This window comes from Rhinichthys klamathensis, unplaced genomic scaffold, assembly GCF_029890125.1.
Source record: "Rhinichthys klamathensis goyatoka isolate OS25496 unplaced genomic scaffold, OSU_Roscu_1.1 h1tg000097l_1, whole genome shotgun sequence".
Classification (NCBI taxonomy): Eukaryota; Metazoa; Chordata; class Actinopteri; order Cypriniformes; family Leuciscidae; genus Rhinichthys; species Rhinichthys klamathensis.
This window is the reverse complement of record NW_026606636.1, coordinates 481,875-768,128: the sequence shown is the minus strand read 5'-3', so window position 1 is coordinate 768,128 and position 286,254 is coordinate 481,875. Positions and strand designations below refer to the sequence as shown.

At 37.9% G+C, this 286,254-nt stretch overlaps 3 protein-coding genes across 3 annotated transcripts; all 3 read right to left on the bottom strand.

The window, feature by feature from the left end:
* Positions 1-6,270: 6,270 nt before the first annotated feature.
* On the bottom strand, positions 6,271-27,333 carry etf1a (eukaryotic translation termination factor 1a). The gene is made up of 11 exons (XM_056252613.1): positions 27,193-27,333; positions 26,744-26,837; positions 22,856-23,031; positions 17,136-17,275; positions 16,918-17,056; positions 11,863-12,053; positions 11,467-11,596; positions 10,210-10,383; positions 9,258-9,322; positions 6,970-7,117; positions 6,271-6,846 (listed from the first exon to the last, which is right to left on the bottom strand). Exons 2-11 carry the CDS (start codon positions 26,827-26,829, stop codon positions 6,764-6,766), a joined length of 1,332 nt encoding a protein of 443 aa, XP_056108588.1. The 5' UTR covers positions 26,830-26,837; positions 27,193-27,333; the 3' UTR covers positions 6,271-6,763.
* A 15,710-nt stretch (positions 27,334-43,043) lies between these two features.
* On the bottom strand, positions 43,044-255,882 carry spock1 (SPARC (osteonectin), cwcv and kazal like domains proteoglycan 1). Its single transcript, XM_056252612.1, has 11 exons — positions 255,682-255,882; positions 255,075-255,224; positions 129,617-129,662; positions 99,406-99,520; positions 92,044-92,176; positions 86,191-86,305; positions 54,012-54,128; positions 47,380-47,601; positions 47,200-47,262; positions 46,980-47,117; positions 43,044-43,823 (listed from the first exon to the last, which is right to left on the bottom strand). Exons 2-11 carry the CDS (start codon positions 255,222-255,224, stop codon positions 43,639-43,641), a joined length of 1,284 nt encoding a protein of 427 aa, XP_056108587.1. The 5' UTR covers positions 255,682-255,882; the 3' UTR covers positions 43,044-43,638.
* Positions 255,883-259,262: 3,380 nt separating this feature from the next.
* Positions 259,263-285,078, bottom strand: bicc2 (bicaudal C homolog 2). Its single transcript, XM_056252610.1, has 19 exons — positions 284,705-285,078; positions 277,027-277,064; positions 276,611-276,680; positions 275,719-275,798; positions 274,608-274,769; positions 274,467-274,520; positions 273,447-273,641; positions 269,951-270,202; positions 269,324-269,455; positions 268,426-268,612; positions 268,187-268,302; positions 267,447-267,616; positions 267,270-267,360; positions 267,078-267,117; positions 263,920-264,071; positions 261,493-261,631; positions 261,084-261,235; positions 259,925-260,024; positions 259,263-259,767 (listed from the first exon to the last, which is right to left on the bottom strand). The coding sequence occupies exons 3-19, from the start codon at positions 276,675-276,677 to the stop codon at positions 259,640-259,642; spliced, it is 2,217 nt and encodes a 738-aa protein (XP_056108585.1). The 5' UTR covers positions 276,678-276,680; positions 277,027-277,064; positions 284,705-285,078; the 3' UTR covers positions 259,263-259,639.
* Positions 285,079-286,254: the final 1,176 nt, after the last annotated feature.

The window sequence follows — 286,254 nt, the reverse complement described above, 5'->3', positions numbered from 1 at the left end:
CATAAGCTCCTCCCCTTCTGTGCTCAAAAATATGACCTAGTTTAGAGTATGGATGAACAAAGTGAACAAACTTTACACACTCAAGACATTCATGCACTAGCGTGTGTATTCGTGCACGTCAAATGTAAAGATAATCAAATTTTATCATTGTTTTCAATTAAATGTATATATTGATGATAATTATTATACTTCCAAAGTTTGGCAGCATTTATTTGATCAAACTCATAATATTATTACAATCTAAAATTACTTTTCCATTTTAATATATTTTAAAATGTCATTTATACCAGCCATGATCAAGGCCGTAACCAGGGTTTGAAAATTAGTGAGGTCCGGGGTGTTGTGTAAAGAATTTTGCTATAATAATGGTTTGGCCATTGGACCCACATTTCCCAATGGACATTAAGCTGTGACCCTTTTTTTTTATGGAATTTGGCATATATATATATATATATATATATATATATACAGGGGTTAAATTTGGATTTAATTATGTGTGGGGTAGTCTCTCACTAGGGGGGTCCGAGGGTTTGCCCCCCCGGGATTTTTTTTGTGAAAAATAAACCAAAATGGCACTTTCTGGAGAGTTTTGTGCAAAGAAAAAGTAGGTCTAGCAAGTGCAACGCAATCTCACGACCAATTCGTCCGAATTTGACGAGTGATTAAAAGATGGCTAATTCGTACGAATTCGTACGACCTCATTCGTACGAATTTGTACGATTTGTCTAAACCCACGTGATGGGTAGGTTTAGGGGCGGGGTCAGGGTCATTCGTACGAATTCATACGAATTGGGCAACTCGTCAAATATGTACGTTTTAGCAAAAATCGTACTAATTCGTACGAGTGAGGTCGTACGAACTGTTACGAATTAGCCATCTTTTAATCACTCGTCAAATTCGGACGAAATTCACACAGATCAAACACAAATATGCTGACTGAATAGATTGCTAGTTGAGAAACACTGCTTTAATTAATGTTTTTATGATGGCTTTGTGAAAGGTTAACTAAACAGCATGAGCCGTCTTCCAGCTGGCCAGTAAGTTATTTGGCAAATTTCATTCTGTAGGCTAACATACAGATCTGTTTTATGCTATTGTTTTTGATAGTGTTATACATTTCTTACAGATAATCGATTGTCATTGCGTTTGTCTTACCGAATGTGGTAGCTTTATGCAATTACAGTTTGTCTATAAGCTTCTTTTTTTTTAAATGTATTAATGCCGACAGTTAAATGTTGCCAGATATTGCTACGAAAAACAAGCAAAACAAAATAATAATAATAATCCGAAATAAGTTCAAAGCTTGTGTTTTGGAAATAAGGTTAATATATCACTAAACCTTTCCACATTAATAACTTCCTAAAGTGTCACATTAAATCAGAAAAACAGGTGACTACTGCCACCTTTCTATTAGGTGGATCTGGCAACACGGAGGCTGCACCCGCGTTCACAACGCGCTCTCAAGCCCCGTTCAGTTCACTGCGCCAGCTTCTCGCAGCAACATGAATTGCAAACACTCATATGAGGTGGTTTAAACACTGCTAATTAATCATTCAGAGAGCTTGACATTTTATTTTTGAATGTAAAAAAAATGACCGAGGTCCGGACCTCGGTGACCTCATAGCTGGCTACGGCCATGGCCATGATCTTTCAGGAATAATTCTAATATGCTGATTTTTACATTTTAGATTTATTTATTACTTATTAATATTATATTATGTGATAATTATTAATATAATATGGGTCATTCCGTGTCAAATCAATCAAATTTCAGAAACTTCCCTGGCAATTTTTTTTTTATTTTGATCTTTTTCTGGTGAAAGAAATACATAAATGAAGAAGAAAGCCAAAATATGAAATGTTATGGATGTGCATTTACTAAGTAATCCACTATTTTGTTGGGGGGTCAAAATAACACATTTCACCTGAGATTTGAGGAGGGGTAACTTACAAGGGAGTAAAAGTGACTTTAAAAAGACGGCAGCATCATTATTTTACTTTTATTAGTAAAATCTGTTAAACTTTAGCTATGTTTGTTGCATTATATGCCAACAGTGTCAGTTCAAAAATGGGGAAAAAAAATGTGTGTTTTTTTTGCCCGCAGTTTGCATGCATGTAACTCAAGAAGTATTAAAGATCTCTTAACATACTTTTCTTTTGGTATCTAAATTTTTAAGGCCCAATATGGTTCATTTCCAGAGTTATGGGGATTTCAATGAGTAAATTGTGCACATTTTCAGTGGTCAAAATCCAAATGTGGGTCGCTTTGCATACGTTGATACTTTTTTCTTACATATAAGACAAATAATGTTGAAACCAGAAATGTATCTCATTTTTTTTCTATCAACACCATTGCAGACTAGACCCGTCTGAGTGCCATAAATAGTCTTTTTCCAAAGTTTGCGTGGCCGTAACTCTAAAAGTATTAAAGATATCTCAATAGCCTTCTAGATTCTCATTCTTGGTAAACTTTTCTTTTGTAATCTTCATTTTTAAGGCCCTATATGGTTCCGTCCCATATATATGGGGATCCAAATGCAACTCCATGTCCAAAATGTTGAATTTTATCCATTTTAAATGGTCAAAAAACAAACAAACAGCTGGTTATAGTTATTCTGTTTAAAGAAGAGTGTCTGAAGAACAAATAATACTGAAACTAGAATAGTATCTTGTTTCCCTCTATTAAAACAACTGCATATACAACATACCACATTGGTTGTTTCTTTTTTTTTGCTGGGGAGGCGGGGACCTCTGGTTGAGTTGACATGAAATGTCTCATATATTAATAATTCATATTATTTCAATTTATAAAACAATATAAATCAAGCTAATTAGATCAAATTGGTTATTTAATCCTTAAATTGAAGTGAGTCAATTTGGCCATTTCATGTCTTACCAGTTCCCAAACTAATAATAACTGTTCAGAGATCTGTATCCACAACCTGTAATAAAAGAATAAACTCTAAATCCCATTCAAAACAAACCCGGCAGTGTTTCTCCAGGCAGCTGTGGCCTAACAGAGAGGGTGTTGTTGAGCTTAACCTAACATGAGCCAAGATGAAGATCAGCATAATCGTGACAGATCTGGAGAGACTGAGCTGGTTACGCCCTCTGCATCCTTTATATACGCTAGAGTCAGCTGTGCAGTTGACTTATTAGGGGACAGACATGTAGTTTGGTAACTAAATAATGTAAACATTGCTAACTAGTCATTTAGTAGATGTTTTATGCACATGCACAATATCATCACTTTGGCATGTATAGCCTGTGTAACATGATGCACATTATGTTATATATGAAGTACGTCTATAGAATATATAGACTATAATAGAAATATTCTGCACACACATACTGTATATGATGACATATGGGACACATAAGTGGCATTAAAAACATATTGGAATGTTTACATAGTTAATGAAGGGCATATACTGTATGTTGTGAGGGGTATATGAAGCATAAACAGATTCTGTAGATTTGGATTCAGCATGTAGATTGTGAAGTTGATTTTATTTGGATAGCGATTTTCACAACACTGTGAGCTACTGTATACATGAACCACATGTAAATGTGTAGACTGTGATAAATGAAGCATATATAAACGGTGTAATGATTTTATGAATGATATATGAAGCTTATAAACACTGCATGTGATATATGAAGATCATAGACTATGTGATATATGAAACATAGATCATTTAATATATGAAGCACATATATATCGTTTAATATATGAAGCACATATATATCGTTTAATATATGAAGCACATATAGATCATTTAATGTATGAAGCACATATAGATTATTTCATATGAAGCGCATTTAGATTGTGACATGAAGCACATACAGATTGTTTAATATATAGATTATTTCATATTTTAAGCACATTTAGATTGTTTAATAAATTAAGCTTGTATAGACTATATATGATTATTTAATATATGAATTATAGCATTTAATATATGAAGCACATATAGAAGGTTGAATATACAAAGTGCATATATAGACTTGATACAGTAAATAAGGCTCATTTAAACTATACGTGATATATGAAGCTCATATATATTGTTTAATAAATGCAGAGCATATAGTTTAATATATGAAGCGCATATAGATTATTTAATACATGAAGCCCATATAGACTGAGTGATATATGTAGCTCATTTATAATACATGAGGCGCATATAGACTGTTCATTATTTGAAGCTCGAGTCAAGTCACCTTTATTTATATAGCGCTTTACACAATACAAATTGTTTCAAAGCAGTTTTACAATAACAGGAAAATGATTCAATGATGCAAACAGAGCTTATACAGACTATATATGATATGTGAAGCGCCTATTGATTGCTATATAAAGATTAATTGTACAATACATGAACGTCAAACAGACTGGCACAACACATCAAGTGCATGTTTATGCCATATGAAGCGCATATAGGGATTAGAGATATGATATATGTGATATATGACGCAGCGGTGCCGCAATGACTGTCCGATCCTCCAGCGAAACGCAAACGCTTCCTCGACATTCATACGCGATATACTCGTCAAACCGAGAGCGGAAAGTCGCTTTAGTGACCAAACTAAAATAAACCATTATAGCGCAACATGATAACAGTCGAATGTTTTATATCGATTCGGGCCGCTGTTGTGTTTTTGTCCTCCTCCCTCTCCCTCTCTCTCTCTCTCTCTCTCTCTCTCTCTAGCCCGCGTGATACTGCATTACAATAAAAACAAACATCCACACCAGCAGCACGAGTAACGTTATCATATATTCAGACAGTGTCTTATTTGTTGGTCCTCACGTACCATCAGCTCCAGGGTTTTGTCCTCCATTTCCGGATCCATATTATTATTGTTGTTCTGGTTGAATCCAACCGTGAAAATGGAAACCCGTCCGTGAACCCGAGTGAAGACAGAAACAACATACACCTTCACAACATGGAGAATCAATGGCATTAAAGCAGAATAAGAGTCCTACTCCACAGCTTCGCACAAGAGCATTTGCTTTACATGTATTCATCAAATATATTATTTTACATTTACTTTCTATTTAATTATATATATGTGTGTGTGTTATTTTATAAATATTTATAAATATAATATATACAATATAAATATATACAATTTTGTCTGTTTTAATTTGCTGCTTGTAATATATATGTATACGTATATATATATTCTCAAACGGAGATGAGAGGACGTTTGTGGTGATTGGCTACTTCTGTTGTTGGGTCTTTCCCCATCAGTAGAGAGAGAGTGAGAAAAACAAACACACAAATCAGCCCACAGACCTCTTTATATCTATCAGTCTTGCCAAATTCATTTATATTATTAATATTAATTCTGGCTCGCCAGTCATTTTGCAGTGCTGGCTGGGTAGTTTAACTGATTACATGCAATCTGGATTACGTAATCCCATTCAATAAAGGAAGTACTTGTAATTTGATTATATTACATTTTAAAATACTTGAGATCAGAGGACAGTTACTTCTTTTATTAATTACAGGTTACTCTCATGATGACAGTAAATTATTCATAATTCATTGATTCTCCTTACCTTTATCTTTTAATTTTTCCTTTCTAAAAATCTACTGCAAAAGGTCTTCCAGGTTTGTGGAATTGCACACACAGACCAGACAAACACACACAAACACACACAAAAAAAAAAACACTGAGACCCACACAGCCTGATCACTGGATTTACAGAAATCATTTAGAATAAAAAAAAAATCATATAGAATTTGAAAGGCAGATAAACATTTAAACATTTGAATCTATAAAATTGTTCCTACTGTTTTTTCTTAACACTGTAGTATGATAATATTAGATATTAAATTTCCTTTAATTTTCATTTTGAAAAACTATTTTTATTACTTATTTATATTTATTTTAATAAAAATTTTATTTTTTACTTTTTTTCTCCCCCCACTAGGAAACTCACTTCTCTTCTATTTTACTAGTGTCAGGCCCATGTATCGATATTACAATCGGCCCTCAGCCACCATTCATTTAAATAACAGCATTAACATAGGCTGTTTTAACCCATACTGGTCAACTGCCAGTAGCCATTGTATTTCTTAGCTGATGAAATAATAATAATAATAATGAGAAAAGTCTTTGCAATAGTGTTCTTATAGTCAGGGACCAAAACATTATTCAAATTTTTCCATTAATCATGAAACGTAATAATCTAGAAACACAAGGTGAGATTTCAGAGAATAATTGCAAATACAGATCGGTCAAAAGTAAAACAGGACACACAGAGAAGTTTCAGCATTTTCAAATTTATTTTGTTTCTCCCCCATTCCTTACATAAACCCATGTAAAAAATACCACACTGTCATAAAATACAGCAGCAGCAATTGCCAATAAAAAAAACTCAAAAGAAGAGAACTAGTGGTGGATTTAGGGTGGAAAAAGATGGGGGGGAGAACAGAAAACAGAGGATAAAAAGAAAAAGAAACATTTCAAAATGAGTCCAAACAGTCTGAAAGATATTTTTACGAATTTAATTCAAATGGGAAGAGAATAAACAAAATGAGTCCTGTCCAATCAGAATGCTCTAAGGCGGGGCTTCATGAATTATTCATGAATGGCTCTGTCGTTCACTTGATTGACAGACGACACACTTCTCTTCTGAAACTGTCTGTTTTTTTTTTTAGTATTGAGTGCACAGGTTCTCGGTAAGAAAGAGATATTTTTCTTTCTAGAATTCCTCAAATCTGCACTTATTTCTCTCAAACTTGGTCTCGACTACCTAGTAGTCATCCAAGTCAAAAATCTCATCTTCTTCTCCCTGGTAATCCAACCCCACGAAATCCACTCGGTACCGCAAAATACCTGAGAGAGCAACACATTTTGTTAACAAAAAACTAACAAGAATATGATTCTATATCAACACCTGACATGATGAATATCACCAAAAAACAGAAACAAATGAAATAAATCCAGATTTAGTGTCACCTCCGATTCCTCCGAAACCCTTGACGAACTGCGACCCCTCCTGACTTTTATCAGTCACGATCTCCAGAGTGGCTCCAAACTTCTTATAGCTATTGGCGAACCACTCCAGCAGCGGCATGACCTCGATGAGCTCGTGTTCCTGACCCGTCTGAACCACACACACACACACACACAAAGCAAACACGTGATCAGTGGCACAGCAAACATCATACCTGTCCATACACTGTTAGACATGACTAGGGCTATCAACTGTGTAACAGTGTTAGGGTGGTTAATCGCGACCTTTCTCTCACACACACACACTCTTGTACATCTATCTTTATGAGGACATTCATTGACACAATGCAATCTCTAGCCGCTTACCCAAACCTTACTCATCACAACTTAGTGCTTAACCCGAACCCTTACCCTAAACCTACCCTTAACCTGTTAACCGTCACCAGTGCGTGGGCGCTCTGAAGCGTTTTTTTTTTAAATAGTTCAAAGTTACTATCATATTTAATGTGATTAACTTGACAAACTATACATCATTAAAACGATATAAGACTCAAGTTTCAGTATTTGACCACTATTGTATTCTGTGAAACTTATAGTGACAGTTATGTCTTAATTTGTGTCAGGAGTTATGAAATACAAAAATGAGTCGTTACCTTTAATATGAATTATGAGCGTCAGCTGCTCTCATTCAGAAAAAAACTCCCGTGCGATCGTCATGACAGCGATTCACAAAACAACGTCCCTCAGGGCTTTTAGCTCAAACATGTGCAGATTTGGAGAAATATTGATAGATTCTCATAGGTTTACATCAGACTTCTATAGACAGGAATAATATTTATTGAATTTATACCCAAATGCGTCGATGTAATCATTTTGAGCGCTGTATACTCTGATGTACAGTTGTGTTATCCATTCATACTGAAGTCTGAGGGCGCTGTTTGCACAGTAAAGTCCATATATGGATCACATGAAGAAGAGCCATAATCATGTGACATTCAGGAAGTCCTGACACATAAACAAAGCTATCCGAGATCGCTGTAAAGTGCAGATAAAGATGTTTTGAAGACAATAAACATGATTGCAATGATATTTGATTTACCTGTGTTCTTCGAGTCATGTCAGGTATTTTCATAATAATAGATTATATGTATAATGTAATGCTAATCGAGATAGACTTTCAAATTGTGCAGAATACAATAAAATAATATATTTTCTATCTGATTTTTTTATCTGAAGCCAAATCAGATTACAGAAAGTTATTTAAAACACTCGACTTGCGCTATAAAGTAAGTTGGAGCACAAACATAGTTTTATTCTCATAAATTGTCGTGTATTGATGGTGTGCTAAGCTAACATGCTAGCTAGTACTGAGCACCTGCTACCTAACTTCGATGTAATTTTTATGATTTTTTTTCTAAATAAGAATGCTTACTGAAATGTTTCGTTTTTCAAAAAGGCCATTTGATACAGTTTCACTGTGAAGTGAGAACTTTTATAAAATAAATGAGGGATTGAAACAGTGTGAATTGCTAGTCGTTAGTGATTATAATGCAGACAAAAGAAAAGCATATTTAGAGCAATAAACAGGCTGGAGAGGTGTGAATATGTGCAGGGGAGCCTGAGACTGAATGGGACTCGTTTTTGCATCACAAAACAATAGAGGCAATAGACTGAATAGATGCTTATAAGATGACAATAAACACCAGTCTAATCAAAATAAAGTCATATGACATGATCTTGAAAAACATTGAACTAAATACAGAGTTTTAGACTTATCATCTTCAGATTTTAAATATAACATGGTTAGACATGTGGCTTTAGCTGCAGTGCATTTCTAGATTGCTACAATGCCAACTTCAATTTTATTTTCATGAAGATGTTTCATAAAAATAAATGTATAATAACTTTACAAAACTTTGAAGCTATTTATAACTATTTTTTTTCATTATGACTAATTAATTCTACATTTACAATAAACTTCCAGGTGTCAGCTTTCAAATGAGATCTTACTTGTGCTTTTAGTACAAAGGGTTCATGAACTGTATCTGTTTCAGTTTGGGAATGCCATATCTGGGGATTTTTCAAAAATGGGCTTGAAGCTTAACAGGTTAACCTAATTATAACCTTATCCCTAAAACCAAGTCTTGACCCTCAAACAGGCCTTTAAAGGGGTCTCAGAAAGTGAGGACCGGCCAAAATGTCCTCACTTTACTCTCTTTGTCCTCACTCCAATGGTCTAAAACTCAAACTGGTCCTCACAAAGATAGTCGTACAAGCACACACACACACACCTCTTTGTCTATGAAGTGGGACTTGTCCTTCTCTTGTTCAGGGGTCAAATAAATGACTTTCTCATCTGAAACACACAACAGTGAGGAGACATTAAAGAAAACACTTCCGCTTGACACAACCTGCAGTAAACAAACACTGAATGCAAGTTTAAAACTCGTGTTTACACCGAACACACTTCAACACAGAGTTATACGGGACAAGAGGAAACAGTGAATATAGTTCTTTACAATAAGGTCTGATTAGGTAACATTAGTTAATGCATTATTAACTAACAATGAGCAATACATTTGTTACAGTATTTATTGATATTTGTCAACATAATACACATTATACTTCCTCATTGTTAGTTTGTGTCTATGAAATAATAATAATGGAATCATTTTAATAATGTATTAGTAAATATTTAAATTAACATTAACTAAGATTAATTAATGCTTTAGAAGCGTTTTTCATTATCAGTTCATGAAAAATTGTATAGTTAACTAATATTAACAAATGAAACCTTATTGTAAAAAACTGCCAATATGGTAAAAAAAAAAAACGTAAAAAAATCAGCAATTTCACATTTTAATTGTTACCTTTATGCATTAAAGTAAAACTGAAATAAAAAAAAATTATAAAGATCTATATAGACATTTAAAAAACTGGAAAAAAAAAACTAAGGTTATTTTATTAATTAAAAACTATAACAGTATCTCAATGATATTTAAATAACAGTGATATAGTCACATATAATCGTTACATCATCACTGGAAGACTGGACTGACCAATCAGATAACAGGAACGAATGTGTCCATATTATAATTCCTGAAGTGATTTAATCACAGCTTATTTGAACTGCTATACACGTGCTGACTGACAGGAACAGGAAAGGATCTTGATTGAATCTGAGACTGTGTTTGTAACGTGTGTGTAAGATTCTCGACCAATCCCATGTGTGTGTTCATGTACCGTTCTCCGAGTCGGTGACCTCTGCGCCATGCAATCTCAGGACGTATCTCATAGTCTCCAAATTTTCATAGACAATGAGAATCTCAACGGCTCCCATTTCTAGCGCCTTCAGTGTGTCCTCCACGCCAAAACAATACTTCCCTGTGTCCTGACTGATCTCGTCGAAGTATCGCCCTGAGACAGACAGACAACGCCACAGTCAATGCTTTCAGACACACTTCGGGTAACAAACTTGTGAAACATTTCCTTAAGATTTTCACAAGCTTCATCCTACATTGTCTTTTAAAATGTCTAAAGAAAACAGGGTAGCAGAAGAGTCGAATTTGCCAGAGAGAAATGAGAAGATCTGGTGTACATCATAAGAAGAACCAGGGTTCTTATTAACTAAAACTAGTAAAACGTTTTTGTTAATTGAAAAAAATTAGATCAAAACCATAATACTTAATATTAGATGAAAAAAAATTAGACTACTAACTGAAATAATAAAAACTAAAACTGACAAATAAAAAATAAATCATCTTGCATCTTTTATTTGTCTTTAAATAAACAGACACGCATTCAATTGCAGGTTAAAAATACCGAAGAAATGCTTTATTCAAAATCTTATAACGTATAATTGGAATCGGCTTATGTACTAATATATCAATACATACGAATTAGAGGTCGATCAATATTGAATTTTGCTGATACGATGATAATATGTTTAAAGAAAGGCAATACAAATATTTTTTGTAATGAAACTAGTCAAATCTGTACAATGAATGTGTTATGAATAATAATAATGTTCTTAGTCTTTCCTTCCTGTGACGATCAGCTCAGAAAGAAGCTAGTTTACATTGAATTAATCGCCAGCACGTTTATTGTGTAACAAAAAATGCCAATAATAACCAGGGGAAAAAAATTATAATGCAGAACTTTTAATTATAAACAAGTCTGAAATACCCCAGGACTCTTATTTTGAAATGACGCGTTTTGACTTTGATACCAGCAGCGCTCACATTTAACACATTCAATCGTCACCTTTTGAAGTTTAATATTCACATTAGGCTGTATCACGATACCCAAATTTGAGACCTTTTGAAAGGATAATTTAGACTTTTATTATTCCATAAATGTTATCAAACTAAATGTAAAACTTTTTAAAGACCCACGGATGTTTGCACATGCAGAATGATCTCTGAATGCAGAACTAGACTGTGGTCTTGTTACAGACTTTATTCATCTGATACATGTATCTTTATGAGAATCGATATTTACCTATCAACTTTTTCTCCTGTATGAATTTGACGTTGGACAGGACTTCAGCGGAGAGCTCAATGGCCTGATTGAAGCCGTTTTCTCCTCCGTAAGAGATGTCGACCAGCTTCAACACTTTCGCTTGCAACCTCTGCAACCAATCATAGACAACCAACTGACGTTAGAGACACAGCCAATCACAAAAACCCTGCAATTTGTTCAGATCCAGTGATAAACCATGTACAAAACAGCATAATACTCTTATTTTTTCTGCAATATAATGTCATTTTGATTCACATGCTATGTTTTAAGTAATATACAGTATTCTGAATTCTATTTGAAAATAAAGCCATAATAGAGTTTCTACAAGGACTTTTATTCCACAAATCAGAGGCAACCAACACACTTTCTTCTTACCGGGTCGAACATGTCCGATTGGCTGAGCTCGGTTTTAAAGTCAGCGGATCCGGCCAGAACCATTCCGGCTACGTTGACTTTATCGTTGGACACGAAGAGCTGCACGGCCGTCTCTGCCACTTTCCTCACGTAATTGTGTCTCTTCTCCATCCTTAACCGAGCGAAACGCAGCGCGGACTGACCTCCTCTTCCTGAGACACAGTGGATTATATATATGTTTATATATGCACCATTTAAAGGGATAGTTCAGCCATTAAAGTCATTAGTTAATCACCCTCATGTTTTTCCAAACCTGCAAGACTTTCGTTCATCTTCAGAACACAAATGAAGATTTTTTTTTTTAATGAAATCTGAGAGAGTTTTTCTGTGAGAGACTCTGACTGTCAAAACTTTCATAAAGAGATGGTCAAATAAAATCATATGAATTGAGCAGTTTAATTAAAGTCTTCTGATGAGATGCAATAGCTTTATATAATGAACAAATTTAATTTAGGCTTTTGTTTGAGCAGCAAACAATGTTTACAACATTCAAATTTGGTCACGCAATCTCAAGCAAGAGAACCAATGAGGTTCATTATTGTGTCACAATGATTTATATGGATTTATTTTATGAATCTCTTTATGAACATTTTGAAGTGTCTTTTGAGTGAATAACCCGTCAAAACAGGGACAGAAATCTCTCAGATTTCATTAAAAAGATTTAATTTGTGTTTCGAAGATTAACGGAAGTCTTGCATGTTTGAGGAAATGACGAGAGTGAGGAAATTATGAAATAACTTGATTTTTTGGGTGAACTATGCCTTGAAGTTTAACAAACTAGTGAAACATCTACTTTAGTGTCTCACATGTGAGAACTGGTCATCTTCATTCTACTCTTTAAAAAATGTTAAGATCTGAACAAATAAAATTAATACTATACGTCCATATGGAACAAAACCAAACAACCTCAAAATAAACCATGCATCTCAGATTCGTTTACTCAAATAAACAGGCACACATTCAACTGCACGTTTAAAATACTGAAGAAATATTTATTCAATATATACATATGAATTTAAATTGGTTTATGTACTAACATATCATTACATACGAATTAAAGGTTGATCAATATTGGATATTGCCGATAAAAATGCTGTTTAAGGAAAGGCAATAAAAAGCTTATTGTGCTGATATTAGTAAACTCTGTATCTTGAATGTGTTCATTGTATTAAATAACATTCAAGAGCAGAAGACTAGAGTGAAGATGACACTGTAACTGGACAAAATTGCTAAAAAAATAAGTTGTAATAATTATGCATTTATTCTAAAATTAAAAGGGAATTAATTTGAAACAAACAAGATTTAAAATGTGAAATGCAAAAAGTAAAACAAATGGCCAAATCTTGTTTCCGAAAAATCAGGCACATTTTCCACTAAATAAACACATAAAAGAAAAATACTTAATCATTTCGACTTGTAACTCTAACGCCCGTTTCACACATACTCCGTGTGCAGTGCGTATGCGGTGCGTGTTGCGGTGCATATGCGGTACAGGAGCAGCACGCGCTATAGTGCTTTCACATATGCTGCGTGCGTTTGCAGTGCGCAACTGATCCGCGGCTGTACCACAAACACATTTACTCACTTTTTGTATTTCAAAAAATCATCAATCAAATCAAGTTATCAGCAGCAAAAGTGTTTGCCTCCAGTGCAATTCTCTTTGTAGGCCTATTCAAGTTTAAAACACAATTTAAACAACGTTCAATGCATTACTTTTATATAGGCCTAGATTATATATTAAGTTGCTCAAGCAAGTGGTAACATATTTAACCATGTACTTATATTAAAATCGCAAACATTTTAAATTAAAACTTAAAATTGACAAAAACAGCAGACTCATACCTTTTCTTTTGCATAATTCAAATCTGTATACAATAAATCTTGCATGTCACAAATAACTTGTTTTTCCACCTCAACGAATGAGACGAGTGTCGTTCATTATGTGGCCTTGTTGAAGTAAATTGTAGCTTTCTTTGCTTTACCCCGGTCTTAAAGTAAAAAGATGACTGTGAAAAAGGTAGTATTTAATTAAATACATTTATGGTGAGATTACTACATTTTATTGAATTAAATGCATTTATGGTGAAATTACTACATATTCAGGTCAGTCTGTGTTCATTTTGACCACGAACCGTGCGCTGTCACTTTAATTCATCGTTTGCAGCACAGCAAAAATAGACTCGGTGCGTAAACGATCTCTGCACTGCTGTATACGCACCGCAACTGGAACGGATCGACGGACCGCATCCGCGTGCAGTGTGAAAGCTCTAACCTGTTAACATGGGTACGGAAAAAAATACGCACCGCATACGCACTGCAAACGGAGTATGTGTGAAACGGGCGTAATAGCCAGCAATATTTTCCTACAGGCATTTTTACGAAAACATTTTCTAAAATAAAAATGAGTGATAACGCAAATGAATCATCTTTATCAGTTTGAACACGGATTTATCTGCTGATGTTTAAAGGGATAGTTCACTTTGAAATTAATTTTTGATATGTTTTAGCTTACCTCAAGGGCATCCAAGATGTAGGTGTCTTTGTTTCCGCAGTAGTTTCAATTTTGATATTTTTAGGTCAAACCGTTCTTGTCTGTCAGTCATATAATGCAGGTCTATGGTCACCACCTCAAAGAGCATGCACAGAGAAGTCCAAATTAAACATGATTTAATGACTCGTAATGTAAGTACACATTGATGGCCTAAGACACGAAACGAGCGGTTTGTGTGAGAAAACGAACAGTATTTATATCGTTTTTACCTCTTGTAACGCACAGACCGAAGTGCCCGCGCCCTCAGATCACTTGGACCTGGCTGTGTTTACAAGAGGTAAAAACGATATAAATACTGTTCGTTTTCTCACACAAACCGCTCGTTTCGTGTCTTAGGCCATCAATGTGTACTTACATTTACGAGTCATTAAATCATGTTTAATTTGGACTTCTCTGTGCATGCTCTTTGAGGTGGTGACCATAGACCTGCATTATATGACTGACAGACAAGAACGGTTTGACCTAAAAATATCAAAATTGAAACTACTGCGAAAATAAAGACACCTACATCTTGGATGCCCTTGAGGTAAGCTAAAACATACCAAAATGTATTTCAAACTGAACTATCCCTTTAACCTGTTAAGCTTCAAGCCCATTTTTGAAAAATCCCCAGATATGGCATTCCCAAACTGAAACAGATACAGTTCATGAACCCTTTGTACTAAAAGCACAAGTAAGATCTCATTTGAAAGCTGACACCTGGAAGTTTATTGTAAATGTAGAATTAATTATTGTCATAATGAAAAAAAATAGTTATAAATAGCTTCAAAGTTTTGTAAAGTTATTATACATTTATTTTTATGAAACATCTTCATGAAAATAAAATTGAAGTTGGCATTGTAGCAATCTAGAAATGCACTGCAGCTAAAGCCACATGTCTAACCATGTTATATTTAAAATCTGAAGATGATAAGTCTAAAACTCTGTATTTAGTTCAATGTTTTTCAAGATCATGTCATATGACTTTATTTTGATTAGACTGGTGTTTATTGTCATCTTATAAGCATCTATTCAGTCTATTGCCTCTATTGTTTTGTGATGCAAAAACGAGTCCCATTCAGTCTCAGGCTCCCCTGCACATATTCACACCTCTCCAGCCTGTTTATTGCTCTAAATATGCTTTTCTTTTGTCTGCATTATAATCACTAACGACTAGCAATTCACACTGTTTCAATCCCTCATTTATTTTATAAAAGTTCTCACTTCACAGTGAAACTGTATCAAATGGCCTTTTTGAAAAACGAAACATTTCAGTAAGCATTCTTATTTAGAAAAAAAATCATAAAAATTACATCGAAGTTAGGTAGCAGGTGCTCAGTACTAGCTAGCATGTTAGCTTAGCACACCATCAATACACGACAATTTATGAGAATAAAACTATGTTTGTGCTCCAACTTACTTTATAGCGCAAGTCGAGTGTTTTAAATAACTTTCTGTAATCTGATTTGGCTTCAGATAAAAAAATCAGATAGAAAATATATTATTTTATTGTATTCTGCACAATTTGAAAGTCTATCTCGATTAGCATTACATTATACATATAATCTATTATTATGAAAATACCTGACATGACTCGAAGAACACAGGTAAATCAAATATCATTGCAATCATGTTTATTGTCTTCAAAACATCTTTATCTGCACTTTACAGCGATCTCGGATAGCTTTGTTTATGTGTCAGGACTTCCTGAATGTCACATGATTATGGCTCTTCTTCATGTGATCCATATATGGACTTTACTGTGCAAACAGCGCCCTCAGACTTCAGTATGAATGGATAACACAACTGTACATCAGAGTATACAGCGCTCAAAATGATTACATCGACGCATTTGGGTATAAATTCAATAAATATTATTCCTGTCTATAGAAGTCTGATGTAAACCTATGAGAATCTATCAATATTTCTCCAAATCTGCACATGTTTGAGCTAAAAGCCCTGAGGGACGTTGTTTTGTGAATCGCTGTCATGACGATCGCACGGGAGTTTTTTTCTGAATGAGAGCAGCTGACGCTCATAATTCATATTAAAGGTAACGACTCATTTTTGTATTTCATAACTCCTGACACAAATTAAGACATAACTGTCACTATAAGTTTCACAGAATACAATAGTGGTCAAATACTGAAACTTGAGTCTTATATCGTTTTAATGATGTATAGTTTGTCAAGTTAATCACATTAAATATGATAGTAACTTTGAACTATTTAAAAAAAAAACGCTTCAGAGCGCCCACGCACTGGTGACGGTTAACAGGTTAACTGAGAGACGCTATTAAAATGTCTACGAACTTAGTCATGGGTCTGGAGACGACGAGAACGGATCATGAAACAATCTTTAGGAACTTAATGGCTAAATAAGTACAAAGTGCATTTAAATGATCTTGTTTTTATATTGGCGAATCTTACAGATAATGTGAATATAGTGCTAGAAAACATCAAGGTTAAGTGTCTAGGCATGATTACCGTGTTTTTTAGGAAGGTCCACAGTAAACTTGTGCAGCACGTCTCTGGTGTTTCCCTGTAGAGTGCCGAACAGAGCTCCACTACCATCAATGACTATGAACCCAAACTTACTGTCATCCGACAATAACGCCGTCAGAGCCTAGAGAAACACAGAAGATTATACAGCATCTCCAACACAATGAGCTTCAGGAAACGCTTCATGTGGACTGGGACTTTACCTCCGTGTGGAACTTGTTGTCACAGAGGTACAGGGAGGTGTTGATGGGTTTGAACGGCTCAAAGTCGATGTTCACTTTCTTCTCTTTGCCTTCATCCGTCACTATGGTGCCGCAGTACACCACCAGACCATTATGGGGCACTGCAGGAGACAAGAGGCGCCAAACACACCGAAACCATCAATACCAGATGAAGATGTCATGCGTGTTATGTTGTCTGACACTGGCTGGACTCTGGCTGTGGTTGGTGAACAAAATTTGTATGAAATTGCATTCGCAGCCCATTTTATTTCTGTACTAACACACATTTCTGGGTTAACCAGAAGATTAAAAAAAAAAAAAAACATGAATTGATGTATTTTTCTCAAATCTAATATTACTTGCCATTGCTGTCTTAACTGTCTGACATTAAACTACTGTGTGAACTATTGGAAATATATATCTTTTTTCCAAAACACTGAAACCGCAAATTTTCACTTGGCTGAAAATCTAAAAATAAAAATGTATTTACTAGGGATGTCCCGATACCACTTTTTCACTTCCGATACCGATACCGATGCCGCAGCTTTGGCTTTTGCCGATACCGATATTAATCCGATATTTTTATTTTATTCTTAAACTAATAAAAAATATAGCAATTTTCTCAATTAGCCACCTAAAATATACCTCCTATATAGTCCACAACAACAGTTGATTATGAAAGATTGCCACCCTTTATTCAAACACTACAAAAAAATAAAGAAATATATAAATGAAAGAAAATACAGGTACTTCAGTACTTAAAGCTAGCTAGCTACCAACAGGTTTAAAGTTAAAACAATTTAAACCGCAGCATTCTACATTGTAAATACCAGTACAGTTTTTGTTTTTTAAATCAATTAGAATTTCTATAACTGTGTTTTAAACTGATTATCACTCTTGTGTGTGTTAAACACAATCTACTTAATACAGACAGCTTCATTATAAAGATAAACAACAAATCCCCAAAATATATGATCATAATCTATGACAAAAATGCTATTATAAACTAGATTAGTGGATAATACACATTGCTCTTTTTATTGTTGTAAAATACATTCATGAAAAACAAGATAACAAAAATGAAAAAGATAATTATTTTAGATATAGCTAAATCTGCTATAAAATTGAGACATGTTTTAAGTGTATTGCACAGCTATTTAATGAGGCAGCAACATTAATAATTATTAATGTTAATAAGCTTTAATTGCGTCAATGCATTATGATATGAAAGGCTCCAATACAGTGCGGCACAAAGCGCTTATGCGCATCCCGAGCGGAGAATGATGCGCTTGAAGCCACGTGGAGTTCCAGCACGCAGCGCGTCGAGTCCGCTTTGAAAAGTTCAAAGCACAACGGAGATACATATTGATGGACAGTGTATTATACAGTATCTATCTATGCAATCGTTTATTGAGCCTTTTCTTTTAACAGTTTTAAATTTCAGTTACTGTGCGCGTGAAGAACAATTATAGTGCTCTGACTCTAGTGTTGTGATCAAACTGACAGCGTCCGACACCCGGTAGAGAGTAACACGATTGAGTTACAGCAATAAAGTCCAGCAAGATAAAGTTGTTTTATGCGAAAACATAGACCTTTATCTTACAGATCAAGTATAATAGTATTAACATTGAATCATCTTGAAGATAGTTTCATCATTGACTGCAACCGAACGCGACGCGCTGTTTGAATGCTGAATGGAGAATGACTGACAGCCGCGAGAGGGAAAAATTTACGTGATCTTGAATTTAATTACTTAAATATTAATTTATATCTCACATAATAGCTTCAGAACACTTATAATAGAGTGCACGAAAACGTTATGGTACTTTAGAATGTTTTTGTGCATTTTGTGGGGCTTAACAATAACACATAATAGTATACCCACAATATCGGATTTGGATCGGCCTCGTCTGATCGATGTCAGATTGATACCCGATCCCGCAAAAATGGCAGTATCGGAGCGATACCGATCCTGAGTATCGGATCGGGACATCCCTAGTATTTACCAATCAACTCTAAACAAAAAACTGAATTGTATATAAACATTTTAATTCTACGCAAGGAAGTTTTATTACAACTTCTTAATTATATAATTATATTTCTACTCAAATTCGTTAATTATATTTCTACTCAAATTCAAATTCGTTTTCCTCCTATGTAAAGCACTTTGAATTACCATTGTGTATGAAATGTGCTATATAAATAAACTTGCCTTGCCTTAAACGGTGGCTGTAATAAACATTTGTTTTAATGACAGATTTATTTAAGCAATTGACTGGTTAAGTAGAAATATATAAAGAATATATATATATTAATAGTGCATATATTAAGCAAAATGCTCTCTAAAATTAGTTTTTCGGCCCGTTTAATTTCTGGCTGATTTTCGGTCAACAAAATTTCAGTGCATCACTAACTGGCCAGATTTCATAAAGGCAACATGAACAGTAACAGAAAATAATGACTGAATTGCCTATTGATTAATGTTCATTTCCCATATACAGTATGTGCCCTAAAACAAACTACATTTTAAAGTCCCTGTAAAGTCAAAATTAAGTATGTGTTTTGAGTTTGTCACACCACAGAAAAATGTGTTATTAGCCACCCAGCCAAATTTGAATGATAAAAAAAAGCCAGCAAGTACATAAAATAAGCTATCAAAATCTTGAAAAAATGAGCAGTAATCTCTGCTCTCAAACGCTGGGGGCGTGTCCGCTGGCTGCGCTGAAACCACGCCCACTCGCGGGAAAGCTGCCGTCGTCGACTCGCCACACTCAACTCTACAGCCGGAATGGATGCTCGCACGGTGGGCACGCACTGCCGAATGGCACCAGTTGTCGGCGCGACGGGAGGATGAAGGCTGAGGCGGGAGTCGGTTCGGCCCCATTCACCAGTAACTGCGGATTATCAGTGAATCCCAGACAGTTATCTCCGACGAAAGTTTATAAAACTATCCCGTGTAAAATGATCACTTACAGAGGCGGGTTTTGGCGGTGATCCTCAGCTCTCCATCAAGGTGGCTCTTCACAAAATTAATCCACTTCTTGATGTAATCGTTTTTCGGAAATTTAAACAAGGACACTGATCTGTTTTGTACGTGATCCGGTGATCGCATCCAGATAGTAGGCAACGCATTTCCGTGACGAAGGCATAGCTAGTAGCTAGCAATCTGTAGGCTGTGTTACTAATAATAATACTGACAGTAACTCGCGATTGAGCGGCAAACTGATGTGAATGTGCTCTATATTGTTAGGAGCGGCCAGCCTCAGGGGCTCCAGTGCGTCATCCAGTAGGGGCGTGTCCAGGAGCTCAAGGGCTCCAGTGCGTCATCGAGCCCTGTTTTAGCCCCGCCCAGAAAATCCAGAAAATAGCAATGGTGAAAAACTGTATAACGATCTAACTCCACAATTCAGTACTTCACAGTTCACAGTCTTTGTAATATGTTTTAGCAATACATTTCTAACATTTATAATGTGTTTAGAATTTTTTTTTGAAATTGCCTTTACAGGGACTTTAAATAAATATCACTAAAGCCGAACTAACGATCAAAATACTTCAGATCTCAACCTAGAATCAGAGGAATCTTTAAGGATTTCCTAAATTTGTCTCAGACGGCCAAATCGTACAGTGTGAATTTTTTGCTTTGGAATGACATGCACAGATGAATTGTGCACAATAAGATCATGAATGTGCCTTATAAAAATTATTTTCAATTTGAAGGGTCAAGTTAACTTTATATTCCACCTTATGATCAAAACAAACCTTTTAACCAGTAACTCTTCCAGCTAGCAGAGCCTCTAACAAAACTGCACCAATTTCCCATCATAAATATGTCAAGTATGCACTTAGCACTTATTTTTCTTAGAAAGCACAATGTTAGGGTTTCATACACTCTTGAGTCTATCAAACCTGTTCTCATATGATCAACTCAATAACTCTCTCAGCGATACGCGAACGGTCAGAACAACACAGGCTTTTCCTCTTTAAAAATGCAGGTGTTTGACTGTGATTAAAAAGAACACACTCTCTCACACACAAGTTCGCTATCTTTGTGGGGACTCTCCATAGACGTAATGGTTTTTATACTGTCCAAACTGTGTATTCTGTCCCTTTAGGCCATCCTTAAAAATATTCTTGTTTGCCGTAACCCGAGCGACCCTGTCAAATTAGGACCGACCCAATTATTTATTTATTTTCCCTTTTAGTCCGACCGACTTGCCGGTTGTAAACTTGCATTAAGACCGACCGATTTTTTTTTTACTCTTCAAACAACTAATACAAATGCAATAAAATAATATACATTTATTATAGTAAGTATTGTGAATATAAATTGCGTAGGCTACGTTCTTTCTTTTAAATAAAAACCCGTGGGGTCATCTATGATTATTATGTTTACACCATTGGTTTACACATGTCACACTATGGCCTGTGCGTTCGCTTCGTTTCATTCACTGTCAATGGTTTGCGCTCGGTGATGATGGCTGCGGCGCGGCTGCTTGTGAAATACGTCTGTGTGAGCCTACATTTAGTCGCTCATTATTCGAAATTCTTAATGGTCAAATAGGGAATCGATGTTAACGGCCTTTTCTCTGAGCGCGTCCAGCTCGTCACGATATGCCCACCGCGAACGCGCGTCACACAGCAACTGCAGGCTCTGACAAACAAACACACATAAGTGTGGGAAGCCAAACACACCGAAAGGGGGACGAAACGGCGCGGTGTGTTACAGAGTTCGCGCTGCGCTGACTTGTAATCTGCGTGGCTCAATGGACCGAGTCGCGACAGACTCGACAGCGCAGAGAGAAGTGTTTGCTTGCGCCAGCCAATGGTCAGAGCGGCGCAAACTAATCTCACCAGCGCCGCGCTGACCAATAAAACAGCACATCCCATACCGAAATGTACTAAATTGCACAAAAGAAAATCGACCATTCCATAATATGTCAGGACTACTTAATCGGCCTATAGTTTCCTACAATGCGCCTAGCTATTTGACCACACTGATTTCCGCTAATAATAGCAGATGTTTATGGGTCAAATCTCTCACTCTCTCCCTGCAACTTTTTGTTACCCTCCTTACCTGCCCCTAGACCAGAAAGGGGGCTTGTAATGGTATGGGTCAAATGTAAACGAATGGTGCCAAACGCGCTGTTTTATTGGTCGGCGCAGCGCTGGTGAGATTAGTCATTTTAATGTATTTGTTTCCCTCTGAAAATCCACTTTCATTGAAATCTAGTGGCTCCTTTTTTTTTTTTTGATTCTGCCTATTTTTTTTCAAATGAATGCAGCTGGAATTAATGCAATAAATATGTTTTTTTTTTTACAAAGATTTCAAATTGTTTGTGGTCTATAACCTGTATCAGAATGAGGTTCGCAATGGTGCGCCCGAAGGCATGGGTTGAAGACCCAGTCAGTGACGTCACGATATGCAAATTTGTTTAAATTCATACCGACCTAATCACCATGACCAAAATTATCCTTTTTTTTTTTACATTGAATCTTGAAAAAAAAATATATAGACCTACCTACCGACCCTTTTTTTTTTTTTTTTTTGCTGTTACTGCAAACCAAAATATTTTTAAGGATGGCCTTACACTAAACCTACCCATCACACAAAACTTAATTTAGGTCCCCACAGTGACACGAGTCCCCATGTGTCTGTGTGCATTCAGGTTTATAGAGAAACATACACACACACACACACACACCTTTGTTGTAGAGTTTGAGTCTCTGCTGGACTGAGGTAATGGCTCCCAACACTGACAGTCGGTTCACTCGACTCTTGATGTTTGACGCTGTCCCGAACTCATCCGCCAACATCTTGGACACCCTGGAGATCTGATCTTTAGGAGGAATGATGAGCGAGATCATGCTGGTCCCATTACTGACAGAGAGAAACACAAACAGCCATGTTATTCAGCTCTAAACAACCATCAAACTGACATATCACGGTCAATTCAATCATTTACAGAGAACAGTGTCTTAATTCCAAGATGTAGTGAGCCGTCCAGAGGTTTACTCGTGACCTCAGAAGCAGCATTTTAACCCGTGATATGCCCCCTTTTTAAACTACAAATGCTTGTAGTTCATGAATGCTTTGGAATACAGAGCTAAAGTCTCTGCTAAAAGAAGACACTCAGCAGTCTATTGCAGAAGTGAAAGCAGCTTCAAATAATGAAAGTATAAAAAGCTATAGAAGATTAATTTAACTGTACAGCAATGTACTGAACAAAATGTTTACTTTTAGGGCTGTCAAACGATTAATCGCATCCAAAATAAAAGTTTGTGTTTACATAATATATGTGTGTGTACTGTGTATAATTATTTTTAATACATAAATACCCACACATGCATGTGTATTTAAGAAATATTTGCATGTATATACTGTATATAGACTGAATGTAGCCTATATATATAATGTATATTTTATATAAATATAAACATTTTATATATAAATAACACATTTTTCTTAAATATATATATGCGTATTTACATACAAAATAATTATACACAGTACACGCACATATATTATGTAAACACAAATTTTTATTTTGGATGCGATTAATCGTGATTAATCGTTTGACAGCCCTACTTTATACCAAATCTGTATTTCACAAAATAATTTGCTGGAAAATCGAACCAAGTTGTGTTCCAAATTTGAAATTGATATCACAAAAATGTAAGCCTGCTAAGTGGTGTAAAGTTGTGTCAATGGTAACACAATGTCCAATTTGAAAACGTTTTTTCAAAGTTGTTTAAGCTTTTAAATGATGCCTAATTAATGATGATTACTAAAATATGTGACAGGGAAAAAATGAAATAAATAAGCCCGCCAGCAGGACAGAGTTACAGGCTAAGGCAGCATCTTAACTGAAGAGTAACCTAGATCACTACATATTCAATTCAAATTTATTTGTATAGCGCTTTTCACAATTCAAATTTATTTGTATAGCGCTTTTCACAATACATATTGTTTCAAAGCAGCTTTACAGAAAGTGCATTTCAGAAACTACATAGTCAGCAATATTTAATATGCATTAACGCAAAAGAGACTCTCAATTTGAATATTTCAGAGCGTCAGATTCCACCCTCGCACAGTAATAAACTCTTATATTAAATACAAGTGACAGATTGAATTGGAGGAATGCTACAAAAATAAGTTATATGAAATGTAACTGCGTGCATTTTAGAATTTTTTCTTGCATTAATCTTAAATGTCTTATAGTTTTTTGTTAACTGTATGACTTTTGTTATTCACTTTGCTCTCATGAAAACAGTTTGACATTATAAATAACATAACCGCACATATCACACAGAAATATCGGGTTTTAATCATTACATTTCGGTATTAAGTGTAACATTTATCAGTTTGTTTGCTATCTTGGATGGCTTTTTCCATCACGATGCATTCTGGGATTGCCTTCTCTATATGTTATGGATCAGCTTTTGTGAGCCAAAGAGTGTCAGAGACACAAAGAGGTCAAAGGCCTCAGTATTGTCAGCCGACAAAAGTGGCATTTCTAGAGTTCTCTTACGCAAACACACACACATAAACCGCTGCTAAAACAGAGAACATTCATTTTTTACAGTCCACACTGAGATCTGAGGAGGAATCAGGGTCAAAACACAGAGAGTTCAGTTTATTTACGCAGTTCAGTTTATTTACACACACACACACACACGTGGCATGAAGGTCAGCGGCACTCACGCATGGAAAACAAAGAGTTTCAGGTTCTGATGTGGGATTCGACATAATTCATTTGTGCATGAGAGCATGAATTACTACCATCCTGCACACACACACACACACACACACACAGAATTTACCCTTGAATGAAGGTCTGTATTGTTGTGAAGCTCAACTACCTGTCATAATGAAAGCATGAGTGCCAAACGTTCATGCCAATGACGCATTTACACGCTCTGTAACACATGTAGTGCTTCTTCAAATAGACCAATGTACACAAGCTTCACCCTTGATATAAAGCTCACAGAGGTATTACCTGCATCCTAACACACGACAGGTGAATGAAGTGTAGAAAACAAGCATTCCCTTCCTCTCCAACTCGATTTTAAAACCCCTGGCTGACAGAAGGGTCAGTTGTAGGATTAAATCCAGCACAAGCTGATCATGAACAATAACACTTGTGTCCTTGAATAAGTCTCCTATCTGAACTTATAATGAGTGCACTGTTTAATGAGTAATTATGGTTATTAGGAGGTCCTAACTAAACACACCTGTTTGAAACTCACTGAGATTCAAAACGTAAGCACACACAGATCGTATCAGACAGTCTCATGAGAGCTGCCCAGACCTGCAGCTCGAGGAACTAGACATTAGCGGTTTTACGACGCCAGGAATCAACATTACTATTGCTCAAACTTAAATGTTAGGGAATAGGAACCCAATTGAACTCTCTCTCTCTCTGTGTGTGTGTGTATAAAACTATATTTTGGGGACAAATTTGTAAGCAGAAATGACCAAAACCTGACAAAAATCTCCTAAATCCTCCCTTTAGGGACGTCCTCATTTGTAAATCTGGTACAAAAATAAATATAAAAATGCATACAGTTTTGTTTGACGGGAAGGTTTAGGGGAAAGGTTGGTGTAAGGTGAGAATATATATACAGTATAAAAAACATTACGTCTATGGAATGTCCCCATTTAGATATCCAAGTAAACCTGCGTGTGTGTGTGTGTGTGTGTGTGTGTGTGTTGTTCTGCAGCAGCGTTTGTGCTTCAGACATGAGTGACATATACATATATTATATGTACATGTCATTCAATATATATAGCAGTACCAAGTAAAAATATTACTATTTTTAATGTTTTGAAAGTAGTCTCTTATGCTCATTAAGCCTGCATTTGATCAAAAATAAATAAATAAAAAATAGTATTATTGTGAAATAGTATTACAATTCAAAATAATTTCCTATTTTTAATATACTTTTAAAGTTAAAAAAGAACAGCATTTATTAAAAATAGAAATCTTTTCTAACAATACAAATCTTTACTACATTTTTTTTAGCAATTTAACACATCCTTGCTGAATAGAAGTATTCATTTATTTTTTAGAAAAGAAAGAAAAAACTACAGACCCCAAACTTTTGAACGGTACTAGTGTATATTGTTACAGAAGATTTCTATTTTAAATTAATGCTGTTCATTTTTAACTTTTTATTCACCAAAGATATGTAAACGCATGAATATTATATAAATAAATATATATATATATATATATATATATATATATATATATATATATATACACACACACAGTAGTCAATATTTGAAGTTGATCAAAAAAGTTCATCAAAGTTTTGATCAAAATTCATGTAAAACTTTGATGAAAGGTTTTGATCCACTTCAAGTGTTGACTACTGTATGAAGTGTGTTTGATATGCATTCATATGGTAGCACAGATAACGTTAATGAATGATCTAATGTGGTGGTTTGAATCTTCAGCCTTTCAGTTGCCAGTCCAGATGTAAACCACCGAACTAACACACATTAAAAAACAACTTTTAAGACACATAATTATCCTGTGTCTCTCCAAAACACGGTCAAACACACACTTCTACACGAACTCTCTCACCCTCTCGCCGCTTCCAGACTCTTGATGAGTTTCTTGATCTTCCAGATCTCAACATTTCTGTCCGCCGCGTTCGGATCATCTGCCATCTTCAGTCCTGCAACAGCGGAAAGAAACTCCCGTTAAAACCGGGACTGACCCGTGTGTGTGAGTGTGTGTGCGCGCGCGCGTGCGTCTGTGTGTCCTGCCCGGATGAGTGCGTCCACACGAGCGCCTGATGATCGGTGACTTCGACACTCTCCAAGGACGCACCAACAAAAACTACAACAAAGTACCATGGTATTACTCTGATTTCCGAACGTGTAACGGCCGGAGGTGTTATCCTATTGTTTGAAGTACATTTGAGTCCTACATAAATGCGGTAAACGTCGAAGTACACCGTCAAAGTACTCAATATCCTATTTAAAAACCCATATAAACCTTTATGTTAGATATCTGATCATTAAAAATACCTGACTCTCTCCCTCCGGTTTTGGTCGGTCGGTCTGTCTGTTCCACACGCGTCACGCCGCCGCCGGTTCCTGCGGATACACGTGGGAGGAGGAGCTTCAGTGGTTCACTTCCTGGTTACCTGCATAGAAGCATAGAAACCACTGGGCCCCAAATGATTCTAAATGAGACGTACCACTGTTGTTCCTGCAGGGGGCGCTCGGTGGCCCAGAAGCGAATCCTCCATTGAGCCACATTCAAATATTAGATGTTTTGCGTAAACAGGAGTCAGGTCGTTAGAAGAATTCTTTCATGAAAAAAAACAATATCGATTCTTGCATTATATATAATATTTAGGTAGAGGTAATATCCGGGCCGCTCTAACCCCCGCCCACTTTAGCATTTATTTCCGTTCTAGCCTCTTATTCTATTTCTACGGTAGGGTAGAAACAGCGTTTCTTCGTTTTGATTGGCTAAGAGTTGTGGTGACGAGTCGGGTCCTCCATTAGGACCCCAAGCGATCCCATTGGCTCAAACTACTTTTATTAGGCACTCTCTTTAGCGCCTGTTTACAATTCCTACAAAATCGTGTTATGTGATAAATGCTGTTTGAGCTACGTTATAATGCACATTAATGTCAGTATTAGTTAGCCTGTGTACTAGCATAGCATACACATAATTTGTAATTACATTAAAGATGATTGTGAATACATGTAATATGTTTAATAACATATTAATAACATGTATGAGAAGGGGTGGATTGGAAATGGATGTTTTTAGGTTATTTAAAATAAATCATAGGATTAAAAAGCATGATACATAGCCATGTTATTCTACTCTAACGTATATAAAACATGCTATGAATCAAGTGTCCAATAATAATAAAGCATTTATAATAGTTAATATATTATAATAACATAATAATTAGATCCTTACTCTAATTCTACCTTTTCTTGTCATCATTTGTTTTATATTTGGCAATATTGTATGTAAACATAAGTATGCCAATAAGGTACTTTAAAATGAACACTAGTACCACTCTTCCTTTATGTTTTTTTCTAGTCATTTAATTACATAGCCTATTTGTTTCACTAAAATCGTAAAGTAGGCTATAACATGCAACTACCCAGAAAGGTAGTGAAATAAGTGTATATACATGTAATAACTTATTTTTAATTTGCTTATTTTACTCGTAGGACGTTGAAGGGGGTGTAATTTCTCCCTATGTTGTAATGTGTCTCATTCGGTATCATTGGCAACTTACAGCTGTAACTTTCAGGAGTGACCAGCAGAGGGAGACATTGTCTTTGACAATGATACATCTCACACACACACACACACACACACACACACACACGTCTGGTTTACTATATTTGTGGGGACTCTCCATAGACGTAATGGTTTTTATACTGTACAAACTGTATGTCCCCACTCCCCACTAACCCGACCCCTAAACTTTCCCATCACACAAAACTTTCTGCAGTTTTACATTTTTTTTAAAAAATCATTCTGTATGATTTATAAGCTTGTGTTTCTCAATTTAGGTCCCAACAGTGACACGAGTCGCCATGAGTCTGTGTGCATTCAGGTTGAAGTCCCCACCGGGATAGAGAAACATACACACACACACACACACACACACACACACACACACACACACACACACACACACACACACACAAAGTATATAGCCAAACCTAAGCTATAGCTGATTATTCATGGCAGACTTTATTGTGTGTGTGTGTTTTTTTTTTTAATAAAATGTTTCGGATTATTCTTAGTGTTTCTTTTTTTTGCCTTTTGATTGTCGTCTGCATTGCATATTGAGCCTGTTGTCACGGTTCAATCATAATTCACAAAGAAACTTCAAACTGTTTTTCCATCTTGCTTTGTAAACAGTGTACAAACACTTTTGAACATATATACGATATAAAATCACAAAGCATTCTGTATAGTCACAATAATTCACACTCCAATTTAAAGTACATTTTGTATGTTTATATTCAGTGTTTTTGCTGGTTTACACACAGTCTCGAGTGTTTGGGCCTGTTTCTCTTATACAGGCCAAGAACCCCCAGCGGAAGCGCTCTGTGATAATAACAGTGATTTACGGAGGATAATCTCAGCGCTGCTCATCACACCCGCTGGTGCTCGGGTTATTTCGGGATAGTTGTGTGAGGGTGCGAGGACGTTTGCTGGAGTCAGGTCAGCGTTTACTGCAGTTATCAGAGGAGGCAGATGGTCATTACACTCACTGCAGACCCAGCTCCACTGGCACATCAGCACAGGAATTACTACACTATAAAAACATGAATCATCTTTCAACGTCATGTCCAATTAAATGCCAATGCTTTTATTCTGGAAATAGACTGAAACTGATTTAGCAAACTGAAGGACACGGGGTCATGGGGCCTGGGTTTTGCTGATTGTGCACTTGCATTTATATCTATTAATTAAAGTATCCATCTTATTTTGAACGTATAGCCTATACAGTAAAGGCCCATTCACACAAAGAACAAACTATATTAGCGTTCACGCCAATGGACGATAATGTTCTGTTTATTTTAGGCGCGCTTTCAATGCTCGAGCATTTTGATTTGCTGTCAGTGTCATTCATCAGTTCTGAAAGTGATTCCAACGATCGTTCTTCTGTCGTTAACGTTAGGCGAACAACACCTGTGGTGCGAACTTCACTATTCTAAGAGATTACAGCAAGAGTGAGATTAGATTACTGGCGTTTCCTCCGAGGAGGCAGTGTCTCCTAAAAAAAAAGAAATAGACGAGAAACAATCGATATTACAAAAGTAAAAACGAAATGTGACATTAAAAAGTGTATTAATCACTCGTTTTTGTAAAGAAACACTGTCCTACAGCTATAACCACAGGTAAAGTTACAGCGGGACGCCGTGTCCCTCGTGCCTCACCTGGTTCGGTTATGATTGGATATGATCGGTTATGATTGGATATGATTGGTTATGATTGGATATGATGATCGGTTATGATTGGATGTGATCGGTTATGATTGGATATGATTGGTTATGATTGGATATGATGATCGGTTATGATTGGATGTGATCAGTTATGATAGGATATGAACGGTTATGATTGGATATGATCGGTTATGATTGGATATGATCGGTTATGATTGGATATGATCGGTTATGATTGGTTATGATTGGATATGATCGGTTATGATTGGATATGATGATCGGTTATGATTGGATATGATCGGTTATGATTGGATATGATCGGATATGATTGGATATGATCGGTTATGATTGGATATGATGATCGGTTATGATTGGATATGATCGGTTATGATTGGAAATGATCGGTTATGATTGGATATGATTGGATATGATCGGTTATGATTGGATATGATGATCGGTTATGATTGGATATGATCGGTTATGATTGGATATGATTAGATATGATTGGATATGATCAGTTATGATCGATCATGATTGGATATGATCGGTTATGATTGGATATGATCGGTTATGATTGGATATGATGATCGGTTATGATTGGATATGATCGGTTATGATTGGATATGATCGGATATGATTGGATATGATCGGTTATGATTGGATATGATGATCGGTTATGATTGGATATGATTGGTTATGATTGGAAATTATCGGTTATGATTGGATATGATTGGATATGATCGGTTATGATTGGATATGATGATCGGTTATGATTGGATATGATCGGTTATGATTGGATATGATTAGATATGATTGGATATGATCAGTTATGATCGGTCATGATTGGATATGATCGGTTATGATTGGATATGATCGGTTATGATTGGATATGATCGGTTATGATTGGATATGATGATCGGTTATGATTGGATATGATCGGTTATGATTGGATATGATCGGATATGATTGGATATGATCGGTTATGATTGGATATGATGATCGGTTATGATTGGATATGATTGGTTATGATTGGAAATGATCGGTTATGATTGGACATGATTGGATATGATCGGTTATGATTGGATATGATGATCGGTTATGATTGGATATGATCGGTTATGATTGGATATTATTAGATATGATTGGATATGATCAGTTATGATCGGTCATGATTGGATATGATCGGTTATGATTGGTCATGATTGGATATGATCGGTTATGATTGGATATGATCGGTTATGATTGGTCATGATCGGATATGATCGGTTATGATTGGATATGATCGGTTATGATTGGATATGATTGAATATGATTGGCTCGTGTGATAAGTCCCGCCTTCATGCGTGTTCACGAACTGGTCTGAATGAAGAAAGTGATGGTGTTAATGGGAAGACTAATTAAAAAGTAAGTACTCACCCACTTAGATATCACTGCTTTGTATCACGTCAAAATCAAGCTTGAAATGCCTGAAACATGATGACTGTGTGGGATGATCAGCGTTTACCGAGCGCCATGACTGATGAACATAAAACATATATAAAATATATCGTTTAAATTGTTACTGCCTTTAGTTATTATTTTGGAATACATGTTAAAATGCGCAAAACGCTAACTTGATTAGATTTTTACTTGGAATTAATAAATAGAACATTAATTACATAGTGTAAAATAAATATACAAAATATAATTATATTTGGTCTCTCTTTTTTTTAGGCCTAATGTTTATTTAACCAGGAATATGTGACAACATTTAGTGTAACAGGGACATTAATTTACATTTTTAAAAATGTTTAAAAAAAAACTTGTGTAAAACACCACTCAGGCGTGCGCCACTGATGTATATGAGCAATATTAATAACTCATGCTTGACTTCAGTCAAATATCAACCTGCTGTTTCTCTATTGCATCATTTTCCGCAGGTTTGAATCGACACATGCCGCTTTCATGGGACGATCCCAAACTAAACAGCCGATTTAAGAAGCCTGTTTGCTGGATAAACACTGCCAGATGCATAAACATAGCCATTATGTTAAAGACCGTCTTAAGAATTATCACCATTTAGCAGTTAGTTCGGGGTAATCAGTCTTACTTTTTTGTATCAAATTAGACCAATCGATGTTTTTTATGTAACTGACTTAAAAAAGTTATGAACAAAGAAAAAAACGTTATGCGCCCGGTCCAGGAAGTGTTTGAGTTTCTCCAAATCTCTCTCAGAATGACTCAAGCTGGATCCGGATTAATCCGGTTTGCTCCTCCTCCATCATTTCATTAGATGTTCTGGGGTGCTTTTAGAGGCCTTTTGGGCCGCAACACGGCCAAGGCAGAAACTCCGGCCAACAGATTTGTTCCAAATGGAAAAGCTTGGTACCAGATGACTCGGAGAGGAATGATAGATCGTTGCGGGGGAGATGACAACGCTTTCAGGCCCTGCCAGGATCTCCTGGCAGAGAGGACGCTGGGTAATGGGCAGAATTCAAGTATGCAAATGTGTCCTAAACACACATGACCTCCTATACTCATGTCAGTATGCAAAAAATGGGGATGAAAAATGGGAGTCATGTCCGTGTTTGATAGACATCTGGCCTCTATTGCAGATGTTGCTTCAGTTCGTCAGACGTCAACATGACGAGATCAAATGAAGAGTAATATCTGCTGTCTGCAGAGGAACTGATGCCATCATGAGTCAACAGAGCCACGTCTCTCCTCTGAGACTCATTCATCAGATGTGATTTCCCATCATTCGTGGAGGGAGACTCTCTGAATTTTAGCACACGCATACTCAGCGCTTTCATGGTTACTGTTCAGGGTTAAGGTCGAAGGTCAAGTCCAATCACCTTTATTTCTGTAGCGCTTTATGCAATACAGCTCGATTCAAAGCAGCTTAATATTAATAAACAGGAAAATATGTTTATGTTCTGCTGGCTGTAAAGCAGCTCTACAGAAGACAATAGGGTCATTGTTCAACTCAATTATTCGTTTATTTAAAGGGCTAGTTCACCCAAAAATGAAAATTATGTCATTAATGTATAATTACATAATAATAAAGACATCGTTTTCATTTTTGGGTGAACTAACCCTTTAATTCTCCAGTTTCTTCATACTAACATGCACTGATAATTTACAATAATAAGAATGTAAACAATACGTTTTTGATTTCTTGTTGACCTTAAGGTCAGATGTCAAAGGTCAGGTTTAAAGGTTAGACTGAGTGTTATGATTCAAGCTTAACATTAGTTGTTGCATATGAGTGTGTGACAAGAACTGACAAATATTAGCAGTATAATATTTGTTGGGTTTTCATGTTTTTTGAGCATTTTCCATATAGACATAATGACTTTTATACAGTACAAACAGTTTATATTGTCACCTTACACTAACCCTAACGCTGAACCTACCCATCACAGAAAACTTCCTGCATTTTTATATTTAAAAACAAAAAACTTAGTATGATTTAAAAGCTGTTTTCATCATGGGGACCAACAAATGTCCCCAAGGACAAGGATTTCGGATATCGCCATCTTTGTAGGGTTTTACACACACACACACACACACACACACACACACACACACACACACACACACACACACACACACACACACACACACACACACACACACACACACACACACACACACACACACACACCTGTCACTGGTCCAGTCTGCTCTAGTCTCCATCCACAGCCATCTGCTCTCACAGTACACTAAAAATATTTTGGTCTAAATTTAACATTTATGTATTTAAATTACATTTAACATGTTCATCCATTTGGATTACAGTTTTAACATTTAAAAAAAAAAATTGTTAGTCAACCATAAATTAAAGAGTTAAGATTTCTGCACTCAAAAAAATCACTGTATAGTTTATTTTTAACTATTTGCATCTATTGATTTGATATAAATAATCAAATTTTAAAAATGAATACTGTATAATGCTGGTTATTGTGTAACACATTCAGTTAATATTACAGAAATCTTTCATCATTAGACTTGTTATTACTTTTTTTGTTATAATTTCACCCTTTTATACCATACATGACAAAAAAGACAAAATGGTTCTTGTCATGATTTCAACTTTTTATGTCATAATTATGACTTAAGTATATGTGATAATTAAGACTTACCAAAGCATGATGTTTTTTCTTATGTGGCAGAAATGGGCTTTCCTGAAACTGTGTAATCCAAATGAATGGACATTTAATTTGCAACTCAAATACATAATGCATTCAGGCCTAAATATTAGTATATACTGCATAGTGGTTTCATGAATAGTATTTAAAAAATAATTGTACAACAGCAAAACATTTCTAGCATTAGTTTGCTGCATTTCTTCATTAGGTTGCATGTTCAATTCTTTTCCTTTTCTTTATTGATAAAGAAGCATCATTAATTGTGAGTGACAGGGACAGGCAGAGCGTTTCGCTCCACACACACCGGTTGATTTGCTCTCAGAGGATGTTATCTGTCGTTCGGGTGGATGTGTGTCGGGGTTATTTCAGGGGTGAGAGACGACATCCGCTCGGCTTTCAGGCTTGAGTTCACGATGCCTTCAGACTGATATAATCCCTTCGGGAACTCAAACACGTCTCTTACACTCAGTGAATCACGTCTTTGAGGAAACCTGATGAAAACTCACCTCAAGCACATCAGCCTCCAGTTCTGAGACAGACCGGCATGAAATGTTAGACTTCCACAGGATCAGCTGCCGTCTGTCATGTGACACGTGTTTGCGGTCCATTAACTGCTGAGAGGACTCGGTCTGGACTGATCTGGATTGAAGTGTGTTGGAATCAGAAGCTAACCAGCAGCCCTATAAAATATATTGCTCATTGGGAATATAAAAGGTAACTTTTGAGCTAAAAATAAAAAAACGTCAAAGGAAATCATGTTGCGAAATGTAAAAACACTTTAATAAATTGGGCTTGGATAATTAAAAGTGCAGTAAGTGATTTGTGAGAATGGAAGTGTATCAGACCGAGCAGCACAACACACTTGTAGCCTATCAACAGTAGGGGGCGTGTCACTCATGATGGGGGAGGAGAAAGAGTGATCCAATCAGCAGTAGGGGGCGTGTCCACTCAAAATGGGGGGATGGGGGGGGTGAGCCAATCGGCAGTAGAGGCATGTCCACTCATGATGGGAGAGGAGAGAGAGTGAGTGAGTGAGCAAGAGGGAGATTTAAAGACTGTAGGAAGAGAGATGGCTGAGAGACATTACAAAAGAGAAAAGGTCAGAGGAATATCACTGAAAAAGAAGTGTTATGATCAGGCAAGAGCTTTAGGATTAGTTAATTAGAAATGCAGGACAGTTTTGAGTGTCACTGAAGCATTATTTTGCTTTGCTTCAGCTATGATAAAGAGACATCCACTCTTGCGTTGCATGTTCATGTACTTTGGGGGCGGAGCAATGAAGAGAGGGGTGTGTTTGTTTGGGCTGATTTCAAATATCAACGTGTTTCTCAGAGATCGCTTACTACACCTTAAAAACTAATGCTAGGTTCAGGTAGTCAATGGTATAAGTCCAATTTATTAAAAGCTTTTTACATTTTAGAGCAAGAGCCTTGGATTTTTTTTATTTTACATAAAAAATGCTGTTCAAGCAGATAATAGTGTGAATAAAACCTTACTTATGGAGATGTATTTAATTAAAGAATTCTCAATGATTGTAATACTTTTGAGAGGTTTTAAGGGACAAAATGAAAATGTGGTGTAAACATCCTGAGATCATAAAGATTTTATTATTACAATTTATAAAATGATAAAAAACAAGCAATGATGCAGTTGTTTAAAAACATTTATTATAGGCCTAATAATATATATATAAAAAGCTTGTCTGGTATATCAAAATAGCAGCATTAACTAACAAATAGTATTACATTATTAAATGCTCTAGAAGTATTTTTCACTGCTAGTTAATGTTAACTATTGTAGTTAACTAAAACTGGAAAAGGTGTAGATTTTTACATACAGTTTTTAAGAGTCATTAAATGAAATTCTGTATTTTGAAAGTAGTATAAAACCACTTCAAAACCGAATGAAACCAACATGAAAAAAGGAATGGATGTGCATTTTTAAAGTTGATCATCTCAGACATCCTTATTTGTCATTTGTTCTACGTGTGTGTGTATGTTATAATCTCCATGAGATCATTCCTGTCACATCTGACGAGAGCTGCTTTATGCTTCAGCTCTAAAATATTAAGTGGATTAATGAAGAATTTAAGAGCGTCAGTGTCATAAATATAAATAGGAGTTTTACAGAGAGTCGAGATCCAGGCCAGTGCATGTAGGCTGTATTTTCCCTGACACTGCTGCAGGCGCAGCGCTACTAATCCAGCCGTGTGTGTGTGTGTGTGTGATTCAAGCAGCGAAGGTCAAACACGAGGAAAAGCAGTTCAGTGCCTTTTTGGCTTGACTGACAGGCTGAATGAGGCTGTTATTCTACTTTAATACGGCAGAACGGGAAGAGCAACACATCCTCTAGTGGCTAGTGAACCCGATCTGAACGAGAAAGACCTGCCGACTTCATCGCCTCTGGATTTATCTACTCACAATCCACCTTTCAATATGAATGAGCTTGTGCTAGTTAGTGATATACACCAAGGCAAACATGAGCATATGACTATAGGTTTTTTTTAGAAACTCCAAACACTAAAGTATTAAAGTTCTGCCATATCAAGAGACCTGATTATCATGGAGACTTGAGAGTTCAGGGCTCTTCTCATATGCAGGGAAGTCTGAAAATCATGCTTTGGTAAATTATATACAGTATGACATAAAATATCATAATTATACGATAAAAAAGTTGGCGTATATGAAAATTTAGATAAAAAGTTATGATACAATTATGAGATAAGTCACAATTATGAGATAAAAGGTAAAAATTATGACTTTAAAAGTTTAGTCAAAATTATGATATAAAAAGTCAATTATAATGGAAAGTTAAAATTATGAGATAACTTGAAATTCTGAAATACTAAATCAAAATTATGACATAAAAAGTTGAAATTCTGAAATACCAAGGAAAAACTGAGATAAAAGTCATAATTATGAGTATGACTAATAAAACGTCATTATGAAAAAACTTTAAATTATAAGATTGAAGAAAAAAAAATGTATTACAAAAGTTTAAATTATGAGAAAAAGTCAATGACGACATCAAAAAGTTGAAAATTATGAAACACTAATTCATAATTATGATGCAAAAAATCTATATTATTTAGTCATAGACTACTTTTTATGTCGAAATTAGGATTTACCAAAGCGTGCTTGTTTTATGTGTCAGAAGTGGGCTTACACGTGTACACACGAGACGGTAAGAAACTTAAAAACCTCATTTTACTCTTTAATTCAATTCAGCAAATCTGAATCCCTGTCATACTGACCCATAATAAAGGGAAATAGTGCTGATCGCTGTCTCACTCGTGGAGGGAACACACGTTCTGGCATATGCTGCGACTACCCACAATCCCTCTGGAGACCTCAGAAACAGCTCTCTTGTTTTCTGACGGAGTCTGAAAGAGGACAAATTGACATGTTGAATGCAGGTATGTTGAGGAGTCCAGATGGTGCGAATTCCCACGTTACCGTCTGTAAATAAACTCCACGCCCGCTGTCAGCCCGAAATTGCTTTTATCAGAGGTGAGGAGCTGAGAGAGAGGAGATCCCACTTCAATAAAGATTTCTGGAAGAAGAGGAATGTTCTAGAATCCCACTGAAACCATATCGGTTAGCACGTCCTAAATGGAGTGAGACCAGAGAGAGAGAGAGAGAGAACGAGTGGGCGACACAGAGATGCAAAGGAAGAGTGACTGACAAAATAATGGATTTTCCTGCCGGCCTAATGAATTAAAGCGTATAAATCGGGTCTTATGAAATCAATGGCGGAATAAAGCTTATCAAATGAAGACAAAGGAAGAAAGTGTGCCGCGTCGGCTGGAGATCATTAGCTTTGACGGATGCGCGTGGCTCGTGAGCGAGCCGTTCTGAGGGCGTATCCATGGGAAATCGTGTCTCAGACAACAATCAATACATCACTACATGGAGAAGATCATTGATGATATTAAGGTTGCAGTGGAGGGATTACATTTTTCTAGATGAGAGTCATATTTCAATCTGTTCTGCAGAAAACGTCCAAATGTATCCACATGGGAGGAATAATTCGGCATAAAATGAAAATTCACATTCCTGTTGATGGATTTAAATGATAGCGTTTCAGATGTTCAAGAACAGCTAATGGAACCGAACGCCATAAAAACTGGTCAATTCTATCATTTTTTAAATAAGAACCAGTTCTCAAACCTTAAGTTGATTCACAGCCACCAGTTTCCTACACAAGTCACAAGAAAAGACTCATTTGGAGATGAACTGGACGAGGACAAACTCCAGTTTTATTCAGACAAACATTTTCTCAAGGAACCATTATACAGTTAAAAATAAAAAAATAAAAGAAAGAAAAAGTCAAACAAACCAAACAGAGCAAACAAATCAGGCCAGAAAAAGAACATTCCGATTGGGACTCTCGATCAGGAGGGGGAAATGACGGGAGAACACGAAAACAGAGAGAAACCACTGAAACGGGGCCGGTGTTCAGCTGGAGACTCTGCTAAACATGATGTTACTGAATCCAAACCAGCAGGGGTCACATTTACTTCTGAACCAGAGCTAGTGATTAACTAATGAGTAACCAGCCGATATTTGGGGCCGATGTTTGAGATCACAGACCCATAACAATGTCCACTTGGGCAGTAAATTCTCGAACTCTGAAGTGGTTTTTGAGAACAATTTTGAAAAATACTCTCTTAAAAATAAACTTTCCGAAAGCAATGCAATAGAAGAAACAGTTCTTAAACCATTTTTAAAATCTAAAGAACCTTTTGTGGAATCACAAGATTTCATCCCAGAGAACAACATAGTGACGGCCCAGATCCGGCCCACGTGGTTCTGTGCCGACACTATGTTGCTGTCTGGGATGGATGTTAAAGGTTTTTATGGAACCATCAATTCCAATGAAGAACCTTTATTTTTAATATGTGTAGGTATTTATTTCATTTCATTAATTTGGTGTGACTGTTGAAATACCCATATTGGGCCAGTGCGAACACCGGCACTGTTTGAGTGGAGAGAGAGACAGACGGATAGAGAGACAGACAAATAGCGAGAAGAGGGTCTGTACACTGATCTCAGGACCACAGGAGGGTTTTTACACATCCAGACTCAGGCAAGGCAAATGGACGAAGCCACATGACGTCATTAATTACATCTCCAGTTGAACATTCAGCGTTTTTCTTCTTTTTTTACACATTAATTATTGTCTTTACAGAGTAAAAAATATAGAGAATTAACAAAGGAAACTCTTGCAAATATGGCCATCGACTGTTTCATCTGTAGCTGCAGGTGTGAGCGCTCGGGTCACCTGTGTATGTGTGTGTGTGTGTGCGTGCGTGTGTTGTAAAATAAGTGAAAACATCGTGACGAAGCTTTTATTGCACCTTTGTACAGGAGCGAAGCAGGCAGAGGCGGGACGGGACAGGATTGGGGAAGTTTACAGTTGCAGGCCAGGCATCAGACACACAGCAGCACTAGAGGAGGGGAGAGGTCACCTCAAAGGTCAAAGGTCATTGTTATCATCAGAAGTCCATGATGCAGTTCTGCAGAGATCAGATACGGTGTGTGTGTGTGTGTGTGTGAGACGCTCTCAGCTCATCATGAGAATGTGATTGATAGACAGAGAGAGAGAGAGATTTAGAATGGAAGAAAGATGGGTTTCCTGTAGCCTGATGCTCATATTGCAGGATAGGGCTGCACGATTGATTGAAATAAAACCGAATTCGCGATATGGCTTAGTACAAGTATTAAATCACAAAGGCTGTGATTTAATTAAATACATATGACTTTGGGTCACTTTTAACATGCATTTATTAGAAAACATGCCAAGCATCTTCCCAAAATTGTAACGAGAAGGAGTTCTAAACCGGGCTTTTAAGGGCTCTAAACGTTAAATTGTTATTATTAATATTATTTTATAGACATCGATATAAAATGACAAAATTTTAGCCAAATTGTGCAGCCCTACAAACAAGCACAGCAAACCTGGAGCTTTTTTTAAATCACAGTTTTCATTTAGCAATTAGATTTTTTCAGCCCAAATCATGCAGCCCTATTTCAGGGAATTCAACGGACAAACCGTCATGTTGTTCCACACGTGCGTGACTTTCTGTCAAATCTCTCCTATCACATGAAAACCAATGGTGTTTGGTGTCATATTTAATGTTTTCATATATTTAAATGTGGGTCTGTTCCTCATAAAGCGTCTTATGAGGACATTAAATCTAGTGCATTAGTCACATGGACTGCTGTTACTTTAAAATAAAGGTTCCTAAAGAGGGTTTTCACAGCAACACCATTGAAATGCAATGGCTAAAATAACCATTTTTCTTGCATCGTCTACACCGGACAGCTGGTGGTTGTCTACTCTACACGGGATGCGACAAAGCGACCGTTGCAAATCCATTTGTTCTCCGTGTCAGTAGTACGAGCGCTTGAAGTATGTCATAAATACAACAGGGAATCGGGGATCTGTCGCGTCGCATCCAGTGTAGACAGCATCACTGATCATAATGGGTTCTGTTTGTTCTTGTCGTGTCGCACCGCTTGTGTCTGATGTAGACACTGTGTTACAGTGTAAAGAATATTCTCTAGAACCTTTTCCCACTAGAAAGCCTTTTGTGTAACGGAAAGGTTCCCTCGATGCCAATAAAGAACCTTTATTTTTAAGATGCTTTAATGGGACAAAAAAAAACATTCTTTGAAAACCTCCTACAGAAGGCAAAACACAAATCATACAGGTTTGGAACAACATAACTTAGGGTGAGTAAATGCTTTTTGTCTGATTATATATTCCTCTGAAATCATGTGTATCTAGCAAATGTGTCTTTTACTCTGAGATAAATAATCATTTCCGTAGGGAATGAAAAAGGAAAACAGAAAAATAAAGAATAAAGAAGTTAGGAAGCCAAAAGCCCATCAGTTCGTTCCTCTGTTACCCATAATCCCTCAGGGGCACCCAGAAACGTCCCCTATGGGCGCTAAAACGCTTCATATAATCCATCTGCAGCGCCGTCTATGATCACTGAGCGAGACATCTCCTTCTGCGGAGAACCTCCAGAACTCGCGCTCCAAAACGCGGCTGACATGACTGAGAAAAGACGTGCCGGAGAGATGAGAAACGAGTGTGTGTAGAGTCAGAGGAACAGAACTAAGCTGCTGTGATCTGATATCAGCACTAAACTCTTCTGCAGTGTTAGTGTTTGAGCCTCGTGGATCATCCGAAAAGAGCCAGTTCATTCTCTATATGAGCCGAGCAGGGGATTGTGGGATTGAAATCGGTGCTGTGCAAGTGGTGAGATTGCCAAAAAAAAACGGGGGAATTCAATTTCAAATTTCATATGCAAATCAGAAGCGGAAAACTAACCATGATTCCGTTTCCACCAGCCGTATGAACCTCACGTGTGCTTATAAAACTGTTTAAGCTTGACATATTGGGCCGGATCAAACTATTTCAGATTTGATCAAATGACGAATGCAGAACGAGATGAATGATTGTGACTCCAGGGCCCAGAACTCTTTCAAAAATCACCGATGTGCTAACGACACCAGATCCATCTCGCAGCAGCCGTCACGCAGAGAGCTTTTTCATTCGCCTTCTGTTTTTCGGCGAGAGGAAGCGTTCGGTAATGGTTTTAAAAAGGTCAGGCTGACGAGCCGTTTGATCGCTTCTGAATTCTGTCAAGCCAAAACTCTCAAGCTTCAGTGAACGTATCGCAAAGAGAGTCGACGCAAAGGTCACGATCCACTTGAATAGTCCTTACAAAACAGAATGAAGGACTTTGAATCTAAATCATCTGAAAACAACTAACGAATGATGATTCACAGCCGACGTGCTGCATTCACATCGTGTCAGAATTACTGCAATTACCAGATTCTGTTCGCATGTTATTTACTACTATGGCATCAATTATGGTAAATACACTAATTCATGTTTATATTCTTTTGCAAAATATTGAAGAACAAAGAAAACAGATTTAATTTGTAATCAAATGAAATCATATCCAACAGGCAGTCAAAGTTAATCATTGAAGCATTGAAGCTGCTGCTGTTATGGTGGTTTTTACAGGATGCCACAATGGTCAACACACAAAAAAGTGCACATTTTTGTCTTGATTTCCAGTACAAATATCTAAACATCTTAAATCAAGATACATTTACTTCAAGTGCAACATGACATGAAACATTAAAGTCTTGTTTTCTGAAAAATGTATGCCTGATTTTGGAAAGTTCAAGAAGTTGCTCAAAACAAGAAAGAAAAAAATATCTGTCAATAGGGTCAGAAAAATTTACTTGAAGTTCATTAAAATGGTCAAATTATTATTATTATTACATTTTTCTGACCCCATTGGCAGATATTTGTTATTGTTTAAGAATGAACTCACTTAATTTTGATCAATTTCTCAGAAAACAAGACTTAATATCTTATGTCGTTCTGCATCTCGAGTAAATGGAAATTATCTGAATAAGCTGAAATATAAATATTAGATTTAAAAAATTCTACTTCTAATTACAGTAGTTGTGAAATGACGTGAAAGCAGCATAAAGTCAAATACACACAACATGACTGAAGCTCATCATCCTGCGCACATTTACACTCACAGTTTCTTGTGTTGTTTTTGTGACTCTACACTCACCAATCATCAGCCAAACTCTTTCATTCTCACACAGAGTCATTCACACAAGAGGAAGGTGGTTCACACAAACCACATAGAGGAAGGGCTCGGGTCATTTTTGCACAGATTTCTGTGGCAGAAAAAGAAACCAGAAATATGTTGGAAAAAGTGTTTTGGAAAAAGTTGTATCATTTTCAACAAAAGTCTCACCCTACTTTTACACTCTCTCGCAATCTCATTAGCTCATTGCTGTTGCTCTTTACTCAGATTTTAAATAGTTTTAAATGTATTATAGCATGTCTGACTAGTTGCAACGTGTCTCACACAAAGAGACCATTATTGACGAGCATGCGCTACGATCTGCAGCCTCTTGTGGCAGATTTAGAACATGAAAGCATGATGAGCTTCAGTCTTGTAGTGCGCGTTTGGCTTAAGCCCACCTGATCCTCACCCTCAAAGGTCTCAGTTTCATGCATTCTACAGTGGCGTTCATGCATACCACCACTGAGAACGAACCCTTTTAAAAGATCTTACGTAGAACTGGTAAGAAGCCCCGAAATGCTTAACAATCTCGTCATGCGCGTCTACCGTCTAGAGCCGCATCTAGAACACTAGAGGAGTGTTTGAACGAGGGAAGACAGAGGACAGAACATGAAGAGGCGGCTAAAGAAAGAGAGAATGAGGAGGACAAGTTCAGATCCAGAATGAGAGCGGGGCAGGACGAAGGGGGCGTGTCCGAGGGGCGGAGCTGGAATGGCTTCAGAACTGTGCATTTTAACATGGGTCCCTGGTTAATTAACAGAAGATGGGTGGGCGGAGCTACCAGACGTAGCCAATCTCGTCATCCTCTCCGTCTTCGTCATCCTCGATCGTCCCGCGGGGGTGGAGTCGACCCCGCCTCTCTTTCTGTCGACCCCGCCCACGCTGCGGAGACTCCTCCTGATCGTCCAGTAGAATCACGGCACCACCGCTGCCGAAATCTCCAGATGTCTCCTGATCCTCCTCTACACACACACACACACACACACACAGGCAGATGAAAGGGAAGGTGTCAGGCGGATAGATAGTGTGTGTTTTCTGAGGAAGATCATTCATTATATATAAAATAGGATGTTTTATACATTTTGAAAGAACTCAGGAAACACTGTTGAATAATGGAGCTTTAAATGTCAGAACCACACACACATTAGGAATCAAAGTGTGTGTATTTATCAGTGCTGTTACTGTTAACTAAAACTAAGACTATTAAAAATCGTTTTCAATGAAATAAGTTTGTTAACTATGTTTAAGGACTAAAATTATGAAATAAAAATTGAATTAAATCTAAATAGAAATATTTAATAAAACAAAAACTAAAAAAAATGACAAAAGCACATAACAAAATTACTACAACTTAAACTTAAATTGCTTTCTGTAATCGAAATAAAGCTGAAATATATATATATATTAGATGAAAAACGCCAACTTAAAGCTGCAGTCCGTAACTTTTTTGGGTAAAAAATTATCCCAAATAAGTTTTTGAGCAAGTACATAACCAGCCAGTGTTCAAAACTCTCTGCTTGCCTTAGCTCGACTCAAAACAGTAAGCTTGTAATAATGTTTTTAACTCCAGTGGTACTGGTGGATGTCCGCGGGAGATTCGAGCATGTCTTTGCGTCATTACGTCACATCTGTACACTAGGGCTGTCAACGAATATTCTAAATTCGAATATATATTCGAATAGTTTTAAAAAACAGAAATTCGAAGGTGAAAATTAATATTCGAATCATGTGGAAAAACACGCGCGCGGTAGCAGAGGCGCGGCTGTCTGCTTTGCGAGTGGCAAAATTCTGAAGCTTAAAATGTAAAACGCATTTTCCAGCTGCACAGCTAGCACAGCGAGTGTCTGGCTCACTCATTGGCTGTGCTGCGGCAACTGCACATCCAATGGCACGGGCGCCTCCAACGTGTGCGCCAATGAGCTAGCATTACATCAGACATGTCAGAGCCCGCCAAGGGGGCGTGGCTAGCTAGCAGCAGTTTACCCATGAGTTTACCACAGCACAGCTCGCTCGGAGCGTTCAATGTCGGTTCTATATACTGTAAAACTTCAATTAATGTTAATAATATTTGTTTCAATCACCGAATGAAGCCTGCTATATTTAGGACAAGAGTCGCGACCTTACATTGCTTGCACAAAACTCTTGATCAGCACTCAACATTTGTTTATTGTTGTTCATTTAAACCGTTATGCGCAGAGAGCGTGAGGGCGAGAGAGAGAGAGAGAGAGAGAGTGCCTGCGAGTGCGAGCGAGAGTAAGGTCTGCGGTCTTGGCCATTAGTTGATTTACTTGGTTTTGTGTAAGTTAATACGTTGTCAAATATGTTTAAACTTAAATAAACTACCTATAGAAGTAGTTGTGTCTCTTTGTATTAATTTGTCCTGTTATTGACGTAATGCGCGTCATTGACAAAATGCGCAACCAGATATTCGAATAGTTCGAATATATGTGTTTTTTTTAGAGGGAATATTCGAACGTCATTTTTGAGCAATTTTGACAGCCCTACTGTACACACACATCTGTACACATAAAGAAGAGTCTCGGCTAGAATAAGCTATATTGAGTGTGAGGATGTTGGAGGTGGAGATTTATAGCCTTTTCTCACAGCACTTGATATAATTAAACTTATCAATTTGATGGCGGATCCAGAAAGGTTCAAACGACAATTACCAGTGACAACTAGAGATTCACCTGTTGTAAAATGCAAAAGACTTCGGAGTGGCTACAGATAAAAAGAGACTGGAATAGGCCCCGAAAACAAGGATAATATCGGAAGGACATTACATGTAGTCACGCAATGCTGATGTTGAACATTAAAGGGATAGTTCACCCAAAAATGAAAATTCTGTCATAATTTACTCACCCTCAAGTTGTTTCAAACCTGTATGAGTTTCTTTCTTCTGCTGAACACAAAAGAAGATATTTTGAAGAATGTTGGTGAACAGACAGTTGCTGGACCCCATTGACTTCCATAGTAGGAAAAAAAGATACTATGGAAGTCAATGGGGTCCAGCAACTGTCTGTTCACCAACATTCTTCAAAATATCTTCTTTTGTGTTCAGCAGAAGAAAGAAACTCATACAGGTTTGAAACAACTTGAGGGTGAGTAAATTATGACAGAATTTTCATTTTTGGGTGAACTATCCCTTTAACAATTTGAGAACAAAGTATAATTTGCACGGTTTGACGTGATATGATAAGAGATCGTTAGATTTAATCAGCACGATTTATTGCAATGCTTTTTTTACTTTTACTTACAGATGACATTTTCCGGTGAAAATTCTTATGTGGGTCATATTTCCAAAAAGTAGAATCTGTGATTGCGAAGGCCAGTATCCACACTGGCGCAGCGACTGACAGCCGCACACTCTCCTCAAAACATTGGATTAATCCGCGCTGTGCCGTGCCGAGGCACAACCCACATAAAGCTGATAATTCCGCGAATGACTGCAATTGCAGATTTCGAACAGAGATGGCGACAAAGAGGAAAAACTACAGACTGCAGCTTTAAACTTATATTATATACAGTATACAGTTTATATAAAAAATAATAACTATATATAACAAAAGCACATAACACAAAACATAAACTTGTAAAATTAGTTTTTGGTAATGGAAATAAAGCTAAAATAAAATATAAATATTAGATGAAAAATCTACTTAAAGAACTTGATAAAAATGACAACTTGCTTTAGCAACTAACTGAAATAGATTTTAGTTGAAGTTTATATGGACATTAAAAAAAATGGTGAAAGCACATAACAAAATTACAAAAATGAAAATGAAAACTGAAAATATAAAAATAAAAGCTCATTTAAATTATTATATTAAATAATTGTGTATAAATATATACAGTGTTCTTCAACCCTGCTCCTGAAGGACCCCCAACTCTGCACATTTTCTTTGTCTCCCTATTCAAACACATCTGATTCAACTCATCAGCTCATTAACCGATGTGATAATGAGCTGATGAGTTGAATCATGTGTGTTTGATTAGGGGGACAAAGAAAATGTGCAGTGTTGGGGGTCCTTCAGGAGCAGGCTTGAAGAACACTGCAGTATATGATACTAAAATGACACTGGTGTATGTAGGCTGTGTGTGTGTGTGTGTGTGTGTACCACAGGTAGGGTTGCCCTGTCTGCGGGATCCTGCAATCTCGTTGCCGTATTTGTCGACACACCAGCACTGACCGGTGCTGCCATGACACTGAGTGGCCTTAAAATAACCGTCTTCAGTACAGCGCGGTACATACGTCCCTACAGACAGAGAGAATCACACAAACCATTGGTCTGATTGGTCAGGGGGAGGAGCTAACACCAGTTCATCAAATCCACCCACCTATCAGTGTCTTCCTTCGGCTTTGAGAATGAATTCTGTTCATCTCATTCTGACATGGCATGCCTGAAGAAACACACATTTAAAACAGTATCTGTGACTGAAATTATGAAATATTCTTGGTTCAGTATATCTGAAGATCCTCTACTAACCCCAATAGGCTCATTTTTTTTGCAGACTCACCGTCAGGTTTCTGGAAACAGTAACACCACTCGTTGTTGGACAGCTTTCCGTCTTTAAAGGAGTCGCAGGAGTTGAACAGCGGCCGCATGCACAGCTCGTATTTGTCGAGGTAAATGGCGCTGAGCTCTGATTGGTCGAGGAGGAGGTCGTAGTTCATGTCCAGCTTGTTGAACATCCACCCGAGAGAATCTTTACAGATGGGTAAAATGCTTGTGTCGAAACCTACAGGAGAGAGAGAGAGAGACGGTCAGGTTCATACTGGTGGTGGACGGACATATTAGTTAAATCCAATAAACAATTAAAATAAATAATAATTATAATAAATAATCCTTTTAATTCAGTCAGTTCTAAAAAGTTCTAAGTAAATGCATAGATAAAAACAGTGCTTTGTCAGCAGGTATTTTATAATCTACTAGACTGAGACATTATTAATAATTCTGATAACAAACAAGGTGAGAGGGATTCGGTAATTTCAATGATGTATTTGATATGTATGTTTTGTTATTTTCCTGACATTGTGTATTTATTTCAGCGGAGTAGATGTTTTCACTCTGTACCCTATATAAACACATAAACCTTTTAAAACTGATTACATTTATGAAAAGGTGATATACTCCCCTGTCATTTATTATTGTTCTCCATTTGAAAATATTAGACTATGTGAATTTATTTGAACTATTATTAAAGGGATACTTCAGAATTTAGCATTAAGCTTTGTATTAGTAGAAAACCTGTAGTATTTTCAAATTACCATGCTTTCCACCCTCATATCCCCCTGATACGAGAGATGTATGTATTTTTTGTCTGGAAAAAATCCTCCGATGACGCAAAAATCGTCATTTCGCGTCATCAGAGGATTTTTTGGCCAGAGGCTAAAGACTACAGTCAGTAGTAGGGGCTGTCCCGCATGTTCTCAACCCGCCCATAGAGGCTGGGATCTCACTCACAGAATGTACACATAGTGTCAGACATCTTTTTTTGGAAGCTAAGCTAGCAGGCTCTTGTTCTGTGGAGAAAGCTGAGTAACTTAGTAGGAGAAAGCTGAGTAGTAGGGGTTACCATACATCCTCTTTTTCCCGTCGAGATCGTACAAAATGTCCTGGATTCAGCTTTTGCTTTCTGCAGTCGCCATTCATTGTTTACATGCACACCTTTTGTTTCAATCTAACTGAATTCATTCCGATTGGTGAATCTGAAATGTCGTGTTTACATGAACGCTAAACAAGTGATCGGTGGCATTGCTAAGAATATTCCCGCTCCTCCGTGAGAGATACGAGACCGGTGCGTCTCACAGGTGTCGATCATCGGTAATCACGCCACCGGCCTCGCGCCGTTCTCCCCCGGCCCTAGCCTCGTCCTGCTCGCCACAGTAAACATGATGAATGCCGACTGTAGAACGCAAAAGCCGAATCCCGGACATTTTGGGCGATCTCGAAATCCCGGGCAGACTCATCACGGAGACTCACTAGTAGCCTAGACTTGCTGTTTAACTACTGCGCTCTGTTACCGGTAGGCGTGGCCTCCTAGGGCAGCAAAGCAAGTGCATTCTGGGAGTTGTTGCCTTTCATCCACATAAGCCAAAAATACATTTCCCTTTCGAGGGAACTCGCGATGCGTCATCGACGCTTTGGGAACACCCCCAGCGTGAATGCGTCTGAGCATCAATGTCAACTAGTCCAATGGAAAGAATGAGCGTCACGGGCGGGTGACGTCATGACCAGGAAGGCATAAGAGCACATCCGGTGAAACGCGGCATTAGCTTCTGTGTCTCAGCAAGCGATCTGTGTCATTTTGTCTCTGTCTATTTACTGTTGTCTGTTGCGGAAAAGGATGGAAACGAAACAAGTGTACAAACAGTGTGCTTCTCCCTGCCCGCGTTATTTAACGGGTGGGGACACACACGAGCTTTGTGTCATTTGTTTGGGAGTGGAGCATGCGGTCTCAGCCTTCGAGGGGGCTGAGTGCCAGCATTGTGAGATGCTACCGCTTCGCATGCTCCGCTCTCGCCTGTCACTCTTTGATAAAGAGAGTGGGCAGGCTCGCGATCCGCAGGGATCAGGACCCGCGTCTGCCGAGGCAGCGCGGAGAATGCATTCCTGGAGATCGCAAAAGGATCTTTCGGAGGGGTTGGAGACGGGTCCGAGGGCTCTTTCTCCTTCCTTACCCGAAAGATCCAGCACTCCCCCCCCCGGTGTCGGAAGCACGCTCTGCGGTTTCTTCCGCCCGGGGAGAGAGCCCTCCATTACTTCATTGCTCTTCCTCCGAGGAGGTCGATGCTATGAGTTTGGAGAGTGAAAGCACACACATGGGGGAAAGAGATTCACAATTTATTTCCCCAGCATATGATGAGCTGGTGGATGTTATGTCGCGGGCTGTAGATAAATTAAAGATTGAATGGCCATCTGATAATAGGGGCGCTCGTCCTAAGAGTAAATTAGATGAGCGCTTTTTATCTTCTACTGCTTCATCTCCACCACAAGGGCTTCCATTTTTTCCTGATCTTCACAATGAGATTTCTAAATCATGGAATAAGCCATACTCATCACGACTTTTCAGCCCTCAAGTTAATATTTATTCAAGAATTAGAGGGCTGAAAGAGTATGGTTATGAGGCGATGCCCCAGGCGGAACAGAATTTAGCCAGCTATCTTTCCCCTGGTCCCGCATCGTCTCTGAAAGCCTCGGCTTTGCCCACTAGACCGCTCAAAGCCACGTCGGTGTTAGTGGGCAAAGCTTATACGGCAGCAGGTCAAGCTGGAGCATGTCTGCATACTATGGCAGTGCTTCAGGCTTATCAAGCTGACCTGCTGGGGGATCTGGATAATAGTGAGGGAGTTAGTCATGACGATATTCGAGAACTTCGTCGGGCTACCGATCTTTCTCTCAGGGCTACTAAAGAGACCGCCAGAGCAATTGGGCGGTCTATGGCAGCTTTGGTAGCTACTGAGAGACATTTATGGTTGAATCTTTCGGAGATTAAAGAAAAAGATCGTGCTTTTTTGTTAGATGCTCCGCTTGAACCTTCTGGTCTCTTTGGTGACGCAGTCCATACGGTCGTCGAGAGATTTCAGGAATCAAAAAAGCAAGCGGACGCTTTCAAAAAGTTTATCCCTCGCCGTGTCCAGCCCCCTGGGGCTGCTGGGCGTTTCGCAGCCCCAGCCATCAAGCTCATCATATCGTGTGCATCAGAAAGAGAGTGTTGCGTCTCGTGCACCTCCACGTGGAAACTGGAGACAGACGCAACCCTCTCAGCCGAAGTCTTCTAAGTCGAAGCCGGATCTGAGGACCGTTCTTCAGGCGAAGAAGACTTCGGCTCAAAAAAAAAAAAAAAGGTCCTGATGTTCATGCATCAGGCCTGTGAGGACAGCCCCGACCGAAATAGAGCGGTGTACACCTCATTATACGGTGCCCGTTCCATTTCGGGGTCCTCACGAGACCGTTCTGCCAACCCTGCCACCCTCGGTGCTTCAGGGCGCAGCGGTCTCCAGCGAGTCGCTGATGCTATGCTGCGGCACAGCATCGGTTTCGCGCCCTCTGAGGGGGGCTTTAGAGCGGCCAGTTCAGGTAGTTCCTGCCATTATGTTTCAGGCTCCGGAATTGGCTGTCTCGATAACACCAGAGACCAGCCTCGAGAGGCTGGTTCCCTTAGTAAATTTTCTGACAGCCACCAAAGAGCTAAAGCTAGGCCAGTCACGCACTGTGAAACAGTTCGAGAGACTGTTGGGTCTCTTAGCGGCAGCGTCCAACGTGATACCTTTTGGCCTGCTGTACATGAGACCTTTACAGTGGTGGCTAAGGACCAGAGGGTTCTCCCCGAGGGGAAACCCACTTCGTATGATCAAGGTCACGCGGCGGTGCCTTCGTGCCTTAATTATATGGAGGAAACATTGGTTCTTAACCCAGGGTCCGGTATTGGGAGCTCTTTGCCATCGTGTTACGATCTCGACAGATGCTTCCCTCACCGGCTGGGGAACGGTAATGGAAGGCCGCTCGGTTCAGGGTCTGTGGAAAAGTCATCATCTTTCGTGGCACATCAATTGCCTGGAGATGATGGCTGTCTTCAATGCGTTGAGACAGTTTCTCCCAGACCTGAGGGGCCATCATGTGCTTGTACGAACAGACAACACATCAGTGGTCTCTTATCTGAACCGTCAGGGGGGTCTGCGGTCGCGTCCGCTTTGCAAACTGGCGCACCAGATCCTCCTGTGGTCTCTGGGGAAGGTACTCTCCCTGAGGGCAGTGTATATTCCTGGGGACCAGAATATGGGGGCAGACATCCTGTCGAGGCAGGAGCTGAGGCCAGGGGACTGGAGACTCCACCCCGAGGCGGTGGAGAAAATTTGGGAGTTTTACGGCCAAGCAGAGGTGGATCTGTTTGCGTCTCAGCATACGACGCACTGTCCACTTTGGTTCTCCCTTACTCACCCAGCCCCCCTGGGGCTGGATGCTATGGTGCAGATGTGGCCGAGGCTACGTCTGTACGCATTTCCCCCTGTTGCTCTGCTCCCAGGAGTTCTGGAACGAGTCCGCCAGTACGGAATAAGCCTACTGCTTGTAGCACCACGCTGGCCGAGTCGGATCTGGTTTGCGGACCTGATCCATCTCTTAGACGGTCCTCCCTTGGAGATCCCGATCAGGAGAGACCTTCTGTCTCAGGCCGGGGGCACAATATTTCACCCTCGACCAGAGATTTGGAACCTGTGGGTTTGGCCTCTGAGGGGGCCCAACTCATAGAGAGTGGTCTCTCAGCTGAGGCTGCTGAGACCATCCTAAGCTCCAGAGCTCCAGCTACTAGGAAACTTTATGCGCTTAAATGGAGAGTTTTTTCTGTATGGTGTCACCGACATCAGTGGGATCCAGTTAACTGTTCTGTGAACACAGTACTCGAGTTCCTGCAGGAGCGCTTTACGTCAGGTCTATGTCCTTCCACGCTCAAGGTCTACGTGGCGGCCATTGCGGCTTACCACGCCCTGGTGGGGGGTACATCGTTGGGTCGAGACCCCCTGATTACACGTTTCCTTCGTGGCACATTGAGGCTGAGGCCTGCAACTCGCACTAAGGTGCCAGCTTGGGATCTTGCTATAGTACTAGAAGGCCTGTCTAGGGCTCCGTTCGAGCCCTTAGATTCGGTTTCAGAGAAATTTCTTACCCTCAAGACTATCTTTCTGCTAGCTATTTCTTCCCTTAAGAGAGTTGGAGACCTTCAGGCCCTTTCGGTTTCCCCCACCTGCCTTGAGTTTGCACCGGGGATGGTCAAGGCATTCTTATATCCGAAACAGGGATACGTCCCTAAGGTGCCGACCTTGATTCCGAGGCCTATTGTGCTGCAGGCTTTCTGTCCTCCTCCTTTTACATCTGCGGACCAGGAAAGGCTGAACCTCTTGTGTCCAGTGCGAGCACTGGATACTTATGTTCATCGGACATCTTCAATGAGGAAGTCCGACCAGTTATTTATTTGCTTTGGATCACCTAAGAAGGGTCTTCCTGCTTCTAAACAGACGGTTAGTAAGTGGATAGTCGAGGCTATTTCACTTGCATACGAGTACTCTGACCATCCGTGTCCCTTGGTGGTCAGAGCTCACTCTACGAGGGGTATGGCGGCCTCTAAAGCCTTGTTATTTGGGGTTTCTCTCCAAGACGTTTGTGATGTGGCAGGCTGGTCCTCACCGCTCACATTCGTCAGGTTTTACAGTTTGGACCTGGATGCTGCCCCAGGTTCTCAGGTGCTTAGTGCTTAGTTCCAACAGACTGACACTCAGGTACTTGGAATTCTGGCGTTTTGGGTATTCTCGTTCCCAAAGCGTCGATGACGCATCGCGAGTTCCCTCGAAAGGGAACGTCTCAGGTTACTACTGTAACCATAGTTCCCTGAGAAAGGGAACGAGACGATGCGTCACCCTGCCATACTTCCTGCATCCCTGTGATCGGCTTGCTTCGACTTTTTGAAGCTAATGCCGCGTTTCACCGGATGTGCTCTTATGCCTTCCTGGTCATGACGTCACCCGCCCGTGACGCTCATTCTTTCCATTGGACTAGTTGACATTGATGCTCAGACGCATTCACGCTGGGGGCGTTCCCAAAGCGTCGATGACGCATCGTCTCGTTCCCTTTCTCAGGGAACTATGGTTACAGTAGTAACCTGAGACGTTTCTGGCTTTTCTCAGTCTAGAAAGCTCCAAATTCAAAAATAATTTCACATTTCTTCTACATAAATGACCCATTTTAAATACACATTCATCTTTCCAGAGGTGAAGTCTACCTTTAATATGAGTGTCGCTGCTGTTGTTAAAAAATCCAAAGATGAAAGAGTACTAAGATACACTAAAGTAGCAATGCTTTTTTTATTATTCAGGCAGTGTAGAATGTTTTATTTTATTTTATTTGTTAGAATTATTTTCCCGTGCTTTATTTGTTACCTGTTTACTTACCTGATCGAAGCTTTCATTTAAAAAAGACACTTTCTTTTTTCTGCACTCTCAAAACAGAAGTAAAACAATAACTATCGCAATAACTTCTGCATATCAGATATCGGGTACATAAACATGCAAATAATCAGTTAAAGCTCTAGTTGTGACTCTGAGCTTCAATTGAATAAATGTTTTACCATATTCAAACACACAGAGGCTCACTTACGTCCTTGTGCAGTGTCGCTCGTGGTGGTCTTCAGGTCTCTGTTGGCGTCCGTGTGCAAAACCCCGAACCAGTCTTTGAGTCTGGATGCTAAACTTCTCAAATCAGCATCACTGCAGCCTAAACAAACACACAAGCACACGGTTTATATGAGCACGTCTGTGTTCTGATGATATATATATATCTGTCTGACACTGAACTGAGGAACGCTGATTACATTCAGCTCTTTAAACAATATTCATTTCCTTTCGCTTTATTTATAAACGTATGTACAAAGAAACATTTATAGTCCCGGTACAGAGTGACTAAACTTTTTTTATTGCTCAGATGCTTCTCTTTTATGACTCAGGAGACTTAATGGAGTTCACTGGTCTGTTTCATTTGAGCGTAAAGATGTTTCTCCTAAAATGATAGACTCGCTAGTTGTGACATACATCAAATGGAACAGCTCAGATCTGTCGATGAGAAATGTTTGAGCTCATATTGAAATCTCATCACTATCTAGGAGAAGTAGTTGAGATATGAAAGAGATCTCATTTATGATTGTTCTTTTTAAAGAAGTGTATGTGTGATTAAAACAGAAGGGAAACCTCGCCAGAATAAAATCAAGAGCTTTATTCAAATGGTAGTTGTTATTTGTGTGAGGGTTTAAGGTAATTTCAGCAATTACATCCGCTAGAATGTGATTTTATTGCCGTCTGAAACAGAAATGTCAATGATTTTCTCCAAAGACTGCAGGAGAAACTTCCAGGCTGAACAATCTAGTGATTTTGACAAACATCGGGGTTGCATGTTAAATTAATTCTCATCTGAATCGACATTTCTGAATTTACAAGGAGGAATTGAACATTGCCGTAGGGCTGTAATTTTACACTTTTATCGTGATGAGAATGTGAGTTTTTGACATAATGGAGGCTTGTTTCAGAGAACCGCTCTAAATGAACGACATGAATAAAATGATGTCGCTTCCTCAATATTATTTGCCACACTGTAACATAGTCATGTGACTCCCTCGTACGCCTGTGAAATAATTGCCATTTAAATGGTTTATCATGGTAGAACTAAACTGTATTTCTTGTTTAGCCTTGTTTTCCATTAAAAATATCAAAACATTCTTAAATCAAGAGACATTTACTTGAGAAGCAAAATGACTTAAGATATTAAGTCTTGCTTTCTGAAAATATACCAAAATTGTTTTAAGTGTATGCTTAAGACAAGAAAAAAATAGCAGTGGGGTCAGTTTTTTTCAGTAAACAAGACCTAATATCTTAAGTTATTTTGCCTCTCAAGTAAATGTATTTTATTTAAGAATGTTTATTTGTATTGTACTTTGTTTATTGTTTATTGTAGACTTCTCACTTTTATTTTCAACTGCATTGGTACAAAATATGACTTTGTGTGAGATATTTCAGAACCGCAAACCCCTTTTAACTGTATATATGTATATATATATATACACACACACACACACACATATGGTTAGAAATAAAAGATGGTTAGTGAGCCAGAAACATCACAAGATGCAAGGAGGTTTTCTTTTTAAATATATAAAAATGCACAAAAATAAATCCATGTAAATGCCAGTTTATTTAACAGGGCATCTTTCATCTTAAGCTGAAGCGACAGCTCTATTGACAGCAATGCAAGCGATTTAGTTTTTGTTGCAAAGTCTTGTTTTTGGTCTATATGCAATCTTACAGCACTATACTCTCTCTCTCTCTCTCTCACACACACACACACACACTGTTCCCTATATAATCCTGTATGTGTCTCTATCTGAAAGTGTTGGATTATTTTGGTAGTTGTGTGAATCACACTTCTCTAGCAGGACGGAGATAACACAGCAGTGTAATTCCTCTATTCTACTGGAGGAAGGCAGATATATCTGTGCTATGATACATCACATCCGTGTTTGTTTGTGTGTGTGTGTGTATTCTGTATTGCAATCATAACTCTGGTTTACACTATTCATAAAGCAGCAGAAACACACAGTGCCAGTAGGGAGGATTATAGAGATTACCTTCAGCATGTGTCTCTCTGTATGTGTCCAGTAAATACGGTGGACTGGGAAAAACATTAACAAAGTGTATTTTTAATAAGAAATGTCTGAAGATTAGCCAGTTGACAGACTCTTTGAAACTGGTGAAACAGCCACTGCAGTAAATCTAAGAAACCTCTGAGAAGAAAATCAAAAAGTGTGGCATAAATGTAGGCCGCAACTAACAGCTATTTCGATAATCATTAAATATGTAGATTTTTTTTTATATTTCACCACTTTTCCAAAGATCTTCAAACAATGTGCAAACTGAAGTATATCATGTGCTTGCTAAGTTTTATATGTTTAACATATAAAAGTCTAAATATAAAGTGAATAAAATAAAATTAAATAAAAATAAAGGCTCCAGCATCTCCACGACCCTACATGAGACAAGTCATTTGGAAAACATATGTAATGAATGAATAATATAAAATAATATAATATAATACACCAGCATTCTCATGACCCCACATAGAACAAGCAGTTTGTAAAATAAAATAAATAATAATAAAATCACCACGACCCTACAAGTGGCTTAAAATAAAATAAATAAAATAAAATTCCCATGACCCTATGTAGAACAAGTAGTTTAGAAATTAAGTGGAGTAAAGCATCATAAACACACACACACACACGATATAAATATGCAAACGCATTGCTGCAGTTATGAAAAGGACCTCAGTGAAATCATCTTGAAATATTACCATATCGGCTACTTACACAGAACAAGTGCATGTTCAACTTCAGAATAAAAGTGGAAGTCTGCAGGAGTCAAACTGAAGTGTGTGTGTTGGTTAAAGTGCAATATTACAGCTGAATTGTATTGTTATAGTTTTGTGACAGAAACATGTCACTTCTATTTCCACTAACATCAGCGCAAACCTGCAAACTCAAAATTGGCGAGTGTCAGGAGGGAAATGGCTTTTCAGAATAAGCCACCTGGCTGATAGAAACTGATAACACACACACACACACACTGGGTGTCCTTGTTCCTCAGATAAATACCCAGATCTGAGAGCAGAGAAGAAGAAAGACAAATCTAGAAATTGAAATGTTTGTGTGTGTGTGTGTGTGAGCAAGCAAAAACGCAATTCATCTTCTAATATGGTCAGATTGTCTTTCAGATCAACTATTGTCATACTAGAGCAACAGTTTAATGATAACAAACTAAATCTAAACAGAATAACATCTATTTAAATGTTAAATATTTGATTCTATCAGCACCTTTCTGAGGTTTGTTACCACAGTAACTCAATACAACTAAATGCATGTTTAACATGTTTGTTTGTGGCGGCCATAGGGTATATATATAGAGAGAGTCTATATACTAGAGTCTAAATAAGACAAGAAACGTGTGTCAGCCATTTAACCAGGAGCATCTCTTTGATTCACACATGTACTGGTTGAGGTTATGTTAAATAGTCAAGGCTTAGCTCGTGATCCGCTGCGTTTAAACAACATGTTCTCTCGACTGTAATGTCGGGTAACCGCTCGAGATCACTGGACGGGTGCGAGAAACTACAGTGGAGACTCTAAAGCACTGCATTAACTAGTTGTTCAGTTCAGTTCATGACATGTCACCGAAGAACATTTACTAGAGACTAATGAGGGAGAAATCAGACCATGTTTGACATTTAAATTTACACTGATTTCCATATCTATAGCACAATGTAAAAACTCAGTTAATCAAGCAGCTTAACAATGAAGCCTACATTTCTAAGGTGTCTAAATGATCAACATGATCAAAACTTTGCTGAAAATCCTGTTGTACACAATCTACTACATGTCGTCTGATTGATAGTTTATACCTTTAGGAAGTAAAAAGCCTTTTAGTATAATTGTAAAAATGTCCCGCTTCAGCTCGTGGTCTTTTTGCTGTGAAATCTTTACTGATTTTTATAAAGTTAATAAAAATAACTTATATTGTATAATATTTCAAGATGAACACTTACTGGACTGAAGCAACTTCGGTTTAACTTGATTATCCATACATCAATTTTATGTATGGTGTAACTTTTATTCAGTGTATTTGCTGAAAAAAATCATGTTAAAATGTGAGTATTAAATATGATCATCAGGTTTTTTTTTAAGGAAGGTTTATTTGTTCATCACTCAAGCATCATTGTATTGTATTGCATTATACGTTTTAAACCTGCAGAGCTTTAATCATAAAATAAGCATAAGATATTGGCAGATATAAAGTGTTATAGCGTATTAATGCAAGTTGTACTGTGATAAAGATCTCATTGATTTACATTACAAGCAATCAGAATTTCATCTTATTTTGCTCGTTTAAATATCAACAGCTGCAACAAATTGCATATTTTTGCTGTTTTGGCCTCTGAAGAAACAAAACCCCACCACATTCTCACTTTATCAGACTATATGAGGTTTCAAATACGATACTCAACAAAGACAAATGCAAACTTTTTTTTCTGACTTAAAAAAAAAAAACGTGTCTAAAGGTTTAATAACTGTTCCATTTTTAAAAAAAAATTGATTTTTCCGATTATTATTTAATATGTCAGTCTTTCCAGGGTGTTAAAGAGAAACCTGGAGATGTTTTAGTCCTCTGTTTGATTGACAGGTGGGTTTTCGTTGCTGTCTCAGTAATTAAAGGACGCTGTCGTCAGGCTCCGATTGTTCCCGCAGACATCTGTACGTACGGTGTGAACGATAACTGCTGACTCTCATGCGGGACAGTCGTTCCTCCGTCTCCAGCGCTCGCCTTTAAAGATAAACGCGAACAGCAGCAGTCGCCTTTCACACACACTCTGCTCCGGACGAGATGATGGACGCATTTAATTCAGACAGACGTAGATATTAGTAATTCCCTACAGAAAATCGTCTCTCAGAATGATTAACAGCAGGGGGACAAGATTACACACAGAAACGCTTCTGCCGCTGTCTCAGCAGTAATGACATCAGATCTACTGATGCCACATATATAGAGCGCGCCAGATAGATTATCACATTTAATCAAAGGAATAGATCACACGTTAATGAAAAAATGTCACTGTTCACACACCCACATGTTTCCAAACAATGAAAGTGCAAGGTGACCAAAGCTGTTAAGCCAAGAAACATAAAAAAATAATCATAAAAGTGTCACAACAGTAGTTATAACTTTGTGAGGAACAGACCCAAATTAAACTGACTAAACTGAAAAATACTGGAGAAGGATTTACTTAAAAAAACTAAAGAAACAATTTTCACTCATAATTTCACAAATATTTACAAAGAAACGTCATTTCATCATGATAAAAAAAAAAAAAAAAAGACTTAAATATTATGTTCTTGTAAAATGCACTACAAAAATCTTTGATTTATTTGCAAAATCGAAAAATCATTTGTGCAGTGTATTTGCTGGAAATGTAAGTTTGCTTATGTGATTTTCACTTTTAATTAGGCTACTTAAATATGTATTAGTTCCTCCCACAATAGTCTCTTGGAGTATAACACACGCTTTTATGATACTTTTATGGAGCTTTTTGTTGTTTTAGAGCTCAACAGCACATCTCCATTTGTTTTTTTAAGGAAGAAATGAGTCATAGCAGGTTTGGAACGAGATGCTAGTCTGTCTCTGAACTGATCTTGCATTTAAGTGCTTTTAAAACATTTTTATTTTTAATCCACACACACACACTGTAATGTAATGTTATCATTTAATAATCACTATGTGGTTAAATTAGATCAACGTGCTTTCAGTGTCAGCAGTGAATCATGTTTAATAAAAGCTTTCAGATGAGTAAATGTGGAGATGTTAAAGTAAACAATTGAAATTTCCACCGCAAGAGGTCACATATTCAAAACAATAAGAAAGGTGTAGCTTGATGATGCTGTGAGGGAGCGGGTAACAAGGCTCGAAATTGCGACCATTTTGGTCGCATATGCTCCTGAAATTGAATCTGTGCGACCTAAAAACATATTTGGGAGCATTTGTGTGAGTGCAAATAATGGTTGTGGTGCGACTTATTTTCCAACAAAACGTTCCCAAATTACTGCACTCGAACAAAAGCTTGTACTGCTGAAAAGAATTTGACAGATGGCAGAGCCTACGGTTTCCATGGCTGCATCTTTTGTCACTGTACTGTTGTTAAGGTAACAGGTGCAAAACACAGGTGTGACAACACAGGTAGATGATCTTAAAGGTCAAAGGGCATCCAGGGTTAAATTCCTGCTTCTACTCATCTGAATTCAATCATGTCCCTAAATGGCGTTATAAGCACACACACAGTGAGAAAGAGCCTGTAATAGCGAGTAAAATGTGTCATCCCTACAATGACATTTGATAATTGGCCTGATAACAATCAACTAGGTCAGTGGTTCCCAAACTGGGGTACGCGTCCCCCTAGGAGTACGTGAGGTGACAGAAGTGGGTGTGCAAACAAAATGCTGAGTTTTCCCATACATTTATTTAATTCTACCCTACCTTAAAATGACACTAAAACAGAGCATGTATTTCTAACAGGCAAAATGCCGTAAAAGGTCAAATACAGTACATGACATCTAATGAAACTACATCATCTTTTAAGGTCAAAACTGACTGTATCCACACAAGCAGCGTGCATATGATAGGTCGTGTACAGAGTCTGCTGCCTTAGCCAGCAGCCGTATCACCCTGTAGCCCAAAACTGGTTGCCCACTGAAGCTAAGCAGGGTTGAGCCTGGTCAGTACCTGGATGGGAGACCTCCTGGGAAAACCCAGTTTCTGCTGGAAGAGGTGTTCGTGAGGCCAGTAGGGGGCGCTCACCCTGTGGTCTGTGTGGGTCCTAACGCCCCAGTATAGTGATGGGGACACTATACTTTAATAAGCACTGTCCTTCGGATGAGATGTTAAACCGAGGTCTTGACTCTCTGTGGTCATTAAAAATCCCAGGAGTAGGGGTTTAACCCCGGCATCCTGGCCAAATTTGCCCATTGGCTTGTCCATCATAGCCTCCTAATCATCCCCATATATATATATACACATACTAATTGGCTTCATCACTCTGTCTCCTCTCCGCCAATAAGCTGGTGTGTGTTGGACGTTCTGGTGCAATATGGCTGCCGTCGCATCATCATCATCCAGGTGGTGCTGCACATTGGTGGTGGTTGAGGAGATTCCCCTTTTATGTAAAGCACTTTGAGTGCAGAGAAAAGCGCTATATAAATGTAATAAATTATTATTAGTATTAGCAAATCGTGCTACATTACTGCCGTTCTCAACAATGCACCTTTGTAAAAGTGGGGATTTAGCACACAGACTGTGCATAGAGATCGATTTGAGACTCAAACTCTCTTCGATACTAAAATATACCCTGTTTGAGATCTTGTTTTTAATGTTGATAATATGAGCAAGAATGCAATTTTTCCCAAATGTCCACATAATTGTATATGTGATATTGATTTTATACAACAGGTCAACTGTCACGTACCGCTCTGAGACACAAAGGTTGAGGATCCAAACACAGATTTTATTAGGGGTAATCCACAATCATAATCTATATGACAGGGAAGGGTCAAAACCACAGGGAAGGCAATCCAAAAATACGGGGAAACAGGGGAATCCAGGAGGACAAGGACAAGGACAAGGACAACAAAAGAGAGTGCTAAGAAATGCAGTGTGACACATACAAGACTTCGCAGAGAACGACTTATTAAACAGGGCTTAATAAATAGACCGAGTTAACAAGGGTAATGACACACAGGTGGAAATAATCGAACAATAATGAGTCCAGGCAATGGGTTATGGGTAGTGTAGTTTATGATGGGAAAGGAGATGGGAGGAGTGCCCTCTAGTGGAAATCAAGGGCAGTCCAGCTGGTGGATGTAGCATCAACAAACAAAAGGGTAATATTAAGTGATGTTAAAAAAGGCACTGGAAAATCAAATAAAGGGTGCAAATATAGTCTCCTAATGGAAAAGGTGTGGAATGCAGAAGGATGTTAAATGCCTCGGAGAGAATGCCCTCAGTTCTCAGTAGTTTCACCCAAGATTCGGATATCCTATGTAATTACAGTCAAAGTCTCTCTTTCTCACTCACTTCCAGAGGCAAAATACTACATGAACTAAAATAAAAATTTTTTTTTTAAACTGTTAAATTAGTCAAAGGAGGCTAAATTTGATTTCTAAACACTGTTTGGCCCACTCTCTTACACTTTACATTATACATGTATAGTTTCAAATGTCTGATCAGGCGTGAATACTTGAAACATCATTACACAATCAGAATAAATAAATAAGTAAGTAAATAAATAAAAAGTTTGGGGTCCATAAGATTTGTTTTATGTTTTGAAAGAAGTCTCTTATGCTCACCAAGGCTGCATTCATTTGATAAAAAATACAGTAATATAGTAATATTGTGAAATGCAATGTAAAATAAATGTTTTATTGTAATCTTATTCCTGTGATGTAAAGCTGAATTTTCAGAAATCATACTAATATGCTGATTTGCTGTTCAAGAAACATTTCTGATTATGTTCAATGTTGAAAACAGATGTGCTGCTTCATATTTTTGTGGAAACTGTAATCTACTTTTTTCAGGATTCTTTTATAAATAGAAAGTTCAAAAGTACAGCATTTATTTGAAATAGAAATATTTGGTTATATTATAAATCTCTTTACTGTCACTTTTGATCAATTTAAAGGTGCATTGTGTAATATTTAGGATGACCTGTAGACAGAAATGGAATATAATATACATAACTATGTTTTCAGTGGTGTATAAAGACCTGACATAATGAATCCTTATGTTTTTATTACCTTAGAATGAGCCATTTCTATCTTACACCGAGGGTCCCCTTACATTGAAATAGCCATTTTGCGCTGACATGTTTCTACGGTGGCCCTAAACGGACAAACTACTACAGAGCGCGTTTCGTCACTATGTTGTTCTTCATGTAAAGAAGCTATAGCTAAAGTCAGGGAATAAAACACGGACACAATGATGAACAAGTAACAATCATATTCACAATAACATATTGTTTTACTGAATAATAAAGTAAACATAATTTATCTTTGTAAAGAATCCTCATTGCTTAACTGGTACTCTCTGCTGTCTCAGACGACGACATCTTTTCCTGTCGGCCACCGTAACTTTTGTTGGTTGCAATTCGCAACCTCACCACTAGATGCCGCTAAAAATCACACACTGCACCTTTAATGCATGCTTGCTGAATAAAGTATACATTTCTTTTTTATTTAATTTTTAAACTTGAAAAAACTGACTATATTTTTTATGGTATATAATGTAAAATATTCAAAAAATAATAATTTTTACTGCATGGAAACTTGGATTATTTTCTCTGAGTTACAACAGTATTGTTTTACTGGTGACACTGTTTTGCAGACATCTTCACTTTTCTCTTGTGTGTATTCTGGTAATCAGATAACATTACTTTAATATGAATTACTATACTGAGATTCATACTACATTTTGAAAGTCCTCCAGTAGATACGGTCTTCAGTTCCCCAAACTTTGTGCAAGGTTCTCCTCCAGACAGATGGCAGAGTTAATTTGCTCTTATCGGAGGGGCTTTGACATACCGCTGCAGAGATTTAATTCCTGATGGAGGTCCGTCATTCTGTCATGTTTGCGTTTCTGTGCCTGGAGCTCTGCTTAATTAAAATGAAACTGGGAATCTGGTTAGAAGAATTAATCTCTTTAACCGAGCAGTTTCTGTAAATGCAAATCAAGAGCGCGAGTATGTGCGTGTGCATCCTGGGTAGAAGCATATGTTGAGTGGGTGTTGACAATGATTCAAAAAAGCTCTTTCTCTTTCTCTGTCTTGAGGCTCAGGAACTCATCCAGACTCTGAAACAGGAGCAGGAGGAGTGTGTGAACGTGCAGAGGACTGTGTGCTCGTGCTGCTCGCAGCTGGTGGGTGGCCAGTGGAGGAACAGGAATGGTTCAGAGAGCGATGAACTCGAGAAAAACTGAGATCTTCAGTGATTCATCTCCTGCCAGAGTGAAGGATTATGGGTGTTTCACGATGGAACACAGATCAGCATGTTGGAAAAGACAAGTGGATCAAACAGAGAAGCTCAACCGCAAACAAGCACCAACACATGACTACAAACATCCAACAAACTCAAACTCTTTTAAACTTAAACTATTCCTGAGCTAAAACGTCTTTAAACTCAGAATGTGATTTCTGCACTTCAGAAAACGAATCGATTTTCACGAGCCTAAGAAATCCATGCAGTCTCCCAAAAGCCCCAGATGCATTCATTACCAAGCTTTCCTTCCTATAAGCTTATATTTCAATTTCTTATGTGCAATTAATATAATATTATGATGTTTGGAAGATAATTATTTCTTGTTCCTGTATAGCTTAACTACCAAACAAACCCAAACACACACAAGTGCAAACTCTTTAGAAAGACATATTCTTAATATTTCATCAGCTGAACGATTGACATCAAGATATGTAGAAGAACAACTCATGATTTATTCAATTCCCAATTGGAAATATGAAGGAAGTGGCTAGAATTTATTAATTTTGAAAGTGTCTTCAGTGCGTTTGAATTCTAGGGGCTGATGATCTGAATAGAATAAAAATAACGCAGCACAGACACACACACACACACACGCACGCACGCACGCACACACACACACACACACACACACACACACACTATATTACTGCCCAGTGATATATTACAAATTGGATATATAGTACACCCCACATTATCTGTATACCACAGTATACTCACATAAAGCAATGTATAGTACTATATAGCTAATCTCAGCTGCGTGTTTGTTTCTATCATCACAATTTTAACTTTATTGTCACCAGACTTTTATATAAAGTTGGATATATTACATCTAACTTTTTCCACATACATACAGTACCCTCATGTAAAGCAATACATACTATATAACCAATCTTCACTGCCTGATTTTCTATTTCATTGCAAAGTGTAACTATATTATCGCCCAGCTTTTTATAAAGTTGGATATACACATGTCCAACTTTATCTGCATAGTATACATACTGAATACTCACATTGGGTGTTGCATATTAAATAGCAAATCTCAACTGCTTGATTGTTTATATATACTAGGCATATATGTTTATATGTACATACCTGCCAACTTTTGAGTTTTGCTCGGCGTGAGATTTGTTGACGGGGGGGGGGGGGGGGGGGTGTGGTAGAGACGAGTGAGATTTGTTGACGGGGGGGGGGGGGGGGGCGGTCTCGCTCGCGCAAGGTCTCTCGCTCGCTCTACGCGGTTTGGAGCACAATCTCTGTCTCGCATGCACGCTCGCTCTAGATAACGGGAGATTTTTAACGAATTTGCGGTATAACTAGTCGATCACGAGTGGCTCAACAGGTAGATATATAGATAAACTCACCTTCCAGGCATTTGACCGCCCGGGTTGACACTTCAGCGTGAGAAATCGGGAGTGTGGCGTGTGAGCGTGTGAAACCAATCAAATGCGGGTGTCTCACGGCCAATGCGTGAGAGTTGGCAGCTATGTATGTAGATAGCGAGTAAAGGCTGCAAAGAATTGTAAATATGGAGAGAACTCAACGATGGACAATCTGAAAAACCTTTGTGTTTATTTGTGTTTAAACATTTTATGAATTTCTGACCCAGGTAACACAGAGAAAGAGTAAACCTCATTCATTCACATATACTACTGACATTATAACCATACAGAGCGGGTTGAAAATCTGCGAACTTAAACTTTAACATCATGATTTTCTGTAAAGCTGCCTTTAAGCAATGTGCATCGTGGAAAGAGTTTAATCTAAGAAAGACTGATTATGAATTGGTTTGCAGTCAAAGACAGAAAAAGAGAGAGAGTGTGAGTGAATAAAACAGCTCTTACTTAACTTATCGTCCTTCCTCTATCGCTACGAGCTGGACTAACAGAGGGAAACGCTGATAACGAAGATCATTAATTAATTAGCTGTGCTTTTCTTTTGTCCCTATTTAGTTTCTCAGTCTCTTTTACTTCTTTTAATCAAAGTACACAGTATTCCTCAGGGCCGCCCGCTAACAACGTGTGTGAGATTTCACGAAGAACAGAAGAGCACCGTGGCTTTTCTGATGATTCATAAAGTCTGGCAACAATGTACATTCAGGTTTTTACACACACACACACACACACACACACACACACACACACACACACACACACACACGCCCACAAGGAATTGTGCAAGCTGTGTATATGTGTGTGTGTGTTGGTCCCATTGAATTATGGGTAATCAGAGTATAAAGTAGGACGTCCGAAGGCACAACACTTCTGTTAGGCACTGAAGAGTCACCTTCAACACACACACACATACATTAATGCAAACTATCAATGCAAAAGTGAAGGATCTCAGGTGGTCTGCTCCACTAAAAGTAAACTACTGAGGTCTGTGAAACAAGCGTGCACCGATTTCACAGCATCTTGTATTAGTACTAGTATTAAACTTTGCATTTATGCTCCAGACTTAAATTACTCCTGTTGAGGAGGAGATCATTGTGCCGTTACTTTAACAGACCATTTTCACCTTCTGGATCCAGGACCCAAACAAAAAAGCCCCAAAATACTTTTGGAGAATAACTTTTTTCTCTCTTCGCCCAGGAGTAAAAAGAAGTTTGAAATACCTTTGCCACAATACACTGTTAGTGAACATCCAGGCGCCGTCTACACTGCTGAGGGCGGCGTTTAGATAAATATGTAAATATGTGCTCCACGCTTTCCTCTCAATAAAAAAATAAACACAACAAAAATGACAACAGTAAGAAAACCGCAGTTAAGAAAGCATCTGATCATAGTGATGTGCATACAGTATTTTTACCCAAAGATAATAATTACTGTTTTGTGGGTTGTGTAGGAAGACATTAATCACGTCTTGCTACTTACAAATCAAACCATAGGAAGGAATGTTGTTTCAACCCCGGAAAGACAGGAATACACTTGTATACACAATTTTTCAAGTTCAAGTCCAGCAACGTTAATCTACTAACTCTCCTGTCTGGTTTGTTTCGGTGTTATGATTGGTCAGATCGCCTGTCAATCAAACTCCAGCCGAAGGGTGAAATCAGTTATTCAGTCAAGTCATGTCACGTTTATTTATAGCACTTTATACAATAGCAGCTTTACAGTATTAAACATGAAAACAGAGTCAGAGTCGCTTTCAATTAGAATTACAACTTCAGTTTCTACTCTAAAGCAGCTCTCCAGAGTGTGTATGTTTTCATCATTCATCGCCATGCTTTGAATTATGGTTACTTTGGCAAGCTGTTTTAAAGTCCCAAAACCGACTCCAGATGAACTTTGTTTTGGCCTGATTTTGTTTAAAATGACATCACACCAGTTTGTTATTTCAATTTAGCTTGAAGTAAATAGGGGCCTTAATGTGTTAAAAACACTCCTAACACCTTAGCAACCACATAGAAACACCCTGGCAACCACTAGTATCATAGTGGTGAGATGCTCACAGGCAAACAACACACATTTTATTCAGAACCTGTAAACATGTAATGGCATAAATATAGTATGATCAAAACACCTAACATTTGGTGTTCAAAATCTTTTTATTTTTGCTAGAACACAGAATAATGAGGAAATCCACTGAAATGCAACATAATTTACTCTTAAAGGGGTTATTCTAAAATATTATGTTGCTGTAGTATGCAGAGACACTCAGTCCTCGAACATATATTGAAACTAAATGACTAAGTTAGATCATTTTTTTGCTAATGCATTAACTAATGTTAACAAATGAGATCTTATTGTGAACAACTGAAATCAGATATTTGATTGATTGCTTATTAGACAAGATATAAACAATTGTATAATGATAGTTCATACAACATTTAAAAAATGTTCGAAGATATTAAAGCCAAAGGCTTATTTCCATTGTGGTCCTTGTTTCCAAAATGGAAGAACATATCATTTATGAAGAGAAATCACCGTAAAGTTCAGCATCTCACACTACATCATCTTTAAAGAAATAATAAAAAAGCCATTCTTTAACTTCCTTTCTAAAAACACTTTTAACTTTTATCTGCTTTATACAACAAGGTAAAATATTCCAGGCTATAGAACTAGTATATAAAAAAATAATTCTTGCCCATTAAACTCTTAAATCCACAAGGACATATATCAGTGCTTCTCCTTCTTGTAGAATGATTATGCACATCGCTCACAAGTACACAATACTCTCTCAGGTACCTTGGAACACTTTTCTTTATTATTTTAAACACCGTTTTAAGAAAAGTTACCCTTCATATCACGATGGCATCACAATAATGAGCTCATTAATACCGTTGCTCATTTCGCAACAAAGAAGTCTTAAAGGTACAGTAGCATGAGTCAGATAGAGGATGGAAAATGGCCTAAATTACAACTGATTTGCTGCAAAAAAAACCTGACAAACATTAGAAGCACACAAGCTGTCAGAACTAAACGAATGCATGAAAACAACAAACAGCACTGAATAACGTATTTATCATCTCCTAATGTTTTGATCACGTAAGCCTGCTAGAGAGAACTATTGATATGTCTGACCTTTAAAATGAAGTGTTTACGAGTGCGAGAGAGTCAAACACTCCAGTGACATTTATTCTGATGTATTAAACCATCATATTAATGCTCGACAGGTGCACCTGAGATTCAGGAGGAATTAGAGGATTTTCTGAATGTTCTGTGTGAAGAGCCGTTCACATGTGTGTTTGATGAGCACCTGAAGCCATTCATTTTCAAGTTTAAGTTCACAAATAATTGTCTATAATGAATACAAATGAATACATTTGATACTAAATGGAATCTCAACACTAAAAAATCATTCTCAGTTTGGGGTCACTACAATATTTTGTTTTAAATTATTACTTTTGTTCAGCAAGGATGGATTAAATTGATCAAAATTGACAGTAAAGACATTTAGAATGTCACAAATATTTATATTTCAAATAAATGAAGTTTATTTGAGCTTTCTATTCATCAAAGACTAAAAAAAAAAGATATATATATATCACCATTAAAACATCTTATTAACCCCAGTCTTCTGAATGGTACTGTATATCAGGCTTGAAGTCCAAGATCCTATAATATCCAATATACATAGTGTAATGTATGTACATTGTTTACATCTATTACCTACTGTATATAGAATAAACATCCACATGCGTGCTGTATAATACCTTCAGAAATAAGCTCAGTTACATTAAATATGACTTGATCATTCAAACAATAGTAAGAAAACTAAAGTCTGCGCTGCTGATTTCCCAGCAGAAAATATGTCACTTCCTGTAGGATGATGTCATTAACTGGCTTTGGTTAGGGATTTAACAAGACTATGAAAAACCAATTAGCAATCAAAACAATATTCTAAAGAAAACACGTTTTGTTGGAAAAACTTCAATTAGATTAATAATATTTCTGAATAAATTTCAGAAGTGCTTCACTTTGGGACATGTGTTCAGTTAATCGTAATTTTATGATAAAAGCAAAAAACAAATGTAATTAACATCTATTTAATCTAACATATGAAGACATATGATGGGAAGATGAAGATATTCTGCGTAACAGAATGACCTAGAAACACAAGGATCACTGACACACAGATTTCAGTGGAAGTAATTTTCCACTGAAAGGCTCATATTGCTGTTTTTCCTCTAAGGCCCAATGAAGAAAGATGAGTGTGTGTGTGTGTGTTGTATTATATTGCAGAGTAAAGCGTGAAAAACGATTCTTCAAAACATAATGAGCGAGTTTTGTTACACACACACTCATCTCTCTACAGTATTTTCTCTCAGGTGATCCCTCTATTTTCACTTTTCTCTCCTGCTGTGAGTGAAAAATCTCTCGTGTTTCTCTCTAGGTCGTTTCTCTCTCCGTCTCCATCACTCCTTTCATCCTAACAAACCCATCGCCCATCTCCACCCCCTCCGGCTCCATCTGTAATCATCTCCACCTCTTTGTCTCTCTTTTCCAGTCTCTCCAGGAATTTCTGTGGTACAGCCGGTCGAGATCATGGATTCAAATTCTTGTAAGTCGCTTCGGATAACATTCTCTAAACTCATAAATGTAAAATCTTCTGTAGGACCCCAAAAATCTGTTGTTTTTTCCATTACAATTCTTATTTTTATTTTAAGTTTTTTTTCTTTCTGGATTCTGTTTTAATAGTTAAACTAAATTTTATGCATTAACAAGTCTAGTTAATTACAGTCATAAAACCTATACAATTTAACAATAAATGTTTAGGGTCCTATGAAATCCATTGTATTTTTTACCCAAATTCAGTGTTTTCCGTTTTTCTGGGTTCCATTTTAATTGATTAAATGTAACTGTTTAAAAAACATATCTAATCGATTGATGTAATGGTTATGCTCTGTTATGTCCTGGTTTAGTTCAGTTTTCATTGTGTTTGCTCTGTTCCCGTTTCCCTCCGCTCAGTGCCGCTGATGACACAAAAACGCTTCTGCTTTTGGGTGTGTCTGTAGCGAGTGTGTTTAATATATGTTTGTTTTTTTTCAACACAAGGCAATATAATCATCAGGGGCCGTATTCACAAATAATTTTATCTTACCACTAGGAGTACTCCTAAATCGCAGTAAAATATTATTTTAGCTAGGAGTTTTCTCTTAAAAGTTATTCACAACGCCTTTCAGACCTACTCTTAGTAAGGAAAAATGACAACTCCTAAACTAAGAGTGAGTCTTCGTTGCTATGGATGACGTCAATTCTCATGCACGAGCTTCCTCGCAATGATCACGGTGATTGGTTGTTGGATGACAGGGCCATCATGCGGAACATAACACAGACGCAACAAATCATGGAATTACGACATCTAAATATGTCTGTGTCCTACACAAAATAATAATAGTAATGTCATCGAAATACATATATAATGACATGTTTGTGCAGAGAGAGAGAGAGAGAGAAAAGTCGTGAATTAAATTAAATCAAGGTAGCTGTGACGATCTGCGGCTGGAGTGCCTGCTTGAGCCGCTGGGGGGCACTCCTTCCTAGTTTACTGTTTCCATTAGGTTTTACCCTGGACTGATTATGGTTGATTTTATGCACCTGTGTTTGATTATCTTGTTTAGCGCACCTGTCTTAAGGCTGAGTTTTCCCTTGGTTCATTGCTCAGTATTGTAAGTGTCATACTGCATTCTAAGCGTTTTCCTAGTTCCTTAGTGTTTCCTAGTTTCACGGTTCCTGGACTCCCTGCCTGTATCTGGTCTTCCCGTTTGCCTTATCCTTGCATTATATGTTTGCTGATCTGGACTGCTTACCTGGTTTTGACACCTGCATGTTTCCCTGTACCTGTCCCTGGATCTTCCTCTCATTAAAGCCTGCGTTTGGATCACCACTGTCTGTTTCCACCGAGCAGTTCATGACAGAATACTGAGCCACTACTGATCCAGCGGCTGAGAGGAACACGGACCTCGATATGGATCCCACAGCGCAGATCGTAAGCCTCCGTCAAGGAGAACGTCCTCTCAAGGTTTTTGTGACAGATTTTATAAAAGCTCGCTCGTCAGTCCTATTGAATGATTTCTGTTTGATGATGTTCTTTCGGGGAGGACTGACTGAACCGCTTGGCTCTGCTATACCGTTTCCGTGTTCAAGCTGGACTCTAACCCAATATATTGACCTGGCCCTTTCCATGAGCGGTTCGGTTTTTACTGTGGATTTTTTGAAACTTTTGCTTCACAAAGGACCCGACGATTCGCCACTTTACAAGGTACCCACTGAATCCACGCATCATTTGTCTCCCGGCGAACCCGCGCTTCACTTCAGCCCTGCCGAGACCGCGCTCCACAAGCCTGCAATTCACGTCTGTCCAGCCGAACCCGCGGTTCACGAGTCAAGTGAGTCAAGTCCCGAGTCAAGTGAGCCGAGTGCCGAGTCAAGTGAGCCGAGTGCCGAGTCAAGTGAGCCGAGTGCCGAGTCAAGTGAGCCGAGTGCCGAGTCAAGTGAGCCGAGTGCCGAGTCAAGTGAGCCGAGTGCCGAGTCAAGTGAGCCGCGTGCCGAGTCAAGTGAGTCAAGTGCCAAGTCAAATGAGTCAAGTGCCAAGTCAAGTGAATCAAGTGCCGTGTCAAGTGAATCGAGTGAATCAAGTGCCGTGTCAAGTGAATCGAGTGAGTCAAGTGCCAAGTCAAGTGAATCAAGTGCCGTGTCAAGTGAATCGAGTGAGTCAAGTGCCAAGTCAAGTGAGTCAAGAGCCGAGTCAAGTGAGTCTAGTGCCGAGACAAGTGAGTCAAGTGCCGAATCTAACCAAGTGAGTGAATCTAGCCAAGTGAGAGATTCAAGCCCAGTGAAGCGCCGTCGCAGAAGGAAGAGGAGGACTCGTTTGGCTTGTCAGGCTCCGGTGGGTGTTCCCAGACTCCTCGCCCTGCCGGCCCCGCCTCTGCGCCTCGCCCTGCCTGGGCCCTTCAAGCTCCGGAGGCCTTTCCTGAACCCGTTTACCACCTGGAGGTTTCTCCCGTGGATTTCCCCAAGTATTTTGGGGGGGGGGGGAGGGCAGGAGGTACCCTGTGAGGGTCATGGCGACGACGTCGACATGGACCTCACCCTCGTCCGAGTGTGCTCCACCCTGGCTCCCTTCCGAGTGTGCTCCGCCCTGGCTCCCTTCCGAGTGTGCTCCGCCCTGGCTCCCTTCCGAGTGTCCTCCGCCCTGGCTCCCTTCCGAGTGTGCTCCGCCCTGGCTCCCTTCCGAGTGTGCTCCGCCCTGGCTCCCTTCCGAGTGTGCTCCGCCCTGGCTCCCTTCCGAGTGTGCTCCGCCCTGGCTCCCTTCCGAGTGTGCTCCGCCCTGGCTCCCTTCCGAGTGTGCTCCGCCCTGGCTCCCTTCTGAGTGTGCTCCGCCCTGGCTCCCTTCTGAGTGTGCTCCGCCCTGGCTCCCCTCCGAGTGTGCTCCGCCCTGGCTCCCCACCGAGTGTGCTCCACCCTGGCTCCCTTCCGAGTGTGCTCCGACCTGGCTCCCTTCCGAGTGTGCTCCGCCCTGGCTCCCTTCCGAGTGTGCTCCGCCCTGGTCGTCAGCACGCCCTGCTCCGCCCTGGTCGCCCACGCTCCACGGCCCAGGCCCGCCTTGCCTGTGTCCTGGTCCCGTTCCCCTGCACGGGCCTGGCCCTCCATCCCATCTCCCGTCGACCTCCCTCCGGAGCTCTTAGGAGCGTCTGGAAGCCGCTCCTTAGAGGGGGGGTTATGTGACGATCTGCGGCTGGAGTGCCTGCTTGAGCCGCTGGGGGGCACTCCTTCCTAGTTTACTGTTTCCATTAGGTTTTACCCTGGACTGATTATGGTTGATTTTATGCACCTGTGTTTGATTATCTTGTTTAGCACACCTGTCTTAAGGCTGAGTTTTCCCTTGGTTCATTGCTCAGTATTGTAAGTGTCATACTGCATTCTAAGCGTTTTCCTAGTTCCTTAGTGTTTTCTAGTTCCTTAGTGTTTCCTAGTTCCACGGTTCCTGGACTCCCTGCCTGTATCTGGTCTTCCCGTTTGCCTTATCCTTGCATTATATGTTTGCTGATCTGGACTGCTTACCTGGTTTTGACCCCTGCATGTTTCCCTGTACCTGTCCCTGGATCTTCCTCTCATTAAAGCCTGCGTTTGGATCACCACTGTCTGTTTCCACCGAGCAGTTCATGACAGTAGCCTAATACCCTAATGAAAACCGCCACTTGCCTAATAATGAAAAAAAGACGCTTGGTTAATTGACATCATATTAGCTTAAATAGACTACTTAAAGCAAGGAAATGTTGCTCCTATTGAAGTAATGTAATAGTTGAATGACGGTGGATTATGAACTCGGCAAAACGGAAAAGAAAGCCCAACTGAACGCAGGATCAGTTACTGCTGCTGGCCCAGTAAGTGCTGAAAAAAAAAAAAAACATAATAAAAGGGAAATTCGGCACTGGCATATCAAGCTAAACTAAGCGTGAGAATGGGAGAGGATTTGTTTGCAGAATGCAGCATTCCCGCTTGTGTCGCGGACCCCGGACGACTGCGAGAGGCGGTGGTATGCGCTACAATCCTTTGTGAATAGGTCTTAGTGAGTTAGGAGTCCTCTCGATTTCTTTTAAGCTGTCCCAGACTTAGGTGCTACTTTCAGGGCTAAAATGCTACGTGAATTACTCTTAGTGAAAAAAATGAGGAGTCCTAAAGTTAGGAGTGACACGCCCATTATTTTTAGGAGTTGCTCCTTAATTCGCCAGTTACTTAGGAGCTACTTTTAGCCTTAAAAATCTTTGTGAATACGGCCCCAGATATGCACGCGATTACATTTGGAAATAGGCAAGCTTTGTTTCCAAATGCCCCAAGTAAAGATATCCTGTCAGTTTTATAAACTTTTGTAAACCCAGTCATTATAATCACAATGAAACCATCCAAACTGCAATATTTAACATATATAACAACTGCAAAGCGTCAAATTTGTACACTAAATCCAGTATTAACTCCAGCACAACGCTGAAGACAGACGTCATTACCTGAACCTCACAGCGATTGGCTGCGACTGTGTTTTTGGCTTGATATTTGCATAAAGTCGAGAACTGCGCAACCTTTTGATGCTCTCGGCTGCTCTCAGCACTTTCTCTGGTTCGCTGTCAATCCCAAAATGATTCTTTATTTATCTTTGATTCGTGCATGTTCATCTAAACGTGACAATTTAATTAATGAAACGTTAACCATTTAATACTTTATTACAATTTACAATAATAGTGCCCTATGAAATGTTTCATTTTGTTCCCAAATTCTGAGTTGTTTTTTCTGGATTTATGATTTAATACAAATATATGATCAAAAATGGTCGTAAAAATATTAAGACATAGAGCATTTTTTGGCATTTGTGCGCTATAAATATAAAAAATTACGTTTTATTAATTGTATTAATATTACTTTGAATAGTACATTCTATAGCCTAATGCAGTGGTTCCCAAACTTTTTGAAAGCATGGCACCCCTTTGAGGTATTTTTTTTTCCCACGGCACCCCAACCCAATTAAACTACATGTGTACATACATATATAAAATTAAATCGAGATGAGCAAACAACAAATGAAGCATAAACAGCAGCATGAATTTATGAATGCATCGCAACAGATATAGGCCTAACACCGTGTCCTAACCAGACACGTCGCGACGCCGCGGCACTTGATAAAATGTATCTTTACCATGTTAATCAGAGATTTTGTCCTAACCGGCCGCGATGGCGACACGCGATGATTCTGTTTCAGAGACGGTTTCTATTTCTGCGACGTTGCGGCTGGAACAACAACAGAAAGTATGATAATCACAGGCACTGTTACATGTGCTTTATTTAAAGTCCCTGTAAAGTCAAAATTAAGTATGTGTTTTGAGTTTGTCACACCACAGAAAAATGTGTTATTAGCCACCCAGCCAAATTTGAATGATAAAAAAAGCCAGCAAGTACATAAAATAAGCTATCAAAATCTTGAAAAAATGAGCAGTAATCTCTGCTCTCAAACGCTGGGGGCGTGTCTACTGGCTGGGCTGAAACCACGCCCACTCGCGGGAAAGCTGCCGTCGCCACACTCAACTCTACAGCCGGAATGGATGCTCGCACGGTGGGCACGCACTGCCGAATGGCACCAGTTGTCCGCGCGACGGGAGGATGAAGGCTGAGGCGGGAGTCGGTTCGGCCCCATTCACCAGTAACTGCGGATTATCAGTGAATCCCAGACAGTTATCTCCGACGAAAGTTTATAAAACTATTCCGTGTAAAATGATCACTTACAGAGGCGGGTTTTGGCGGTGATCCTCAGCTCTCCATCAAGGTTGGCTCTTCACAAAATTAATCCACTTCTTCTTGATGTAATCGTTTTTCGGAAATTTAAACAAGGACACCGATCTGTTTTGTACGTGATCCGGTGATCGCATCCAGGTAGTACGCATTTCCGTGACGAAGGCATAGCTAGCTAGTAGGGGTGTGACGAGATCTCGTGCCACGAGATCTCGCGAGACTAAATATGACGAGATTTCTCGTCGAGTGAAAAAGCTGTCTCGCGATATCCCCATTAATATTCCACCGCTACACTCACATTCGCCTAAACTATCGTTTTGTTGTTTTTATAAAAAAATAAAAACCATTATAAACTAATGCAAAAGTCTGCTCTGCTCATCCAGCACGAGTTGCCGTTGCAATCAGTGCAGCACGAATCACAGTTCACTGATCGCGTGACGATGGCGGAGGATTCGTTGCGCAACAGACTAAACGTCTGGTAAATGTCTTATCTTGTAGAATGCGCGCTCAGCACCGCTGCTCCCTATACGCGCGGTCACGAATTTGTAAGTGAAAGTAAAACACAAGCTCCCTGATGTGCATTGCGCACAAATTAGGCTGCATACATAAAATAATCCGTCTCCCAATACCCATCTCTGGACTGTTTATTTGCGGCTCTGGTCTCTGTTGGCACTGCGAATATTGAGAGAGCACTGTAACGTACAAAGGACAACAGACAAGGGAGGCTCCGTTTCTGAACTTATAATCGGAACGCAAGAACAACTGTAGAGACAAACAGCCTCGTTTCTCTCGGCCTTTTCCGAACTCACCGCATTAACCCTATAACTGCCGGTGCAAAATAAAACCGCAATTTCACAACAATTATAAAGAGTCTGTGCGCTAACTTTGATTATGGTTGCACTCGCACTTATTGTTTGCACTTAATAAGACTAAGAGAAAACAGTTATTTATTTTTGTTATTTATACGGTTTTTATTTCTCTGTTAAATGTGTGTTAAAAGGAGTTCAGTTAGGAGGTCACACACAGCCTCAATCAGAAGTTCTGAAAGCTCTTAAATGTACAGTAAGGTCTGAAGAGACTAATGTGAAATTATACAGGAGAAAAGCCAGTCAATAAAAACCTTTTACAGTGCTTGAATATTGTTTTCTTTCAATGCATTTGATAATTCATACTCATAAAGTAGACCTGAAATGACATGCATTAGAAGATTATTAGTTAAAACATTGAAAAATGCACCTGCATACTATTTTTCCAGCCATGAATTTTGTCATTGAGGATTTCTGAAAAATTGTGCAAAAATCTCGTCTCGTCTCGTTCTCGTGAACCCAATCTCGTGTCTAGTCTCGTCTCGTGAGATAAGCGTCTCGTCACACCCCTACTAGCTAGCAATCTGTAGGCTGTGTTACTAATAATAGTACTGACAGTAACTCGCGATTGAGCGGCAAACTGATGTGAATGTGCTCTATAATATTGTTAGGAGCGGCCAGCCTCAGCGGCTTTAGTGCGTCATCCAGTAGGGGCGTGTCCAGGAGCTCAGGGGCTCCAGTGCGTCATCGAGCCCTGTTTTAGCCCCGCCCAGAAAATCCGGAAAATAGCAATGGTGAAAAACTGTTTAACGATCTAACTCCACAATTCAGTACTTCACAGTTCACAGTCTTTGTAATATGTTTTAGCAATACATTTCTAACATTTATAATGTGTTTAGAATTTTTTTTTGAAATTGCCTTTACAGGGACTTTAATGTTAAAAGTGTCTGTGTGAATTTGAATATCATTTTGTGTGTTTTATAGCCGTACTGAAAGCAACAATTCACCTCAGATCTTCAAAATAAATAAAAGTGAACTAGAACGTGAACTCATTGTTAACAGACAAGTGTATTATATGACAACGATTGTTTCAGTAAGTGATTTGAAAATTACTTTATGTGGGAATAATTGGAACAAAACACATTTAAAGATTGATACTTAACTCTTTAAATAATAACTCCAATTCAATTTTTTCTTTAGTTTCTCATTTGCTTTGTTCAAACCTGACCTTATGACTTAAAAAATGTAACTAAAATATCTGTGCATGGAACTGTGTCGCGGGCGTTTTAATGGGATACATGCTTTTGCGAGCACAGCCTCTTGATACGGGCCGGGGTAGATTGAGGATAGCGCAACTCGTAGATCGTGCTCCACTGACAGTCGCTGCATTTTTTGATTTTCACGTGCCAGTGATGAGAACGCTAGCTCCATCTTTGCCCTATCCTGTCAATCTCTGCGTGAAATATAAAATTGAGCGCGCACCAGTACAAAGGATTTAAACTTTAAATATGAATGCAATATCAGTGTTTTTTCGCTTATTTATTTTCGTTTGGACATGCTCATATGTTGGTGTTTTTATATATTTTTTAAATATATGCTGTAAAAAGTTATTACATGGTACGATAGTTATTTTAGGCTGTTTAAATTGTAAAAAAGCTGAGATTCTGCGGCACCCCGCCCGTTGTCACGGCAGCCCAGCCCAGCACTTTGGGAACTACTGGCCTAATATATTGTTGTCATAATTTCTTTATATTAATTATTTTAATAACAGTCTTTTTATGGTTTAATATTCACAGACACTAGTCCATATCACAATATGATTAAATGTACCGTCCTACTTTTGATTAATTATTTTTTTTAAACCATTCTGCGCTATAGCCTAGTAAATTACATTTATTATAAACTGGATTTAGCATTTTCTGTATCTACATAGGCCCCTATCCTGTCCTCTGTCACTCACTACACTGTAGCTCCGCCGAGAATCACACGGCCGAAAACAGAAGAACAGATAATGGACAGATGCTGAGAAGAAAGAGATTTCCTCAATGCAAACACTGAGCCCTGACGCCGTGGAATAATTGCTACATTTGAATACAGAACAGAGACACATAAGAGAGCAAGATGAAAGTCAGAGATAAAATCACGAAACAAGATGAACAGGTCAAATAAAGAGAAAGAGAAGAGGCCGTGAGATGATAAAAACGGGAGGAAATGAGAGAAAAATGGACTTTCAAATGACAAAATTTTTTTTATCAGTATCTCTCTTTCTGTGGTAATTGCTTCCTGATATATGCAGCACTTTTCCAATTAAAGATCATGTCAGTGATCTGAAGTCATAAAAATACAGACATCATAACGTTCATATCAGAACGAACCTTCATCTCTGCTCAGATATCGCAGCATAACTGACAGAGAGACTGTTCTGTTGGGGAAGCCTTTGGGAAATAAGTACAAACAGACTAGAGGTCATGAATCTAAATTACACACACACACAGAGAGAGACACAACAAACCCTTAAAATAACCGACTGATGTATAAAAACACATCAAGAAAAAAATCTTTATTGCTCAGAGGTTGCTCAGTCAGTGCTCAGGATACAGTGAACTCATCATATCATGCATCAACTATTGACTAGGGGTGGAACGGTACACAGAAGTCACGGTTCGGTTCATACCTCGGTTCAGACATCACGGTTCGGTATGATTTCGGTACAATGGAGGGAAAAGCAAAACAAAAATGCAGAAGGCATTGTATTTTTTAAATAAGTTTTATTATATAAAGGCATAGAACCAGTTTATTTGTAGTGCACTGACAATAGTTTTATATAATTAGTTTATTAATTATTTTAATGAAAAGACAAAAAGACCTTGCGATATGTTTGGTAATTGTACCTGAATTAATTTAAAATTAATTTGCTATATTTCAGATCAATATATTTGTTTTCCTTAATTTTAATTAACATTATTAATTAACGATGTAACATTATTCTCATCTGAATTATAAATAATTGATTTCTGTTCAAATAATACTACCATTAAAAACACATTCGATTTTCTTTTTTAATCAATGTAGAATGTGTAAGATTAGTGCTCCGAGGACAAGAAATGGAAACCAATGCAATATGACGAATGTCCAAAAGATGGGACCCACAGACTGTTTTGAAATGGAGTCGGATAAATATGTTTTTCTTTTAAAACAGTGTGTGTGTGTGTGTGTGTGTGTGTGTGTGTGTGTGTGTGTGTGATTTTGGTTGAGTGACAGTTGTAGGTTACAGTTTGACAAGAGTTTACATAATGACAAAAAAACAATGTTGTGTTTTATTGCGAGTGTACACAAATATAAGTAGGCTAGGCTAAACACTTTGCAGGTTTAATGATCTGAATGAACAAAATTACGGAGTATGTTTTTTTTTATGTTTCCACTGTTCGGTCGCGCGCGCCTCTCTCTCTCTGTCTCACACACACACACACACACACACACACAGTTCGATCTCGCCTCTCTCTCGCGCGCGCGCGCGCGCACACACAGACACAGTCCAGCATTGCAATCTTGACATCGCAGCCTTCATTATGCGGTCACACCAAACACGAATAGAGCGTCAAATTCGCGTCTAGTTCGACGCTAGCCCAAAGCGAATAGGACGCGCGTATAAAGCCAACGTTTGAAGTGAACGCACGTTCAGAGCTAAGCCGATGGTACAGATTATGTCGTCCCCAAAGAACCCGCGTATCTAACGGTAGTTCCGCATTACATTAATTAATTTGCACGCGAGTTTTATTTATTTTTATACCGTGTATTCTCCGTGTAAATTCGTGCACCGAACCGTGACGCCCGTACCGTTTCGGTTCGATACGAATACATGTACCGTTCCACCCCTACTATTGACAGATTCAATCTGATTCCGATTCACAAGCTCTTACATCAATTCGATAAAGTGATTCGTTGGCTCAACATCCAATACTTATAAAGATAAATAGATTAAACTCAAATATTTATTTATTCATAGCATTTCAAGCTCTACCTAATATTTTCTAGTGTATGTAACGCAAAAATTTTAATTAAAAGGTGAACATAAGTGTATGCGTAAGGTAAATGAAAAAACGCTTGTAACATCAACTAGCATTACAACTTGGTTAAAATTAAGTAAACCTAACATACAATTTGAGGTATTTGTGAGCTGCGTGATATGCAAATATTCTATTAAGCCAATAAGCGAAGATGCAGCCATTTCGTATCGGCATGTGGTGAAGACAGCGAGAACTGTCAGGTAAGCTGTCTTTAAAAATAAAAAACGAAATAAAACATTAGTTCTGTCATGACCACCAGGGGCGTAGCAACCGGGGGGGACGGGGGGGACACGTCCCCCCCACTTTTAGAAACAGGTGATTCTGTCCCCCGCATTTTTTTTTACTCAGCGCCAATATTTCCGCCCGTGTTCTCTGATTTGTTACTTAGACTTGAGTGAGCTAACATTCAGCCAATCACAGCGCGAAGCATCTATTGGGCGCGTCTGCCATGAGCTTCAAATCTTTTGTTGCTCTTGCGAATTTTCGTGTTTGTTTAGTCGCTTTGCTGTTTGGCCGTCTAATGCACCCCAGAAAAAAAGCAGAGGACTACATCATTTTTTTCAAACACACACTGTTACAGTATGTCGCGATGACATGAATCACACGTAAAGTTTCCTTGTTATGATTTAACCTACTGTAACGCTGTAAGACGTGTAAGACAACAGAACCCGTATGGCCTCGTCACGTCGCGCCGGATTGTGCCGAGTGTGTGTTAAATGCTCTCCTACTTGTTGCTTTGGATAAAAGCGTCTGTTAAATGAGACCTAACAGATTATTCCCAGCAGGCACACAACGTCATAAGACGTTGATATTTGGTTAAATTTTGGTTGCGACGTCGGATGACCAAAATTCAATGTAAATTCAACATGTCAATGTTAAATTGATGTCCAATACCGAATACATTGATTTAGGTTTTATTGATATATTTTTATAAAATGTCTGTTGTATAAAATTACTGTAGGCTAGATGTAATCTGTTCTGTACTCATTGAACACTTTTTTTTGGTCCAACTGTTAAGAAGTAAGATGAAAGTTATTGTTCAAGTGTAGTTTAACTGAAATATTGTAAATATCATAAAATATCTTTATTTCATAAAAAATAAAGTATATATGTCCACAGTTGTCTGAAAGTCCCAAGTCCTGCAATATTTTTTTATTTCGAGTATGATTTCACAAAAATAGGTTGCTGTAAACTATCATGGCATGTTCCCAAAATTGGCACTAGGGTGCTGTAAAATGCCAATTGCTATTCCATCTAGAATTTATTATTATGAACATCACCTTTCAGTCCCTCCAGAAAAACGCGATTATGCGATCGCATGATTCAATAATCAGCCAAAGTCCGCATATTTATGCGGGGGCATTTTTTCAAATACGCTGCACTTTTGCCGTATAAAATTGCCGATTTCCACGCAAAATATGCGGGGCTTGTATGATTTCATAATCCCCGCATTTTTGTTGCAAAAAAAAAAGTCACATATCTTAGCAGAAAGTTGAAAAATGTTGCGTTTGCTTCACACGAGAGCAGCCGTTTCCCCCGGTTGCCATGGGAACGTTATGAAGTGACATAATTACTCGACATGAACATCATTGAAAAAAAAAAATGAAAAAAAGCTGTAAAACAGGAAACATTTTTTCATATTTTATTTATTAATTTTTACAGAAGTTGTAGCATATTCCTTTTGTAAAGCTACAGAACTTGTTTGACTCATCAATGTTTTGTAAGTTTGAGCCATGCGTTTATTAAGGTCTGAAATAAAACAAGATTAAATATTCCAGCACTTTCTGTGATGTAGTATGTTTGCTTATCATAGGAAGTAATAAGAAATAGCTCTTTACATTAGTAGTAGCCTAGTGAGAACAGGGTGTTGGGGAATCACTTTTTCTCTCTTTTTCATCAAACCGCAGTTTTTGCAAGTTCCCGCAATTTCATCACATAAAATTGCAAATATCCTGCATATTCCATCGCCGCATAATCAAGGATTTTTGCCCGCAACAATCACAAAAAAACTCTGCATTTTTCTGGAAGGACTGACCTTTGGGTCACATCACCACACCATTTTGTCCCCCCCACTTTTATAATGGCTGCTACGCCCCTGATGACCACTATCGTCAAATAAGATTAACAAATTAGCATACAGTTTGGATTGGCGGTATGGTTCCGTTGTGGGCGAGAACTCCCTGTGCAGCCTAGCATGGATAAGAGCATGGAGAGCAGCGATAAAACAGATCAGAAGCAACATGAATGTATGGAGATATCATTAATTCAAGATTTTAAAGTACAACATTATTCGAGAATTAATTCTGATTCAAGGGGAATCAGAATGCCAAATGCTGACAGGGCGAGAGGAGGAGCTGGGGATGGAGGAGGGTAATGAGCTCCTGAGAAACGCGATAGCTGCTGATAATACTGAAGGAGCTTATATATGTATACAGTGATAGTGATAGTCATATTCCTATAGGTAGACGTGGATCAGCTGAGAGTCAGCTGATGCGAGCTTGACTAACGTGACCTGCCAGAACTGACGCTTTGTAAAGTATCCACACTACACTGGTAAAAATTGTGTTGGATTTACTTAAAATATATATGCACCATTTTTGCATCAACTTTTTAAGTAAATCTAACTTGGAATAATTTTACTTAAAATTAACAAGAAAACCTTTGTTATTTGTACTTAAATATTTGAGTTCACTCAACAGTCTTTACTTAAAATTATATGTAACGTGATAGAATCTACTAAGTAATTGCTTAGTAGAATGTTGAGTGAACTCAATATTTAAAAGACTGTGATCTCGATTTAAACACCCACGCGATACTTCAATTTGTCTGTCTATTAAACTTTGACAAAATCATATCGCAACATTCAAAGCTGTGTTGGCGCTGCCGCTGACCCGGAGAGAGTTTTGTCATGAAACAGCTTCACAAACAGTCGTTTCAACCTCATAGTATCATTATTTCTGCGATGCAATATTTAAAATTATCATAGAAGTACTTGGATAAAAGTTTAAAGTTCAAATATGAACACTGATGTCTACGATAGCGATCAAAATCAGCTTTTGATAGAAACTTGGTGCTTAAAATAACGCATTTATTGATTATATTGATTTATTGTTATATTGTAAAAAAAATTTATTTGTTATTGAATCATCATTACCAACTATGCTTTTGGGAAACGCACCCGTTTAGTTCCTGTCTCTATGAAGCGCCTCCTTCCGAAGAGCACAATGTGTTCTGATTGGTTGGCTGGAGCAGTGAGTTGTGATTGGTCCATCGCTTGTATGGTATCTTTCAACATACATTCAAGCTTATTTCATGCAGTAGTAAAGAGGAAGAGATAAGCGGCTCTCATGCTTAAACTAAAAGATCGATCTAGGGATTTAAGAATCAATATCGCGATCATTAAAATGAAGATTAATTAATCTCAGATGTTCAAATAAGTATTCATCAGTATGAGTATAGAGTGATAAAATGAATGAAAAGCAGCTCAGATTATTTTATGAGAAATGAGTTCATATTGAGATTCCTGATTTCTGACAATGAGTGACTTATTTGGTCTCTTTTAGGAGAAACATCTTGGAGAGTAAAGAAAAAAAATCCAAATGTTTTCTTCATTTAATGTGAAAAACCTTAGATGTTAAAAATATTTCATTTGACATGTTTCTTTCCTCTGGGTAATAATACAACTGAACGTCACATTAACTCATCCATCGTGCCTCCATCGCTCTCTATCTCTCTTTGTGTTTCAATTCCTCCAGAAACCTTGTTCCTGTGATGTCCCCAAAACACTAAATTCATTATTCACTTTTACACACACACACACACACACAATAAAAAACTTCTTGTGTCTTGAGTGTTTTTCTTTCTCTGGGCTTTTTAATGTGTCTCTTACGGTTTGTTCAGACAGGCAGCAAAAATGTTTTGCCGTGTCCAGCTCAAATACATTTATTTTTCTGTAGTCTAAACAGCAAAAGCAAACTAAATGCCACTTTCACAAACCCAATCCAAACCACATGCACAGATTTTTGGAAAACAGTGTGGATATGGCATATGAAAAGCTCAAGAAGAAAGATTTTTTTAAAACTGATTTTAAAACTTTATGGCTTGAGTTGGTTCTTTTAAAGAGTTAACCCAAGTATGAACATCCAAATCATTCAGTCCTAAAATGCTTTTGCACTTAAAAGTCGTCAGAGTAAAAAGTAACCTAAGCCTATATATACACTACCGTTCAAAAGTTTGGGGTCGGTACGATTTTAAATACTTTTAAAAGAATTCTCTTCTGCTAACCATGGCTGCGCTTATTTGATTAAAAATACAACAAAAATCAGTTATAGTATTAAATATTATTCCAGTGTAAATCAGCTGTTTTCTGTGTGAATATATAGTAAAGTGTAATTTATTCCTGTGATCAAAGCTGAATTTTCAGCATCACCAGTGTCAGTGTCTTCAGTGTCAAATGATCCTTCACAAATCAGTATAATATGAGGATTTGATGCTCAAGAAACATTTATTATTATTATCAATGTTGAAACAGTTGTTGGTCTGTCAGTTGTAAAGTTTTTTTTTTTTTTTTTGGATTCTTTGATGAATAGGAAGTTCAAAAGACTTTTGTAACATTATAAATGTCGTTACTGTCACTTTCGATCAAATTAATTATTCCTTGATAAATAAAAGTATTGATTTCTTTCCTACAAAAAATAAAAATAAAATTCTCACTGACCCCAAACTTTTGAACGGTAGTGTATGTATATATATATATATATATATATATATATATATATATATATGTGTGTATACCTGCCGGCCTATTCATTAGGTACACCTGTTCAACTGCTTGTTAATGTATATCAGCCAATAACATTGCAGCAACTAAATGCATTTAGGCATGTTAACATGGACAAGACGATCTGCATCAGAATGGGGAAGAAAGCTGATTTAAGTGACTTTGAACATGACATGGTTGTTGGTGCCAGACGGGCTTGTCTGAGTGTTTCAGAAACTTCTGATCTACTGGGATTTTCACACACAATCATCTCTAGGGTTTACAGAGAATGATGTGAAAAAGAGAAAATATCCAGTGAGCCGCAGTTCTGTGGGAGAAAATGCCTTGTTGATGCCAGAGGTCAGAGGAGAATGACCAGACTAGTTCAGCTGATAAAGGCCACAGTGACTCAAAAAACCACTCTGAGCATCTCTGAACACACACCATGTTGAAGGTTGAAGCAGAAGAGCTACAGCAGCAGAAGACCAACACCAAACCGAGGCTGCGATTCACACGGGCTCACCAACATTAGACAATAGAAGATTGGAAAAGCGTTGCCTGGTCGGATGAGTCAAAGAGGTTCGGCTGACAAAAAAGTTTGGGAATCTCTGATATATAGAAACCAGGCAGAAATGCAGAATATATTGACATGAGTCAGAACAAATGGATCATTTCTAGTAAATGGATTTAAAACACAAACTGGATCTATGTGCAGTGTATAACAAGCTCTTGTCTTCATTTCTCCAGATTTAATCTCTGTTCAGACCGTTCACGGGTCCTTTCAGCATCCTAACAAACAGGAAATGACTCACCGTTCTTCTCTGTGTGTGATTTGATGACTTCCGGTCCTGGCAGGCAGGGACACGGCCCTTCACACTTCACAGAGATGCTCTTACTAGAGCTGCAGGCCTGGAATTCAAGTTTACACTGTGGAAGAACAGAGAGGATTCTGAGTCGTGAAGTTAGAGACATTATCACATTTAACCCGACCGTTGAGCTTTATCGCTCATGAGTGTTTCCAGAAAAATGATGACATGATTTTAGTTCCTTTGAAGTGAGGTGATTGTGTTCATCAGATCTAATCACACAGAGGCAGTGTAAAATCTGCAGTATTCTTTGGGATTTAATTAAAGATGATGTCAAGATTAGACTAAAAGACTAAAACGGTTTATTAAGTGTAATACTTAATTATTTTTCAAAGCAGACTCAATTAAACAAATAGCAGACAGTCCTGCTGATTAATATTGAGGCATGCGACCCCTCATGAAATGCTAAAAGTTTAAGCTTTTGGAATAGAATATTCTTGTCATTATTTCTTCTGTTAAATCTTATGTCAGCATCTGCTTCCATATTTAAGCTCAATCTTACCTCGTTTCCACCAAAAAAGAACTGGTTCGGAACTGGTGCTGGTTCAAAGTTGGTTCAACTTGCGAACCTTCTCAGAACCTGTTTGTTTTTCCACTGACTAGAGAGCCCAGCGAACGACGTCGTTACGTCACTGTGTACGTCGCCATACGTCTTAGCTTTCCCATTCCCGTCGTGTTGTTGTTCACAGTAACCCGCCCCCAGCCCCCGACGTAAGCATGACGTGGTAAAAGATAGGTTCTAGTCCAGCAAAGAGTTGGTGCCGCTTTGGAACCAATTTTCCTGGCCGAGAACCGGTTCTTTGGCTGTCGAAACACAAAGAACTGGTTCGCGAGTAGACACCGGCTCCGAACCGGCTGGTGGAAAAGGGGTATTTGTGTGTTAAGGACATTTGCTGCTGTGCTGATATTCATAATTCCATAATGAGAACTTTTCTGACAGTTTAAATGGGTCTGTAACATTTTCAATTCAAACTGAAGCGTGTTTATTAAAGGGGTCATATAATGGTACATGCACTTTTACAAGTTGATTGTACTGAAATGTGTGTTGGCAGTGCCTGTACACAACCATCATATAATGAAAAAAATCCATCCAGTATTTTTGTTTTAATCTCCTTATATGTTTTCCCCTGTCTCAAATCGAGCCGTTCGAGCCTGTGACGTCACACGCTCGCACGCCCCTCCCACGATTGTTGATTGACAGCAGCGTTTCAACACAGACCCGCCCTCGCTCATGAGGGAGCTGTCAATCATAGTCTGCGCGGACCGGCGCGGTCATTGTTGATATGCTGGAGCGCTGTCTATGAGCAGAATGGCGTCTAAGCGATTGTGGTGTTCTGTTCTTGGGTGTAATAACGAACACAGCAGTCATTTTAATGTTCCTAAATCTGAACCGCTGAAGACGCAGTGGCTGAGTTTGTTTTCGAAGGGAATATTCCCCACGAGCAACGTCAATGCTCTCATGTTTGCGCAAATCATTTCTCACACCAGACTGCTTTATAAACGAGGATCAGTATAAAGCTGGATTTGCTAAGAAGCTGCTCATGAAAAAAGGATCAGTACCAGCTATTCGTGTTCCTGCTGAACCTCTAGAACAACTGAAGTGAGTGTAACGTTTTTTTAAACTTTATATTTATATTAATCTTTGCAAATCGCTAGCTGCACGCTTCACAATGAATGCGTCTAAGGTTTACACTCAGGGTACATTACGGCATGTTTTCTATGTATGATGTTCTCAATATAATTCATAATCCCACGTTTATACTGAACAACGCGTTATGGTTATTGTGTTATTGAGTTACAAATGGTGTACGCACAGAACAGAGAGGCGGGGTGAGCAAATCTCATTATCATTTAAAGTCATATGCACTGAAACGGCGTGCTGAAAACAGAGCTGTTTTTGACCAGGTAAAATAAGTGTTTTCTTACAATACTAATGAGATTTTTTAATTAAAGTATATTACAAACTTTTAATTTAGACCCTAAAGAATCATACTAGCTTGTACAAAAATGGCATTATATGACCCCTTTAAAACAAAGTAAACTCGGGCAATACACAACAAAGGTAATATCATATCATGTTTCATATTATGAAACAGCGTGCTACACACGAACAATATCAGACCAAGAGCTGAATACAAGGAGGAACTTACATTACATACATAACTAAATACAGCTAAATGAATGTCCATGACAACTGATTAGTGGCGGGAAACTAAAATGAAACTAATACTAACTAAATGTGACAGGGTCATGAACTGCTTTATTTTATTTTTTTATTTTATTTATATTTATAATGTTCTCTGAGGTCCACTTATAATGTTATAAAGATTAAAGTAAAAATTAAAAAATTAAATTGTAACACTTTACAATAAGGTTCATTTATTAAACATTAGTTTATGTATTAACTAACATGAACTAACCATGAGCAATACATTTGTTACTCTTTTTGTTAATCTTTGTTAACGTTAGTTAATACAAATCCAGCTGTTCAATGTTTGTTCATGTTAGTTCACAGTGCATTAACTAATGTTAACAAGATTTTAATAAAGTATTAGTAAATGTTGAAATCAACATTAACAAAGATGAACAAATGCTGAAGAAGTGTTGTTCATTCCTAGTTAATGTAAACTAATGTAGTTAACTAATGAACCTTGTTGTAAAGTGTTACCAATTAAATTTTAAATCCGTTTGAGCCACATTCAAGACTTGGAAGTAATACACCAACTGATATGATTGGGTAACAGTTTTGCATATTTCAATTTGCAATTGTTTTGAAAACTTCTAATGTTGAATTCTAATCTTGTTACATAGCTGAAACATTTGCCAGCAATGTGTATTACACATATGCTTTATAATTATTGGTTGTGGCAAATAAAGTTTAAGTACTTGGAGTTACCACAGTTATAATTTACAAAGGATGACAAACGGTGTTACATGTAAATGGAATTATGAATGAATATACCATTGTTTGTCCCACTGTCGTTCTCATAGGCTATTCATAGTTCATCCTTTTCGATAAAGTGAAAAACGTATGCATTGTCATTTGCAGTGTCGTGTTTTAAATATAATAAAACGTGTTGTAATGTCTTACTGATGACAAAACAGAAGATGTCGCTCAATTAAGCTTTTATTCAGGATTACAGCGAATGACTTAGATCAAAACAATAACAAAAGCAGCGTTCTCAACGTGCTTACTTACGTATCCAATAATACAGCGCATTAACCTGATAAATGTCGAAGCAAAGCCATCACAGCTATACAGTTTGACTGCTGCACTACAGTATACTCCGTACATATCAAACGATCTGTAACAGACAAAGCAATAGTGGCACATGGTAAAAACCCTTTCACTCACACTTGTGTGTTGAGACATAACTGTTGGATCTTTTATTTTCAGTCTCTCTGAAAAGCCTGCGCTGAATGGTGTCTTGTTTAGAAAAGAATCCACAGTAAAATGAAGCGATCAAACGAACAGTGTCTTAATGATTTGATCGGAACTTCGTTAAAAATAAAGTTCATCCGATACACTTTTAGGATCACAAGGATGGAACCTAGAAACTTGGTACTTCAAAACATCTTGCAATCCTCTGTGGTTTTGTTGCTCAAGTAATCCTGTGTTTGTGTCTGTCTCGGCAAACCGGTAGGCGGAGCTAAAGAGGCAATGATGTAGAAGTAGGTGTTGATCTTCTGCAGAGGCGGTCTTTCCTCGCACTATAATAATACGTAATAATGTGACAGAATCCGAAACAAGACGATTTCTGAGCTAGGTTTCAAAAAAAGTTGTTTTTGGACTAACGAGGAGGTTTTGAGTTCTGAAACTTACAGGATATTTTTATAGTACAATGAACTCTCATAGTATATTGACCTCTCAAGGACAATTTGATTTGGCAGTTCATGACTCCTTTAAGACCTGTATCTAATTTTAACACTGAAAAGGTATTTTGTTCAGTAAAGAGGGCTATTCTGTGCTTCAGATGAACACAAATGCATTCAGAGAATAAATGAATCACATCTGTCAGCGAAAAATCTTGACGTCTGTTTTTGACATACTCAGCTTATAATACATGCAAACAGAACATTTACAAATCATTTTATTTACTACATGTGAGTTTTCAGTGGATTGTGTGAATCTACTCTTCCTGAAACACCACCAACACACTTGTAACGTGGTGCGGTTGAAGCAGAGAAGAGGCTGGATCCAAGTGCAGCACACGCTTTATTTAACAGACAGACTACAAACTATAAAGACTAGACTGGATACAAGACTCAGGAACAGGATACAGGAACAACCAACACTAGCGTTAAACATTAAACAAGAACTCACAAAGACAAGGCTGAAACACAAGGCTTAAATAATCAGGGACAAACGAGCTAGACACGATAACAAGGGGGCGTGAGAAATCAGAAACACCTGGGATAACTAATAGACAAGACAGGGAACCAAAGAATATGACAGGACACAAACCCACATCGTGACAACACTATATATCCGCCCGTCCGTTCGTCCATTCATCTATTTGTAGTTAAATAAAAACACTACAAAAAACTCTGCAATATATGTATATAGCTTGATTTTATTATTTTTATTTTATTTAATATGCTAGTTTTCTATTTGTCTAGTTCCCGTTTGTTTCAATGATGTATAAAGTTTTAATTTTGGGTTTTCTTATGAAAATTACTGTCCATGGATGTTTTTGTTTATTATAATCTTTCTCTGTATAATGTATTCTAAATCTAGCTATCTATTCATCTGTCTAGATGTAGTTAAATACAGTAACAAAAAAAAAAAAAAAAAGTCTGCATCAGGGTAATTACAGCATAGCTTGAAAATGTTTATTTTATTTTGTATGATGGTTTTCTATTTTTAATGGTGCATAAATATTTAATTTTGGTATTTAATCTTATTTTGTATGCTGGTTTTATTTCAGTTTAGTTTCAGATTGTTTTATTATTCTTTTGTTTCTTGTTACACTAATAAGAATTACAGTTTTTTTTTCCATGGATGTGTTCATTTATGATAATCTTTATCTATATAGTGTTAGTGATTCTCCAGCTGAAAATATCAGAAGCTGCCCAATAAGAGCAGTCCAAATATTTTCCGTGTCATGCTGTTCATTTCTCTATCTGTCCAAACCCTCTCCTCTATCTGTTCAAACTGAGTCTCTCTCTCTCTCACTCCATCTCTCACATCTGATTTAATTCTGGCTGAAGGGAAGGAAATGGAGTGGGTGGGGTTAAAGCAGTGAGGTCATAGACGGGAGGCACAGGTTGGGCTGGAGGTTCAGGTTTTTCTCTCTGCTCTTAAGGGGAGATTGCGCAGGACTCAAGAATCCAATATCAACAGCGGACACAGTTCATCCACCTAACCATCCATCACCAAACACGGCATCATTTACACCAGGAGAGAGAGAGAGCTGCGCGCTGATATTGGAATTTAAAGGTGACTCTTTCCTCATTGGGACACAATGATCCTGCGTCTGATGGTGTTCAGGTTAAATTCCTGAGATCAGATTGAACTCTGGATTCATAAAACATTCTTAAGAATAAAATTTTAAATAAATGATTTCTTCTTATATTCTAACTTAAAGACATTATGAAATCAAAATGGATATTTTTCCTTGTTGTAGAAGTCACTCAAATACACGTCACAGTAGGGGACTCACACAACTTCCATTTCATGCCAACTTTAAATATATTTAAGAATATTTTGTATTCCAAAAAAAAAAACGTTTCTTAAAGTCGGCATGAAACAGATATTCTTAAAAACATATTTGAGAACTTCTTCTATGAATATCTCACCTTTGAGGAGTATGTGTGTCCATCCGAGCCACACACTGAGTCGGAGTGAACTACAGGACATGGCCTACATTTCCCATGATTCATAGCTCCCATCCAACGCTTATGGGGAAGATTTCCGTTCCTGGGTTTAACACTAAAGAAAGGAAGAGAGAGAATGAGTGGGAAGTGTCACAAATGAAGGCATATATTTGTTTATTTTGATATCAGAACACAGATTCAATCCTCAGAAAACTTTCCAGTAGAAAAATGTGTTATTTAGTAACTGATTTGGATTTCTATATAATTTATGTAATGTAAGCCATGAAAATTCATCAATTAATTTTTTTTTGTAATTATATACAGTACGACACATTTAATTATTTAATACACGGTCAAATTAAACATTTATCTACAGTTTATAACTATAATAAACCGATTATGTTTACACAATCTAATATATGTGTGTGTGTGTGTATATATATATACCCTCTCTCACACACACACACACACACACACACACACACACACACACACACACACACACACACACACACACACACACACACACACACACACACACACACACACACATACATATTATTAAATACAATTTGAAAAATAAATATTTAAAAACATTTAAAATAGAAATATAAAGGAATATTTAAAAAAGTGTATTTTTTGCATTCTAATACATTAAATCCTTTTTTAAATGTTTAATTTTATCCCTCTATTAAATGTGTCCTTGTATCCCTTTAGATTTTGTATTTTGCTACTAAATATTTTAAAATAGGTGCACATGATGTGCTACATGGGAAAAGAGTAAGTGTCAAGCCCTAACTAGCATGCTAAGTTAGCTCTGATTATCTGCAGTCTTGTGCCAACAGCCCAATCAAGATTTGACAGACATTACAAACACCTAGCGGTCGAATCTGAGGGTAATCGGATTTTATGAGGAGATCAAATCTTACACAGCACTGGCTGATCAGATATCACACACATATCACGACATGACAAAAGACGTCTATAATGTCACTCCTGTTCACAGTCAAAATGTCAATATCTCATATAAAGCGTGAAGTCTGATCATCTGAAGGAGATAAACAAACATGATCACTGTCTGTGTCTCACAGGTGACAGAAGCACTTTAACAGATGAGTGACAATATCAGAGATTTGATAAACGGGTATGTTTGTTTGTGGTCAGCTTTTACAATACCGTTTTGATTTTAAAGGGGTGGTAAAGTATGATTTCACTTTTCTAACTTTAGTTAGTGTGAAATGTTGCTGTTTGAGCATAAACAACATTATCAAAGTTACAACGCTCAAAGTTCAAAGCAAAGGAAGATATTTGCTTTTAAAGAAAAGGACTACAACAAACGGCTGGTAGGGACTACACAACATTACTCCTGGGTTAGTGACATCAGCAACCCTAGAATGTACATAAACCCCGCCCCCGGGAACACGCAGTTTAAAGTAAATCTTTGATGTAAACTCTTGCCAAGGTTTTAATGGTGCACTGCTTAGTAAATGTTTATAATGTGTTAAAAACGTAACGTATTAAACAGGAGACATGCATCGATTTTTTAGTTTTGTCGACTGTATTCAGGTTTCAGCAGTTCTCAGCTCAGCACACACAGGCCTATGACGGTTCTCTAGTCAAGAACTGGTTGTTGCAGTTCTTAAAACCAGTACAGAACCGAGAACTGTTTCTTTCGGACACGTTCGATACGGAGAACCGATGAGCTGGAGATACTGTGCATGCGTGATAACACCGTCTCTAAACAAAACTTTATTTCGGCCAACTGATGCTGTGCTGATACATGAGCACGCAGCACGGGTGAACCGAGGACTTAAATGAGGGGCCGAATTCGGCAAAATGTAAGTTTATTTAATAACAAATAGAATGATGAAGACCATTTATGCACTTTATATCTTTAAGACATGTAAAACATCCGCGTTTGCACATCGCCTGTAGGCTGGGTTCGTTTGCAAAACGTAAATTTAAGAAACTTATCCAATATGATAATGACAATGAGTACTATTATTTATACCATGAGTTATGATTACAAATGCCTTTAATTTAAAGTATTTTTATCCGCCGGGGTGATAGAATTGACGTCATTACGTGATGACGTAAAAGAACTGGTGAACCGGTTCATTGAAACGAACTGTCCGAAAGAACCGGTTCGCGGAAAAGAACCGGACTTCCCATCACTACACACAAGAGCTCTTGAAACCCCGCCCTCTGCAGCAGCTCATTTGCATTTAAAGGGCCAGGCACAAAACGGTGCGTTTTTGCAAAGCCTCAAAAAGTGACAACTTTAACATGCTATATAAAAATATCTGTGGGGTATTTTGTCCTAAAACTTCTCACACACACTCTGGGGACATCAGAGATTTATTTTACATCTTGTGAAAATGGCATTTTACCACCCTTTTAAAAGAAGGCTCTTATGCTCACCAAAGCCTCATTTATTTGATTAAAATAATATTGTGGAAATAGTATTACAATTTAAATGAACTGTTTTCTGTAATAATATATTTTAAAATGTAATTTAATCCTGTGATGCAAAGCCGAATTTTCAGCATCATTACCACAGCCTTCGGTGTCACATGACAATATATACACAGTATATACACATTTTAATATGCACAATACAGTACAAAATAAAGTATACACATAATAGCATGTTTTTTTTTACAGTTAAGATGTGTAGAAGTGTTAGAAGTGTATGATGTGTCTAGTCCAGAGAAGTGCTGTGTTGGTGGTTATGGGGTTTTTGGTATTGAGGGGCCATTAGTTAAGTGTTCAGAAGTCTAATGGCCTGTGGGAAGAAACGGTCTCTTAGCCAGCTGGTGCGGGACCGTCTGCCTGTCCAAGGCTGGGGTGGCTGGAGTCACAGATGATCCTCCACACTTTCCTCATACACAGCCTGGTGTAGATGTTCTGGAGGGTGGACAACAATGTGACGGGCTGTCCGGATGCTCTCTACGGTGCAGGTGTAGAATAAGCTGAGGATGCGGGGGCTCATTCCAAACTTCCTTAGCCTTCTATCTTCTATCAAGGCTACCCTCTTCTATCTTCTAGCCGTCCTATCCTTCTTCACCACTGCCTCTGTGTGCAGCAACCATGTCCTTGGTGTTGAGGATGCCAAGGAATTTGAAGTGGCTGAACCTCTCCACTGGTGTGCTGTTGATGGTGATGGGGATGTGTCCTGTATCCTGGAATCCACTACTAACATTTTGGTCCTTTTGACATTGAGGGAGAGGTTGTTCTCCTGGCACCAATGAGTCGAGGCGTTCACCTCCCCCTTGTAGGCCGTCTCATTGTATTGTCGCCGGTGATCAGTCCTACTACAGTCGTATCGTCAGCGAATTTGAAGATGGTATTAGAGCTGTGTGTGTCATTGGGGAGGAGGTCCTTGGGGAGGAGGTCTTGTTACCCATTCTGACTACTTGGCATCTGCCTGACAGGAAATTCAGTTTCCAGCTGCACCGAGAACTGTTCAGGCCCAGAGCCTAGAGTTTGCTGTCAAGTTTGGAGGGCACTATGGTGTTGAATGCTGAACTGTAGTCTACAAAAGCATTCTCACATATGTGTTCCTTTAGGTTTTCTAGCAGTGTGTAATGTATGACATTATCAGTAGAGCAATTGCCACGGTATGCAAACTGCAGTGTGTCCAGTTTGGCAGGCAGCACAGAACAGATGTAGTTTCTGATCAGCCTTTTGAAGCATTTACTAATAATAGGGGTTAGAGCAATAGCCCGCCAGTCATTTAAGCATGTGATTTTAGTTTGGGTACAGGCACGATGAAGGACGTTTTGAAGCATGTGGGCACCACAGATAAGAAGAGGAAGAGATTGAAAATGTCTGTAAAACATCCACTAACTGGTGCTCGAATGGTTTGAGTATGCGACTCGGGATGCTGTCTGGACTCTGTGGATATTCACCTGATGGAAGGATCAGGTTACATCCGCTAAAGAGACTGTGAAAGAACTAACCGGGAGAACTTCTCGTGACGGTGGTGTTATGTCCTTCGAACCGAGTGTAGAAATGATTTAGCTCGTCCGTGCAAATCGTGATATATATATTTTTTTAGGATACTTTGATGAATAGAAAGTTCAAAAGAACAGCATTTATTTGAAACAGAAATCTTTTGTGACATAATGTACATATGTCTACTGCCACTTTTGATCAATTGAATGCATCCTTGAATTTATAAAAATATTACATTTCTTTACAAATCTTTCTTTTCTGTTTTTCTATTTTATTCATTATATATAAAGGATAACCAGAGTTGTCTCATGTCATCTTGAAGGGGTTTATGTTCTGCTAATAACCAGCTGACTGTACATTTTCTCACTTATTACACAACTGCGTACAAACCAAATAAGCGGACATGAAATATTGATTTGAGTTTAAATTATTTTATTACGTGAGGAGAAAGAGAGTATGGATTGATATGATTTTAAACTAGCACAGCTATTTAGGAAATCATTTAAAGGGGACAATGGCCAAGCGGCTACAGTTTAGCATCATTATACAAAAACATTGGCCGAATGCTCCCGGTGACCAATCACAGTCGTGTCCTCCAGAGAGCTGTGTAATAAGCTGAACTCGCTCCCAGTGCTTCTGAACCCATCCGCCAAATTCACAAACATTATTGACTGATCATGAGGAGAATTTGTATCTGGTCACTATGAAGTGCTCATCTTCAGCCGACGCTTTTAAAGTCTACGTACTGAACTGCTGGATAATGGAGTGAGATACTGTATAATGGAGTGTATTACAGCACATTATTGTGCATTACATTATCTGTAATTGACACTTCATTGCATTATATTGAAGTGTATTTGGAAGTGGAAATTACACTGCTGTGTTGGATCTGTTCTCAAATCAGTCTTACAGCAGAAATACAGTCTATTCATACAACCAGCATGAGTCTCTTCTTCATATACACTTCAATTAAAATCTCATCACTAATGGTTAAAACTCGTGTTACGCATAATGGTGCATGTCAGGCCCAGCATTAGGGGGGTACTTTAAAGGCTACTTTTATTATTAATCACATCACTGCATTACCGAGGTTCTGCGATGATAATAAAAGATGTTAGATTAGTTTACTCCTTAAAACTTACTCAAACAACAAATTGTTTAACACGAAATACTTCTCTTTTCATTTTTTTTCACCACATATGGGCCACAAGAGAAATATTAAGAAAATAAGTTAAGACAGTCATAACGTTATCAGAACCTGTTGAAGTAGACTCAGCTCTCCTCGTCTCACTATGTGCCGTTAATCAAAGACTATAGATATACAAAGAAGGTGCACTCCTATTACTTATGAATGGGAGAAACTGCAAGGGAGCACACTAGATATTAGACCAGAGCCGAGGCCTGTATGGAAACTGCAGAGTTTGTTTATTTTTCAGTTAATTTGATAATGCTTTAACACTACCAATATCAGCTCCTTTTAACACTTTGTACCAGATCCATTTAACTGATTTTCCTCAACAATTAGTGTAGAAACAGTGAAAAGTTTGGAGATTCCATGTGAGTCTTCTTATGATTTATTAACGTGTTATTTTGTTGTGCATAATCTAGCAGTGCTCTTCATGCATTATGTACTGCAGTGTTTTAAGGTGTGAATTAATGATCAGAAGCGGAAGCTACACCTCATGTGCTGGTCATTAATGATAGATTGACCAATGCAGCGATAAATCCTAGGGAAAGCATTATCACCCGCTCGCAGTGTGCTTGGCTTTCTAATCGGATCAGCATGTTGTTATTTCTAAGGGAGATGTGATATTTGCCTTGCCAGCATGCTCTTTGTGTTCGCATATGTAAGAGGGCGTTAGTAATTTAGCTTCGTAAACTCTTGGACCAGCTCTAATGGCCATTACACAATTCATATTTGTTTGACCAAACATAAAGAGGGCGGAGTCAAGAGGCCGGAATGACATTCCCTCAATGTTCCGCTGTCACTATGACAACGACTCACAACAGACACCAATAGAATGTTAATGTGACCCTGGAGAAGCGGAGCAGCTTCCCGAGTGTAAATACCTCAGAGGCCGATTAAACACAAGGACACATGCTCATTTATCTAGTGCTTAGAACTCATTTGTAATCATGGTTATGGAATAATTGGTCAAGAATTAGGCTAGTGAGAAACACTTTGAGCTTCCAGTTTGACTAGTTAAGTTAGTTTGTTCTGGTAAAAGATTCATCAACTGCACCAAACAGCTGTTCAGCAGGGGGAAATTAGTCTAAAAACTGTATAAAAGAAAATAAAAATTTATTGATTAAAATTAATAATAACAAATGGTAACACTTTACAATAAGGTTTCATTTGATAACATTAGTTAAATACATTAGTTACCATGAACTAACAATTCTACTTAGTTAATTTTCTAATACATTATTAAAATCAAAAGTTGTATCTTGTATCAGTAGCATTAAAGGTTCTCTAAGCGATCCTGGGTGACGTCACTTCTTGTTGACGTTCGAACTATTGTCAAACAAAACGGAGGCTAGCTAGACCCTCCCTCCTCCTCATCTGCACACTAACCCCCCAAACCCCTCCCCCAAACCCTTCTTGTCGGTCATTGGCTGGAACAGTTTGTTATGTTTTGGGGAGCGGGTCGCTGCAGTTTGTTTTTGGTGCTGTTTGTGAAGCATGGGCTGTCTACAGAGATCGCGTTTCTTTACAGTGTGTTCAGGGGACAGGCAGCCAGCGGATAGTGAGGAGATGTTTGCTGTATGTGACAAAAAATGTTTTGGCCTAAAAAACACATGACATCGCTTAGAGCACCTTTAACAAAGATTAATAAATATTGTAACAAATGTATTGCTCGTTTTTAGTTAATGTTAGTCGGTGCATTAACGAATGGTAACTATCACTACTTGGTGTAAAGTGGTAGCAAAAAATATTAAAATAAATAAATACATTTAAATAAAAAATAATGCATCTAACAGCAAAGTACTATAGTGAGAACAATACATACATATATATATATATATATACAATACAAAATATTTTCCATTTATTTATGTTTTTTTTGTATAATTTTAGTTTTTCACTGTATAAATTAGGTCTTTATACATGAAAATATGTGGCTGCCTTATATTTCCTAATATTAGGATGAGGTCCCTCACATGAGAATTATCATATTTAGGGGTTTGTAGCATCTAAAAGATTTAAAACCCTTGCCCTAGCAACCACCCAAAAAACCTCAGCAACTACATAGCAACCACTCCGTAAGGCATATAACTGTTGCCAAACTGAATAACCTTTAAACTAGACAAATGTTTATTTTCTAGTTGATTAAACAGTCTGTACCATTCTACCTTCCTCCATCTCAGCACCCACACCTGTCTTACCTGTGCTGTGCTGGTTTGTGATTGGTGCAGATGGCCGTCTGGAAGTCGTGGCTCACACACACTTTGTGAGGAGGGCAGCGAACCTTCAGACAGGGGTCTTTAGTGCTGTCCAGCCCTGAAAAACAGAGAAAGACTTCATTTAATATGATAAAACTAAATCTTTCTGGGCCTAAAACCAGCCTTTATTTCATCTGATATCTGATATGTGTTTATGTCTCTCTCAAACACACACACACACGCACACACTCTCTCATCTTTTATATTCATGTTCTTTTGTTTTGTTTTTTTCTCTCCAGGAAAGAAAAACAGAGTAGATTCAGTCAGATGGCATGAAAGGAAGCGAGAGAATCTGATGGAGGAGAGGAGAGCTTTACTCTGGCAAACACACAGGAGAAACAATGCAGCAGCCTTCTGGCAAATGTTTTATCATCTCACACACACACACACACTCACTGCGCTGACTTTGAGCAATAGCTCAGTGTAAACACTTCCTGACAAATGGAGGACGAGGAGAAACACTGTCTCGCGCTCTGCCATCTTTTCCTCTTTCGCACAGGTAATGTAGTTCCTCCAGCAGGAAGTAGGAGGATGAGGAGGAATAGCGCGTGTGCGGAGATCATTACGAGAACTCGTGAGACATTCATCTCTGTCAGGAAACATTAAACACACACGTTTCTCAGCCATCTATTACAGAGCAAATTCAGTACAGTATACAGTATAGCGCTGCTGCTTGTGTGTGTGTGACACTGAATCACACAGGTGGGTTTAACAGAGGTCAAACACTCCATCACTCCCTCTGACCTTCACATGTCTATGTGTGTGTTCATCGGGGAAGTTTGATGCCAACCTGCTGTTCGTCTGGAGCGCAGCCATGCCAACTGGCCTTCAATACAGCACAGCACACACACACACACACACACACACACACACAGTCGATTTACAGCTCTTATCACTCCTGCTAACGTAGTAAGTACCTCATAATTAAAAGGATAGTTCTACCTTATGTTGTGTTAAACCTGTGTGACTTTCTTCATGTAGTAGTGTGGGATCTCCCCTTCATTTGGTTATCCTTTTATGGGAACATGGGTGGGTGTATGATGATTATGATGATTCTGGCTTGATTTTCTTTTTTCCTTTTTTTTTATTGGACAACACGTCTGTCTTTTCATTGTACCACTGAACCTGTGTTCCTTTTGTATTTCCTTGGGTGCAAATCCCAGGGTCATTGTCATCTGAATCTAACCATACAAGTATCGCTCTGCTCACATTCACAAAAGATGTTACAGTGATGCAGCAAAACATTGATATAACAAAACAATGATGTGAAATGACAAAACCACTATATGATGACACAATGAAACAATGATACGGATGGTTAGTATGACCCAACAGCAGGACACTGTATATACAAAAGATCAGTTCCAATTTGAAGCTTGTGACATATAAACATGTACATCAACCCACTTTATTTAGCGCATCTTTATTTAGTGCATCCATCACTTTATTTAACGTTCATGTAAACACTATGTTCAGATTTATCAATTGGAATGACATTCAAATGTAGTTAATGATAAATCCAACAATACAATGAAACAATGGAACATTGTCACAACGAAACAATACAAAACAATAATAAAACACAATAATACAGTGATACAATGAAAGCAGACAGTGACCAGGGGCTGCAGTTTAAGATTAAAAAGCATCATAACATCCATCTTTATGACCCATGCTCTTTATTCCAGGTCTTCTGAAGTCATATGATAGTTTTGTGTGAGTAACAGACCAATATTTAACATATTATTGACTGAAAATGGGGTCATTAAGTCAAAAGGCCTGTTAGAACCAACAATGTTTGACATCATTTACTTCCAACCTTGTTCCAGTGCCATATTTGAATATGCAAATGAGAAACGGGAGAGATTTACAGTGATTAATGATTTAAAGTTCAGTCTGTTCCTCACAGAAAGCATGACTCCAGAAGACTTGAATATAGTGCACACAGTAAGTCATATAAACGTACTAATGTACATGCCTTTATTGATGGAGTTTAGGCCTCTCTCAACCCTGTGACAGATGGAATGATTTGATATTTTCCTGCATATGGGATTCAGCCGGTGAGGGCGATGAGAGATGGAAGGAAACGAGAGATGAGGCGCTGGGAGCGTGTCGGAGGGGAAGTGAGGACACGCTTTAGCAGCGGACACACACACACATAGCATATAGTGATTGGATTCTGTCTGAAGGACGTTTTGCTTTCGTGTTTTAGTTTTTGCATAACTGAGTGTGTGTGTGTGTGCAGTTAGCAGGAGGTTTAATGAGGTGAATCTCACAGAAACACGTCCTGATCGAATTTGACCACGTTCAAAATAAAATAATTAATAAAATATATTCGCATAAAGAAAACGAAGGGACCATTTATATTTTTTGGGATTTATATCTTAATTTTTTTATAAGTATAAAAACGAATAAAATTATGTAATTTCCTAAAAATAAATATAATTTCAATTCGTCACGATTCCTCTATCTCTGTGTGTGAAATGACTTTTGTTTCGATATCCTTTTGTCTTCTATTGCCAGTGTTTAGTTCCCATGTCTTTAGTTCCTGTTTCCCTTGTCTCCATTGCTGTCTTATTAGTTATCCTGGTTTATCTCCATGTCAACTAATCGCCAAAACCTGTCCTTAATTCAGTCTATTTTCATCTTTTGTATTTATACCCTCAGTCTTCATCTGGTTTCATGCAGGTGTTTTATGTATGTTTCCTGGTGTTTATTAAATGTTATTTCATCGTTCATCTGCGTCAAGCATCTTTGTCTGGATTATCATATCAAGTCAGCGCATGACACACAAACACACACGATACAAAATAGCATTAAAAATGAGTATTGATCTAGTGAGGTGAGAGGACATGTAAGGTGAGTAAATGTACAGGTATACATGTACAGCATAGTGATGCATTCCTCTTGTTACTACAGTGTATTCTTTCATTTTGTTCTGTCGTTTTTCTATTACAACAGAAAACAGGCCATTCATATTCAGAGACGAACTCCAAACACCCTCACTGCAGGGTACGAACGCGTGTGTCGAAGAGGGAATGAAAATAAGAAAGTGTGATAGATCCCGACTGATAAATGTGAGATGAGAGCGAGAGAGAGAGAGGGAGGAAGGGGGATATTTACCTCTTCACGCTTTTCAATTCCTGGCCTGAATGAACAAATTCAGTTCCTGTTTAACCAAGCAGTCAATCCAAATCAACAAACAGCGCACGATGTACACACTTCGGCCATGTTTAAAATGAAATACTGCACAAAATATACTGTATACTGAGCACTGTTTATTAAAAATAGCATGTGCAACTATGCATTGCAATAATGATATCCGTTTCAAATAGCAGTTCATACATTGCATGTTTAATTCAGTAGGTGGCAGTTAATCATCCTCAAACACCATTAGTTTGCATTTCTAACTCACCGTTATTCTGCATTTTAACACAAATTTGTGTAAAAATAGTCAAAATTTTGGCATACACATCAAATGAGTGACATATAAGAACGACATATTTACAAATTTGTGATTGGTATTATTAATATTTCATTGCTGGACTTGACCATAATTGATGAACTTTACAGAGTTATTGAACTGAACTGAATGGAGCTGCTTTACAGCAGAATTTCTATTTGTCTCATATTTGATGAAGTTTGGATACTAATTCTATTATTATCCTATCTATTATGTGAAGCTGCTTTAAAACATTCTGTATTGTATAAAGCACTGTAGAATTAAAGGTGACTTGACGTTGCATTGTGGGATAAAGTATCTCAACAGGATGTGCACCAATGTTGCACACTGCACATTTTGTCAAATGCAATCAATATGCAACGGTATTTCATGCATAAGCATACAGTGCAAAGTATATATACTACACATTGTAGAAATAGCACTAATAGCATCCAATTTCATTCCTCTTTTCTTGTCTACGACCGACTGTCCACATTTATCTTCGTCTGGTGTGCTTTACAACAGGACTGAGTGATGAAGAATTCATTTAGCTGAAAAATAAAAGCCGTCCACGCTGGTTTATTCGATGGGTGATTCCTCCTCTATCATATGTCTCTCGTGACATCGCTATGGAAACCCGCCTCCCCTCAGGGCCACAAGTTTTATCATTTTTATGGGCTGAATTAAAAGAGAGAGAGAGAGAGAGAGAGAGAGAGAGAGAGAGAGAGAGAGAGAGAGAGAGAGAGAGAGAGAGAGAGAGAGAGAGAGAGAGAGAGAGAGAGAGAGAGAGAAATATGCTCATAAACAGCCATGATTTGATAGCCAGTAAATTAATCCTATAAATGTGCAACATTGGCTCCATATATATATCGTTTTACAGCTGCCTGTGTGCATGTGTGTGTGTGTGTGTGCATGTGTGTGCTTTTCCAGTAGTATATACCTATTACACTTTAACATTATAGTTCTTTCCTTCATGATGGATTTTTGACAATCTACTAACACTGCATGAGTAAAAACAGCGTAATCAAATAGACCTTTCTCTTCTGTTCCATGCAAGAAACAAACTCATGCAGGGTGGAAAAATGCTAACAGATTTTCCTGTTTGGCTGAACTATTGCTTTAACCCGAATGCAGGCGTTTAAAGTCGTTTAAACTCAGCCTGCATTGATTTTCTCTGTGTAAACTGCAGTTGCATTTGCTCTCTATCAAGTTTGACCTTTGAACCTTAGTATCACAGCAACAGTAGACCTCATCTATCCAGATGTGACCTCAAACGCTTACATACACCTCACAAATCGAGCTTTAACCCTTTGTGTGCCACGGATCCCTGTGTATGTGGGCGTCTCAGCTGCTGCGTCGATCAATAACACAACACAAGGGCTTTGTTCAGAATGAAATACTATCTTACAGCAAATGCTGCCTACTTGCACTGCATATTGCCTACTAATATTATGTATTTTTTCACAATTAATGTTTCAATCACATTGCATGTTGCATCACCTTGGAAATAAACAAGGACATTTTGTATTTTAATCCAATTTTGTGCATGTGCATCAGCTGAATTTGGAATGGGATAATATCATACGACTCTTACTATTTATGCATTATCCTAATATCTTTTGTATGGAAGAAATAGTAAGAAAAGTATGCCATTTCAAATTCAGCAATCATAATTTTCCTCTGGCTCCAGAGTCATAGACACATGGCATTTATGGCTCAGTTGAAAGAGGCACATGTTGCTTTTGAGCCAAACTGAAGGAAAATTTGCATACTGTGAACAATATACATTCAAATTCTATTTTGAATTAGTTTTTATTCGTATTTGCTGTTTTCATTTTATTTTAGTTTAGTTCATTTGAGTAATTTTGTTGTGTTTTTGTAATTTTTAGTCTGAATGATAAATCTCACTTCCATAATCAAGTGAGTAATCTTAAAACGAACACTTCCTCTATGTGCCTCTATTTTAAATACTGGAATTAGTGCTGAAGGTTGAATGAGGCTAAATTAGACGACCTGGATTCAGCATTCATACCTGTGATTATCCAATCAGGACGAGTCTGTGCAGCCTAATGGCCAATCAGCACACAGCCGAATTCTGAATGTCACCAGATAAACTAAAAACATTTAGATGAATGAGATGAACCTTTGTTTTCTAAACACACACACACTCATAATCTGCTTAATTAACATGCTGTGATCCTGGATCCATAGAGAGAATGTAAATATCTAACCTTGACAGAGCCTAAAACACACACATGTCCCGTTAATGCCCTCTACATTAGAGCACCTGCCTACCAAATGCCATCTGTGCCATCTGCACACTTTGGCATCAAGTGTCAATCAACTCATTCAAAGGCACACTAGGGAGAGAGAGGGCAGTGTTTTCAGTCACCATGAAATCAAAATGAACTCTATTTTTTTTGTTACTGGCTTTATTATGAATGATTCATCAGTTTGTGTTTTTCTAAAGAAAAAACATTAGCAATGACTGTAAATACACAAAGGTAAATACATGAGGAGAGTTTGAGGATATGAGCATGTTTGGGCTTCTGTTACGAGGGAATAAACGCATTGCTAAAGTTTACAATGTGAGGTCAACTCAAACACTGAGTGTTAATAATGTACGAACCTAATGGAGCAAAAGGCACCCAGAGACAGTGAATTACACAACACAGGCTCAACAGAAACTAAAACACGGTTCACTGAACAATTGTACGTCAGCTGTTTTCCAAACCCAGGTGCACACCAAGTCCACATAAAAAGGGTGGTCAGTTCATGTGAAGTCCAGTACGGTTCGCTGCTGATATGAACGCAATCGTATAAATAGCGGAAGTGAACCGCTATTGATGACGTATGATTCAACAAAACTGGGTTTGTGTGTTCTCACCACTTTCCTGACAGGAGTGAAAGACACACTATATGAATATGACACTATATGACACAGATATATCTCATCTTGCCTTCAGCAGAAACGGACTCTAGCGTTCTTTAGAACATTCGCAGTGTAATTGCCGCAGACAGACGCAAGTGGTGTTATGTGCTGACACTAGGGCTGCAACTAACGATTATTTTGATAATCGATTAATCGGACGATTATTTTTTCGATTAATCGGATAAAAATTTCAATTAGATTTTTTGTTTATTATAACTAAATAAAACCCTAAATCAGGGTTGTGGCGAGCAGGACGAGGCCGAGGGACGTGAGAGATGCGAGACCGGTGCGTCTCACAGGTGTCGTTAAAGAGTATACGGAATGGTACGCAGCAAGTTAACAGGCTTGATTAAAAGGACAGGAAAAATGATGCATTAGTGCACAAGCATTCGCTGAAAACCACTGAGTACAGTGACTAAAAAACAATCTTTTACACTCTTTTACTGCTGCTGTTATTAACTGCCTTTAATTTAGTGCTTCACTTTGTAAACACCGTTTTAATTTAACCTATTTCTGCGGTAGCGCTATTTTAATCCATCATTTATGTTGCGAGTGAACTGATTGCGCAACCTGATCCTCGAAACAAAATACAGACATCCCAAGTCTCGCGGAAGTTCCGGAAGTCATCCGCATATTGATAGCGGCTCCCTGATGCCCGCAAATTAAGTTTTAAGCATTAAGCATTAAATTTAACGTAAGCAGACCAACTAATCGATAATGACATTCGTTGACAACTTTTTTAATAATCGATTTTAATCGATTAAATCGATTAGTTGTTTCAGCCCTAGCTGACACTTTGAAATCAAAACCATAGGTTAGAAACAATATATATATAACGGTGAGGTGAACAACGCTAAGCATTTTTCCGCCTTCTCCTGCATCGTCGTTACCAAGCAACAAGGGTAAACAGCTGCTGTTTTGATAATGAGGTTCTGACAAAAATAATGTAATAGGAGCGATTAAGGGCAATCGAACTCAGGTTCGGACCAGGCATTCGAACCAGGCATTCGAACCAAGTGTGAAATTTGGAAATTAAACTTAAAAAATAAATAAATAAATCAATCTAAAAAACCTGAAATAATAAAAAATTACTAAATTACTAAATTATAGTACAGTATAAAATAATACTTAAATAACAAAGAAAAAATGGCATAAATTGTAAAAGAATGGCATATAATAAATTAAGTAATTGTGACACTTCTATATTAGGGCTAAGTGACATACACATACTTTATTTTCAAATGTGAAGGAGGATAAAATACTGTAAAATAAATATGTATGATTCAATTGGTTTCAGGCCCTAGTTGAAGTTCTCTGTCTTTTGTATGTGGGACTTTTATCTTTGGTGCAGAAACATCCTGTAGTGGGCAAAATTGACTTTTATTTAGACAGGAGAGCACCTTGGAAGAAGAAGGCCTTCTTTAGTAGAAAAGGCCAAGCCAGGTTTCGGCAAGACGTTAGGTGATCCTGTTTGAACCAAACAGATTGGTGTTTTTTAGCCTTCTGCTTTGAAGTCGTTTTTGGATTAATTACCCATCGAGGTTCACGAGAAGACTTGGGGTTTTTGCTATTTTTGCTATTTCATCATGATTGGAGGATTATTACCATTTTTCCTGGAGATTTTGATTCATTTTTTGGACTCAAGGACTAAGGATTCACGCATAAGGACAATACTTCTCACGCATGGACTATTTGATCAAGGTCTCTCGGATAAGTGTTAATTTTTTTTTGATTTGACTATTGAGTTATCAATTTAATTTGCTGATTAACCTGCTTATGCCTGTCTTTGTCTGATGTCAAGTTTTGCTATAGTTTTTTTCCCTTATTGATTCATGGCTTGTGAGTGCCCTGAACTTTTAAGTGACTACTGGTTTACTTATGTTGCAAGCCAAGTTTGTTACATAATGTTGCCTAAACTCACCCTGCACACTAAAATAAAATAAAAAAATGTATAAAATCTCTGCACACACTTCAAATCCACAGCTCTCACAGCCTATCTATAGATGTCTGTCCGTCAAATGATCTAAAGCCACTCCCTCCCACCTCAGGCCACTCCCTCAAAATATTAAGCCCCTCCCACATCACCTGACACAAGCTGAACTGTCAAGAGTTGAGCAGAAGCGTCTCATTCAGTAAAGGGGCATACTGCAGTCAGCCATGTGTGATGCTGAGGTCAGACGTGTCCATATGGAGATGGCAGACGTCTCAGTGTGTGTGTGTGTGTGTGTGTGTGTGTGTGTTCACTATAACCTTATCACACACAATGATCTTCTAGAACAGATTCAGAAGAGAGAAGTCAAGACAAGAGAAAAAAAGGATAATCACCAATCAGCTGAGCTAAATGTGCAGAGAGAGAGAGAGAGAGAGAGAGAGAGAGAGAGAGTAGATCAGCGATTTTGTGTGTGTAATGAGGTTATATGTATAAGAACCATCTATCACAGCGCAGCAGGAGCTGTCTACGCACGCGCGCACACACACACACACACACACACACACACACACAAAATAATAACTACTGACTAACTGCTCAAATCCTAAACGAAAACTTAAAAACTAAAATTATTCACTTTATGAATCATTCATACATTTGAGGATGCCCTCAAATTTAGCACACTTCTCAAGACAATTCGGTCCTCAGTAACACAGTTCTTCTTTAACAAGCATTACCCCCTCTCTCTCTCTCTGTAGAAATAATTAGCTTGAATGTGACGCTTTAATTCATGTAAAAGAATAAAGCTGAAGTTCACCTGCAGAGCAAAACTAATGCATGTTAAACAGGTAACACACCTACAGCTCTTTAATTCACACGGATCTTACTACTGTTTATCCGTCGCTCTATAGTGAGAAAAGCCCAGAAGAAAGCGTTCGACATTGAAAGATTATTCAGCGCTAACAGCTGTGGAAACCTTGTGCAAGGAACATATGTATAATTCCACGTTTAATTAAAGTATTAATTTGATAAACGCTGGGGAAGTTCAGGCGGCAGAGGGGTTTGGCGGGATGGGATTTTAACGAACATGCCTTCAGGACACGAGCGACGGGTGGAAAGTGTGCGCCTCTCGCTCCGGTGCCCCATGGGACTGCGCCTTCTCCCAACACTACTGAATATTCATCAGCTGCACTATGATTATTGGCCAGCTTCAGAATAGAAGTATTTAAAGGGTTTGCTCTACTAAAGAGTTTCTTCTGCTTTAAAATAATGTTTGGAGAAGCAGACTAGATTTAAAATGGCCCAAGGAAAGAGCTTCAAAGAGAACGAAACAGGCAATTTACACTTCCTAAAGGCTGTGAAACGCATGCACATAAAAGTACACAAAGCAACTAAAGTTAAAGGCCAAGAGGTTAAGGTACTGTAATTAAAGTTAAAAAATATTTTTTTAAACTTGGATGAGGCACATTTGAAATCGGTGTAAAAGCTGATTTCTATTAAAAAAAATGATTTATATTTTAAGTATTATATAAGTAATACTATACTAGATAAGTATTTAATGAATTCAATTGGTGTTTATCAAAAAACCAATAAGCCACTGAAGGTTGTGTGTACTAATGTTATCTTTATAGTTTTAAAAAAAAAATATATATATTTAATTAATTTAAAATTTTTAGTAATTTGGTTGGGTAAATTAAAATTTATTAAAATTTAAATATTTAAATTTGTAATTTTTTTTATTAATTTTTATTTCAGTTTTAGCTTTAGTTGTACATACATGAACATGAGAAATGCTGCTTTGATAACTAGGTTATCAAATCAAATTACAAAGGTTTAATTTGATTTTTTTCCCAGTTAACATTTATTTAACATTTTAATTTAAACTTTCAAGTTAAAACATTTTTATTTTATTTTTATGTTTGGTTCTACTATTAACAATTTTACCCTGAAAAACAGGCCTTAATCACAGTCTCACGCTTTATTGAAAGTCTGTGAGTTTGTTCCTCTTTCTCACACATTTGGAGCTAAACGTCTTTATCATATTGGCTCAGTTTACTGGGTTTTTCTCAAGGTTAAAAACACTGTAATCCAGCTAAACAAAATTGAGAAAAGAAACAAAATCCTGAAATTTGAGGCAGAAATCAAGTTCGTCTTTATTAAACCCTTGCAGTGAGTTCTGCTACAGACGCAACTTCATACAGTTACCATAGTGATCGATCAGAACTATACTGGAAACATCCAATCATGTTCAAACAGACAGCCAAACACACAAGCAAAAAGAAATAAAAGACCAAAAGGAAAGAATGTAACACTTAATTAAAATGTTCTCCCGCCCAATGATGAAAGAAACGTTCAATTAGATGGGTCACGGGTCACACGTATGACACCCTACACTCCCCAAGGGTCACATTTAATTGGTGAGAAAAAGACTAAAAGATTAAAACCGTGGGCAGACGTTTGATTAATTAATGCTCAGATGTGGCACTGAAATGAGCTGCCAGTGTATTTGAGCAGCTCCAGCAGTCTTAAAGAGACAGGAACATATTTACACCTGACATGAGCTCATAGAAGTGAGAGAATGATATAAAGACTCATCATGTGTCCACAGTATAAAATAACAGAATGAATTGTGGAAAGCTCAATGAAAAATATGAATCTGTCTCTAGGCCAAAGTCAAACAATGTCAACATGGGCAGGTTGTGACACCTTCATCCTCAAAAACCAACAATTTGAGAAAAAGGAAAGCATGACCCAGTCGACAATAGAACAGGTTCACAATGAGGATTAACATGGATTATATGTTTTGTGCTTATAGGCTGTTGATTGCACTGAATCCCATTCATATATTTATGCAGTCAACTGGTTGATTATTTCTCATATTCAGAAGCTATAATACAATATTTGTCCCAGTGCTTGGCTGGTAAATCTCACTACTGCTGTTTATGTATTTAGTAAATTGCCAGTTTTGCTATGCTTTGTGTGATATTCATTATTTTGTCTGCATTTCATGGTAATATTAATACATCACATAATATTACCATAAATTTGCCTGAGACCTAAACAATTTGTATGCACCATGTTAAGGACATTTTTGTTTACTTTACTATAAATAACTTTGGTATTGTGTTGGGTTCTCAATTGGAGACATTCTCAACTGTAAACATGATTCATATACAACGTTAATAATGCATGTTTATAAAATTGGCACATTTTACATGTCCCATGATGCATTCTATATACAGACAAGTATGAGACCAGAATATGAACGCAACGAGCAAAGTTGAATTCATTACGTGTTTCCCCAATTGGCACTTTGTGCGTTACATTCATATTCTGGGCTCATACTTGTCGGTATGTAGTAGCCTATGCATCATCAATTAGGTGTGTACTAGTTGCATCACTGTCCTAATGGATTAAGCCACATTTAAACAAACGATTTAAAGTTTGGGGTTTCTTTTGCACTTGAAACATGAGACGCAGGGAAGTGTAAAAGAGCAAGGCCTCAAGGTGTATTTTTGGAAAAGTTTAACTTTAAACGGCGTTCTAAAAATGACGCTGCAAAAGACCCGAGGCGCGAGCACAAGCAACATCGTTCTACATTTTTCTGTAACATGCTTACAAAAAAAGACAAAGCACTGTGGAAAACAAAAAATGCATTCTGTTTGAATGGCATAGCAATTATCATTAATGTAAAATAAAACAAAACAGTCTGTAGCACGTACAGTAGTGTAGTCCGAATGTACATGTGTGTGAAGCACAGTGTATGGAGGGTGTTTAGAAACACAGACAGGATAAGAGGAGATACAGAGGAGAAAAGAGGCAGAGAGGAGAGGTTAGTGGAGGACTTTGTGTGTGTGTGTGTGTGTTGCTGACAGTGACAGTGCTCAAAGAGACTCTAAACACTACAGAAGAATCCGGAACGCCCTCAACTGCCCAAGAGACGCGGATTTACTATTCCTGATTATCTGCCCTGTCACACTCCTGCCATCTCTCACTCTCTCAAAGAGAAACACAAACACAACAGGCTGGTCATTTTAACTACAAACAAGAAAACAAGAGAGAGACATTTATTTGAGCGCACATACAGTATCAGACAGCTGTGTTGACATTCAGACTGACAACACGATTGTGGGTGATATTGCTGAACAGTTTGCTAAAAATTAAGGTTAACTTAGTAACTTATGTTTTAGACGCAATCTTGCCAGTTGATAATAGTCCCAAATACAAATACACAAGAGTTTCACCCAATTTCTGTCATCATTTACTCACCCTCATGTTGTTTCAAACCCGTAAGACTTTCGGTCATCTTCAGAACACAAATGAAGATATTTTTAATGACATCTGAGAGCTTTTCTGTCACCCCATCGACAGCTGCACAACTGACGCTTTGACGCTTCAAAAAGTTCATATCGAGATCGTAAAACTATTCCATATGACTTGAGCGGTTTAGTCCAGATTTTCTGAAGAGACACGATCGCTTTATATTATGAACAGACTTAATTTATCCTTTTATTTACATATAAACATTGATCATCGAACTTAAACAGAAGCTCAATAGTACTTGTTTGACGCAGCAAACCTCATTTGTTCTTGCTGAAGCTCAAACGTGCCGCGTAACATGAGAATGAACCTCATTGGTTCTCGCATGTTAAGGCGAACATGCTTCCGTTTACCACAACCGACGTGCGAGTCTCCAAGTGTGATGTGCGTCTCCAAGCAACACAGTAGTGGCTTTCAGTGGATGATTCAGTGGCTCACTCAATTGTTTTGTTCCTGAAAGAATCAGTGTTCTCAAACAAATTGGTTAATTGAATGATTCAGTGACTCGCTCGCTTGTTTTGATTCCTATATGAATGGGTGTTTTTGAATGCATTAGTGTTTTTGAACGAATCAGTTGAATGAATAACAAATATCGTCACTTGTTGCCATCTACTATTTTAATTTTGTAAACTACAGAAAGAGTCACTGAAAAATCAATGTGCAACTAATGTGCAGATTGACAGGAATGTGTAAACAAACACAGATAATTTATTTATTCATTTATTTACATGTATAAATACATACGTATATGGCTGCATTAAGCATTACCACAATGGGTGTGCATTAATTTTCAATATAATTTTATAGTAAATTCAAGAGATAATTAATAATAGACACATAATACTACATATATCTATGTAGAATCTAACATGTAAAGCATAGGAACAATTTGAAAAATAAGGGGATACAACTAATAATAAATAAAATCTGCTTGACTCAATATTAATTATGAGATTTTGATTAATATTAATTGCGTGGTGTGACATTCACCCAAGTGTTTCCAGTGTTTTGTGAAAATTTTACATTATTAAAAGTAGCATGTTACATCATTGTGTTGCTCCTAATAAAAAAAATCAACTAATTATGTAACATTGTTAAATGGTTAGTAGATAAATGGAAGTTGTTTGGTTTTGTTTGGCCTGTCATTACTGCTCTTTTGTTGTTGTGGCTGTGAGGGCGAGTCTCTCGGCTGTCAGAGGGCAGTTTCACACAGAGACGGTCTCAGCTAAAACGACATATTAGGGCCACTGCAGCTCCGCTCAGAGCGTCTGTTTTCACTTTCTCGTTGTTCACAAGAGGAGGAAAGGGGATCTTGTCTTTGTGATGAATTGCGGTGGGAATTACTGCGGTAAAAACACTCGTCTCTTTCATCCGTTGTTCTCTCCTCTCGGCACGTCAGCTCTAATTGGGGCGGTGACGGAGGCGAGCTGCCGTCCACAGCCCAGTTTCCTATCCAGCATTTCATTGACAAACGACATATCTGCAGCCGCAAGCCATCCTGGCTGAAAATGCACCGTCTGTCCCCGAAGACTTTGATACCTGTCCTCCAGCCATATTGGCCCAATCGCGGCTGTACATCCCAGCTGGCTTTCACCGCCGCCTGACGGCCATTTTGGCTCAGACATGACGAAGTGCTTCCTAAAATGCTGGAAACACAGCCTGGCGCTCATGTTGGCTCAGCTGGTGCTGTTCATTTGCAGAGGAGCGCAGATGAAACTGTGTTGGCCTGTGGCATTACAATTTGTCTCATTTCTACTCTAAAAACAAAGACTCACTCACTGAGCTTCCAGTTCCTCAGCTCAGCCCCTTCACACTAGACCTGAGTCCATTTGGTTTGGTTTTAGTAATATTATTGATTTGATTACACTGACACTATCGGATGAGTACAAAAGCTCAATAACGACACTATTGTCTTCTGTAGAGCTGCTTTATAGCTGAATCGAATTTGTTTCATAATTGATACATTTTTCAACATCGCTGAATCATCACCATCAACTGACTCGAGCTGCATAAGGACACCATTGTCTTTTTAGAGCTACCTTACAGCAGAATTTGAATCTGTCTTATATTTGATGTTTGCATCATTGATTCTGTTATTGTCCTGTTATTACGGTGAAGCTGCTTTGAAACAGTCGTACTGTATAATGCACTATAGAAATAATGGTGACTTGATTTATTGTGAAATCGTGACATGCAATTTGTCTATGACAGAATGCATTTCTCATTGCTTTCTCTTGCCAGTTGAGTGTTTGTTTTTGGTGGTAAAAACTAAAAATGACAAAAAAATCTGACAAAAACATAAAAAGTGAAGTGAACAGCATTCTAATGTTGGTTTCTTCTAGATAGGAGTCTTGGCTACAGCAGACGCTTGATAAGAGAAATGGAATCGAACTCTGGTTTGGACAAAACAATCAGAGTGTGAAAACGGTTGACGAGAGGGAATTTGTTTGTACGTGACCTAGCAGAGCGGGCCTTGACTGTTAAAGTCGACATGAAATCAAAATCGACCCGTGTATCCTTTCCCAATGCATGATCCTGATCTAATTGTAAACGATTCATTGGTGCACGTTATTTCAAAGGAAAAAAATTAATGTAACGACTTTACTTTTCAGTTGACTTTTCCAACCATCTGTCAAACAGAGACATTTTTCACCACACAATCAATCTTTGCAACATTTTACATTTCACTATAGGATATCAGTCACATTACAAAGGTAAAATGGGTTGTGAACAACATTTCAAGTTGATTTTATTCCTTTAAAGCATACTGCATTATATTGATACATGAATTTATAAGGCCTCTAAATGATCAACATGATCAAAACTGTATTTTTTTAGGAGGTAAAAGACCTTTTAGTGTAATTGCAAAAAACGTCACCCTTCAGGTTGTGGGTCATGTGTCTTTTTGTGGCAAAATCTTTACTGTTTTTTTATGAAGTGAACATAAGAATAACTTTTATATTGTTAGTAATATTTCAAGATGGACACTTACCGAACTGGTTAACTTGATTATTCATACATTTTTTTTTTTTTTTTTGAAAAATCATGCTAAAATGTGACTGTCAAATATGATCCTTCAGGCTTTTGAGAAACTTACTAAGATTATTGGAAAATATTATTGGAAGATATAGTCCAACTACTGATATTGATATGCATTTGTCTGACTACTACTTCACATGTCAGGCTTTACAGGGTTAAAAAGCCATCATTCATTCAGTCACACATACACACGTGACTATGAGCTTCTTCAGAAATGAATGAGATGCTTGTTAGAAGCATCAGGATGGGCAGAAAACTCAAGGTCCATCCGCTCACTGACTCCAGCCGTTTGCCTCCCCGTGGTTTAATTAGATGAAGCCCCAGCGAGGAGCCAGAGGCCACTTCAGCTCCTCACTGCAGATTCAGCCATTGAGGCTCAAACGCCACGACACGCACAGGCTGTCAGACGCCACGGCTGCCCGCTGGACACGAGGGGGGGTCAGACGACTCGTTTTTATTCAGATCCCACTTATTCTCCCTCAGAGGAATGCGGGTCAAGTGTCTAATCACAGCAATACAGAGCCACTTCAGGTGGGACTGTGGCCTCTGACCCCCAGGGGTTGAAGTTCACATCCCTTACCTCTCCAGCACAGTGGCCCAATTACTGTCAGACTCACTGTTGCTGTAGCAACCGGGAGAGAACCATTATTATGCAGCCGCGAGAAACACAAGAGAGAGACATGGGTCGAACAGGGTCAAAGGTCACAGCTATCATGTTTGGGCTTTTCTAGTGACTCTAGTATTATAAACTCTGGTTTGTCATTGGATGGATGGATGGGTGGATGGATGGATGGGTGGATTTTCAATCAGTCAGTCCGACAGACAGACAGACAGACAGACAGACAGACAGACAGACAGACAGACAGACAGACAGACAGACAGATGGATGGATGGATGCAGGCCAGCTGACAGTCTTGCCTGGGCCCGGGACAAGATAATCTTAGATGGGGCCCCCCCACGATTTTTTTTATTTTTATAAAACACCATATACTTTTACCCAAAATGAATAATAAAAACACGTTTAAATGGGTACATTTTCTATAAATGTCTTCATTTTCTTTTCTGACATAGCCTACTGCAGTTCTCGTTAAAACACACTAGACATGCATAATCTGTGCATTTTGGGCACTTTTTGTGTGAAATCATATTTATTTTTTGTCCATCAAAAGTGTGCTTTCACTTTTAAGCATGAGCAGCGCAGCAAAAATAGACTCGGATCTGACCCATTATCTGTTCACCGATGATGACAGTGATGCATTTCAGCCGGCTTTTTATTTCTCATCTCCATAAATAGTAGTAAAGCTAATCCAAGGGCTAGAAATCAATGAATTCTTTGCTAATACTTCCTCGTCATCATGGAGAGCGCAGTTCGCACCGCTTTCTCCTTTCCACAAGCGTTTACTCTCCCGTGGCGTCTGTCGTTGCTATGCAACAATGAACTTAGGCGCGCCTGTAAAAACGAGCGCGCCGCGTCGCTATTATGAGCTAATATCCAAAATATTTCCATATGTGGCTCTTTCCTCCTGTCTTATCAACAAGTGGATTTACAGCATACAGCCACCACAGCAGCAGCACCGCCGGTCGCCATGTCTCAGCGCTTTTATGAAGAGGACGCAACTGCACGCGCTTCGGACATGCACGCGCATCCCGGGTTTGAGAAAACCTGGTACCGTGGCGTGACGTTTAAAAAGAAATTTGTACCGACTTGGTACCGAAGTGCCGGGTCTTTGACAACACTCATAAACGTTGGCTGCGCTGTTTCTTACCTTGCTCTACGTTGACTTTACTAACGTTAGTTCCAGCTTCACCGTCACCACCTTTTTAAAAATATTTGTTTAGGGCATCTCGAAGGCCTCTATTTTCTTCTTCTCTTTTCTTTTCTGAGCACCGGACTTGTGTTGACCGGACATTTTGAGCGTAACGATAGCCTACTGAACTTCAAATCAAATGACAACATCATATTTCGATCAGTGGCCAAACCATTTTTGTTTGGGGGGGGGGGGGGGGGGGGGGGGTTCTTGACCACTATTTCAAGGACAATTAGGAAGAAAACGAATAAAAAGCTTTTATGTAACTCAAATATTAGATATTTTTTCAACAAATATGCCTATTTTATTTATTTTTTTAACAATTATTCCATAATTTAATGAGGGCCCAGTTCTGGGCCCCCCTCCCTACCCTGGGCCCAGGACAACAGACCCGTTTGTCCCCCCCTGTCGGCGGGCCTGGATGGATGGATAGATTTATTTCTGTCATTTGATGGATTAACGATGCCGTGGTCAATAAAAAAATGTAAAGAAACATCTTATTTTATAAAATAAACCATTTTATAATAAACCTGATTTGCAGGTGGTATGCTTGTGCTGAACAGAATGAGAATGACTAAATTGAAATACTCATGCCGCATTACTTCAGGATTACTACTAGAGGATTGTGGGAGGTTAGTGAAAAAGACACACATTCTTGAAATACTTTGTGCAAAAATGGTGCAACTGCTTAGTGAATTCAGCCTGAATCTCTTTCTATTTATGACACAGAAAGATTTTGTGGCTGTCTGACTCTCTCTCTCTCTCTCTCTGTCTGTGTCACGGGGGAATAAAACGCCAAATCAATTCACAGCCCAGTGTGTGTGTGTGTGTTTCCATCCATTGTGGGAATAGTGTCCATTGTACATTTCTTTCATTTTTATCCTTTCCCTCCATTCCTTCTGTCCATCTTTGTGAAAAGAAGGTAAAATCGAGAACAAATAACTGACCACTATCAGAAACACCAACAAAATAAAATCTCAAACCAATTTCCTGCATGTTTGCTCTCTGATCTTCCCCTGAGGGAGTGTGTGTGTGTCTTTTAAACAGCGAGACAGCTAAAATCATAAACTGTTTGTGTACACCCCGAGGAGAGACAAACCCCAAATGAGATCTCATCCCTTTAAAATCTCAATCGTCTCTCCTAGAGAGTGTCAAGGTTAAACAGAAAGTTTTACACATGTCTCCTCCATCTCATAAGCTTCTCCAGACCTCAATAATCTCACATATGTCTCCTACAGATGTTTAGAGCAGATCTCAGCCTCTCAAACTTCATTTCGATTAAATAAATATAACCAAAGTCTGCAATGACGAGTTAGATATTTCAATCAAATGATCTGTAGGGCTGGGAATCAATTAAAAAAGACAATTTTGAGGCGTTGGGAAGAACCTTTATCTAACTTCCTAATCCGACTCATTTGAAGCATCTGAGACATTTCGTGAGCTATGAAAGAGCAACGTCTGAGAAATGAAATGTTCCTCTGGACAAGTATGAGAGTTGCGTCACGGTTCCTGGAGTTAAGACAGTGAATCTGAAACAACCGGCTTTTATCTGAGCATTGGACACACACTTCTGCTCTTCTTCATTTCATCCTGTCCATCTCTCTCAGATTCGCTGTCCTGATTGATTTTGTGGTTTGTTTTCAGTTTTTGCTTTGCACGCTGCTTGTTTTCAAGTGTCTCTCTTGCAAATTGATACACTGAACCAAGGAAATCAATTCCACCACATACTGACCAACCAGCTCACACACACACACACACACACTGCATCACATCATCATGAAATATTTGACAATGAGTAATGTGTAATTTGTCTTTTATCACTGAACTGAATCTGTAATTGAATCTTTAGCATCATTTGATCAATTAGAAACAAAGTATTTCTGTCATGACAACTCTCAGAGAAGACATGCTGTTGCTGCACATATATATATATATATATATATATATATATATATATATATAAATTATAACTTAAATGAAATAACCACCGTAGCAGATCTATATAGGTGGAGCTGGGGAAGGTGGAGGGTTTTTGAAAAATGTGCATTCAACTCATAAATACAATCTTTTCAACATGATTTGAACACAAAATATGTTCACTAGAGTGTTTATGCCAAGCAAAAAACAGTGCAGGTAGAAAAACAAAAACAACGTTGACAGTGTTTGAATATTAATTCCTCATTACAGCAATCACTAATGCAAAAGCTAAACGTCACATCAACAGATATGATGGATGCTTTCATGAAAACCTGTCAGGACGCATGCTCTCATCTTCAGACAGACAGACACAAAAAAGCAATGCAGACGTTCAGGACTGCTGCTGTGACCCACTGAAATCATCTATTCAATCAAACCACAGAGCTTTTATCAAATTCACCATCCAAACAACATCTGCAGTCTGACCTGAGAAAAACAACAGCATTACAGCCACATTAGCGCTCACTGGACACACATCAGCTCCCTTTAGGCCCCATCCACACTACTGCGTTTTAGTTTAGAAACGGATAATTAAAACGAATATGATCTCCGTCCACACCAGCGTTTTAGCTGCGTATTAGAATTGATCTCCGTCCACATTAAAACGACTGAAAACGCGGATCAAGTGACCATTCACCAACACTGGGCATGCGCGTGCCGGTCTAAACAACTTCATTGATAAAATTATCCCACCATGCTCTGGGTTAACCCCAAACCGACGCTCCATGTACGGTCAACGCCGCCGCTGCACACGGGAATTGTCACATATCGCTCGAATAATAGCTTGACTCCGGCGCATGTAGGCAGTTATAGCGTTGTAAAATGCAGAATTTACTTGTACAACAGCTGCTAGCAAAGATATACGCCATGACTGATGACACCCAATCATAGAGCCGAGCGTGAGCCTCTACTACGTCATCGTTTCTAAAGTCCTCTGTTTTGACCCGTCTACACTAAAGCCTGGAACACACCAAGCCGACGGTCGGCCGTCGGGCAGTTTTTGTGCGTCGGCCGACTGAGTTTCCTCGGTGTGTTCCGCACGGTTCCGTGCCGTCGGCTGAAATTGGTCCTCGTCGGCTTTGTTTCGGCCGATTCGACATGTTGAATCGGCGTCGGGCCGTCGGTGAAAGAGGGAACTCTGATTGGCTGCTCAGCTTAGTGAAAGAGTCAATGCACGAGAATAATAGCAAAACAGCGAGCAAAGAAGTCAAAACTCTACAGATAGAAGGCTGTTCTTATGTTACGTCATCTTACCTGGGTGTTACTTGGCGAATATTTCAATATTAACACGAGCGGAGTGGAATAAATTAAGTGTTTAGCAGGATTGATATTTAAAACGATAAGCACGCACTGCTTTGCTTATGGTTTGTGTATCTGCAGCCGACAGCGTCGGTTTCCCCTTTTTGAATGACGAATATAGAGAATATATCTGCAGAAATAGACAGTTGTCTCATTTACACGCAGGCGCAGAACGCGCATTCTAGCTGACAGTCGGCTGTAGTTCTCTCGGTGTGTTCAAGTGCAGCTTTTTACCCCGACGAGAGGCAACGAGAGGCGACAACACAGTCGGCTTTCATCGGCGCTAGTTCGTCGGCGTCGGCTTGGTGTGTTCCAGGCTTAAAACGCCCTCCGGAGATTCAAAACGAAAAACGGATCGGCAGCGTTTCTAAACTTCTCCGTTTTGGGTCTCCGTTTTTGCCGTTTTAGTGTGGACGGGAGGTACAAACGTAGCAAAAGGTCTCCGTTTTTAAACGAAAACGCAGTAGTGTGGACGGGCCCTTAATGTAAGGTTGATAACATAACTGCAATAAAGTGATATCCTTGGTAACAATCCCTTGTCTAAAAAGTGCCATGTGAAGTCAAACTATCTTTACTTAAAATTTTCTTAAACTGCAAATGTTAATTTACTGTCTCCTCTTAGGAAGCCAGGTTTCTCCTAATATCTGCAACTGTCATTATTAGCAGAACACATATTACAGATGGGAGCACCGATTGTTTAGTCAATAATTCAAGAAGGTCCATTTAAAGCTCTTGATTCGAACTTGTACTTGGCTGAATGAAAAATTAACATAGTTCTTGTAATTGTTTATAGCATTTGTTACAATAAGGACAAAAATAAGACCACTGATGGCTCCTTGTTACCATGCATGGGCCAATGCTAACTTTTTTCTTTCTTTTTTTGTATCTATAGCATTTGTTATGAAAAACAGCAACCATACGCATTTAGAAACTATAGCTACAACATGCCACAGTTGTAATGTAAATCTTTAGTGAAAAATATATTCCCTTAACAGACTATCTATTATAAATTCTACAACAAGTTAGTCAAAATTAACCAAAATAAATACAATAAAACGTAATACATTCTAGTAAAGGTTGTCATGAGTTGTCAAGCTTTCTAATTTATGTTGGTACATCATGATGTTTTTCCCTCTTTTCATCAGTCTTTTTAGTTTATGTGGCTGTTTTAGATTGTGTTTGACTTTCCCCATAGCGTTTTACTACATTCTGAATAGAATTCAAATGGGGAACGGAGAGATCAAATGTGACATTTTATCATCAGCGATGCGATAGTAACAGCTCGAGTAAATCTTATCACACTTTTGGAGCGTGCAGGTTAACACGCCTAAGGTGATTTGCATGCCACTCATGCAAAATTTAACAATTGGGCTTCAGTCATATTGCGTGGATCAGCTTATAAAAGCTCAGAACATGTGTTGTATACAATTAATGAATATCCTGATTCTGTGTTTCCGTGTAGGCGTCAGAGTACTGGCAACATGTGAGGGCCGGAACGCAAAAAAAAGTGAGGGTACGTTACAGATTAAAATATAGAAGTGCCGGTACTGGTGTGTACCGGCCCACTTCAAGCACTGGTTCTGGCTCCATAACTGGAATCGATGAGCCACGTTCAATGTTACTACCTTTTTTTTGCCAAATGCAAAGACAGATGGAAGAATAGTGGATGGACTGCATACTGTGATGATTATTATTGAAATATCAAATACTTTTTTTAACACCGGTGCCTCAATTAAATTATTTCACATTGTGCCTAATAACACAACTTATCTGAGCAAAAATAAGTCTTTATTAATCGATAATCTGCCCCTGTATAATTTAGTGTGAAAAGGAATACAAGCTGTTGCTGTTTTACTGCCTCTAGTGTTAATTTCAGCTGGAAACTGTAGTGCTTTGCATGTATTAGTACGTTTTATGAGTTTTGCAAAAATGTAGACAGGCACATTTATTTGTCCAATGAGACATCGCAAGGCCCAGAACACATAGTACAAACACATATGTGAATGCAAACTCTTCTAGCATCTCTTCACATCATAGCACCTGTTTCTCTCTTTCTATGAATGTGGCGGCCTCTTTGGGGAAAAAAAGCCAGTATTTCTTCTTCAAAATCTGACCTCAAAAGAAAGCTTAAGCACCATCTCACAAAGCAGTTAATTATCGCTACCCAATTAATTACAGCAAGTGGAATATAGTTGGAAAAAAAATCCATTAATTCAAGAACCTTTCTGCTTTCAACACCACATGCCAATGTGTCGAGCATCAGAATCAATGATTGGCCCTCGGAGACTAATCGGGACAGTAAGATTGAGAGAAAGGCCAATCAGAATTTCTCCGTTATTGATCATCAGCCAGCAACAAACCTGAAGCACATGTTTGGCCAATTACTTTACTTTCTATTTACCATAGCGAAGAAATCAAGAAAGTGAGAGGGGACGAATGCAGCAGGGCTAATTAGTGCCAGCCGACTGGTCGAGAGGTTAAAGACCCAATGACCAATCGGATCTTTTTCCTCTCTCTCTGATGCACAGTCAGTTTCAAACTTAACTTTCTGTGAATTGAGAAAATATACTGACCATAAAAATGCTTTATCTTGCCTTTTCCGCTGGACTCTGCACACACTACAGCAGTTCACAGCCTTTGCTTTGATAAGAGAAGTCCTCAGACAGGGTTAGATCTGAATGCTGACTGAGATGAATCGCTTTTATATTGAGAATACAGTATTCCCGTGTTGAATTGTCACATGACAGAACTTTCATTTACATTGAGGCTTGTGGGAAACGCAATGAAACTTACATAGATTTGCTGCAGTTCATATTTTTCCTGCCATGTCTGATGTAGATAACATCTTTGTGCTCGTGTGACAGTCCCACGTGGGATTTTCTCTGCATAGTGAATCTAGGCCAAGACGCGGCCTATACCAGACCAGACGGCACAGTGCTAATGATGAGAGAAGTGGATCACTGCTGGCTGACGCTTCTGCCGTCTCATCTCTGTCTCAATCTATCTGCTTATAATGAAGAAATAAACATCTCAAATACAGTTTTAATGGCATACTCCTTCTGGCTCATTACCTATTTTCTCTCTCATTCTCCTGGTTTGTATACTTTATGCTGTTTTCACACTTGGTTAATTTCAGGCATGTTATACCAAGTGTTTGGCTTACACTGTATGTGAATGCTCAAAATAGTCTTTAAAGCAAACTGAATCCCTTTACATCCCAAGAGTTGGTCTGAGAACACAGTGTAGTTCCCTTATTAGTGGAAATGTGAATTGAAAGCATGTCAGATTCACTTCATTTCCAATTCTAAATAGATTTTAACAGTGTTACAGGACTATTTTTAAAGAGAGGGAGAAGGGATTTTGCTTGCAAGACACAACATACAATTACCTGTTCACAGAGATGGAAAGAATTTGCTTGGAAAAACCAAGTGTGTTTTTTTCATTACCCCCAAAATTAAAAGTAAACAATTATCCACACTACAATTATGCTGGAAGATATGTGGGCATGTCGATGTTGCCAATCTTCATGTATTCTGGAGATATTGGATTTCTGGGTTTTAATGGAGATCAAAAGATTTTAGGATATAAAAATACAAAGAAATTTTACAACATTCTATCTTGGAAACATTACACCCTCTGTGTTGAGAAGAGATGTATAGCTTGTTATTATATTAAGTGTGGCATGAAAGAAGAGTGTTAGAAGGCATAAGCAGGACATCCCCTTTCTGGATGGATAGAGATTATTAAAGTCCCCCTGTGGTGAAAATCAAGCTTTTAATGTTGTTTATATGTCTATGTGGTCTTAATATGCTTTAAGACAAACCATGGGCATATTCATAAGTCAACACCTTTGCTGTGTATTTTCTCCTTAAAACTGCAGTGACTCAAAGACACGTTTTGATATCGCTGGTGTTTCTGACGTCACAAACTACCTTGTTGTGACCAATCCCGTCAACGAGAGGATCTCTAAGCTGCTGTGAGTAAATGTGGAGGCGGGGCTCATGTGCATATTCATAGAACTGCATATACTAAATGAGGCAAGGGTGTAGAGTTACATTCAAGCTATTTTAAGGCATAAAGAAACAAATTCAAATAAAAAACATTTCAATATGTAATGTTGGTGATCAAAGATGAGGATAAAATTATTGACTACAGGGGGAATTTAAAAAAATATACAATATGGAAGAATTTACCTTTATTTTGAGACTTAAAAAGGACCCATTTCTAAAATACTGGGAGAAACTGATTAAATACTGTAATGTAAACAATCAATGACTGTATATGTGAATCTATACTTGCCCCATAACAGAATGTATACTGTTCTATTGCTCTTTTCTTTCATCTTTTCCCTAATGCTGTATAATACATTTTCTTGAAAAACATGAATAAAAAGAAAGTATAAAACAGAAAGTTAAAGAAAACAGTGTAAACTAATCTTGTCATTTAAATATTTTGTGCATCCCTAAACCATGTGGACAATCATGACCATTTTTCATCCACACACACACACACACCCTTTATTGCATTAAAAATTAAAATATTCCATCCACATTTTTCAGTGGCTGTTTCATATTTGAGTTGGCCAGAAATATAGTTCCTCTTCCTCTACTTCTTTTCCTTTTCCCTCTCTTTAAACCTACAGGAGAGTGTTTTTTTTTGCCAGTTAAATGGATCCGGTCTCCAGCTCCAGATAAAGCCGTATTGTCCCTGTGCATAAATTGCAGGCAGTTTAAAGGGCAGATTGTTGTGTTGCCGTCCCTGTGCGGCCGTGTTTGCTGCCACTGCAGTTTGGCGCTGAAACGCTGACTCAACACCAAAACCATACAAATGCAAATGAAGCATTCAAAGAGAATTTCCCCATAACGAGGCTGTAATGAGGCCTGCACACGCAATTAAATTCACTGAGAGCGCATGCAGTGCCACAATAACAGATTACGGCAAAGACAATGTTGCACACACACAATATTCTCTGAGCTCCTTAAATCTCTTGTCATGTCTGTAATGGACAAGATCATAACCCTCATTTCTCTTTAAAGTGAATAATTACAGACTGAGGCTAATTAAATTAGTCAGGCTCAGCCACACTGCTTACACGGTCAAGAGAGAGTTTAACGTTGTGTGTGTCGCCGTGCGAGTGTGTTTGCATCAGTGGTGTTTATAAGAAGTGCAGCTCTAAATTGTTTGTCTCTCTTCCCTAATGAAAATTCAGCAGAAGTGAATCAATAAACTGTGATTTAGGAGATCAATGTGAAAAAAATACCATTCTCAAGTTGGGACCGGGTACGGTAACACACACAGCTGTAAAATAACACACATCCGAAACCTAGTGATCTGTCTACATAGGCAGCGTTTTAGGCCCAACATGAAGATGACAACAGAAAGTTTTAAAAGGTAGCTTCTTTTCCCAGATTTCAGCATGGCATGCAAAGGATGCATGCCATGCTGAAATCTGGGAAAAAGAAGCTACCTTTTAACACTTCTTGTTGTCATCTTCATATTTCTTTTATTCCTTTTAATCCTAAAAACATGGTAATTTTTTTGTCAATTGACAGGATTAAGGAGTGATAAAAAGAGAAATCCAAAATCCCTTCTGTAAAAACCAAGTGTGACTCAAATATATCAACAAAATGAAACAAACCTGGCTTTATCCAATTTTCATATTTCTGTTCTAGAAATGTATGCAAATTGTATTAGATAATTCCTAATTTGCATATTTAAACATAGCATTTCACAAAACTTGTAATTCAAAACAGTTACCTGAATGTACTGTAATTAATCAAAGTAAGGTGACATCTATTAATTAAAACTAAGGTGAACTCTATTAATTAAAACTTGTTTACCTGTAGTGTCTTGCCTTAATTTAATTAAAAATTGACTATTTCACCCAGTATTTGCATGTGTTGTGTATTTTACGCTGTTTATGCAACCTCAAACTCATTTGGATATTATGGCGTGAAAGAGGAGAGAACGAAATCTCCAAAAAAAACCTTGTCAAGATTACATATCAAACGACATATAACAAACCAATAATATCTGACCACACATGCTAAAAATAAATAAATGAAGTTTGGCTCAACAAAAAATAATGCAACAGTTTGCATCAGTCTTTTTTAGTTATGACCACTTCTAATGATATTTGACCAACAAATTACACTGAGTTAGAAGAACTTAATAAATTATCGTTTTTAAGTTGACTACTCAAAAATATTAAGTTGTTCTAATATCAATTGAGTTGTGGCCCTGGAACCAATTAATATATCTATTTCAGTTCAAATCAACAGCTAGCTTAGCACATGCTAAATGTGACTTTTAGCATGTAAACTTAATGAACAAGATATAACTGATCATAAACTCAATGTAGTGTATATCTTCATGTAGCCACACGCATCCTGACCACGAGCAAATGGTAACCACAAAAACTTCAACATATTAAAAACTCTTTTAAATGTCAAACATAACAGCATTAAACAGGAGCAGGTCTTTCCCTTCACTAAACACAAACAATAACACTTCATTTCAACATTTACCCTCTTAACAGTCCTGTGCAAAGCATGCGGGGAATTACAACTTGTTGTTACACACAATATTAAGTTGATGTAATGATTAGCACTGACAACTGAAATTATCAAAAAAATGTTTGCAAGGTTAAGTTAAATCAATACATTTATAAATCAAATGAATCAAAAACTTTAGTATTAAAGTTGTGGTAATGGGTCCCCTGAATTTCTTTTTAGAGAACAGTGGTATCTTAAAACAGCTTAAATCGCAATAAACCCTGCATTTGTTAGGCTGGTCCAGCTCATTTCAGAGTACAACAAGAGACAGTGGCTCTGTCAAAAATGCAATTAGCTTTTAGCTGAATTTCTATTGCTGCCTTGTGTTTAACTTTTTTCCCTTTCATGGTTCTACGAGCGGTAAGTCTCACTTGCACATGTGGCTGTCAGTCATTTATTAGGGTGTGTAAGAAGGTAACTTATATAGTCAGTAGACAGCGAGACAGCTCACTAGGTTTTGGAGTGGAGCTATTTACCGAGATGAGGTGTGCGGCTCAGAAGAGGTTTGCTAGTGAGAGGTGCAGGATTAGTTACAGAAATGATGGTTTGTTAGCCTGGCAAGCCAGACCTACATCAAGATGTTAGGTCTGGGAACTCACAATTGGCATACCTCAATCCGAGGGGCGGGATAAACGGTTGTCTTTCAATATCCCTCGGCACGCAATAGGACAGCGCTACAACCAACCAGAGCAACGAACGGCTGTGGCTGAGTGATTCCCATGCGTTTTTGTGCAGATGGTAAATGCACACACACACACACACACACACACACACACACACACACACACACACACACACACACACACACACACACACACACACACACACACTTATTCTCTCACTCTCCATATGGTGTGGTCATGCATGCATCTGTCTGCTGGTCTCTATTGGTGTTTCTGTAAAAACAATTGATCTTGATTGGTTATTCATGGCGGTTCGTCATAATCGTTAACAGGAGAGCTCAGCAGTGCGGATGCTAAATTCATATCTAACACCCTGTTTAAGAAAGTGACCCTTTATTACGGTTTTAGCACAAGCATCTGAATCCATGAAGGATTTCTTCACAACAAGAGGTCCTGGGATTTTTTTTTTCTTCAGACTAATTTATCTCTTTTTATATACACATTTATTCATTTGGCAGATGCTCTTATTCAAAGCGACTGGCAGAGTATTAAAGTTTTACATTTTAATCAGTATGTGTCTAACCCACGACCTTGACACATGCAAATCGTCTACATGCCTGAAATACCCAAATCATTTACTACACCAGCAAAAATGTGCTGTACTGGACAATTAGTTCTGACACATTTTTTCTTCACCGGAAAAGTGGCATTCCGAAAAGGCTTAAATATCGTACACTGGATTTTTCACTGGAATGTGTATTCAGCAAGGACACATTAAATTGATCAATAGTGACAATAAAGACATTTATAATGTTGCAAAAGATTCCTATTTCAAATTAAGGGAGTTCTTTTGAACTTTCTATGCATCAAAAAATTTATCATGGTTTTCAGTTTCACGTTTTTTTTGTTGTTGTTTTTTTAATGATGCTGAAAATTTAGCTTTAATCACTGAAATTATATTTGACAACATTCAAATATAAAACTTTTTATTTTAAATTGTAATAATATTTCACAATATTAACATATTTACTGTATTTTTGATCAAATAAATGCAGCCTTGGTGAGCAAAATAGACTGTATTGCTGTATTGAGACAGGTTGTTTAAATGATATTAGTACTGTACAGTCATTCTAGTGAAACTCATATAGTAAATATGTGACTCATCAGAGAAATGATTTCCTGCAGAGCACAAACGTTGTGTGTGTTCGTGACGGCCTCACCAGCACAGTCTCAGATGGAAATGCCCCTCTACAGATGTTCATCTGTGAATCCTAAAGACGCCTTGCTTAAGGGCATCCAAAAACCCTTTACTAAGTTGCAAAATGTTTTAAATTCACTTCTCGAAATATAAGGCTAAACTCTTTTTAAACATGCATTAAAAAGTCTAAAAATGTCTTACATAGCATTACTTCAAACATGCAAATATCCTGTTATATACCTTGTTGTAAAAAAAAATACTAAACTAAAAATGTATTTGGATATCGTGGTTGCAGCTACTAGTCCTCTGCGTCATTCAAACTCATGATTGCACCTTCTGACGCTTGACAGAATACTTTAAAATGAGGTGAAAACAATGTCAATTATCACTACATGTAGAAGTTTTAATATATTTTATATACAGTTTTCAATATATTCAGAATCTGACCACTACTAAAAAAACAATTCTTCTTTGATTTCCCTGATGATTCAGGAAAATCTTTCTAAAACAAATGTGTTAGATTTGCATCATTGCTGTTTGTGTGCGCGTGTTTACTTTGCTATAATTTGAGGGAAAATTTGTCTCTAGCCTCCAGAAAAGAGCTAAATCTGATAAAACCTTGTGGAACACCCTCAATTGGAAAAACTAAAAATGAAATAATTCATACATTTTTTATAATTCAAAAATGCAACAAGTTTTATTAATTATAATCAGCTTTATATAAGAACAAGTCTATGATACGTCTTCATTTAGCTATGTGTGTGTTTCTGGCTCTCTGTATTGATTAATGTCTGGAGCAGAGATGAGGATCGATACAGTGAAATGAAGATTCCAGCACTGGATTGGAGTTTTTTTTTTTTATGATTAATCTGGGTGTAGAGATACCACAGGTAAAAAAAAAGAATAAGAAAGCAGAGTTATGAGAGAGAGATAGAGGCGAGACTCCAGGGTCAGGTGTATAAATGGATAAAAGCAACAGAGAAAATGGTTATGAAGAAGAAACACAAACAAGTGTCTGCTGAATGTCCTTACCTTGGTCTTGTGCTTTGTTGGGGTTCCAGGTTCTGAAGTAATCGTCCTACAGAAACACACAATGACAGCATTTAAAATACTCAGACAGACACAAGTCAAGCTTTAATACTACCTTCATGACCTTCAGAAAGAAGAAAATAGCTTTATGATATAAGGGACAGTGTGAAAAGAGAGATGATGACTTATAAAAACACGACTGGTCTGAAACTCAGATAAGTGTCCGGACAGATGTTTTTGCTGATGTTTTTAATGAAAAGCTGTATAGTAAATGGACTGTCTGTGGAGGCCTTCAGTTCAACTGCTTGGGCCAAACCCAGGTTTGATTCTCCTGCTCTTTTCATATGGTATTTTTTGGCTCTGAAGCGCAAGTCAGTGGCGCCTGCTTCTTTTCAGGAGCTGGGAAGCACAGATTAAATTTACCAATGGGTTAAATGAACACCCAGATCTATTTGAATATTTTGGTGTTTGCAATGTTGCTTCCAAGCTTCTCAAACAACCACTTAACAGTGAAATTACTTTACCAGGAACTACAGTTTTACAATAGATACAAAGCTGCAAAAGTGCAAGATAAAAGAATGCTAAACTAAATGCATTTATCTGTATCTGGAGCATGTTGTACTTGCCCAGACTCTTTATACATTAAGGTGCCGCATTGATATTCCTATGCTGATACTAAGCCTTTTTCTCCCATGTTTTTTTTCTTCTCCATTTCTGTCAGCAATGTCACATCTGGCTTGCTTAGTTGGGGACAATATGGGCGGACTGGCCATCTGGAGCACTGGGAGTTTTAGCGGTGGGCCGCTGGACAATGTAGGCCGCCCCGTTGCTATACGTAAAAATATAAAGAATGAAAGGCATTTACGTATTCCGTCGGCCAAGGTGAATGCTCTCGTGGCCATTATGACTTTAAATGAGTAATCCATTTAGCTTGCTCTAACTCATCGCAGCAGTCTAACAGTGCTCGTCAATGTCAAAATGTTTGAGATGGCCAATCAAATCAAAGAATGATGGGTTTACTGTTCACAGAAGCCGAGTCCAAGCAGAGATTCAGCATGGCGCTTTTTAACGCGGATGCGAGGTAGGATGCAAGGACCTGAACATGATAAGGCTATATACAGCAATATTAGCCAACTGTTCAAAATAAAAATGATAAATAGGGTGGCCATCTGTCCGGTTTCAGGTCGGACAGTCCGATTTTAAAATACCATGTCCGTCAACCGGCACAGCCTTGAGCTGGATGCTCATTTGTCCTCCTTTTAAGATCATCACTACTGTATACTTTATCCATAATAAAAAAATAGTTAATTAATTAAAACATATGCTAAGTTTAAGGTAATATTACATGATGTACATTTTAGACACAATATTGTCAATATTGAGTGTTTTGCTCCAGACAGTCTCAGCAGAATGTGTGTGTCTCTGATCAACAGAGTCTGATTTCCCCATTCGTAAAGATAGTCGAAGCTTCGTTTCTGAATGAGTCAGCCATTTTGAACAAATCGGTTGAATTATTAATGAATTAACCAATGACTCACTTGTTGTCACCTACTGGCAGTTTTGTTTAATGTTTAAAGTATCATTTAATTTATTTTCTAAAATTTCATATTTCTATATTCAATAGCCTATATTTATATTACAGCATCTGTGCCACTTCTGCAGTGCCAAGATGGATTTTGTCTGATTTCATTTGATTGGAAACAACAATATAATGTCTTATTATTCTGATTGCATTTATTTTTTTATTAATTAATTTATTATAATCAAAATTTACAATCAAAAATTGTAAATATTATTTATATTTCTTTATTTAATTGTAAAGTAGTGTTAAAAATTGCTCAGCACAAAATGAGTCGTTGTGTTATGTTTGGTGTGTTGCGGACTGGGTACCGTGGGCCGCTCTGTGCCAGAAAGTCCAGGGCCACTTCTTAAACCCAGTCCAGTCTTGCTTAATATTCTGCAATATTATTGATTTAACTGTACTGACAATATTGGATGAAAACTGAAATGAGCTGGATGCTGACATCACTGTTTTCTGCTTTTACAACCTTTATTGAACTGAACTGACCTCAGCTGATCAATGACACTGTTTTATTTTTAGAGCTGTTTTAGAGTAGAATTGAACTCTGTTTGCATCATTGAATCCTTATTTTCCTGTAAAGCTGCTTTGAAACAATCTGTATTGTCTAAAGCGCTATAGAAACAAAGGTGACTTGAAGCATTTTTCTGCTAGTCTTCTCTTAAACATTTGGGAATATGACACATCTAAGACAAGCAGCAAACATCATTTCATAAAGTCTTTTTTTTTTTATTCCACACATAGAAAAGTACATACATTTGCTAAACACTGACTGCAAGAAATGTTCATCTCTCCGACAGACGGCGAATCTCACACAACATTAGCGATGGCTGCTGCAATATTTATTTTGTTTATGTATTACAGTGTGCAAAAAAAAAGTGAATACAAATACTACAATATAAACGGTATAGCTTGTTTGTATTATGCTATTTTAAAGGTTCCTAATTTTGTTCTGGAGGTCTCCTATAACACACAACATTGGCGACTGCTGCTGCATTTTAAGGGCTTTTCAAAATCCGATTGCAAACTCAGCCCTGTCCCAAAGTGGAGCTGCTACAGGCCGGATAAACATATTTGACATCAAACTCTCATTAGGGGCTCTTTAGCTTAGTGTCGATCGATGTTTTAGTGTGAAATATGTGGTTAATTATAATTAAGAATCTCATTAAAAACAATCATTTATGCTAGAATATGTTAGTACGATGAGCTTCTGATTGAAGACAGTTATCATTCTGGTGTAAACATTTATAAGCTACTACAGCTCTCAGGCCATGAGCTAAAGCGAGACTATAATTTAGCTTAAAGTTTACGGTGGTCTCAGCAAAACTAGGCTAAATGTGTCTGTGGGCTCATAGCTCCAAATCAAAGGGGAATTGTGGGAAAAGTGAAACTCATTTTACCCTCAGAAATGTACCCTCTGCAAATCTGTGTGATGAAGCAGAAGCTAGCAGACCTTCTCTAACCTGCAAACTCTCACAATGAAGTGCCGCTGTAGTAACCTTCATCCACACAGCAGCAAAACTTCTCTCGGTGGAAATTATGACCTTTGCCAGTTTGTTTTTTGAATGAATGCTTCGGGCTTAATGCAAGCTAAGATCAAAGCAGTTTGTAAAAGTGAACAAAAATGCCGGGAACACGCACCGGAACCGTGCCAGTGGAAAAGGGGCATCCCAGAAGTTTGTTTCCATAGTTACCTGTGTTTGTTACTATGTCAACTAATCACCCTTCATTTAGCCCCTTGTCATCTAGTGTATTTATACCCTCAGTCTTCATCTGTTCTTGGTCTTATGTTAACGTTTTGTGCTGATATGTATCTCTGTTTGGTTACTAGTTTATTACATGTTATTTCATCCTTCATCTGCGTAAAGCCTTATTGTTATGGATTATCAAGTCAAGCCAGCGTGTGACAGGTGGCAAATATCAACCCTTAATGAAAAAGTTCATTTCTGTCACTGCTGGGAACTGACCACAAAACTGACCACCAGCACAAAAACACACTCAGCAAAATATAATCAACATTATTGACAAATCCCAGAAAATTTTAATATATATATATTTGTTTTGTCAATAGCGCACACCCCTACCAGGAATACATGTTAAATTACAGACCTTTTTGAAAGTATAGCCACAAAACAAACATTATACATGTTAACGGTTTACGCAGAGAAAATCCCACCCAGCTGCTTTTCTCATTATTTTTAAAATGAGAAAAACATGCCATTTAATAAAAGCATTACATCTGCAGTAGATTTGAGGGTGCTGAGTATATCAAAACACTAATGCAATTCATGCTGTACTGTCATTTATATTCTGACCACGTTAATGTTCCAGCTACTTTAATATTCGGCGTCCTTCAAACACAAGATAATGTTGGAAATATACAGAACTAAAAAGTATTTGAACATTTAATGCTTGAATGTCATTGCATTAAATAACAAAGTCCCAAAGCAGGTGTCATTTATTTTAAATTAAGTTGCACAAACAAACTTTGCAATCAAAACTTTTGACAAAAAGAAGATGGTTGGGTTTAAAATCCTAAACCAATAGAAATAGTTGAAGAAGTTAAATAGTTAAAAAAAAATCTAGATACCTTGAAAATATTTATTTTGTTTTTGTATTACAGTGTGCAAAAAAAAAAGTTTTAATACAAATACTACAATATAAACGGTATAGCTTGTATGTATTATGCTATTTTAAAGGTTCCTAATTTTGTTCTGGGGGTCTCCTATAACAGGATTACAAGCATAAAAAAAAAAAAAATAATAATAATTCTCATAATATACATGCACATCACCTAATTTCTCAAAGACTCGAAAACGACTCGCCCAAAGATTCAGCCTCTCTAAACCCCCTCTCTTCTGTGAGCCTGCTCTACTCTGATTGGTCAGATTACCCAGTCTGTTGTGATTGGTCTACTGCTAAATCCTCAGAGATTGTACATACTGTAAGGACAGTAACGTTGGTGTCGATTATCAATTTGAGCGTGAGTCTGATGATGAAACATTTGAAGAACTAGTTATTCAACCCGAACCTCCATCAAACCCGGTCAACCCGCCTACTTAAGCAGGACATTTCTCAGTGATGGTTTTTACTTTACGTTTGTCGCACATTATGAGATGACTGATGTAACATTAAAGTTTGTAAAACAAATATTGCTCCATCCTTTATCATTACTCAAAAACAACCGACAATCTGCATTAATAGACAGTTTTAGGTAATAGTGGGTCCACATCTGATCAGAACTATTTCAGTAAGACAGTAATAACGTGAGTAAGGCGGTTAGCTGGAGACACATATTAAATATTAAACATTAAACTCAACATCTACACAACACAAACCAGCTTCAGTGTTTGAGGGTCAAAGTAGACGTTGTTCACGGGCAGCCGATACAGACCATAGGTGGGCATTATGCAAATTTGTATGAATGTTTGAATGTTTACTGAAATTAATTACTGACGACTTGTTTAGACGGTTCAGAATCGATTCTTTCATTTAGGAGACACTAACTTTATTTATCTTGCACTTTGATCTTATACATTCACAGACAGCTATATTACACACAGCAAGGTAATAGGAGAGTGCAACAGAGCCAATATCTGTATTTGTATCTGTAATAATCTCAAAATTATTAATATCTGGATCTGTATTTGGATAAAACCGGAGGTGAGAGAGTTTTAACCGAAGATGGTACATTTGAGAAGACAATCATGTCTATGGTTTTAAGTGCATATCTGTTTCCTTTTACCTATCATTGTACAAACATGCTTTGTTTGTGTATAAAATAAAATAATTATTTTTGTATTATGATTATAGCATTTATTTAAACATCTTCTAAATATCGGAGCCGATAGCCTTGTTGGCAGTACTAGTTCGGTTGTGCTTCCCAGCGCAGGGATCTTTCTCGAGCCTGATAAACAAATATTGACATATCTTCTAATTAATACAATAATACTAAAATTAAATAAAAGAAAAAAAAATCCAAATGAACTTATGTCGGGACAATCATCCACAACTTCAAATAAGAGGAGTCGGACTTGATTAGAGAACTGGAAGTTGACTGAAAAAATTCAGTGGTTGAAAATTGCTAAAACAATTTTTACTATGCATGCAAATGTAGCTTCTCATTTCGCACAAGGTTTAAAACATTTAAATAGACATATCAAGTAAAGAAAATGTGTATGATTCAGTATCTCAGTTGATTATTACTAGTAAAAAAGCTATTTTATTTGCGATCCTGCTTACTCCATTTATACGTGTATCATATCGTACAAGGTTTAAATGATTTAAATAAACATATTAAATAGTTGAACGTGTGTGGCGAGCAGGATGAGGCGTGATTGATAATGAGCGACACCTGCGCGACGCACCGGTCTCGTATCTCTCACGGAGGAGCGGAAGCATAAGGAGAGACGACGGTGAAGGACGAGAGAGGACAGGCCTGGATTTTATTTGATGTTTTGTGTCTTTTATGTGGCAGCAGTCGTCCGTGAGGGACTGCTGCCTTTACTTTCGTTTTGTATTTGTTTATTTTACGTTTATTAAAGTCTTTGAAATTTTCGCCGGTTCCCGCTTCCTTCCCATAACATCTAACCTTGCTACAATGTGTATGATGTAGTATTTTAGTTGATATTACTCTTGCCAAGCTCTGATTTCTGAGAGACGCACACGGAGACGGCAACGCGGCTTTATGATCTGCGCTCAATTCATAAACACCAGTGTTTCCGCTACATTCATTCTGCCGTGGCGGGCCGCCACACCTAAAATCATCCCGCCACGGCTGCAGCTTCTCGGTCCGATATTGTTTGTGTTATTGTTAAGCCCCACTAAAGGCATACAAAACATTGTAAAGCACCATAAAGTTTTCACACTATATTCCAAGACTTCTAAAGTCATTCAATAGCATAATGTGAGGTAAAAATGTATATTTAAGTCGTTAAGTTAAAGTTGGAAACTCATCTCTCCTCAGTCATTCTCCATTCAGCATTCAAACAGCACGTCGCGTTCGGTTACGACAGTAACACGATGACACTCTCTTCAAGATCAATGTTCCCTTTATACTATATTTGTAGATAAAGGTCTATAGTTTGCATAAAATTACTTTATCTTGCTGGAGTTTATAGCGCTTTCTAAATCACATTCCTTTCTCCCGGGTGTCTGTTACTACAGCACTAGAGTAGAGAGCACTATGAATTGTTCTTCATGCGCACTGTAAGTTGACTGAAATTTAAAACTGTTAAAAGAAAAGGCTTAATAAACTGTTGCATAGATATAATACATTAAGCAGATATAATCTCTTCGCTTTGTGCTTTGAACCTTTCAATGCACGCTGCACGCTGTGACTTCGCGTTGCTTCAAGTGCATCACTCTGCGCACGCGATGTGCATAATCGCTTTGCCGCTCTTATTGGCGCCTTTCATGTTATAATACTTAGGGGAGGTTTAAACACCTGGGATAAGGGGGCGTGGCCAATGGGAATATCACTCATGGGCCACGCCCCTCCCCCTGGCGAAATGGGCCTGCCACCACGGCTGGAAAAAATCCTAGAGGAAACACTGAACACCCATTCACTTCACACTCCCATTACATGCGTAGTGATTTTAGAGGTTTATGTATAATTTTGTGCTTTCCCATGGATCACCTGTTATCCAGCAAACACGAGGAGTGACCGTGTCAGCCAAAAATTTCTTCTATTATTGTACAAAATTATTCGTTATTGGTTTTGAAGCCATTATCCGTGCTTTTCCGAATAAGGTATTCGGCTTCGGGCACATACCTAAAAGGTAATATCTGAAAAAGCATAATAGGGACACTTTAATTAAAGGGGTGGTTGTTTATGATTTCACTTTTCTAACTTTAGTTAGTGTGTAATGTTGCTGTTTGAGCTTAAACAACATCTGCAAAGTTCCAACGCTCAAAGTTCAAAGCAAAGGAAGATATTTGCTTTTAATAAAATCGTTTTTTAAGGACTACAACAAACGGCTGGTAGGGACTACACGAGCTTCCTCCCGGGTTAGTGCTATGACTATAAGATAGTTAACTCCACATCAGTTGCATAAATTCTTCAACTAACCATTCAGAAATGTCCAGTTGCTTCTACATGTTGTCACTTCTTCTTGAGTCTCTCCATCTTTGTCTGACTCCGGCTTGAACATAAAAGGCTTAAAGTTTTTGAAATTTTCAGTGCATGTCTGTTTGAGGTAAAAGGACACACGCTGTTGAAGCTCCGCCCTCTGTGACGGGAGCTGCAGCTCATTTGCATTTAAAGGGACAGACACAAAAACGGTGCGTTTTTGCTAACCCTCAAAAAGTGACAATTTTAACATGCTATATAAAAATATCAGTGGGGTATTTTGAGCTAGAACACACTCTGGGGACATCAAAGACTTATTTTACATCTTGTGAAAAGGGCATTATACCACCCCTTTAAGTGCATCATCCAGGGATTTAAAGTGTACTTTTTCTATTTGGAATTTTCTATTTGAACACGCTACTCCCTCTATTTATACTACAAAACGCTGGATAAGAATACGAATTGAGACGCACCTACTGACTCTTCAAACATGAAGAAAAGTGAACATTAGTGAAGAGAAAAGATCCTGCAGAGCAGACACAGACACTTGCTTTGGTGTTTTGTTATCTGGCATATTTTTTATTGTGGCTTTACAGGGTGGAAAAAACAGCTTGTGGTTCATAGATGAGCTAGAGAACATTTATCAAACACATGCACATCACAACACCACCTGCTGCACAAATAGCTATCACAAGACAGGAATTCAGTCCACAAATTCATTTCATCTCGCTGTCTGTCTTTCTGTGGTTTAGGTAAATGAATGTTGTGGGCAGGCTGGTGGTTATCTGCTCTCAGATTATCCTTCTCATGTTTGCCCCGCGGACAGACAGCACGGCTGGAGTGTGTTTGAGAAAGTCAGAAACTGTCTCACAGTTCACGGGAGACTAACTGACTCTGGCTGCGTGTTTGTTCCTCTACTTTCCTTTCACTTCCTGTTTGCTTACTCGTCCTTTCACTCCCTTGCTCGCGCTCTCGCTCTGATGTTATCCTGTGGTGACAGTTTAGAGCCCGCGGGCATGACAGGTCAGCCATACACTCAGAGACGACTGTGTGTGTGTGTGTGTGTGTGTATGTGTGTGTGCGGGTTTGTGTGTGTCATGTCGAGTGAGGACATCAGCAGGACAGAGCAGACAAACACAGTAAAGCTGACAGATAAACTCCCAATGACAAAACACACACACACATCACATGCTTTGAATGCAGGATTTCCTCACAGCCACTGAGCAGATAATAGCCTTAATTAGCATATAAAGAGAGAGAGATTCGTTTTTTTTTCCCCAGCAAATGGTTGCTTCACACAAAAATGAAGAAAAAGTGGACCCCGCAACTGCGTGACAGTCTGCAAATTATTGCCTGACGAATTGTTTTTATATTTCCAACATAATGTTGGAAAACACTTTTATCAGAATAATTTCTGTATATTTTTAGTTAGTTAAGGATGTTAAGTTATTAAGCAATTTCTCATAGTTTTTTTCCTTTCTTTTATATACAGACCACTAGGAGTTGTTGAAACCAGACTTAAAAGAGTGACGCACATAAAGCGGTGATATCTAAGTTGTTTACTAACTATCTTCCCTTTAACACCATCACTTTCTTCATTCAGACCGATTCAAGAACGCGCACGATAAACAAAAGGAAGGATTTATCATAAAAACCAATCATAACCGATCATATCCAATCACAGCATGATGGAGGCATTGCCTTCTCTTACGTGACTTTCCCCCATTCATTCTCAATTAAATCAAACCCAGCGCAAGCTTTAGGGGTTCTGTTCAAACTCAATGGGCTCAGGTGAGGCATGCGAGACGCAGCGTCCCGCTGTAACTTTACCTGCGGGTATCGCTGTTGGACAGTGTTTCTTTACAAAAAGAAGTGATTTATACACTTTTTAATGTCACATTTTGTAATATTTACGTTGTTTTATTCTTGTAATATTGATTATTTTCTCATCCAATTATTTTGGAGGAGACACTGCCTCCTTGGAGGAAACGCCCCTGATATATATATAGAGAGAGAGAAAGAGAGGAAGAAGAAGAAGAAGAGAGGAGGACTGTGCATGTTACTAAAAAAGAAGTTTTGCTAAACTGTTTAACTTACCTCAACCTCCTGAACAAGACAGCAGAAAGAGAGAGAGAGAAAAAAAGATAATCAGGTTACCAGTGACCAAATTATCAAGAACCAAATGCAAGATACTCAATATTAATTAGTCTCGTTTGTTGTTGTTGTTGTTGCATTAAAGAAATATAGTAATCACAATCGTGTTGTTGGTCTCATGTTTACAGATGTGATGACATTCAACACAACAGTAGAAACCTTTACCTTTTACTTTACTTTATTGTCCTCGAAAGGCAATTTGTTGTGTAGACAGCAGTATACATACAAATACAGCAACACAACACACACACACACACACATTTAATAATAATTCCTTTAAAAATGTGATTGCAGCAGGTATAAAAGGAATTCTTCTATTTGATTTACACAAAGGGAGTTTAAATCTCCGGTCTGAGGGAAGCAATTGGAAATCAATACACAATGGGTGGCTAACATCAGACAGGACTAACTGGCCCTTCCTTGCCACTCTTTGTTCATAATAAATACTAGGGCTGTGCTCAGAATATCGATACAACGATATATCGTCATGAACTCCTGGCGATACGCGTATCGATACAGCAGCTGCCGTATCGATACTTTTGTGCTTTTGAATGTAGCCAATCAGGGCTCCAAATTCGGCGTGGGATTGCGCATAATTTGAATAATTCCCGCATCTTATAATGCGGGAAATTCACGGAAACATTTATTCACTTTAGCATAGGTTGTAGTATTAGTAAATGAATCCACACAGATTATAAAATCAAATCAGTCATTTTAAAACTTTCTGTGAGACGCAATTTCACAAACAGCGTGAGTTCAATGCAGTGCTGCGTCTCTCTCTCTCGTCTCGGGCAAGCGTCCAGCGCTGCAGCCGGTGAAACTACACGCTCACGGTTAGGAGTCGGGACATGACGGAATATTCACTTGCATAATCGGGCCATCGTGACTAAAGTTACCATTTGCACGTCTTTAAGTCTTACCAGTTTAAACGTTCAAACGATTTTAAACTATTCAGTACTTGCGCGCTCTCTGAGAGTTGGTTTTCTCTGCGTGCATACATAGAGAGTAAAGCCGCCTCACATACAGCTCGCGAGATTATATCGCTTTAACAGACTAAAACACGCAAAATGATGTAAAAAAATTCGTTCTTGGTTAGTATCCTCTAAACACAGTTGGTTATGTCTTAAATAAGCATAAAGGTTTTTAACAGAAACGGCAATTCCCCGGTTGTATGATGAAGTTAAGCGAGATATTCTCTCTCTTAACCCTGAGCATGTCAATCAATTGTTGTTTCTGCATAAAAATGTGAAAATGTAATCATTAAAAATGATTTCAACGTAGAAGAAATGACTTTGTTTGGTGCACATTCCAACACTTAAGACCTGTTAAATACTGGTGTTTAAAAGAGTTTGAGAAAACTAAGTTAAATTTAAGTTGTTACCGTTTTTGCTTTTATGGAATGTTTTAAGTTTTGTTTAGTCATTGAGCAGTGTAGACATGCTTCAGTGTCACTATAATTGTCATTTCAGTTATTGAGGCAGACTTTAAAAGCAGAAGGAAGAGCCATAAGCTTTTTTATTCATTTAACTCATTGTTTTTCAGTTATCACAACTGTTATAACACTGGTTATTCAATAAACAGATATTACTGTTACTAAACTCAGCTCAAAAGAAATTTAAATTCCAAATTGATCCATATCGTGATACATATCGTATCGTGGCTTTAGTATCGTGATACGTATCGTATCGTGACATTGTTGGTGATACACAGCCCTAATAAATACATTTGCATAATAGTCGTTAAGTCAGTTCAGACAGATTCAATAAAACAGGTATAACACATTTTCATAAAAGAGACATCCATATTAAATGTGTGAAGTTTCCTCAGAAAATGCATGCGCTGAAGAGCTTTCCCTCTGATAATGTCAGTGTTTGCCTCAAAAATTTATTTATCATCAAATACTGTCCCTAAACGTGCATTAGACAACACACCATCAACACGTACCCTTTGAGATCTATTAGTTAAAAAATTCAGCAACCAACACAATGTTCAAATGAAAATTGTCGATACGTTTTCTTACCAAAATGTGGGGCTAAACACAGAAGGAAAATCAATGAAAAGCAAATGTACATGATTTTTTTGTACTTTCCAAGAAGAGTCTCCTGATCTAGATGCAGTTTTCAGAGAATCAAGTGCTGATTGTGTCAAGGCTGAAATCTCCGGTAACACTTTACTTGAAGGGGTGTGCATAAGATTATGAAGGTGTCATGTCAGTCTTATGCACACCCCTTCAAGTAAAGTGTTACCCAATCTTCTTTCAAACTATTTTTTCAAAAGAGTTCATACCTAAGGAAGTAAGTGCAACAGGCCCATAATCATTGAGAAAAAGGATTTCTTTTTTTCATAACTGGCACTACTATGGAGGAGTCTTTCCAAAGATGAGGGACTTTAGAAAGCTCCAATGATTTATTACAAATTTAATGAATAAATCCCTGAAAGCTGCTCTGCACAATTTCTCAGCAGTCTACCACCAATATGATCAAACCTTAACCTGACCAAAACAAGTATGAACTTCAGCTATACTAATTTGAAATGTAACGGTAGTGACTAAAATGTCTGAATTCCTGCAATAATCAGACAATTCTGATTATTATCAAATCGCGTATAAAATGAATTAAAATCATCTGCTAACTTATAACTGATTAAACTGATTTAGGCAGACAAGGCTTAGACTAAGCCAGGATTAGACATAAGTTTAATTAGGGCATTTAATTAGCAACGTGCCTTAGAAAAAAAACATTACTGATGTGCATCTTGAGACAAAACAATGGCACTGATATATTGTAAGATTTGTCAGTGAAAGTTGCTTTCGGTTAAAACAGCTCAAATGTGCATTTTAGTCTGGGACTAGCTTAAGCCTAGTCTGTGAATCCAGGGGATAGTTCTGTTTAGTTTCAATTATAGACTTCACTCCATCCCACACTAAATAAGATTTCCCATTTGTAAACATAATTTCTACCTTTTCCTTGTACCGCAACGCAAGTGTGATATTGCTGAAATGTGTGTTACAATAAAATATTGTAAACCATGATACATACACCAAAATATTAAGCATGAACTGAACACACACGCATAGTTCATCAGCTGGTTTTCAACTCAATCAAACTTGATTAATTCAAGCTAATGAAACATCAATCGAAGAGAAACACACATTTACTGAGATTGCAATGCTGGATCCAGCTGGAACAACAACACGCACAAACACAAACATTCGTCCACACAAAAACACACACCCTGGGTTACTTCATGTGTGAAGCGATACAGGATATTATGAGAGAAGACGTGTAATTCTGAAGGCATTAGAGCCGCAGCACGCAACGGAGGAAGAAAACAATAACAGCGACACACAGACACATCTCAGAGATAAAGATATGATCATTATTAATAAATACTTCAGCTCTGAGGTCTTTCACCAAACAGCATTTGTTCTAGCGGCTGATAAAATGTTTGGAATAAATACAATAAATCATTGTTAGGATCTTAAACATAGAGGAGGAGCTTACAATGACAAACGCACACAACAACAACAACACTATTGAGTTTATCTGCGTGTGCAATGTAAGTGTTTGTTGTATCTTTGTTGTATAATGTATACTGCTGAATTTCCTGTTCAAACAGGAAGTTGAGATGGGTTATATCGAATAGTTTAGCTCTTTAGCCAATAGCCTTTAGTTTAGCATTGAACTATTATTTGCTACTTGCAATCACTAGTCATAAGTGGGTTGTTTGATTTCACAACATTAACTTGACATTAGTTTTACCCTTTCATTAGTTCATTGTTGGTTGGTGTTTAATGTTATCAATGGTTTATTAATATGCATCAACATGCATATTAGCATGGTTACCAAATGATTTCATTATAAAAAATTAAAACCTGTCCTTCTTTCAGACAGCATTCGCCTCTTTAAACCAAATCCGACATCGTTCATTTGAGAAAATCACTCAGTTTCTCAAATCCTGCCCTAATTACACTAAACCACTTGTTCACACTTTCATTTGTATTTTGGCGTGTGAGCGCATACAGAATAAAGAAGAGGGAGAAAAAAACACAAGTAAAGAAATTAAAACGACACGCATTTGCATTCAAACCATCCACATCGATTTGAAGAGGCAATTTTCAATCCGATTAATTCTTTATTTCTCTGTATCCACACTGTTTTGGTCATTTGAATGTTAATTGCTGTGGTTTAACTAACTCTATTAATTCTTTGAAAATCCATCTAAATACTGTCAAACTCAGTCACAGTTGACTGAGTTTGATATGCTAATCTATCACAAACATCACAACCCATCAGCCCAGCTCCCCTCATGTGCTCTGCTTTTTCCTTTCTTTTCTCATTGTTTCCTCTCACTTCTCCATCCCAAAGGTGTCGAAGATTGGCTGGTTAGCACCTCATTGTAAAAATAAATCAGTGAAAGTTATGGTAAAATGGTGAAGTTTTACAGATTGAACTGAAATAAAAAAATTAATGAAATAATGTTAATAGACCAAATTGAGTTTTTTTCTTTTATAATATACTATAAATTATAAGATGATTTGCTATGTTTCATTTCCTAGAATTGATACAGTATTTTTTGTGTAAAATTACATGAAATGTCCCAGTAGATCTATTACAGTTTTCACCGTATATAGTAGGGGTGTAAAAATTACTCACAGTTCGGTTTTTAATCACGGTTTTAAGGTCACAGTTTAGGGTCACGGTTTCGGTATGTGCTATGTTCAGGGGAAAAAGGACTACTGTCAAATAAAAATAAAGAAAATAAGAACAAATAATCAAACTATAAGCAACAGCACAAATAAATAGAATAGAGCAAAGATACAAATAAAATAAACAGTGCTTTTTAGGCTATTTAGGTATCTAACAGTAGTTTTCAGGTACAGAAATTTAATAAAGTAATCAAATGTAAAACAACACTGCATATAATCTTCACTGAATAAATTAAATGAAAATGAACCATTTTTAAAGTTACAAAATCTATTCAGTCAAGAGCAGTGAGTGATGTCCTTGTCTTTTTGTTGTTTAATTAACATTAAAAACACATACAGACAGCAGGAATATTAGGCTGCTGTCACTTTAAGACATAATGGATGGATCCAGTACACTGATACTGTACACATGCATTCTTTCTCAACTGTTTACGTTCAGTTAACACATAACCTACTGTATATGCTAGGATACTCGCCAAGACAGGCATATTGACATAATTTTGTGTGTGAAATTGTCCGTTCAAGCGCAAGACTTGAAAGAGAAATTAATATTTGCGCGCTGTACGCTTTCTATGTGTGCGCTTCAGATGAGTGCACAAATCTTCTCACAGCGCATGTGAGATCTCTTTCGCATCTTGCGCTTGAATGTATAAACGAGCAAGGCTTAAATAAGTTTAATTTAAACACATACAGCAACATGTGCTGTTCCGGTCTCCCCAGCGCTTGCATGCTATTGTGGTAGATTTTTTAATAGATAAAGATTAATTATGTTACTAACCATAAAGAGCTGAAGTATATTGACATCTCTTGATAAACTTTAATCACACTTCCTATTTTTCTATGTCTGATAATGACTACATTTTCCTTCTAGATTCTAACTTCATACTTCCTTTTCTTTAGGATGTAGCCATCAGACGAACTTTCGAAATTGATTAACCTTCTAACCAACTTTTGACTTAATATAACCTTGGTCGAAGGGACTTTGAAATTGAACTAACCATTATATTGTAAAATGATTGACCAACATATTAACCCCTCACAATGTTCTTGATGATACAGGATATTTTTGCTGATGTTACTAACAAAGGGTAATGAAAGGGGGGGACTTGTTTTGAACAATGTAACCAATCATATTAAGAGCGTGACATGTTAGTCATGATGATTCTGTTTTGATGTGTCTGGTTTTATCCTATAAAAAACAGTTGTATTCTTTTTTGGGTTGAGGTTCTTTGAGTATTGCTCTAGAACTCCCGGCCGTAATTAAAAGCATTTAAAGGACGATAACTCAGGTCTGTCTGTTATTTTCTGCTGGGCAGCAGGTGATTTAGGAAAAAAGTTAGAGTTAGGGAACTCTGCCAGTTGTCAACGGAAAACGCAGGAGCTAGAGTATAAAGATTATTCAGTGTCGATTTGGAGACGATAGGTTAAGTGTCGATTTGGAGACGCTTGGGTGTCGATTTGTAGACGCCCCTGATATTTATTAAGTGTCGATTGTAGACGCTTGGGCGGTGACTGGACGCCCCAGACAAATTTACTTACGAAAGTAATTAGGTTCCAGGTACGTAGTTAGGGCTGGGGAGAAATCTACTACACTATGAACACCTGGGTCATATAGAGCATACAAGCACTCCTATTGAACACAGATTAGGGGAAGCCAGAATGCTTATCCACTGACATAAAATAAAATAAATAATTTTATTTTCATTTAATTCAATTTTATGTACTAAAATAACTCAAACTAAAGCTGAAATAAAAATGAATAAAAACTAAGTAGATATATATATATATTAGGGGTGTAACGGTACATGTATTCGTATTGAACCGTTTCGGTTCGAGGCTTCCGGTTCGGTACGCATACAAACCGAACGATTCCTTGGACCATTTTTCCTACCGACAAAATTCGCGCTGGCGCGTTCACCACAACGTTGCGCAACATCAAATGGCAAACGTAATGAAAGCGGAACAAAACTGCGCTACTCATGTGCTTCACGGATCGTTTATCAGTTCGGAGTTCGGACCAGCAACATCTGTGCAGCGCGAGCCGATCTCGATCAAGCGACACTGTCAATACACAGCGCTAAGATCAAGTGAAGAAAACATTTGAATTCGCCACTGAAGTAATAACATCGCTGCGAGATCTAGTGAGAAGCATTCACATTTCTCCGTTATTAACCGTAGATCTCTATTAGATCAAACAGCGCTGACGTGGACACCAGGAGAAATATTGTGCCGTGAATGAACTAAGTTAGTAATACTTTACGTCCACAGACCAGCAACATTCACCATAACTGTAATCAGTTTGGCTGGAATAGTGAAATGCTTTCAAGTACTTCACACATCTTTTTCCAGCACTTCAAAACTCAAATATTATATAAATAAATATTTGAAGAGTTCAGATGCAAAAGCCTCTAAGTGCCATTTGAAATTTTCTTCTAGAATGATCATTTTTATGAAGCTTGTATATTTAAGTTCAGTAATTTCACTCAAATGACAATTAATAGGTAATCTTCATTGCCATTTAAGTGAAATTACTGAACTTAAATATACAAGCTTGATAAAAATAAAGAAAATTTCAAATGGCTTTTGCATCTGAACTCTTCATATATTTAAATGTTATTTTTAATGTGATGACCAAAACATTATTTGTTCATCCTTCAAAGATGACACCCATTTATAAACCTGAAAGTTTCAAGATGTAGGAAAACTCACAATTATTTAAAAAATATTTTTTCTTTTAACAAATAGGAAATTTCTCTGGCATTTCTTACTTTTTGCTGTATCGAAAACGTACCGAACCGTGACTTTAAAACCGAGGTACGTACCGAACCGTGATTTTTGTGTACCGTTACACCCCTAATATATATATATATATATATATATATTAGTGCTGGGCCGTTATCGGCGTTAACGTGCTGCGTTAACGTGAGACTCTTATCGGCGATAAAAAAAATATCGCCCTCAATCAAAGTTGGGTTGGGATCATAAATAGCTTTTTCGAATATCGTTATATTTTCGCGCAATTCTAATGTGTAGTATGACGCCGCGCCTACTGTCACAGATCGCGCAGTAGGGTATTTTCCTGTCAGGGACACAAGGTGTACTTTTACTTTGTTACGTTGGGCGACGTTCCTCTCGTTACTTTATTTTAATGCAATACGTTGTTAAATGAGTTTATTCCAAGCGCGCTGTGTCCTTTGTATGGGCATGAGCGATGCTCATTTACAAATGAATCACTCTTTTGAGTCGATTCTGTTTAAAGACTTCATCAAACAAGTTGTCAGATGATCTGTCTAAATCGGTTCGCGAATCAGTTGATCTGTTCAGTTCCTCGCGCACTGAATCGTCTGAAGCGCTTTCAATTCACACTCGGAGTCGAAACAGGAAGATTTAAGAGCATCAAGAGCGTTGGATGAAGTGGCCGATCTACAGTCTAGTCTAGTGAATGCAAATCTGCAAATGCATCATATTTTTGCCAGCGATGAAGATCTTTATTAGTTGAACATCTTCGTAAGCTGTCTGCGAATGAATGATTCCACAGGACGATACATTCGATTTCATTTCATTCAGGTAATACATTGTGTGTGTATTGCGCGTGTATTGCGCAGTGGCATAATCACACGAATAGTTTACATTGATTGAAACTAATTTGTTTAAAAATGAGGCTATTGCAGTAACAAGGCAGGTTCACATAAAATTCTTATGACATATGATGACATTATTTTTTGATCTAACGAGCATTGGCGATGCAAAAACGGACTGTCGTGCGTATTGTTTTTTTTCTTCTTCCAATTAGCCTACTATGTAAAAAAAAAGGACGAAAACATGTTACTTGTTCAATTAATAAACAGTTTGTTTGATGACAAATCGCTAAAGATGAAATTGGCCTCCCTTTCTGTCATTGCGTTTTTTTTTTGTTTTTTTACGATATTCGACTTTTGCTCCTCGATTGTCGAATGGCATTTTTGGCAGAAATGCACATCCCTACGCGAGGCAAACTATTCTCAAAGACTTACTTTTAGTCATTATTTGGGTAGCACACGCATGCCTTCGGGAGAATTCAAATGAGCCATTTTAATCTAGATTAATCTAGATTAATTTCAATATTAATCTAGATTAATCTAGATTAAAAAAAATTAATCTATGCCCACCTCTAATATATCTATACAATATAAATGACAAAAACAACACATTTTCTAAAACTTTAAAATTTAAATGAAAACAAAAAATGATGTATTTTTACATTAACTGTAATATAGTATCAATGACAGTGAAATATTTTTTTTTCATAGCATTTTTACCGTTTTTTAATTTTTATTTGTAATTACAATCAGTTTTACTGTGCGGTAATGCCTTAATAGCTGAAAGCCTGAGAGCAAAGCTGACAGCATGAGATGTATAGGAATGCTAACGGATTGCTTTCTCCAGGTATTACATTACTCAAGGTGAAACACTCTTACTGGCAGGAGTGAAAGCCAAAGGATTGTGGGAAATGCAGTAATGAGGGGCCTAGAGGTTAACAACTCAGACACATGAGATTTTCTAAAAGCGTACACAGTCTCTCTCTGTTTCTCTTCTGGTGTTGTCTCAGAAAAAAGCCCAAGGCTCTCTCCTGCTGAAGCATATCAAAAAACAGAAAGAGAGGTTCAAACTGTACAAGCAGCTGCCAGCGGCACCATCTGATGCGTAAACTTTACAGCATCATCAGAGAGAACATAACGGCCTGTGTAAAGTTTACAAGTCCCGCCGGAGCACAAAAACCAGGAGGAGAGAGTGATGAAACGTGCTTAATGCCACCAACGGGGCCTGTGTTTATAAGGCATGTGCAGTTTTGTCATTTTGACTACTCAAGTACATGACAGATAAATAAAGCGAGTACTCAGGGGTTTTGGGAGGACGGAGCGAGATCCATCTGTGCATTTTTTTAATTGTTGGTCTATGCAGACACAAATCAAACAGACATCTTTTGGCTCTAGCAGGGCGTCTCTCTGGTTTTTAGCGCAAGTGTTGCATGTCCAGTTAAAAATAGTTTAAAACATGCCTCAAGATGCTGCGCTGCACTGAATTTAACAGCTGCAAAAAAAACAGTTTTACGGAACAGTTTATTGAACCTTTAGACAAAGAAATAAATAAATAAAAAGTCTGCAAGTGTTTTTTGTTGAGGATCATATTTGATACATCATGCTTTTATGGCTTTTCACCAAAGTTTAGACCATGTTGATCATTTAGACGCCTTAGAAAGTTGCTTATTAAATATGATACAGTAGGCTTCATAGAGTTATTGCAAAAACACATCTAATCATATTAATTTAGAACAACTGCAAAGTATCCATAATACAACAGTAATAAATCACATTACATTATTAAAAGTGAGGTCTAACTTTAGTGCATCTGTGTGTTGAATTTGAACACAATCAAGTCATGCAATCTTTCTGTTTTCATGATCAATCATGAAATCATGAGTTTGTTTGTGTGTTTCAGAGAAAGACATGCTTACTGAGAGAGAATTGAAGTGTTTGTTTGTGTATCAAGCTTGTTTCTTTATTTGTCTGGCCAATGCTCTTTCTTCTAGTAAAAATGAAACTTGAGAAAAAATAACTCAATACAGCCAAGGACAGTGTGATTAAACGATTAGTTGCTTTGTGTTCACGACAAATGATGTGGAAAAGCTCAAACTATGAAAACTGAAACTAGCTTCTGTGTGCAATTGCAACAAATGAAAGCACTGTGACCGGCAAATTAATTCAATCAATAAACCACTAAATGATCACTAAACCAAAATAAATTGAGCGTCAGCGTCAGTTCTGGCAGGCCAGGTAGTCAAGACGCTGCTAATGCTTTGCTATCAACACTGTCCCGTCAGCTGATCAGCTCCAGCTGAGCTGCATTAGCTGATTAACTCCCCTCGTTGCTCAATGGCCAAAGCTCAAACAAGGTGCCTATTTAAAGCTCATTCACCTTGCTCATACATGCTTGCTGCTCGCTTTGCTGGTTTGCTGCTCGCTCTGCTGGTTTGCTGCTCGCTCTGCTGGTTGCTGCTCGCTCTGCTGGCTCGCTGCTCGCTTCTGCTGTTCTGTACGCTGGTAAAACACTCATGTTGTTAAACGCAAAAGTACTGCTTCTATTTACCCTAGTGTCGGCTATGACTTCCACCGCTGTCGAGGAAGATTGGCAAGACTCTTCTGAGGAAACCCGGCCATCACCATTTCAATCGGATCAGGTGCAGGATGCCTGCCCGGAAGATAACGCTACCGCTCGTAGGAGTTCTCGGCGGTTGGCGAATAAATCCTCGTCCCAACCATGCATCGGCGATTGGCCCGCGGCAAAAATACTGGAAACCCTATTTTTAAATGACATTCAGCCTCCGCGTGGCGCCTCTCACGAGGACCTATTTGTCCTCCTCTGCGATTCTCTAATAATCCCAGTTGTTGAATCTCCGCCGGTGCCTCCTCAGTCCTCCGGAAAAAAGCACACCTCGAAGCGAAAAAATCCCGAGACAGCCAGCAAAGCCCCAGCACAAAAACGGGTCAGCTGCTCTGTTCGTCCGGGCCCAAGTACTTTTCAGCAGATGATCCAGTGCTCATGGCACTTTCTGACATCCAATCTTCTCTCCTCGGCATGTCCGCTAGGATATCAACACTGGAAGACGGCTCCATTTCCAGACCTTCCTCGACCATCTTCCCTGCTTCAACCGCCGCTGTTGTCTCCGACCCGCATCAACATCCGCGCCAGCCTCAAAGTGATGACGTCACCACGGAATTTTTACCTAAAAGGACCCTAACAACCGCCGTACCTCTTTCCACTGGCTCGCCTTTTTTCCCACCAGCTGCTGCCATCTCTCATCAGCTGAGGGGACAGATATTGGCAGGTAATGACATCAACCTTGTTAAACTCCTGCTGGGTTCCGAGCTGTGTGAACGGCGTATAGTAGACTGTGGTGACGTGCATGTCGAGCTAAAAGATGGGGACCCTAGACTTTCAAAAATTCTAACTTTTCCCGAGTTCGTTACCGCATTTGGAGTTTATAGGGATGTTATCTGTGAGGTCCATCCAGCGCGCAGAGCCGAACTAGATACCTATCTGGCCATTATTTCTGACCTAGCTCTCTCTTACGGTGGAGTTCTGTTCTACGAGTATCACAGGTCTTTTTCTGCAAAGGCAGCCATGTTCATTCAACGCTTTAATCAAAGACTAGACTGGTCCGTGGTCGATCTCGCGCTCATAAGTAGACACTTCACAGGTCACCAAATCCTGTCCTGCTCCGTTTGCGGCTCTCTTTCGCATTCTACTAATTTATGCTCTAAATCTAAGCCTATTTCCTCCATGTCTCATCCTGGCCCGAGCCATAAAGCCGGCCCCCAGGTGAATAACTTTGGTACTCCTATTTGCTTCAATTTCAATGAAAATATTTGTAGGATGCATAATTGTAAATATTTTCATGTTTGTAGCTACTGTGGGAACGCCCACCCAAAGTCCGTGTGCCCGAGGAGAACACGCTTCATAAAAATGGAGCGAAAGAAATAAAACCTTCAACTCCCATAAACGTTCCCAAGCTGGGACGGGCGTTGAGAAAGCATCCTGACCGCTGTTTTGTGGATTATTTACTGACTGGTCTCGTTCAGGGTTTTTTGCTGGTCTGCTGCATTTTCCTGCTGTATCTTTTCATTGCCATAACCTACTGTCCGCGTCTCAGGAGCCGGAAACCGTGGATACCTTGCTCGAGAAAGAGGTTAAAAAAGGATTCATGATAGGCCCATTTGATTATTCTCCTTTCCCGATTTTTAGGATAAGTCCTATAGGAGTAGCCACTCGAAAATATTCGGGTAAAAAACGTTTAATTATCGACCTTTCTGCTCCCCACAATGGTTTGGCTGACAGCATCAATAGCCTTATTCCTTTAGCCCCATTTTCTCTGTTTTACAACACTGTCGATGATGCCATCAATTTCATAAAAAAGGCAGGACGTGGAGCTTGGCTTGCAAAGGCAGATATTTCCGATGCTTTTAAAGTTATGCCATTGCATCCCTCACAGTGGCATTTGTTCGGCGTCCAGTGGAGGAAAAAATTGTATTTTGCGGTTAGACTCACTTTTGGCTGTCGTAGCAGTCCAAAAATATTCGATACCTTGTCGGAGGCTTTGTGCTGGATTCTTCTTAATAACGAGAAATTATCATTCGTCCTTCATCTTTTAGATGATTTTCTCCTAGTAGATTTTCCTTTAAAAAAATCAGACTTCTCTATCTCAACTCTCAAACGCACCTTTTCTGAATTAGGCGTTCCTCTCTCGGAGGAAAAGACCGTGGGTCCAGTCAAAATCATCGAATTCCTAGGCATTTCTCTCGATTCAATTCGCATGCAAGCTTCACTCCCCCTCGAGAAATTATCCCGGATAAGACAAGTTATGAAAGTCGCAAAAAATTCAAAATCTTTTTCAAAAAGGGACTTGCTCTCTCTTTTGGGTCACCTTAATTTCGCTATGAGAGTAATTCCTCAAGGCAGATCATTTATTTCCAGGCTTCTTGACCTTTCTAAATCTGCAAAAGCTCTCAGTGATATAGTTTCTTTAGACGCAGGATGTAGATCTGAGCTAAAATTTTGGTCTCTGCTTCTAGATAAATGGAATGGCATTTCCTTTTTTCTTAATGATTTCATGGAATCATCTTTAGCTCTTAATCTGTATACTGATGCTGCACCTTCCGTAGGGTTCGGGGGGATTTTCAAAAACGAATGGTTTGCGTCTGCATGGCCGGAAGAATTGCGTTCCGCACCTGCCGGTGATTCCTCGACAGCCCTATTAGAATTGTATCCGATCGTCGTCGCATGCATTCTGTGGGGTAAACACTGGGCTAGGAAACAAATTATGTTTTTCTGCGACAACGAAGCTACTGTTAATATAATTAACAAGAGGCGTTCATCCATTCCATTTATCAACAGGTTCATGAGACGTCTTACATGGCTGTCAGTTATGGGGAACTATCATTTTCGTGCAGAACATATTCCCGGTTTGAATAACCAAGTGGCCGATTCTTTGTCTCGTTTCAATTTTCAGAAATTTCATCTCCTGTGTCCAGCGGCAGCACAATCAAGCCTGGAATGCCCGCCTTTCAGCCAAACCATTCTAGATTGAATAGCCCTCTTCAATTCTATATGCATTCTGCTGCACAGTACATGCGGGGGGGTTTGGCTAGTTCTACATTAAAATCGTATGACTCTGCATGGTCATATTTCATCAGTTTTTGTGCTTCTTTATCTGTAGCTGCTCTGCCTGTCAATATATCATATATTAGTGCATTTATAGTCCACTGCTTCGAGAATCGGAAACTGCAGCCTTCTTCCATCAAAAGTACGGTCGCTGGCATTCAATTCCACATGCGCTGCTTGGATCCATCTGCCTCCAGTATTTTGGAAAATCCTTCCATTCGCCTTTTGCTGAACGGGATAAAAAGACAATCTCCACAAGGCAATGATAAACGTCTCCCTTTTACTCTACCTTTGGTTAAACAAGTAATATCAAAATTACGGGATGGGTGTTTTGGGCCGTACACCGATCAGTTGTTAGAAACAGTCATTCTCACAGCTTTTTTTGGTTTTCTAAGGGGTGGTGAAATTTCTTCACGCACTTGTTCATTTGACCCAAATCTCAATCTAACAATTTCTGATGTCTCAATTCATGATCACCATTTCACATTATTTTTAAAACATTCCAAAACTGATAAAAATCGTAAAGGCGTAATCGTGTACATTTCTGAGTCTAACACTGTTTTTTGTCCTCTAATTTCCATGCTGTTCTATTTGAGGTACCGCCCTAGTGCCGATCCGCAGGAGCCGCTGTTCGTCACGCAGGCAGGGAAAACAATGTCCAGAACCTGGTTTTCTTGTCACCTACGCCTCCTTTGCCAATTCTGTGGACTGCCCCCGGACCGCTATACTGCTCATTCTCTGCGCATCGGTGCAGCAACAACAGCGGCAGCTTCCGCTCCGGTTTCAACCCTCAAAGCTATGGGGCGGTGGTCTTCTGCTGCTTACGAACGATACCTCCGTCCCGATGTTCGGGCTATTCTTGATGCCCAGAAAGCCATGAGCTCAAGTCTCTGATTTGTTTCGCTAATAAATACATTTGATAAGTATTTTGCTCACGCTCTGCTCAGTATAAATGCCCCTGATGCGCTATCAGCCGTTAATTTTTCATCTAGCCCGTTTCTCAGAGGTGGATTAGTCATCTCTTCAGAGCTTACACTGTAGACCGTCAAACAGTTCAAGTCAGATTATCTAGATAACAGCATGTTTTAGCTATTGCGATCTTGATTAGTCATTACAGTAAATAATTAATAATTTTACCATTATTATAAATCGCTAAATTAGGGCGCCTCAGTCATCACCGTTCGAGACACTCAATTTTGTTTTGGGGGGAATAGAAAATTTCTAGTCAATTAATCATCCTCTGTATCACAGAGGATTGCCAGGTGTGGTTTTGTTTGGGGGGATATTTTAGCTCTCACAGTCTTAAACCGTGTGAGCGTTCCCTAATGCTGCTGCTGCTGTCCTCTGACTCTCTGCTATTTCATGGTGCTCATGAAAGGTCAGAGGACTCCCTGAACAGAGCCATACCGCCAAATTTTAATTCAGGAACATCAACTTGTTTGCAATCTATTCAATAAAATTCTTAAATTATATTTTTTGTCTGTGTGTTCTTGACTTAATGGACCTGACAGAAATTGAGCGTCAGCGTCAGTTCTGGCAGGCCAGGTAGTCAAGACGCTGCTAATGCTTTGCTATCAACACTGTCCCGTCAGCTGATCAGCTCCAGCTGAGCTGCATTAGCTGATTAACTCCCCTCGTTGCTCAATGGCCAAAGCTCAAACAAGGTGCCTATTTAAAGCTCATTCACCTTGCTCATACATGCTTGCTGCTCGCTTTGCTGGTTTGCTGCTCGCTCTGCTGGTTTGCTGCTCGCTCTGCTGGTTGCTGCTCGCTCTGCTGGCTCGCTGCTCGCTTCTGCTGCCCGCCACCTCCCCAGCTCCTCCTTATGCATAACGTGGCATTTGCTATGTCATGTTGCCTGCTCTGTTCACGGGGGATATTTTAGCTCTCACAGTCTTAAACCGTGTGAGCGTTCCCTAATGCTGCTGCTGCTGTCCTCTGACTCTCTGCTATTTCATGGTGCTCATGAAAGGTCAGAGGACTCCCTGAACAGAGCCATACCGCCAAATTTTAATTCAGGAACATCAACTTGTTTGCAATCTATTCAATAAAATTCTTAAATTATATTTTTTGTCTGTGTGTTCTTGACTTAATGGACCTGACAGAACTTTTAAAACACATGAGGGTGAGATGGATGTGTGTGGTTTCTACAGTAACCGGATATGGTAGATGCACATCTAAAAACTCAAGAGGTTCATTAAGCAGAGGAAATCATCCATGTCTCTACAAACATCATCAACATACTGTAAACTCGCTTAATCTGTTGATAAATACACAAAACAAGTAATCAATTCTCCTCCCTAATTACAAGGATCAGCTCATCAAATGTAGATTTTTCTAGAGTACATCTGTTATGTTTGTCATATTGCTGTCCAGTGTTATTTTAGTATTATTGTTATTACTATTATAGTATTTTTTTTAATTAGATTTATTTTTGTATTTTCAGTTTTTATTTTAATTTCCATTTGTTTTAGTAATTTTGTTATGTGATTTGATCATTTTATCAATTTTTACTCATTCTATTTAGATTTAATTTACTTTTTATTTCTATTTTGGTATTTTACTTCTTCAACTTAAAACCTTAAAACATATTTATTTCATTTAGTTGCCAAGGTAACATTTCTTTCTTTCTTTTTTTTTTACCTTTTCATCTAATGTTTACTTTTGATTTTATTTTAGCTTTATTTAGTTTTTAGTTAACAACAATACTGCATCTCATGTAAGTGAACAATCACAAAATGTATTTAGCTGTTCTAATTAATTATGCATGAAATATTACATATGAACATACATCAGGAGTAATAAAAACAATATATTTCTGAAAAATTTTATCTAGTTCAATACCTGAAGGTCATAACACATCTTTTCATCTTTTTTGCTTTTAGCAGGACATTTTAGGTAAAAAAACAACAACTATGTTTACTACCACATGAACTCAAGAGTTTGTACTATCTTAAAAATAAAGGTCTTTAATGGCATTGATGGTTCCCTTTTGGAATCATTATTTTCAAGAGTGTAAAAAGTCCAGAAAAAATGACTGACATGAAACCATCACCCTGAATAAAATGAATCCAGTCCGAATACGGCTTATGATCCCAACTCTTCAGCCCAATAAAGCACATGAGACTGAAACAGAGAGAGCAGAAGTTTGCAACCGAACAAACACAGTAACACGCAGCTGACGCCACACACCGCACCTGCTGCACACTCGATTTCTCATATCCAAACACAGCTTGATGGGGTGTGTGCCGATAACACGAGGTGAGTTCACCTTCTGTACAGACGACTACCTGATCGCATCACAGATACAGAGCCTGTCCTCAACAACACGATACGTGTTTCCAGCTCCTCCACACTCTGAACGAGCGTGTGTGTGTGTGTGTGTGTGATCTGACACATGTCATTCCCATGAGCCCTAGTCCCACTTCAGAGTGGAAATAAATCAATGTGTTCGTTTAGTTTTAACACGGGCCGACTATTTCCCTCAGACTCCTGTGGGATTGGAGAAGCCGGAGAGGGTTTATCCCTGACGCACTCCGGAAGAGAGAAACTTGTGCAGTGTTTCCTCACGTCTGAGGACTCGCAGGATTGTGTTTCATCCCTCCATCAGTAAAAGACACATTCATACTCGCTCTGAGACGTACTTTGAAACCACATAAACTCCATAAACAGTGGAAAGTATCTGATGAGATTCCTGTTTGTGAGAGGAAGGTTTTTCTGATTGGTGTTAAAGAAATATAAAAGATTTTGTGCATTACATTACACTGTAAAAGTCATTGGGGTGTGTTTTACAAGAAAATACTATTTCAGTCTTCCTAATAATTTCACTTAAACTCTTTCCCCGCCAGCATTTTTGAACATTTTCACAAAAGTTTCATGGCCCCCCAGAATATTTCGTTCATGCAATATATCAAAAGAAAGAACAGACCCTATGCTTTATTAAAAAAATATTTTAAAAAAGAAATAAATAAAACCTTCAAGCTTCATTGCATCTTCATCTTTTTTTATCAACCCTTGAATGTGGGTACGTTTCATAAAAAATCAATATTTTGAGCAAAAAGCTGAGAAAAGACATTTCATTCAGTAACATCAGGCCGTTTTGATTTATATGCCGTTTAATGTTGATGATCATGTTATTTTACACATGCGTCTGCTTACATATGCTATCACTTGTTTTTAATCTTCTTCACATGTTTTTTGATCAGGAGATTCAGTACTCTTTCAGAAGATGTCTAGCGCCACCTACCGAATAACAGTGAAAACATGGAAAGCCGGAAAATTCCATCAATGGTGGGGAAGCATTGTCTCATAAATGACAGAAATGTCCGTCAATGGCGAGGAAAAAAGTTAATTACAATTTGTTAATTGCCATTTCTTTGTAATTATTTGTAAAAATTTACTAGCAATTTCTAAGTAAAAATTATTTATACACAATTTTTTTTAGAATACAGTATTAGTTTACAATAAGCTCCCTGTTAGCTAACGCATTGACTAAAAATGTTAATGTATATATACATAAACCGATGAGACAAAATATCCTGGTGCCATCACTTCCCCAGGTAAATGGCGCACACGTACACGGCCATCCATGCGATGTAAACGAAAATGGGATTCATCAGACCAGATGACCTTCCTCTGCTCCAAGGTCCAGTTTCGACACTCACGTGCCCATTGTAGCCACTTTCGACAGTGAACAGGGGTCATTAGGCACTCTGATTGGTTTGTGGCTACGGGACAGCCTTTGTTGCTCTCGTGCCTTGATGAGCTTTTCGGCGCCCTGTCGCCGGTTTGTGGTTTGTCCCTACTCAGACCACTGTTGGTAAATTCTCACCACTGCTGATTGGGAGCAACACACAAGCCTTGCCGTTTCAGAGATACTCTGACCCAGTCGCCTTGCCATAACAATTTGGCCCTTGTCTCAGATCTTTATTCCTGCCCATTTCTCCTGCATCCAACACAAGAATTGATTGTTTGCTTACTATCTACCCAGACCTTAATATGTGGCCTTGTTAGGAGATGATCACCGACGATATTCACTTCACCCATGACTGGTCATGTTTTGGCTCATCAGTGTATAAATAAATGTTGAGATTAATAAATGCTTTACAGTTATTTTTCATTGTTAATTCATGATAACTAATGTAGTTAACTAATGTTTACAAATGGAATCTTACTGTAAACTGTTGGACAATACATATTATTGACAAACTACTGTACAACAACAGTTTAGATAATTTTGTTGCCTTTTTCAGTTGCTTAACCTGACATTTAATGCAACAATGTGACGGTTAAAATTGTGCAATTTGCATTAGGGATGCACGATATAGGATTTTGGCCGATATTCGATATGCCGATATTTTCAAACTAATTTTGCCCGATGCCGATACCGATATCGATATATTTGTATTTTTTTTTTAAGTGCAAAAAAAGCTTATTAAAGCTTCTATTAATGTTCTCAGTCAAGAGCAGTGAGTGATTTCCTCTGTGTTTTGTTGTTTTATTAACATTAACGGGATAGTTCTCCCAAAAATTTAAATTGTCATCATTTACTCTCTCAAGTTTCTTTCTTCTGTTGAAATTATAAAAGTTATTTGGAAGAATGTGGCTAACCAAACAGTTGCTGTACTCCAGTGACTTCCATAGTATATTTAAGCACAAGAAAGAAATGAATACAGGTTTGAAACAACATTAGATAGACAGAATTTTTATTTCTGGGTGCAGTATCTCTTTAAAGACAAGCGGCAGAATATTATTACTGTCTCTTTAAGAACTGCACGCGAGTAACGCGACGCGTCTAATATACACGCATTTGACAAGCAGATTCTCTCTGTTTGCTTTCACTTTAGACATAACCAACTTTGTTTATGTAAACCTTGTGTGTATTTGACAGTATCAGCGCAATAAGACTCGAAAGATTAGTCCAGTATGCAGGCGCTGTGACAGGCTTTTAGTTCCTGTGAGCGTCGCGTGTACGCGCTCAGAAAAGCAAATGTTAGAACAGCGCATCAGCACGTGAATGACATGTTTACCTAGCAAGACTTTGACGCACATGCAAACAATGAACTTTTGTGAATTGCAGTGTCCCGTGAGTGTAACTCTACCTCTGCGTTTACATGTGATGTGAATGTACGTCGCGTTGTACAGTATGTTGAGATGAAGGCGCCAGAATTGAACTGATAGAATGCACAATACTATGATTTTTCTTCAAAAGCAGATCGTGGAGACATTTTAATCGTCCACGATCAAAAACCGTGAGACGCGCACCCCTAGTTGGAAGTTTAAGTTGCTGGCGCTCATGCTTCGTTCACGGTCGTCACGTGCGCATAGGAAACACGCCACCCTATCGGCAAGACTCATCGGCAGAAATATTCATATCGGCCGATGCCGATGATGGTCATTTTAAGCTTTTATCGGCCGATACCGATGTTGTCCCGATATCATCGTGCATCCCTAATTTGCATACTACTATCTCGATTGAAGCTGTCAATGTGTCAAAGAATTGCAAGAAGTTCACAAACTTTGTCAAATCCAATTCTCAGGAATGTCATTGAAGCCGTCTGAAACTTTGTTTCACATTCGCCTGATATAAACCTGCGAACACTGAAATTGTGCAGTCACTTGCTCACTTCTGTGTCATAGGGCTCATTTCATGTGAAACTTGAATGGCAAAACTAACAAACAAAAACTACATTATTAACAAGAAACAGAAAGCCTGACAAGAACACAAGCATGAATGCCATACTAAACCTGCTGTAGGACACATCAATAGTAATCAAGAGAAACACAAGGGATATTTATTCTCAAAACTAATGAGTTCAACAAGAAACGACCCGAGACAATCAATGAACACAGACAAGAACATGAGAACAGATCAAAATAAAAGACAAATTAATATTTCAAAACAAATGACCATGAACATGAACATGAAACAGGAAAACAAGACAAGAGCAACGAACCTAAAATTTCAGCCAATTTAATGTACAATGTCTGTCAGTAAAGCACTGTTTACGTGGATCAAACTACAACCATGAGAATTACATCAGTAATGCATAACTAGAAACAATTCCTCCAAGAAAACAAAACAGTCCAGCTTCACAAAAACAATATAAACACTTTCCAAATCAAATAACACATCCGTCCTGAAGATTTCATATGCTTTAACAAAAACACGCAGCACATTTCAGCTCTTAAGCCCTCCGGCCCTCTCGTCCATTACAAGAGTATTTACCGCAAACATGTTTCTCGTTCTCCATCACAAGAGAGACGAGTTCAAATATTGTCTGTGGTAATTGACAACAGAGAATAAAAAGAAAGTAAAGCAGTGTGGATTCAATTAAGTGTCATGACAAACCCATTACATCATCAGACATTCAGAGATAAACCAGCAGTTTCTTCAAACGAATGAACATGTCAAACGAGTGTAAATCTTCCTCTGTGAACTCAAGGTCAAACTCAGACTGAGCGAAGGGGTTATTAATCTATATTTATATTAGCTTTTTATGGATCTTGTTAAATAATGACTTAATTACTGTGAGATTAAAGTGAGATCAGAAACCAAAGCCGACCACACTCATCTCTCAGGGCCTTTTTACACATGCGTTTTTACTGATCAGATCGCTGTCCAATTTATTAAAACTGTCCCATTTACACTTGGCCACATAAATGTGTCTTCACCGATCTTCACTTCCTGGACTATATGCAAATTAAACAGAGTCCACGAACTGCATTTTATTTATTATCAGCTAGTTTCAAGATCACAGACTGCAATAGAACAGAGAGCAGCAACAGCAATGTTAAGATCATTTACTCTCATTCATTTTAAGACTCTCATTAATTTCATGAAGATGATTGTGTGTCGAGCTTCGGAATGCGAGTTTGCACATCTGTATGGTTCAAAAGATCTCTTATGTTCACCAAGGCTACATTTATTGGATCAAAAGTACAGTAAAACAGTGATATTGTAAAATATTATTACAATTTAAAATAACTGTTTTCTATTGTAACATATTTTAAAATTGTATTTACCGTAAAACATCAAATAATAGGCGAGTCCCAAATAGACGCCTGTCTCTTTTACACGCCTGATGTGGCGAGAGGTTTGGATAAATAAAGGCCGGTCTCAAATAGAGGCCTGGTCTGTTTTTTAGTGTCGGGTTGTATTTAATCTTCTAAAACCCTTCAGATCGTCTGTTTAAGCCAGTTCTATGGTGCCGATTGCGCACGCAAGAGAGCCCTGCGCATCTGGGCGGGAGCTGTTAGCACAAGAAAGGCAAGCAGAGTTAGCGGAGGCCGGAGAGGGAGAAGTGGAGGAGAGCGACGAGGAGGAGGAATTCGCCAATGAACTTGTAGTTGAGGATCGCGGTGATGATGATAGTGATATGAATAGGGTCATTTTGTATCACATGATTGCAGTAGTTTTACAGGGTAGCCTTCATTCTTTCTTGTTGATGTGTTTCGGGCAAGTTCATAAGCTCGATGGATATTACCGGTAACTTGTATTGTTCAGCCCATGGCTGTCACATCGTTTCGTTTTTTTATGTTGCCAATAATCTAAAGGGGGTAGCACACCGGACGAGAAGCGCAGCGCCGCGTCGCGTCTATGACAACAAGGTCTTAAGCCTGGTTCACACGGCAGGATAATTAGGCCGATTTTAGCCCCGATTCACCCCTTCCGACAATCTTAAGGATGCTCCGATTATCGTAAAATAATCTGATCAGATATTCCTGCCGTGTGTGGTGTGTTAAGACTGCTCTCGTCTGCTCGGAAGGACGTCGGGACCGCTCCGATCTCAAATCGGGGATATCCAACATGTTGGATTTTTTTGGCCCGATTTCTCCTTGTGTGTGGTGTCCCCCGGGGACAAACGACTGTGGACTGTGGCGTGTAGCCAATCAGAAAGCGAGGTGACGAGGCGCATAGGAAGCACCGGGAAACAAAATCAAAATAGTCCATGCTCGCGTTGTCTCCACTTCTTTGACCATCGCCTTTTCTTTTAAAAACAAACTACACTGATTATTTACTCTGAAGTCACGTTTGATCTCGAGGAATTTTGCGAGATTTTCCGTCTGACCTGGGAATGCTCGGAAGTCAAATCGGTTCGTGTGTGATGTGTGGATTTTGCCGTGTGGCAGCGCACCACACACTGTACGACCAAAACTGTTAGACTCCTGATTTTTTATCGCCGTGTGTGGGGTCTCTCAGGTTTGGAAAACCGGCCGACAATTTTAAAATCGTCCCGTGTGAACAAGGCTTAAGCCTTTTTTATTCGGTTTTTAATTAGTGACAACTTTCGGGAGAGGATACATATTCCAAAACTTTCTGAAAATACAGCATGAGAATTAACTGCACAATTACTAGAAATGTTTACCTCGGATATTATACAATTTGCATGAATACAAAATTTGTGGAAAAAGACTAATTTTTTTCAAGATGTTTCCAACTCTAACTTTTAACCAATTCTGTAGAATATATATATATATAATAAAAAAAATTAAACTTTTTTTTTGTTTTCTTTCTTGTGGTTCCCTCTCAGTGACACACCTGACTGAAAGGCTCATTATGCCGCTCATTATGCGGGTCATTGTCTTCTCAGGTGTGAATCACATCATTATTCATTAGGGGTGTGCAAAAAAATCGATTCACATTTGAATCGCGATTCAATCTTTACCGATTCAGAATCGATTCATAGAATTCCAAAAATCGATTCATATATTTTTTTTAATGGCGTGCACGGGCGGAGTGGCAATCGGGTGAGTCAGGACTTTTACCGGTGGTCCAGTAGTGTTTCGAGGCCGCGAGGGCCGGTCTGATAAATAGTTACATTGCAAGTTCTTGCCGCCCGCTGGTCAAACTGCAGCCTCTCTGCTCAACCCGTAAATAAATGCATCGATCCGCAGATCTTATGTTTGAGTTCTGTAGATCTTTTGCCAAGCGTGTCAGAGGTTACGGGTTCTAAACCGCACTCGTTTAGTTTTTTCTCTCTCTCATCAAAACCCATCATGTTCATCAAGTCTCCACAACGGCGATATGAAGCGCGTGTCCGAGTGAAGACTGCGCGAGCCACAGAGAACACTGTATCCATGACACTGATAGCAGCGGACGCGAGCGCGCAGCTTGATTTCAAAAACAACAGATCTCTTATTTAATAGCGAACTAAATGAATGCTCTGCTAGTTAACTGGAGATACCCGCAAATTACGCCTATGAACGACTTCACTAGATCTAAACAAATTAATCTAACCATAGATGTTACCAGTAGCGGTGGCTTTTTAAAATCTATTTAAAATAATTTCGCAAGGGTTCTATGACATTAGTATATATTTTTAGGAAGTTCAATGTGGCCAGTCGAGTTCAAATTTCAACAGTCAGCCTGGTAGCTGAAGTAGTCCTTAAACCACATTTAGCATAATTGTTTGATCTGACTACAGCACTTTAAAGCTAAATGTAAAAGCTTTTTATTTAAGTTTTATTTTAAACTTGAATTAAATGTATTTGAAAGCTGGCCAAAGCTTGGCACTTTTTAGTTGCAAAAGTTTTTATTTTTGTATGAAAACATATAAAGTAATATCAAACTACATTTAATTTGTTGTGTTTTTTGTTCTTTTAAATTGTGTCTACTGCAATCAATCACATAGAAAAAAGTAAACTACATTTATATAGCCTACTGCGAATCGTTTTTTGAATCGAGAATCGTTTTTGAATCGAAAATCGATTTTGAATCGAATCTTGAGACAAAAAATCGGTATCGAATCGAATCGTGACATTTTCTGAATCGTGCACCCCTATTATTCATGATCCCCCACGCATATTGCCTTTCAAACAAAAAGTGTCTTACAAAATTTAAATCAATGTATTGTTTTACGTGAATAATTAGGCGGGATGATATTCAGATCATTTTGAAGCAAAAACTCTAGGCGACAACATCCATTAGTCAAAAGTCTTGTGGACACATATTAAGTATGTGTTTTGTGGCCTTATTTCAGAAACTTTAATTTTTAGTTTTTTCAATAACCATGCATAAACAATATTCTCTCAAAAATATAAACATGTACATACATGTTGCTCACATATTATGGTAGCCCTGTTTGTGCTAAATAGAGTGTAATTTCACCTGTGCCATTAATATGTTTATAAGCAACTGAAAAAAGCACAAATGTCAGGGCAAGGGCATGTCAAAACATCTCAAGAACCCCAAAAACACCTTAGACCCCAGATGGTTAATATTCATACGAAGCGACAGATATCCTCTGGTCCCTGCACTGCACTCTTTATCGAATGGTTTCACCTGTGCACGGGAGCAAAGTTAGTCACCTGGGCGTTTCAAGGCCGTGTGCATAATTTATAGTGATAAATGTCCGTCCGAAGAGCAACGCTGCAGCGTTCACTCTCTTTTCTCCTGCTTTGATCGACGAGTGAGCTAAATCATTTGTCCCCGCAGCTCTGAGGACAGGGCATCCACACGGATAACTGTGTGTGTGTGAGTAAATGTGTGTCAGAGCCATAAATTGGCAGGACAGAAATAGCCCCTCTATACAAACCCACTACAAAAGGACACAGGAAAACAGCACAGCAAGCAATTACAAAGACGCGCAACAAACACACAAACACACACACACACACACACACACATTCATCTATCTCTGGGGAGTTTGATAAGAGAAGTCTGCCTCAGCACATTTTGCTCTCTCTTCTCTTTCTAAGTCTACAGCTCTTGTTTTAAATAAATATAAAAGATAGAGCTGCAGTCTGAATGGGTGCATCATGAATGTATACAGTCTTGGGGAGTAATTAACAAAGGAATTTTTCCCCCAAAATAAACGTGACAATAGCCCTTTTATTTTACCATTTATGACTTAAACATCTCCTGATGAGCATACTGACACCTTGTCCGCTCACATTGGGTGCACCTATAAGCCTGTATCCTATTTTTACTATTTTCTGTCGGGTCGGATTTTTCCCGCGCTGTCTGCGGATGTGACGTCAAGCGCGTTCATGTTAAACGTTTCAGATCACTCTGCCACCACAGCTAGTCAGCAAGTAGCCTACACTCGCAAGCAGTGCAATGGATTTTGCGAATACACAGAAGAGACCCAGGACAACTCGGACACCAACAGTAACTCCACAGAAGACTAAAAAAGTTAAACCCCTGACAAGTGGCCGAAAAAGATCGAAGATTGAGAGCGACCGGCACCGAGCAAGGACTAGAGTGAACATCGGCTTCGCATTTGAGCCTTGGAGGGAGCTCAGATCTGTGTTGGGAATATTACAAAGTGACCCAGAAATGGCTTTTTTTTTTCTGAAAAGGTAATACGTGATAAAACTGTTCATTGAAATAGCACTGTGTTATTTTCAGTTCACTTGTAAATGCTGTTAGTGAAGTGTGCACGTACGAGCGCGCGCTGCGAGAGTGAGCAGAAAGGAAGAGCAGTTCTGTTTTTTGGCCACAGGTGTCAGTCGCGAGTTTAAATTTCAGAAAAAAGCACATAGCCTCTTTAAAAGAAATGATACATGTTTTGCTGATATGTCCATGTTAAATATAATTCCATTACAAATTACAGTGATTTTAGTTTTATTACTTTGCTTGATGCTGTCACTCTCAGTGAGATCCTAATCTGATTGTCAAACTTAAGACTGCAATTTGACTATACCTGAATAAACTATGAATAGCTTGTAACTTAAACTAGATTTTGAAATTGGCTTCAACAACAGTGAATATGTTGAGCATAAGTACTGACAGCATAGACCTTCATTTCTCTATTAATTAAAGACATAGAAAGACCCAACAAGAAATGCATCTGCTCTTGAGATGGTAATGTCACACACACACACACACACACACACGCACACACACACACACACACACACACACACGCCTTACTGCAGACTCCAATTCCATCAGATAAACTAAAAACGTGCTTGAAATAATCATCCGGCATCTATTAACCCACCCACCCACACACACACACACAGGTTTGCTCTGCTGTATCTCTGATAAAATCTGCTCTAACATGGATATTAAAGACCTGTGGGACTCCTAAAAACTTCAGATGAGTTTTGTGGAGAAATAATGGGATGTTTTCCTCTTTTCTCTCACTTTTTTCTTTTGTTTTTAAGAACTCTTCCAACAATAAAACAATACCTTTCACTAACTTGCACTTTCTCTTTAATTATTCCAGTTCTCCTCTAGCTCTCTGCATTTCAGGTCAATTTAGTTTCTCTACTGATATGACAAAATCAATAATACAAAACAATTAAACAAGTATAAAATAAAATAAATAAATTAAATTATAATTAATATGATTTCTATGATTTCTGAACTTGAATATTTTACGGCTCCTTTAACATGATTGCTACTAATTAGCAATCAGCAAATATTTAAAAAAAATAACAATAAAAAACAAGACATTATAATCTCTCTCTCTCTCTCTCTCTCTCTCTCTCTCTCTCTCTCTCTCTCTCTCTCTCTCTCTCTCTCTCTCTCTCTCTCTCTCTCTCTCTGGCATATTGGTGACATGCAGCTGCCAAAGTCTGACTGAAATGGAAATGCAGCAGCAGTCTGTAAATTATTCAAGAAAAGGAAATAGAGAGACAGACAGACAGACAGACAGACAGAGGGAGAGAGAGATAAAGAGAGATACAAAAAAATGAGTGAGTGAGATGATGGACAAATACAGTTTACAGAAAAATAAACATGCATGTGTGTTATAGCTCAATAATATTACAATATTTTGCAGCTTTTTAACAAAGTTAAATACATATCTCAAAATTTGTGTTAGCTCTGAAATGGCCTTTTACCTCTATGCCAAAATCTAGAAAAACAAGCATTTACACACTAAATAGTTTGATTATCCACTACATTATAAAACAAAAGGAAGAACAATTATTCATTATGTTAATTTTTATGCACCAATACATGCACACAGCAGCATGTAAATGCCACATGGAGATTTGCAAGCACATTTTTGAGTGATGATGCGAATACACGATTCATTAAAAGAACTGATTCACAATTCACAACAAACAATGCATTAAAAGAACCGAATTCACAACCAATGATTCATTAAAGGAAAAGGGCTGCGTCCAAAATCACATACTCTTTTGGGTACGTACTCGTTTTGAATCAGTACTTGCTTTGAAACCACTAAAAAAGTATGTTCTATACACTGAACAAAATTATAAACGCAACACTTTTGTTTTTGCCCCCATTTTTCATGAGCTGAACTCAAAGATCTAAGACTTTTTCTATGTACACAAAGGGCCTATTTCTCTCAAATATTGTTCACAAATCTGTCTAAATCTGTGTTAGTGAGCACTTCTCCTTTACCGAGATAATCCATCCACCTCACAGGTGTGGCATATCAAGATGCTGATTAGACAGCATGATTATTGCACAGGTGTGCCTTAGGCTGGCCACAATAAAAGGCCACTCTAAGGCCTTGTCCACACGGACACGGGTATTTTTATAACCGGAGTTTTCCCTACAGCGTTTTAAAAGAAAATCCCGTCCACACATGCTCGGTCTCCGTCTACATGAAAACGCAAAAACACGCTATCAAGCGCGGTCAAGAGCATGCCACCCCCAGCAGGCGGCGATATAAACCTTAACCGTAAAGCCACGTTGGCCAATCAGAAGCGCAAATCTGACGTCAAACACAGCGGATAACGGCGCACACTCTGACGTCGCAAGGCAAAAACCCCGGTTTCACTGTCTACACGACAACACTGTAACCGGCGTTTCTGAAAATCCTCACCCTGGCAGGGGTATTCAAAAATGTTCGGTTTCAGTGCGTTTTCGTGTGGACGAACGGCCGAACCGCGTAAAAAAAGTCACGGTTATAAAAATACCCGTGTCGTGTGGACAGGGCCTCAAATGTGCAGTTTTACTGTATTGGGGGGGTCCGGGGGGGTCCGAAAACCAGTCAGTATCTGGTGTGACCACCATTTGCCTCACGCAGTGCAACACATCTCCTTCGCATAGAGTTGATCAGGTTGTTGATTGTGGCCTGTGGACTGTTGGTCCACTCCTCCTCAATGGCTGTGCGAAGTTGCTGGATATTGGCAGGACCTGGAACACACTGTCGTATCCGCCGATCCAGAGCATCCCAAACATGCCCAATGGGTGACATGTCCGGTGAGTATGCTGGCCATGCAAGAACTGGGATGTTTTCAGCTTCCAGGAGTTGTTTACAGATCCTTGCAACATGGGGCCGTGCATTATCATGCAACATGAGGTGATGGTCGTGGATGAATGTCACAATGGGCCTCAGAATCTCATCACTGTATCTCTGTGCATTCAAAATGCCATCAATAAAATGCACCTGTGTTCGTTGTCCTAACATACGCCTGCCCATACCATAACCCCACCACCACCACCATGGGCCACTCGATCCACAACCGCTCACCCACACAACGCCATTCACACTGTCTGCCATCTGCCCTGTACAGTGAAAACCGGGATTCATCCGTGAAGAGAACACCTCTCCAAAGTGCCAGACGCCATCGAATGAGCATTTGCCCACTCAAGTCGGTTACGACGACGAACTGCAGTCAGGTCGAGACCCCGATGAGGATGACAAGCATGCAGATGAGCTTCCCTGAGACGGTTTCTGACAGTTTGTGCAGAAGTTCTTTGGTTATGCAATCCGATTGTTGCAGCAGCTGTCCGGGTGGCTGGTCTCAGACGATTTTGGAGGTGAAGATGCTGGATGTGGAGGTCCTGGGCTGGTGTGGTTACACGTGGTTATGAGGCCGGTTGGATGTACTGCCAAATTCTCTGAAACGCTTTTGGAGACCGCTTATGGTAGAGAAATGAACTTGCGACATCTGTGGCATTGTGCTGTGTGATAAAACTGCACATTTTAGAGTGGCCTTTTATTGTGGCCAGCCTAAGGCACACCTGTGCAATAATCATGCTGTCTAATCAGCATCTTGATATGCCACACCTGTGAGGTGGATGGATTATTTCGGTTAAGGAGAAGTGCTCACTAACACAGATTTAGACAGGTTTGTGAACAATATTTGAGAGAAATAGGCCTTTTTGTGTACATAGAAAAAGTCTTAGATCTTTGAGTTCAGCTCATGAAAAATAGGGGCAAAAACAAAAGTGTTGCGTTTATAATTTTGTTCAGTGTAGTATGAATGTGTGTAGTATGAATGTAATCCGGAAGTATTACATTCACCATGTTGTCATTATCATGTGACTTACCAGAGTCAGTTGCGTCGCTTCACTCTCATTCACAAATCCTCTCCCATGGCCTTATGGGGTAGTAAAGTATGCACACTTCAGAATTCACCGGATATTGTAGGTCATCCAAGTACTTTGTACCTACTCTTTTACGAATACTGTGAATTCGGCCATACTACTCTTGTCAGATTAAGTTTTTTGCCTACTACATAATAGGGAAGTAAGCGATTTTGGATGCAGCCATAATTTATGACAAACGATTCATTAAAAGAAATGATTCACAACAAATGATTCATTAAAAGAATTGATTCACGGCAAATAATTCATTAAAAGAACTGGTTAACAATTCACCACCAATGATTTATAAAAGAAATTATTCACAATCCTCAACAAATGACTTATTAAAATAACCGATTAACAAAATTAAACTGAACATCCCAAGTTTATTGCAATTTTAATTTTAATCAGAGGTGTCATTAAAATATCAGTGTTAATGATTTCATACTCGCACCCGTGGTCTCGAGAATCTTGATGGCTAAATAAAAAAAGCACATTAAAACCATTATGTTAGTTTCTTTGTTGTTTGAATTTTATATTCCCAATAAAATAATACTGACTAGGCCTATATAGTAAATAGTCCACATATATCACTAGATGTGATGTGAATCGTCTCTGGTATCGGTGTCTGAGTGTTTGGCTGCCTTTATTAATGTCATATCACTGAATGCCAGTGATTTCATCTAAATATGGAATTATTCAGAGCATCACATCCTGCAATCACACACACACACACACACACACACATACACACACTGCACGCAGCATGGAATCCAGATGGCTAATTATCAGTTCATAATCTCATGCACATAGAGGTGTTATTCTGAGAGAGAGTGAAAGAGAAAGAGAGCAATGATGCAAATGAAAACAACGTCTGTTGAAAAAAAGACAGGATGGAAAAGGAGCGAATGTGAAGCCATCTACACACTCTGAATCATTGTAAAGCTCCAACACGGAGAGAGAGAAGGAAAGTGTGATTGAAAAAGACAGAAAGAAAATTAAATGTAGCAGAGAGAGAAATGAAGGAGACAGTCGAAGACATTTCAGTCCCATAATACCTCATAATATTACACAGTCGGTTAGAGACCCATATGTGTGACTTTAACAAACACTCAGACAGACAGACAGACAGACAGCAGGAGAGAGAGACGGATAAAGAGATAAAAGGATAAGTAGTGAAGTCACGTGAGAAGCAGACAGCTCTGTTCCCATTCAAACCATCAGAGACGCGAGTGTGTGGCTCATCTAGCTCACTGAAGCTAATGGAGTTTGATACACAGCCATCTATTATTCATATTCACGACTCCAGCACTCCTGAATGCACCTGTCTGTCTGCCTGCGCGTGTGTGTTTCTCAGAAGTGTCAAAGATCTGTTACAGCACTTAAGTGTTTTTCTGTTTTCACACTCGCTCGCGTTTACAACAGCACAAACGAGTGGCATAATGTGTAGGGCAGGAAAACGCAGACAAAATCATCGAATCAGTCATAAAAAATGTATTTACTGCGTGGAATGTAACATTTTGATAAATAAATAAAACAAAAATATCACTGTACAATTAATCAAATTGTGATATGGAATAGTGTCTGTGAAAATTATAGCTCAAAAAGACTGCTATTGAAATACTGTATGAAGTCTACATTCTGTGTGTGAAAAGTTTGAACGTGGTGTTTTTTGTGAGTTTTACACGCAGAAACTCAAAGGTCTTTACTACAATCAACCAAACTAATAGTTCGGATTAACTAATGGATAAAATTGTGACAAAAATATATTACTATTGTACATAAGTGCTGAAATGCACTTTCTGTAAAGCTGCTTTGAAACAATATGTATTGTGAAAAGCGCTATACCAATAAATTTGAATTGAATTGAATAGATGGTTTCTTTTTTTTTTTGCTAAAAAATAAAAGGAATTGTTCCATTTTCATTGGATCTTAATAGATTAGTTAAATTGTTAAAAGTTTTATGTGCACTACTATTGTTCAAAATTTAAGAAATTATTATTATTGTTATATATTATATTATAAAAGTTTTTGGAATTCAATTGATTACACATGCTTTTTGATTATTACAATTTATAATAAAACCAAATTCAGAAAAAAAAAAAAGGAAACATGCTATTTGGGAAAAACTTCAATGGAATCTGGAAAAAGATAAAACTGCTTTCATAGGGCCCAAGATATGACTCAACAAAACTAGAGCACTTCCATTATAAATCACTGGAGCTGAGAGCCGGTGACGCAACGCGACTAAACTAGAGCGGTCACGTTATCATCACTGAAGGTGAGAGTGAGCAACACAATGCCAAAAACTAGAGTGTTACCTTTACAATCAGCTCTTTCTGCAGTACCGGTTCTCACGGGACACTGGGGACATTTACACACACTATGTGGACATTTACACACATTGGGTCTCATTCATGAAACACGAGCAGAACGGATTTTTGTGTAAATCGTCTGTAAAGTGGTTCTGGCGTAAATTTTCGGATTCATTAAAATGTTCGTATTTTCCAAATGTTAGTTGGTACGAAAGAAATCTACACCTGCTCCCAGCCACGCGTAAATAGTGCGCTTAACACCCGAACGTTTTGCTCATTAATAACTAAGGCTGCATTTTAATTCACCTTAATCGGGTACATATTTACACAGCATTTTGAAAAAATATTATATATAGTAATTACATACAGTTTTTCTTTTTACTTCTGGGACTGTTTGATTAACAGATGAAACTCCATTAACTGCATCTGTAATATCCTGCCAAGCTTGCTTTTTTTTAGGACCTGATACGCCACTTTGTAGCCTATGCTTGAAAATAAAATGTGGTGTTTTGAATTAACTTCTGGTAATAAAACTTCGATTTCTGCATCTGAGAAATTTTTCTTTTTCATTCGTTTTTGAGAAGACGTTGAAATCCTTCGTTTCGTGTCATAATATGATGCCCATATATAGTTGTCAGTCGGATATATGGGCGGGATTTATGCTAATTTAGAATCTCTTTACGCGCAAATCACTCTCATATTTACTCGTATATTTACGAATGTTTCATGAATGAGACCCACTATGTTAACCTGGCCCTTGCCAGATGAATTTCGCTCCGCCTAGCTTCACTCACATCCATCTGGAACCGATCCATTGAAATGGCGTTTCAGAAGGCTGGGCCTTATCAAAAATCCTTGCATATGATTGGATAAGCCACTTGTCTGTCATCTTTATTTCAACCACTCACACCGAAGCCAACCCGTGACGCTGAAGAATCCGGTCGGGAGAAGGCACTGATCTATATAACATCGTTTCCACCAACAAAAGCCTTAAGAGCCGTTCTCTGATGTTCTTTTAATGAAACAATATTAGATAGATTGGACAACACGGATGAAATCAATGTTAACAGCATCAATGTTAACGCTTGTTTCCTCGATGCGAGCCGCCATTGTTGTCTGAATCAAAACAGTCTCACAGTCGCTTCTCCACTACGTCACATCTATGAAACTCCCGCCCTGCGTCCTGATTGGCTAAACCATAAAGTTGGTTGGAGAAATCACTCTCAATGGAAGAGGTTCCAGATGGATGTGAGTGAAGCTAGGCGGAGCGAAATTCATCTGGCTAGGGCCAGGTTACCACTATGTGGGGCTGCCCAGAAACATTTTGGGTAAAGTTAGCACCTGTAGTTGGTGCCATCTCAGCACTAACTGGTACACAATATCTACTGCATCTACTCAACAACGACTCCATTAAATCCCTATTAAAGAGAGAAAACCACAGCTGAAGAATTACCACTTAATGTTCAACATGACAGAATTAGTACACTCACTTTATAAACATCTCAACACAACTAGAACACACCCGTTAAACACTGAAGCAGAGACCGAACGTTGCAACGATCTCGCTTTAATCAACTGACTTCACATTGCAGTTGATGTGTCACTCACTCTCACAGCTGAGGAGTGAAGCGTTAAACTCAATCTTGTGATGATACTAGGTAATTCTTGCTCCCTTTCTCTGGGGCGGAGAGAGCGATAAGCAGCGGCTCATAATAGCGTTCTCATCTCTGCTCTCTTGGAGATGAGCCCGGGCATAAATACAGGTAAAAATGAAAGCTGGAATAATGGCCGTGTCTTATCTCCAGGGATGTTTTTATTGGCTGCTCTGAGAGCGTCTAATCAGCTGGTGAGACGGGACATTGGGACAAAGAGAGACGTCCGATAAAACACTAATGGAGTCGGTACATTAACATAGACGAGAGGCGGTGAGCATTGCATTTTTACAATTACAAAGAGAGAGAGAGCGAGGAAGCAATAGTCACTTTTCCAGTGTTGCATAATTACTAATTCATTAAACTAATCACAAATAATTGCATATCAACTACTGTTCAAAAGTTTAGGGTCAGCAGGATTTGTTCATGCTTTTGAAAGAGGTATGTTATGCTCACCAAGGCTGCATATATTTGATCAAAAATACTGATTTTTAAATATATATATATATTATTACGATTTAAAATATCTCTATATAATATATTTTAAAATGTAATTTATTCCTGTGATCAAAGCTGAATATTCAGCAAACATGTAAGAAACATGTATGATTATTATACTGCTTCATATTTTTGTGGGAACCATGAACATTTTCCTTCAGGATTCTTTTGTGAATAGAAAACAGCCTTGATTAATTAAACGTATTCATTTATTTATAATCGAGCACAGCGTCAGTTCAGACAGGCCACGTAGGCATAGGCTGCGATCACTCCAACCACTGCCGTTCTCCTATTAGACCGGAAGGATATATATATGCGGCACCTCCGCCGGGGAAAAATGCTTAAACTGCTCGCAACCCCCCCACCCTGACCACTATAAGCATCAAGCATTTTTCTGTGCACCTTTTGGCTGTTGTCTTCTTTGTTTCAGATTATCAAGGCTTCCAAGTCCTAGAGTCACGGACATCATCATGAGAGACACACCCTTCCTCATAGCAAGCTACAGCATAGACGTCCTGGACTTCACTGATACATCTACATGTTAAACCACGGCTTAAAGACATTACTAACTGTCTTAATCATCTGTATATTGCTCAAGCCGATGGTTCCATAGGGGGGTTAATGCTAAAGCTACACATGTCATTAACTATGGAGCAAGAACCCCCTTAAGGAACCATACCGCCAAAGATAAATTGTGTTCAATAAACTCAAGTAAACTTGCCAAAGTGGTCTCGTCTGAAAAATTATTGACTTCAAACTTTTAAACGGTATCAAAATCAGCTAAGAAAAGCCCTCAAATGAAGAGAATTCATTATCGCAGTGGTTCTCAGGTGAAGTAAAACCTTTGATCAAACCTAAACACCTAATCATCAAAGTCTCTTTAAACTCAAACTTAATGATATACACCAACACAAAATACAGATTTTTAATTAATAAGATAATCTCCAGTAGTTTAGACAAATCATGCTGCTATGAGCCCCCGACACAGAAACACCACAGTAGTAACTTCAAATATGATGTTTTGCAATCCAAAACACACTTGCATATTACATATTTAAAGTCCCCATGTGGTAAATATCAAGCTTTTAATGTTGTTTATATGTCTATGTGTTGTTTTTAACATGCTTTAAGACAAACCATGTACAATTTCATAAGTCAACACCATTGCTGAGCATTTTCTCCTTAAAACTGCAGTGAACCAAAGACAGTCTCAAAAACGTGGTTTGAAATCGCTGGTTAATCAGGTTAAAGTGTGATCATCAACGAGTGTATCTCTGAGCTGCTGTGAGTGAGTGGAGGCGGGGCTAATTTGCATATTCATAGAACCGCATATACTAAATGAGGCAAGGGTGTAGTTACATTCAAGCTACTTTAAGGCATTTTCAAGGAAAAACGTTTAAATATGTCATTTTGGTGTTTTAACGGATCGAATTATTGACTACAGGGGGACTTTAATGAGTAAATGTATATTTTCCATTTCAGTTTAGTCTGTACTAAAACTTAAAACTACTCATATCTGATTCAGTGCGCTTGAACTGCTCTTGTCTACTTTCATTATCGATATGACGCTCAAAACTAAGCACTGAATCAATGTTTCTGAGCCAAAAACAAACGTCTCTTTAAGTTCGCCTGCAGGAGATCAAGCTCACTGACATGAAGGGCAAATAGAATAATTTTTTGCCGTTCTGTCTCTTTTTTTTTTTTTTTTTGCACGGGAATAAATTTGTGGTGAGCAGTTGAAAACAAACGTCATCAGCGTGGATGCGCCATATTACCTATTCACATTACATGATGTTATAAACGTGAGTCTTATAGACGTGTAAAAATGCATTCAACATTTTAATCAGATATTTGAAATAAATATGAAAAAAACTTTTTGAATGAAATGTATAACTTTAGGGCAAAGAAAAATTCAAACTATTGTACAGGTGAACGTGAGATTTTCACACACCTGAGCAATTTAGTCATTGATTGTGAACAATCAACAGATGGATATCTGACACTGATTCATCAGCTTGGTCTCTCTGTGATTCTTTTTCTCATTCTGCTCAGAATCTGTCATTTTCCCGCAGGTCTTTGCTGAGATGAAAAAACTCTGACGTTGCCATGGACACCAGGCAGAGAGTTCGGCACTCAGAATTCTTCTGGTGTCTGATGGGCAGCGTTTAGCTCAAATCCTCCAGAGAAGAGATGTGTGTGTGTAAGTGCTGGGTGCAAAATTACAATTCTCCCTCACCTGCCAAGGGTGGGTGAATTGCGAAAAGTTTTAAAAAGTTTTTTTTTTTTTTACTGGCAGTGTAACATATTTTTCAATACTTCATTTAAATATACATTTTGTTGTATCTTGCAGTGAAATAATTTAGCATGTTTGAGCGTATTTGCAGTAAGTGTCTGTGTCACACGCAGCATCATTTACACAGGGATTCTGCACCTGCAGAAAGCACTCACACAGATCTACGTGTGTTCGTGCATTACATATTTTTAGGTTTTAGCTACCAATAAGAGTGCCGTACTCAACACTGGACAGAATTCAAATGATTTTCATCTAAAATCAGTGCAATTTTTCTTTTGTAATTCAGAAAAAAATTTAATTTCATCTGGGTCTGATTAGTCAGTCTTTTTGTGAAACGCGCCCTTACACAAACATGTTGTGATTTTGTTACACATATTTTAGTTGTTAAACTAAAAATGTTAAACTGGTTGTTGCACTTCTTGGCCAGTAGTAGCCAGGGCCACTTTTACTCGCATCTGCCACTGTGCGATTGCTAATTCAGCTGCTCCAGTCTTGATCTGTCCAGATGAGCGGGCAGTGTGACCTGTAACATGCTCCACTTTCTATTCATTATAGCTCTTTAATGACCAGATGATACAGAAATTACCCGAATTCATCAGTGCTGGAGCATGTGCCACCTGTCCTCCAGACTCCTGACCTGATGATTGGACTGATTTAACTGTTTAAAAGGCTGTGCAAATAACTCCCAATGAGAGTTTGACTTCAGTGCTAGTCCTGTCATTATTTACTCACCTTCATGTTGTTCCAAAAGATGTTTCATTCTTCAGTGAAACACAAAAGAAGTTGTTTAGCTGCATATATGCACATTGCTTTTTTTTCTAAGACAGTGAATGGGACGGATGCTGTCAAGCTCCAGAAATGACAAAAAAAACACCATACAAATCATAAGTAGTTCTCATGACTACAAAGCTATTGTATGACTTCAGAAGACTTGGACTGCTGTTATACGGACTGCTCTTAAGTTGTGTTAATGGTGCTTTTTTTGTCCTTGTTGGAGCTCGACAGTCACCATATGCGTTTATACAATAGAGCACTTCTGGACATTCTGCCTCAGATCTGCTTTTGTTCCCCAGAAGAAAGAAAGTCGTACAGGTTTGGAACGACATGAGGGTGAGAAAATGATGACAGAACATTCATTTTTTGATGAACTACCGCTTTAACAGAACAAAGCTGGAGAATCTGGATCAGAGCGGGACGTCTCAGGCTGAAGTCTTTGGTCTCCATATCTGCACTGAGCAAATCAGACAGAAGAACTCTTATCTGCTCCTCCAGTGAGCACACACTTCAATTTCACCTCACACACACACACAAGAAAGATTTTTGTCGATCTGACTCTCAATACGTTTTTGTGTGTACTGGAGAGAAAACGGTGTAGAAGAGGTTCCTATTGTAGCCCTGGCAGAATCTCATTAATTTACTGTCCTATATACGAGACTCTCTCTCTCTCTCTCTCTCTCTCTGTGTGTGTTGTGTGTGTGTGTGTGTGTGTGTGTGTGTGTGTGTGTAAGGCTGCACAACTTAGGAAAAAAAATCCAATTTTTCTGATAAAAATTGCAATTGCAATTTAAAATTAAGGGTGCTCCGATTGATCGGTCGCCGATCATAATCGGCCGATAATTGCTTTGGGATGTGTGATCGGCGGTCTCTATAAAGGCCGATCCAGAAAAGCCGATCAGATGACGCAAAACTCGCGAGACCATTTTTTTACGCCCTGGTAAAAATGGCTTCACCGGTCTGGCAATTCTAGTCAAGTGTCAAGCATTGAGCGTGACAGTCACTCATTTCGGTCTTTTGTCACGCTCTCCCGCCACACATTGTATTTCTCACGCTGAAAAACTATTTGTAATATATTTAATATGCCGCAGCGGCCAAAACTCTGGCCGCGCCGCTCTCACTGTGGAACCGGCATGAATCAAGCGCGTTTCCTCTGGTGTTGTTCGTCGAGCTACACAATAGCCAATCAGAAAATAGCACTATTGTATCTGGGTAAGATTTAACGCAACAACCAATGACAAAAATGTATCCAACCCCTCCCACCCCCCCCTTCCCCCCCCCCGTGCGTCCGTCAAATCACTCGTACATATTTTTTTCTCTCATCAAAACTGAATATGTTCATCAGCGGTTACAGTTATATCAAGCAAGGATACGTTTGTGTTTTATTTTGTGATTACACCAGAATGAATAGAGTCCGCAACGGCGATAGATTGAAGCGCGCGTCCGAGTGAAGCCTGAGTGAGACACAGAGCACTGCTGTATCCATGCAACTGATCGCCGCGGCAACGAGCGCGCAGCTTGAGTTCAAAAACACATTTTAGCGCTAGATTTCTTATTTAATAGCGAACTAAATGAATGATCTGCTAGTTAACTGAAGATGTTTTATTTATTTATATTAGGTACGTACATGGTGGGACAGACTTTACTGGATCTAAAAAAAAATCAATCTAACCATAGATGTGACCAGTAGTGGTGGCTTTCTTAATCTGTTTAAAATAATTTTGCAAAGGTTCTTCACACACACACACACACACACACACACACGCACACAAGATTTCTCTACCTCTCTCTTCCTCTCTAAATGCCCACAAAATCTGACTAAGCATCCCAGAAAAAAGCAAAGTTATAGATACAGATATGGAAGTTAATTTTTTTTTTTTTTTTTTTTTGCTGTGCACTACTACCTGTGGTCCTTTAAGTGTATTAGAAAAACTGATGGCTGACTGACTCAAACATTATTTTGGCTATAGCCTTTTTTGTTGCTGTTTTTAGTTTAAAGTAGTCTAAAGCTAAATTTAAAGACTCAGATGTTCTGTCTTTTATTAATTTTATTTTATATTCTACAGGAAAGTTGTATGTCAAGCCCTAAGCTGCTCCCAATAACCAAGCTGCAAATAAATACATAGGTGTCAATTCATTATGCATTGTCTTCTCTTAAATGTAATACTTAATGTACATTGTTGTTAAATATAGTTTAATAAGTAATGCTACATGATAAGAAGAAGTCTTCAAATAGACCCTGTAATCGGTGATCGGTATCGGGTGATACAGCTTCCAGTAATCGGCGATCGGTGATTGGCCCCAAAAATCCTGATCGGAGCACCCCTATTTAAAATTGATTAAAAATTTGCTTTGATTCGGTGCTCAAGAAACATTTTGTATTATTATCAAGGTTGAAAACAGTTGGAAACCATAATACATATTTTTCAGGATTATTTGATGAAAAGAAAGCTCAAAAGAAGAGCATTTATCTGAGGTAGACATCTTTTGTAATATTATAAATGTATTTAATGTCACTTTTGATTCATTTAATGCATCATTGCTGAACCAAAACATTTGAATGTTAGTATATCACAATTTCCTCAAAAATAATTATCAGCACAACTGTTTTCAACATTGATAATAATCAGCATAGCAGCAAATCATCATATTAGAGTGATTTCTGAAGGATCATGTGACACTGAAGACTGTAGTATTGATGCTGAAAATTCAGCTTTGTATCAAAGGAATAAACTGAGCTGCTTTATTAAATGAAAATGAGAAATGTTGGCAACTATATGAAATAAAATGTTTTTTTATACATCATTTATTTCAGTTAATTTTTTAATGATAACCCTGTCTTGACTAATTGTTTTAGGACAGCCAAAAGTTCAGACATTTTACACACAAATAGTATATCATTAGCTAAATAGTTGTGAGCATCTCCCTATACACACTACTGAACTGTATGTGTCAGGATCATTCAATTTGTTTGTTTTTTCTCAGATCAGGCCAGGAAAAACCTTACTGAGTTCAGGGAACAAAGTAGGGATGGGACGGGTCACTCATTACTATATGTTTGCACTATGGTACTACTATATTTCATACTAAAGTACTGACATTGCCCTGTCAACATGACATCCATTAAAGTGACTACACCACGTGTCAACCAATCAGTGCACAGAAACTGGTGGGCGGGGTTTTCCCCAGAGCACTCATTATATACAATACTGCTGCTGTTTGTTGTTGAGGCAGAGAGAGTTTCTTTTTTTCTGCATTATTAACTTTCTTACCAACTTCTAAGCCTGTTAATCTTTCCGCAGACGAACATTCATCTGTACCCAAACAAATAAGACTGAGCACCTCATATGGTTTCTTTTAGAACTATTATAGGCTCATATGAAGAGGATACTGGAGAGAGAAGCAACACTAATAGAGCAGGTGCACTTGTGTAGCACCATGACAACAACTCTCATGTAATTCACACAACACTGTTTACTGCCTACTATTTATCAATAGAATGTGATTATTTTGTGTAATTATTTTGAGTCCTACAAAGTAATAAGTGAAGAATATGAGCTTAAAAAATATAGTATTTTTAACCATAATCACAATAAACAATATTCAATCAGATTAAAAATATGTATATTCCATTATAGTGCATCTATTATTCTAATCTAGTCTGTATATTATACAGTGCCTTATGAAAGCATTCAAACCCCTTAATTTTTTTCACATTTTGTTATGTTGCTGCCTTATGTGAAACTACTTTAAATTACTTTTTTTTTCACATCAACTCCCTACGCCATAATAACATAGCAAAAAACAAAAACAAATTTGTGACAACTTTGCACATTTAGTAAAAAGGAAAAACTGTATTGCGTAAGTATTCAAAACCTTAATTCGGTACTTAGCTAAAGAACCTTTACAGCCTCAATGCTTTTTTAGTATGATGTGACACACTTTGCACACTTTCAAGTTTCTCCAGAGATGTTCGATTGGGTTCAAGCCCAGGCTCTGGCTGGGTCACTCAAGGACATTTTCTTAGGGTGCCTTAGTGTGCTGCTTAGGGTCATTGTCCTGTTGAAAGGTAAGCCTTGTGCCCTGCCTGAGGTTCTGAATGATGGACTATGTTTTCATTAGTAGTAATCTGTTACATTTATATAGCGCTTTTCTCTGCACTCAAAGTGCTTTACATAGAAGGGGGAATCTCCTCAACCACCACCAATGTGCAGCACCACCTGGATGATGATGATGGGACGGCAGCCATATTGCGCCAGAACGCCCACTACACACACCAGCTTATTGGTGGAGAGGAGAGAGTAATGAAGTCAATCAGTATATGAGGATGATTAGGAAGCCATTTTGATGGACAGAGGCCAATGGGCAAATTTGGCCAGGATGCCAGGGTTAACCGCTACTCTTTTTCGAAGGACTTTTTGTGGGATTTTTTGTGACCACAGAGACTCAAGTCATCGGTTTAACGTCTCATCCGAAGGACAGGGCTTGTTACAGTATTGTCCCCATCACTATACTGGGGCTTTAGGACCCACTCAGACCACAGGGTGAGCGCCCCCTACTGGCCTCACGAACACCTCTTCCACCAGAAACTGGGTTTTCCCAGGAGGTCTCCCATCCAGGTACTGACCAGGCTCAACCCTGCTTAGCTTCAGTGGGCAACCAGTCTTGGGCTACAGGGTGATACGGCTGCTGGCATTAAGGCTAACTCTATATTTTGTTGCATTAAGCTTTCCTTCTCCGACGAGTCCCCCAGTCCCTGCTGCTGAAAAACACCCCACAGCATGATGCTGCTCCACCACTACACTTTACTGTTGGGATGGTATTATGCAGGTGATGACCAGTGCCTGCATGGTTTCCTCCTTACATGACGCTTGGAACTGAGGTTCATCAGACCCGTGAACAATTTTTCTCAGTCTGAGAGACTCCTTTAGGTGATTATTTGCAAATTGGGTTTTCATTAGGGGTGTGCGATATATATCGTCTGCGATAATTGTAGTTTTAACGATGTGCTATTTGACATTATCGAGTATAGCCTATCCCTCACACACACACACAGAGAGAGTGCATGCATACTCTCTACGTGATGTAGTCTTTATTTATATCATTTAGTAATAAATATCACAAGAGTGCAGTTTTTCTCCAAATATCAGCATGATAACAAATGTGATATTGATTGTATACAAGTTCAACAAGTTAATATTAACATATATTTTAGACACTATATTGCCTAGGGGTGTAACGGTTCACAAAATTCACGGTTCGGTTCGATACAGTGGTGTCACGGTTCGGTACATTTTCGATGCAGCAAAAAGAAAGAAATGCCAGAGAAATGTCCTATATATTAAAAGAAAAAATATTTTTAAATAAGTTTGAGTTTTCCTACATCTTGAAACTTTCAGGTTTATAAATGGGGGTAATCTTTGAAGGATGAACAAATAATGTTTTGGTCATCACATTAAAAATAACATTTAAATATAGGCCTATAGTTTTTTGAAGTGCTGGAAAAAGATGTGTGAAGTACTTGAAAGCATTTCACTATTCCAGCCAAACTTCCATGGTTACAGTTAGTGTTACTATATTAAATCAATGGTGAATGTTGCTGATCTGTGGACTTAAAGCCCATAACTAGATCATTCACGGCACAATATTTCTCCTGGTTTCCACGTCAGCGCTGTTTGATCTAATAGAGATCTACGGTTAATAACGGAGAAATGTGAATGCTTCTCACTAGATCTCGCAGCGATGTTATTACTTCAGTGGCGAATTCAAATGTTTTCTTCACTGGATCTCTTAGCACTGTGTAGTAACAGTGTCGCTTGATCAAGATCGGCTCGCGCTGCAGATGTTGCTGGTCCGAACTGATAAACGGTCAGTGAAGCACAATATAATGAGTAGCGCAGTTTCGTTCCGCTTTCATTACGTTTGCCATTTGATGTTGCGCAACGGTGTGGTGGTCGCGCCGTCGCGGATTTTGCCGGCAGGAAAAATGGTCAGAGGAATCGTTCGGTTTGAACGGTTCAATACGAATACATGTACCGTTACACCCCTAATATTGCCTGTTTTTGCTCTATTTCGCCAACAAAAATAGTTCAAAACAAGCGCTCAGCACTTCAGCGTGGAAAAACCGCTCAGCGCCTCTTACGCTCATGGCGTTTAAAAAACATGGCGCTCCCATTGAAAACAATTGAAAAAATATGCCAGGCGCATGAAAAAAACGCTTTGGTGGACACACGGCCTAAAGGTAAAAATGCCTATATACGGTAAAAAATCAATTGAAACATATTGGAAAAAATCATTTCTGTCACTGCTGGGAACTGACCATCACACAGAGTGAAGAATATCAACCGTCAAAAAAGCTGGGGTTTTTTTGTTGTTGTTTTTTGTCTTCCTCAGATCTGTTTCTTGACACAATCCTGTCTCTAAGCTCTACAGACAGTTCTCTTTTGACCTCATGGCTTGGTTTTTGCTCTGATTTGTATTTTCAGCTGTTAGACCTTTAATTGGGAGGAAAATCATACCCATTCAATCGAATTTGCTTTTAACTCCACTCGATGTGTAACATCTACAAGCAGAATTTAAATGCTCCTGAGCTACCTTTCAAGTGTCCAAGAAAAGGGTACGAATACTTAGTTATGCAATGTAATTATTTCATTTTTTTAAGAGACTTCTTTCAAAAAACATAAAAAAATCTTACCAACCCCAAACTTTTGAATGGAAGTGTATACACACACACACAAACACACACACACATTAACATTGTGTTATGTTTTTGCAATTACACAACATTTTATATATATATATATATATATATATATATATATATATATATATATATATATATAATTAAAACATGGGCTTAAATTAAAACTGAACTGCAGGCTTGTGTCATTTCTTGAATCAGTTGTGTGGTGTTGCAACACTACATGTTTTAGTTTTAATTGGGTCCAGTGCCATCCTGAGTGATGTCATCCCTGTTAGTGTTTAATTAACTAGTTTCACAGCCTAATGGCGTCCGGTCATCTAAGGTTGTAATTGGGCAGGTGTGTGTTTGATGCGAGAGGACTGAGCTGCTTTATTAAATGCAGAATTTGTGAGGAGGCTGTGCAGCAGAGAAGCAGTGTGACTGGACATTTTTAATAAGTCAGGTCAAGAGTTGTGCTGGAGTGTGTGCGTGCGTGTGGTGTGTGTGTGTACTCACAGATATTTGTAAATGTGTGACCTTTGCCCCTCCGCTGTGGTAATGAGATGCAGTTGTTATCTTGATGATAGAGCTCTGAAGATGTTTTATCAGTGTTTAATACAGCAAAAAGCCACTCTGGGCCATGCGTTACAGTGTTTACAACAAAGTCAAAGCAATAGTTCAACTAAAAATGTCAACAAAAAAAGTCTTTCATCATCTACTCATGATTTAAATTCATTTAATGGAATAGATGCAATAAAAACGAATTATGTCTTTTGTGTTCTGCTAAAGAAATAAAGTCATGTAAATGTTTGAATGATTCTAAAAAATTAAATTACTATGGTATTGGTACCTGCTTTATATGATTGAAAAATTTAAATTATATTATCGACCAGCGATATATTACATTTTTATATATAATACAACCTACTTTACCTGCGTACTACAGTATACTCTCGTAAAGCAGACTATTTTTGGGTGACTATACCTTTAAGAGATGTTATTAGTCATGACTTGAAGCAAAGTTTACCACCAAAGCTTGCAAATTTCTCATGCATTCTCACATCACATACATCTACTGTACATGCACGTGGAGATGCAGCACACCAGGTTGACTCTAAATGATGCCAAATGGCATTGGTTTGTGTCTCTCGTCATGTTTTAATAGGCATTTGCATGCATATTTGCATTAACATGAATATGCATGTATAAAAAAGTGTGAATGACATTTAAGAGTTACAGCAGAGACAATCCCTGCTCATATCGCAGAAAAAGAAAGAATCACAATGTCAGTTTATATACAATATATACACACACACTTTACTCTGAAGAATTGTTAGAGTGCAAAACATTCTTTTAGGATTAAACGATTTGGGGGAAACTGAGTTTTCATACTTGGATTTACTCACAACTCAAACCTCATTTATTGACCATAAAGTGAACAGATTTAAAACAATAATAATAATAATCTCTTTCCACTTTTTCATGTCACATTCCCGCTGCTTTTGACCCATTCAATATGACTATAATTAATAATAAAATAATATTTTGTGATTATTATTAAATAAAAAACATTAAACAAAATAAGACATATTGCAATAATATGGTTGTACTGGAGAATAAAAAACTGAGTATTCAATAGAAAAAAATGTAAACAATTTAATTTTATAGTACTGTATTCTAAATAAATTCTTAATTTCTAAATTTTCAACAACAACAAAAAATGCCGGATAAATAAAAAACATGTAAAAAACGTGTATTTATTTAATTAACTAAATTGCAGCCTTCAGAGTTTCATTATTGCATTAATAGTTATGAGTATGCATGTGTGTGTTTGTGAGCATGAATACACTTCTGGTCAAATGTGTGTGTCACACTATCAGCTGTAGTTGTGAAAGCCTGACAGAATTTGTTGTGCATGAGAGTGAGAACTCTATTACCACACAGACACACACTCTTCACACTCACTCTGTGCCACTTGAGAGATGGAAGTAATTCGGAGAGCCGCAGACGCAGAGATGAGCTCTTTCTCGTCCACTATAAACTGAGAGTGATGACCTGTCTCTGCCTTCCACTTCAAAACAAACTCGCAAGTTCAGACACAGCTGAGACCCACAGCCCCCGTGTGTGTGTGTGTGTGTGTATGTGTGTGTGTGCAGCAGGTCTCTCGACTTTGAAGCTTGGACACTAAAAAACAAACTAGTTGTCTGTATCATTCTAAAACACACAACTTCAGCACTCCAGTTACAGCATTTTACATTTTTAACTGTTTCCTTGCAGCATCAAAAAGTTTCTAAGACTGTACAAAGTGCACTGAAAGCACTTTTAGTTTATGCACTGTAGAATTATTATTTTTTAAGTTGTAAATAAAGCAGAGATTATTGGAATAAGTTTTACAGGAAAATACTATTTCCAGTATGAGGTTCATTATTGTGTGTCACACCACTGGTTCTCTGTAAACCCATGAGACGTGAACATATGAGAATTGATCAAGATTTTTCTAAATGTGCGCTCTTTTGGACTAAAAGCCTAATTGAAGGTGTTTAAAGTAGCCGATCGCAATGGAGCAGATGCGGATCAACACGCGTGTTATTCTTTGTGAAATAAAGATAAATATCAGGTTGCGCCAATTGATTATGGCCTCGAAGCTCTCAGTCGGAGGATATTAAGGCCCGGGTATTTTATTCCGTCTTTCAAACTATAGCCTTTTAACCTCACGTTTGGCATGTGCGCGCACTATAGTGTATTGGATTTTGTTTTCAAGCGCTCAAGTCACTACTTTGGGCTGATTATAGCCCTCGCTCACACATGACCAGACAGTGGAAATACGGCTAATCATTTCTGGATGCCTGGCATACAAGTTAACCAAACAAAACAAACGAACGAAAACGGGTAAGGGAGGGGGCCATGGGCTGTTAAGTCCAATGTTAAGTGCAATGTTAAGTCCGGCCATGCACACCAGCATGTCTGAACCAATTAGGTCTGTTCTCATGTATATAGTATGCATAATCAATAAGGTGTATATTGAATTTGGTCTTTTAATATCACTGTCTTTTTTATATAATCGCAAAAATGTACACTATGCGCTATTAAGATATTATAAACATTAACTTTATGATTTCTATAAAGCTACTGTGAAACAATGTATATTTTGAAAAGCACTATACAAATGACAAAAAAGGCCTCAAAATGCACGCACACACACATACTTCAGATGTAAGATGTCAGACAAATAAGTGATCAGTTTTACTGAAGCACCTGGAAAAGCGTAGTGTCGAGATCTGGGCTCTCAGACGGCTCTCATGTTTTGATTGGCTATGAGAGGTTGTGTGACTTTAGAGAGTGCCGGACATAATTACCCTAAATGAACCAAACCCTCTTAATCAACATGAGAGCCACCAATCACTGAGCTGTAATTGGAAGACGCGAAGTGTGGGAGCGACTGTATCTTTGGAAAACACATGGCTCATAGTGTCTAATTAACAATAAACACCTTCACGTCTTCGTTCTTTAATCCTTTATAACAGAATGATGGCCACACACTGGAAATATCACAGAGGTTCACAGCAGGGCCATCAAAAACGCTGACATCCTCATGTAAACCTTAAAACCGTACATGCACAGATGATCCCAGGGACTGCGAGCAAGAGAAATGCATCCTTTAATCTGGGAAAGGCTCAGATCAGAGGAATTTCTCCTGCAGGCGTTATTGTGACAGCTGCCACATCCACGCAGACGCATCCACAACAAAAAACCTTTAACAATGAGGTGGCTGACAACAATGGAGGCGCCACGGGAGACTAATTGAAACTGTCCTTCAGGAGAAACAAATTTACATGATCTCAACTAATGTGCATATGAAAGTTCAAAATCCTTCAGAGATGGTCGTCAGTCCTACAGAAAATAATTGCAATAAAAAATTAATAACAGAAGATAATTTTGATCAAAATCAAGTAGCTGCTCATCTTGTCAGTAGGATTGTCAATGCAATCAACAGCACAGCGACCTGCAGTGATTTAATCACTATCAGTGTTAATTTTCTCCCACACTGTAAAACTGTACGTAATATTTATGGTAAAAGACTACAAATACTATGGTAAAAAAAAAAGACCCCTTAAGAACAGCCCCTCCTCATTTGCATAATGAGGCAGAAATGCATACAGAAATGTAAAAACGACAGGCAGAAATAAATAGCATTGAAGAAATAAATAGGGTAAAAAAAATACAAAGGAAGAATAAAACAGACAAAAATATAACATGCACATAAATAAATACTTAAAAAAATAAGTAATTAATAAATAAAGTTGAAGATTATAACGGACAATAAATAAATAAGGCAATTATTACAAAGGTGAATAAATAAAGAAGCTAATTAAAAGAGATATATATACATTTATGTCTCACTGGATAATTTAATTTCTACCTACATTTATTTGTTTATTGTATTTTTTGGGGCAATTAATTGTATGCTTATTTATTTATTGAGCATTTATTTATTTCTGTATTTATTTTTAAATATGGTAGAGTTGGTCCTCCATACATAGCAACCTATTTTTTATTATGTAAAGCACTTGTTTTTTAAGACTTTGATTAGCTAGATTTCAATTCGTACTGCCTTTTAATACGAACACAATTGGATTCAGCTCGGCCATTTGGCATTTACACAGTTCTGTCATATGTTGTCAAGCACTTGTAAACAAAGCTCATTAAATGTGTTGCAATTGTGAGTCAAATGTCAAATGCTGTTCATGTTGTTGAGGTGAAACAGATATTATAACATGATACTAATAAAATGAAAACAGTGTTGGTTGGCAGGACTACAGGAGAGAATTCATCTATTTACACAAATCTCCACCTTTACCTGTCTTCCTGCTTTCTATCCCATCATCTCTCTGTGGCTGCAATTATTCAGCATATGGAATTAAAGTGCTCAAGTGAATTCTTAAGTGTGAAGATGCCATGCTTTGAATGTTAATCTTACAAACTCATTTAGATCACACCCTCCATCAGCCTTAGAGTTTTGTTTTTCTTATAAGCGACTACACAAATTTTTTACTTAAGCTGGTAAACAATTACTATTCAAAATAGCAAAATGCCCAAGCAACACCATAGCAACTACCTAGAATGAATATCCTAGCAATGCCCTGGTGACTAAGGGATGGGGGAATTTATAAAAAAAAACAAAAAAAAAACTGATCAAATTTCAGCAACAAGTATGCAAATATGGCACCATATGCAAATGCAAACTACATGTACACACTCGATTATGTTTTAGTTTTCGGCTGTAACTTTTGGTCAGCAGTTTGCATATACACAATGCAGCTGAATGCAGGGTCTTTTGAAATCTTAAAAATGCTAAATTTAAATTTCACAACACTTTATTTGTCCCCAAGGACCAATTAACGAGGCCAAGTATAGTCACGTAAACAATATACATAAAAACATCATACATTAAATAAATAACACAATGTGCACGGAATACATATTAATTATAATCTACTACAAGTGGATACCTAAAAAACAAGTCCATATAAGAATTAATAAACATGTAAATATATATATATATATATTAGTGCTGTCAAACGATTAAAATATTTAATCGCATTAATGTCATAGTTAACTCGCGATTAATCGCATTTAATCGCACATTTTTATCTATTCTAAATGTCTCTGGATTTCTTTTTGTCCCATTATTTTTTCTCATTTTAATGCTCTTATCAACATGGAAAAGTGGATCGGCTTGCTTTATGCAAATTTTTTTTATTGAAAACAACATTGGCATATATTGCGTTCAATTTCACACTAAAACATTCTTACATGGAGCAAATAATCTCTCACACAATGTAACACTGTCCATCAATAAAAGGGTGAAAGAAATACTGACGAGGTCCTGATATTGACGAGGGTGTGGAGAATTCGCATCAGCTGTGTGTGTGTGTGTGTGTGTGTGTGTGTTTGGCCATCATCAAGTGGTATTTCAGACTGGACGTGCTGCGATGATGATAGCTCAGTTCACAACGACAAAACACACAGATCACTTTGGTCTTGTCAATGGAACCATTTGGCAACTTTTTAAAAGTAAACTTTCCATTCAGAATCTTATTGGCATCCATTTCGGCGTCTCACGCTCGTCATCCACTCAAAACTGGACGTTTTGAACGTTCCTATAACATTCAGAAATAACGTTTTTATAACTTAATGGGAACGTTATGAAAACGTTCTTATAACCTAAAATTGTTAGCTGGGGAAGAGGAGAGATTCGCGATTGCACTGAACACGTTTTAAAGGTGAACTAAGTAACTTTTTTACCTTAACCGAACAGCTTTGGAGTCATTGTAATGTTTATATTACTGATTTCGTGTTGAATGGTGGTCGTCTCGCACCCCCCTGGTGCCTGTGAGCCGCAAAACCACCCTTGCAACTTTGGGCCGGCGAGCCGCGATAGGAAGTATCGTGTGATATCAGGTCTCGCGAGGTAACGAATTGCTTTACGGCAAAAAAACAGATCTGATAAAATGAGCATCAAACAGAAATAACCCGGCGCCGTATACATGTGGTGTTGGGCGCGCGCAGCTCTTAAAGGGGCCATACCTTATTTCCACTCGTTACAGCGTCCATCCTACTGAACAGGTACCGGTGTACAGGGGGAGGGGATCCGGCCGTGAGTGCGAGCCATCTCTGCGTGAGTGCTATTCACGACAGTACAAGTGCTCCACAGCGACTCTAGGGGTCGCTGTTTGACAAAAACGGAATTCTTACTGAGTGCTGCTTTAAGTGCAGGCACAGCGAGCCCAGAGAAAATTCTTACAAGAGCAGCGTGTATCTGAGAGCGCGCGACTCGAGCAGAGAGATTCGCGCTCGCGCATCCGGCTTGCAAGCCCAAACAAGTGTGTACGGAGTGCCTGTTATTTTGTTTCCGGTCTAGCTAGATCCGCTTGCGCTTTCAAAACGTCCATGCCGCGTCCTGTTGCAAAAGCATGTGAAAAAAAACTACAAAGTTTGCTAGGCCAAAAAGACCATTAATCGCGCGATAAAAAAATTAACGCCGTTAAAATGGGTTTGCGTTAACGCCGTTAATAACGCGTTTAACTGACAGCCCTAATATATATATATATATATAACAAACTGTGTACAAATTTTCTTTTACGAAAATGGCATTTTGGCATAAAAAAAAGACTAAAATCCCAATTCAAAGCAATACAAGACCCCTGTCTGACATATGAGAATCAGCTTTACTTGGGCCAAAAAATATATCTACTACCCTTCAAAACAATTGGGGTTAGTATTGGTCCTTTATTTCAAATAAATAGATTATTATCCACAAATAAATGTAAAGAGATTCACAAAAATAATAAACATATTCACAAATAAATAGAATGAGATCCACAAATATATGTGCAAAAATTTTGCTAAATAAATTAAATTCACAAATACATCAAATAAGATTTGTTAATAAAAAACATGTTCACAAATATGTTTTAAATGTCACAAACACAACTCTGCCTGGCATGCATTTGTGAATCGTTTCCTGTACATTTCTCTGCATTTGTGGATCGCCGCATGCATTTGTGGATTTTGAAAAAAATTCTAGTATCAAGACGTGCAGACAAATCCTCAAATAGGTGGACCCCATCCACTGTCTACTCAAGCCAATCAGATAACGGCACATTGGGCTGACTAATCGTAGCACGTTCTCACTACAACCTTCAGTACATGGCAAATTTCCTCAAAAAAAAAAAATACTGTAAATTTAGCAAAACGCTCCTCTCCAAGTTCATTTTTTCTAGCTGACTAATGAGTTTTTGGACATTGAATGGCTTTTCTGAGGTAAATGTGACATTGTTTACAAGCAGTTATATTGACGCCTTTCCAAGGATAAAATACTGATTGAGTGATAACGTGTCATGATACAGATTTTTTCGTGTTGCAACTAGTAAAGCGGAAGAGATGAAGGGTTCACTTGCGCTCCGCTTGAACTGATGCGCTACAGCGATCTGTCACGCCACAGAGCGCCAAAAAAGATTGCAACAGCTCAAGAGACGTCTATGGTCTCACTCCAGTCTATGAGAAAGTAGCCCATTTTCGAATCTTTTGAGGTTTATTGTGTCTGCAATTTTACCCGTCTTCGGATCTACACGACTCATATAAATTAAATATTTTGATTCAAAACGGTGAATTTCCCCAAAAAACGACTAGTCTGCAGTGCGTGTCTGACACATGATGTTATGAACTAATTTTTTAAAAGGTATTTGGCTGATTTATCTGATTATATGAGTATACACCCTGCTAGTATCTGTGAATGTGGATCATTAATTTTCTGAGTCAGTTCCTTTCAGCAGGTGTAATGGCACACATCACCGTGATGATGAATGAACGTGTCACTGTGTGTGTGTGAGTGTGAGTTTGTGTGAGTGTGAGTTTGTGTGAGTGCCTGTGTGTAATAAGCTGTGAGTGCCTGTGTGTAATAAGCTGTTCAAATCATTGTGTGTGTTTGTATCACACTACTCTCTCTAAAATAACTCTAATCCTTTAAAAATCTTTTCACGGCAAACTAACAGGTGCATTTCAGTCACATCTTCAAATCTTCAGAGCCTTTGCTTCAGCATTCAGAATAACTCTTTTCAGGTTTAATATGGCAAAAATGTCTCCACGAACTCAGGACAGGTTTAACTCAGTTTTTATTTCCGCTAATCACTCAATTAGGCAAACACCATCAAAATGCCTATAATGCATTTCAGCTAATGTGATTCTTGACTCATTTGGCTGTATTAATTACTGAGTGCAAATGATTGTAGATAGAAAAATGATGAACGTTATAATTGTTAAGGAGAATTAGACCTTTATTTTCCTGTCTGCAAGAAGATCGAATTCAGGATAAATGACTAGGCCTATGTGTTTGTGCGGTTACTGTAATGGTTTTTATAAGATGAGAAAGGCAAGTGATGAAGGTGCCTGAAAAAGCAAATAAAAAATGGAAAGGGAAAGCAGGAGTCTGCGCTCGCCTGTCTAAGTGCGAACAGAAGAGAGCAGAGAACGAAACCTGAGACGAAAGCAAAGATCAATCAGTGACAAACCCTGAAAAACGACAGAGAAACACCCCTGAAATCTACAGACACACAGCCTAAGGGCTTCAAATTCTGCATACACACACACACACACACACTGATATTCACACATGAGCAGGCCTAGATAGAATCCGAAAACTCAATCTGCAATTTTTGTGCCCATTTTGGAAAGAAATTGAGGAATTCTGCGGAAAAAAAGTACAATCAAGTAATACAATCATATTTAGTAACAAAATTAAACACGCATGGGGTTTCTGAAGGAGTTATTTTGCAGCTTATTTGGGTAAGTCCACAATTTTAATTTTCCTAATTTCCTAATTTTAGGAATATTACTGTATAGTAATACAGTTCTAGCAAACACAGCTGTCTGTTTTTTTCAAGAGTACCAATACATTGAGGTAATCACCCAAAAATAAATTAGGAAACTTAAAAATGGTAAAGCATCGAACTTTAAAAAAATTTGACAACTTGATATGGACTGATCCAGTTACAATAACTGCTCTTTTTGGCCTGCGGAGGAAGTTCTGAGAGTTAAAGTACGCTGACATGAAAACGAGCTCTTTTATCTCAAAAGATCAAGAAAATGTAATTCCTCGTGATATCAGCACTTCAAAATGAAGCATAATTGAAATGCCATTAACTCCATTAAGTCTTCTGAGCAATAAAAGACCAACGTGAAGCAATACAGTTTCTTTCTGCATCTGCATTAAAGCAGCTAATGTAAACATGTAAACACCCACACCAGCCTCTCCTCCCACAGAACATCAAACACAAACCAACCTTACAATGACCATATAGCAAAATATCATAGGATAATGCACACAACACAGTATAAACATGGTGCTGCCTATTATGTGTGTGTGTGTGTTTAAGCTGTTTAGATCCTGTGTTCAATGGAAAAGGAGCAGTCATCTGATAACGAAGGGCTTTCCGCATGTTAATACAATCAAGAGGGATTACACACACACACACACACACAGCTCAAGGGCAGGTGGAGAATGAATTCATGCCAAAACTCTGGATTAGTCCTGAGACATTCAATGTTCTCAGATGAAACAGCACAGCTTCTTAGCTTGAGGTAAATACTAAATTACTAATATGAAGTATTTAATATATAGTATTGACTCAAAGCTATGGTTAAAGCAAATAAAATAAAATAAAATAGGCTACTGTAAAAAAATATCATAATTTTAATGACAAACGACTGTCAAAATATATATAATAAAACCTTGTTAATTGGTTAACGGTAAGCTCCCTTACAAGGTGAAAATTTTAATAAATCTAATAGGACATTTAACATAATTTTATAGTAAAAAAAGGTTTTAGAAGTGAAAAACATGTCAAACCAGGACATGTGTGTGTTTGAGCTACACGGTTTGACTAAATCTAGTTTATATAAGACGAAAGAATCAGAATCCACTTTATTCACCAAGTGTGCAAAAGCACACACAAGGAATTTGTGGGGGTTTCCAGGAGCTCTCGGTACTTGCTTAAGGGATAATCCACGGCTAGCTGTCCATTAAACGATTTTAATTCACCACATTGAGGCAAAGAACCGCCTGACAGATATATAACTACATATATAACACAATAGAATAGAGAGAAAAAATGAATTATGCAGAATTAAAGAAAAAACAACATAATATACATCTAAAAAAACAGTGAAAAGGGAATATACATATAGATGGTAAGTAGAAGGCCTATATTACATACTGTATTTACAACTGTATAAATATAAATATGAATTTACATGAGAATTACATGAGTATTGGGCTATATAGGCTTTATTCCGAGCGTCACATGACCAAGCCGGAAAACAGATCACATCGCTTCCGATTCAGGTCTTTTGTATGTGCTTCATGAAATTTTTTGCGGTTTTACTCAAGACAACTTAAAAGGAGCAAGCAAAAATGAGCATAACCAATGTCCCTCGCATGTGCAGATTGATATTTACTTCAATCTTCTTACTTCTTCACACTAACGTTTAGATATTTAAATAGCATAAAACACCAATAACAAAGTGAACTTAGTAGGTTAGCTGATTACCTTAAAAATCCATAGATATCGTAGTTAGTTCTTACGGCCGTTAACACTTTCTCTGACAAGCGGATGCAATGAGACCCGTTTTCCGGTTTGGTCACGTGACGCTTGGCATAAAGCCTATTATTGCCCAATGCCAGGTTGACACTTCAACTAGATTGAATCCAACTAGATAAATTCAACAACTAGATTTAATTCAACAGTTACATTTGTACATTCTCTTGAAGAAAGCACAAGTGTGTCTGCCAGTGTTAAACTCACGGCTCTGATGCTGGAGTGCTGTGCCAGGACATTGCTGTGCATTTGATAAGCAGTTTTGAGTGGTTTTAAGTCAGTGTGTGGGTTGTTAGGGTGTTCTGGGTCATTCTGCACCGTCTCAAGTCTCAGTGATCTTTTGACACAAGACACATGATTTAAGGAATCATTCATAAACGGCAGTTTAGCTAATGTCACCAATTAGTTCAACCGCTAGAGTAACAGACCAACCGAGAGTAAAGAGAGATGAGCGTCTTTGAGAAATTAAGAAGATTTCATATTACATGCACACACAGTACAGACACACTTTTTTTTTACCTTAACGCTTACACTTTGCGTGTGTGTGCATTTATATATACTGTAAATATATATATACTGTATATATATATATATGTGTGTGTGTGTGTGTGTGTGTGCGTGCGCGCCCCTGTGTGTACGCCCGTGTGTGTGTGTGTGTGCGTGCGTGTGTGTGTGTGTGTGTGTGTGTGTCTGTGTGTGTGTGTGTGTGTGTGTATCTTAGATTATAAAACAGATTGTTCCGGCCTCAGTTTGGTCAATATACAGCTCTATTTGTGCTAAAATTAATGGTCATTCTCTTTCAAACACACTCGTTCATCTCCACTCATCTCATTTGAATTCTCGGCCACAGTCTCAATGTGTTCAAACACAAATTTTAAACTACATGCTGTTCTTACATGCTCTGGTTTCTGTATTTGATGTTTGTTAAAGTTGAACTTCAGCCGGGAAGAACTCGCTGAGATCAGAGAACACGCATTACACCATCCATATTAAAATAAACCTGTTTTTCACACAATAAACAACAACCTGCTCGCACGCCTTTGAACTTCTAAAACACGTCTTACAACACACAGAACAGCCACTCTATTATTTCAATATAAAATAATGGTTGCACTTTATTTGAAAGTATGTGTACTTACAGTGTACTTACCTAAGAAAGTACTGGGTAATATAAGGTAACTGAAAACGCATCTTTTCTCTCAGGCCTATTCATAACTGTGGATATGTACAGAAAATAACCAGAAAATAAAAAGTTTCAGCCATTACCAAAATAATGCAGACCTCTACTTTGAAAGCTTGGCAAACACAATGAGGATGGGACTCATTAGTTGAATGGACTAATTTACTAGTCTGTTGATTAGACTCTTTAAAGGGGTCATATAATGCCATTTTTGTACAAGCTAATATGATTCTTTAGGGTCTAAATTAAAAGTTTGTAATATACTTTAATTAAAAATTCTCATTAGTATTGTAAGAAAACACTTATTTTACCTGGTCATAAACAGCTCTGTTTTCAGCACGCCGTTTCAGTGCATATGACTTTAAATGATAATGAGATTTGCTCACCCCGCCTCTGTTCTGTGCGTACACCATTTGTAACTCAATAACACAATAACCATAACGCGTTGTTCAGTATAAACGGGGGATTATGAATTATATTGAGAACGTCATACATAGAAAACATGCCGTAATGTACCCTAAGTGTAAACCTTAGACGCATTCATTGTGAAGCGTGCAGCTAGCGATTTGCAAAGATATAAATATTAATATAAAGTTTAATAAAACGTTACACTCACTTCCGTTCTTCTGGAGATTCAGCAGGAACACGAATATCTGGTACCGATCCTTTTTTCATGAGCAGCTTCTTAGCAAATCCAGCTTTATACTGACCCTCGTTTATAAAGCAGTCTGGTGTGAGAAATGATTCGCACAAACATGAGAGCATTGACGTTGCTCGTTGGGAATATTCCCTTCGAAAACAAACTCAGCCACTGCGTCTTCAGCGGTTCGGATTTAGGAACATTAAAATGACTGCTGTGTTCGTTATTACACCCAAGAACAGAACACCACAATCGCTTAGACGCCATTCTGCCCATAGACAGCGCTCCAGTATCAACAATGACCGCGCCGCGCAGACTATGATTGACAGCTCCCTCATGAGCGAGGGCGGGTCTGTGTTGAAACGCTCCTGTCAATCAACAATCGTGGGAGGGGCGTGCGAGCGTGTGACGTCACAGGCTTGAACGGCTCAATTTGAGACAGGGGAAAACATATAAGGAGATTAAAACAAAAAAACTGGATGGATTTTTATCATTATATGATGGTTGTGTACAGGCACTGCCAACACACATTTCAGTACAATCAACTTGTAAAAGTGCATGTACCATTATATGACCCCTTTAAAGGTAAAAATTAAATCTAAGCATTGCCTGATGCAGAGTCTAAAAGCACATCGTAATCATCAGAGACAGTGAAAGTACGTCTGAAACAACAAAGCTGCACAATCTACAAATACAAAAATGCTGCATTACTGCATCTCTCTCTCTCACACACACACACACACACACACACACACACACACATTGCTTTAAAGAGTAAAAACACTTACCTGATGATGAGGACAGAGTGAAGCCATTAGAGCATGAATGAGAGAAAAAGAGAAACAGAAACAGTTCAAATGTAAGTTTTGTGGTTATTGCCATGTCTAAGATATTTTTACATTTGCCTGATGATTTCAATGAAAACGTGGTTTACATAGTAGATATTTCTGAAAAGAATATGACACGGTTTGATTTCATGTGCAGAAAAGTAACAATGAACTAACACAGTTCAAAGAGATAAGAGAGAGAGACAGACATTGAGATCTGGTAAAATTGGAGTCCACTTTCATTTCAAATGTTTCTTTTTGTCCAAAAGAGTTTGTTGTATTTGTGCAAGTAGCAGAATGTGTACAGCCTGACAAGAAATCTGTTACACGCTTCAAAACCCCAGAGAGAATGAAAGGAAAGAACTATCGGAGTGAAAATCGCAAACAACATTTCATTCTACACATTTAAAGCTGCAAAATGTAATTTCTGGCCCATAAGACGCACCAAAGACAATTTCACTAGTAATTGTTTTCCCCCAAACCCTTTGCTTTTGCCACTGGTAAGATAAAGAGGTACTTCCACCCAAAACATGTGCCATTGGTTAAGCCAGTTCACATGTCAGAACAATATTTTGAAGTCAGTGTTTTAATAATCAGACATGTTTCTTGAGCGGCAAATCAGCATATAAGAGTGATTTCTGAAGGATCATGTGACACTGAAGACTGGAGTAATGATGCTAAAAATTCAGCTTTGATGACAGGAATAAATGATCTTTTACAATATATTCACATAGAAACACTTATTTTAAAATGTAATGAGCCTATATTTCACAATATTACAGTTTTTACTGAGACTTCCTTTAAAAATCTTAATGGTTCCAAGGTTTTTGTTAAGAACTGCAACGAATTACTTGATTCCGCACATTAAGTAACGATAACGATCTGAGACCCAAGTATCAAACGCGAAACGCAAGTAACTTTGTGGGCGGTTGCTATTATACCGGCGGGATAAATGACTCTTGCATCCAAAGCAAATCTAAAATGGATTGGTCTAAAGTCGCTACATTACTCATAGGTGTGGTTTGGGCGTAACGTGAAATAAACCAATCAGAGCATCATCTCACATTCCCTTTAAAAGGAGGCGCGCTTGTTCCATGGCGGATTGCTATTATAACGGCGGATTTGCCAGACGCGCGCCAGGAGCGGTTCACAGCCGACGAGACCGACGTTCTCGTCAGGGCCGTAAAACACAGAGAAGTGACATTGTATGGGGATGGGAGAAACCCACCCAAATTAGCTGCGTCTGTGTATGAGAGAAGCAAAGTGTATGCGCGTTGTGCACACGCTACATTATGGCCAAGCATGCGCCCTTAAAATAGCATCTGAATAACGCGCCACTGACTGGTTTTTCCATGTCTGTGGCGGAATTGTTTTCTGACCAGGGAACGTTTGCACCGAAACACGCCTCCTCTTTTCGCTGAACCGCCCCGGGAGCGCAAGTTCATTCCCTAATTTAGCGACGTGCGTCTGTGGAGGGAAAAGTCTGCTGTGCGTCGGATGCAAAATAGGAATGATACATGCGTCGGTGTACAAAGTCGATTGCACTGGGTGCAAGATAGGGCCCTAAACATTTTGTAACATCCAAACACTCATTTTTGTTTTCTATGTAATACTATAAATTGATACTAATCTAGTAAATTTCAGTTAAATTATGTGTAATTTTTAATAAGTCTAAACTATATCGTTTTTATTATATTTATTTCAGTTTTAGTTTGAGTAATTTTAGTACATCAAATCAAACTAAATTAAAAAGAGAAATGTTGCTTTGGCAACTAGCTACTTTGAATTAGTTTTCCATTTCTAATTTTACTTAAAGTCTTAGTTATTTTTTTTGTCATTGTTTTTTTAATAAGTCTACATTACTTTTTGTTCATTTCTATTACAGTTTTAGTTATTATTATATATCAGATTAAACTAAACCAAAATTAAAAATGTTGCTTCGGCAACCACATGAAATAAAATAAGTTATATTATTTGATTTGATTTTAGTTTTGTTTTATAGTTTTAGTTAACTATAATAACCCTGCTTCAAACAACAGCATGTCAACAAACAACTGCTGAACAGAAGATCACAGTAAACAGCGGCTGACAAACAGGTCAGTAATTCTGAGAGAGAAGAACAGCCTGTTGAAAGGACAGTCAAGCTTTCAGCCTCTAATGCTGAGCGTGTGTGTGTTTAATACAATGATGACATTAAGACATTAGTGTTTTCCTCTATAAAGAGCAACACTCTCACAGGTTTCTCTCTCTTTAAGCTTAAGAAGCGGGAATGAAAAGCACAGAGATCAATAGTTTGAGTCGTGTTGTGTTGGCGTTAGACGCAGGATGACAGTCGCCATGGGAACCGGGTCAAAGGGCCAAGGGGAGCATCACTGGGTGAAAACAAGAGCAAGTCAAGTAGCTAACAGGCTAACTGGGAATAACGCAAACACACAGCAACACCATTCTAATGAGGCGCCACTAGGATTAGCATGTTATCTGTACCCACAACACCTAGCGCTACAGAAGATGAGGAGATTGTGATGGTTCTCTTTTAAATAGTAGAAAAATTAGTGAATTGTGAGGCTAAAGATGCAATGTATTAACCTTAAAGTGAATAATGTAGCTAGATGTAAACATAACACGTTTGTAGAATCAAGTCATAATATGATGTGGTAGTGTGTCTCAATTAGGGGTCGACCGATTATCGGCGCCAATATTAAGCATTTTTATGGTTATCGGTATCGGCCATTTTCAAAACCGATTTGCCGATAAAATAATTTTATTTTGAAATGCGCTATATTTGGCTCTGACGCAGCCACCTTTGTCGGAACTCACCACTCTGTAGACTAGACTAATGTCCCCGCACATCTGATTTGTTGGGAGTCACGAGTCCGGCCAATCAGCGCGGAAAGCTGAGGCACTGAAAGTGTTGCACTCTCACACCGAGAGAGCACTCGCTGACTAGAGCTGCTTCACTGATCACGCTTCAGTTGTCTCTCAAAGTTAAGGCAGCAGCAGACTTTGCTGAAGAAGCAATAGATTTCTACACTGAAATTGCAAAATACCTCAATATAATAGAGCCCTGTGATTTCCGCGATGCAGAACAGACGGAGTCGCGGAATCCAGTCATAAAAACGGAATTTACAGTATAAAGCGGAATATCACGGAATTTGTCAACTTTTTGATGAATTAATAAAAAGCAGGTCAGTACAAATCAAACCGCAAAAAGACTATTTAAATATGAATCCTGCGTGTCTCTAACGTTAAATGAATGGCGCAGAGACGCGTGATTTCAGTTACCACACACACACACACACACACACTTTTGCAATTGCATAAACATCATCTCCAGAGCCGCTTAGTCACTTCATGAGCTTTTTAATGCTTCATCTGAGAAAAGTTATCGTCATATCATAAACACACAGAAACTCAAAGATCTCCACGGCAACCCGTCAAAATAAAAGTTCGGTTTTTCACAAGGCCCTAAAAATTAAATTTTTGTTAAACTGTAATTAAATTAAATAAGTTTGATTTTAATTCATTAGAAATGCTTTTTGATTACTAAAATTTTATTTAAAAATTAAAATAGAGTCTTTAAGTTTTACAAAATGTTTACAGAATGCTGCTGGGTGCTCCCTGCACTTTTTACAAGTTATTATTATTATTATTAATAACAGTTCTCAGATTCAAAGATATGTTTAAAATCATTTAAAGAAAGTATTTGTCAAAACCCTTTGTTATTCTTAATTTTGACATTAATTTACAGTTTTACACCAGACATAGCTATAATATATATATATATATATATATATATATATATATATATATATATATCGGTTCAAAATATCGGTTATCGGTCTATTTGACCTGTAATAATCGGTATCGGCCCTGAAAATCACATATCGGTCGACCCCTAGTCTCAATACTGTCTACACACTACTAGTGTGTGTACTACTGTACTGTACTATATATATATATATATATATATATAGACAGATATATCACAAGGGACAAACTTTAAATCCTTGATTCTAAATTATCCAGTTTGCTGTAATGTCAAATTCATAACATATTCACTATGTACTATTCACTGTGCCTGTAAAATTTGTGTAATTATCTTTAATTGTCTTTACTGTCTTTATTTTTGAGTAAATATATATCCCATCCACACAGACTTGCCAAATAAGCATTCTAGATTTAAAGAATAGGTAACACTTCACAATAGGGCTGGGTAAAAAAAATATTTCTCGATTTTAATCGATTCTCGCTTTTATGAACTGATATCGATTCTTAAATCCCAAGAATCGATTAGTCTATCCTGTTTTCAGTGGATTAACGACCAGAACATTGTAGCGCGCCTCACGTCAAGTCAAGTCAAGTCATCTTCATTTATATAGCGCTTTTAACAATGGAGATTGTTTCAAAGTAGCTTTACAGAGATAAACATACAATTAACGGTAACAGAGATTGTTTTGGCTTTATAGCGATTTTTGAATAATGTTATTTCTGGCTAAAGTTAGTTTTGATTGATTCACTTCCAGCAAAATTATCATTTGTTATTACATTAGGAGCCACTAAGACGACGGCGTTCTCTCTAAACAGACTTTAAACGCGAACCTGTGACCTGATGGCGTTCACATCCGCATTAAAAATTTATTCTATAGTTATATTCGTTTGAATATGTGTGCGCAGGTTTGTAATTTCCCTACAAACCATGCCTAAACAAACTACTTGTCTTGCCTATAAATTTGATACAGAATTTTATTTTATCACTTCGGGGTACGCGAACCGGATTTTCAACAACACATCCAATTGTATCGAATTTCCATTGAGGTGAGTTGTAGTGAGAACCCAAGTGCAGTTTTATTAAACAATTTAAATCGAATCACAAGCTTGTGAATCGAAAATTAGTTGAATTGTGAAATTTGTGTCGATACCCAACCATACTTTACAATAAGGTTTAATTTGTATACTTGTATACTACAATACTTCTACAGCATTTATTAATCTTAGTTAATGTTAATTTCAACATTTACTAATACATTATTAAAATCAAAAGTTGTATTTCTTACATTAGTTAATGCACTGTGAACTAACATGAACAATTGCATTTTTATTAACAAATGTTAACAAAAATGAATAAATACAGTATATTGCTCATTGTTAGTTCATTTTAGTTAATACATTTTATTATAATGTTAGTTAATACATTTACAAATTTATTGAAAAGTGTTACCACTAAAATCTAAATTAATTAAACCTTTTCACTTTTTCCAAAGAACTTAATCATATTTACAATTGATTTGGCATTTATGGGCACATTTTATATTTTTTATAACAAATAATTGCTGCCCAATACCACTGTCATTATCATCATACCAAGCATTTCATAAAACTATTATCCTTATTTTTCCCAGTTCCATCAAAAGTTCCAAGTTTCTAGTTGGACACAAGTTTAAAGAGTAGCCTAGATTACCAAACCAATTAGTAATTGAGAATTTATTATGCCATTTGGATGAAACTTTTTTCAAGATTATCAATTGAAGAATCACTCAAATATAAACACACACATTTGCACTAAACATAGTCTCACCTCATATTTAATTAACACTTAAACACACAAGAGGACAGATGATAAAATAACACCTTTTCAGCGTCTAATAATAAATAGCTCTGTGATTATCACCTACTTGAGAAGCATCTCAAGTCATCCATGAAACCGACTGCACACACACTCTCACTGAATCATGAATCATGTGCACATTAAACATCCATCACATTGATACTGATGTCTGATTGGCTACTGCCATCCATCCATCAATCACTCAGCTGACAGGTGTTGTTTGTGAAGGCAGGCCGCCCCGCCCTGCTCGTTGTCATAGTGACCCCAGGTTGACAGACAGGTTGATGGATGGCCTCAGAGTCCACAAGGCCACCCGTGAAGCAGCGGAGGATTAGGGGGACTGATAAATGCCACATATCAACGCCACTCACACATACGAAAAAAAAACTTGTTCTGAATCACACATACAGATTGGCCTTTTTAACCAGGATCACCGAAGGGGAAAAAACACACACACACACACACACAGCTCTATCTGTGTCTCTGTGCTATTGGCCTCAAGCTCCATTTAAATGTCAGGCACTTTCAGCTGAAACGGTTTCTTTTATATAACGGGAGCAAAGCTGTGCAAATGTTAATTGTGTGTGTGTGTGTGTGTGTGTGTGTGTGTGTGTGTGTGTGTGTGTGTGTGTGTGTGTGTGTGTGTGTGTGTGTGTGTGTGTGTGTGTGTGTGTGTGTGTGTGTGTGTGTGTGTGTGTGTGTGTGTGTGTGTGTGTGTGTGTGTGTGTGTGCGTGTGTGCGTGTGTGTGTGTGTGTGTGTGTGTTACCCAGTAACACAGCGAGGCTCACAGAAAGGCAATACACTGTGACACTTGAAAACGTTGTCAACATGACTGCGACCATTTCACAACTTAACACCCATCTCTTCCTAACCGAGAACAATTTTATTGCTCAGAAACTTGAAGGGATAGTTTAAACATAAATGAAGATTGTGTCATCGTCATCATCTACACTGAAAAAAAATAGGCGTAGAAAGAAATCATTTTCACTAAAAACGGCTAGTAAATTTCACAAACAATTACAAAGAAATGGCAAGTAACACTGAATTAAACAGTACATTTTGAAGTAGAAAAACTGAAATAGTATTTTCTGGTAAAACACACTCCAATAATCTTAAAATTAAGTTTTATTTGTTTACAGTGCGCTCACCCTCATGTCATTCTAAAAGTATATGGTTAACTAACATCAACTAACAATGAGCATAATATTTGTGATAGTATTTATTAATGTTTGTTAATGTTCATTAAAAAACAACTGTTCATTGTTAGTTCACGTTAGCTCAGGTCCATTAAAAATATCAACAGATTTTAATAATGTATAGGTAAATGTTGAAATTAACACAAACTATTAATAATAAATGCGTTAGAAGTATTTTTCAAAGTAAGTTTGTTGACTAATGTAGTTAACTAACATGAACTAATGGGACCTTATTGTAAAGTGTTACCCCTTAAATTAAGAGATATCCAATGCAACAGAATTGTAATTGTTGTGATGTTTCGGTGAACTGATACTGCTCTGAGGAAATATGAGTTACTGCAGTAACCTTTACCAGCCTGACGTCCTCGAATCAGTCCTGCTATTTCCTGCTGCTTTTGTAATTTGTTCCCTGTCATTCAAAATGACACATACGAACATACACACAGCAGACAATCTACAGTGGTGCAGGTCTCTGTGCACTGTACCTTATTAGAGCCTTCACACACACACACACACACAGGCTCAGCAGAACTGAAGTCCTTCACCTCATTGATTGTCCTCTGGAGCTTCGCTCAACATACTCAATGAATCCTGCACTTCACATCCAAACAGCTTCCCTCTGTCCACCACACACTTGTTTTCATTTACTTGAACCCACAAAACACAAATAGCTCTCTAATGCTTAGACTTCAATGACAAAGCAAATCATAAATCTGAGCTTTTCTGTTCATGTCCGAGTCAATCCGTCAGTGTTTGACGTCTTTCCTGCATCCAACTGATGTTCATGTGGTGTTACAGTGCATTTCTGAAGTTTCTTTCTGTCAGACTTTATAAAACTTCCACTGACACTCCACTGTGACTCGATTAAAGAGTTGTGGGATTTCATAGGCAATTTAATATAGCATGTTTTTGGATATTACTCAACTCTGCATCCTGCTACTGGTGCCCTATTGTCAAACAAATGTATAAACCAGTGTTATAACTTGCAACCAATATAACTTACCAAGGCAAGTGGCCAGAAAAGCCAAAAAACATTTTAAATTACCATAACACAATATTACTTAGTCACCAATATGCAAAAAAATAAAAAAAATAAAAAGATATATCACAAATTGGATGTGGAACATGTGTTGTACAACTTGTACTAAATCCAGAACATTCCTTTGAAGTAGTTTAAGTAAAATCAAGCCAAAAGTGGAAAATAAAAGACAATTAAAAAAATGTCAGACAGACTTTATGTGACAGAGCAGTTTAAACCACTTGAAGCTCTTCAGATTCAGCAGAATCAGACTGAACCAAACATTATTTTTAAATAATAGTAATCTCAGAAAGTATTTAAAGAAAAATACATTTACAATACACATCAGACCAATTATATACTAAAGTATTTAGTTTACTTGCAACATTGCTTGAATTGAATAAAATTTAACTACATTTAATTAAATTACCAAACAAAATGTTATATCATAACAAAATATAATTGCATTTTCGTTACATAAATTTGAATTAGGCAGATCTTGCCATATAATTATATAAACGGTTCATAAATAAAATTTCTAATAAATTAATAATTTTAAATTAAATAATTATAAATTAAAAATTAATTAATACATTTGTATTCCCAGTATGTTCTAAACAAAATGTAGTGTTAACACGTCATATTCACGAGTTTCCATAATTTTTCATAATTTTTTCAAAATTTTTCAAATTAGCTTTCACTTTGTTTCAGAAATAATATGTGGCAGGCTTAACAAATATGCAAATCATATCTTTGTGAGACTGAATGTTTTTAGTTATGACAAAGATTACAAGGCATGAAACAGTCAAGTTGGAAAACCACATTCAGGGCTTTGCTAAAATCATTCAGCCGCAGAAGCCCATGATAATTAAGCTGATGCAGTTACTTTAATAAAATCAGGTTGACTACTGTAATCTCATCCACAGCTGTCAATTAAATTTTATCATCTAAGATTTATTAAATAATTAAAGACACTCGCTAACCAATTACAGAACAAGCGGACCTGAAAAAACTGAATGCCACCGTTTCTGCTACACATGCCGAACTGAAATAAGACTGTCACTGAATTACTCTGAAGCGTCTGATCAGTTTTACAGTAAATGCCATATTACATGCACAAAAATTCAGCATGATTGGAAGGGAGGTGCTGTTAAAGGATGTTTTATTCTGTCAGATCAACACGTGTGTGCCACGGACGCAGCAGCGGAGCACTTTATATAGTGATTGTGAAGCAAACTTCATCAAAGAGAAGAGAAAAATCAAAAGGAGTCCAGTGTGAGAAAATTTCAATAAAGGAGACGCTGTGATTCGCTGCTGCGCTCTGAATTAGCAGCACAGTTTGATCCATGAGAAATAAAAAGAAAAATCATACAAGAAACTGACACTGCTACAGCTCTCAGTGAACTAAGAAAACGCAAACAACTAAAGACCCACTTCTAGCTAGCAGCAGGTAAACAATACAGCTAGGTTTGAGTGTATTTTGCCTTTTTTTTTTTTTTTTTTACAGGGACAATGTGCAAAAAAACATTAATTAAAGATGTTTTGCACCAGATTTAGCTTAAGCTAATTTCCATCTGCAGTCCCCGAGCAGGTAAGTTACAATACAAAATATACAATATAAAATGTAATAATTAATCACTCAAATAAAGCTATTAATTAATTAATTCAACCATTCCCCATTACAACCATCAGTCCAACTAAATCATACCAAGATTACTACAATAAAACCTCACTAAAAAGTCATATTTACATGCACAACTGGTTGTCCAATAGCACATGACGGAAATAGAAACCATGCAATGTCCTGAAAATAACTTTAAAGTAGTTAAAACAATTAAAAATTATGAAAAACTGAAGAAGAAGAAAAACAGTGACCAATTACAGGACATAAATTATAAACGTTCTAATATAAACAAACATTTTAACCTAAAATCTTAATGTTCACAATCACATCCATGTTCAGGGCAGGGCTCCAGACTAACTTTTTTCACCTCCGTCCTGGAACCGTCCTGAAAACCAATTTGAACCGTCCTAAAGTGAATGTCAACCGTCCCAAAATAAAACTGTTGTTTCTGTACTTTGTTATTTTGATCTATAGTTATAGTTGTTGGTCGTTTTTTTGTATTCATGCAGAATAAAATTGTTTTTTTCCTTTTTATTTTTTTTACATATAGGCTACGAAAATTAAGAGAAAAATACATACAGCTCAAAACGTTTTTGAGTTGGTTGAGTTGGTTGGATTAAACAATAACAAATAAATACTGGATATCTCAAAGTGGTAATGTGTCATAGCTGATCATCTGGAAACGTGTTAATAAGAGAAAGGGCTTTAAAAAGTGTAATATGACTTCCCTAGAACACAGAATTTGGGGGAAATTCTGTTTCCATCTCAGTCTTTGTATCTATTGTATCAGGTATCTATTAACCTGTATATATGAATGATTTTAACCCTCTGGGGTCCGCAATCACGCCGGCGTGATCTGCTCGCTTTTTTTCTTATCAGTGCAAAAGAGACTCAAAATACTCCAATATATAAATATACCAAAAAATTACGGAGTCGCCTATTAAGTTATTTTAGCTGTTAATGAGAAAAATAAATTAATCTAAATGAACACTCCGCCGCGTTTGTCGAACACTAACTCACCATGCCAGAATAAAACCCGACTTTAGAAAAATGCATAGGGCCACTCGGCGTGGTGTGCCAAAACACTTAATTATAAACTTCAATATTTCATTCAAAATAATCTCAACACGCTTTGTGAAATTTTGAAAAGCCGTGCATGCATTAGGGCCACTGGAACTAATGAACAACTGAAACGCTGGTTTTGATTTTATTGTTTGTCGTTTAAACGTGCCTGTTGCATATCTCTATTTTATATATTTGATATTGGTGAAGTAGCCTATAGCATTGATTAGCTGTGGAGGGAGGGGTGTGGGGATTAAAATAATTCAGCAGAAGCAGGGATGTTTAGACCAGAAGGAAATCCCTGTCCCCCCTGGCAAATCACACTTTACTTAAAACCATGTTTTTAAAAACTCTAGGTTGTAGGGAACAGACCTCTCTGCCATGCGCGCGCACGGTTTGGAGCACAATATCTGTCTCGCATGCACGCTCGCTCTAGATAGATTACGGGATATTTGAACTAATTTGCGGTATAACTAGTCGATCACGAGTGGCTCAACAGGTATAGATAAACTATATCCTTCAGGAATTTGACCGACCGGGTTGACACTTCAGCGTGAGAAATCGGGGGTGTGGCGTGAGAGCCTGGAATCAAATAAAAAAAAATATATAGCCTATATATATAGGCTATATATAATTTTTTTTTTTACAGAACTGCTTTTTAAATTACGATTGGTAGCCTATTATTATACAGATGCAAAGTCATTCTGTTGGATACTATTTTGTTCCTTAGTCTAAAATGGAAATGCATGATAATTGTATTTTATAAATATAAGCAAAAAAACTGTATGGTGTAACAGAGTTTTAGAGCTAGACAAATCTCTTTGCAATAATAAATATAAAATTTACAGAAGACCATGTTTGTGCGGGATTTGAACCCGTGTCATCTTGGTGATGAACCGTAAGTTCTACCGCTCGGCTATGAATTTTCTCACTGAGAAATACCTAAACGTCTGTTTCTCACATGAGCGAGAAAACGTTTTGTCTTGACTTTAGCCTGTGAGTGTTTAGCCTTTTACAGTTTTAAAAGATTATATCTTATATAGATTATACCAACAATTTGTTGTAGGCTTATTTGGAAATTACCATAACTTGTAGTATTTCATCCTTATAGGCTACTGTTAATAGACATTAGCCCCACTTACGTTTTGCTAAATGTCCCTTTGCGCCACCTGGCGGTCATTTCGCGTACGACTTTGAAATGCGACTGGTTTATTTTTACCGCGGTGGATGGCTAAAAGGTGTGACTAAAAATGTGCTTTTGGCTTTCATTTATATTTTGATTGTTTGTATATATATGTGTGTGTGTGTGTGTGTGTGTATATAAATATTTATTTATTTATATATATATTGTCCTTGCCTTCTTTCTTGTGTGACACCCCTGAATGAAAGGCTCATTAGTATGCAGTCTGCTCAGGTGAGAACTGCCTAATTATTCATGAGGGGGTTGGGCCGTTCCGCCCATCCGCATATTGCCTTTGCAAACAAAAAAATGTTTTTCACAATTTAAAAAAATCTATTGTTTTATGTGAATGATTAGGCAGAATGATTTTCAGATCAATTTGAAGCAAAAACTCAAGGCGACAACATCCACTAGTCAAAAGTCTTGTGGACAGATATTTAGTAGGTTATTTGTGGCCTTATATTAGAAACTTTATTTTTTAGTTTTTTTCAATAACCACGCATAAACAATATTCTCTCAAAAATACAAACATGTACATACATGTTGATAACATATTATGGTAGCCCTGTGTGTGCTATATAGAGTGTAATTTCACCTGTGCCATTAATATGTTTATAAGCAACTGAAAAAAGCACAAATGTCAGAGCATGCCAAAACATCTCAAGGGCCCCGAAAACACCTTAGACCCCAGAGGGTTAAAGTTTGAACATGCAATACAGATTTAACTGCTTAAAATATCTTAAAATTAAATAAAACCACTTTTCCTAAAATAGAACAGTCTTCTTTTCAATTAATGATATATGCATTCTTTATAACTACTTGCATACATAATTCTTTATTCTTTCAAGCAGCAGACAGTTATTTGAATGAACTAATTATATTAAATATAACATTAAAGCTATTAACGAGCAGTGAATGCTTTTCTCTTTTTCTTTTGTTGCTTGATCAATATTAAGGACACGGACCGCATTAGGTATATTACACTTTAAGACGTCGGATCATGTCTAATGACATGCGGATACAATTGCACTGATGCACATCCAATTCTCTCACAACTGTTTAAGACATAACCAACATAGTTTACATGAATACTCTCCAAAACGGACATTTAGACATAATGTTGTGTGTATTTGTCCACTCAGACACGAAAGAGAGCTCAATCAGTCCTCGCGCGCTGTATAGGCGTCTGTGCATGGCTGCACGCTTCGGTCGGGTGTGTGCGCACAGAAAACCGAATAGAGCTATTTTTTGCGTCGTCACTCTTATTCAGATATATATATATATCTCTGCTCTACTCATTCTCCCAGACGTTTACATATTTTAACGTTTTATGAAACATGCAGCACATGTCAACCCGTGTCCCGCTAGATCAGCACGTTACAGTACAAATGTGCGCATCTACACGCAGAACATCACTTATGACCGGATCGCTTCCCAAATCGTCTCTATCTCACATTTTTGTCTAGTTTTTATTCGTTGAATATCTGTTGTTTAACCAGCGCAACATATTTACGATGTCATTAAGCCATTTGATAGATGTACCGCGGAACAAGTCTCTGGGTGAGTAGCCGGTGATAGTAACGTTAGGCTATATAGCATGAGAAGACGCGCTCCGTTGTAGTCAGCACTTGGTCGGTTAATTTTGACATTTTCTAAGTAAGTTAGCCCATAGGCTAGAAATAAATGAACACGCATACAAAAATATCTTTCGTCCTGTAGGCGCCCTGGAGAATATTTCTGTTCGTCCTAAACACATTTTCTATCGTCCCCAGGACGATAGGACGCCGTTAGTCTCGAGCCCTGGTTCAGGGCCTGAATTTCGTTTCAGAAAATTTGGGGGAATTCCCTAATGTGACTCTTATAGGAGGATTTTATTAATTTGAGGGGGGGGATTGGTCATTTTTAAACATATTTTTTCATATAAATGACTAAATATGATTATCTTATGCTCACTCAATGTATTTTACAATGCGGAAATTTTGTTGCAGTAGCTTATAGAAAGCACAAGCTTGATTTCAAACTTTAAATTGAATTTACAAAAAAGCAAGAAAAACCACATAAATGAAATAATCAAATATAAATTAACACTACATAGTCTTAACTGTCTCAATTAAATATAGATTAATCCTTATTAAAGCTACAAAAGTTATTCAGTCATGAGGAGATCAGTGAAGAGCAGTGATTTTCTCTTTTTGTTTTGTTTTGTTTTGTTTTGTTTTGTTTTGTTTGAGTAACATTAATGACACAGCAGCAGGGATATTAGGTTGCCGTCATTTTAAAACCGATCCAAGACATAACCGACTGTGCTTACGTGAGTACTCACCAAGATGGCCATTTTTACATCATTTTGTGTGAATTTGACCGGTTAGGTACAATAATCAGCGAACAAATGACTCTATTTGACACCCGCAGGCTGTTTAAGAGGCTTTATTATGTGTGCTGTGCAAGCTTTGGCTGAGGGCAGCGTGCAGCTCTCTTGTAGTGCAGACGTGATGTGCTGATGTGAAGCCATTTGTGCGTTTTGAGATGAAGAGAGAATGCGTGGTGCAGCTGAATCACTCACACATCTCATGGAAAGTTTTCAAATTACTGATTTGCTCTGACAATCTGTGTGGATTAATTTACTCATTCAACCTACATGCTATAGTAGTGCATAAAAGTTTGCGCGAACATCCCGCTTAAAAATCGCAAAACCTACAGGAATGTGTAAAATTATGCGTAAAACCCACAATCCTACACCAAAATTCTGGCCCTGATGTTATTTCTGATGAAATAACATCAAATTCTTTATTTTAACAACTAAGCACTATCACAGAACTCTACTTTCATTCACAAGAGAATGCACCTTCGTGCCAATCAGAATAAAGTTTTCAGACATAATATAATTAATATTAGGGATGCACCAATCCACATTTTTTCACTTCCAATCCGATCCCGATACCTGAATTTGGATATCGGCCGATACCGATTCTATTCCGATACCAGATGATATATGATATGTACGTATGTATGTGTCCCAAAAGGCAACTTTAGGTAAGTTTAAAGTCAGAAAAACAGGAAATCCTGTTAACAGGAAAAATCCCATTCTGAAAACAAATATGCAACTGTAAGGGTTTCAAATTGATTGTCGTGTCAATATTTATTACATTCCCAAAATATCAAATACTTGAGTCTTGAAATATAAGAAAAGTGCAAGTGTAAACATCTTACACACACACTATCAATAAAACAGTGTGCATCTGAACAGCACAAATCAAGTACACTGGCTCTTGTAGCATCAACAAATCAAGGTTTTAAAATGTCAAATATTAGAAATATAAGAAAAGTGCAATAACTGTAAACATCTTGCACACTGAGTCCAAAATTTTCATAGGCTTTTTTTTCGTATTCGTGATTCGGTGGCTCTGAATTGTCAAAACACCTCTCAAACACCATTCAAACTCCATTCAACTGCTTGCTACGGATGTGAAAAACGCAGAAAATCGAACCCGATTCGTTTTTTTTTTGACGGACGAAAGTTTCAGTGGCAGTGTGCAAGCGTGTATTTATTTTTTAACGTGCGAAAATTTCGGACTCAGTGTGCAACACATTTGAAAACTTTTATTTGGATCTGAAAGACATTACAAAAGAAAACAAGATCCAAATACTCTGGGAAGGGTCTTTGACAAGTGACAGATCTACAATTTCATGGCTCACATACTTGTACACATCCTGACACGTCCACACACACTCAGCAAACTGCTGAATGGATTTCCTGAGCAGAGGCGTGTCTCATTGAGCCGCGCCTCTGTTCATTAAATCCATTCCACAGTTTGCAGCCAGCTAGCAGCCTAGCCGGCGGGAATCACTTGGAGTCATTTCAGCAGACAACGTTAAAGCTCCTGTAGGTAACTTTTGAAAACATGTATTTGCTAAAACTGTCATTATGTCCTGACAGTAGAATATGAGACAGATAATCTGTGTAAAAATCAAGCTCCTCTGGCTCCTCCTAGTGGTCCTATTGCCATTTGCAAGAAATACACGCTCCCGGTCAGAAACAACCAATCAGAGCCGAGAGGAGTGTCTTAGCAGTGTCAATCACGCTCGTGTACGCGCTGATCACACCCCTCTCTTGCACAGCGTGCTGCAGCTGTGCTTATGACGGAGAAACAACCTAAACTGCCAATTCTCGAGTGACACCTGCTCATAAAACAAAGAGGTAAAAGGAAAAAGACTGATGACGATAAACAAGTGAAAAAGAAAGAATTACACAGAGCCCATTGACTCGGTGTCAAAACTCTAGCCGCATAACATGTAGATAAAATCTCACGCACTCTGCTAAGCAACAATTGAAACCTGCTAATTCACTGGCTTGTCATGTTGCTGAAATAATGTACTAGCACACCTTATCTAGCATTATATATCGCTAGAATAATTACTTACATACTGTAACGTTAGTTACCGTTATATTAACGTTAACTTACTAGCTATTTATAACTTATAGAAAGAGTGTAACGTTATAAAGTTACATGTAGGCTATTGGAAAATACATAATGATTTGAGGACCAAGTTTGTAGTCAAAGTATGGGCAGGCCATAGTCAATGTAAAGCATATTATTGACGTTTAGTCCCTATTAGTGAATGTGCCATATAACATGGCTCATGGATATCGGATATCTCCGCAGGTTGGATCGGGAAAATCTGATTCGTGAATTACGCTGCTATCAGTCCCGATACCGATACTGGATCGGATCGGCCCCATCCCTAATTAATATAATATAATATAATATAATATAATATAATATAATATAATATAATATAATATAATATAATATAAATCCTATTTCAATTGTTCAGTTGTCTAAACTGCTTTCTATGTTGTTTTAATGCTTTGGAAAGACAAAATATACTTCTGTCAAGCCAATAAAGCTATTTGAATTGAACTGAACTGAACTGAACTGAACTGAATTGAATTGAATTGAATTGAATTGAGAGAGAGAGGTTATCCGCTACTGATGCAAACAAGCATCCACATCACCACGGCCACAGTCTCATTTTCCATGGCAACGGAACGCTTGGTGTGATGGGAATTTACTTTGATCTGAAGATTAAAATAAGGCTTGTGTGCATGTGTGTGTGTGTGTGTGTGTGTGTGGTGTGGGGTGGGGGGACCGTGCTGAGTAAGTGTGATATATTACAGCACTAAAATCCTGTATAAAAGTCTCAAAAATGATGATGATGATACTCTGAGAGCTGAATAAAGGTGATGGATGGAAATATGGATGGAGTGAAGACTTTCTGTAATGGTGCAATACATCTTAAGTGTGGTAAGGTAATAATATGAATATTTATGGGTTGTGGATGAGGCTGATGTGAATATTTATGAGTTTGGGTGATTATGGTCTCTAATGAAGTTAACGCTTATTTTGTTCTACAAGCTTTTTACAACCAGGAAAAGCGAGAGAATTCTCACACACACACACACACTGTCACCTGAGTCCTGCTCCACATAGCTGGTTTGTGTGTGCGTTGGGTACATAATGGGAATTTACAAAGCATCCTTCATCACAGCAACAGTGCCGCAATTTGTGAAAAGTTCACAGAAATCAAAAGAGACTGTGGATTCGATCAATAGCTGCATTTCCACCGCAGGAACTAGGGACTTTGGGCTGGTACTCGGCGTGTTTCCACCGCAGGAACCAGGGTCTAAATGAAGCTCCGGGTAAAAATGCCCCCCCTCAGAAAGTCCCTGTGTTGAGGTAGTACTTTTTCATAGTTCAGGAACTTTCGGGGACGGGACTTGGGCGCAGAACATGCTGATTGGTTGAGTTTACGCAGCATTTTGATTGGTTGGCTCCACGCAGCATTTTATTTCAACCACCATTTTTAAAAGTCGCCCGCCCCCCCCAAAACGACCCCCCGCCCCCCCGCCCCCCCCCTGACGAAATCCAGTCATAAAAAAGAAATTTACTGTATAACGCGGAATTTCATGGAATTTGTCAATCTTTTGAGGAATAAATAGAAAGCAGTTCAGTGTACACTTGAAATCAAATCGCGATGTAGACAAGTGTGTGTGGATATTAAACCACAAAGACAATTTAAATACGAATCCTGCTTGTTCTGTGTGAATGAATGGTGCAGCTGACGCGCAGTTTCATTTACCACACACACACACACACTGAAGCACGTGTGACGCTTGCGCTGTTTTTTTGCCTATATGAAGACACAAATGCATAAACTTCCTCTCCAGGCTCTAGATCCACTCCGAAAGTCACTTCGTGATCATTTAACCGCTTAATTTGAGAAAAACTATCATTATGACATAAACACACAAACTCAAAAGGTCTTCACGGCAACCCATCAAAATAAAAGTTCGGTTTAACTTGACAGAAATATTTTACCGTTGTACAGTAGAATTTAGATATGTCCCAATGTAATAATACTAACACTAATCCAAATAAATTATCATCAAAACTGAATTTTTTAGGAATAATCCATGTTTTAATTTTAACAGTAAAGCTCATTGTGCAGCACGTTATTTGACAAAAAGTTTATTTAATTTCATATGATTAAAATTGATGATAAATTATAAAATTTGTGTTTTATGTCTTCATTTTATTACCAGAAAAAACACAACACAGAATTAGTGTGAAATCTTTTTTCATATTTTTTTTTTTAAATGTTGTATACGTTTAATGATTCATAATACACTATTTCAATTAATTAGACATGCTTTTTGATTGCTAAAAAATTTACACCACGTATCCGTAACACGCCCGCTCCGCAACACTAGCAGCCCTAAAAAAAATCCTAGAGGAAACACTGATATATATATATATATATATATATATATATATATATAACACAAATATACTCAACTGCTCAAAAGTTTGACGTCAGTGTTTTTTAAAAGAAAATAATACTTTTATTCAACAAGGATGTATTGAATTTATCAAAAGTGTTAGTAAAGACATTTATACTGTTACAAAAAAATTCAAATAAATGCTGTTCTTTTGAACTTCATATTCATCAAAAATCCAGAAAAAAAAATATCACCTTTTCCACAAACATTGATAATAATAAGTAATGTTTCATGAGCGGCAAATCAGCAAATCCGAATGATTTCTCAAGGATCATAATGACACAGAAGACTGGAGTAATGATGCTGAAAATTTTAAAATAAAAAGATAAATGTAAAATATTGTAAAGCTACAATATGTAAGATTTTTGAAATAAAATATCCAAAAATCACTTGCACGATGTGATATATTTCCTGCAGTTGTGTACTTACAATTACCCAAAGATTTTTAATTTCAGAGAAATTCCAATTTTCAATATCCACGTTATCCCTGGTTTTCGCTTGTACTGCCATAGTAACCATGGCGACAGACATGGACAACTGCGTTACGTCTAACGGCACGCTCACGCTGTTGTTGTTTCATTCAAACATTATGGACCATGGCAAGCAGACTTTGGGACAAAAAGAGAACTAAAACGAGGATCAATATCAGCGTGGCGTTTTCGAGATGCCGAGAGCTCAACGTCCGTGACAAACTTTGACTTGACAGAGCTCTTGCATGTACTTTATTAGACAGGTGTGAGCAAATGTACATAAAACTAATCAATGTTATATAGCTCAACATGATGAAATGCTAGAATATGATCAGTATGTTATTCTAATGTTGATCTAGCTTATTGCTAGTCTCATACAGCCAACAAACTAACACATAGAATAACATTATAACTTCCAACACACTCAAATGCAGTTTAGTGTGATAGACATTATTAGATCCATCGGCATGACGACAAGTTCCATAATTCCGCTTATGCGTCATCAACCTACGCCTTTGTTATTGTAAGAGGTCAGCTACCCCTAGCAGCAAAAAAAATTACACATTGTAGCTTTTAAAAGACTGTCTTAAACTGCACTGCATTATATAAAAATCATTACGAAAAAAGAAGTTGCACAGAACACTTGACTTACTGTAGACCTTTAAAGACTTAAGACCTTTAGACTGAGATGTCAAACTAAACAAGCTTCAAACAAACAAACAAATCCAGTGGCTAGTTCTTCCTCAGAAAAAAATGTTTTCCAGTGAAACGATAAAAAACGGTTAACCCTGACTCCTGGAAAATGGGTAAAAAGCCAACCAGATTGGAGCCATTTTTGGTCCATGGACAGATTTGTATTACCCTACTGCCTTTTATACCTCCTGCTTTGTTTTCCCTGTAAACAAACCTGAATCGAATAACAAAGAGCAGAACTTACACATACAGAAATAATGAACTGTAGTCCAACCAATGGGTCACTGAAACCATAGAGAGTGTGTGCTTGTTATTGAGGACAGAAAAGCACTATTGGCCCTTTAAATATTTAATCTCAACTGGAAACACTCAAAACACACACACACACACACACACAGGGATGTCTATAATATATCTGCCTCTCCGTGCATTTTCACTCCACTCCTCCAAAAAACAAATTGCACAATATGTGGGGTGTGAGAGAGAAATAAAGAGAAAATGCATATCTTTGCTTAATGCAGTTTACACAGTCCAAACTGCAGAAATACTCCCACACAAGAAAGTGTGAGAGACTTTCATTATGTAAGATCTAAGTAGTCTTAAAGCTCCAGTCCGTAACTGTTTTGGGTTAAAAATTATCCAAAATAAGTTTTTGAGCATGTACATAACCAGCCAGTGTTCAAAACTCTCTGCTTGCCTTAGCTCGACTCAAAACAGTAAGCTTGTAATAATGTTTTTAACTCCAGTGGTACTGGTGGATTTCTGCAGGAGATTCGAGCATGTCTTTGCGTCATTACGTCACATCTGTACACACACATCTGTACACATAAAGAAGAGTCTCGGCTAGTATAAGCTATATTGAATGTGAGGATGTTGGAGGTGGAGATTTATAGCCTTTTCTCACAGCACTTGATATAATTAAACGTATTAATTTAATGGCGGATCCAGAAAGGTTCAAACGACAATCACCAGTGACAACTAGAGATTCACCCGTTGTAAAAAGCAAAAGACTTTGGACTGAGAGTTTGCGGTTCACCAACGCACCTTTGCATATTCACAGGTAAACAGACTGAACACACACACACATATCTTGGGTTGAAAGCACAGAGAGGAAACAAAAAACAGGACTGCAATTAAATTTCTTCACATAAATCACCCACGCAGCTACAACACACAAATTGGCTCCCTTCCAAAACCAAAATCCACTGGGCCAAAAACTGAAACAGCTCATTCGAAAATTATTAACTATGAATTTAATTAATGTTATAATATTTGTAAGTGATTATATCAAATTCCTTTATTTGGTGTGTCTTAAACTAACTAGATCAACAAACACTATTCATAGTTTTCACGTGACGTCACACCCTTATAGAAATGACCACCTGGAGGGAAAGGTTTTCAATTTATAGCCTTATTTTTCTTTTCATCCTAAATGATGATGATGAAAAATAAACGTGTGAGAGCGTGTTATAGGCTATATGTCATGTTATAGTCATTATATGACGAAGCTGGCAACAGGCATCACCGCAGATGAGTAGCTGAGCATCTATTCATCAAGCCAACGTGCAAACTCTCGAAAATCAAAGTGAAAGTAAGTCGCAGACGCTTAACACACAATCATCTTCGTTAAAAGTAAAGAAACAAAATGATCCTGTTGCCACTCTCTCTTATTGTGGTCTTTTATTTTGAAATTAGCTGATGATCAATAAAATGCAGCTCATAACTGTTGCTTTCAGTGACGTGAACTCTGTTAAATCTGCATATAGCGTGGGATTTGAAGATCGGATTTATATCCGTTTTGCGAAAACACATTTATGTGACCAGGTGTAAATGGAATCGTTTTGATAAATTAGATAGAAAACGCATGAAGTGGCCAGGTGTAAACAGCCCCATTATGAGCTGTCTGTCAGCATCTGTATAATTTTCTGCTAATAAATTGCAAATTGTGGTATGTTGCAAAGCAGTCCCATTTCTTGTGTTTTTATGAATGACGTCAGCGACTAGTCGACGTCGACTCGACTTTGATGTCATAACAGTCGACTTAAAAATATCTGAAGTCGTTCAACCCCTAATACAGTGTAGGTCAAATAGCCTACACATAAACAAGTCTTTTATATGGATCACAAGAGCCCAAAACTTGCATTTTTATCACATATTTTTGTTTTTCTTCTTTTGAGATGGCAAACTGACTGGCCTGTTCTGCAGTTCTATGGATGTTTTGCCCGCCAGGTCTCTCCGCCAGAAAACTATGAATAAATGAGATGACGTGTTAGCCTCTCACTGAAAATGTATGTGTGTGTTGAAGTCTTGTGTTTGAGTATGAATGGCAGCTGATTTTACACCCATGATCCAACACATTCAGAACCACAAAACCACAGAGTGTGAAATGGCCCATTCAACAAAATCTGGTGACGTTTGTGAAAAACACTTTTTTAAAGCACTTACAAATGAGCTGCACAACCTCACCACAGCAGCTCTGGAACATGAAAAACATTTGCACTCAGTGGCCAGTCTACATCAGTGTTATTTAAGCATCATTAAGATACTATTACAATTGTTTTATTCATATTTGGAATTGGGTTTTATTTTTGTATTTTCCATTTTTCTTTTTTAGTTAAAGTTTAAATTTTTTTTATTTATTTTTTACGTTTCTATAGTTTTTATTCATTTTTATTTCTGTTTTAGTTTAAGTTATTTTTGTACATCAAGTTAAAGTAAAAGAAAATCTGAATGTTTCCTTGGCAAATAGCTGAATTTTTTTTAATTATTTTTAATAGTTTTAGTTAACTATAATAACCCTGGTTTACATGCACACCAATAGTCTCATAATTGCCAGTCAGACATCTTCAATCCTGTTTAAAAGTCACTTGCCATATTATATCAATTATTCGCATGTGGTACTTTAACTGCTATTTTGTTGCTACACAACAACCCACAGCACAATATGATCAATACAAATGCAATAGACTTGTTTGTTGCAGCTGGTACTATCAGCCTGCAAATGCAAAATGTTTGCCAGCTCAAGGAAAGGTAAAGCATGGTTAAACACAACAAACAATGCCCTTATTCCATCAATAAAATTCATTATTGTCATGCAAAGCTCCAAACAAAAACTCTCAACATTTCCTGAGCTGAATACATGCCTGTTTAAACCGCAGTCCCTCCACATATTTTGCTGTGGTTATGGTTACGCTAATTATGAGACATAATCCATAAACATAATCCCAGTATTCGGCTTATATGAGCTCCAACTCATGCCTTAATTTATACTACAAGTAGGGCCCTATCTTTTCTGCGATGCTTAAAACATAGACGGAATCACAGTATCCAGTCACAATGGAATTTACTGTATAACGGGGAGAGCACAAAAGACTGCAATTGAAATATTAAGTCTGCATGTTGTGCATTTCACTGTGTGAATGAGCGTTGCATTTTACACATACATACTCAGGCACTTTAAGGTATATTATAAATTTTTTCTTTCAGGAATTAATTTTAACAATTCACTTCTGTTGCATAACAATTTGAAAAGCTGAAAGCAGACCAAAACAGAATTTAAAAAAAAAAACATCTCATAGTGGCCCATTTAAAAATAAAGCGAAAAACACATAATTTGAGGAAAAATAAAACAGAATTTGTGATTTTTTTAAGATAAATTGTTAAATAAATGTTCATGATTTCAATTAATTAGACATGCTTTTTGATAACTAAAATTGAAATTAAACCATTAACACGGAATCTAGAAAAAATATAAATTGAAGAAAAAAAACCGGAATTTAGGAAAAAATAAAACGGATTCATTGGGCCGCAAATAAGGGGTTCCATGTAAATGTACTAGTCAGAGTGTTACACACTGGACACTCCAATCAGTGAGATTCTTTTCATCCCACCTGCTCATCATCTGCGCTGGATCAGACCTAGTAATCAATAACAGTGACTCTCAGGCGCCAGTGAATGCTGTCATTAGACCAGCGGATTCAACCCAGCATTGACACCTGCTGCGCGTGACAATAAAGGTCTATCAGTGGAGACGGACGCTCTGCTTTCAACTGATAGAGGACGGCTCCAGTCTACCTATCCTCTAAAAACCTTTCATATCCATTTGATTGATGGGTCCCCCACAAGTCTCCTTTCACATCGAATTATTTGAAACGCAGTACATTTAAATCACGGTTTAAATTTAGCTGTACACGTGCCTGTTGAAAGCACAGTCCTCAAAATAGGGCTACATGATTTAGTTGTGCTTGTTTTTTAGGGCTTGCACAACTTGGTCAAAATGTTGTGATTATATTTCAATATGGCTATAAAACAATAATAATAAACAATGATAAAATTCATTACTAGGGCTGGGCGGGATGACGGTATATATCGTTACCGCGGTAGAAAATGTCAACCGTAACAGATTTTTTTATTCCGTGTATACCGCGACATGCAAATAAGTGGGCGTGGTTAACTCGCGTGCAACGTGCGTGAGACTGAAACACGGCGAATTGTAAAAAGAAACACGGAGAAAGCAGATCAAGAGGATCCACAAAGGAATTACATTTTCTAAAGGGTTGTTGTTGTTGTTGACGTGATATTTTCGGGGGGAAAGGCGCAGCAGTTCTAGAGCAGTGCAGCACCCAGGCTATACAGATTAGAGGAGTGCACGCTCGCAACGGGGAAAGCTGGACAACAACAGTTCATAAATCAATATCGTAACGAATAGAAATAACCTTAAATAATGTATAGTTATCTGCATCTTTCCGTCTCTTATGTATAGTTTTTAAACACGCAAACAGTTTGCCGCCCGTGGTAATGAACAACCTGCTTGTTAAAGTGAATGTATAATCCTGTAGCCTATCTGAGGCAAAATTACTAAATATGCATCGCGAGTTATATATTTCTAACTAAAAACAATTGGCCACCGAACCAGCTGATAAAATCTTCCTTTGATTCGATACGTGATTACAACTTGACACTCAAATTAACCGATCGCATTTTACTGATGCAGAAGACGCGCGCGTGCACACGCACTGAGGGAGTGCAGTGTGTCGGTGTTCACCGGGCTATGGTCAAATAATGACGCAGTTACAAGGTGTGCATACTTTAAACTAGGCTATACTTTTCATTTCTAAAGTATTTGGGTTTATTTATTATACAAAGCCCTTTTTGTCGATTTTTCGAGAATAACTACATATAAATAACTATATCGTGAAATATATCGTTACCGTGAAATAAAATTAGTCATACCGTGAAATAGAATTTTGGTCATACCGCCCACCCCTAGTCATTACATAATAATATTAATACCGTTAATAATAATAATAAGTTATTATATATTAATAGTCATTATATAACAATTATTATTATTATTTATTACATAGGGTCTCCTTTCACATCATATTCACTTTACATGTTTTTGTTCCTTTTGGTTTTACTACCAAAACTTAAATGGCTCCCCTGAGCTAGGTCTGCAAAGATGGAAGCAATGCATACAAACTGTAAACTGATCAACACACAAAGTAACCGAAAATCCCAAACCTTCTTTAGTACAAGTTCAGTTTATCTGTGTTCAGAAAACAGCCTTCACACCAAAACAACCTGAACTCAAACAGAACAACGGCTCTAGTGTACAAACACCCAGAAGAAAACATCCCATCATCATATAACATGGAAGCTCATGGATATCCTCGGCACTGGGCAGTTTTCACTCGGCCTGCGTGAAGAACAGGGGAAATGTCAGGCCTTTAATCGCACACAGAGACTTAAGAGTGATGCTCTTGTAGTTCTTGTTCGTTCAGATCCACCGAGAGCATCCCAGGGTTCAGAAGCTGCGCTTTGACAACATGAAATCCAAGAGCAACTGCACCAAACACGCTCAGGATATTCCTCAAGGATTAGATATCCAAAACAGGCCTTTCTCCTCCCAGAGGAGCTGTTTCCACAAACAGCTGCTCCCATGAGGCCGTTCACCTGCCACAAGCAAAACTACATACAAGCATTTTACGCACATAACACACATTAACTAAGACTGGGTGATATGTTGCTAAAAACAAAATATTCTCTTGATATTTTCATCCTTCTGACAATATACTGTATACTGAAATGGCTTAAAAGGAGCTATTGTTGTTTCTTCCTAATCAGATCCAAATCCATAAGTTTGACCAAACAGCCATTAATGCCAAATATATTCAACTGTTTAACAATACAGTCAAATTCTAGCCAAAATTAATCCCATTTTCCAACATTGTTAAACTAAATGAACAGTAAGAATAATATTTAATCATTTTTACTGACATGGACTAACAGAGCAATACATAGTAATAAAGTGCTATATTTACCTTAATACATAAAACATTTTGAAGCATGTAAAATGCCACAGCTCAGTGAATATTTCTGCCAAAGAGTTTTAAATTAAAACATTAAAAGAAAAAGTTACAGAAATAATAAATGTAGAAAACTTTGTGACGCACTTACAACGTTGCCTAACTAATCTGCTCTTGGGAAACCACAAAAACAATTAAAACCGCATTCAAGTTATTGTGATTCACACTGTTTCTTAATGCTAAATCATCAGCAAATTAATTGTGAATACATTGTAAATATTCAATATATTCACCCAACAAATGACAAGCTATATTAATTACCAAAACATTTGAAATTAATCACTGCCCCTTTATAATTTTCTCAAGAGAGCGGTGTAGGAGAGCAGGAGTGCCCACTTTGTGAATTATTAAAGATTCTGCAAAACAGCCTGCACACGTACAGGTCTGCGACTATGACCTCAGGGAACAGCAGAGATAATGACCAATTCAGCCGTACAGGGTTATAGACACTATAGAAAGAGAGAGAGAAAGAGGCCATAAAAGCAGAATGAAAAGAAAATGAATCAGCAGTAAAAACTCCAAAGGCGTTCTTAGAAAGTGTTTGAAACGTGTCATACAAGCAGCGCAAGCAGCAAAAGTGAAAAAGCGTGCAGGAAAGGGGCGATGAAAAGAGGTTGTGAACACGCTGATTATAATTCAGTTTCGTTGATAATAATGGGAGTGTTTTAGAGTTGATGTGCTGCGGAGCGCGTCATTTGCTCGCTGTGCAGGCAGGGTGTAAAACACATTTAAATGACATTTAATTGGTATAGTAATCAGATTAATTCACAAAAGGTTTCACAATCCATTGAGTCATATTTCTTTTCTAATAATCCTGCAGCAAAACATCAGGAATATGCAAATACTCACTGATTGGTGCACAGAGCAAACAGAGATTGTGGCGATAAGATAACAGCAAACTTCAAAGGCATGAAAAGACAAACTTACACAAAATGGGCTGATAAATCTGCTTTTCTATTTCATTATAATCCTAGATCACTATGATAGGGCACAATCCCTCATTTTACAGATGAATTATAGTGAATTGTGTTTTGTATAAATGGTTAAATATATCAGAGCTCCAGACAGAGACCAAATGGTCGTATTTTGCTAAAAGAATTTCTGCCAGCACATTATTCCTTTCAAGGTTCATGCAAACTTTTGAGAGTGAAATCAAGCACTTTTCCGGGGCTTTTAAGTGCCTTTAAAAAAAAGGCACTCTTTTTTTCTTTTTCTTTTAAAGAAAGAAAACAATTTAAAAAACTAAATCCTAAAATTAAAAAAAAATAGGGAGATTTTCAAACTTAAAATAGAATGTTCAACATTTTGTCATTAATTTAAGTCAAAGGGTCAAATCTACCACAAAAAAAAGTAAAACTAGCACACCTGCGGCTGATATTATATGCAATTGATTGAATTCTGCATGTCAAGCAATGATTTGCAAATGAAAAGATTTAATAACTCAAAGAAATCAAAAGAGACTGCAAGAGATGAGAGTGTGAAACAGAATAGAAGAAACACTTCACTTTTGCATAGTACAACACAGTGCATAGTGCAACTCCTAGAAAAATCTAGAAAACCCTAGTTTTAGAGATTACACTAATTTAGACTTGCTTCTTAATTAATTTAACTATAGGAGACTACATGAAAGAGCGAATAAAGAAATAAACCCACAGAACTGATGCAATACTTTAAAATGTTGTTAAAATAATAGTATGACTATGTTGTAAACAGCCCTAGCTTATGTTATGCAACTTCTGTCCTCTTTCTTTCTTTTTTCATGTTGTATCCCAAGTGGTAAAAAAACAACAACGTCCAATTTTTAACAGTGCCTAAACCACAAAGAGTCTTATTAGGATCACAAACGCTTCTCTCTCCCTGTTGTAATGTGGTCGTCCCACAAGTGTGATCCGGGCAAGCTTTCGACACAGAAAGACTCATTTGCATAAACTCAGCAGACGCTGCAAATGAACTCTGAAATGTCAGTCTGTAATCAGTCTATATCCAGTTGACCCAATATTCCTCTGTGTCACCCCAGAACCGCACCAGACCCAATGCACATCCCATCCAGAAATCACAGGGATTTACGAACGAGCAGGAATCTTGTCGAATCCCCCAGTACAGACAGACCCTGAACAGAGAGAGTGTGCAGAGCGTCTGATCTCTGGCAGTCCCTGCCGGGCGGTTAAGCCTCACTGATGTCCTGCTTATATCAGACGATGGGCTCTTGTGTGATCAGACCTAATGCTCTCACTGCAGCTTCTAGAATCCTGAAGAACTTATGATGCGTTCCAATACGCATACCTTCCATCCTAAATAGCATTTGAAATTCCGAAATTAGAAGTGCAGATCTGTGCACACTCTAATGGCTAATGCTGGCCACAACCCATTGTGCGTGTAAGAGGATTCGATTCAGAACTACAAAGAAGAAAAAAAGCATTAAAAAACTCCAAACATGGCAGATATGCAAGACCGATGTTGCTAGGAGACATATGATAAATGAAAGCAATATGTTCTAAAAAAGGTTAAAAATATCATACATGTTTGACATCAACTGACAGGATGGAATAAAAGTCTAAAGCTAAAAAAATCTTAGTCTGTGCCAATAATACACTAACCGATTTTCTGTGAAACCTGTCAACTCCAACTGGCCTAAAAGCATTGGCTCCTCCACCAGACTGCACATTTTTTGATTTGCAAAAGGATCGCCCACTCAGACAGGAAGAAGTTGCATGACTGACATCTATAACGAATGTTTATGAGTTCACATTTGAAAGTGCTGAAAAACAAATGCACTGAAACGTGCACACACTCTCAGAAAAGAAAATTACTAAATCTATCACTGGGGCCGCGGGGCGGGTGCCCTTTCATAAGGTACATTTCAAAAGGTACATTGGTACATTATTTACCCATAAAAGGTGCATATATCTTAAAGCTGCATATTAGGGATGCACCAAAAAGAAAATTCTAGGCCAAAACCGTTAAGTCTGGATGCAATTGGCTGAAAATGCTTTCTAAAAATTATTTATCTATTATAAAAAAAATAAAAATAAAAAGTATAATTGTATTACTATTAGACTTTTTAATGAATAATTTTAATGATACTGAATTTTAAAAAATTCAAGCCAATAAAATAAACCACACTTTTATTGAATATTAAATATGAATATAGTATTCTTTATTCAGTTCTATGCAACAGAATCAGATTTAACAGTTTAGTATACAAAGCTACTATTATCAGTGCATGCGAGTAGAACGTAGCAGGGAGCGGATCAGTGAATGAGAGGATAATGTCATTTTACCAGCATTGACCAGCACGGCTACCACACCATGTTACACAACAGTAGGGATATTGCAAGCTGAAACAAGTACATTACTACATGTCATGTCGGTGCATTATTTGAGCATGAGTGGTTCGTGAGTGGAGCGTTCGCATGGACCGTGAGCAATTGAGCGCCGCACATGCATTTTGGCCATTTTTCTCTTTCGGACAAAAACGAAAATGCCATTTTCGGACAATCATTTTCAGTGGCCAAAATGTCGGTGCATCCTACTGCATATTAGTTCATGACCTTTTCAAAGGGTACAGCCCCAGTGATAGGCCTAGCTTTTGTATTTTTTTCCCTGAGGGTGCTGTTGTACTCATTTTCTTTTGGTGGTAAAAAACCTCATTATTATTCCCCTAAATTCTGTTAATGTGGAGTCTGGCAATTCCGGTACTCGCATCCTATAATAAATCTCACCAGAGGAGCTGTCAGTCATTCAGCATGAAACCCCTCCCACTGAGAATCAACACTACAATCAGAATGATAATTTTCATATCTGTGTGTGAATGTGAGATAACAGTCTGACAGTGAAGGTCAAAGAATGATCTGGGAGTAACTGTGACTCACTATTAGTCAATCAGAAAGCAGAGGCCTCATACAGAACACCACAAAAGATGCCTGCACCTGAATGCCAATGCACATACTTTACTACACAATACAAAGAAGGGTGCGCTGTAACTTTACTAAGTGATCAGACTTACAATTTTCACTGCTGGATGAAAAAGATTCATTTACTCACCCTCAAGTGGTTTCAAACCTGTATGAATTTCTTTCTTCTGCTGAACACAAAATAAGATGTTTTGAAGAATGTCGGTAACCAAACAGTTGATGGGCCCCATTAACGTCCATAATTATTTATTTTTTCCTACTATGGAATAGGGGAGGGAATCTCTAGGCACCTCACGATTCAATTCGATTACGATTCAGAGGGCTGCGATTCGATGCTAAAGCGATCATCGATTATCTGAATCTTTGTGTGTGACTATAAATACTTTGCTTTAAAAGTACAAAGTAATGACCCATAAAGAATTAACATACAATATATTTTATTAACATTGCAAAGAACCAACAGGAAAATAAATGTGTGCCTGAACTAGCAGCATACTTGTAGTAAATTAATACAACCGGTACAGCCAAGTGTTTTTCCTCCTCTGGGTGGAAACGTGTCGGCTTCTCATATTTGTCGTGTTTCTGAAATATTTTAGTTTTATTCTACAATCTTACAAATAGTGTGGCTCTTGTCCAGCTCCTTTCCCCCTTCAACTTCATAGAAGCCAAAATATGTCCACACGTCAGCTTTTACAGTGCACACCACAGACGGTCCGGGCACTGCACTTCCATGCTTCAGAGTTCCGTCTTTTGCGTTCCGTCAATATTACGTTATTATAAATATATATATATAAAAAAAAATAAAAAAAAATTGGAAAATCGATTTTTGCCATTTGTGAATCGATTCAGAATCGTCCACGTCCGCATCGCGATACATCTAGGAATCGATTTTTTCCCCTACTATGGAAGTCAATAGGGGTCCATCAACTGTCTGGTTACCAACATTCTTCAAAATATCTTATTTTGTGTTCAGCAGAAGAAAGAAATTCATACAGGTTTGAAACAACTTGAGGGTGAGTAAATGATGACAGAATTTTCATTTTGAAGTGAACTATCCCTTTAAAGGAGGGACCCGAGTCACATCTACATGCCAGAAGATCACACAGACATAAAAGTGCAGGACTACTGAACTCATGGCAGTTGTGCACAGGCAAGCACCACTCGCATGTTCTTCAGAAAATATAAAAATCTAGTTTAGGATATGAATTGAGATTCAGCCTGTGATATTCGAAACAACCTTGTGCCATGTTTTCAGCTTTACAATAGTTCCTGTAAAAGAACAAGAGAAATGGACAAAGACAAAGAAAAAAGAAGGTGGATAAGATGAGACAGATAAAAGAAAGTGTCAGAAATACTTTGAAAATAGACGCTTCACTCTCACTCATCTGAAGCATCTGAAAGATTCCACATAAAGAGAGAGAGAGATGATGGACCTTCATTGAATTGCAATCTATATTTATGAGTGCACACAAATTATGACAAATGAATGAATAATTTCAGGATCTGAATGCGATCATACTCACACACACACACACACACACACACACACCCCATGCAAGCACATCCATAAATTCACCAGAGCATATATTTGTGTGTGTGCATCTCTATTGGTTATCATAATCCTGACATCTGTTCTGTATTACACATGATATTAACAAATGAGCTGGAAATCTGTTTCCAGAAGCAAAAGGCGCTCCAACCGTTTCCAAAGATCTCTGGCAGTTTCTGCTTCTGTTGCGGATAATGCGGATTTCAGACATACGACCACACAGCATTTCAACATGGACGTATACAAACATACATATTTTTTGAATAAGCAAAAACTAAAATGACATTTGTTACAATTATTATAAAATTATTATATATTCATTTATAAATAAATTCAAATTAAATTAAAATATAAATAAATGTGAATGTGTATCTGGATCACTGATTCAAAACAATTAATCTTCTCAAACAAATCATTTAAAAGCACAGTCATTCATTTATAAATCAGACATCACTCTCCATAAATGTTTGCTTTATATATTACATAAACATGGATTCATAGCTATATTGGATAATCCAGGGAATTAAATACTTGAAAGGCACGTTTCTGTTTAATTGGAGCAAATTATTTCTCGTCTCACACTGTATTTACATTACAATGTTTCTTCATCACTTTCACATGTAAATAAATCCTGCCCACTGATAGCTGAGTTAAAGGGATAGTTCACCCAAAAATGACATTTTCCTACTATGGAAGTCAATGAGTGCCAAATATATCATTTTGTCTTCAACAGAAGAAAGAAACTCATACAGGTTTGGAACAACTTGAGGGTGAGTAAATGATGACATAATTTTCATTTTTGGGTGAACTAGGCCTAACCGTTTAATAAATCTATTGTGCTATACATTTTATGACAAAGACAGTAGAAATGTGTCAACCAATAGAGACTGTCACACATATAGGCTACCGTCATTCTGGTCAATGCTTGCGCATGTGAAAGTGCATTATCTCAGCTAAGTGGATTTCTGCCATCTTTGCACCCGTTATTTCCTCCTACTAATGAAAAAGCGCTGCCATATTTGCACGCAGCAGGAGATAAATTGTCTCTTGAGCACATATTCAAAGTAGCACACGCGCACGCATAGAAGTACTAAAGCAGCATAATAAACTCCCCACTGGATGAGGTGCTTGACTGATCATCTATCACTACTTCTTATTTTTCTGCACCTTCATCCTCCATTTCTCTCCATCTTACTACTTTAATTCCCTCTTTCTCGTCCTCTTTTTCTCAGCATCGTTTGATGGTGCCTGGCTGACAACTCGTTTCACGCATCACTAATTACTGATGACATGCAGTCCAACATACAGTATGAAAAGCGTCTGAGTCAGAGACCAGAATCAGCAGTTTCCAGTGCTGGAGAGAAAGACAGAGGGGTGATAGCTCAACAGCAGACAGGCGAGAAATCTGTTCCCGTCTCTGTGGAGGAGAGCTGAACGCTGGACTTCGCTGTCTCACCTCCTTATTAAACACTCCTCATCATTAATTCATCTCCCACTGAGCCTGAAAGAGAGACCTCCACGACCAGAACATTAAACTCTGGGAAAGTCTCTGTTCGACCAGATGAATGTCACAGGTTGGCTTTCTAATGAAGATGTTATCAACAATTGGAGATTTATTGACAAGTAGTCCTTCATGAGTCTATACGCTGATTTCACGCAGCTGCCATTTTGAAATCGCTCCGGTGGGAAGAAAACCGGAAGTGTCGCCTTTAATCATAGGAGAGTCGCGAATGCGATGGCGTATTGTTGTGTTTAATGTAGAAATTAGTTATTCTAAAAATGTACATACATTTCTTTCATATTTTAGACTATATACAGTGAAATTCATTTATAAATAAAATATTTTTTTTATATATAATTCAGAACGTTAAAAAAAGAACGAACGAACTATATACATATCCTATATTGGATATTAACATCCAATAGTGTAAATCGCGGCAGCAGCTTCAGGTTGGTAGTCCAAGGCATTGTTGTCTAGCTGTACTTCCGGGGTTCTTCCCACCGGAGCCTCGCTTTCGATTTCAAAATGGCGGCTGCGTGAAATCAGCGTATACCAACTGAATTTAGGCTTATTAGATAACGCTGCTAGCATGTACCTAAGTGCTAAAGCCAAGATCCAGTGTTACTTTAGCATCATTGACATTTTACTATAGTTTCTGTTAATAATTTGAATTAGATTTAATTTTAAGTTTTCATTTTAATTGAAAGAGTGAAAGTGAAAGAGAATTGTACTTTACCAACCGGACGAATGCATTGATTAAAACAATTTTCAATATATATAAAAAAAGTAATAAAAATAACTATAGGGAATCACCGAAACCGCGAGGATGAATCTGATTTTATTTCATTTAATGTAATTGGCGATTGATAGCCTATAGTTGATCATAATATAGGCCTACCTAATGTAGGCCTACTGACGGTAACAAAGTTGCGCTGTTGAGACTCACGCAGTTATTTATAACATATTATAGAGTTAAGAAACATCACACCACCAGAGTGCTGTTTTCCTGAATACCATCACGTTTGAAACTGAGACACTGATTTAATAACAGTTCAATAAACAAATAGTTAAATTAAGTCACTTACATTTTAGACGCAATGACTGTTTTTGCTCTGTTTCTGCAGTGAAAATAGTTCCAAACAAAGATCACAGTAGAACCATCGCACATCTCACAGGAACACTCAGCCGTGTTTCATTAAATGAATGATTCAGCGTTTTGAACGAATCGGTTGGGTCAAGGATTAAATGATCCATTCATAAACTGCCTCATTCTAAATAAATCAGCCGTTTGAACGAATCGTTTGAATGAATGACTCAATGACTCGCTCATTAAGACGGTCGCCTGCCGCCACCTACTGGCGGTTTAGTTTCAAAGTATCATTCTTTTCAACATTCCTTATTTGTATATTCAAAAAATATTTAAAACAATATCATAATCTCATTTAATACAGTTGTAATTTTTCAATGTAAATTATTTAATTTGATTGGTAACAGCCAAGTGTCTTATTATTCTAATTGAATGTATTGATCAAATTTAAGAATTTGAAATGAAAGTGTGATGATCTGTAACGTGATGCGGTGAAGGCAGAGAGGAGGCTGGATCCAAACGCAGTGTACACGCTTTATTTAAACAAACTATAAACTTAAACAGAGACTCAGAACTAGGAACAGGAATCTTTACACAGGTGAGACCAACACTCACGTTAATCCTGGAACAGAACCATGGGCGTAGATTACGCGGGGGACGGGGGGGACGTGTCCCCCCCACGTTTTATAAAATGTAAATTCGTCCCCCGCACTTTTTCATAGGGCAAATGTGTCTATGACAAGCTGAGGTTTTCGCGGGTGTGTAATGTGTATAGCCTGCCCTACATCGAGATTTAAAATCCAAAGAAAGGATAGTCTATCTACATACGTGACTTTCACCCTTCCATGGTAACAGTCACTCGTACAGACACGCCCATGCTCGCAGCCGCGCCGAATCCATAAGTTTGATAGAGTTCAAAACGGCAAAAAAACTCTTCACTCCTTTTTCACGAAAAAGTCAAGCACTGTAAGTAAGTTGTCATGTGGTATCGGAATTGTGTTGCACAATGATGAATAACTCTGTCTATTTCTCTTGTTGAATAATTAACAAGATTTGTTGTAAATTGAAAATATTCACTATACCCGGATTACCCGCACAAACGTGCACTATTTTCAATCTTTTTTTATTCGTAATGTCTTTCATTTTCACAGATATGTTATCAAAGCCGTTCAAATTAGAATAAACATGGTGATTGTTAATGCTGAATTTGTATGTTAATGCATTAACAGCCACGATCTGCTTGAATCAGGCAGTAACATGTGTAGACTATGATGTTTACCATAATTCGGTAACACTTTACAATTAGATAAAAAAGTTTGTAGACAAACTTTAGGTTCTCTTGAAAAAGCCTAACTAGAAAGTTTGAAGTATTTTTAAAAGCTTGACGTTTGAAGATTTTCAATTGGAAAGTTTTAGTTTAGTAGGCTTTAGGCTATTAAGGAAATGTTATTTTGCCAAAAGAAGAACTTTTATTTTAAGTAAATGTTATTTTTTAAATCAGCCTACTTCAGTGTGATATTTAACCATATTATCATGCTTAACAGTAACACTGACAATTTGAATAATTGTAATGCGATGATCAGATATCTAAATCAGAGAATATCTTGGGCGGTTGACGGGTGGATTATTTATTTTTAACAGTGGATTCGGGGGACTCAAAGTGCACCAGATTAATGAATTTATTTTTAAAATGTAAAAAAAATTCTTCCGGGGGGGCATGCCCCCGGACCCCCCCTAGAAGTAGGCTACCGAGATTCACCTACAAAAATACTGTGGGAAACACAGTAGGCTATGATGGTCTACGAAAAATACAAATGTTATTATCTTATTAAAATACATGATCAGGATTTTACCACCTCCGCCTCGTTTTAAGCCAGGAAAAACCCTGCAATATAAAGTACTGAACATCTACATTTCTTTCTTTCTGTTTTATTGCTTTAAGAATAAATAGCATATTAAGCCACTTAACCTGTCAACAAAAGTCTGAAAAAAAAAAGGTATTACAGTTGACATTCTGTCCCCCTCACTTTTGAAATGATGGCTACGCCCCTGAACAGAACATACATTCAACAACTCACAAAGACAGGGCAGAAACACAGGGCTTAAATAATCAGGGACAAACAAGCTAGACAGGATAACAAGGGGGCGTGGTTAACAAGAAACACCTGGGATAACTAATGGACAAGACAGGGAACCACTAAACATGACAAGACACAAACCCACATTGTGACAGAAAGATAGAGCATACATTAAATAAAATTAGGGGGAAAAAATTATTCTGATAAGAGTGTTTTCCAACAGTGATGTAATGAAACATTGACGATTTAAGTTTGAAGGGAGTAAAGCCTCTGTTTAAGCTATTAAGGCAATTGTAATTTTGCCAAAAGAAGAATTAATTTTATTTTAAATAAATGTTAATTTTAAATCAGCCTACTTCAGTGTGATATGTTACTATATTATCATGCTTAACACTGAGAATTTGAATAATTGAAATGTTATAGATCAGATGCAGATATATAAATCAGAGAATATCATAGGTTTGGGTGGTTGGCGGGTGGATTATTTATTTTTAACAGCGGATTCGGGTGACTCAAAGTCCACCAGATTAATGAATTCATCTTTAAAATGTACAAAATTTTCCTCCGGGGGGGGTCCCCCAGACCCCCCTAGAGGTACCGAGCTACACCCACAAATATACTGTGGGAAACACAGTAAGCTATATGATGGTCTACGAGAAATACAAATTTAATTATCTTATTATTAAAATACATGATCAGGATTTTACCACCTCCGCCTCGTTTTGAGCCAGGAAAAACCCTGCAAATGCATGTTATAATTGACCCAAACTGCAGCTACATGTACACACACACAAAGCAACATGCTTTGCTTCAAGGAATATGAGAAATACGAGAAAGATGAATACAGAGAGAGAGGACAGGGGTGGAGGTTAAAAAAAAGAGACAGAAAAACAGCCGTATCATGAAGACAAACCAACAATAAACCAGATGGACGGAAAACAACTTCTGCTTCTCTCTCCCATCAAAGAGACGCTGACAAGATTTTCACCCACATAGACAGAGAGAGAGAGAGAGAGAGAGAGAGAGAGAGAGAGAGAGAGAGAGAGAGAGAGAGAGAGAGAGAGAGAGAGAGAGAGAGAGAGAGAGAGAGAGAGAGAGAGAGATCCTCCATTCAGTGAGCTGGAAAAACCTTGAGAAAGAGCTTCAGCATCCAGTAAAACACACGCCTCCTTTAATGATACGGATGGGGAAATTTGTAGTTTACTTTAATATGTAAACAGCCAGTTAAACACACACATGAATCTGCCTCACTGTGCCTGTCTATCTGTCTGAGATGAAAGAAAACACTATATTTCACTTGCTAAAGCCACTGACGGGGTGAAAGCCAAAGGTTCAAACACACACATGAAGGCAGGTCCTGCTTTCTGCTGAAATATCATCATATCAAATGCACAAATCTTTTTCAAACTAAATTAGCTGACATATGGGCTATGAGTTCATTTCTGAAGATGTTTTTGAAGTAATGGCTGCGCACAGTGGAGATGTAAGAGAGGCAACACACAAACACACACAGCTTTCATTTTTCATCCACTGCTTTACCTCTGGCGTTTAAATGCCTCAAACCTGAACTCACAGTTAACATGCTATTAAAGTGCATTGCATCCTGGGAAGAGACTAACCTCCAAACTCCCACACACTCCCACATCATGTGATACAGGTCTCTCAGTAGGACTTTGCTCACTTTTCAAGCGCCTGATTGATCGATTGATTGGTGGTGTGTCTGCAACCCTGTCAATAGGCCAAACATTCCCTCGCACATTAACACAGATCACGATCTGCCATGATGGACCACGGAGAGAAAGACAAAAGGATTTTAAATTTATAATTGTATATTTACTACCGTTCAAAAGCTTAGGGTTGAATACTTTTATTCAGCAAGGATGCATTAAATTGATCAAAAGAGACAGTAAGACATTTGTAAGGTTACAAAACAAATGCTGTTCTTTTGAACTTTCATTAAAGAATCCACAAAAATATGTAGCAGCACAACTGTTATCACCATTGATAATAAGAAATGTTTCTTGAGCAGCAAATCAGCATATTAGAATGATTTCTGAAATATCATGTGACACTGAAGACTGGAGTGATGATGCTGAAAATATTATGTGTATAAACAGTGTGTGTATGTGACTAATGCAATAACATTTAGCAATGTAGTGCTTTTTACCATTTCAGTAAAATTACTGAATCTGATTGTCACAGACAGACAGATGGGCAGGATTCAGTCTCAAAACCTACTTTTCTACAAGCTAATGTTTTGTGCATCATAGGCACATCTGAACACATCAATGATCCCCAAAACTGATGTTTAAAGTTGCAACTCACTAGGTTTTGAGACACAGCCTCCTCAGATAGAGGCAGATGAACATGTCTATTGTTCCAAATTCTCTGTCTTTCTAAGACACTTCAGAATTGAAATCTGTCCTTGCAGCTCTCCTAGTCCTTCATCCCTCTATTCTCACCATGCACACATTCACAGAACTTGCTCAGCACAGTCATCATAGTTCCAGCTGTGAGCACTCAGTGTAATACCGTCTGTCAGCACACGCGCAGTCGCGCACACACACACACACACACATACACACACACTGTTCAGTCCCATGGGTTTACACACCAGCCTCTCTTACAGTCATGTTCCCTCAGCAATTCTGTTCGGCTTTTCTGCCCAGTCTAATGAATTAACAAATCAATAGAAACAGTCGCTACACACACGCTCACAAAAGGTAGAAGGAACCAACTTTAATGATAGCACAGCAAGATGCAAAAACAAACCTGTGAAAAATATAATCTGGATCCGGGTGCTTGACCCTTCTAATGATGGCAGAAAACAGTCAGCGATATGGCAGCTGATTTAGGCAGGTGTGTGTGTGTTGCAGGGCTGATTTCACGGCTGATGGAGCACAGGGTCAGAATGTGTCAAAGAGAGTGAATAAGAGAACGAGAGAGAGAAGGGGGAAGGGAAGTCAGACGTAGGACAAAGGAAATGATTTTAGAAAAGGGCTCAACATCGGTCCCCTTAAAGGGGTCATATAATGGTACATGCACTTTTACAAGTTGATTGTACTGAAATGTGTGTTGGCAGTGCCTGTACACAACCATCATATAATGATAAAAATCCATCCAGTGTTTTTGTTTTAATCTCCTTATATGTTTTCCCCTGTCTCAAATTGAGCCGTTCGATTTTGTGACGTCACTAAACTGGACGCCCCTCCCACGATTGTTGATTGACAGCAGCGTTTCAACACAGACCCGCCCTGAGCGAGCTGTCATCATAGTCCGTCATTGTTGATACGCTGGAGTAGAATGGCGTCTAAGCGATTGGTGTTCTGTTCTTGGGTGTAATAACGAACACAGAAGTCATTTTGATGTTCCTAAATCCGAACCGCTGAAGACGCAGTGGCTGAGTTTTGTTTTCAAAGGGAATATTCCCCACGAGCAACGTCAATGCTCTCATGTTTGTGCGAATCATTTCACACACCTGACTGCTTTATAAACGAGGATCAGTATAAAGCTGGATTTGCTAAGAAGCTGCTCCTGAAAAAAGAATCGGTACCAACTATTCGTTTCCTCCTGCACCTCCAGAAGAAGTGAGTGTAAAGTTTCATTAACCTTTATATTAATCTTTGCAAATCGTGAAAAAAAAGTTGTTCGAGTCGAGACCATTAACTGTAACATCAATCTGTCAACGAACTAACGTATACATCAGTAAACACATAGCGTTCGTATCTCACTACTCTACCCTGCCAATGCATACAAAGATAGATCAAAGTGACATTACGTTAACCAACCATTCGGAAACGTCCTGTTTGGGCCTTAAAGGAGAACTCCGGCGCAAAATGAACCTTTGGTCTAATTACACATTGTTACCTAGTCAACCGTTATCTGAGATTTGTTTTCATGATTATCGAATGTAAATAGTTTTATCTCTAAAAACAGTTTAGCCTATAAAGCTAGTATAACGCTAGTATATTGGGCATGGAGTAGGCCTAATGACAAATAAAAATCGCTTGTTAATACCACTTACAAGGCTCAAAATAGCCCCACACTAACACGGTAGCATAATGAGGGTCCCTACCTTCAAACCGAAGCATTGAGAACTTTGTCAGTGTCCAGACAGTTTAATAAGAAGATATTTTATACATACAGTCAACTTCGCGTATACAGGCAGAAGCCATTTTTGAAAAAGTCTCTACCAGTTGATCTACGAACGCCGATCCAAGTGCGCTGGTGAGAATGTGAACGAGCTATAAGTTGTGATAAGGTGAGCGTGAACAGCAGGCTTGGATCGGCGTTCGTAGATCGACTGGTAGAGACTGTTTTTCAAAGATGGCTTCTGCCTGTATACGCGAAGTTGACTGTATGTATAAAATATCTTCTTATTAAACTGTCTGGACACTGACAAAGTTCTCAATGCTTCGGTTTGAAGGTAGGGACCCTCATTATGCTACCGTGTTAGTGTGGGGCTATTTTGAGCCTTGTTAGTGGTGTTAACAAGCGATTTTTATTTGTCATTAGGCCTACTCCATGCCCAATATACTAGCGTTATACTAGCTTTATAGGCTAAACTGTTTTTAGAGATAAAACTATTTACATTCGATAATCATGAAAACAAATCTCAGATAACGGTTGAGTAGGTAACAATGTGTAATTAGACCAAAGGTTCATTTTGCGCCGGAGTTCTCCTTTAATTGTCGAATTTCTTTGTGGCCGTCATCTTGTTCCGGGTCCGACTCCGGTTCAAACTGATACGGTTGCACAGATGTGTCCTCAGAGACTCCCGCTGCCATTCTTTCTCCAAAATATACCCTCAACTGTTGTCAAGGCAACACTCCACGTGCGTTGTGTCAAAGCGCCTCAAAGAACAGAGGCGGAGTGAGATAAGCTCATTATCATTTAAAGTCATATGCACTGAAACGGCGTGCTGAAAACAGAGCTGTTTTTGACCAGGTAAAATTAGTGTTTTCCTACAATACTAATGAGAATTTTTAATTACAAAGTTTTCATTTAGACCCTAAAGATATTAACTTGTACAAAAATGGCATTATATGACCCCTTTAAACATGCTGGTCTTCAACCAGCAGCTAGAATAGTTCTATAACTTAAAACCCAAAATAAACTCAAACCCTTCATTACAAACAATGAATCTGAATACATTTAAAGTGCCTGACGCATTGCTCTGAGGTGCAGCGTTATTCACATTCAGTGGAACAGGCACTCAATTCTTATTTTCATCACACAGCAAATCTACTCAACTCCAGCCACTCTGTTTTATCCTTCTATCTGAATTAAAATTAATTAATTTACAAATTGTATGCAGGTAAATTGATTACTACTTACTTGGATTGAACTGAGAATGCCTTTTAAAGTGCATTCAATAGCTTGTTTTCATATGACGTCACGCCACTGCGTTGCCATGGCGCGAAATGCAAATGGAGGGCAGGAAGTGATTTGCTGTATTTAGAAAGCACTATAACAAATTTAAAATGCCTATGTTTTGCGTCGTTTATGGTTACTTAAATCGATCAAACCACGAGGAGTTTTTATCGTGTACCAAAAGTTGTTGTTCATAAGGGGGGAAAATGCAAGAAATTGACCGAAAAACTCTGGAAAAACGGCTTGCAAACCTACGTCTGCAGTCGGGAGGAGCCGAATGGGAAAATGCTCGTGTGTGCATTGATCACTTCGTCAAAGGCAGTGTTGGTCAAGTTACTTGGAAATAGTAATTAGTTACTGATTACTTCTCCAAGAAAGTAATCCAGTTACTTTACTGATTACTTATTTTCAAAAGTAATTAGTTACTTTACTAGTTACTTTACTAAGTTACTTTTCAAAAACATGATGCACAACCTGAATACGCTATAAAGCAATAGACCTTTCAGCCTAATTCTATTCTTTCTGCATATTCCATCATCTAAAATTTAATCAAATGAAACACTCTTTTTTTAAACTTGTTTTATTAGTTTCAATATTTTAACTTTATGCACATTGCATCAAGCAAAAATTAAATTAAATGCAACAGTCTCAGACTTTTGATGAACATTTAAACCTATTTTCTGCACATTCCACCATATTTTAATGAAAAAAAGAAAGTCCTTCTGTTAACTTATATTTCTGCATATTCCAGCATATAAAATACATATATTTTTTTGTAAAATCCTTAATTCGAATAGATGTAAATAAAATACAGCAATAAAATAATTAAAATGAAAGTCTCTCCTGACTGTATTCCAAATTATTAACACTTACGTCTTTTAACAGTAAAGTGCAGAGAGGAGTAAAAAAGAGTTTACCAAAACAGCCATGTCATGTCAGTTGGGGGTTCAGGCAGGGTTTTTTTCAGTAAGTTTTTAACATTCCTGTGCCGGCTTGCTAGGTGCTTGCTCAGATTTGAGGTGGAATTTTGACATTCTCCAACAGGGGGTCCAGTTTCTAGATCAGGATGCTCTCTGCACACGCAAGGTCTCTCGCTCGCTCTTCCTCTCTGCGGGTGTGCGCGCGCTACGCGGTCTCTGTCTCGCATGCACGCTCGCTCTAGATTCCGGGAGATTTTAACTGATTTGCGATATAACTAGTCGATCAAGAGTGGCTTCAGCGTGAGAAATCGGGGGGGGGGGTGGGGGGTGGCGTGTGAGACCAATCAAATGCGTGTCTCTCTCCCGCGCTCCGTGTTGTCTCTTGTTCAACACTACACATTCCGGTGTTTACCACTGACGTCGCGGCGCTCATACATCATTGTCACTCACGCACGACTCATGGCACGAGACAGTCTCACGAAACAAAATGACGGTTAACTAACGCAGTAACGCAGCCTGCTTACGGGGAAGTAACAGTAATCTAATTACTGTTTTTACAATTGTAATCCCTTACTTTACTCGTTACTTGAAAAAGGTAATTGGATTACGGTAACGCGTTACTTCTAACGCGTTACTGCCCATCAGTGGTCAAAGGTGAGTTAATACAACTTAAGTGGCTATGTTTGTGTAACGTGTAAGTTAACGTGTAACGTTTCCGAACTTTGTAAAGTCAAAGTATGTCTGTAAGACGAGGTAGTTGCTGATATCTACCGCCTCGATGGCAGGAAATTCTTTCAATTCAGTTGAAAAATCGCTCCTCTTCATAACGTAAGGATCACGTCCAAGATATGTTGGATTTTTTGTTTATATATTTCTCTTGTAATAGCGTGTAAAGTACAGTACGGACTTTCCTCCATCTCGTCCATTGCGCTCTTCACTCCCTGCCCTCCATCTGAATTTCGCGCGTCATCATAATCATGTGACTGAAACCCAGCTATTGCTGAATTTGAATTGGGGCAGCAAACAGAATACAGAATGCAGTTTTGAATTTGAATGTACACTCAAATTTGCTTGATAAATTTTTTACCCAAAATTTTTACCAATCTTTTTTTTTAGGGGCAGCAGTGGCTCAGTGGTTCATTTAGGTTGTCTACAAACCAAAAGGTTGGTGGTTCAATCCCCGGTTCCACCTGACCAAGTGTCGAGGTGTCCATGAGCAAGACACCTAACCCCGGCTGCTCCCGACGAGCTGGATGGCGCCTTGCATGGCTGACACTGCCGTCGGTGTATGAATGAGTGAGTGAATGGGTGAATGTGAGGCAAAATGTAAAGCACTTTGGTGGCCATTGGGTCTGTGTAAGCGCTATATAAAATGCAGTCCATTTACCATTTACCATTTACCATTTTACCCAAACTGCTAGATTCTACCTGTTGGGTAACATTTTCAGTGTTGGGCAGTTTTGTGTCACCCACTGCTGGTTTAAGTTTCACTGACAGTTGAAAATGATGCACTTCCTCATAAACTATCCAGTCTGCTGCTTTATAATAACCCACTGCTGGTTTTCCCAAAGATTAAACTGGATCAGTTTGTCAGTGGTCATTTTGTCTTCTGTCCCATAAGGAAGTAAAATTATAAAAACTGTACATTCCAAAAAAATGTTATGACTGTAATAAATGGAATGATCTATAGAACAATACAATGATGGAAACAACCAATAGAACGACAGACAGACGGTCAGTAAGCTATTATTCATCTCTCAAGTCACTGGAAATGCAGGTCTGATAAAGGTTCACACACATAAATTAGCAGCACACAAGATAGCAGAAAATGTATGACCTGTCATATATACTTTCTAATAGTCCTCATGTCAAGCATGAATAACAATAAAATAAATCAATAAATTGCATCACTTTTTCTAGGGTTTTCTCTGCAGTCTTGTAACATAAGAACCTCCAAACATGATCAAAATCTATTTTCCTCAAAAAGGTTTTCTATCAAATGAGACCATGTACTTGATGATATCTTGGTTTTTTTTGTAGATTTATAAAGCCATTTTAAGTATGCCACTTGAAATCATGCGAAATCATAATGTATGCCACTTGAAATCAGGTCATGTTGTGGGTTAACAATCATGTAAAGGGTTAACGAGTGTCAACAGAGAGCTTACATATCACTTAAATATAAAGCTTGAATAATCAGGATCGGTCTCGGTCGATAATGATGACAAGAAATCGGTAGTTGGTATCGACAGCAAAAATCCTGATCGGAGCATCCCTAGTTTGTACAACTCCATTTTAGCTTCTATTAAATTAGTCTGATTGATTGATTAATTACTTTATTATAAGTTTATTATTTATTTTAGGTTTCGGCTTTTGGCCAAGCGCATCCTGAATTTTCGGTTTCGGCCCAGAATTTTCATTCCGATGCATACCTAGACAAAACCAAAATTTCCAGACTCTCCTCTGCTGTCCTCAGCGCTCCTCTCTTTAGACGGTGAGCAGTTTCTCAGTAATGAGGCTCATTTACATGGCAGTCACAGCGGTCCCAGTGGATCCATACCACACACACACAAGGTCTCTCTTATGATTGTGCCCTTTGAGTTCTCTCATAAATGACTTAAAAGGACACAGAATCGAATCAAATTGAACTGTACAGTCAGTCGACCACCTCCTGAATTTGCACTTTTCCAATGATCAAATGATGATCAGATCTCTGCTGTCTAAATGCTGCTGTATTTAGCTCTGACAAACGATTGATTTCAGTATTCAAACTCAATTTAATGATGACATTATGTATCCCAGAAATACATTAAAGGCAGGATGGGTGATTTGTTCCAGAAACACTTTTTGTTATGCTGGTTGAAAGTCTCTTCACATCCTGATGGCAATCATTAAAGGGTCACTTCACCCATTTGCATTAAGGTTTGTATTGTTAGAAACCCAGTCATATATTATAATGATGGTGGAATTTTGCTTGTTTTTTTTCTGAGATGGGAGAAAAAAGGATTTAAGTGTTTTACTTCCGTCCTATCGTGACGTAAATATCGTCATTTTGCGTCACGATAGGACGGAAGATAAATTTCATTGCATATTAAGAAAACTACAGCCTTTAGCTCATTATTATTCAAGGGCGTGGGACCCACTCACCCCACCGGCCTATTACAGATCAGTGGGTGGGACTAAACCTGAAGAAACTAAACTATTAATCCGCCATCTTGCTTGGAAGACAGCAAGCTAAGCTAACAAGCGCTCAAGGAGTTAGATTTACCATAATGACTGAATTTACGACACACGATATGGAAGACGAGGATTTTGAAAATCTTTTGCTCGAAACTGATGTTCGTGGCTATTTATACGAGCCACAATATAGCGAAGAGCAGCTGAGGCTGGAGGAGCAGGCGGCGGACGAGGAGCCCGGACTGGCTCGCGCTGAGGCGGACTGCTGCTGCGTGTGCTCTCGCTGTGCGCTACGGACACAAACTCCGTCTGTTGCAGAGAATTTCAACGATCGCAATTTCTCCTGGACGAAATCTCTGGATCAGACGAGCACACGGACGTTTGTGTTGTGATGTGAACCATCCTAGTGTCGCACCGCATATGTTCTGACTGAACATCCAGGTATCATGCAATAATTCACCATATAGAAAGAAATACAAACGAGTTGTAGCTGCTAATTCGCTAATGAGTTTGCAATGTAACGGGGTTCGTTGTTGTGGGAAGAATGAGACGGGAATCGGCGAACATTTAAACATTTTAAGGCGAGACACGGCAGGCAAAAACATCGTTTTTTTTTCATTGGTCAATTTTGAGATTTTGGGCTATTTGTCTTCAATAACATGTCTTCTTTCAGACTTGTGCTGAAAAAAGTCCAAAATACACATTTAGGTCTTTATTTTACTACACTTTGTCTGTTTGCGTGTGTAGATTTCACATAAATTCATCAAAAGTTGGCGTTCTAAATCATCCTGCTGCTCCGCGATCGCTGTCTGCACCCTGTCATCACACACCGTTAGAAAGCTCTCTCTCTCCTTTGCAACGCTATCTGATCCAAATATGGTCATTTCCTGTTTAGCAGCAACCAATCTTGAAAGTAAAACCGGCGATTTAACTCGAAATGCGCATCTCATTGGCTGATGCCAATTTCTGACAACGTGATTCGTTCAGAATCATCACGTGACGCGCTCTGACATTATATATATGCATCACATAATACTATACTTTACACGCTATATATACAAAACAATTACATTACACAACACTTCAGTTTTTGTATAATATAATTACTATATAATACTTAACAAATCTGTAATTGTGGGATCCTAAAGTGGTTGTGAGTTCCTCAGGCAGAAACATATTCACCTGTGTGATGGACTGTTGATGTGTTGTTTTGATGTGTTGAAGTGTTGTTTTGGATGTTATGATCAGTGATGGATGAAGCAATGATGAGTTGTGGATGTTAAACAGTGTGATACATTGATTTTACTTGGACCTAAAGCATATTTTGTCTGTAATTCATGGCTTTCAATAGAAATTAGTGGAATTTTGCCATACAAATCTTTAAAGGCCGTTTTCTCAAAATGAGTTTTTTCTCACACTCCTAGTGACGATTTTCCACTTCAGTAGCACCTACATACACCAAACTTTACAGTCCTATTCCTAACTATATTGTGAAGGTTTGTTCAGAGGGATTTGTTGATATATCATTTTTGGCCTGATTTATATGACATTCTATGCCTAAAAATAGGGCGGAAATCAATTTTTTAAGACTATTGGCAGTATTTTCTGATTTACAGGGTAACAAAAGGAGATATTCATAATCCCCTCTGAAAATGTCTTTTTATTGAATATATCAACAAAATGCAACAATAATTTTGAACCTTGTTTTTTTCATCTTCAAAAAACGTCACTTCAAAATATAGGCAAATTAGCGCATATTTAATTAGATATAGCCTGATTAGCATATTTAACCAAAAAATTACAAAAAACTTGCAATACATTGTTTTCTCCAATTCATGTGAGTAATCAACTGGTAAAGTTTCATGGTGATATCTGTAAGTTAAAATTTTTACCCTATTCACCTGTAGTGTCTCGCCTTAATAGTAAAATAAACAAATTCAAAACAAAAGTATAAGCCAGCAGCCCCTCACTGCTGGCCACACACAACTGAAACAAAACACACCATAAAGTCAGGCCTGTTCCTCTCTCGATCTGCCCTGTCGCTCCTCGTTTTATGCGTCCGCTCCTCGGTGACAGACGTGAGAGAGACCGGTGCGTCTCACAGGTGTCGTTCATTATCACTCGCGCCGCTCTCACATCCCTCGTCCTGCTCGCCACAGCCAACTAACTATACATTTTGTGTGAAATGAATTTCTAACTCTGTTGGCAGCTAACGTTAGCCCTGTAGAGTAGACGGAAGAGTTCTCTGATGTTTGCGACTTTGCGCTGTTCTGGATTAGTGGGAGTGGCTTGCGGAGCTGTGCAACGTGGTGCATTCTGGGAGTTGTAGTCTTACACACAAATGCGCCCTAAAGTTATTTTCTGTCTTTTCTCGGTCAAGAGGGCACCACATTCAAAATTTCTTTTACATTTCGACTACATATATGACCCACTTTCAATAAAGATTAATGTTGAAATGGGTGAAGTGCTCCTTTAAGTTAAGTGGTCTGTCTGTGGAAGGCGTAGGACCATAAAATGTACGTCCTGCTCGCGCAGAGATCACACGTCATCTAGGGCTGTCGCGATAACCGCAATATTGTAGTGCCGCGTTAATGACAAGCCAACCGCAGAGGAATGCAAATAACCCCACCAACCGCGATATTCACTTGTTTGTTTTTCCATAAGGCTACCCTACTTGTTTTGAACTTCATGCATGTGTATTGAAAGTAATAAGACTGTTTATCATGGTGATTTGTACAGAGGCTTCGTGGATTTGCACAGACACAGTGAATGAGAGAGATCGACTGAGTGCGTGCGATTACCTGCGTCTGTCTTTGAGGTCAAGTCATATATATTCGTGAAAAGGTTGCCGTGTCCAAGGAAAGCAAAATATTTGTCGTATCATCCTTTTAACGTTTACGGGTATTTACCATAAATGGCATCAGCGACAGCGCTGGTCAGCATTCCACAGCGCGAGGAAGCCGCGGAAAAAAAATCTGCAAGTCACGCATTGAATCAATGCCATTGGTCTCTATTAAGTGAAGCATCAGCTTCAGTGTTACACATGCGACGCATTGCTGCTCTGCTGAGCCTTGAAAAGAGGAGCTCAAAGTTAAAAATAATTAACACCTTTCATTACATCTCTTTTAATCAATCAGCGTTTTTGAACGTGTTCGTTGAATGAACGGTTTAATGACTCACTCAAAGACAGTCCGTTGCCGTAACAATGTGCGCGCTGAGTGACAGCCTTTCAATGCGCAGATAGACGCTGTTTAGTTTCGGTAACATTGGTTACTGAAAATCTCCTTGTTTTTGTCGATAATGCCCACATCGTAAACTTTATTTATATTAGGGATGCACGATGATATCGGGACAACATCGGTATCGGCCGATAAAAGCTTAAAATGACCATCATCGGCATCGGCCGATATGAATATTTCTGCCGATGAGCCTTGCCGATAGGGTGGCGTGTTTCCTATGCGCACGTGACGCGAACGAAGCATGAGCGCCAGCAACTTAAACTTCCAACTAGGGGTGTGCGTCTCACGGTTTTTGATCGTGGACGATTAAAATGTCTCCACGATCTGCTTTTGAAGAAAAATCATAGTATCGTGCATTCCCTCACGGGACACCGCAATTCACAAAAGTTCATTATTTGCATGTGCGTCAAAGTCTTGCTAGGTAAACATATCATTCACGTGCTGATGCGCTGTTCTAACATCCGCTTTTCTGAGCGCGTACACGCGACGCTCACAGGAACTAAAAGCCTGTCACAGCGCCTGCATACTGGACTAATCCAGAGTCTTATTGCGCTGATACTGTCAAATACACACAAGGTTTACATAAACAAAGTTGGTTATGTCTAAAGTGAAAGCAAACAGAGAAAATTTGCTTGTCAAATGCAAAAAATATATATATACAAATATATCGGTATCGGCATTGGGCAAAATTAGTTTGAAAATATCGCCATATCGAATATCGGCCAAAATCCTATATCGTGCATCCCTGATTTATATAGCAACAAATCAATATAAATAAAATAAATAAATAAATAAATAAATGGCGACAATACCGCATATCGCGCTATTGAGCCACTCAACATTACCGCAAGGGAAATTCCGTAACCGCGACAGCCCTAACGTTTCATGCTAAGACGGAGAGTTAAACAGACATCAGTCACTGAGCACTACAACCAAAACAACAGCCACCTTTTACAGTTTCTTCTGAACCAAAATAACCAGTATGCTGCGTTCACACTATAAACTGTAATTTGGAAGAGATGAAAACCCGTGATGTTAAACTCGGAGCAGTTCGTGACTCAAATTTATGCGTTTCAATGGCAAAACTATCAACGCCGAAATGAATCTGCAGCAGACAGGTGGAACAGGTCAGAGCTCTTTAAGTTGTTTCTGTTCATTATTATTGTAATAGTATGTGCTTTGAGATATGAGGAAGTTTAACGTCGTCTCCTGATGCTTTGAAAACTCTGCTGTGTGCGTTCATGTGTTTTGAAGGAGGTCGTCACATTCAATCTAAAAATTGCCTACCCCACCTTCAACATCTATGGTTAAATAATACTTCCATATTTTAAACAACACAAAACTGCACAGAACAAACCCAAAGCAAGACCTGCAGCATTGCATTAATAAGATTTAAAATAAAAAAAATAAGACCTCATGTTCACATCCAGTCTTTCCACATCTTCTGACAGCTGTAACCTCACCTCTACTGTCCAACTGCATCCAATTCATTCCCATCAGCCCTTAGGAAGGATAGTCAGTCATTCACATTTAAAGAAACGACTTGACAAGGTCATTTTTCTTTTCTGTGTTGATGTGTTTCCTGATGTAACAGGAGGTTGCAGCAGAACATATTATGCAAGATGAATCAGCAAAAAAATTGTTTAGGTTTTCTAAAGAGGAATTTTTAATGTGTAAATCTGCTGCAAGTGTAATCTTTTCAATTTATGACTTATGAGTATACAAAACTAAATGATATAGACACTGGCTAAAAATTAAACAACTCTGATTAGGCCGACCCATAAGTTAGTTCACTCTAGTTTCCTCAACCATAAATCAATAGGATTTTTCCATTGGCTTTTGGATTATTGCAGAAAATGAGCTCTATGACCAACAAAAGTTTATGATTCATATACATTTCTTCATCATGATAATCTTCACAAATGAACAAAACTTTTATGAATATCGAAGCCTAAATTAAATCGCCAGAAGTAAAAACCTACATTCAGGCTATAAGCGAACAACACCACACCCAAGTGAAATATTACTTGAAGTATGTTATGTTGTAGAATAAAACGTGAAAATATCTTGAGCTTGTGTTGAAAACATTGGGGGGAAAAACCCACTGACTTCACGACGATGGAACTGGAAGTGCTAAAGCTAAATAATACTATTATCTTTCTACAGATGCTTTACAGCAGAATTTGAATTTGTCTCACATTTGCTGAAGTTTGCATCATTAATTCTGCACTTTCCTATTCATTACTGTCAAGTAGGTATGTCACAATGTCTCTTGCAACACCGTTATTATCGATAAAATATAAAGATATGTTATATCATTTGCGGGCATCAGGGAGCCGCTATCAATATACGGGTTATTAAATCGCTTTTGAATGCTCGCCTGCTTTTCACTTTCTCTTTCGAATTCGCAATCACACATACTAAGTGTATTGGCAGCAATAAGATATTTGCAAATAAGGATCCTTCATCATCTTGTCAGTCATCTCTTCTTACTGTCGTTACGTGATAAGTGAAATCTGACTCCTGCTGCACTGTGCTGCGAGTAGACACTTTCAGTTTATAATTGTAGCGTCCATTGTCTAAGCGAACAAAATTGTTTTTATTTCTATAAAAAAGCAAAACGACAGTGTGGGGGCGGTACCGCGGTGGGCAAGTAATGTAATCGGTGTACGGCCAAATACTGTGTAACACCGGTAACACCGACTACCTTAGCAAGCCTGCTGTGAAGCCGCTTTGAAACAATTTCTAATGTATAAAGCACTATAAAAATAAAGGTGACTTGACTTAAAATGCTAACTCATTTTTGGGTTTTGGCCAACAAAAAACATTATCTCTGCATCCCATTAAAACCTAAGATACATATACCAACTTAAGAACCCCATTCAGCCAAAAATGGTTCTTCGTAAGTAAAGGGTTTTTCGCTTTTAAACCTGCCAAGTGGATGGAAAAACAATGCAGAATAAAACCTGCTGCAGCCAGAGCATTGCATTAGACAGGCCCACACAGATTTCACAACGACCTTTAAAACGACCACTAATTTCAGGCTTCAGACCGTTACTGAAAAAGAAAGCCTTTCAAAATGTGTGTGTGTGTGTGTGTGTGTGTGTGTGTGTGTGTGTGTGTGTGTGTGTGTGTGTGTGTGTGTGTGTGTGTGTGTGTGTGTGTGTTTAAAAATGTCTGTCTGTGCTAGATCTTCAGAAAACCCTTAGTTTAAAGCTTTTAAACCGTGGGCTCAACACTACCTGTCATCTCTCACCCTGACAGACTGATGGAGCTTCTGGAGTTATTACTCAAATTCACACAGCACACACTCACACATACACCAATAGCAAAATAGGACTTAGAGCTATGACGTATCTAACGCACAACGGTAAAATGTGTGTCAAGAGATTTTGCTATACCATTTAAACTGCAAACATATTAGAGCAAAACTTTTACGATCATGAGACAAAACAGATTTCAACAGATGTCGCAGGTGTGCATGTATCAGCTAAATAACAGCATGGTTGTGTGTTTAGAATTGAATTGACAATGTTTTTTAAATTCCAATTGGTTTCCTGAATTTGAATTAAGTTTGAGTTGAGGTAGCAAAACAGAATGGAGAATTGTAATTCAATTTTAAAATGAACTGAAATGCAAAGAAAATCATTCTGCAATTAGTGTGATTTTGAATTAGATAAAGAAAGCTTGTCAAAACAAACTTTAAACGATGGCTTGACAAAGCCTTGTCTGAAAGTTTTAATACAAAGTTAAAAAAGTCAGAAGTTTTTCTACTTAATTTACATTATGCATCCTCATATTTAATCAATTAACTTTCATTTTATGGATCAAGGTGGAAGAACGCTTTCACTCTAAAAAATGCTGGGTTGTTTTTTAACCCAGAATGCTGGGTTGAGTCTGTTGGGTAATTTTGTTGGGTTATTTTACCATATTTTAAACACCTTTGGGTAGTTTTAATTTTCCAGTGGTTGGGTTAAATCTGCTGGGTCGTAACGCTGGGTTGTTTCTGCCCAGCTGGGTTGTTTCACGAGTTTCGCGCCTTGGAGATGTTCAAATTCGCTCCCAGCTGTCATTTTGAGAGGACAAAGGGGCAAAGGCAAAGCAGCTGGGTGAAACTGTTTTGAGGTAAGTTTATATAATGTTTTTTTCTAATTAATAATTATTTTAAATATACAGTTCATGATTATGTACCACACGGAACCCATTAAATATGTGAATATCTGAAACAGAGGAAAGAGTCGTTTCTGTCACTGACAAGCGAATTGAACAAAGTGAGTCGAGTCACTCAAAACAAAACAATTGAGTAATATCACTCACTGCTCTTATGTAAAACTGTAAAACGCCTGCAATTACCGACATGTAAAAGACATAACAAGTGCGTAAAATGTTGTGGGACCGCAGGTCGAAAAGAACCGTCCATCCGGTTCAAATAAACCGGTTCACCAATTTTGAAACAAAATGATTCCAAGAAATGAATCGACTTATCAGCACCGCGAAAACTTTCAAAGCGCGCGCATGCTCAGTGCCGTGGGTTGGACCAGTGAGGTGATTTGATGTGTGGTACAAAAAGTATTTTTACATACATAAATTTGTTTTTGGTAAGTGATGTAATTCAAAATGTCGTTTTTTTCTAGTCAGAAAAGCATGGATACATTTGTGAGGGAAACTCGAGTGGCAGTTAGCCAGTCTTATCGACAAGTTTAACGGTAAGTTCATGTTTATTATACACGTTTGCAGCTTTTACATATAATTGACTGCCTGTGATAATCAACTCAACCTCGCGTAACTTAACGTAGCCTATATAACGTTACATTTGATCCGTATGTTATAGGTAGCTCACAAGGCTGCCAACCTCTGAGTTTAGCAATTTAAAAGCTTGTGATTCGATTCCGATCTTGATTCAATGTCGATTCATTTGGATAAATATCAGATGTAGTAGCTTCATGTAAACAAATTTAAAGGAAAAAATCTCTCAACTAATGCTAAAAACATAAAGGGAGCACTGCTAGCTGGTATAGTATGGACTATGTTATATGGTTAATCTCCATTTGTGTTACACAGAAGAAAGAAAGTCATATACATCACATCTGGGGTGGAATGAGGGCTAGTAAATGATGAGAGATTTAAATTTGTGGGTGGAGAATTACTTTATTAATCTATTTCATTTCTTCAACTTTAGTTAGTGTGTTATGTTGCTGTTTGTGCATAAAAAATATCTGCAAGGTTAGTTGTTTTAGATCTTCAAAATTATACAACATAAAAGGCAACTTTCAGTATGTAGTATCATTATTGCATATTTATTTCTATGTCTGTAGCTTATTGCACTAACTTTAGTATATATTTGTTGTAGCTGGTCCTGTTTCTGAGATGTTATGTCTCTTTTCTGTAGAGAATAGAGGTGATGTTGCTCTTTTGGTCCTTCCCCTTCTTCCTGCCATGGTGGACAGAATTGGTCAGAGGGTCTTTCGTCCATATATTGACCAAGCTAAGGCTTTCATTGATCTTCAACCAGTAAGTATAAAACTGCATAACTGCTATTTAAATTGCATTGTGACCTGCCTGTGCATTAAGCATGGGATACTGTACATCCAGCCAGTTGATATTGCAGAATAAACTTCAACAGGGTAATTAACACAAAGTGGAGGGATCTCGTATCACCCTGAAGGAGTTTATTTTGTGATGAAAACTGCCTGGATGTACATTTAACTTTATTACCTCAAAACAATTCCTATTAAGCAGCTTTGATCCTTGACAAAAAAAAAAAACAAGATCAAACAAGACATTTAAGGAATAAAGTAAAGTATACCACTTATTATATGGCTTTTCGCCAAATAAAAATATTGATTGTTGAAATCATGATGAACTTTACACAGTAATTTACACAGTAATTGAACTGAATTGAATCAACACTGAACTGACTTCAACCGAATAATGACACCATTGCCACTGAAACAATTGATATTGTATTTACTTTCTTTTATAGGTTGGAACGAACATGGTGGCATTTCTAAAATACTGCTTAAAATACTGTACTGTAAAATACAATTTTGCACATCTGTGAATTTCACTTTAATTTACTAAGAATTAAATGGTATAAATGTCATTGTTCAAAACTCATTTTCTTTCTTCCTTAACTTTATTTTACTTTATTTAACTATACCTGTGTAAATTTTAGCATATTTTAAAAAATATTCTGCATTCGCTGACTTTAAAATTGAATTGTCTGTCAATTTCACTGTGTATTTAAACCGTTAAATGTATAAATGTCATTGTTCAGAACTAATCTTCTTTCTTTAATTGTATTTGACTATAATACTTGATGTATTTTTAAATGACTTTGCATTCGCTGACTTTAAAATATTATTGTCAATGTCACTGTATTTAAACCATGGTTTTAGAACTAATCGTATTTATTTATTAAAATATGACAATATTTAACTTTGCAGAACTAAATGATTTTTGCATTTAAATTTAATGTGCTTCCAATTTTAACACGTTTGTGAATGTCAGTTGACAAGCATTAAAAAAGATTATTTTGACAGTCTAACATGTTCTTATTTCATTATTTCTTAATTCATAGTTTTACAGTAAAGCACAGGTGAAATTATAAGAATAACCCAGCAAAAATAACCCAGACTAGCAAATCCATTAATGGTAAAAAATGACTACATCTTGGGTTTTCTCAACAACCCAGCCTGCTGGGTTGAAATGTCACTGGGTCAATTTAACCCAGCATGTGTTCTGTCCAATATTTACCCAGCGCTGGGTTGCCAATTGGGTTGTTTTTAACCCAGCAATTTTTAGAGTGTTGTTTCCCAGAATACCATTACCTGTTGCATTTCTTTAAAATTTTAAAATTGGAATTCTGATTGTTTCATCTAATAAGAATTGAATCTGTTTATACTAGTTTTGCACTTATATATTGTGAATCTGGTTTTGCACTGATGCCAGACTTCATTTCTTATGAATAGTCTGATCTTTGGCAGCGTGTCCTCGAAATAAAAAGAATAAAAAAAGAGATGAAGTGCCTTTCATTTGTGCAGCATTTCATGCACTGGCTTATCTAAAAATACTATTAGCAGATGGTTATTTAATTTATAAACCATTTGCACATTTTCAGAAAAATGACTACATTGTTATCTACACATTCTTTCTCATTTCAAGAAGTAAGTTGTTGGTCATCCCACCCACCCCTAATGATTTTTCTCCAGTGTTGGTGGAACATGGAAGTGTGTGTGTGTGTGTGTGTGTGTGTGTGTGTGTGTGTGTGTGTGTGTGTGTGTGTGCGCGTGTTAATGTCCTTGTCACCTTCCCTTTCAAAGATTCCCTGACTGCATCAGCATTCATAATATCACCTCTCATTAACACAGAGAAATTACTGACACAGAGAAAGAGAGAGGCAGAGATAAAGAATGAGAGGAGAGAGAGAGATGCATATTGAAAGAGAGAGGCATGAAGAGACTCTTCATTTCACCTCCTGCAATCACTTCATCCATATAAAGAGCCTCCGAACCCCCCTGATCTCACTCTCAAAGATCCCACAGCAGAGAACCCCTAAACACACTTATGGACAGGTGCTTCGTTTTGAGATCTCAATCTCTCCAGTGTGGATTACACAACACATGCACGCAACACACAGGCTGCATCCCAATTGGCATACTTTGACTGCATACTAATGCACACCAGTATCCCAGTACGGCAGTAAACAAGACAGTAACCACATATTTAGGATTTAAGGGCCAAATGTTCTAGCTGAAGAATCAACCATTGATATTTGATATCCGATACCTGAAATCTGATCTGATTCCTCTCTGTTTAAGCTGGGCCTGATACAAAATCATAAAACAAGTACAGTATACACACAACTGACAACTTTCTTGACTAATACCATTTACTGTCAACTTAAAAAGCCCTAACAGTTCTCATGGTTTTCAACTTTTTGAATCTGACTGCTGTGCTATTATGTATTCAGACATAATTTGCCCTACTGCTGGTTGCATATAATATAGGCTAGTGGATATTAAGTGTTCATATTGAGCTTCTATAAAAGTGATTTTAAGTAACATTCGGCCCAAACATGTTATCTACCTAATCACTCTGGCATACTGCTTTCAATGTCATCTAATTCTGGATGTACTAATCCTAATCTTGGATACTACATTTAGTAGGGATAGTATACAAACACTAGATGAATACAGCCACATTCACACAAGCTCACACATATCCATTGTTTTGAATATATGAGGTAACATTATAAACACTAGAGTAGACAACCCCTAACCCTAAAATAAAACTTTAGGCGTTTTAGATTTTAATCAATACACCATTTTGCCAATTTATGAAGCTTTTACCTAGTGGGAAAGACAACAAAAGAAGGATCAGTCAGCTTTTGCTATTTTTTCAGGGAATTTTTTGATAATTACTAAGCAGGTTAACAAAACACAGAGACCATCCTTTGACTTTTGTTCTGAATTAAGCTAATTAAAATGACTACAGACCTTTGCGGGAACATTTGGTCCATAGAAATTTAGAAAGCAATACGCGCCTCTCTCTCACACACACACACAGTAGCATAAGGAAATATAGTGGGAAAACTCACGTCGCGGAATTTGTTCCAGTATTTGCTCTTGTCGTACTGGGACACGGTGCTCATCCACTTATCATTGTCCAGCGGGTTTCCGTCACTGCTGCCGGTAACCGACACCGTCAAAAACACCAGGGACACGAACAGACCGAGACTCAACATCATCTGAGAGAAAGAGAGAGAGAGAGAGAGAGAGAGAGAGAGAGAGAGAGAGAGAGAGAGAGAGAGAGAGAGAGAGAGCAGGTGAAAAAATTAGACACGGGGCACACTTGAAGTAAAGACGTCAAGCCTTTTTGAGTTTGAGAAGACTTTCATATAAACAAGCCCAAACAATAAAACATAAAAAAAATCAATAATTCGTATCCAATAAACAACTCCAGAGCCTCACAGGCAGGGCGCGGATTATTTCTGGATTATAAATCCGCTGAATATGTCCATCTGATATGATTAATCGTCCCTGAGGAGAAAATCCTGAGGTGACTTGACAAACAAAAATAACGGACTTTAACGGGCGAGTAAAACGGCTCGCGCTTCCCGCGTTCGACTCCTTGAGCGCGAGCTTCACTGCCTTCTGGTTTAATTGGCTTCATAGTATTATAACGACATTATTCGCTTCACTCACCTCAAGACGGGACTGTTCTCGATTCCCGGGGCCAAACTGAACGGGTGATTGGAGACCGGGCGGGCGGCGCGTCCGTGGGACCGTAAAGTATCCGAGACACGGGAGTGGGTGAGTTTCCTCAGATCTTGTAGCTGCTGCACTGAACACGACCGGGAGAAACGGACCCGTGTAATGGAACGGTGAGCGTCTCCGCCCCCTCTACCGTGACTCCGCCCACTTTTCCTCGATCTCTCTCTCTCTCTCTCTCTCTCTCTCTCTCTCTCTCTCCAAACAGAGGGACGCGACGTTATGTGATAACGCGTGACGCAAACTCTAATAACTAAACCGAAACGCTGCTGTTATGATTCTGAAAGCTTTCTTCGCTGAACTTTGTATATTATAAAGGAAAGGTTGTAGTTTTGTAGCGTACGGTACACACACAAACACTCTCTCTCTCTCTCTCTCTCTCTCTCTCTCTCTCTCTCTCTCTCTCTCTCTCTCTCTCTCTCTATCTATCTATCTCACACACACACACACACACACACAGATAGACACTCTCTCTCTCTCTCTCTCTCTCTCACACACACACAGACACACATTTTCAGTCTTTCTCTCAGAGATGGATGTAGAACAAAGGGAGTGGTGCATTCAGTCGGGAACAAACGTTGGCGTTGAGGTGTGTGTGCTGGAAGAGGTAATACGCAGGTGTTGACTTTAAGCTGTAAAACATCCTGTGCTGTGCAGAGGGAATCAATACACCGACAAGCGCTCACTCCCTGATCACTCCTAACAAATTAAAACCAGCCTCCGTTTTCATTTGAAATCAGGCTGTAATGGCTCTAAACTGCTGCTGTCCACTGCAGTGATTTCAGCTGCAGGGAGACGGATGGGCAATATTGGCTCATGTTTAATTGAATAGAATAAACAAGTCAATGGATTAACCTCATTAGTAAGCATAACGCGGGGAAAGTATTGAGATTGATATTTGTAGGTGTTCTCCGTAGTCTAGTGCAGAGGTTCAGTTATGCTCAGGGTTTGAACCGCTGATGTGTGTGGGGGAGCTGTCCATTCAGCACCACACACACACACACACCTTTACACTGCAAATAAGGCAGTAGCCGCTTCTAATGTGTATAAACCACGAGACGGTGCGTCCACAGACTGTTTAATGCTGCGCAGAGGCGGCATACATTTATAGCTACAGAAATTACTATTCCTGAAAGAATGTTATAAGGCTCATTCCAGAAACAATAAAATAAAGTGCTTTAATCAGTCCATTCTAACAAACCCACCCAACATCATATTACAAAGTGATATAAAGAGGGGACACTTGAAGAGTTGTCCTTGAAGAGTTCGTTGCCTGCAATGATAACAGTTTTATATTTATTTATTTATATACAATATGATGGTAACAGGATTGACATATAACCTAACAAAAGCACTTAGCATCTTTATGCCCACTAAAATCTAAAGATATATAAATAAAATACTTGCTTTTCTTTTCTTTTCTTTTTCAATATAAATGTACAAATACAGCAACGAGAAGTTGGAAGCATGACGGGGGATAGCCCAAAAAGGCAGAAATTGTATATAATAAAGTAAGGTTACTGAATTATTGACTTTTTTTTAATTACCTGTAATAATGTTCTGTGCATAGTAAAAGTTGTTATTCATGGTGCATAAGTGACACAAAAGGGATGTCTGTCTAATTTGTGGAGTGACTCATGAAATTAATCTATCAATATAATATACAATTATTTCAGAAACACTTTATTTTAGTGTCCAATTCTCACTATTATCTAATTGCTGATTGCATATTACTTGGATATTGGCTGTTTATTAGTACTTATAAAGCACATATTAATGCCTTATTCTTCATGACCATATTCTACAACCCCTAATCCACCCAAAAACTTAACAATTTAACAACTACCTTACTAACTAACTAATAATAAGCAGTAGGAGTTTATCGTGGCAAAAGTCAGTCAATAGAGAATTGGACCCTAATCTAAAGTGTTACCATTATTTCTATAGAAAAATGTATGGAAATGTGAAATTATAACAATAATTATTGCTGAAGCAAACCCACATCAGAGCTTCTAGGAACTGAGATGGATCAGAGCTCCATAATAATCTGGCATTTATGCATTGAGTCTGTACAGCCTCAACGCACCCTTAACTCAATTGTGTAAAGGCGCCTAGAAAGGTCTGCGTGCACATTAATGCATTATGGACGTTTTAATATGACAAAACAATTTATCACTAAATCCATCGTAATCGAACTAATGATGACCTTAGCGTTGGTCATTGTGTTGAGTCACAGCATTATTAGTGCATGAGTACTGCAGTTCAGAAGTCACAGATACTGAAAATGACTTAGAGTCATATTGGCTGGTGTGACTCGCTGGTTAAATATTTGCGCAGATGGTACATAAAAGGTTGGTGGTTCTTCTAACCCTGCAATGGCTGATTCATGAATTGTCATCTTTAAAACACTAAACCTCCTGCGAAGATGGACACGAGACACGAAGTAACCGCCAATGACATCTATCATGCTCTGTGTGCAGCAACAGTTTCTCTCTGTCAAGCAGTCCTGTGTACGTGTGTGTGTGTGTGTGTGTGTGACATTAGTTTGTGTGTTTCATTTATTCTGTTCCACTCCATTGGCTTAATGCTGTTAATGTTAAGTGGCAATATTTTAAAGTGGGTAATGTAGGTCAGTGTGGTTTCTGATTATGTGCCGTTAACATTTTACACTTTGAAAATGTTAGAGTGTGTAAATTCCCATCAGCCACAGCCAAGATATTGACACAGCTAAATCCGCATGATGTATTTCTGAAATCCAGCTGATTGACGTGCATGTGAGAGATGCATTAAATTGTAAATGAGAGAAACGCTAAGCACACGCAGAACAGATAATTTTAATTGAAAACTTTCACTTGTGCACTGAGGTGCAACGCCAGAATATTGAGAGCGGTTTCACATTTTTCTCTGCTGAACAAAACCAGCTAATTATTCTTTTTGCGCACACTATATTTACTTAACAGAGAAGTGCGCAAGCTGGTAATTGTCGAGGTTATGAAATTACATAGGCTAATTTGTTCATTTCCAAGAAAAAATGATGCATTTTAATGCACAAAATGAAAGCTCTCATAGAGGAACAGACAGTGACAGGACGCCCTCTATTGGCTAAAGGGTTTGTGCCTCCAATGATTTAAATTGAATAACGATAACTATTTTATTACTTATTTTTTAGGACCAAATTTAATATATATCCTTTGATCAATGCATACTTACAGCAGTTCAATATTACTTTTCTTGTTTGTCACTGACTGATTTTTGTCTTTAATAGATAAGACAGTGGACTTAAACTATACACTGTAAAATAAAACCAAGATCATTGGAGTACGTTGTACAAGAAAACACTGTCAGTTTTTCTACTTCAAAAGTTCACATTTACTTCGACTTGCTGTTTCTTTGTGATTGTTTGTGAAATTTACTAGCAATTTCCGAGTGAAAACTGTTTCTACTTTCCGAGTCTTTTTCTTAGTGTATGTCGTGAGCAATGTACCATAGCTCTGAAATTAATAAAGGAAATGATGTGTTTTTGTGTCTCATTTAATGGAAGATCCAAATTTAAACATCGTCTGAAAGCATTCTTATATTTGAACAATACATAAAGGAAATAAAGTTTTGCATAGAACAGCAGTAGAAAGAGAAATGGAGGTAGAGAGAGTCAGAGAGACAGACTTGCATACTAAGTATTGGTGTTGGACGGGCAGTGGGTTCATGCTGAAGGTCACACTTCTCCGCATGTTTCCTCTGAGAGTCACAGCACATCTGTCCTCTCTGTCTTATATGGAAATCATCTGTCATGCCATACTTTGATTGGTCCCTGAGGGCCACATGACAGGAAGCACAAACTGGCCCCAGGTGCATTATAGGTAATGCTATAGTCTTTTGCGTTCACGTGATCCGGTCACCAGCGGTTACTCTTGGCAGCCAAGTCCTCGTCCATGATTCGTGGAAGACGTCCGCTTGCTCCTCCTTCCAGGTATCCAGACTTCACCGTGGGCGCTTCTGGAAATGTCCTCTTTTTACTCAAATCTGATGAAGGGAAAATGCAGTACAGAAGTTTCACATGAAAATGCTTCAAATGTTTAGATTTATCCACCATATGTCGACATGCTGATTTCTTAGTGAAATCAGCCAACAGAATGTTTCCCTTAACGAGTTCTACATGAGATTGGTTAATTAAAGTGACCCGTGATGGCGAGAATCATCTTCCGCCGCGCTCCAAATGTGTTCACGCCCACTTCCTTCAAATCCTCGTCTGAGAGCGTCAGGAACGTCTGGTAATCGATCTAACAGATGAGAGAACAACATTTATTTGTGTGTGTGTGTGTGTGTGTGTGTGTGTGTGTGTGTGTGTGTGTGTGTGTGTGTGTGTGTGTGTGTGTGTGTGTGTGTGTGTGTGTGTGTGTGTGTGTGTGTGTGCGTGTTTGTTAATAGGTAATTAAAAAATGTTCATGTTTTTGAAAATCTCTAATGCTCACAAAGGCTGAATTTATTTGATCGAAAATATAGTAAATATGAAGCAGCACAACTGTTTTCAACATTTATAAAAATAAGAAATGTTTCTTGAGCAGCAAATCAGCATATTACAATGATTTCTGAAGGATCATGTGACACTGAAGACTGGATCAATGATGCTGAAAATTCAGCTTTGATCACAGGAATAAATTACATTTCAGAATATATTCAAATAACAAAAACATATTATTATTAAATATTATTATTTTATTATTATATTTATATTATATTTTATTTATTATTATATTATTGTAAACTTTAATATTTCACAATATTATTGTTTTTACTGTATTTTTGAGCAAATACATGCAGTGTTGGTGAGCATAAGAAAAATATATATATATTCCACACATACAAATATCAGCCAGTTTTCTGACCCCACTGGCTGGTCTTTGATTTGATATTGAACATTTTGCATCAGCAGATAATATTCTTGTTTTCATCAATTCATCAGAAAACGAGACTTTGCATCTGAAGTCAATGTATATTGGTTTAAGAATGTTATTTTATTGAAATCCAAGACAAAGATACTGTGTAGGAAAATCATTTTTTCCAGTGCAAATACTGATTGTTTGTTTGACAAACCAAAAACAAAGCAGAATCTACTGTACAGTTCTGCTCATGGAAATCTTTTTTAAAGATCTGATGCAAATAGCCTGGCCAACTTTAGCAAATCCAGTCTCTAGATCCACCTCAAACCTCATTCTTCAAGGTTAGATCAAGTCAGATCTTGCCAAGCTTGTGTGCAACATGCACCAGACAATAACGGTGTGTGGGCGGTCTGTGGGTGTGCCGTCTGGGACGTGTGTGTGTGTGGGTTGTGCGTTTACCTCCTGTTGTTGGAAAATATCAATGTATTTCTCCAGACCCAGCTGTGCCAGTAACTCTATAAGATCATCTGCGTGGGCGGGACTGGGAGAGCTGCCAATCAAATGTCTGGACACTGTAGCCCCGCCCTCAGAGCTGGTCAGGTAGGCCTCCGCTGCAGGTCAAAGGTCAGAAATGAAAAGCTCATAAAGCTGGTGTGATATTTAAATTTCCCAGTAGGTCCTTTATCTCGATCACCTCTACAAGCGTAAATGATGGTTTCACCTTGAAATAAAGCTGCTGGCAGAATTGAATTTTGTAATGAGCAGCTAAACTAATTTAATAGTTACTATTAATTAAACATGATGCCGTTATGACTGTCACTCCCTCTGTAATTAGGGAGCAGAACGATGAGTTTAGCAGCACACGTACATGTTCGGGCTGATGACAAACTATAGGCAAGAAAGGATGATGAAGGTGGTGATGAAGATGCAGATCCACGTCTTTCTCTCCAGTTCCCCGAGTCGCTGCCGTTCCAACAGCGTTCCTTTCCACTCTGTGAACTCCACACCTACAACCACACAGACAAATGATGATGCTGAAGTAACGACGCTTTGATCACAGGAATAAATTACATTTTACAATACATTTACATAGAAAATAGTTATTTTAAATTGCAAAAATATTTCACAATATCTCTGTTTTTGCTGTATTTTTGATTAAATAAATGCAGCCTCAGTGAGCAGAAAAGACTTCTGTCAAAAAAATATATATATTTTTGGAGTTTGAAAGCTGCTTTCATTAAATAAAAAAGAAAATAATTTTTTGACAGGTTTTAAATTATATGAGCAGTTGATGGCAAGTTTCGTTTTTGATTGAACTACCCTTTAAAAAAGGACGAAGCACCAAATAGACAAACAGATTTCAATAACTTTTCAATTTGAATCCTTTAAGGGGTTTCACTTATTCTCAGAAATAATGTGATTCAAACAGCAGTAACAATCAAAAACAGATTCAATCAGTGCTGCAGTGCAGAGCTAAAGCGCTTCCATTGAGATCTTTAATTGAGAGCGTCTCATTATCTCAGCAGAGAGGAAATGAGGGTGGAAGTGAAGGGAACAGTGATGTGCTGCTCACTTCTGTGATTGGAGTTTAGAGTCTTTTCTCCATGATTACACTGTTCTGAATGACAGACGCGTATGTGTGTGTGTGTGTGTGTGTGTGTGTGTGTGTGTGTGTGTGTGTCTGTGTGTCTGTGTGTCTGTGTGTGTGTATACAGTACCACTGTACTCAGAAAGGAATCTTTTTATAAACTCACACACAAGGTTCCTCACACAGGTGGGTAATTTTGTGGTCTCTTGTTCAGAACACACACACACACAGTCCATGTTGATACACCTAGCATTATGAGGACATTCCATAGGTGTTATGGTTTTAATACTGAGCTCATTTCTAGCCCCTAACTCACAGAAAACTTACTACATTTAAAAAAATATATATATAAAAAAAAAAAACTTGTTTATGAGCAATTTGACACACTACAATATAAGGACTTCGATTCCTCATAATGTAGGTCAAACCAGTACACACATAGCTTTAGTTAAAAACAGAACACTTTTGATACGTGTCATTTACACGACAACAGCGTTTTTGGGAACTGAAAACAAACTTTTGAAAACAAATTTGCATCAAAGTGCAAGTTTTCGAAAATTATACAGTGTATAATACTCTATGTAAACAACAAAAACGCGAATTTGTGAAAATGGTGATATCATGCACATACCTATTACGTGTTCAGTCTATAGGAGTGTGTGTTTCTTTACAAAGTGACATCACCAACTACTGGCCGGATATGAATACAACAGTGTTTTAATCGTTTCGTGAAAGGGGATCGTTTTTACAACGTTGTCCTCTGTACACGAAAAACAGAAAGATTCTGTTTTTAGTAAGATTCCTGTTCTAAAGTTTGGGTTTGGTAAGCTTTTTTAAAAGAAGTCTCTTATGCTCACTAATATGGAAGCATGGGTAGCAATGTTCAATTTGAAATGTAATATGCAAAATGATAATGCAATATGTAAAATGGCAATGCATTTCTGTATTTACATTTACATTTTCCATTACATTTGTGCAACGTTTGTGCAATGCAAAATGAAAATGATAATTCAATTATATAAATTACATTTGTCATTTCATACACTAGTTTTAATATGTAAATTGAATACACACACTTATGCTGCATTTATTTGATGAAATAGTAATAGTATTCTGAAATATTATTACAATTCAAAATAATTTCTATTTGAATACATTTTAAAGTGTAATTTATTCCTGTGATCAAAGCTGAATTTTCAGCATCATTACTCCAGTCTTCAGTGTCACATGATCCTTCAGAAATAGTTATAATATGCTGATTTGTTGCTCAAGAAAAAAATATTATTATAATTATCAATTTTGGAAACAGTTGAGCTGCTAAACAATTTTGTGGAAACCATTAAATATTTTATTTTTCAGGATTCTTTAGTGAATAAAGTTCAAAAGAACACCATTTATTTGAAACAAATACATTATAAACGTTTTTACTGTCACTTTTGACCAACTTAATGAGTCTTTGCTGAATAAAACTTTTAATTTCTTTCAAAAATGTAATTTCTTGGTGTGCATGGTATAATCTCTGTCAAAATAACTTTTACATTTCATGAAGAAAATGTGAGCGGTGTTTGCTGGTGCAAAACTCACTATTTGGCACACATGATGAACTCTGATACTCAGTGTTAAAGGTTTTGAAAATCCAAATAGCTTTGTATAAAAATAAAAGTCTACTGTGCGTCCTCATTTAGAAACCTAGATGTGTGTGTGCACCTGCTGCTGGTTGTTGTAGGGTCTGTAGCAGCGGCGGCTCACGGCTCTCAGCTCGCGCACAGCGTCGGTGGGCATCGATTTAGAGAAGCCCAAGCCAGCCCAGGTGTCTGTGGGGGTCCGGACCTCAGTGACCACGGGTGTCTGCTGCATAGCTGTAACACACACACACACACACTAAATCACAGGCATTATTAGACACACACACAAAATGCCTGAACGCCTGGAAACATTATACACTCAGAACCGGGTCCAGATTTACACTGGCAAACAGCAGCAGCTCTAATTAAAGTGTGTGTGCAGTGTCGCTTTTAGCTGCATTGTGTGTGTGTGTAAGTCCCCCTGAATTATTAAACACCTGCCACCTAATTAAACAACTTAATCAAGATCAATCATGCAGAAGAATGTGCTGCTATACCTTTACATCTCTCTCTCTCGCTCTCTCTCTCTCTCTCTCTCTGTGTGTGTGTGAATGAAATAGTTTAAACAGGAGCTTATTTAAAAAGTAACTGTATGTGTTTCAGAGGTGCACAGGGTGTGAGATTAAAGATTTAAAAACACATGCACATTCTTGAAATTAGTTGGATAATCTTTTGACGTGTTGTGTGGCGATTCCTGAAGCAAGAATCTAATTTAAGATCAGTTAAAGCTGCTGTAGGTAACTTTTGTAAAAAATATTTTTTACATATTTGTTAAAACTGTCATTATGTCCTGACAGTAGAATATGAGACAGATAATCTGTGTAAAAATCAAGCTCCTCTGGCTTCTCCCAGTGGTCCTATTGCCATTTGCAGAAATACACGCTCCCGGTCAGAAACAACCAATCAGAGCCGAGAGGAATGTCTTAGCAGTGTCAGTCACGCTCGTGTACGCGCTGATCACACCCCTCTCTTGCACAGCGCGAGCGCCGGAGCGCGAGCCGTCGTTCAAACTCAAGATTGCCGGCGTGCTGCAGCTGTGCTTATGACGGAGAAACAACCTAAACTGCCAATTCTCGAGTGACACCTGCTCATAAAACAAAGAGGTAAAAGGAAAAAGACTGATGACGATAAACAAGCGAAAAAGAAAGAATTACACAGAGCCCATTGACTCGGTGTCAAAACTCTAGCCGCATAACATGTAGATAAAATGTCACGCACTCTGCTAAGCAACAATTGAAACCTGCTAATTCACTGGCTTGTCATGTTGCTGAAATAACGAACTAGCACACCTTATCTGGCATTATATATCGCTAGAATAATTACTTACATACTGTAACGTTAGTTACCGTTATATTAACATTATCTTACTATTTATAACTATTTATAACTTATAGAAAGAGTGCAACGTTATAAAGTTACATGTAGGTTATTGCAAAATACATAATGATTTGAGGACCAAGTTTGTAGTCAAAGTATGGGCAGGCCATAGTCAATGTAAAGCATATTATTGACGTTTAGTCCCTATTAGTGAATGTGCCATATAACTTTTTATCCACCGTCATCGGTGGCCCTGTTTACTAGCCTGCGCGTTCACGACAGGCTCCGCTGTGGAGGACGAGCTGTGGAGGGAGGGCTGTAGCGCAGCAGAGAGCAAGGGGGTGGGACCTGTAAGTTGTGCTTGTTCAAATTTTCAGGCTAAGTCAACGTTTTTTTCAAAACTCCCTACTGCAGCTTTAACTAACCAAACATTTATAGTCTCTGTCTAACAAGTCCTAATTACTCTGCTTCTCAAATAATTTAGATTTGTTTTCTTTTTTTACTTTATACATCAAACCCAATCACTTCAGACAGAAATATGGATAAATACTTAAGTGTGTTTAGTGTGCTTGTGGGTAGATTACATAACATATGTTCATGGGTTTTTATTTTTAATCACTAAATCAAATGAACGTTTTAACTTTAAACTGTATAGCTTAAATGCAATGTAAGTGTCTTTGGATAAAATCATCTGCCAAATGCAAAAATGTTATCAAGATTTTAGGATAAAATGTTATGTAAAATGTTTATGAATCCAAATCACATTTTTGCCTATACTACACTGTAAAAAAAAATTTTTCTAAGCTGTAAGGATTATTGGAGTATGTTTTATGCTACAAGAAAATACTCTTTCAGTCGTTCTACTTCAAAATTTTACATTTTATTCAATGCATTATTTCTCGTTTCTATACAATTGTTCGCAAATTCATGACTAGCAATTTCTGAGTGGAAATTGTTTCAAAGTTGTTCATTTTAAATTGTACTAGAAATTGAAGTACAAATATTCCTCATCTGTAAATTAACATGAGCTCATGAAAGAGGTGCAGAACTAATTAATTTAATCTAACACGTCACACCTCATGTCAACTAGCCAGAATAATTTTATGTCAGCTTGCTCCGTGTGTGTGTGTGTGTGAGAGAGAGTGTGTGTTCATCTGTCTGCATATTCTGTGTGTGTGGAGTGGCTGCAGTCCATTATAAATCTGGCAGCGTGTTACTCTGAAATGGGTCCCCTCTATCACCCTCTCTGGCACTGCGTAACGCTTAAATGGCTCCCCTATATCACCTCTCTGGCACACTCAAGCTCTTTAATCCATTTTGAGGTTTATACAGCATGATGAATGCCAAATATATGGAGCCTGTGGCGGCCCGTCACACACAGACACAAGTCCCCCCAGTCACGGCCCAGAATAACAATCTGAATTGGGCACAACTTAAATCATTTGGCTTTTAATCGTCACATTTGATCACACAAAGATTATACTTTGATGTGAGACGCCGTGGATAATATGCAGAAAATGAACACGTCGATCTAAACTTCATTGGTAAGAACTAAATATGAGAGGGTATGAACATTATCTAAAACATAAATATTCATCACAAAAACCTCAGAAACAACAGTCTCACTGTCATTAATCAGCCCCGTTTTTTTGTATTGTGACATTATTTTATGTTAATTTAACATTCCTAAAATAGGCTTACATTTTTATTAGTTTTATTATTTGATACGTTTTTTATTATTATGGGGTGAATAATGACTAAGATATGTTCATACAGTACTTATTGAATGGCTCTTAATTTGAAAATAATAGTAAAACTGAAACAACAAAAAATATTACTAGTAGTGATGATAATATGATATAATATAATATAATAACATATTTTAGATCTAATGTTTCGAGTCCTGAATAAAAACAAACAAACCTTGAGTTGCCAGATGCTTTTTTCTCTCGTATTCATGGTCCTGTTAAACAAACAGTGAACAAAGATTGTTTAAATAAACCGGTAAGACAAATGCTTTTAGTTGTGAACTATAATTGCTAAATCTGACAAAACCTTCCTTTTTGATTAATAGCTACAGTTTTATTTCATTCTAAAAATGTGAGAGTGATGTACCTCAGTATGAGGATCGGCGGAGGGGAATATCCTCAGACTACAGCGTCTGTCTCTGTTCAAATAAACACCATCCACCTCCACCCTCACTGACCTGAAACACACACACAGATTTATTCAGGGATATATTCTAGAGCGTAATCCAGAGCATGTTCTGCCAGTCTGGACGGAGGGTTTTACCTCTCAGACGTGAGTGGCTGGTTTGGCTCCCTGAAGGCCTCTGATTGGCTGCCTCTCCTTGATGAGACAGTTGTCTTGGCAACGACCTCTCTAACCTCTGTCACCTCCGCATGTGGCGAGACGCAGGACTCCGTCTCTGCTTGTGTCTGCGGATCGTCGTTCTCTGGAATCTGATACAATGACATTAATACAAGATTTTGGTTTTGTTTACTTATAAACACGTTTACTGCCAATTAAATCTCATTTACTTTAGCATTATATTAATAAACATACATTTTAATTGAAGAAGTATAAGTTGCGTGAATCATGCAGTCAGTTGATCAATCAATATGATTAGTTATATGCATGAAACACCTGGATGACCTGCAACTTTTGACAAATATTGTGAAATATACAACTAGATGTATAAATACTTTACAATTTCAAATAATCTTTTTGTAAATGTAATATATATTATTTTATATTTGTGTATAGATGTATATTATATAACTTAAATGCGAATTATTATATTATTTTTTAAAAAAAAGTTAAATTATCATTTAATGTAATGATGAAAAAAACAAATCTTAAAATAGGTTTCATTTTCTATGGGCAAATTATATATTAGATACATTTTTTATTATTATTATGGGGTGAAATATGACCAAAACATGTTCTAGACAGATGCTGTGATATATATACAGTATGTAGTAGACTAGTAAGTCCATTCTAAACATAATCAGGATTCTGATCCTTGTAACCTTCTCTAATTTAGACTCCACTCCTTTGAGTCCTATCCGTCCATCCTCTGATGTAACAGCCAATCCGGGTGGTGGTGTGGGGCGGGGCTTCCCAGGGGGAGAGCCATTCACAGCATCTGGAGAGGGCACAGCGCATGAAGAATGACAGGTACAAAAACAGTTTATTTAGCACAGCAAACAAGCATTAATGAAATTAAAGAGGATGAAAGCACTCATGAACCACTGACACACACACACACCTGTCTCAGTGAGGCACAGTTGTTGCATTAACACCTTGAGCCAGTAGCCTGTGATTCCATTATTGGCCACCAGAGGGTCCACAGGGGTCTTGGTCCCCGAGACCTCACTGGAGTCCAGCCCGAGCAGCAGACGTCTGGCCTCATAGAGGTTCATGATGTTCCTCTCCAAACCTTTCACAACCACTGACTGGACAGACACTTTAAACAGTTATACATGCATACATGAGCAGAAAAAGAAAACCAGAGGAAATGTGGTTGAAACAATGTTAGTTGTTTTTAAAACAATATTTAATGCTAATTGTTGTAAAAAAAAAAAAAAAAAAAGGTTAACATAATACTTAAAAATAAAAAAAAGTCTATAATATATTAATATTAGTTTTTTTATATTATATAATATTAATAAAATGCTATAATATTTGTATATAGTTTTCAGTATTTGTATATGATTTAAAGTATATAAATGTCACACTGCAAAAACTCTTACTGTCCTAAAAATAAACTTAATTTCCCCATGAGCGAAACATATTTTTTTTTGATATATTACATACATTTTTATTTATTTGTTTGATTATGGGGTGAACTATTCCTAGACATTTTACCTCTTTGAACCTAAAAGTGAAATTATGATACTTTTTAAAATAATTAACGCTCCTAAAAATGTATGCCTGCTGTATCAAGACCATGAAGTATGTACTCGTAATTCTAGTCTGTAGTATATACATTTCATATTTAACTAACTGTATTTTTCTATGTACACTTCTGAAATGCACTTTCTGTAAAGCTGCTTTGAAACAATATGTATTGTGAAAAGCGCTATACAAATAAATTTGAATTGAATTGAATATTTGTATGCATAGGTTATTTTGACAGGTGCATTGTGGGCGCTGTGCTGTAGTACCTTCGCTGTCTGCTTGACCTTCGGTTTGACGCTGATAAAAACTCCCAGGTTCTGCATCATCTGAGCGAGTTTCCGTGGGTCAGAATCTCCCTCGTCCTTCAAATCAAACATCAGACAGACAGGCAGACAGTCCTGCATGAGAACAGACACAGTCAGACAAGAGCAGGACGGCCCAGACGAGACAAACACACTGACAGATTCTTATAAATATGTTATTGTTTAGTATTTCATGCGTGCCGTGTATGCTGACAATCCATTATGCGGCTAATCCTGTCAGAATCAGAATTAATTAATTGAAAATGAATGTAAACTATATAGAGACATTTAAAAAAAACTGATTAAAATGACGAAAAAATGCAAAATTACTTTTAATAATTAAAATAAAAATGAAACAGGAAAGTACTCAAATAAAAACAATTTTAAAATATTAATAAAACAATAATACTACATAAAATTTATTAAAATAACACTGCATCTCACTATTTATATTATTTTTGCACTTCTGTACTACTATATTCCTATTTGTATTTAGGTATTCATTTTTATACTTGAAATACTTTAACTGTACTTGAAGTAAATTCCTATGTACACTGTATACTAATATAGCAGACACACACAGGTTTGTACCATCAGCTGCTGTCGAGCGAGACACACTCCGTCAGCCGTGCCCTGGATGAGGAGCGAGGGTGTGTGTTGCGGAGCGCTGAGGTCGGGCAGGATGATCTGTGTGTGTGTCTGATGCATCACGGTGAGGAAGTTCGCTCCGTTTTGACCCAACAGGAACAAGTGTTGCTGTGAGGTGACGTCCAGCTGTGTGCTCACCATCACTCCTGTCAAACCCGAGCCCAGCAGCAGCTCCATGAGGACACACGTCGCCTTCTGCAGAGGTCAAAGGTCAAGGAGTAATCACACCACCCTGAAACATGTTTGCTGAATGAAATCACATACTTGTTTCTTACTAATTTTGGGGTGCCGGTTACAAAAATAATACTTTCTCACAAAACATGATGTGTATTTTGTAGCATTTTTGACATCCATTTGTACAGTGAACTAGAACTCTTGCACTCTTGAACTCTTGCAGGTTGCAACTATCATTTCGATTCTCAGCCGATTTCCACATATATGACATTATTTTATGCCTAATCCTTATTTCAAGTTTAGAATTAGCATGGCCAATAACATGACATGACCAGATGTTTTCTGCTACATCTGTGGGTGTTGGACAGTTAATATTGTGTTCTTTGCGAAAGAACACAAAATTTCTCGGTTGAACCCAAAAGTTTTGCGAGCAAACGTTGACATATAATTTTTCCTTCCATCTTGTATTTTTTTCTTTCACCGTGTCCCTCTAGGGGCTCCATACATATACATACAGGTCCTTCTAAAAAAATTAGCATATTGTGATAAAGTTCATTATTTTCCATAATGTAGTGATAAAAATTAAACTTTCATATATTTGAGATTCATTGCACACCAACTGAAATATTTCAGGTCTTTTATTGTTTTAATACTGATGATTTTGGCATACAGCTCATGAAAACCCAAAATTCCTGTCTCAAAAAATTAGCATATTTCATCCGACCAATAAAAGAAGTGTTTTTAATACAAAAAAAAAGTCAACCTTCAAATAATTATGTTCAGTTATGCACTCAATAGTCAATACTTGGTCGGGAATCCTTTTGCAGAAATGACTGCTTCAATGCGGCGTGGCATGGAGGCAATCAGCCTGTGGCACTGCTGAGGTGTTATGGAGGCCCAGGATGCTTCGATAGCGGCCTTAAGCTCATCCAGAGTGTTGGGTCTTGCGTCTCTCAACTTTCTCTTCACAATATCCCACAGATTCTCTATGGGGTTCAGGTCAGGAGAGTTGGCAGACCAATTGAGCACAGTAATACCATGGTCAGTAAACCATTTACTAGTGGTTTTGGCACTGTGAGCAGGTGCCAGGCCGTGCTGAAAAATGAAAGCTTCATCTCCATAAAGCTTTTCAGACCATCACTGACTGTGGGTACTTGACACTGGACTTCAGGCATTTTGGCATTTCCTTCTCCCCAGTCTTCCTCCAGACTCTGGCACCTTGATTTCCGAATGACATGCAAAACTGAGCAACAGTCCAGTGCTGCTTCTCTGTAGCCCAGGTCAGGCGCTTCTGCCGCTGTTTCTGGTTCAAAAGTGGCTTGACCTGGGGAATGCGGCACCTGTAGCCCATTTCCTGCACACGCCTGTGCACGGTGGCTCTGGATGTTTCGACTCCAGACTAGGGCTGCACGATTTGGGCCAAAATGATAATCACGATTATTTTTATCAATATTGAGATCACGATTAATTATCACGATTATTTGTTGATTTTAACCAAAACAAATGTTATTGTCACATAGGCTAATTATAACTGCTTTCACATTATGCTACATTCCTGCTAATGTACAACTATGTGCATCAAAATAAAACAGGTCCTCTTATTCACCAAAATTCAGTGCATCTCTTTAAAGAATAAATAAAAACAAATAAAACAATAAAGAAAATGTAGCAAAACTTCAACAGGGCACTATTTTACATTGTGTAAATATAAAATAAAAATATAAACTTGCATTGTACCTGCATAATGGATGTGAATAAAACGCACAAAATATACAATCAATAAAAAACAAATATTCCATAACAGAATGTAACCAAATGAGAACATTTCAAGGCAGAACTAAGCACTTAGCACTATGGAAGTTCGATTAATGGATGAAATTCAGAGTCATTGTTATTTGACGCTTAAGAAATGTAAAATGTTGTGGTACAGTGTCAGTGATTAGTCTTACTGCATAAATTGAATCTTATTTAATCCTCCAAAGTGTATGTGCTTGAATTATTTCTACTTATTAAACAATAGTTCAAAACAAGAGTTTGTAGTACTGATTATTGGAGTCCATTAATCGAACTTTCATGCCATATTAATATGTAGTATGTATGTACCAATTTACTAATGCTCACACTCGGTCTCTCACGCGCACCGTCACTCGGTCTCTCTCGCGCGCAGACACAATCGGTCTCTCTCGCGCGCTGTCGCTCGTACGCAGACACACTCGGTATCTTTCGCGCACTTTCGAGCGCGCTCTTGGACACTCGGTCTCTCGTGCACTGTCGCTCGCGCGCAGACGGTCTCTCTCGCGCACTCGGGCTCATGGAGGCACGTGATCAGACAGTGGTTTACGGAGCGCTAGATTGGCTTTACAAAAAAAAAAAAAAACTTTGATACGGAGTGTTCTGTGAATGTAATGACGCATTTTAAATATCGCTCGGTCACGCGAATTTGATCGTGGGAAGCCAAAATCGCGATCGTGATTAAAATTCGATTAATCGTGCAGCCCTACTCCAGACTCAGTCCACTGCTTCCGCAGGTCCCCCAAGGTCTGGATTCGGTCCTTCTCCACAATCTTCCTCAGGGTCCGGTCACCTCTTCTCGTTGTGCAGCGTTTTTTTGCCACACTTTTTCCTTCCCACAGACTTCCCACTGAGGTGCCTTGATACAGCACTCTGGGAACAGCCTATTTGTTCAGAAATTTCTTTCTGTCTTATCCTCTTGCTTGAGGGTGTCAATGATGGCCTTCTGGACAGCAGTCAGGTCGGCAGTCTTACCCATGATTGCGGTTTTGAGTAATGAAACAGGCTGGGAGTTTTTAAAAGCCTCAGGAATCTTTTGCAGGTGTTTAGAGTTAATTAGTTGATTCAGATGATTAGGTTAATAGCTCGTTAAGAGACCCTTTTCATGATATGCTAATTTTTTGAGACAGGAATTTTGGGTTTTCATGAGCTGTATGCCAAAATCATCAGTATTAAAACAATAAAAGACCTGAAATATTTCAGTTGGTGTGCAATGAATCTAAAATATATGAAAGTTTAATTTTTATCATTACATTATGGAAAATAATGAACTTTATCACAATATGCTAATTTTTTGAGAAGGACCTGTATATCATTTGAAAAATTGTGAAAGAAAAAAAAAGTACATTAGAGAAAGTTTTTACTGGTATTTTTTAACTTGGTAATATCAAGCCTTTTTGCAAATCAGCAGAATATTTTAAGATGCAGGGTTGTGTAATGATGTCATATCTGATCACATGATCACACGCGTCACCTTCAGGGCATCAGTGTTTCCCTGCACTCCTCTCACGCTGCAGGAGCTGCAGTAAAGTTTGGGCTGCGATCTGAAGCTCACGCTCACTCCAAACGCCTGAGCCACGTGCTGGATCACCGGAGACCCCGTGTCTGCCACAACACCCCCCACAAGGGTCACGGGGAGGTCAAAGGTCAGCACCAGGGGCTGCAGATCCTGCAGGTCACAAACTTAGGCAAATCACACCAGATTCACATGCACACACATTTATCACCAATGACAGCCTCATTAATTCCTATTATTCTTCATGGTGATTCTCACTAGATTTTCACCACTGTAGTACAATATTTTTAAATCAGTGTAAAATTGAAAGGTAAAATAACAAATATTACAATGATAAAACATAAAAATCTAAATTATATTTTGTAATATATAAATTATATTAATATTATAATCAGGGTTATTATTGTTAACTAAAAGTTACTTGAAATAAAATAATGAACTGAAATAAAATACAATTTCGGCTAGTCACCAAAGCAACATTTCTCATTTACGTTTAATATATGAAAATATGAAATACTAAAATAACTAAATAAACTAAAACTAGAAAATTATTAAAATGAACACATATTTAATTTAAAAAAAAACTAATAAAAATGAAAAAAAAAAAAAAAACATTTGTAAGCTTGTACTAAAATTAAAATGAAAAAAAAATAAAAAAAAAATTAAATATAAAAACGAACAAAACTATAAATATTTTATACAAAAATAAGATTATAATGATTATAATTTAATATTTTAATATATTTTAATATACATTATATGGTTTATATTGTAATTATTATATTAATTAAATATAAAAATGTGTTATATTATCATAAAAACAATGTTACAAAGCAAGTAACTTTTCTTTAAGCTATATTTTATTTTAAATAAGGGCAGAAATATGAGACATAAAAACACATATTTGAATATAAATATATGAATACTGAATATAAAGTCACATATAATGAATGTTTATTATAATGATGCCTCACTGACCCGGATGCGTCTCCGCGCAGACTCCACCCCCTGAACCGGCCCGGCGATGGACACCTGCACGTATGAGAAAAATGAAGTATGTTTCAAACAATACGCTTCTACAATGATGAGAAGAAATGCTGTGGGTTCATATCGGAGTACCTGGTTGCTCTTTTCTCCCGTGCCGTTGTTCCGGTTGGAATCGGGGAAGTGAATGTGACAGGAAGTGTCCTCCATGACCTTCTTAATGTTCCCGCCCCCTTTCCCGATCACATGAGAGTGCTCCGTGTGTGTGACGTCCATCTTCAGCGTGACTTTATTCACCTGTGCACAGGTGTGTTGGTGTGAGATCTCCACAGGACAGATAAACACACTCCTTAAAGGGATAGCTCACCCAGAAATGAAAATTAGCCCATAATTTACTCACCCTCATCCTAGGTGTGTATATTACATTCTTCCTTCAGATGAATACAATCGGAATTATATAAAAAAATGTCCTGGCTCTTACAAGCTAAATAATGGGAGTGAATAGGCACTATTTTTTAAGTCCATACAAGTGCATCATATCCATCATAAAAGTGTCCCAAACGGAGGGATTAATAAAGGCCTTCTAAAGCGAAGCAATGCATTGGTGTAAGAAAAATATCCATATTTAAAACTTTATTGACTAAAATAACTAGCTCTCGGGAGACGGCCTACGCAAGTCGACTTACGCCAAAAGAGTAACACTTGGCGATGTATGACGGATGTAGGAGTAGCGTGAGTTTAGACGCCTCTCGCGGTTCAAACAAACAGAAAACTTAAGCTCTTCCAACATTTCTCTTTAAAAATTGTCGTTTTAGACTTCTAACTCGTGTTTTGTTTTGCTCTATCCTCTGCGCATTCGTCATTACGTTGTGCGTCAGGTCAAGTGTTACTCTTCCACTGTAAATCTGCTGGAAGCTAGTTATTTTAGTCGCTAAAGTTTTAAATATGGATATTTTTCTTACGTTAACGCATTGCTTCGCTTCAGAAGGCCTTCATTAACCCCTCGGAGCCGTTTGGGACACTTTTATGATGGATGGATGCAATTTAATGGACTTCAAAAAATAGTGCCCATTCACTGCCATTATAAAGCTTGTAAGAGCCAGGACATTTTTTAATATAACTCAGATTGTATTCATCTGAAGGAAGAATGTCATATACACCTAGGATGGTTTGAGAGTGAGTAAATCATTGGGTATTTTTGGGTGAACTATCCCTTTAAGAGAAATGAAAGGAGGTCAAATCTCACCTTAGTCTCAAGAAGCTCCAGAATCATCCGTTTGGCCTCCAGAACGTTTGCTCTTTTCCCCTCCACTTTAACATGAGGATCTAGAGAGAAACACAAATCATCACAATGAATTTTCAAGCACAATGCTTCTGCGCTAAACTAACTATTCAGTGGGGGAAATGTGGATGGAGATGCATTGGGTTTTGATTAGATAATAAAAAGTGGCTTTGATTTATGTCAGCACTAAAGAAAAATCATTTAACTATAAAAAAATTATCAGCCTTATTTGAGTGCATGCTTTTTTTATGTGCATTTTTAGAATTTATGCACATCTTGGCGTTTCCAGCCAGCGTTTTTTATACAATATCCCAAAATGCGCATAAAAATAAGTGGATGGAAACAGCTATTTACTCCCCACATGTCTTTCTAAACTCGTACGTCTCTATCTCTTAAATCTCATCTGCACATTCAAACATAATGTATGAAGATGCATTGCACCAGGACAGATGTCAGTGACGGCAAATGCAATTGCATGTAACCAAACACTTGACAATGGCATATAATGCAAGAGTCATACTGACTAGTTTTATGACACACTAGAACAAAAATGAAGATTTCCTTTGAAACTTTCACTCAGAAACGAGTCAATTTCACAAATAATTAAAGAAACGGTAAGACACACATTGAATTAAACATGACATTTTAGAAGTAGAAAAACTGAAATTGAAAAGTATTTTCTTGTAAAACAATAATCATTGTTCCATTTACAACTTTGAGTGCACTTTTATGATTCTTTTATGGAGCATTTGAACTTTTTGGCCTTAAACAGCAGCTCGAACATTAAGCTAATGCCTCTTTTTTGTGTTTGAACTAACATGAGGGTCAATGATGACAGAAGTGTGACATCACTCACCTTTCTTTGATTTCGCACCGATCTTCAGCTTGGACGGCCATTTCACCTGCGTGTGTGTTTCTCTCATCACCTGAAACAATGAGTGTGTAAGGAAGGGAAACTCACCGTTCAAAAGACATTCAATTTGCATCTTCAGATCCTCCATTCATCAGGAACAATGGCTCATTAGCATCTCAAAGCTCCTCGTTTTGCCTTCATAACACCTTAATCTGTTCAGTGTGTTTGGAACTAAATCACTTGAGCTGGTTTGACAGGATTTCTAGATGGTCGTGTGATTCACAGTCACGCCAAAGAGCCTAATTTATAGCGAGGTTCTTCACATAAACGCTTAAATATGAAAATGAGAATGTGGTCCACTGTGGCACTTATTAAAGGCTGATTAAAGTTAATATTAGATGTATTAATTGAACTCTTACCTTCTCGAAGAACTCCTCGCCTGACAATCCAGAACATTCTGCAGGAGCTAAAGACAAGGTGATATATCATATTTCATTAAAGATATTTAAAGTATATATTATAAAAAATGTAATAATGAACATAATTTAAATATTACATTTATTATATTGCATATTTTGCATGCTCTGCTCACACATTTTCTATATTGGCTATTTCTAGATATATGTAGACTATATAATACTTTATATGCTTTACCAATAATGTAAATGTTAGTGAAACAAACAAACAAATACATAAATAAATGTTACTGTGTGTGTTTTTGGATAGGTAAAATTTTGTCTCCATGTGATTCTCTAAAGACAATAAACATTTGAATTTTATTATAATTTTTTTTATATTACACTTTATGGTTAACCAATAAATACCATTAATAATTCATAAATAATAGTATATTAAATAACATAAAGAAATAAAATAAACATAAATAATATATAAATATATAAAAAGTAAATAAATACTGTGTGTGTTTTTGGGTTGTTCAAACTGTGTTCATGTGATAGTTCTCTAAATTCATATTGCATATTTTGCATTCTTAATACCATATTTTTCATATTGTGCTCTGTTTACACATTGCCTATTTCTAAACTATATGTAGATGGACTGATGGATGGATGTGGTTTGGATTGTTAAAACTGTCTGGGTGAGTTCTCTAAAGAAACTACACAACTCAAACAACATCTTAAGATTTAAAAAGAGTAAAGACAGTCTGTCTCTCTCTCTCTCTCTCTCTCTCTATGTGTGTGTGTGCAGGGGTGGTAAAGTTAAACACATTTGCCCCAGAGTGACATTTACAGGGTTAGGCAGAACATCCCTCCTTTCATTTGCCGCTCCTCATCACCACGGGTTACACAGCTCTGCAACCAAGAATGACTGAACAACCAGTGTGTGTGAGTGTGTGTGTGTGTGTGTGTGTGTGTGTGTGTGTGTGTGTGTGTGTGTGTGTGTGTGTGTGTGTGTGTGTGTGTGTGTGTGTGTGTGTGTGTGTGTGTGTGTGTGTGTGTGTGTGTGTGTGTGTGTTTTTTTACACAAAAAAGAAAAAGACCACAAAGTCACTTCTGAGAAATGGCGTCAAACAGCAAAGTTATGTTAGAGCAAACGACGCTGACGCAAAACTAATTCCCCTCCCTGTGAAAGGAGCAAACACACACCACTAAAAAACACACTGAGCAGCTATACAGCACACACACACACACACACACACACACAGAGGAAAGAGATTAAAGCAAGAACCAGTGTGAAAGTAGGGTGTGTAAGTGCAGCGTTTGTGCTCCAGTAATGAATGATTCCTCAAATCATGTGTGTTGTTGAGGAGATTATTGTGTGAGTGATCAGATGCACCATTTTCACCTGCTTGACCAGAACACACAGACATATCTAATCATATCTACAGACCAGAACACACAGACATATCTAATCACATCTACAGACCAGAACACACAGACATATCTAATCATATCTACAGACCAGAACACACAGACATATCTAATCATATCTACAGACCAGAACACACATATCTAATCATATCTACAGACCAAAACACACAGATATATCTAATCATATCTACAGACCAGAACACACAGACATATCTAATCATATCTACAGACCAAAACACACAGATATATCTAATCATATCTACAGACCAAAACACACAGATATATCTAATCATATCTACAGACCAGAACACACAGACATATCTAATCATATCTACAGACCAGAACACACAGACATATCTAATCATATCTACAGACCAGAACACACAGACTTATCTAATCATATCTACAGACCAGAACACACAGATATATCTAATCACATCTACAGACCAGAACACACAGACATATCTAATCATATCTACAGACCAGAACACACAGATATATCTAATCATATCTACAGACCAGAACACACAGACATATCTAATCATATCTACAGACCAGAACACACAGACATATCTAATCACATCTACAGACCAGAACACACAGACATATCTAATCATATCTACAGACCAGAACACACAGACATATCTAATCATATCTACAGACCAGAACACACATATCTAATCATATCTACAGACCAAAACACACAGATATATCTAATCATATCTACAGACCAGAACACACAGACATATCTAATCATATCTACAGACCAAAACACACAGATATATCTAATCATATCTACAGACCAAAACACACAGATATATCTAATCATATCTACAGACCAGAACACACAGACATATCTAATCATATCTACAGACCAGAACACACAGACATATCTAATCATATCTACAGACCAGAACACACAGACTTATCTAATCATATCTACAGACCAGAACACACAGATATATCTAATCACATCTACAGACCAGAACACACAGACATATCTAATCATATCTACAGACCAGAACACACATATCTAATCATATCTACAGACCAAAACACACAGATATATCTAATCATATCTACAGACCAGAACACACAGACATATCTAATCATATCTACAGACCAAAACACACAGATATATCTAATCATATCTACAGACCAAAACACACAGATATATCTAATCATATCTACAGACCAGAACACACAGACATATCTAATCACATCTACAGACCAGAACACACAGACATATCTAATCATATCTACAGACCAGAACACACAGACTTATCTAATCATATCTACAGACCAGAACACACAGATATATCTAATCACATCTACAGACCAGAACACACAGACATATCTAATCATATCTACAGACCAGAACACACAGACATATCTAATCATATCTACAGACCAGAACACACAGACTTATCTAATCATATCTACAGACCAGAACACACAGATATATCTAATCACATCTACAGACCAGAACACACAGACATATCTAATCATATCTACAGACCAGAACACACATATCTAATCATATCTACAGACCAAAACACACAGATATATCTAATCATATCTACAGACCAGAACACACAGACATATCTAATCATATCTACAGACCAAAACACACAGATATATCTAATCATATCTACAGACCAAAACACACAGATATATCTAATCATATCTACAGACCAGAACACACAGACATATCTAATCACATCTACAGACCAGAACACACAGACATATCTAATCATATCTACAGACCAGAACACACAGACATATCTAATAATATCTACAGACCAGAACACACAGACATATCTAATCATATCTACAGACCAGAACACACAGACATATCTAATCATATCTACAGACCAGAACACAGACATATCTAATCACATCTACAGACCAGAACACACAGACATATCTAATCATATCTACAGACCAGAACACACAGACATATCTAATCATATCTACAGACCAGAACACACAGATATATCTAATCATATCTACAGACCAGAACACACAGACATATCTAATCATATCTACAGACCAGAACACAGACATATCTAATCACATCTACAGACCAGAACACACAGACATATCTAATCATATCTACAGACCAGAACACACAGACATATCTAATCATATCTACAGACCAAAACACACAGATATATCTAATCATATCTACAGACCAGAACACACAGACATATCTAATCATATCTACAGACCAGAACACACAGACATATCTAATCACATCTACAGACCAGAACACACAGACATATCTAATCATATCTACAGACCAGAACACACAGACATATCTAATCATATCTACAGACCAGAACACACAGACATATCGAATCATATCTACAGACCAGAACACACATATCTAATCATATCTACAGACCAAAACACACAGATATATCTAATCATATCTACAGACCAGAACACACAGACATATCTAATCATATCTACAGACCAGAACACACAGACATATCTAATCACATCTACAGACCAGAACACACAGATATATCTAATCATATCTACAGACCAGAACACACAGATATATCTAATCATATCTACAGACCAGAACACACAGATATATCTAATCATATCTACAGACCAGAACACACAGACATATCTAATCATATCTACAGACCAAAACACACAGATATATCTAATCATATCTACAGACCAAAACACACAGATATATCTAATCATATCTACAGACCAGAACACACAGACATATCTAATCACATCTACAGACCAGAACACACAGACATATCTAATCATATCTACAGACCAGAACACACAGACATATCTAATCATATCTACAGACCAGAACACACAGACATATCTAATCATATCTACAGACCAGAACACACAGACATATCTAATCATATCTACAGACCAGAACACAGACATATCTAATCACATCTACAGACCAGAACACACAGACATATCTAATCATATCTACAGACCAGAACACACAGACATATCTAATCATATCTACAGACCAGAACACACAGATATATCTAATCATATCTACAGACCAGAACACACAGACATATCTAATCATATCTACAGACCAGAACACAGACATATCTAATCACATCTACAGACCAGAACACACAGACATATCTAATCATATCTACAGACCAGAACACACAGACATATCTAATCATATCTACAGACCAAAACACACAGATATATCTAATCATATCTACAGACCAGAACACACAGACATATCTAATCATATCTACAGACCAGAACACACAGACATATCTAATCACATCTACAGACCAGAACACACAGACATATCTAATCATATCTACAGACCAGAACACACAGACATATCTAATCATATCTACAGACCAGAACACACAGACATATCGAATCATATCTACAGACCAGAACACACATATCTAATCATATCTACAGACCAAAACACACAGATATATCTAATCATATCTACAGACCAGAACACACAGACATATCTAATCATATCTACAGACCAGAACACACAGACATATCTAATCACATCTACAGACCAGAACACACAGACATATCTAATCATATCTACAGACCAGAACACACAGATATATCTAATCATATCTACAGACCAGAACACACAGATATATCTAATCATATCTACAGACCAGAACACACAGACATATCTAATCATATCTACAGACCAAAACACACAGACATATCTAATCATATCTACAGACCAGAACACACAGATATATCTAATCATATCTACAGACCAGAACACACATATCTAATCATATCTCCAGACCAGAAGATCACAGAAAGAGACACTTCAGATGGAAATAAACTATTTAGCAACCATCTATTCCCTAATAACCTGGTTAATAAACATTTTGACATCTTCATTTTAGTTAAAAGTTTGGTTTCACTTTATTTTGATGGTCTCTTTAACACATTTTGTTGACTATAAGTAACATTGCACCTACATGTCTACTAACCCTCATTAGTGTTAGTAGAGTATTAGTAGACTGGTAGGGTTAGGGTTAGAATAAGTTGACATATACTTGCAAAGTTACTTGTAGTCAGCATAATGTCTGTTTGGGGGACCATAACAATAAAGAGTTAGCAAATATTAAGCAGACATTCTACTAATAATCTACTGAGAGTTAGTAGACATGTACCGTAAAACTTCAAATAATAGCCGAGTCCCAAATAGACGCCTGTCTCTTTTACACGCCTGGTGTGGCAGCAGGTTTGAGTAAATAAAGGCCGGTCTCAAATAGAGGCCGGGTCTGTTTTTTAGTTCCGGGTTGTATTTAATCCTCTAAAACCGTCAGATTGTCCGCTTTTTGGCGGTAGCCAAAGCTAATTTTTTGTCCCTCCAAAGCCTTTTTTGATCGATGAGTGATGTAGAATAGATGACTGTGGGTGCCGGCACACATGGGTGTGGAGGGTAATGAGGAGGCAGATGAGGTGGCAAAGAAAGCAGTGAAGGAGGAAAGAGTTCAACTTGATTTGCAGCATGGGTTACCAGATTACACGGAAATAATAAATAGGTCAGTAAAAGAAATGTGGCAAAGGTCATGGGATTGTGAAAGGAATGGGAGAGCGTATTACTCAGTACAAAAAATGGTAGAGAAAGACAGATGTAATTATAGATATCAGAGAAGAGATGCAGTAGTGTTATCTAGATTGAGGTTTGGGCATTGTGGGCTGAGGGGTGGGCTGGCTCTGATTGGTAAACATCCTGATGGACAGTGTGAATGTGGAGAAAAGGAAACAGTGGTGCATATATTAATGCAGTGCAGGAGGTACTCTCAGCAAAGGAAGAAATTGTTTAGGGAATTGGGAGCAACAGGAGAAACTGTTTTTAATTTATGCTCTTTATTGAATTTGGACAGTTGGGAAAAATTAAAAAAATTGATGGAGTATTTGCGAAATATTGGAGTATATAAAAAGATATAGATAAGCAGTATTAAAGTTGTATATAGCGATTAGAGAACAGAGGAGGGCAGCAATACGCCATAGCTGCGTCTAGCCTGCCGGAAATACAAGAAGAAGAAGAAGAAGAATAGATGACTGCTGCGCTTGACAGGGCGCGTTACGAGCAGAGAGAGAGAGAGAGCGCCCCGGCCGCGCGCGCGCACTCTCACGTCTTCAAACAACACGAGCACTGTCTTGCTCTCTCTCCCTCGCGCATATTAATCAAAATCAATTGACGCGATAGTAAAAGGTCGGAAGACCGCAGTTTCACGTGGAGCATTTGGAGATTTTTAGAGATTAGAGACGGGCCTATACAATCAATGAACAACATCTCAACACTAAATTATAAAGGCCTGTCTCATATAGACGCCTGTCTCAAATACAAGCCGGTGCAGTTCGACGATTTGGGAAAATAAAAGCCCGGGCTACTATTTGAAGTTTTACGGTAGTTGAAAAGTTGCCTATAGTCAACAGAATGTTCAAAAGTGTTACCAAAAGTTTTAGTCTTTTTTTTTATTTTTTTATTTTTATATATCTGGACAGTTTTTATTACTTTTTGGTTTCAGTTTTAGTTTTTTTTAGTACATGAAGTTAAACTAAATGAACAATACGAAAATAAATGTAGCCTTGGTAACAAGCTGAAATATTTTTGAAATATTTTATTTAGTCGCAAAAATGTGTTTTTATGGTTTTAGTTAAATATAATAACTCTGCCATCCAGACAAATACACTGTAGCAATCACCTACAAAACCAAACCCTAGTATCATAGCAGTGAGTTTTACAAAGACTCTCCACAACATTTGTATTAATAATTTTAAAATTTATGAGGAATTTGACATCTTACGTTGATTTTAAAATGAACCGTCTCTAAAAGAGAAGCTCTAAGTAATAACCCTGATTTTCGGAGGAGCATCTGCACCAGATTCCTGCTTTCTCCTGCATGTGACAAGCTCAATCTGTCACTCGCTCTCCATCTCTGAGGGGTTTGAATGTCGACTGGATTCATGTTGATGAATCGCAGGCTGTTAACTCGACTCAACTCCAGAATCTTCCTGGACAGCTCATGATAACAGACTATTAAACCTGTTCATCACAGCAGAGCCAGCACACACACACACACACACACACCACATCCATCTGAAGCCCATCTCACACACACACACACAAGCACATTTAGCTGTAAATCATAACAGGCTGGTTTCTAAACGGGTTTGCATAGAAAAATCGAACGGATTAATGAAGCGTCTGGAAAGAAAACTATGACAGATTATAGAGTCATCGATCAAACACACACACCGTACAGCATGAGCTCCAGCTTCTTCCGGTCGATCCGGAATCTCTCCTCCACACACTCCGGATCCGAAGGCTCCTGGTTCTGAGGTTCAGATCTTTCATCTTCCTCGTCCTCATCCTCCTCCTCCTTCTTCTGGTTCTGGTCCTGGTCCAGTTGTGGTCGGTCGCAGGGCTCTGGTTCAGGAGACTCCGGCACGGTGCTGCACTTCTCTGAGCCCGCCATAGCAAAAGTGTGTGTGTGTCCATCAGGGTGACCAAGGAAACGAGAAAAAGAGGGGCCCAGAGAAACCCCCACCACACACACACACACACACACACACACACACCTCAGAACAGAGCAATACTACATCACACCTCTCTAACAAAGCACATGAGTCAATCTCACTGCTCAGAAGTCTTTTTAAGTATCATTCCTGTTTCTCATACGCTTTAAAGTATAAAGGTTTATTACTGGAATTGATAGTTCAACTTTTGAAGAACTTTTAAAGTTCTTTGGATTATTAAAAGAAAAAAAATTTCTTTTCAGAACTGTTCGCTGAAAGGTTCTTTGGGGATCCAGAAGTGCTTCTTCTATTGCATCGCTTTAAGAGTGTAAAACAAAAACTCAAATGAGTCAGTATTATTATAGCCATAGCCACCATTACCAACACTGAACTGGACTGAGCAGAACAGTCACACTATTGTCTTCTGTAGAGCTTTCAAAAATGGTTAATTTTACAACATTAACACACTTTTTTCCTGTTTATTACTGTGAAGCTGCTTTGAGACTAACTGTATTGTATAAAGCGCTTTAGAAATAAATGTGACTTGACCATTTAATGGCATTGCTATGTAAGAGAAATCCAAATTTGTGTCTGTGGAACTGCTTTTTAAACACAGTTTTCTATTGGACTCCTATTATTATCAGTATTGAGACCCAATCAATGTTTTTAGGATTTACACAACTTTGAGGAATCTTTTTTTTTACAGTCAAAATACAATCAGCATTTCATCAGGATATTTTCTGATTCTTACATAATTTCTTACTTGGATTGTTTGTCAATTCTGACAGGAATCCTGTACACATTCCTTCAGGATGGTCTGTAGGAATGTGTTTATTGGTTCCCGTGAGCGGAGGCCTTGGTAAAGCCGCTGGAGAAGAGTGTTTCAGACTCCGGCATCAGGGGGAGGGGAAGCGTTTCGGGAACAATACCGGACACGACCCTCCGTTAACAACACGGTTACCTGGCAACACATTTGTTTACAGACAAGCAGGAAGATAAAGGATGAAAGTCATGCTCTTAAAAACACTGAATCATGGCAACGTGTGTTTTTCAGTTCAACACTTCTATAAATAATTTCAAACTATACAAGTTAAACGAAATTCAACTGAGCAACTTAACCCTGTAAAGACATGAAATAATACTCAGAAAAAAAATTGTTTTTTAAATGGAGCAGTTTAGACAAAATATAAGAGAGAAAAAAGTTTGCATGTGTTTTTTTTCTTCAATAAGATCTTTATAACTGAATACTTACATAAAATGCATATACATATCAGTCATCACTCT

Coding starts and splice junctions, on each gene's coding strand:
- etf1a (XM_056252613.1), bottom strand. CDS start 26,829: ATGGCAGATGATCCGAACGCGGCGGACAGAAATGTTGAGATCTGGAAG. Junction 12,054..16,917: donor GGACCTTCCTAAAAAACACG/GTAATCATGCCT, acceptor ACTGTGTCTCAG/GAAGAGGAGGTCAGTCCGCG. Junction 6,847..6,969: donor GGGTTTCGGAGGAATCGGAG/GTGACACTAAAT, acceptor TTGCTCTCTCAG/GTATTTTGCGGTACCGAGTG.
- spock1 (XM_056252612.1), bottom strand. CDS start 255,224: ATGATGTTGAGTCTCGGTCTGTTCGTGTCCCTGGTGTTTTTGACGGTG. Junction 86,306..92,043: donor GACACACATACTCCTCAAAG/GTGAGATATTCA, acceptor GTTCTTCCACAG/TGTAAACTTGAATTCCAGGC. Junction 43,824..46,979: donor ACAGGGCAACCCTACCTGTG/GTACACACACAC, acceptor GTGTGTGTGTAG/AGGAGGATCAGGAGACATCT.
- bicc2 (XM_056252610.1), bottom strand. CDS start 276,677: ATGAGAGAAACACACACGCAGGTGAAATGGCCGTCCAAGCTGAAGATC. Junction 273,642..274,466: donor CTGCGCGGAGACGCATCCGG/GTCAGTGAGGCA, acceptor TGTGACCTGCAG/GATCTGCAGCCCCTGGTGCT. Junction 270,203..273,446: donor GAAACACTGATGCCCTGAAG/GTGACGCGTGTG, acceptor TGACCTCTGCAG/AAGGCGACGTGTGTCCTCAT.